This window comes from Sipha flava, unplaced genomic scaffold (genome assembly GCF_003268045.1).
Source record: "Sipha flava isolate LNK unplaced genomic scaffold, YSA_version1 77_pilon_pilon, whole genome shotgun sequence".
In the NCBI taxonomy this organism is placed as follows: Eukaryota; Metazoa; Arthropoda; class Insecta; order Hemiptera; family Aphididae; genus Sipha; species Sipha flava.
In genome coordinates this window covers 523387-778795 of record NW_020273617.1, presented here as the reverse complement: position 1 = coordinate 778795, position 255409 = coordinate 523387, and the positions used below count along the sequence as shown (strand labels likewise).

General features: G+C 28.6%; 3 protein-coding genes across 9 annotated transcripts; 1 reads left to right on the top strand and 2 right to left on the bottom strand.

The window, feature by feature from the left end:
• Positions 1-32502: 32502 nt before the first annotated feature.
• LOC112692837 (octopamine receptor beta-2R-like) lies at positions 32503-219436 on the bottom strand. 7 transcript variants are annotated; one of them, XM_025567645.1, is made up of 8 exons: positions 218942-219436; positions 170883-170905; positions 140474-140531; positions 95647-95722; positions 59922-60357; positions 55628-56146; positions 49168-49529; positions 32503-34720 (listed from the first exon to the last, which is right to left on the bottom strand). In XM_025567645.1, the coding sequence occupies exons 5-8, from the start codon at positions 60054-60056 to the stop codon at positions 34399-34401; spliced, it is 1338 nt and encodes a 445-aa protein (XP_025423430.1). In that variant the 5' UTR covers positions 60057-60357; positions 95647-95722; positions 140474-140531; positions 170883-170905; positions 218942-219436; the 3' UTR covers positions 32503-34398. The 7 variants fall into 7 exon arrangements, with proteins under 7 accessions (XP_025423430.1, XP_025423429.1, XP_025423433.1 ...); XM_025567644.1 differs by lacking the exon at positions 95647-95722; XM_025567648.1 differs by lacking the exon at positions 140474-140531.
• LOC112692839 lies at positions 77207-78768 on the top strand. The gene is made up of 4 exons (XM_025567652.1): positions 77207-77577; positions 77751-77884; positions 77960-78073; positions 78292-78768. Exons 1-4 carry the CDS (start codon positions 77457-77459, stop codon positions 78307-78309), a joined length of 387 nt encoding a protein of 128 aa, XP_025423437.1. The 5' UTR covers positions 77207-77456; the 3' UTR covers positions 78310-78768.
• Positions 219437-243912: 24476 nt separating the features above from the next.
• LOC112692866 lies at positions 243913-248253 on the bottom strand. The gene is made up of 2 exons (XM_025567680.1): positions 247719-248253; positions 243913-244001 (listed from the first exon to the last, which is right to left on the bottom strand). The coding sequence occupies exons 1-2, from the start codon at positions 248251-248253 to the stop codon at positions 243913-243915; spliced, it is 624 nt and encodes a 207-aa protein (XP_025423465.1).
• Between the last annotated feature and the right edge of the window lie 7156 nt (positions 248254-255409).

The following is a 255409-nucleotide window of genomic DNA, read 5'->3' as shown; positions in this document are numbered from 1 at the left end:
AAAAAAAAAAAAAAGACTCTAACTCACCAATATATCATAGCATTTGTAAAATAATAATATTATGTTAACCTGTCTGATTAAAACTGTTACGACAATCAAATTGAATCAAACGTTGACAATATTGATGTTTATGTTTAAAGACTGCAAAGATATACCATATACATATACATATGATAGTTTATTAAGTATTTTTGTTTACATAATATTATTACTAGCATAATATCACATAATATTTCTACTTTGTTGAACGGATTTTTTGTGAATTTTAATATCAAGTGACCAAGACGTCATCATAGACTATCATTAAAGCATAATTACAAAATGTCTGTAAAATAGTGATGGGTCAATCTGTTCAAAACTGTTCGAATCTCGAACATCTTGATGTTCGGTACTGTTCGAAATTCGAACTCGGCATGAAAAAAAATCGAACCGAACTATCAAGCATCTTTTACTGTTCCAAAATCAAACTTGAAAATATTTGTCGAACCAGACTTACTGGCCACTTAGTTCGAAAACCAAATATTTGTACTATTCTTCAAAAGTTATTTTTGAAAAATAAAAATTGATAATGATTATTTAGAAATAATTAGACTATTGGCGATAGAAAGTGATAATCTGTAAAGGGCACGTTATGCATTATTTATAATAATAATGTTATTTTTTCAGTTGCATGTTACACATCCACCAACCGCCGACCAAAACATTAATAAGTTGTTTATCGCCAATAGAGGTAGTGTATCTACATTCATAAATTAGTTATTTTTGTTTTTATCATATTTATTGTAGAGGTTAAAATCTATTTTGGATAAATCCATGGTAATATTCCGATACCGCGACTGTGCTGTTAATAAAAACATGTTTACAACTTACGTCTTACATTATTAATTCTATTAATCATTCTATATTTGTGAATTATAGTTATTATTACTGTTTTTTTTTTTTTTATATATTATTAATATGTACTGATTGTATTGCCATATTATACTCAATACTTAATACTTAATGAATATTTTATAAGCTACGAGACAACACGAAAGAGCACAATACTGGTTTTGAATAATAATAATAAGAAATTATCTAAAATTTAAATATATTGTAAATAATACAATTACTTAGACTTAAAAGTTAAAATTTAGAAAAGGTAATACGAAAACTTAAAATACAATAGTAATTAATAATTATGGTTGATCTAATTTGTAGGTAGGTACAATGAACATGATAAAAAGTATTGAATTCGAGTTCGAGTTCGACTTAAATCATAATAGGTTCGGTTCGGTTCGATAGAAAATTTGAAGGTTCGGTTCATTTCGAGTTCAAAAAAATAATTTAAAGTTCGGTTCAATTCGGTTCGATTTGAAAAATCAGGGTTTGACCCATCACTACTGTAAATCTTGTGCATTTTAAATCATGGTAAAGCCCATCTTTATTTTTTCTTTCTTTACTTCTTTATTTTATATTTAAAAATGCCGAACGAATAATATTGATCAGACAAAAGGTTTTAAAAATTTAATTTAAAATTTCTTATATATATTAATAAAAATTTTTGACAAACTGATAAAAAAGTGAAAATTCAGTACAAATTTTATTCAAAACTTCACCTAGTTATTATCAATTTTTATACTTAATACTTGGATACATATTTTATTGTAAGATTTTCTTAGTAACTAAATAAAGGAAAATTACTGTAAGGTCGAAAAAAAGATTTTTAAGCATTATTAAATGACATTTCAATGGAATTGTATATTTTAATACATTTTCATTAAAACATACAGTTATTTAGTTAAAGCCATTTTATCATTTAAAATTATTATAAAAAATATTGAGATATTTATAGGAACTTGATACTTTTGATTAATTTTATTTTTTGCAAAAAGTAGAATATTAATAGTTCAACCTAACTTGCTAATTCGGAGTTGATAAATTCGGGTTTTCAATTACATCAACCGTTTTCAAGAATATTAACTGATTTACCTCTTTCACTTATAATCGTTTTTTTTCGTGAGCCTCGGATTTCTGGTTACCGATTTAACACATCAACATAGCAACACCATCATTCAGCCCTTCCCATATCATCCGATCCGATCGTGGATTCTCGCTCAACCCAGGAATTTTGTACTTACTTATTGTCCTTAGTATTTTGTGCATACAAAACATATCTTGCGAGACTGGCACACCGCCGCACGTGCTTTCACGGACAATCGAGCGGTCACCCTGTTGTTCTACCGTCGCACATTGGACAGCATTCTGACGATTTTGGTTTTAATTTTTTTCAAAATGAACCGTTCGTCATATACGACTCGTAGTATGCGCAATAATGATCGGATGAACAATCGGACCGTCCGTAGTGACGTACTGTTGTTGGACGCGTATGCGGTCAAGATGGTTTACAAGTCACACGGCACGAATTAAACGAGCAAAATATTTCACAGGGCGGCGTATTGCGAGAACGTCGTACCGGTCGGTCCCCGCAACGCCCACGCAGAGGTGGAACTAGGGATTTTTATGCCCAGCAAAAATGTTAGAATTACGCCCTATCATAGACCAATAATCAAATACTTTTCTCCAAAATTTTTTTTCAAATAATTAATACACAATCATACTTATTGAGTTTTAAACTAATATCAGTGTTTAACAAAGTTACAAATATCAAATTATTTGTTAATAATTATAAATATTTCACCCTCTAAAATGTTACGCTCGACAATGAATCCCTGTCTTCCACCCCCTAGTTCCATCCCTCAGCCCGCTCAACGTTGCGGTGCACGTCCGAAACGCATGCACGCACCAACGTGGTTTCGGTGTAGCGCCGCAATGGCTATAGAACCGTACCGCTTCCGTTCCCGTCCCTGTTCATTATCGTTTTAATCACGCAACACCGGCCGAAGGGTTTAGGATGCGTGCGCGAGTCGGAAGTTACGGAGCTTGTTGCGTTCGTAAACCATATGCGTATCGGTCGGCAGGTACGTTCGTTTCTGTGGCGGGGGGAGTGAGTCCACGGTCGGAATGTTTCGAGAGGCCACTTGATAAGGCTAAAACTGGATCGTAAACGTGTATACATAGTAACGAGGTGGAAAAAAAACATAATAAAAATATAATGCGTTGTAATTGTTTTTTAAGTTAATTCGTGATTATTGTCATTGAAAACGTCAACGTTTATTTTATTTTATGGAACCTTAAACGGAGGTAACTGTAATACAGTATAAGCTTTGACTAGTGGCTTCACTTTTGGTGGGGGGGGGGGGGGTAGACACTTGCTCCAGTCCATCATTGTTAACTTCAATCTAAAATCGGAACGCTTGAAAAGTAAATGTCTTCATGAGGTCGATTTTGTCAACGAATATTATGTTATATAACATACAACATTCAGATCTCTCAAAACCAAGTCACTTTTTTACGTTATTATCGGCTGTTCCGCTTACACCAAGTAACAATATCAAGTGAGTAATTGGTAAACACTGTGAAAATGATAATTTAAAAGAAAAAAACTTATTAATCAATTATTTGAGAAAATACCTTTTGTCTACGTTATTACTGCCCCACCATCCGTATATTCCTCTGACCACATAGATATTCGTTAACGTTTATTTCTATTTCTTCATTATGCTGCTCTAAATTTAATTTTCCCCTTAACTCCAGCACTGGAACGTATATCTGGTAATAGACGGTGAACCCGGTGCATACCTATAGGTCTTTAAACCCGTGTAACGACCGTTCGGCTTAACCCGACATTCTAACGGTTATATGTATGCACCGAATTCCGTCTATTATGCGCACAATAGTCGGTGAATTCGCCCTCGTAGCATTGACCAAATAAATTTGAAATCCCACAGATGTACCCGGAAAACGTACAAGAAGAAATTGCTACATTAATTTCATCGCTACCCAATGTAATCTAGATATTCATGATTTACAAGACAACAGAAACTGTTCAGTTAATTATATTTCATAGAATATGTACCACGCACGGGGAAAAAATACAAATAAGTTTAAATGCTAATACATCATATAATTATAAGTAAATTTCCGAAATAAAAGCAAAAACTTTTATATTTGTCCTAAGATATCATAATTTTGTTTTTATTTAAACACCTAAGCCCGATTTATATTATGTATAATATATTTGACCCAGAAACTTCATTTAATTCGATGAACACCAAACGTACTCGTATAAGTAAAAAAGAAAACTGATAAGACTTATTATAAAAATATAACTTATTATTAATACTTAGTATTAATAGTATTTATTATTGTTATTAATATTTTTATTTTATTTTTAATTTCAAATTTTTTTTCTAATTTTCTATTTTTGTAAGTATTTAATTTTGATATTTTAAAACACAGGATGATGTATTCTTCTGTAATTATTGACATTTGTCTATCGTTTTTGTTACACATTATATTAATGTCGGAAAAATGAATAAATATATATAATAAATTAAATAACAGTTAATAGAATCATTAAAATTCAATGTATCTCTAGGAGAGTATTTTAAGAAAAAACGATTTTAATGTAATTTGACGTCATGAACACAATACATTTTTGCAAAGAAATTTTCTTTTTTTTTTTCAATTAACGTTTTAAATTTATTATTATTATTATTTTTTTTTTTTTTTTTTTTATTATATAATATATACGCGGCTTCTATGACCATTGGACGTTACAATGTTTGAGACTTAATACATAATGAAAATAAACTTATTACTTAATCATTTAAAAAATAAACAAGTAGATTGGTGAGAGGTTGGTTACAGGAGGTTGATGAGGTGTGTATCTGTAAGGAATTGGCAGAGCTTGACGATATTGTCTGGTTCAGGGTTTAATGTTTTGGCCAGATGATAAGATATCCACTGCTTAATTCTCTCTGTATCGTAAGCGTTACATTCAGTGATTATATGTTTGACTGCAAGAGGGACCCCACAGCATAAGCAAATGGGGGGGTCCTCTTTCTTCATCAAGTGTGCGTGTGTAAGACGTGTGTGTCCGATTCTGTGGCGGTTTATAGCAGTCTCATATTTTCTTGGGGTGTTGATAAGAAAAGTCCAGGGTAGTTTTGGCCTTTTAATTTCATTATGCTTTGTGGTCATTTTGTTCCATTTTGTTTCCCATTTTTGATATGTATCCTTTTCGATGATATTTTTTAAATTTATTATTACTTTTCTTGATATTGTTAATGATTTTTAATTGTTTATCGGATTTTTACCGTTTTAAAAATTATATAAATCAATTTAATACTTAAAAATAATTTAAAAGATATGTTTTAGGTTGTATACGACAAACAACACACTTTCGACTACAAATTAGGTCGTTGATATATTATTTATTACACTATCGTATTAATTTTCAAACAATAAAATCAATTAAACATATATATCTCGTTGTTTGGTATTAATAAACAATTGAAAATAGAGAATAATAATAATATTAATACTATAGGTTGGCACGTCACACATGGTACACCGGTACAAAAACCATTAATTTAGGCTGGATAATATACAACTATTATCGAATCACCTCCACGTGTACAAGTACATTATTATTATTTCATTCCGGTGGAGGAAATATGTGTTTCAGTGCTGAAAACGAATTATTAATATTTTCACTATGACGGTATTATTATGGAAGTGTAGGCGACGACGGCGAGTTGCGAATTGTCTGTTTAAGCGACGAAAGTGTGGAATATTTATTCAACAAAGTTGGATTAATAGGCTTTTTTATTGCATTATTAAACGGTAAACGATGATTGCAAAATATGATTTAATTAAATAAAATATTTTCGTAACCTAATATGATACTGTTTTTCTATGATACACGTACACATTATGCGATAAGTGTGGGTATAACTTCCACCCAAATGGAGCACTCATTTTTTTAAACGGTGCCGTTGAATATAATTAATCGTTAAATGTAGGAAGTTCTGCAGAAATTAGTGATCATCAATGTCCTAAACTAACTTCACGAACCTTACTAAAACTTGAATTAAAATATATAGGTCATCTTAGAAAATATATACAAAAATAAAATGAACCAAAACTTGACGACCAAACTTATCGTATATCGAAAACAGGCATTTCGTCATGCAATCAGGCCTAGAACTATTAGAAATCACACAAATCTGAGCTAGTGCTCCCCCCCAGGAGCTGTAGTTGCTTCATTATTCTTCAATATATTTATTTCTGATCGACCCACAACCCTCCTCACAATTACGTTTGACTTTGCTGACGACAAAGCGATAATGGCTCTTCATCAAAATTTTGATACGGCCTCAACCTATTTTTAGGTCATTCAGATCTGATGCGAACCAGGAACAAAGACTGGGTGATTAAAATTAACCAATCAAAATCGGAACACCGCACGCTTAGATATAAATAATCTCCCTTGAACAATATCCCACTTTATATTACCAAAACTTCACATCAACAACAGAATAGCCACCATAAAAAAAAGATTACAACTACTCAGACCTCTTCTTACATCAAACTAATTCAAACTAAAATACAAAATTATAATCTGCTTATCACTACTTACACCTAAATTAACTCATGGCATCCAAATCTGGGACTCAGCCTATCGACTTGAATCGTATACAAATATTCCAGTCTTAATACCTTCGTTTCATATTTTAAGTTCCATTTTATCTCTTTAACTACACACTCCACAAATATCTATCAATCCGTCTCATTCAAAAATTTATTATAAATTCTTATAAAAAATCTCACTGCCGTCCAAAAAATCATAAGAATTCCCTCATCACTGACCACATTCTACACTATTATTCCTGGTGACCCCGAATGACGTCTAAAACGTAATTGTTCCCATGACCTATTAAATGATTAAATCAGCTAGATACATCGGAGTACCACCTTTGGATGACTACTACACCCAAGACTTCTTCAACAATCGTATTAAATAAATTTCACCAATTATTGTACACATTGTTTTAAATAATGTGAAATAAAAATAAAAATTACAAAAACAATTTTTTTTATCATTTATGTCTACTTCCGAGAGTTGTATTATTGAGAAACAGATAACTAACTGGCCAGCTAGCACCTCATTGTTGAGTTAAACTCGTAATTATTTATCTGCATTATTCTATTTATTTGTTAAATTATTATTTATTTATATTGTTGAGCCAAAAGGTTTAATATTTTAGTTAATTACAACTATTGTTGTACTGTTGCGTGTGATTTTTTGTTTCATGTTGGATGAATTATTTTTGTACCAAAATTATACATAGTTATTAATTTAAATACGTTTCCCAAATTTTAGTTACCTATAGCTATCAACATTTTAATACTACCCGTTGATATTGAATTTTTCTAGTAAATAACTATTATCAAAGTCTTATTAATATTTGGTTTATATGGAAATAATGATATACATTATTATTACACATATTATTATACACACAGAAGCTAACATAATGGCCAATACGTTAAAAAACATTAAGACACTTAAAATATTCAGTTTGATGCCGTTGATATTCCCTTTGTTGTGATTAGGTAAGTTATTCTTGAATTTCGATATCGTACGGTATCCAAGTAACCTTAAGTGATCCCTACTCGATCAATAGTATTGACAATTAACATTGACATATGCTTCAATGTATTGCAATATAGGTTGGTACTTAGCAATATAGCCCTCAAAACTCATTTGATCTTCGATTCCAAAGTGCTCATGTCGTATTCAATGTGCTGTGTTTTGGATTTTTAGTGAAGCAAAGGATCTTATGATTTTACAACCTTTATTTTTATTTAATTTTTTTCTGTAAACTTTTTCGGACAGAAATACTGGTTTAAAAATGTTATCTATCAGATTTTTAGATTTAACATCATTCTGTGACGGTACTTAAAAAATGAAAATTTTTCAAAATCTCAATAATTTTTGTAGACGTGAAGATAACTGCCAAAAAACAGAAGTAAAAACGGTACAAATACAATGTAAACAACATTTTCAGATATTAGTTATTTAGTGATAGATTCAAAAATAGATGTGAAAAATCAAGACGAGTTGAGGATTAGGACAAGAGCGGTCGACCTCAAATAGTTGGGAGAAAAGCGAAGGAGAAGAAGAGCAAGCGATAAATCCAAAATTACTGTGGCTAGAAAATTTAAACTTTTACCCTATATCAAAGACATTTTATTCCATGTTAAATATGATTTAATATAATATAATAATATTATGTACAATAAGATATATGATAGTACATTTTTGTCAAATTTGTACAACATTTTCAAAGAAATTAAAGCACGCTTAGTTTAAACATAAAACTTTGAAAATGCATCATTTTTTTAAAGCATAATGTAATAAAAGTTTTATTTTTGAATAAAAATGAACAAGGAGGTAAGATTAACAAGGATTTGAAAATTTAATATTATCTTATTCATGTACTTATCTAACAATACTGAACAAATTTCAAAAATTTTATTTTTTACATGTTAAGTAATTTATTATACGATGTTTATGGAATTTACTTATTTCACATCAATTTTGAACTTTAAATATTAATCAAACATTCAATTCAATCATTATGAAATTTAGGATCTTGATAGAAAAACATTTTTTTGAATATTTGATGAAAAAAAATGTCTTATCCGTTATACAATATAGTTTTAGACAGGTTGATAAAAAAAAAAAAAAATAATAACCTACTGACATTTAGACTAAAAATGGTAAAATATATTAACGATATATTTTTTACTGAAAATTTCTTCTGAATCATTTCACTAAAGAAATGAGTTACTGTTACTTTGAAATTCAATGCATCTATTACCATTACCCAATCCGAGGATTGAAGGAACAAAGGACTAACTTCCGCCACCATTATCTTATCTGTTTTTGGTTATTGTTTTAAAAGGTTTTAAATACTAATTTGGGATTTCTTGCTCTTACATTGGTCATGGTCAAACAAAAGAAGAAATGAAATAGAAATATTTCGGAGTGCTACAGTTTTTTATTTTATTATTATGGCAATTATCTTTTAATCTAATTTATTACTATGGTCATGATATTTAGTCATCAAAAAAGTTAAGAATTCGCGTTCACCGACCGATTCGTCGTCAAATGAGTATGGCTAACGGTACCATTCATATATGCTTACCTGCAAAAATGTACAACAGTAATGATTTCAGTGATAAAAAGAATCCTGGGTTCTTAGTTCTTATTACATTTTGTAACTATGGATTTTTGTACAATTTTCACAAATTATACTTCATAAAATTACGATTAAAAATCGAAAAAGCAAAGTTCGTAGAAATTCAACGTTCGTGGAGTGTATGACTGTTCTTGTTTTTTGTCTTTACTCGTAATTTTACATAATATTTATAAATAATGTAAATATTATAAATTTTACTTGTGATTTTTATCATATTCGAATTCGAAACCGATTTTTCGTTAAACACATTCTAATTTAAATAAATTGTTGTTTGTAATAAAATGTTTTTTTCTGTTTTCACGGGCTAATTCATACATTAATTATTATATAAATTAATAATAAAAATACATCTTACAATTTTATAATGTGACTATATTAATTATTCACTTGAGCTCATGACTCGCATTTTTAGCATTTTTCGTGGTTTAGTCGTCAACTACGCATGGGGTTGTCTTTATTTATGTTTCACGAGCAAATATTTTGCAGGAACAATGTTGTACTTAATACACTAAATGACAATCCGGCTCCAAAATAATGTACTAATTTCGACGAATACCGCAAGTGAAGCAGTCTATGAAGAATATCAATTCATCCTGGTTTGGAGTTTGTATTCCAACCTATGTCAATAAAATATCCATTAACAGTTCTCGATTGATTAGGAAAACATTCTACATGTTGTCAAAATATGCTTCCGGTTCACGGTAAACTGCATTCTGGTTTTGATGGTTTATTGTCTATATGCTAACCGACGGGTTCGTGTGCATCAGTACAGCGAGGACCGTGAATGCAGAATCGGAAAACCGCTACCGAAAATACGCGGTGAGATCCTTTCTATTATTTTATCTTATTTTCAAACGGCGAATGATATTCAATCGGGTCTAAGGGTACTGTCAGTTGATCGTAGAAACAACAGCTTGTACACCGTTCGATGTATATTTTAAAGTTTCCCCTTACTCGGTCCCAGGTCACGTTTCTTATACCCTATTCCGTGTAACGATGTCATGATAATATGACAGAAAAAATAACTGTCACTGTCGTACGCCAATTCCAAGTCTAAATTTTTTTTCAAATTAGTCTTGTTGAAATATATTATCATTATCATTTTTTTATTATTTTTATTTTTATATAACGTACTGTTGTAATATTTTTCCGCACGTGTTTGATATGCTAACCTTTGGTCGGCTATCAATTTTTATTCCATCCAAACAGAAATATCAGCTGAAATCATCAGGTCATATGCGGTTTATTTAGAACAGTTCGAAAGCGAAAAATACCGAGTGTATATTTATTTCACCAGCGATGTACTGCGATTTACGTGCACCTTACAGACTACATCATTGTATGTGACGAAATGATTGCTAATTTTCTGAATACGTTCGATCTATAATCTCGTGTTCCATTAAGAAATAAATTTTCCGTTTTCGGTGATAAGTTTTTATTTATTAATAACAATTCGAGAGCATAATTGAATTGTTTTACTTTTCACAATGAATGCCTTCAATAACAAATTTATGTCGATGTCGAAGTATTGTAATATACCTATTGTTCAATTCTCGTTAGCCCGAAAATAATTTCATTACCTGTGTTAATCGTATATTATTGCGGTAAATAATTAATAAAATCATACATAACTATGATTATGAATTCGTCGTTTTTTTCTCTTGGTATAAAAGGGATTTATGCATAGAAACGGCTAGTAGAATTAGCATAAGTACCTCAATAGAGACAATAACATGTGCCAATTCGTACTTGTGGTAAAAATAAATAGTCTAGCATAATCTTTCACTTTGATTTCGTGATATTTTCCGGAAAAAATAATGAAAACGTTTTTGACATGGCTCACCAAAAACAAGAGTTGATTTTATTTTTCAATTAATGTCTATAACTTATCTTATTTTAAACAAATAATTTTTCGCGTCCAAAATAGTGGATCAGGATAATGAATAAACTATTTTTTTAGGCAAATATCCAACATATTGTTGGAACTGTTTATATATAAAACATATAATAATTTATAATTATATTGTGTTGTTATAAGAAGACAAAAATCGAAAAACTATACCGATAATATTTTTCGTTACATTACTTTTCGGGATTGAAAAATGTGTGAAACTAGAAATATTTACGTGATTACAGCAATATCAAACGCGTTTTCTTTAATAAATGTACAATATATGTACAATGTCCAATTATAACGGCGGTTAAACTTAATACACGTTATGTCATGTTAATAACGTAGTTTTGTTTAAAAGATGCTGGTGACAGGTATGCCAATGACGTTGAATTACATTCGGTAAAACTTTATAAGCATCACAGACGATAGTAACGAAGGACTGTAATGTCTTTGTAACAAAGTTCCTTTATACTCAAACTCTCATTAAATTACATCAAAAGATCGCTGTGGCAATGCTTTTTTTTTCTATTGAACTTCATACGCGATTTTCAGTATTAGTGACTTATTGTGTTTTGTGGGATTAAACACACAAGTAAAAATACACACGCATTACACAAAAACATTTCATCGTAAACTGTAACTTTATGTAAAACAATCTAAGTTCATAAAAAAAAGAAACTGTTTTAATCGTTTAAAATCCAATTGTTTTTAACTGTTTTGAACATGTTTAAAACACGTTTTAATCAAATTTCACACGAAAATATTATAATTGATATGAATTTATTTGTAAATAAAACATAAGAACTTAAAGAATTAAAACTAAATATAATATATTAACATAGCTAAATGCCTATGTTTAACTATTATTATAACAATAAACTACTATAACCACAGATTATATGAATAATAATATTACTGTAATACAATCTGTATTATAACATACAAATAGTATAAATGTAGAACATAAGTATATTTAAAATTTAAATAAAAATGGTAATTTATAAACATAAACAAGTATTAGTGGCTGTGGAAGTATATATTGAGACTACTGTAGAACTGATCTTGATTATTAGTGATAATTCATAAGGTATAGTTCAATATTATAATAATTAATAACAGCATTCGTAAACTAATAGTTATTAATAAAACAATCAATATGTATTAATAATTATTATATTCTAGTCTTTATGTAATATAATAATAAATTAATTTTATTATTGTAGTTAGAAATTTTAGAATTCAATAAAATTCATGTTCCTGTCATTCCTAGAGAGTTAATAATTAACTAAAAATTAAACCAATGACTTCGCGCAAGTATCTAGATTTATGTAACCCATGGTACTGCTGTAACTCGCCGAGTTATAACAATAATGTTGTAACGATCATGCAAATTTCAACTGTGAACGACGTCACTGAGAATTTCCAAAAAATCATAGGGTTACTATGAAACATAAGTTCTCACGTTTTAATGACAAAACATAACAAAACTTACAAAACAAAACATAAACTTTCATTATTAATATATTTATATATTTCCGTGTTTTATTATTCTTCACATACAATTTCTCCAGAGGGAACATATCACTGCGGACAAAAATGAGCTGGCCAGAGCATTTGGAACTGTTGAGTTTGGATATGGGAATCACGATTGCTGTGGTAAACCGTGATAAACTATAATTTTGTGTTCCGTCTTGTCGACACGAAATCTTCTAGCATTTTCTCATTACACTATTGAACAGCAATTACAAACCTCAAGAACCCGATCGTCGCACGATTGCATAAGTAATATTTTCCATATGAATTGTTTAAGTTTCTACGGACAACCATGAACTTCATTTCAAATATTACATTTAAAACGCAGCCGAACACGGTAAAAATTGTTGTAAAAAATTGTACGAACACATCGTCGCGCGTTCGTAAACGCGTTTTCTTAACGACGAGAACCATCATATTGTATCAGGGGACGGAGCGGATTCCACGTGACGTTGACCGCGAATAAAATAATCGTTATTACTATGAATGGAACGATATTTCGCCGCATATTTTAGGCTGAAATTTGCTGTTTTAGCAATTTAATTATAACCGTGCAATAATAATGCATCATCATGAACCACAATGTTGCGTATTCGTTGCATCGATAACGGACACAACTATTGTCCCACATCGCCACGCCAATACATCAAGATTGGTTTACAGTATTTTTAGCACCTGAAATTTAAATATTGCAACATAATAGTATAATAGTGGCCCATGGTGCAGCAGAACTGCACTAATGTACTAATGCAAGTTATGCTGATTTTTTTTTTTTTTAACTTACTTCGTCGTGCATCAATATATAATATCATAACCGTTCACTCGAGAACAGCGTATTCATTTATTCTGAACATTTGCGGTTCTTCGAATTAAAAAAAGAAAAAAAAAGAAAAACACAATATCGTATATGTTAAACCATCGAATTGGTAAAATCAGGAAAGACACAGCTAACCATTCTCACGCCTCGGAGTCGGATGTGTGATGCAATAAGTATATCGTTCGGAATACACTCGGGATGTATTTCTGTGTACACTACAGAAAAGTATAAATCATACCGAATGAAAGTTGCTGTTTTTTTTTTATATTTTAATGTGAAATGCATGTTTCAAACTCTTCGTTCGATATTACATTGATTCATATTGGTTTGTGATCGATGTCCCGGCTTCTTCGTATAATGCAGTTTCGAGGTTTACAACGTTTCCGGTAGATCACCATGACGGGTTCTGACTTTTTAGTAACTTTATTTATTTCTTTAACTCTGCTGAATAAAATGTTAGAATGTTAACGATTTCGACTCCTACTATAAAATATTATAAAATATTAAAAACTGAAAACCACTAACAGTTGAAGTATAAACGTGTATTTTTTTTATACGATATCAATGCGAAATTTGTTTATTTTTAATTAGAGTTATGTTTACAAAATTTGTATTACAGCATACAATTTAAATCAAAGTAATATATTGAGTGTTATGCGTGTTGTTAGAATAAGTATATGGTGAGATATTTTATGATTATTGGCATAATTATGAATTTTTATGAAATTATTTGTATATTAAATATGGTAGTGATATAATAATTAATAGTTTAAATAAAATTGGAGATGAATTTGAATAGAGCTAATTTTACCTTTGAATTCTGAGGGGTGTTATTGGATTTAGGATTAGAAATATCAGACGCATAGGATGGGTTTAATTCAAAATGAGTATTAGGGAGAGGCTTAAAAGTTGTATTTATAAAATGAGGAGTATTATATTGAGAGTTTTTGATGTTGATTTTTTGAAACTTGAGAACAGTTTGATAGGCGTCTTTTAAAATTGGTCGTATGGCCTTCGGAACAGAAGGTGTATTTTGCTAGGATACTACGTTCCTACATTCTTCAGATATGTATGCCTGGTCACATTTGTCAAAACGTGGTTGGTAATTGAATGATTTTTTGTGGACAAACTCTTGAAACTCATGACATTGCGGATGTCCGTATCTGATTTTATAGGGAAGCGGTTTCCAACCTGCGGTACACGGAGAAATTTTTTTTTAAAGAAAGTTTTATTTTTATTATTATCACCATAAGATATTATTTGGTTTATTTTATATTAGCTGATTTGATAAATATCATTGACATAGGAACGAAATGTACGTAGAAGACGACTTAAGACTTTAAGTTACCAACATGGAGCTCGGTATTAACGTCCTGATTCATTCAATACAATATAAACTGTCTAATTAAATTATTCATTCATATTCATTATAATTAATCATAACTGTATATATTTTACCTTATGTTTCTATTTATGTATTAAATGTTTATGTACTTATATAGTTTAAATTCTGATTATTCTTCTTCTCCCTTATCTTTTTCGCCTTTCCGATAAAATTAACTATAAAAAGGCATCATACATGTGAAACAATGTCATTTTATTTGTTGATAATTATCAAACATTTTACTTAAGTAAAACAAAAAAAAAAAGGTTATTAAGTCAAGTGATACGTGAACATTTTTCAAAATATCTAAGAGGTACGCAGATTTAAAAAGGTTGGAAACCGCTGTTATAAGATTTCCCTATTTTAACTTTGGTTTATTATAATCAAGTAGTGTTAAAAATGACATTGTTATGATCGTTGATTGTAAGGCATAGACAAAACATAGAGAACAATGGTTTATATTTTTAACATTACATACTCTCTTGACTATACTTCCTTTTTTGGACGAAACAGGATAGTGTGGTTCAGCCGTACTGCGTTTTCGTCTTGTCATAGCCCACAGACTAAATGCAATAGCCCGCGTTATTGCTTCAACCATCAGCTATGAATGAATATTACTCATTCAGCCATCTGATGTTTGTATTTATTTATTTTTTCAGTTGTTTGTTCATCTCATGACCGACGACATTTTATTTGAACCAATCGAGTTAAGAAACGTATATCGAATATATCAAACGTAAATCCTACATTTGTGATACCCGACGCGGAGTTCCGATTTCTCGACGAATCAACAAATTAATATGCCGACTATATAATATGATACGATTGTATTGACTAGCCATTGCTGGAATTTCGATTGTCGGCTGGAAAATCCAGTTAGCATTAATCAACCACACTACGCAACTGCAACACTATCTGTTTCAATTGTGAACGAGACCAACAGCCATAAAAATAAATTAGCGGTAATATAATATTGGTCGGGTCATTATAGCGGCATAAATAGACGTCTAAGGCGGCGCCGCAAAATAAATACTGCGCGTTGTCTCAACGTCGAGGCTAAGTAGTAAATATATATATATATATATATATATATATATATGTATTTACCCTATGAACTTTCAAACAAATTGGCAGTTCCGACGGTTTACTACACGAATAACAGATAAGTCGAGAATCATTTATTTTGTCTGTCTTGAAAGTTTTATTTTATTTCCCCCCCCCCTCTGCTGAGTACTTCAGCGTTTTGCGCTGTGGGCATTATTCTTCGACGAACCTTCGTGACTGAAGGAATCCAGAGTACCACGATCCAATACCAGGACAACATTTTTTGTTTATTCGCAGATTTATCGACTGTCGGTCGGGTGCGTGGTGAGATATCAACATCAAAGTTTAGAACTGTTCAATCTATTCCTGATTCAATCTGTTATTATAGGTGATTCGATCGCAAAAATAACGAAAATCGCTTTCGTTTGATACGCAAAACGACATCACATAGGAGTATATAGGACACTGTAATACTCTTAAGCCGGTACGACGACAAACGGCGTATAACATGACATTATAAACGTAAACTCAAAAAAAATATACACAAGAAAATATCGAGTTTTATGTAAATCAAGAATATTTATTCTGTAAGCTATGTGGGTGTGCTATGTGCGGTATTGGACTGCATTAAGCCACACGTTAGCATTCCTCGGGGGATACTGGAAAATGTAATGATAATTGTAAAAACATAAAAACGTAAAATTAATAGAACGTAGTATTTTAGCAATAACAGTGATACCAATAAAATCTTGTGCGAAATTACGTTTTGGTCATTTTAGATTTACACTCAAAAATCACATGAGGGTTTTAAGTATTGGAATTTATAATTTACCAATCACGGTATGAAATTATTTATGATAAAAACTTTTCCCTAATATTACAATACAAATGGCGAATCTGATGACCTAAAATACGTATAATATGAAACGTGCCTGGTTTTTTAAATATATGTATAGTATCTCTGTAGGTGTGCGTGCGTGCATTTACATAAAACTAATGTTAAAGAAATGCTTTTTAAAACAGTAAACACACATAAATTTGTAACTATGTATTGCTGATATAAAAATAATTAATTGAAACTAAAAAATAAACTCATGGCAGACACCGAAAAATAATAAATAAATCAACCCTGTTGGGTCGACAATATAAATAGATAATAAAATAACAAATAAATAAAACAATATATAATTGCCGTTATACTTACAATGGGATCGAGTGCTAGCTGGTCAGCCATTAACCTATTTCAAAATATTAATAATATCACACGTATAGGTAGGTATTAGTGATGGGAAAAATCCGGATTCAAAAATCTGAAAATCTTAAACTAACAAAAATTAATAATATATAAACTAACAATAATTAACAATAAATATATTAATTACATAAAATATATTTTATTTTATTAACTTTATATATTTATTTAAATACTGATAACAAATTTTAAAATTAGGATGGTTTTATATACATTGATTGTAACTAGAATAAGTTAACTAGATATTTAATAGATTAGTTAGTATATAATGAAATCATTTAGGTTTTATACAAAAAATGTAATATTTTAATTACAGTTTTATAACTCGAAATTTGGATTCAAAAGTCCGAAAATCTAAAATTTATTTTTTTAGAATAATAATAGGTACAATGATAATGTACAACAATAAAATTCATCATAGTTATCGAAGTATAAAAACAGTAGTGGTAATTTATGCCCCGCATACAAAAATAATATTTTGGCTTGTACAGTACAGTTACAAAAAAAAAAAAAAAAAAAATAATATAATAAAAACGTGATGATTTATGTATTAGATAAATATACAATAACTCCCCGTGATATGACACGTACGTAACGCGTTGACACATCACACGAAGAGAAACAAGACTAACGAATTGTAAGCTTTACAATACTTAAAAATTCACAAAAATATATAAATTATCTCACTTCACATACATTACATAAATTATTACTTTCTTTATTCAAACATTATATTAATTATTAATTATATTACACATGCTATAAATTTGCAATATCGATAGTGCATAGCATACTCAAATGATCGATATTGATATGTTTACAGCCAATTAACTAAAATAGAAACATACTTATTACAATTTTGGCGCTGATCGTTCGTTGACCGAAGAAGTGGGACTACGTATGGTCGAAGGTGAGATTTTCTACAGACCTCATCCTTAAAAAAAGGCTCGCAAGAAAATTATGTAATGTTTAAAATACACTTCAGTTCAATTAAGTAGAATCATAGAATATTGAAGTAATATAATTTTTGATTATTGAACGTGTATATACGGATTATCCGATGTCAAAGCGATAGTAATTAGACTACTAATAATAAGTATGAAATATACATTATACAATTATGTTATTTCCCTGACTTGTTCCTTACAATACCAGTTACTGTAACAAGTGCCAAAAGGATAATCCTAAAAATTAAACAATTAAAAATTATCTAAGAAGACTCGTGTACTTAACGCAGCTAGTGGTCTTTTGATGCTTTCGATAGAAAATTAGCGTGTTAAAAAATTTAATTTATCGTCGTTGGTGAAAACGTTTTCTCAAGATCATAGCAAAAAAAAAATCATTTTCATTGTAAATAGAAAATTATTACTTCTTTTATTGTAATGATAATAATAATCCAATAGATTTAAGAAAGTTCTAAGACGAATCTATGGAACTTGTCTTGATTCAGGAACCGGAGAATGAAGAATTTGAATCAATAAGGAACTGCATAACTTGTTTCAAAGACCAAGTATTTTAAGGAAAGTCACAAAAAGAAGACTGATATGGGCAGGTCATGCTTGGAGGAAAAAAGATGCTATGATAAACACGGTAATTAATGAGAAACTGAATGGAAAAAATACCACTAGGCAGACCAGGCCTCCGATGGGAAGACTGTATAAAGAGAGAAGTTAAAGAAGTAGACCCAAAATCAAATTGAAGAGAAATAGTTGAAAACAGAATAAGATGGAGGGAAAACTAAAAAAAAAAAAATTAAAGAAAAATATTAATCCAATAGATTATTAATTTGCTATGAATATTTTTTTTAACTGTATACAAATAAATAGCCCAATAGTTAGAAATTTTAAATACAGAAATATTGCATACAAAAAAATTATATCCACGGGCCTCAATGATCGTATTCCCGTCACTGTCACCGTCACCGTGAGTGTTTGTTTATACAAAATTGGGGTTACGATGTTTGGCTAGGTTCTTTTCGGGTCGTTCTAATAATTTTATGATGGAGTGTATACATTTACTTAAATTTGTAATAAAAATTAATATTCTATGTTTCAGATAAAATATTCGTTTATTTATTTAGGTTACATTAAAAAAATAATTTTGGGGTACTTGGATAGCCATACTTTTCAGAAGATTTTGCTTTTTGCAACAGTTCTTTGTTCCCCATAAAATAATTGTAGAACTCTGCGCAAGGTATGATATAATTGTTATTGTTATTTTTAAATTTATTAGTATATTGCAAATCTATCTACCCTAGTCCTCGTTATTTTGTTAATTTAATGTTTATTCACTTTTGTTTTTTTACCAATAAACCTACGCCATATGAAAAAAAAAAATATGTTATAATTAACTCAACACCGTGAAACCGACTCCATAGTTTTTGGGAACAGGCGACTTCATTCATCAGTCCACTGGTTCATCATTATCAAAAAAACTATTATCCATACGCTCAGTCGTCGTAAAAGTTTAAAAACATTATTTTTTATTTTTTATCGCATTCGATTTGTATGCAATAAATCAAAATTTGTGAAATTTGCAATGGATTATTACAATCGGGACATTTTAGTCTTTTGTCGGGTCATAAAGCTCGATAATGGCGACGATCTCGAAACATTGGAACGAGTGGTAACCCTATACAAGATATAAGTAACTACTTGGTAATAAATAAAAACGATAATAGTATGTACAATCGACTGAATAAACTGTATTACGTCCGCAGTCATGGCGCGGACGACAAAATATAAATATATCTACATTTTTACGTGAACGTCTCCCCACATTTAATCTCGGGTGTCTGAACGACTGTCATTTAATTGGTGCCTTGGTATCCGATAACCCTGTACGAAATCAAATATAATTGAAGCAGTGGTAAGTAACCGTCGTCGTAATCATACGTAATGCAATTTATATTATCGGATGGTTTACCCCGTGAACCGGGTAAATTTCGCGGAAATCCCAAATACACATGTCTCTTGACAGTGATCATGTTTCATTAATCTCGGACTATTTGTATACAGTTTTGATCATAATTTATTGTTAAGAAATGAAAACAATAGATACGAGAGTCGCAATACGAGCAGATTTTTATTTTTCGTGGCCTTCTACACCCATAAAACCTAATCCACCGAAAGAAATAGTGCTGCAGTGATCGATGATTGTCGGAGTACATTTTAACGTCTCTCATCGACTTAAACGTTTACACAGATGGATTTTCGTATCAGTGTTTCCCTCAGCTGTAATTGCTCCAAACAATAATTTATTGTTTAAACAATATCTGGTCCACGAGAGAAAGGAGAAGGAAAATAAATCGTAATCAGAAATATTCTCTAAAAATTAAATCGAAAAAAAAACTTCTGACTACCCTAAACCACCGAGGACAATATTCAAATGAGTTCGTCAAGGCTGATTACTGAGAATGGTAATGAATGAGAGCAAAGTCGGTCGATACGGCCGCGAAAAAAAATGGTAGTTTAGAAAGAAAAATGAAGGGACCTTGTGTATAATTTCAATTATACGTTTGAAGTTTACCCGATAGAACTTTCAATGAAGTATGTAACAATGAACTAGTTTAATTTTGTAATTAACAAACATGATAACCGTTCTAGGCACAATAACATTAAAACCAAACGCACAAGATCACGAAAACTACGCACATAAATATCGACAGATCAAATAAGGAAAGGAAAAATAAAAAAAATTATGTCACAATGAAAACGTTTTTTTTTTTTGAACTAATAATTTGATAGGCTATAATCGTTTTTCGTCAACTCTTCTATGAATGCTCACTTGGTTATTACGACTACAGAAGCTTATAAATATTCGCGTCGGCGATGACGGAAAATGGACAGCGACGGTGGCACACACAGATACGTTGCGCCGACCCCCCCCCCCCCCGTGCATTTTTAAATCTGTTATGCTAATTATGTGCTAGTTAATGTCAAAAAAAATGTCTATGTGTTTTAATAGGGTGGGCCAGCGCAATGTACGTGGCTCACGCGGAAAGACAACTTTTTATTTATAATTTTTTTTTTTTTTTAATTTACAATGGTTTTGACGAAACGTGCAACAATACGGAACAACATTAAACGCGTTCCGAATTCCGTTGCCACCGCCGCCGTCGTGACGTAAACTTTATACTTTATAATTTGTTTCGAATTGCATTTGTAATAATTTCGCGTTTTACCACCGTCGCCGACTGCGTAATATTTGAAATTTGTACACGTATATATTATTATTACGTTGGGCAGAGGCGGCTTTGATTCTTCGCTCAAGGAGAGGGGCAATATAATTTGGCATAAATTTATATGTACATGTGTGTGTGAATCTCATCCGTGCGCTCATTTACATGCTTCTGTGTATCATTTGTATACTTATTCGTATACCCAAACCCCATATAAATTTAAATTATTTATATAATATCACTTGTCAGGTGTCATGTAAAATTTAAAAATTATTACGGTAAAATGTAATTAAAGATACATATACCTTCCATAATCCTTTACAATGATTATTTCTAGATAGAACACCAAAGGTCAGTATAAATAGAATATGATGTACTTATTAAGTAGGTACGTATATATATATACCTTTACTACGGGTTTAACACGTAAAAATTATACATAAATCATTATTAATTACCTGATCACCTCTATGGTAGATTTGAAATATTTTCTAATAGGTCGATAGAGACCTGGAGCAATGGCCCCTATTCCTCCTCTGGCGCTGGGTTCAATGGATCGATTAAATCTCGCGTTTGACGCTGAAAACTAAAACTCAACCAAGGAAAAGGGTTGAGCGATATGTTATATTATTTAAGCGATTTGCCGATTTTTTACGCGTCCAAAGGGTGAACAGTTATATCCTCTTTTACCTAACCTGCTCAAAAAATTGTTTAGCCCCTACCGTACAAAAATTCTGGCTACGCTACTGGCGAGGGGTAACATCGAATCGATGTTGTTTTATCGTCCGTAGAACAACTAGAATGTCTACAGTTTGCAAATGAAAAACTTATACCGCAGTGTCTACTACGGTTTCCGACCCTTGGACGGTGACCCAATTTCGATGCACGTACGAGCTGTAGGCGTAGGAATTGGGTCGCATGACTTAGGGCGCTTGACATAACGTTTTGAACATCGTGATCGCGGCAATGTGAAATTTGCGTGTCGATTTCGATTATTAGCTTTTCCGTGCAGTCAACGCTAACGTGCTCGCCGTACGGTAACTTTGATCGTTATCGTTTCTGACACGATCCTCGAAAAGATTTCAGCAACCAAATCGGGTCGATAGAAAACGTCCAGAACCGTCATACACGCATAGTGTTGAAAAACCAAATATCAACATCATTCTGTATTCCAAAAAACGCATTACGAAATGCATGTCGCAGGATATTGGATGCAGGTGCGGATACAAGGGGGGAACTATGGGGGATCCTTAGGTATTAGGTAGAATCATATTGGACGTAGGTACTTATAATATTTAAAGTTAGACGTAAGAATGACTTCGTACAAATCGACAACCCTCCGCTTTTTTAATTTCTAGATCCGCACCTCATCGGATGCGATCATTATTTCTGTCTACGTATTTTGTAATATATCTTTCGCAAGCACTGCAGCCAGGGATTTGGTCGTTTTCCATCTCCTAACGACATCGATAGAAATCCGTTGGACTCTTACGTATTGACGAACTGGAATCGGTTTTAAAAAATCCAGATCACATCGAGAAACAGAAAACGTCTACACTGTGACGTGCGAAGGAGCGCAGAAACAGGGAAAATAAACGATATTTATCGAGCACGTAACAGCACCGATCGTTTGCAGTACATGACGGTTCAACATGTTCTACGAATATTTTTCAGACCGACGATTTCAAAGAAATTTTGAATCGTCTTTTGCCGCTGAGCTACTATCTGGAAACCTCGACGGGGTCGGGTTATCTTGAGTGCAGGGGACGGTAGAAAATGCCAATAACTTTTCCGATAACTGTATTGTAATAACTGTTCTACTAATCCTGCTATTCCACGACTTTCATTATTCCAATAATTTGTATGAAGAAAAAAAAACGAAAAAGGACGAGAGCGTTCTCAAGAGTGTAAACATTTGAAAAGCACAACATTTGTACATGTTACATGCGGTATATACATAAAGTGTAGTTACCGAAACCTGTTAATTTTAATTGGCACCGGACACTCGATTAATGTGATTACTTGTGATTTCTTCACCGAAAATTCTAAGACGATGTCCGTTGCTCACCGCGTATGTGCCCTGCTGGACTTAGCGATAATACCGTTATATTGTTTCGATGAACAATACATTCCCCATTCGGGTGCACTTGAATCTCTTCGAGTGTGATTTCTTACACGTATACATCATATACATATGTTTACACGTTAAACGGAATGTAAGTGTGTTGGGTTTCGTCATCTGAGAATTTGCAGTAGTTATTAGTTTTTCGCCAACTGGGTCCGAGATTTCCGTGCAAGGGCTGTCGCCTGCACCGACCAGCATCTTGTGGAAACGGAATACAATAACGTGACTCGATGGTTTAAACAAGATACGTTTAAACGAACGCTGTAGCGAATATAATAAAGTTACACGTATAATTGTAATGTTACGAGAAGATAATAATAATAACAATAATATTTACTATAATCACTATTGTACTACAAATTATTAATGAGTAAAAATTATATTAAAATAATCAATTAAATAATTATTGAACGGTACCACGTCCGATGGTCACGTATGGTCACATATGATTATGGAACACGCAAGGCAGTACCGCGATGATGGCTATCCAAGATGACGCTCCAAGTGAAGTTTCAAAAATAGCGTGGTCACGCCAGTGCTGTAAGTCGGTAATGTTACTTTGATAAAGTATCATAAAGTAAGTAATTTATCGGCAAAGTAATAAATATAATTTACTTTACCACTTTAAGAGTATATAATTTGTTTACATTTTATAATTTATATATTTTGCATGTTTCGACGGGAAATTTTACTGCAATAGGTCACGCTGACATCGGTCGCGCAATTTCTTACAAACCAGACGACGCAATATACGAATATACGTGATGATAACACGCCAAAATAATAAAAAAAAAACTCGCGTGAGCGATGAAAAACACCGTTGACAACGGGAAAACGGTCACGACGACAACACACACACACACACACACGAGGTGCTGACTTTATAATCGCCGTCGTGTCATCAGTGGGTGGATATGTAAAAGGAAGTGACACTCGTGACCGATGCACAGCCGAACCCGAAAAAAACCCCTAGTACAACAATCGTCGAAATCGGTAACCGTCGTACCGCGGTAACCATGGGCATAATTAGAGTCCACATTTTGAGGTAGCAAAGTTTATTTTTAGAAAGTGAAAAAATAATTTTTCATAGGTTTAATATGATAACTGGCCAACCTATTCTAAACCTTGGTACGACGTGTAGTGTATACACTGTCTAATCGCCTATATTGGACTTATCACAAAATGTAATTATTTCGGATACAATCACAATAATAGAAGGTTTATGTTCGTACAAACTTGAATAATAAACGTCGGATATATTTTTAAAATCTATGAATTTTTTTGGGTTAGTAAAAAGATACCCATGCTACTCCACAACAAACTCTGGGTTTGCAAAGATACATCTCGATAGTCATTAGTGACGCCTATGACGGTAACTCAAAAGATTGAGAACATTCCCGGCCAGCAGCATTATTGGGTTTAGACCGGTTGGGTCGAATACGGGCCCATTTGTACGGTGTTAATAAAACCCGACGTACACCGAAATGATTGTCAACTGTACACGGTTTCGTCTACATTGTGCACTCGTACTTCGTTGCTTCGATTACAATAAAAATTGTCCGGAACTCCTCCGACGTACGGTGATCTCCCAATATCCGGGTTGCCGACACCGATTTCCAGACGATCGGAAATTTAACGATTGTACAAACGAATTGGAAAAATAAATGTAATAAAAAAAAAAACACTTATAAAAATGTATGTCTACAATATTAAGTGTATATTCGCCCTCCAAGCAAAGACCATGTTTCACTTAATCGATGTTTTCAATAAGAATAATATCGTTTTGATTCAACGAATTAACTATCGACTGCTTTGCCAGAATTGATTTTTTTCGGAATCAATTTTGAATGTGTACCTACGTCATGATTACACGGTAAAACTTCATCACTCCGTTAAACCTTAACAACCCCGTATGTTCATTCTTACAAATTGCGTACCGATAACTTGAAACAACATAACATGTCCACAAATTGGGAGTTTTCAAAACCATATATTTTTCTGTTCGCCGGTAAACTACGTGTCAGCGAAATGGAAATGTTGTAAAATCAATTGAAATCTGGTATTTTTTTTTTTTTTTCTTGTTTACTCTCGGTGAATTTGACACCAGCTCTGTGGATATCGATACGTGGTAAGCAGCCGAAAAGAGCGAGCGAGTGAGAAACAAATGACATACATTCCGTTCGTGCAGATTGCGTTCTTTGACCGTGAAGTTCTACGGAACAACGCGACCATATACAACGGAAAAACTAATAAATCTATTCACACATACTTATCATAATGCACTCCAAATATACGGAGCGCTAAACTGGCTGCGCACGGATGCCAGTGATTTTTACATAACCCGTTATATTGTGCTCCGCCAACACAAAGGGAAAACGGTATTATTTAAATTCGACCATTTCAATATCAAAGGGTGTTGGCGATGACTGATGAGCATATTATTATTGTATTCTTACGTCGTTTGCGATCCGCATAAGTGCCCGTTCTCCGAACGCACGCGCAGAGATGGATTGTTTTTATTTGATTTCCTTTTATATTATTTTTGTATTGCGTTTTAGTGCGCACTGCGGCGTCACATCAATACACTACAACGACATAATGCGATACCAAATATTCGTTTCCGAGCAGCCGACCCGGGAAAAAATCGTTCATTTTATTAGTAAAATTGAACGGATTTTAGGTTTATAAAATAGATTATTACGCTTTTGTCGAGATAAAACACTTTTGCGGTGCGTGTTATACATGTACCGAACAAATACCGAAATCCGGGCGAAACGTGAAGTTCCCCCATTGACGATTGGCCAAATCCCTAAATCCAGTAAATTGTTATCAAATGTGGTTCATGTACAATTATTAAACAAATTCAATAATATGCTTGAGCGAAATTTTATTTTTGAACATTTAAATAACCTATTAACTCACGCATGGTTGTGTCCTCGTGCCAACAAGCCATTGTGTATAGATTAAAAAATTGTGCTTATTGTACTGCAAATCATGTTTGGGTTGTACAATCATCCGAATGAAAAAAATAGGAAGAAGTGTACACAAATTGAACAGCCGATAGTTTACTAATAATGTAAGTTTTTAAAAATAATAAAACACAAACGTTTCGTACCGAATAAATCTTTACATATGAGTAAAGCGCTAGCAATCATAAAATCAAAATAGCTGTTTATTCAAACACCAGACATAAAAATTTTTATTGTGTACCAACTTCCCAATCGAAACAGTTTATTGTGTTCAATTTGAGTTATAATTATAACACTAAACTGCAGTTTCCAAATATCACAATAATAAAATTGATATTATGACTGCAAAATTTGTTCCTAGGATATGCCTTATATGACGCGATCAATAGATAGCAATTTTTTTTTTTTTTAACGCTGATCACTGGGTCTTTTCACACGGTTTTTTTATTATTTTTATTTTTTATTTTTTATTAAAAGCTTATTATTAGAAACTGTTTTGATATATTAGTTTGGAATGATGAACACCTGAATAGTGCACGGTAATTTTCTGAATAATTAAATTAATAATAATCGATCGTAGTAAAATCATAATAATATTCATTCATATATTCGTGCATCCCAATTACTATACTACGTAATACGATGATTTATTAATTGTTAATGTTATAATTTATTATACTTTGTTTTTACGTTGAGAAATAACATTGATAGAAGGCATCCCTTGTCCGTTACCTGATTCAATGCTGTTTTATGTACGGATATCATCCTGTGTTCGTTTGATGTAAATATTATTATTTTAATAAAAATAAATGAGCGGAGTACATGCACTAACCATCATTTTAATTTTGCATTTTTATGAACAATTAATTTCAGGCATTTAACTCGATTGAAGATTTTTATACTTAACAATATTTTAAAAAAATACATTGTACTTCGTAATTTAGAATATGAAATACAAAAAAAAAAACAAGTTGTTATCTAAAATAAATTGAAATGTAAGAAAATAGTAAAATGCAATTACCACACCGTTATACAAATACAAGTGTGTAACAATAACTTTGAAGTATAATAAAAAAGTAATAAAGTAATAATTTCTAGAAAAATAAGTGTTATCCATTCAAAAATAGCACTCTGTATATAAATATAATAACTTCTAATATCTGAGTTTTCATGAGTTAATATGATAGATCTTATTCCCATCAAAAATAACAGTGTAATAACACTTGATGGACTTAATCGTGAACGGTTAGAGTTGCTAGAAACTTTGAGTACAATTTTAGTACTAGTTTACTGTTACATAATATAAGTTTTCAAATGTATAAGTTTTCTTACACATACGTATCACGGATGAGCTATAACTATAGATGTAACACGTAAAACCATTTAACTTTTTCTAAGAAAACTTAAAACCTTGTTGGTGATAAAAAAAAAGCTAATGAGGGTTTAAAGAACCGTGAACAATTGTCTTGTTTAAGATCAATTATAGAGATGCACGAGAGAGTTTGAAAATAAATACTTAGGTAATTCGATTTCAGACAATAAAATGCTGTATCCTTTACCAATGAAACAACTATAAGAAACTAAAATACACAATTTTACAGCATATGTGTGCCTGCGCACGAATTTGTAGATGGAATGATGTACATTTAATGGTTAACTATTTTTTTTTTTTATTTCGTTTTACCTTTTTATTTCTTATCTTCGGATATCATAAATATTTTTAAATTATATACATATATAAAATTCTTTAGGTTAGGAATCGAATTTTCCTTTCAATAATATAGTTTTTTTTATTGATCTAAAAATACATCGACAACTTGGCCAGTAGTAAATGTATATTTGTGTTAATCATGTTTTTTTTTTTAAATAATGTTATACAAATCAAATTTTTTAAGAAATTAAATTATGTTCCTCATAACTGGTGGGTTTAGTCCTAGAGCTTGAACGACTTTGAACAAATATGTCAAGTTCTAGGACCAAACCCAAAATACAAAGAACATAATTTAATTTCTTGACAAATCTAAACTGTATAACTTAATTTATAAAAAAAATAAAAATACATAATTATTTCAAATGTATATACACTAATATATCATTTTAAATGTTAATATGTTGATAATGAAATCAAAGAAATTTCAAATTATACAATAAATACATTTATTTTTATGAAAATCTAATGTTAAAAGATATTTTATTATAAAGATATTTATATTTATTTGTAAAAGGTAACAATAACCATAACGAAAGAAAAAAATATAATGTTTACAGCTTACACGTACGGAACGAAAGTTTGAAATATTTTATATTATATATCGGTAATAATTTCTAGAAACAAATGGAAAAGAGGATCACGTACAAAATACGTAAGTTATAATAGTAGCTTTTGAAAATCGATTTTCCGAGCCAAATGTGAATTATCCCTTTTTAAATTCGCTTTTTGGGGAATTCTCTTATACGCACATTAATAGCAATATTCACATACATAGACACTTACACACACCTACGTGAACACAAATACACATACATCTATAAATATATATACACGTGCAATACGTATTTGACGTTAGAAAATTGGTATTTTTGTTAAAAATGACGTTAAGATACACAGAAGGAACGTAAAACATCGTTTTCGTCCACCGATATTTATTATTATGACACAATTCATGTCGTCGGATAGTATAATACAGAAACAAAACAAGTACTATAAGTAAAATCAAATGAATCATTTTTACTATTATAGTATACTATACCCGTCAATATAATAATATATGTTCAAATGACATTATAACGTTGGTCGTCTCGAGAACGCGACCGCTGTCGAATTCATTCAAGCTAACGATATTCGACCGGGATTAAAAGCTGCATTAATGTATAGTGCACATATTACATATATATCATGTTGATCGAAATGTATGTTACGAGAATAATGTGACGAAAGGATTAAGGACTCGATTCATTGTACACCAAAACAAATACATTTTATTTCATGACATTTTCTCTACACTGCTCAGGATATCATTATCATATTGGCTCGGAACTCGTTTGTACCGCTTGCGTTATTCGTTCAGATTATCGTAAAGGTTTTTTTTCTTTTTCTTTTAAATCCATCAATATAATTCGCGTTATTATTACTATAGGGACATCGGAAATGTGGAGTTCGATTTTTCGGTTATCGGAACGCGATTCATTGAATACCACGCTCGTCAACATAATAATAATATTCGCATGCATAACGTAATGTGCGTACTATTATAATATTGCTCGGGCTAAACGTTATGCTTGTTAAATTTTCTTTGACAAATCGTTCTTTAAAATATACTTACGCTAGTCGTCGATTTATTTTTACTTACTGTTTATTTTAATTTTTTTCGACTTCGAAGTTCCGATGAATTATTATCGTACTGCGAGATGGAACGACAAATAAAATAATGAAATCAGTAGTATGTTCAATGCACGTAAGCTGTTAACACAAATAAATTAAAGAAAATTTGTGGGTGCGTTTTTAAAATATTCCAGAAAAGTTTTCCTTGGTTCCGAAAAGAAATATGAAAAACTGTCTTTTCGATAGCTAAAAGTTATTTAAAACATCCCTTTTTAAATCTTATGGAAAACCTTTCAAACATTTACAAAACAGGACATGTAGCACGTAGTAAAGCACAAAACCATGCCAAATAAATGTGTTTCAGATATAGAAAAGAAAAATAAAAAGAAATACGATCAATATGTAGTTTTAGTTTTTTTTTTTTTTTAATTGTTATTTACAATAGTTCAAAATTCCAAGCAAAAATTTAAGTATAACAAATTTGTTAGAATCACTCTAGTTCATTTGTCATAAGTGGGCTATAATTAATAATAAATAGTAGTTAAAGTATACACACAATATTAATTAATATAGGCTTTAAATATAATTTTGTACATGTATATGACTATATAATAATATTGTTATAAATGTAGATATAAATAAATAGTAATTTCAATACTACTTTTACATTTTTTTTTTTTTTTTTTAGGACGTTCAGGTACAAAAATGTGTCTGCATCTAACATTAAGTCGTATGTAATATTATGACTATATACTATTACAGCGGTTAATAACCTTTTGTAGATCACGGACCTTTGATGAATGATTAATAACAATTGCGGTCTCTCTTACCAATTCTTTTTCGAATACATTTTCTTTTAAAAAAAAACTCTTGTTATTAAAACCAAAATTATAATAATTATTTTATATTATAAATTAAATTAATGGACACAATAAAACATACATATTTATAATTATTTTTATTACACTTGATTTTTCAGTTAATTTAAATTTTTAAATTTAATAATTTTAGTTTTCGTTTTTTTTTTTTTTTTAGTATTCATAATATTTAATTTTTATTAACTCAATGCGATGTTTGGTGTTATACTTGTGACACAAGTTTTTGAACATCGTACAAAGATAAAATCTATCTATTATCTAATAAAAAATATATGAAAAAAAAATATAATAATCCGACATTATTGTAAAATGCACTCATGTCACGTATTAACGTATGTTATGTGTAAGGGCTACCGCAAACTCGTGACATGAGTATTGCAGGCCCCTAAAGGTCGTGGACCACAGGTTAAGAATCGCTGTACTATTATAATGTAACATGACATTTTTGCTAATTATAATAATAATATAATTTAATATAATATAATATAATATAATATAATAGTAATAATAATAAAACATATATTTCAAATTAAACGAAATAATAATAATAAAGTATATACCTAAGTACATTTAAAATATGACTTTGTACATATAATCAAGTTTCTTCATATAAATATATGAAGGAACAGTATTTAATAACTTCGCTACAATACGATCAATAAAATCGATGAATATCTGTGAAATCCATTTAAAAGCGTTCATTTAATATGATAATATTCATATCTGCGATTATGATTCGTTTTATTATACAGAATCGCATCGTTTCCATACATTTATACTTTAGGTTTAATTTCTTATTAATACTTTTTTTTTTGCGTAAGCCCGAAGTCAACATAAATATATTAATATTTTTAATTTATTGCACGCACTTACATTTGGTCCAAATTCATATTATAGGTAAAAATAAATTATTTATATTATTAAAATGTCTAGTGCTTGAAATATTGGAACACTCGTATTCGTTAAAAATTAGGGATTGTTATTACTGGTATTGTATATTAATTTTGTACATTATGTGTTATCAAATTTTTTTTTGTTAAGAGTACATTGAACGTTAATATATTACATAATAATGTTAAAGGTAAATGGTTGTTGTAGTGTGACTTTGTATTCGATTTTCTTTGCAGCAAGTGTGCAAGTAATCATAAGAAATAATACGTTTTATCTATATATAAATAGAATAACGAATCGGATTTATTTTTCTTTATGTATTAATTAATTCATCTATTTTATTTTAGAAATATTGGTTTAAAACAACGAATCGGAGATTACAGAGGAAACTACGCACAGCCGGAAAAAAGTTAATTTGATTTTCATTCTTTAACCTCCTGTTGTTACATTATTTTCCAAAATAAGTATAAATAAATAATTAATATTAAATCATGGTGCCAAACGAATAGTCATTATTGTTTCATTAAATTTGTATTACATTATTTAAAAAGTTATAACGTCGAAATATTGCTACTATAATCTTATTCGTAATGTTACATATTTACAAATATATAATTATATCAAAACCAAAAAAAAAAAAAATATATATGATTATCAAAAACAAACGCAATCATTAATAATTTAAATTTTTAGTCTAATCCCAAAATTAGGAAAAAAAAAAGTTCAACAGTGTTATAGGTTAACAGTTATAATGTTCATACATATTATAATACTCGAAAAATGATCTACTTGCTGGTCTGCATTCAGATATCTACTGTATATTATAGATAACGATCGCGTGTAACAATATTGCTTTTTTCTTTTTTCAAAATCAATTTATTATCTAAGTATTATAAATTATTTTTACAATACATTTTTATTAATTTACTTTCATTGAAGTTTGCTGATATTATTTTCTTTTATGAAACATTTTACAATACATTTTTTTTTTACAAAATTACTTCAAAAAAATTAATGTTTTATTTTTTGCTACTATTACGAACATATACACCTTTAAAAAACAATAAAATAATTGATTAATTATTTTATTTAAACTTACCGCCGGGACCCCTTCGACCTATATTTTTTTCCCCGTTCACATTAATTTGTGTAAACAAACTGTAAATTGACCACCCGACACACCGTATAAACCATACTAAATAAATATTATTTAAACTATGCCTTGTTACGTGAAGTAGATAACATAAGTGAAACAATACTATGGTCGTCATATAAATTGATAATGCACAACAAGATAAATCTGTGGCTAGAAGAACGTTTTTTGTTTATAAAATATTGAATATTCTGGGTAATGTGAATATTTTCAACTAAGTATAACCGTCGACTATAATAGCCGAATAAACGGAAATATGTTATTATTTAAAATAGGGGAGCGTTTATGATTATAAAATGAACGTTCTTGTGAGATTCAAATAGCGAATCAAAAGTAAAATATCTTTACGTCTTTTTCGCGAGATATATTATACCACACAACGATAAATAATATGTCAACATAATATTGTTTGAAGTATAGAAAAACGGTTCGATGGTAAGTACAAAAACAACAATAATTCATAAAATATAAGTACTCGATTGGAATCGAGCTATGAAAAATATGTTGTGTTATAAAATACTCGTACTTACTGATTATCAAATAACATAGGAAAAAATTGTATAAAAGCAATAAATAAAAAACATGAGAATTGTATTGATATTCATGGTTTTGAATTTATTTTGACCTGTGCCTTTTTAATTCGCGAGTTATTATTTTTAGTCGGAGACGAAGAGAAAATATATTTTATTTTTAAACTGTATTAACTGTGTTAATGTAATGGACATGGATTTAGAAACGCTCAATTTCGAAAATAATACGGTATTATCTTTCATGTAGATGCCTTGGTCGGAACGAGATACGAGATCTAATTAAGTAAAAAAGTTAGCAAAACTGTAGTATTAGTGAAAATTGTTATTTAACAGGTACGAGAGTATACGTTTGGGTGTATTATGAGAAGTTGTGTTGAAATTATGTACCGTTAAAAATCGATTATTAACAACGTACACGACAAGTGCGTTGTTCGTATTGTTTAATATTGTTTACTGGATAAATATTTAGAACACTATATTATTCACATATGAATACATTGTACAATGTACAACTGTACTGTGTTGGTATGAAACACGTACGGTTATAGCGAAGATTTCGTCCGGTCTCGTTTACAAAAGTGCGATATTCGTGACGTGTGTGTGTGTGTTCGATTAAACACTCACCGGGACGGGGTTCGAACATAGGCGCAACTAGGGGGGTGCAATAGGGTTTTCAGCACCCTTAAAATGTAGCACTCCTGTTTTTAGATCTATATGATCCATAGCGATTACACGGTTAAATACTGTTTAATTTTGTTTTCAGCGAGTTCTGCACTCCCGATATTTGGGCTGTAGTAACGCCCATCGAAGACGCGTGAACAGTTCAGCGGTGTAAGGGTATGCAAGCAGAGATGAGTGGGTCGACCACGCGTACGTTGAACGGCTCGAGCGCAACTGTCGTCCCTTGCGGGCAACTGCAAAGAACGGGCGGACGCGTCAGCGCCGAGACAGTTCAACCCTCGTAACGGGGCCAGTACCGGTAGTACCCGCCCGCCGTCGGGTACGACACGGATCGTTTCTAATGGGCCCTACTGCGAACGCGTTCGTTCGCCGACAGAATCGAAATGAAAATCTCGAAAACCGGTCGCGCGAAAACGTGCGAAGACGATTCTTCGGGAGGAAACGCGCACGTGCACCGACCGACGGACGTGACGACAGGTTCGAAAGCAAACGCGAGTCGGGCGAACGGTCGATGGCACTGGGGAGGCGGCGGCGGGGGATGGGGGCGCTAGTCGGGCCTAGGGCCTGGGTCCGGGTGGTGGCGCGGCGGATCATAAGCTGCTGCCGAACTGGCTGGAACGTCGCCGGTCGCAGTGGTTCAGGTACGTCTCCGAGTAGACGCTGCGCGTGCGGTCGTCGTACCGGAGCGACGGCCGCCGCGCGTCCAGCGCCTCCAGGTCGGACGGCGGGCTCCGGCACAGGTTGCAGAACGCGCACTGCAGCGTGTTCTTGAACGCCTCCCGGAAGTCCCGGTTGAAGTACGCGTAGATCAACGGGTTGAGCGTCGAGTTGAAGTAACCGATCCAGAAGAACACGGCCACCACGGACGGCGATATGTTGCACGGCTCGCCGCACAGCGTCGTGATCACGTACCTGCGGGCACAACAAGCACACGCGCGGTTTCGGTGAAATCGAATTATGAAAATCAAAAAAAAAAAAAAAAAAAAAAAATCAAATCAAGTCAATTATATATGTATACATAAATGTACCGGCGGCGAACGCTGGGGGGGGGGGTTTGGGGTAACCACCTCCCCGAAATATCAGGAACAAAAAATGTATTATCTGACCTACAAATGTATTACTAATAAATTAAAAAAAAAAATTATTAGTTGCTTAAATGTTTCCCGTGGTTCGTAAATTGAAGTATACAATACAATTATTTATGAATATTTTTAATTTTTTCAAAAATTCCCCCGAATTTTTTTTTCTGCTTTCGCCCCTGAAATTTACATAAAATGAATTATTTCGTGTTTTCTTAAACATTTTTTTTTTTACAGTTAACAGGTGATCAGAACTGGAACCAAAATCAACTGGTTTCGAGAACCTTAACCGGAAACTATGTTTCAAAAATAAAATATGAAAAACCTTTATCTTAGTTATAAAACGGTTAATTTCGGTCGGTAGTAATATCTTGTTAGTCGCTTCGGAAAAAATTAAAGTCAATTTATAATTGTTTTTATTCTCGTGTGTTGTAAGTTGTAATTTGTAATACAAAAATATACACATATATGTATAGTTTATATATAGAAATTAATTAATCAATGCATAGTCTGAAGTATTATTATATATGTAATGTACGACCGATTTTGAAATAAAAATTCATCATCAGGTATAAAAAAATTTAATGATATCGATGCTCTATTATTATATAAATAAATATATTATTTTTTTCGACTTCGGCCATTAAGTCACATCCCATATATTAATACGTACTAACTGACCATTAAAAAAATAAAAAAAATATGATTACAGGTGTATGTTTATAATAAAGTATACAATAACTTTTTTAATTTATTTAATTTAAAAAAATGTATACGAGTTAGGGAATAAGAGCATCAAACAAACGTAAAAAAAATGATGACAAATGGATTTTATTATTGTTCTTTTTTTTTAAGTTTATAAATTACAATAATTATATCGTCTATTAAGCACAATTAATAATAATATTGATTCCAATTAGTAGTTTTAGTAAATGTTTTAGATTTTAAGGATAATGTAAGATTTTTTTTTTGTTAATGTGCTTTTTATTATTGAATACTGTCAATTGATAAAAACGCTACAATATATCCGTACAATATACAACAATTAAAATTTAACTTTTGTAGATATATTTTATTTTTTAGTTTTAATAATAGTGTATTAATTTGTTACTATATTCAAGCACTCGTAGCTTAGTAAAATATCAAAAAAGAAGGTGGTTGAAACATCAACATATTCAAAAAAATTAAGTTGTTAAAATGGCTCCGATCTTCAAGTTATGCCAAAAGTTTTTTTTTTTAAATTGCTTAGCAAAACATAAAAATGTAATAAAAATATGAACATTTTTAGTCATTGTCCATGCGAGTCAGATATGAAAGAAATAATTTGATTATCCACATTATTATCTAAGGTTGCACATATTCACAGGATATTGTATTTCATGAGACAAAATACATGAACGTCAAAAATGTCGACTCGATTCAAGCGTTTTCAAATTTCATGGAAGACCGATATGAGATCGAATTGCTTTTAAAAAATTTTATTAACCGTGTTGATAATAACGTTACAACTAAGTCATCGTCGATATAACGATACAATTTCACGAACCCCTTTTTAAGCGGTAGGTATATGTTTTAGTTTACACGGGTAATGAACAGATATCGAGAACATTACCACTGTTTTCGGTTAGTTTTAATGATATTACTGGTGGAAAAATATATGCTATCCATTCTGATTTCTAAATCTTTGACTTGCGACTAGCTTTAAAATACAGCCACCATAAATTGTGTACCATCAATTCATCGTAAGGAATTGACTAGGAGACAATTGACCGCAAACAATTGCTCACAAGTCAATTTATCGCAATTACAATTTACCGCACGATAATTAATCGCAGAAGCGAACATTAACAGATTCAAAATCGAATAATATATAGGGGGCAACGAGTCTCTTAAAAAAAATTTACCGAGATAGAGCAGCTAAAATAAAAAAAATATGTACCAATTATAACATTGATAGTATTGAATATTTTGCAGTAGATTTGTTTACGATCAATTGACGTATATCCGCCATAAACAATACAATTTCTTTTGCAATTCAGTCTCACATTTATTTTTATTTAAAGTTTTTCAATTAAACATATTATTGAACTATAAAGTAAACACTTGAACAAAACAATCACGTGGTATAGTTGTTGGCAGTAGATTTTAGGGGTATTTTAGAGTAAAATCGTACGATTGCTAAAGGGCAAAAAGTTTTTTTATGCACTAAAGGTTTTTTTCTTTTTTGTTAATATGTGGTAAAGATTTCATGCATCGTTTGATTCATACATTTGAATTAAATACTTTCGCCGGCGGCACAAAATAAACTTGCTTACATTCAAAAATCGCATTATTCCTCACCACATTTTCACACCAATTTCAAGTATAATCAGGTAGACTACAGTCCAAAATCGTCAGGAAAAATGTAGAAACTATACCACCTACATGGTTTTTCTTATGGAGCAAACAGAAGCACAAGTGAACAAGTAATGTAGAGTTTTACATTTAGTTAGGCTAGTATTTTCTAAAAAAAAATAGACAAGTGTTGGTATGAAAATAATTGATTTATCAGTTACATGATGTGATTGGCTTAAGTGTGAAAGAGCATCTTAAACATACACATATTATTATGTATTATTATTTATAACGATGCGTTAAACGGTTCGTCGTCGTTGCTTGGTAACGTTCTGATTTGATAAAGAGTGTACTCTTTAATAAAAACATTTTATTAACCTTAAATTTCTTTATACGTTCATTTTATCGTTTTGCGAAGTAATCAATGGCTTGGAAATTAACGTTAAAAAATACACACATTGAGTAATAATGAGATTTTTCGGATTACGAAAACATCGTTCGCCATTTCATTTTATTCGCCGCACTGATTAGTCATTCGGGTGAATATATTGTGTAGTAATTATAATATTTAATAATATTATAATATTCAACACTAAATATGTATAACTGGCATATTTTTAAATTTTTTATTTTTAAATGCTGCGTTAATAATATTTTTTAATAATTTTAAAAACCATTTATTCGTACGATGTTTCGAGAATAGACTTATAAGAATAATAAAAAAAATACGAATTCCAATACAGTCTTGTTGAATATTTATGGATTAAATAATATTTCAAAATTCCAAGTGTAAATAGTCATCGATAGGAGGAATATTTTAACTCGCAGCGTTCTAATCCAATGGGCGACCAAGAGTGTAGTTAAAATGAATTTTGAGCTTTCGAAAGTTTTATTAAATTCATGTCGTTAAGTGAAAATGTCTTTGAATATAATACGTGCGCTGTTAATATAAAACGATCCTTCCTGTCCAAAGTTGTCGGGCAATATTCCGTGACAGTGCGCACTAGAACGATATTCGTGAAGATAATACAAGCATTACGTCTAATGTACTAATATAATATACCGGCCGGAACACGGCATGTAATACGAAAAAAATATGTAACAAGACGGCCGACTGGTATATATGTGTATGGTTACACCGTCGACGTTTAAGTTTGAAAATTATTTCGCGCAAGTACTTGGTACAACGTGTTACACACAACAAAATGTTTTTCTGACGTACGGTTAGATTATATATTACACTTCCTACCCATCATAATATGATGTACTTCATTCGTATAAACCGGATGATGTGCTACAATATAACGTTGTTATTAATTTTCATTATTACGGTTTTGTAGAATATCCATCTCTCTCTTTATCTGTTGGACTCTCATTTTTTTTTCCTCGGCTCAGGCACTCATTCGCACGAATGAGAGAGTACGTTTTGGTTAAATTCAATTAGCTCGGTCTCGCCATAGCCGTAGGAGAGGCTAGAAGTGCACGGTCAACACATGAGTAAACCTAAGACGTGCTCATTGATTACACCACGACGTGTACGATCGTGTAAGACGTTTGCACCGTTAATGGAAATTATTGATTCAATGTTTGTGTGTGTGTGTATGTGTGTATGTCTGTGTTTTAAATCACATATCGAAATGAGAGATATACGAGTAAAATATTAAGTAAGCGATTGATATTTTAATATGAGACGCGCAGAAAATCTAAAAAAAATAATATGTTACTGTTAGTGTCAATTAAAATCGATTTTCTAGCAAATACCGATTTCCCGATGTACTTACTTTCGTTAAATACATAACGATCTACTGAATCCACATACCCTCCCCGTCACCGACAGAATACCGAAAAGGTTTTCGCATAAGTTTCACGACGACAACTGCAACCAGTGTTAGGACTAATTAGATAACATTATCTAAAAGTTAATTTAGATGATGTGGTAATTATATTTTATCATTTATCTAGATAAAGCCAGAATATCTTATGCTTACCTTTATGTTGTTTTTTTTTAACTATAGATAAAAGATATCAAATGATGGCAAACTGGTGGTTTATTTTTTTATTATAATTTAATTTCAGGTTTTATTCAAAAATTATTTTATTGTTTTATTTACACATTCTTGTCTATGTTAAGCTAATAATCGTTTTGATATAGAATAGTAATTGAAATTATGTGAACTGTGACAGGGTAATAATAACAATAATTTATTTACAATTAATATTATTTCTATTCGATAACAATCTATGTTCTTCAATCGGCTATTTGAACTATTTTCAATTTTGTATAGTGTTAAGTACTAAAGTATTGTACGCTTATTTTTATTTCTTTATTAAAATTATTTTTTTGAGGGAAAGAAAAAAAGTAATAGATGTAACAATTAGACGCATCGACTCGTTAGATTTACCCGTTCACTTGTATGAAATCAAAAATACCCTATAGAATCATAAGGCATAAATTGATAATAAAAAAAAAAAATAGCTAAGAATCATATTTTCAATGGTATTTTAAAGAATTATCTTTTATCTTAGATGAACCTCCGGTCATTATCCTTAATTTAGACACAATTTTTACTTATCTTTCCTAACTGTCCCGGTCTCCCCGAGTACCAAACCCACATCACTCAGTGACAAAATATGCGCGTTGCGTAAATACTTTACCGGCAAACAATGTTATTAGTTTTGTTACATTTCAAGTCCGGTCCCGATAACGCAGAAGTTTGTTCTCTACCATTCGGACGGTGCACGGGTAGGCACACCCGGTAAGTTCGTTATTGCCGTTAGGGTACTGCTTTTATTCGACTGCGTTTATTAACGATAATCAGATTCGCGACGCGGTCCAACTGCAAACGCGTTACCGAACGTAACGCGAAAACCGTGAACGCGTCGTCATCTGCTGATAGCATTCATTTATCGATGCCAAGGCCGTAGCCGGCGAAATATTTCAGGACAAGTGTTTTGTACGAAGCAGGTCTTATTATAATGGGCAGTACGACCCAAATTGAGTACTAGGAAAAATCAAAAGGGACTCTATGAATATCGACGGCACCTTACAAAAATATAATTTTCCTTATAGAACGATTGAATTTCTACTGAGTATTTCAAATTTGTGTAGTTCATAAATCCAACCTAGTACCTAATAAGTAATAGTTATGTAAGTCTACAATCTTTGCTACTTCTATAACTGATTAATCTATGAAATTTAAATTAAAACAGTGGTATAAGTATAATGGAAAAGATTCGTATTTTTTTTTTTTAATATTTTACCACGCGATGGTCAAAATTCTGAAACATCAATGTACAATTTATTTGGGGAGGGGATAAATATTATAAACCAAATAAATTTAATAAAATAAACTTTTCAGTGTATTTAGGCGGTAGGTAAAAATCCTTTGAATAAGCCCTGGTATAAAGTGTGACTACGTTTTTCGACTAGACAATGTTAACGTTCCGAATGTAGCCTTCGTTTGTAATCAATCGTTCGATTTCGTTCCGGGGAAAAACTTCGGGGGCTGAACCCTAAACCCCTCCCGCCAGCCACGGCCTTGGTTATTTCCGTGGTCGTTGTTACGATCGATTAACGGGGCCCGTTAGATTACGCGCCAAGTATATAAGTTTTATTGCGCCTCCCCGTACCGCGTTTCCGTTATTTGCGGTTGTTCTACGACCCCCCACTATACCCTGATCCGACCCCACACGGCATCGGTTTCGATGAATCTTATTACATTCGCCTGCAGTTCGCTACCGGATATCCCAACGCGGTATGTGCTCGTCGTCTTACCATGGGTTATCGCGTGTTCCGATGTGTTGGGTAACGATTTCATCGTGATCGTGCCGAAGGACGGGTAGGGTGGAAAAATAAATGTTTTTTCGCACACCCGCTCCAGAATTCGGTCGTGACCGGGGGTGCCGAGAGGTGAGCAACGTTTTTTCGAACGTTCCGATTTATCGATTATTATACTTAAGTAATACTAGTAAATATTGCAATATAACAGCGATTATTTCGGTTTGAATGAACACACGCATAATGCCCGGAGTGTAAACGAAAAGTGATCATTTATCAACATTGCTCAAAAAAATAATATTTCCTTTATTCTTTCATGCGAAATATTCGATAATAGGTCGTTTCGAAATATTTATCACACAAGAATATTATTGTTTAATGTTATAATAATGCTTTAATTTGTACGGTTATTGACCTGTTGTTAATATTATAATTGAATGATTAGACACACGATGTACAATAACGAACGGGAAAAACGTGAAAAAAATCATGAGAAGACAGCGACTGGTACAAGACAAAGGGAGCTAAGCAACGTTTTAATGCCAAGTAACACACTGTACACTGCAATATAACCATCCGACATTCAACCATCCGACAATTAGGCCATTCGATTTCACTCGCACTAGTATTCATTTGATAATTTATCAATATTATATTTATAATACATATGTAATTTAAAATGTTAATGCACATATATCGAATTGATATGTGAAATAGTTAATAAAAATCGTTTCTAGTTCCTGTGATCTTTCTGTTTTGGTTACACATCGTAGTGAGTGTTGACTGATTATGATAAATATTGAATACATTTACGCTATAAAACCGGCTCACATATCATTCCATCTTAATCACGCGATAATTATAATAATGTACATGGTACATAGATAAGTATATATAGATATATAGTAGCAAAATAATGGTATACCATGTGATTAACGAGGGTGTTTTCCGAGTCAGCAATAGTCAAGGAATGAGCTGTAGTCGCAGTGCGTAACGCAGCCGCCAACAACAATAAAAGAGTGAAACCCGATTTCTTTGGAGAACAGGCACAATTTCTCGTATTCCCAGCAAACCCCGCACCGTAATCACGTAGATCCCTCGATCCTTTCCAGACCACCTCGTCACGGATAATAATTGTTATGGACACCAGCCAACGCCCGTATATATAGACATCGACATGGGGTTCAATGCACCGGGGCCTCAATGCTGAGATTTCTTTATGACCTCAGATGAAGTTGGTAGCTTTTCTTAAGGGCTCAAAATAGAGTTTTAATATAAAGTTTTTCATAAGACATTGGTTTATTCATATCTACCAATATATCAATATAATATATATATATATATATGTTACCAGCAATATGGATAATCCGGTATTTTGCTAAATGCCTAGGCATTATATAAAATGCCAAAAATCACTCGGCAATATACATTATACGATCTTTGCCTAGGTATTATATTATTATTATTATTATATATTAAAATGCTTAGGCATTTTGCAAAATACCTGAATTATCCATATTGCCGGTAACATATATATATATAATAAAGAAATTAATATGAAAAATATTTATATACATATTTTTATTTTTATTTTTAGTAGAAAACTCTGATTCGAAATTCCACTTGGTTTTTCCAAGATCTAAATCCAACACATCATCTAACTACAGCCACGAAGAACCGTAACACAAGAAAATGCCAGCTTAATGTGAAGTACAATTCAAATCGAGCAATTATTACTCGTATTACCAATGCAAGCGATCATATGTGAAAAAAAAATTAAAAAAATCTTAAAGCTTTGACTTTATTGCCATTATTGGATTTATGTTAGGTAATTCAAAAACGTTTCATATTAACAATTAATTAAATTATAGGACCAAAATGTTTATTAATATATTGCATCTGGATAACATTGACTTTTTATCGATGTCAGTTCAAGTAGATACATGGCTTGGGCAAGAGGATATTATAATAGTAGTGTATATTTATTATATTAATAATTTATGAATCAATGAAATACTAAAAAAATAATTTTAAAATTTAATTATATTTAATCTTAAATAATTGGGTATTTTCAAACTTTCATGACACACAAAAAAGTGTGCGTGCACATGTTGTTTTAGAATTATTATTTCTAACATCAAACGATTTTATTTTCTATTTTTTTTTTTTTTTTAAGATGTCATACGTTTTGACAAACATTTTTTTTCATCTTTGTGTATCTTTAGTCATTAATTATAACAAAAAGCAAATAATAATTGTATCTTGAGACAAGATTTTTTTTCCTAGTGGAAAAAATGTATAAAGGGAAAATCTTCAAATTTGACATTTGTATAAAGAATTAAAATTCCACTAAATTAAAATTTTTATACTTTCAGAAAAAAAAAATCCTGAATATCGAAAATATTGAAAAAATAACTATTTTGTTTTGTCACTTAACCTATTTTGACCTCGTGTGTGTTTGTAATGTTTGAACTACATAATTATGACTATTTTTAATTTCTATATTTGATTACTGATCGCTATATACGAGTATCTAGAGTAAATTATATTAAATTAAATTCCTTTTACTACGTACAATTTAATAATAGTAGTTAAAATCCTTACAATTCATGCTTCAACTAAATTTCGTGTAATATTTAGGTTCAGATGATTGGACGATTAATTTTAATTCATATCAACAAAATATATTTATGTTATGATATTTGAAAAGCATCAATAATTTATCGACAGAAGGTTTTCGTTTGATACATGAACCTAATATGTAATAGACAAACTTATATTTGTGTATTGTCAACTTTTTATCATTATAGTCATTGTTCGTTTTTGTTTTACTCAATAGAAAACTATAATTATTTAATGTTTTGAAGACGGTCATAAATTTGTTTTTTTTTTCAAGAAGATTCCGTTCAAATATTCCTTAAATGTAAAATAATTTTATGATAGAAATCACTCTGAAAGGTTAGAGTTAAAAAACAGAATTGTTATTTGAAATAGATAAGACTTATTACACTGTATTTTTTTTAATGAGCTTTAAAATTAAAAAGTTAAATATTTATAAGAAACCGTATAAATTTTTTATTTTTTACATCAGATAAAAAAATACATTAATAATCAAGAAATTATTCATAAATTATTCAAGTAAGTACATTAATGTCTAATTTTCCTATTTTTTTTTTTCTAATTATTCAACGATCAAGGTGTATATTAGTATGTGGGAGTAAGGACATATATTTGTTTTAAGTTTGACAAAATATCATGAAAATCTATACCGTTATATCTTTGTACCTTTTAAAAATAAAAAAAATATTCTTTCTCATAATTATATAAATGAAAATAACTAAACGAATAAAAGTCCCATCATTTAACTAACATAAAAGTATATACTAACATATTTATATTAAAAATTTAATTTTTAATTAATTTTTTTAATTTAATTTTTTTTTCATACGGCCATACTTGAAGATTGAAATTTATTTTATTTTAATTTATCTAAGTATTAGATTAAACATGATTCACAAAAGTGTAGTAATAATATTGATCGTATAACGGGAAACTGTGAATAATTTAAAAGTGAATTCACAACTCGTTAAAATCAAATGTTTTTAAACCCAAAATAAAATATAAAATCTTACAATGTTTTAACATAATTGTTATATACCGTCAGTTTATATGTACAATAAATAAAATAAATGTATTGTTTCCCTTAAGATGTAATTATAAGATATTATTGGATTATTTATATTTTTTTTTCGTGTTTCTAACATTTCATTATTTTATTATATTATAATGGTAGTTATTGGGACGAATTTATTCTTTTCGACATTATATTTTACGATGCATCTCATTTTATCCTAATGGTATTCAACGTTTAAAATATAAATGAAACAAATATGTCTTATTGCCAAGAGTTTTGCTAAATTGTTATTCGAATTATCACGCAGGATGTCATACTCATCGTTGTCACCCAAATAGTTGTTAGCGAAACAATTGATATCATATAAACAATATACTATAAAATAACTTTATATTATATGAACGGTTTAACTAATAACGATGCATATTTAAACGTATTCATAATATTTCTATATTAATTTTTCTTATTTATGTTGTGTATAAGACATATTTGTATATTAATTCATCCGCGTATAGTGTGGATATTGATTCGTACACTTTTTTATTAGTTGATCCCATCCATTTATTTTTTAATCAAAAGTTATTAAAAGAAATGAACCATACGAAAATACGAATAGATCGTTGAGGAACCACTATACCACTAAGTTTTGTTTTATTTAAATAATGCGGTTTTTTAGTTCAATTGGCTAATATTTAAAAATGTTAATATAAAATCTTGAAAACTCAAAAATAGTAAGATAAATACTTTTTTTTAAACCCAGTGCGTCTAGTGAAATCCATCTGGAAAATAAAATAAAAAAATTTCCGTAGCCTAACATAGTATAAAAAAAATAATGATCATTGTGAGTTTAAAATAACTGTATTTACCTATGGATTAAACCTTGGGTTTCATGGATAAATTTAAATATTTTAAAAATAACATTTGAGAAAGTCTTAAACAGTTGTTATAATGAGAAGCAAAAGTCTCGCTTTTGTTACAGTTGACAGACTAATTCAGGGAAACCCTTGACATTTCTTTTGTAAAACAAAATGTTTTAGATGTTTCAATAATAATAATAAATAAAAAAATACAAGATAAAATAAAAACAATAACAATTATTAAAATCGTTTAGAGGACACATCGCAAAAGTCTGTAACACCATATCGAGAACAACATGACAAGACACGTCAAACCAAAATATACACTTTCTTATTATTGTTCGTTATTTTTTTTTTATTTTTACTATTTTTACTACCAAGAATAAAGCAATGAAAATTGTGAAGTTTAATACATACGCAAGAAAATATTATAATATCCTCTCGTTTTAGATGCAGTGGGTACAATATAATACCATTATAATCGTTTAGACACAACATATGGTGGTACTGCAGTGGGTAAAATTAAATATGTATAAAGTAACTATTAAGTTTAACTATTCCGATTTGTTAATATCAAAAACTAATTTAAATTGTTAAAATTGTTAATTAAAATTAAATCAAGACACGATTTGTATATTGTTCTTTATTCATGTTAATCTCAAAATGAACTTTTAACTAAAATGGACCCCGAATCAAATTTCACACAACTTAATTATAGAAATTTGCGGTAAACGTAGCAAATCTAACTCCTCGTCTAATCTTAACAATGCAGAAGATACGATTACTCCTTATATAAAACTATTTCATTAGATTTTATAATGTTTCATAGAAGGTAACTGTTTACCATTTCATATTTAATTTATCGAATCTCATTAAATTATCCATTGTATAACACGATCTGTTCGGATATGTTTTGCGTGATAGATTTTTTGGTGTCTTAAAATAATTTTTTGTTTTTGAATGATTAATTTACTAGAAAAGTTGTCTGCCTCCAGTTAATTATAATATACACCCACGTGTACATTTTGCATTGTAAGTTAAGATATATACGTTACTAGACTTAATCTGAATAATTATAATTATATTGCTCCGAAAAACAACGATGTGTTATTATTTATTTATCTCGTACACAGTTAATTAATTCAACGTGAATCTTGAGTTAAATTGTCTTAGAAATATGAAATAAAATATAAAATACAAAACAGTAATAAAGTGTATATTCGACAATGAATAAAAAAAAAAAAAATCCAGTTTGTAAAAAAAGATGGATTTTTTTACATATTCTCTTGAATTCATCGGGAAGATATATATATAAAAAAAAATATGCGTATGCTTAAAAGCGTTTCAAACGTACATTTCGTACATAATCGAATGGACAAATAATAAATACGAGAACAGAGTAAACCGTTGAAGATTCAATGGTCTTTGTGGAAGAATTGTTTTGTTTTCATTTTGTATACGTAATATAAATGTTAACGGACAAAAAAATTGGAGCTATATTGCTCATAATCAAAGTGCTAGGAAAAAAAAAAGAAAAAAAATGCAAATATGGAACAAATAAAATAAATATTTCAACATAATGAATTACATTTACTTTATTATAATACAGGTATAAAATTGTACACAGGATAGTAAGAATTTCTGCTTATTTGCGATTCAGAATTGAAATATACATCATAATATTATAAATATTAATAAATCTATTTAAAATCCGTATTTGCCAAATGTCTAGATTACTTAACAAAAATCCTGTTTTAAAATTAAATATTAAAATAAAAAACATAAAAAATAAAAACGTAAAATAATAAAACACCATTCTGTAAGTTAACATTTATAGTATATTATTTATCGTTGAAAAACTAATTTCATTATAACATATGATAACATAAATATTTTTATGAGAGAAATCTACTCTTTGACTTTAAAATATAAAAGTAATGTAATTCATCTTTTGACTAGAATCAACAAATTTAATGAAAATTGCATATTTCTTTAATAAGAAAACATTCATCCAAATAGTTTTTTAATTATTAGACAACCGATAATTAACCGAAATATTAAACGTTAATACAATAGTATTTTGGAATAAAAGAATAATTACAAAAATTATATACATATTTACATATAACAATAATAACTGAGTACCAGTTGGTCTTCTTACGTATAATATATGATATACCATTTGCATTTTTTTTAACATTGGAATATAGAATTTTTTATTATTATTTTGAACTAATGATATAAATGCTACAAATAATAAAAACAAAATAAAGTTATAATTAATTTTTTCAGATTAGTGTATTCTATAGATAACAAAATAATTTTCTTTGAGATCGCATCTTTATTAAAATGTCGGATAACCCGAAAAGAAAAACATGTTCATGAATATTCATAATTGGATTTTAACTGTACTAGCCAAAATTATACATTTGTGGAACTGAGGAAATTTTAAAACAAAAGTATAAATAAAATGTATTTACATATAAAAAGAAGCAAATTGTGCTCAATCAAAATATAAATTAATAATTCAAATAACTAAAAACCTTACTTAGTAGTTTTTAATGTCGCATTCATAAATATTTTGCAAAACATAATTATTTTGTTAGAGTAAACGTTCCTGAATTTTAATTTTATTTCGTTTAATATAGACATTTTCATCGCTCGGAATTGTCTTTAATATCGTTGACAGACAAAGGGTCGTCAAATAAAATCGTCGTTAAACGATAAAGAGTGGGTGGATAAAACCTAATAATGTTCATGATACTATATTATATTACTTGTGAATCATAACGATAACAATAACAGTATAACGATATAACAACAGTGATATGGAAAAGAAAAGATAAGTTGTATACCTGATGATGATATACGGGTCAGTGGGCAAGGTATCGGAGGTTTCGAACAGTTATAGCGAATGGCTTGTTATTTTATTATTTTAAGGGCTTTATTGGAAAACCACAAACGGTATGTTAATAACAACGGTTTGTATAACAGTACCTATATTATTTGGCTAACAGGAGATTCATCACACCGGGAAGGAGGAAGAAGGAAAGTGGTTAACGGTTAAATGCACGAAAAGCTGAGCATGAAAAACTCTCCCAAGGAATAATGTTTCGGGCTAAGATTCATCGCTGAAAATGTTCAAAGTTTTTATGGGCACATAAGAATAACCCGGAGAAAATCGATGGCAACCAGACCAAAATGTTGGTCGTGAGTTGTTCGGACTGTATTATACGAACGGTATCAGGCATACTAGACAGGTGCTTACTAGGAGCCTTACTTTTTTACGTCAATACAAATACACATGTTCACGGATATCGTGAACACGCGAATGTAACAAAACACATCACGTACAATCAATATACGTGAATTTATTAGTATCTAATATTAATCATTTTAATCGTACATTATTTACTTTTTGTATCATAATAAAAAAAATATGAGTCTTACAATAACAAATCGGTATTTCATATATAATGCACATATATATATTACATCGCATCATAATATTTGAAATTTACAAATTCACCGGTGTACGTTAGAATGTAATTTTTATTTGTTTTTTATTTTTATTTTGAATGATTAACGTCCGTTGGGCATAGAGTACAGTAATAAGTGACGATTACACGTGAACGATGTTATGAATTCACGTGAAATAACGAGCAACTGGTACTTACCACAGGAAGAAAGGCAACCAACAAACGATGAACGTGCCCATAATGATGCCCAATGTCCTGGCTGCCTTGTGCTCCCTCTTCATCTTGATGATATTCCTGTTGTCCCGGGATGGCGTCGAATGGTGATCGTTGGGCGCCAGCGTGGTCCTGGACGACGAACCGTTGGCCGCGCCGTTCGACCGCAGCTGGTTCTCCGCCATCTCCCGGTTGTAGTTTATCTGATGACCGCAACTAATCCTCGCATGGATCTGCTTCTCCTGCCGGTTCGCCTCTTTGAATATCGCGTGGTACGTGAACAGCATAATCGTGCACGGTATCCAAAACGATATCGAAGAGGACACGATCACGTACACCTTATTTACCTGGAACGGCAAGCGATAATGGTTTTCAATTTCGATAGTTACCATTTGAACGGGGTAGAGGGGACTAAGGCCCAAGGCCGTGTGCAGTAGCACTGTTCGTGTTGTTGCGCACCGCTTTTTCTCAGCTTTTATAAACTTTTATTCGGTCAATAGAGAATAATAAAGAAGACATTTACAGTGAAAAATTTCTTAAAAAACAATCTTCGGATTGATAAACAAAAAAAAAAAAACTCGGTCGATTTTAAAAAATCAGCACGTGTTCACTTAAAATCCTTTACGTCAACACTGAATGTAAAACCGACTATAAATGTTTTGGTCGCAGCAAGTTTTTGGATAGCTGTAGCGTCCCGACGTCCGAATGAAATATTTTGGTGCGTGGAATCAGATATGTAGAAGTAAAACACGCGAATTTTAGGCATTGGGGGACGCTGTGAGATTCGTAAACGATCATCAGTACACAATGGGCAGTCGTAATGTTCCGAAGTCGGTAAAAATAATATGACAGTGATTATGCCGCAAGATTACTCTACGGTCGATTGGAAACCACGACGGTTTTTGAAACGAATCTTTTCGATTTTTTGTTTTTTTTTTTTTTTTTCATTTTTTTGGCGAAAAATATTAGAGTTCGTCATTATTGATCATTACACAGCGACAGAAGAACGATTTATAATGAGTTCCGTTCGAAAACATCGGCAAACAACGATTGTAACCGGAATATTCCTGAATATTCAAATATTTATAAGTATTTTAAGTCAAAGTCATTACTCTTATTTAACTTTGAGCGCAGATCAAATACTGCAGCAGCTCAGTGGTTATCTGATGTAAATATAACGTTCAACGAAATTTTGATAAGCCGGAACCACAAACAATAATATTAATTATGCAAAATTTAATTTTATACGTTATACGCTTAAAAAATATTATATTGCGCATATTTTAAAATAGTTATTAAGAGTATTCGTTTTTTTTCGCACGATTATTCGCTAAAACATGTTTGACGATTCAGATATTTTAATTAAATAGACCAGTGCTTCTCGATATCGTCCCCCGATGGGCGGTGAAGGAGAACCAAGTGACGGTGAGCTCGTTTCGGGCGATAGGAAAGCGGTGAACTTTTTTTCATTCAATGCAACATACCAAGATTTATCTGTAATTGTTTTCCTTTTATTGATTTCTAAAATAAGTTCATGATTATGAAATATAAACTACATATATCAGAGGCAGTGCGTTATTATCTAACAACAAAAAAAAGAAATTGGCTAGACATCGTCAAAAAAGGAGACTTACAGCTTCATCTAAAAAATTTTGAACCAAACATAAAAAAAATTGGCTTTGAATGCATTTCACTAATCGATACATTTCAAAACAATTAAATTATATTTAAACATACATTTTACATTTTATTTTTATTATATTTACATTTATATCTATATTATTTATTATTCAATTATAAATATTTCATTTATTATATTTTAGTTTTTATTTTAATGAAGTGAAGGATGGGGGTGTTGAAAAAAAATTTTGCTTCTTAGGGAGGCGGTAGTTTGAAAAAGGTTGAGAAGCACTGAAATATACCAAAAAATCATAGGCATCAAACACTAATGTTTTCAACGTTAAGTTTTACTTTAGCCATTAATATTTTTTCGTTTTTATATCAAACCACGTGAAAAAAAAAAAAAGAAAAATAAAAGAAGAAAAATACTGAAATTGCTAGGAATTCAAAACGGCACAAAGCTATTTCACGAGACATTGTCTCTCGTGCATTTATTCCAGCGCAGTTCTATATATAATTAAACAAGCCTTTTGTCTGTTTTGTTTTCAGTTTTACTAATAACACTGTATGCGCGTGGATATCAGATCTGAACATTATGGCGCGTTCATTTTATTTATGACAGTATGGCATTTTATATTTATCAAATGTATAACACATGGTTTTATACGCACACACATCAAGTTTTCCGTTCCTATAGAGGGGTTAGGTATGTACATCAGATTATGAAACTTCAGTTTCTTCTAATTTCCGAGGGGATTCTTTATGTAATAATACAGTGAAATGAGATTATCATAACTTATTGAAATACACATTTTCGAGCTTTTGAAATTATTAATCATGACGAAATAAAATAAACAATAATACGTTGAGAAATGAATATCGACCTTAATAGTAATTTAAAATAATTATTTAGTGACGTATTTTATTACCATGATAAAATAATACAGTATCGATATGTTCGTAAATTTGATTCACTTAAATGTTACAATTTTTTTTTCTAAATCTATGCCATTATTTTGCATGTTATTTGCAAATATTTGCAAGTAAATTTTTTAGAATTTACAAGTTCAAACTTTCACCAAGGAACCAAATTAAATAGTTAAACAAAATTCACATAGCCCACACATTTTGATCTAGAACTTTGAAATCAGTACCAAATGAATGCATTTGATTATTAAGAATTCTCAAGTCAATTTATAGAATTTGCAAATCATTCAGTTGGTCAATAACTTTTGAAATTGTGATCTTTGACCTGAAAGTGTGAATTTGGTATCAACAAAAGTTAATGAATATAGTAAATATTTTCCCCCACTCTTTCTGATATTCAACAAATACTAGAGCAAAAGTATCTATTTAAAAAAAAAACATCTTAATTTATAACTGTTGATCGGTATTTCAACTATGGTACATTATAATAGTTATTAATATGTAAGGTACATTTTTTTTTAACATTTCTATTTATAAAAAAAAACTGAATGTCTATACAATGTAATTACTACTTTAGTGTCGAATGGCGATCTTTTATTGAAGCTTTATTATCAATTTATCAATTATATTTTAAATGATATTTTTTTTTTATATATACTCGTAATACTGCTAAACTATTCAATCGTTCTTGGCGTATTGTGATTCTTAAGTATGTTTTAAATCACCATAGATCTGAGAACATTTATTAAATGCAGTATTTGTTAGAATGGTTAAACAAATCTTAAATATATTTGAATAACATGGAAATATTTTCTAAATATCTATAGATTTACTATAATTTATCTTTTTTTATAATTGAATATCGTTGGAGATTTATAAATATTCTATTCATAATTATAATCTGTCTTGATAAATAATTTGATATTACAGTATAACTCCAATTATCCGAACATCAATCAACCGGACGTCCAATTAACTGGACGATAAAAAAAAAAAAGAACGGCACGTGCCAAGTGTACGTATTTGGGGATTGTAATGAAGAAAATATAAATGAGTGGTTGCTTATGGATACAAATGATCCTGGATATCAAATACTTTCAGATGATGAAATAATTCGTAGTTTATTCGAAAAAGTTAAAACTGAAGGAGACGATTTGACTGAAGGTGAAAATGGACCATTTCATTCTGAAGCTTCTGATGCATTGCATTTGGCGTTTAAATGGTTTGAGAGGCAAGAATATATGTATAACAAGTTTTCTCTAGTAACTGATATATAGAACTGTTATTAATTAGACATCATTCATAGAATCCAACAAACTTTAATAATTTTCTTTGAATTTAGTGTAAATACACTTTATTACTGTATATATAACTAAAAAAAATACATTTATACGAAAATGTTCTTAAATAGTCTGTATTATTTATTTTTTCTATTACCTAATCTGACTAACCGAACAGATATTATTCGTGGTATTTTAGGCTCACTAAAACCATTATTTTCTAAAACAATAGCGGCTTCATCCCATATTTTTTAAAATTATCATCTGTTCTTAATTCTTTTAAACTTCTTGTAGTTTTTAAAACTATTTATCTTACTAATTTTTGTTAATCATTAGTTTTCATTGTTACTCACCTTCAACGTTTCAGGTAAAATAACGCTATACCAACTTCAAAAACTTACAGGAGCAAACCCAATACCTTGTAAATTCTAAAAATAGACTAGCAAATTTGCGCAAATCAATAGCATTCGTTTGGTACTGATTTTATAATTCTAGGTCAAAATGAATGGACAACATGAAGTTAGCCCAATTTTTAATCTTTTGGTTTCACGGTGAAAGTTTGAACATATAAATTCTAAAAATTGACAATCAAATACTAACAAATAACTTGCAAAATAATGGCACACATAAAAAAAAAATACAATGCTTATGTGGGCCAACTTCACGAATGTATTATCATGATTATAATGTATTAATGTAATAATTTAATCTTACTGTTGCCAGGAGGTCGTAGAAAGGAAAACGCTTGTTTTTTTTTTTATAAAACTACGATGTATAAGGTATATTCAATTTGATTTTCTTTATATTTAAATTATTTTATAATTTATATCTTCATACATAGTTCACTTATTTAATTTCTGATCTAAAACGCTATTTTCTGTATAACTGTACTTACATTACAAACTTGAATTGCATTAGAATTGAAACAGCTGAATTCACATATTGCTCATTTCAAACATACATTTCGAGTGCGTTTCATTCAAATTTAAAAAGATGTAACCTGTATTCACACGAGTATAAAGGCAGGTAGAACATTTACATATATTTTGATTTACTTGCTATTGTTTTAATGCACTCGAGTGAAATATATACATCTAATAACGCATTTAATCTACATATTATAGATGCTTATAAATATATTCGAAAATCGTCGTATAAATCAAAGTTACGCGTAAATAAATAGCACCGACTCTACAAGGTCATAAAATATGCAGTTCTGATAGTGAGAAGGAAGTATAAAAAGGTTTAAGGAATCAAACATTATAGTTTTATATAATTTGCCGCCGCATGAAAACATTTTCTGAGCTATCAACTCATTGTTTCTCAAAACTGAATAGTGTTGTATGAACAATTTCCTTGGATCCAAGTGTACAAATCATGATAATATCACGTAAAATATGAACTTTTTTGAAACTATAATTTTAAAAAACTTACGTAAACGAGGCTAAAATATCGAATCGAATCGGATTGAACTTTTCAAACGACTGGAAGTTGCTCACTCGTAATAAGAGTTAAGTTGTAATTATTCAATCTGCGTTTATAAATATAATAAAATGCCAATGTCATCTGCCTCGGTACAACAATATGATTATTATTAAAATCTATTAAATTATAAAGCGTACCGACTGCATAAATGGGTTTGATTAAGTTTTTACTTAGTTATTTGACAACTGCATCTACTGAACTATTATGTATATACGCATATTTTCCTATCCCACGCAACACCACTAATCTAAATATGAACTATGATCTCGTTTTAACCTTATATAAAAGGTTACATTGAAAATATGATTTTAGCCAGTCGGAAAACTTAACGGGTTAACTTTAAAGATTACTCAGACGCGTATATCATTTATATACGATATCGTTTTCCGGGAAATTTTCTCATCGAACGAATTGCCATCAATATGCAAACGAAAATACGTTAATAAATGCATCGTTAAATAGATGAAAATTGTATTTTCTTCAATAATCTTAAACAGTATCTATAAAACGACACTATAAATGATAAGGACGTAAATATTATATGGATTTGGAAGTGGAAGCGGTGGTGGACACTGGGGTTAGGGTTTAAACCATAACATTGCAGAATAAGCGAAAATGTTCAATTTAATTTCGTCCGGATCGCATTAATGATATAGTAGGTTCATGTTAATCCGAACACACGCTAATCCAGAATACGCAGTAATCCAAAGAGGCTTAAGATTTAAAAAAAAAAAAATATTCAAAGCGATGCTTGTACGTAGCGTTACGGATTCGGATACATAAGGAAGGTTGAAAAATAATATAAATGAATAATAATAATAATGAATTAGGAATGGAATAAACTAAAAAAAAAAAATAACTAAAATCGAATCACTGGGAAAATTATCGTTTTTTATGCAAACGTAAGTATAGTAATAGTAATGAATGAAGTTTTAATTTAAAAGCGATTTGAAATATATTTTATGGCATTAACACAGATGTTCCCAGGTCCGATGGAACGGGAAAGAAAACGTTGGTCCCAAAAAAAATGTAAAAAAATACACGGGACTCGCAGTCACCCTGGGCGGGTTGGGGCACGTGCGGGAACACGTGGAAGGGACGAAAAACGAAAAAGAAACGATAACACAACTCACCACCCAGTCGCAGTCATCAGGGTGCGCCGCCCTGTAGGCCAGGTACTCGTCCGTGGTGTACCAGCCGTAGAAAATGGGCACGAACGCTATGACGCCGGGCGCGACCCATGTGACTAGCAGCAGTACCGCGACCAGCCGCTTGGTGACCAGCACCGGGTACTTGAGCGGCTTAACGATCGCATAGTACCGGTCCACGCTGATGCAACACAGGTGCAGTATGGACGCGCTAGAGAAGTACACGTCGCTGGAGTTCCACACGTCGCACATGAAGTACCCAAACATCCATTTGCCGCTGATCAGCTTGCTCGCGTTGAACGTCATGGCCACGATGGCCACCAACATGTCGGCGAACGCCAGTGACACCACGAAGTAGTTGGTAATCACCCGGAGCCGTGGGTGCCGGGCCACCGCCACGATCACCAACAGGTTGCCGCCGATCGACGTCAGTATGATGATGGCCATGATCGACGTTTTCAGGGCCACCGACACGTAGTCCGACCAGTCCATGTCGCCGGTCACCTGCAAGCACGTCACACACACACACACGTACGTGTATGACATTTTAGTAAATTTGTCCGTATCCCTCTGAGGGACAAGGGCCAGGGAAACGGGGGTAAAGGGGTTTCGGACGCTTGCGACCAAGGGCCGAGGGGCAAAACGATAAGAGTCGAACGAATATCTGATGTGTTATTAAAAGTAAATTTGATTGTCATTATTTTTCATTTTTTTTTTTTTTTGTTTTATCAAAAACTAGTTCTACGATCGCGATACATTTTTTTTTTTTTAACTATTTCCCGCTATATCTCGTTGTTTTTTTTTGTTTTGAGTTGTGAAATCTTAAAACCGAAATACCGAATGGTTTCGTAACACTGACCGTTATCGTTTTTCCCCGTGGCCTTTCGAACACTGTCGATCGAAATGAACCATTCAGTTATTTTCGATTACTGTCATTTGGGATTATGGTTTTCAATGTTTTTACGCGAAATCACCGGTGTACAACGCGTAATTCACCGGACAATAAAACGGAATTGCGATCTATCGCGTGTACACCGTTGCTGTCGGTAAACGCGGTAGACGAATATTCGTTTGACTAAACGTCACTCGTTGCGGAAAATCTGGGGTTGCGGTGGTCGATAGATCAATGGATAACCAATCCGATTCCTTGTACTTTACCGGATCCCCGTAACCAAAACGGTTATCACTGCGATCGCGTGGTAACTACGGAAGTACGAGCTCACGAATTTGTGCGTGAATTAAATGCCGTTGTCACCTTCGGAAGATCTTGACCGGATAGGGGTCGAACGTCATAGGGGCAAACACGTGGGTGCGATCGAGGTCAGATCGGGCGGGGGTGGCGTTTCGGGGGAAAGAGTCACTAAACGCCACGGGGTCATTTATACGCGGGTCGAACGCGATCGGGAAGATAAAAGGGACGAGGGTGAAGTTTATAACGTCGCTGCGTTTGTCAGACTTACCGCCCCCGGATCGTGGGTCACGGAAGTCGTGCGTCGGATTCAAAGATTCGGGAGACCAAACCGATAGAGGACCGATGCGCACGAGATCCTCCGGGGTCGCACGTTATCGTTGCGATTGTCATGGTCCTCGAGACGTACGAAAGAAATGGGAATTCAAAGGAGACGTCAAACGGGTTAGTTCCGCACGGTGACGTCAAAAACGCCGTTCTACCATCGGAACGGACGTAAATTTATTTGCGACGCCGAAAACAGCGTAATATTAATATGTAAATACACCGACTTGCATTTATTTCACGGTAATTGAACGATCAGCGACCTAACCTGTCAGCGATTTTAACGACGTTGATTTTGCGTGCATCGCTTTTATAGTTACGAGGATATCGTAATATCGTAAATTGCTTTTTAAAATCATTTAAAAGTTCCAGTTTTACTGTAAAATGTCGTTTTTATGATCTATATTTTTTTTTCTCACATTATAAAATCAGTTTGATAAACGGATTATCATTACCGTCAAATAAACACTTTTCACCTATGTACGTTTAAAGTCCCACGAAAGTAAAAACGAAGTCGATCGGTAATGTTCATACTCGGTATCATAAAACTATCACAAGCATTCCACGGTTTAATGGCCAAAAATAAATTTAAAATACAAAATTATATGAATCCAAAATTATTCTACGAGTGTGGAACTGCGCTCGTAATATTTTAGCTGCGTTGCCTTTTCTTTATTACTTTTCAACGCATTCGTATTGCATATTTGCTCATTATAATAATAATAATAATAATATAATGTGTGCGGAAAGATAATATATTTTGTTTTTCAACTAAAAGCGCAACATTTACATTAAAATATTATAATTGAAAAACTACACTCAATTGTAATGCTGAATAATTTTATACGTTCAAAACGAGACATAAGGCTGTTTCGGACAGTTCTTCGAGTGGTTTTTGAAAAAGTTTGCAACGTATGAGAACACATTTAATGTATTTATGTAATATATGTATACATATTTTTTTCGCTAATGCAAAATGTATAATATTTCTTATTGGTTTTTAATATGCAAAGATCATCTCTGGAAAAAGATCAAAGTAAGAACAAATTTCGAAATTTATTCGTCATCGTGGATATTAAGATGACATCTCAAAAGTTAAAATATATATTTACAGTGATGATACAAGAGTATGGTAAAGTAAAAATAAATGTATATATATATATATATATATATATATATATATATATATATATATACTTAGATAATTTAAAGAACCTAATGGTATTTACTGTACATTTTACTTTTATTTTTTTCACAAAGACAAAATCTGTCTCTCGGAACGGTTTTTATTTATATTTATCCAAAGATATATATCTAAACATGTTATACTTCTTACGAATAAAAACACTCGCGATATAGTCGCCGTCAGTCAACTACTTAACTATTATACAAACGGGAACAACATGTATAATACCGATTTCAATTCATACTGCGAATATATTGTTAACTTAAAATGTCATCACGTAAAGGTAGGACGTCTAACACGTGTGGACACTGTGCTAACTAAATATTATACACGACAATTACAAAATAATTATACCATATACAAGTCGCAGCATATTTTATGTCATATAGGTTAATAAGTGATAACCTTTCACACCCCTTCAAAAGTCACACGTATGGTTGCAATTTGATTACTACAATGGCGATTTCGAAAGCCGTGACCCGACGAGTGTCACTACTCAAAGATCGGGGCGGGGGTGGCGACTGATTGATGATGAGAACCGAATATTGTGAACACCGTTTTTGTAGAGGGTCATCGTCTCGAGTGGTATTCAGCATAGCCGATATAAATAAATTTCCACGGGCAATATCATTGAAATAATGTGTGACCAAAGGAAAAGATTTTTACCGTAAGATAAGTAATTATTGAAATTCGATTGTCATTAAGATATGCTATTAAATAATTTATATGGGACTGTACTTGTATATGTATACAATTATAAATAATATTTTATATAATTTATTAAAATTAATTATGTTTTATTAATTAGGTTATCGTTTATCATTGATTTATTATCACAATATATGATCGATTTATAATAACCACACAGTGATCAATAGCCATAGCAAACCTCTGTGGTATCCAGCGTCTTCTGGTGTCTGCGATGCTCGAAATTTTTCCATTATATTTTTTGAAATACGTAGATTTTTTTCTATTTTTACACACTACGTGTGAATTTAACGATGAAATTATAAAAATAGGATATTTAAATAAAAAATTTTATATGAAGATATTATCGATGAATTTGCCAGTCATCAAGTGAGAAAAACAAATTTTCTAAGTTTAAAATTAACACTATAATAATAACTTATAAGTATAAATTGTTCTTTAAAAATATTAGTAAAATTAAAGGTTAAAAAAAATATCATGACATAAATTTTGAATTGGTTAGAAATGTAACTTTTTCCATGTTTGACAGGGGCGCTAGCCAGTCTTTCTACGCCACTGCATATACATACATACACGTATTTCCACTATCTGCGACCCAGTCAAAAAAAGAACCGTGAACATGGTTTTAAGATAAACTGTCCGTCATGTTCGGTCGATTACTAAGGCAGCTCAAAACATTGTTCGGTGCGGATCACCATCGAGACACGAGCGGTGAGCGTAATGTTCACGAGACGAGAGCTTAACGGGAACGGTTTTTTTGCGGACGATCGCACGGGGCGTCGGGTAAGAAAACATGCCCCGCCGGTGAGAGGGTTGTCGGGCGGCAGGACACCGTACGGTGCGTAATGGGGAGGGTGGTTGTAAACACATACCTGTTGGACCGTGGGGTCGGTGCCGTTGTCCATGGCGGCGCTCAACCGGTACAGCGAGTCGCGGGGATCGAGCGCGACAACGGGCCCGGGCGTGTGGTTGTACGTGGTGATGTCGCCACCGGCACGGTGTTCCATGTTTGCCGGGGCGGCGGTGCGGGCGCGCTGCGATGCGGACGGTACTCGAACGTGGCCGGCCGCTGGTCCACCACCATGCCGGCCTACCGGTAACCGGGCGCGGCGATCACGTGCCGCTGGGCGAGCGCGGTGTGCCGCCGCGCTGGAAAACGCCGTCCGTCGGCATAGCGGTCACCACGTGTCGACGGTCCTGCGGCCGCGGGCGTTCCTCTCCACCGGCCGATCACCGTCGCAATCGTCGTCCTCGTCCTCCGCTACCCGGTGTCCCTCGGTCCCGTCGGCTCAGTGGTTATCGCGTGCCCTGCGACGGCGGAAAAAAACAAAAACCATTATTGAACGCGACTCGAACGCGATACGTGGGGTGGGGGGGGGAAGGTAGTAGACTAACTCGGGGCCGCGCGTGACGGCGAAAAACTTACAAGGAGTCGCACTCGATCCGTTCGCTCAACGTCGACCGTGTAACGTTTCGTTTCGCACGGGGTAACGTTAGGGTCACCACGGGCCCGATTCGAACGGTTAACGTTAAAGTACATTTGAGAGGCTACTCGCTATTGTGTACCACTAGTTTTTATTTTTCAATATCATAAGATAATTGAGTTTTGGCCCTTAATCTACAAGAAAATCATAATACTTCACTACGGCTCATCTCGAACCATTTACACGATTTAATTAAACGAAAACAATATATTTGCTTAAATTAATTATATTTGTATTTTCGAATTTCCACTAGGCTGCACATTTTAGTAAATTCCGTTTAAATGTACAATGGAAGGGAGCAAATTAAACAATCACTTATTTTTAGGCTCTTATAGCGGAACACCGACAACGAAGGAATTATTTTTAATGTAGTTGTATCTTTACTTCCGAAAATAACTTTAAGCTACGCGTTAAAATATATCGTGTGAAAACAATAGTCATTAATATAAATATCCAATGGATTTGAGATTTTTATAAGAAAGTATACCATATGTATATTTAAATACATAACTTGTTATACTCCGAAATTATGTTACCGGAAATTGAGTAACTTCTAGTTTTCAATTAAATCGTATAAGAAAAAAAAAATACATTATAAAAATATACAAATTTAAAATTTAATTAATCATTTAATACGACCAGTTTTGTGCAGTTTATATGATTTATTCAAATTTACGATTTATATATATTGTAAGTACATATTTTAAGTCATCATGGTATAAAGATGAAAATTGAAATTGTCAAACTAAATTAAATTCAATGTATTAAGAGAGGAGTTTAAGGGTTTTTAGGGTTTTAGTGGGGAAATAAACGAAAGTAATAAATTTAATTAGTAGGTCTTATATTACATTCAATATTTAATATGAATTAAAAAAAATGCATGTATATTACATACAAAATATAATAGTTCTATATGGTCTTAGAGAGAAACATTTATTATCTGAAATAAATTATAGAAATCATGCTAAATATTAGGTCACGCTTTTTTAGAATAGTAAATATCTTATGTGGGTTTATAAAATTATGAAATGTTCAAATTTCATATATGAATGTAAATTGTTTGGCGTATTTTATAAAACAACACCTACGTAGTGTTATAATTACATAAGTCTAAATCGAGTTAATTTTTTTGAATGACTTATATTTTCCCGACCATGGAGTACGTCATTAGAAATTCATAATTAAGTTTTTCTTTATTGAATTATGTTATTTATTGATTTTATCTGACTTTAAGATTCGACGATATCGATTCTAAATGTATGTTAAAGACTTGTATCTGGTTACATAAACGTAAATTAAAACTTCATATGACAATATGAATATAAATTCAGTAGTAGTAAACATGAAGTTGCTTAAAAACCAAATAGTTATGTCAATGGAAATTATTGAAGCTTAGTATTAAATATATCAAATCTGCGCATGTTCCACATTTTTTTTGTGTTCAAATAAATGCACAATTGAGTAATAAAAATAATCAGTTATTAAAACAACGTATATCTTTAAATATATACGTCAAGCAAATAATAAAATAAATAAAAGAATAGGGTTGATTTAAATTTGGTTGTTACCGAGAAAATATTATTATACTATAACATGCTATCGATAATTCTTATTATTATTATTATTATTGTTACTTTTATTATTGTTACTACTACTACTACTACTACAACTACTACTATTATATTTGTTTGCGTTCGTTGGTATATAAATGGTGAGTATAAAACTAAGCAAACTGCTGAGAAGTATAAAATAATATATTTTATATGTACTTTATAATATTTTATCGCAACAATAATAGTATACAATTTAACCATCACGTAGATGACAAGCCACTCCCTTCCCTCTACTCCCTGTCTCCTACGGTTGTGTGATTAAGATTATTGTCAGTAATGGTCAATCGCGCTGACACGCGGTCAAATTGTCACGCGATCTATATCACGTCCTAATAAAAACACACGTCCACCCCTATCCCTTACACGGCCCTCGTTCCCGCCGAGACTGTATCGACGGCACCATTCAATTATCGATGTATTACTGTCCGTCGAAAACACATTTCACGTACACGCGCATGTCCCGGGGCGTTTTCGAACAACACCAGAAAGTAATTAGACGTATATTATAATGCAGTATCGTAAGTTTTTGTTTCACCCTGTCCGCTATGTTTAGATAGCAGGGTCCTGTGTAATTCTGTGGTCACGTCATTTTTCGGTTTCATCACGAGTGATTTCACACATCGAAGGATCATCGGTCGTAGTTTGCGACAGATTATCACGTGATAATCTGAAAGGACGTCTGTAAGTCGGTAAGGACGATGTCGAGTGCATGAATATTTCATCTTGCATTAAAATTCCATGACCTTGTGTAGAACAAGTAATACGGATTCTAGTCTTCCGAGATATTTGTCAATCGACCGTTATAATAGTTTACAAGTTTACGTGTTATATTGTCGCGCACACTTAATAGCCGAGTAGGCTGCCCGGATGCATATTAGCATTTGGGGTCAGTCTCGGTTCCGGTTATCATTTTAGCTTTCTGATTGGTCGTTTGATTTTGCCACATTTTTTAAAAACTGTTATTTGGTATTATGTGTTATTTAATATTATCACATTGCAATGCATATTTACTATTTTTTTTTTTTTTTATAAAGTGTGAATATAAATGATCTTTAAAAGGGTTTTTACTTTTTACTTTTGGTAGGTAGCTTTTTAAGTAAAATATTATAAGTCGAAAAATTTCTTAAAATGTTTAAATTAGTGGAATTCGATGATAATTCATTTCGTTCTAATATGTTTTCACACACCAGCTTGTATTAGTATTTTTACCATGAATACTAATCCAGTTACAAATATCTTGTTCGTAAAACATATTAGAACGAAAGGAATTATTATCAAATTCCATTAATTTAAACATTTTAAGATACTTTTTGACTTATAATATTTTATTTAAAAATCTAGCTACAAAAAATAATAAGTAAAAACCCTTTTAAAGAGTGTTTATATTCATACTTTATAATAGTATCATAAATAATAAATAGGCATTGCAATTGGATAATATTAAATAACACATAATACTAAATAACAAGGTAATAGGTAACAGTTTTTAAAAAGCGCGGCAAAACTAAATGACCAATCAGAAAGCTAAAATGATACAATGTACAATATATATGTACAACATACATGTACAACGTCCGACCACAAGTACATCTGGTGTAAGGCAGTGTAGTTATTGATTTTATTCGTTCAAATTAATTAATATATTCACATAGAGACAGGTGATTTTTTAGTTAATATATAAAATAATTAATCGAAATGATAAATATTAAAACAAATTAATAAGATTGAAACCGTGGCAGTTAGAATTAAACTATTCATAGCAGTTAGGATTATTTTAATTACGTTATATTCTGTGTAGAGGATAATTATATTCAAAGGAAGGGGATTGAGTTGGAACGTGAAGCCATCTCGTTTTCATCTGTCGCAGTACTACTAGCTTGAATTACGAATTTTTGCTCTATGGCGTGAAAATATGCGCGTGAACAACAGCACACATTTTTTTCACATGGTTGTACTACAATTACAATGGCGTGGAAAAAACCGTTACACGCGTTCTTTCGTAATCACTGATACTACAAACGAGATGTTGATATAAGATGCTCAGTCTTCGTCCTCAAACGTTTTGTCTTTAAAATTCTTAATAATTAAAATGTTAGTGCATTAAATGTCAACAGTATAAAAAAAAATTGTATTATTACAAATTGTTGTTACCATTTCAGTAACAACAGTCAGTGCCGAGAAAACTTTTTCTTCATTCAGACGTTTGAAGAAATAAATGAGATTTAAAGTAGGTCAAGAACATTTTAATGGATTAACAGTGTTAAATGTAGCAAAATATCCCTAAATTTAGCGCTGCACGACGAAAATTCTCCTTAGTGATTATGGTGCACCTGAAATAGGTCACACTGAGTGTAAAATATAAAACACGTATTTTTCATGTGGGATGTTTTTTGTTTGAAATTGTTTTCATATTATTTAAAATATAAATTGTACTAAGGGGTTATGTCTCGTTACATTCAAGATTGTTTGCAAATCTCAATCAAAAAATAACTACGTATAAAAATGTCAGCTTGAAAACGTATATGACAATGAAAGTTTTTAAAAAATTGGTCGACTAATTTTTATATTACTATATATACAATATTATTATTCTCTTAGTGAAAAACAAATTTCAACCTAAATTAATTGGACTGTATGAGGATCCTTGTGTTAAGTTAAAAAACTTCGTCTATCCTTTCCCTTACTAACCATAAATATATTATTACTATCAGATATATTAATACATCAAAGATCAATGCATTGAAATGCTGCAAAGATGTAATCACAGAATATATAAAATAAGAATGATCATTGATAAGATTTCACTCGGCAACGTAGGAACGTTCAAAAATCATTCGGCTATTGTTGAGTTTCAACGGTGTATATTTTTCATAAATATATGGTTTAATAAACAGTATACATAAAAACAATGCAGTGCATTCAATGTTTTCAAAACAATTGCCACAAAATAAATGTTATCACTTTTAAAGTTATAAGAAACTAGGACTCCATAAATATGGCGACTGAATCTTATTTAAATTTTCAAGTGATCATTCTGATTTCATATATTCTGCATGGAAATAAAACAAACAAACGGTTTAGAGTTCGAATAAAATGTTCTTTAATTATCTATAATAGTTTGCATAATGTATTAAATATTTTTTTTAGTCACGAGATTTGTGCAATCACGAATGAATCGCATTCCCGTTGTACCGTTGTATGCGTGTCTATCACGCCGTGCATAAATTATTACGTTTTTATAAAGTTCACGGTAATACCAACTCGCTTCTGCTGCTGCTTTTGCTGCAGTGTCGCGTAATATATTGATTTCCGATACACCTTTCGTCCGCGACCAACACCACACAGCATATCGTACCATGTACCGGGTATTGTAACATTGTACCCGTTTGTTTTACCACACACATACACACATACACACATACACTGTTTATTTCAGATCTTTTGTCATATCGAGGGGGGTATCGTACATTTTCAAGTGGATACATAAGCTATAGAAATAAAAATATCGTTTCTTAATTTTAATATTAGATAGATACTTACGAGTGCATAAAATTGTGAAAAAAAATTGGTTGATTCTTCTCATAAAAAAAAAAAAAAAATGAATTGACATTAGTAATATTATTAATAATATTCTATGCTGAACTTAAGTCATTTTTATATTATGTACAATTATATTATTGTTATTATATTTATCAAATAAATTAATCTAAACAAATCCGGCACTGTTTTTGACGTGCGTATAAATTAATTACTTAATTCACAGTATCTTCGTCAAGTTCTGTATTAATTTTCATGCAGGATCACAATGCTTTTTATGCCATTTGATTTTTCATTTTGTTCATCGTACTAAAATAACGCTCCACGGTGGTCGTTGAAACTGGAATACATATTAATCATTCAGCCAGTTTTTTCAAATTTGCATGCCCAATATTTGTTTTATAAATATATCGTATTCATTTTTTACGTTTTTTTCTACCAAACTATTTGTAATATACTTAAATTAATTTAGATCTATTCAAATATTGGTTGGTTCAAGACTAGAGATGTATAAACAAATTTTCAATATATCTTCTTCAGTAATTGTGTCACTTATTCATATGATTCGAATAAATCACTTAATTTAATCATTTCCAGTTATTTTTTATTAAAACGTAGTAGCATTGTTCTATCATTGTATCAAAAAAATGTTTTTGCTTCTTTCAGACTTTTTATTTTGTTTTCATTTTCAACCATTTGTCGTGAATTACAAACATATTTTTTAAATGTATTTATACACATGTGAATTGAATTATTCTCCTAATTTGATGAACATTGATCCGAGATTTTTTAAAATGACTAATCAAAGAAGAAATTTAAACGGGTACAAATTACAGTTTAAATTTTTTTTTTTTTTTTTGTAAACCTTTATTTAAATTATAAACTGTACCTTAAACCTTATCTAGAACAACTAAAGTTATTAAAAACCTTGACAGTAATTTCTAACAGAATACCTCCTACTAATGAAGTAATACCTGCTCAGTCAGTGTGTATATGCTCACATGCTAAAATAATCGATCTATAACATTCTTTGACTGCATAATTCTTATAAAATATATGTCCGACATTACTAATGTCATACATTTTTCGGGGGTAATAACCCCACCAATGGTAAAATCCTGCATTAAAAACTGCACATATATAGTATTTTTATAGCAGTCTTACCTCGGGATTTTACGTGTTACACATTATGTGCGTAGAGCACCACGTATATAGATAAAATATAATACTATTCGGTGACGAAAGAGTACTGCCATCTCTACCAATACCTTTGTACACCGGTAATGATCAGATTATAATCGAAGTGACTGAACGAATTGAATATATGTTATACGGTTATCATGTTATTATTATATACGTGGTGTGTGCAATATTCGTACCTTGTGAATCAATGGAGTCCCGCTGCGGCGACAAAATACCATGGTATAATGTATAATATTAAACAGGTAGCCGGATTACGTGACGTGATAATATCAAATGCTGGTCGCGGATGAATAACAGTAATAATTATTGTTGAACGCCCGACAGATTTTTAATGATCGAAAAATTTGAAACATGGATTTAGAGGCGTTATCGTACTGTCGTAATTTATAGCACACCTATTATGTCTATGTATGATTTCGGTATGAAATCATAAAAAAAAAAAAAAATATTATTGTAGATAAATTTCTGTTTAGAAACGATCGACGCGTGACTGGAATTGTATACATTTCCAAATGTGTTTGTACAATTATGGTGAACATGAGAACATAATGTTACAATTGAAAATGCGAATTCGTGGGACGAACGTCAGTAACGAGTAAATATTGAACGACGATCGGATGAGGATAATTCGACTCAACGAAGTTATCGGTCCAGCGACCGTATTTAACATCTGTTATTCCCATACATTTATATTAAGTACCTAACAATACGTTTTACACGCATAATAATATAATATAACCAAAGCTAAAGGACGAAAAATCGGTCACTACGAAGTTTGAGAGTTCCGTATTCTTGTTGATGTGAGCAGTTACGCACATTTCAAATATTATTTCCATCATCGAAACGATACTGTAATTGTATGTTCTCCTTTATAGTATATTTTCGAAATTCGTCGCAGGTGTAAAGTGTAGGTAAGTATTTCCATTCAAACGTTTCGACAAATTGATGCCAATACATAACAATGTTTTAGTGTATAGGATGTCCCAGGATGATTCGAAAAATGCAATAACTTTTGTTCTGTTTATTATATTAATGTTTTTTTTTTCTTTTAATAAATACTTAGGTCCTGCACTAAAAAAATATTGCATCAAAAGATATTTTTTGATTTTAAGAATTCAAATTTGAAAATTTGAAATTTTATTCTACAGTTTGAAAAAAAAATCCAAAATAGCCGTTTTGTAAAGCAAATCTAGCAGAAAAAAAATCTCATAAAGATAGATCCGTCAATTTTATATTATTTTTCTAAATTTTGTGAAAATTTAACAATATTATTATATATCACATAATTAATATAACTCATATTATTATACAATGGCTGATCGACAATTTGATTTATTCCAAGATTTTTGTTACTATATTAGAAATAATAATTAACGAATTATAAATTGATATTTATCATTATAACCTTAAGTAATTAACATAGGTATGTAATGTATGAATATTCAATAAAAAAAAATAACCTAAAACATTTAAAGTTGCTTATTCATAATCGAACTAAATTAAAACATTTTACTGATGTGATTTTTACTTTTAAGTTAATTAGTATTTATAATATTTCTTAAATCACTTGGATCACAAATTTGTTACATTCCACGATTTTTGGTACACTTTTCATTTATTTTTGTGTGAAATCACACAGCTCCAGAGAAAACCTACTTATGCAATATTTCAGAAATGTATTATTATGGTATATCAGTGACAGATATAAGATATGTATCGAGTATCAAATATCGAATATTGTTTATGTATTATTTACAATTACCTAATTTATTATGTTTTAATAATCATAGCTAAATTTAAATAAAAATTGTTATCCATGTAAATCATAAATATTTATAAATGTATTTTTTTAAATTTTCGTAGGTATTAGTATGTATAATAATTTAAGATAGGAATAACTTTTTCACAGATGAAAGTTAGTAATTATAATACTACAGTTAATACAGTTACGTTGTATTTTAAATTAAAATCTTATAATTTATAACAAATTAAGTGTTCACAAAATAAAAAACCAAATTATATTAATAAATTATAGAAAAAGTACACACTGAAATAAGCAAATTCAAAAGTATATTAAATACAATTTTTGTATACATATTCTGACTCTATTTAAATCTTATTATGTCAACGTATTAGTGTATTAGTATTATACATTTAAAGGGTCAGGTTTTTATAGCATTATTTATGTGCTATATCTAATATCATATAATCAATATCAGCCGAACTTTTAGCACCAATTTCATATCGACTACAAGTGGGTAAATTAATTAATTTTCTATTTTGTTTATTATTGAAAATGTGTATTTTTAATTATTAAAAACTGCATGCGATATTGCAAGTGAAACCGTTGTTTAATACCAATGTTTGTAAATTTATTCAAATTAATTTTTAGTTTTCGGCTGAAGATTTATGTAAAACGCAGATACTAATGTTATAAAAACATGTTCGTGATCACTTTGCACGCAACGTGCCAGAGTATGTGTCATCCTCAGTCATCAGATATATTTTTACCATATTCAGCTATTTATTTTTTTTTGATTTTTGGATAATCGTTTAAATTATAAATTTTAATCAATGCAAGTTGTTGAAATAATGTTTAACGGAATGAAACAGAAAAAAAACTATCGCAAACTGTTTCAGACCAATACAGACTGTTGCATGTACACTAAATTAATATGAGCGAGGAAATTAATTAAAAATGTATGATTAATCTAATAAAAGTGTAAATAATGCAAGTATTGTTGCTTCAGCAGGGCTTACTACCAAATTAAATGATTCCAATGTCCGTAAAAATGATCGTACGCGTTTAATTGGTGTTCCGTCATCGATTTCGGTCAACCATCGTAAACCGTAGTCAACGTGTCGGTCCCAGAAACGCATTGCTCCAGTTCCGCGTTATGTTTATTCAACGCGACCGTGACGATTTTCCCGATGACCATGAAAATCATATAACACCGACCATGGCGCCGCGAGAGGGGTGCAAGGGAGTGTACTTGCATTCCTTGGCTTTTAAAAAATAATAATACAATTTAAAATGTAGGACTGAGACTATTATTATCGAATTTTCTAGTAGACAATTTCGTATGTCAAATAATTTGAAAAAAAAAATGTTTAACCCAAATTATTTTAGCGTTATTTATAAATCAGTATATACACTGTACGTGACGCACCTCCCTGATGAAATTCCTATGAACACGACCGTTTTTCAAAAAAATTCCCACAGCCGTACACGTCACGTCACGTGTAGCGTGCAACGACACGATAAACGTTCGAAAGTGTCGTGAAAAACGGTATGTTTTCGAAAACACCGCAGTGTTTCTAATGTGTGCTTGGTATACGCTTGTCGTCTGAACGCGCGGACGTGGGGGTAGGGGGTGTGGATTGAAACGATAAATAAATATAAAAAAAAAAAAATACTCGCGGAACGGACAGCCGACGACTGCTGCGTACGAGTCGGGGTAATATTTTATAACAAAATACCAACAGCGTTTTACATTGAATCGGAACGCGTATTCCGCTGAGGGCGTTTTATATCGTTTTAATTTAACACGCGTAAATTTAACAAATCCGACGGTACTCGATTGAAAATATCGCCCGTGCAGTTCCGCACCGCCAGCTCAGGTCGTTTTAAATTAATACACTTTTTGTTGTTAAAAAGTTAGCTGCACGCGCACGGATATGTTATTTATGATTGTCTAGAACACGCGTTATTAGCGCGACATTATTTTTTTTGTCCGTGCACTCGTTGAGATAATACACGTTTTCTCGTTGTGCACGGAAAAAAAAAACTATGAAAATAAATTTAACTATAATAACATAACTAGAGATGAAAAATTTACGTAAATTTTTTTTTTTGGTAATTTACAGAGAAAAATTTACGTAATTTTACGTAAATTCTGTAAATTTGGTAAATTTTGATAATTTTTGTATGTCGCCATAGGAACACTCTTAGGAACTTCTCACTTCCACTTTTCCACGAACTTATAATTATTGTAATGCTTATTTTTATTATTTACTGGATAGTGTGATGTTCATGGTATTTTAATTTCTTGCGGCTTCATTTTAACTTTTTTAATATTTAATGACACAAATTAAATAAAAAGTAAACTATTAAACAAATTAATGTAAAATCAATAAGTTTTAAATAATAAAAATTGATAATAGTTTCTACAGCCATGAATTAAGTGATACTGTCATAGTCCATAGGCCGCGATGTGCCGATGTCAATAAAATCAAATTTATTAATAGCACGGCTGTAAATAAATATTATGTCTACAACCGTACAATTAATAGCGATAATAATTGCTGGTATGATAATATGTAATGTAAATGTAATAGTGTAGTACACTATCAGTAGTTGTGAGCATGTTGAACGTTTGACGTTTTAAGTTATATTATATCAACTATTCCATTATATTAATATATTAAGAATATTCATCTCGTTAAGACGTATAATTTAAGGTGTTACATGCTTATATTTTTGGTAAAATATTATTTATCCGTTAAAAATAATTGGTAAATTTACGCGGTAAAAATTTACCGAGCTTACATCCTTAAACATAACACATCCGGTTCACTAGAATGTATAATGAAATCGAAAACCACTCGTATTTTCAAATCAAAAAATATCGGTTTCGATGTATAATAGTCAAATAAAATGTTAAATTGTGTACGCATTCAAAAACGAAATTTATAGTACTATATCGTATATGTGTTCAAAAATTTAATTCAGCCGAAGTAATTTTTCCGAATGTTACAAATAAATAACAACAATTTAGAATTTATTTATTCCAAACGGGTTGAATATGAACTCTATGGGTTTCAATGATATTCGTGATTTACACGGAGCATCTTAAAAACGTCCGGGAATTGCTCCTAAGTATTCCGTCTCCGTTGGTCTGATATTTTAGCTTCGGTAGCAGGGGTTCATAGGGGTACGAAAGATAATATTTTTATATCGGTATATTTTACCGTCTCGTAAATCTAATAATATCCTGCGATCACTTTCTTCGTGCGAATACCAATAATGAGAATAATCAGCTTGACATGATGGCTTATATATAATGTGCAGTAATATATTTTATGTAAACATATATATATATATATTATAATTAAAGTGTTGAATTCGGTTATTCCATGAAATAACTTGGTATTTCATGACACCTTATCTTAATGTATGAAATTAAACTTGAATAGTATACTCTAATTGTTCTGTATAACTTTGGTTTGATTTTCTTTGAATTATAGAATATATATAAATTTAAACTATGAATGATTTATGAATTAACATAATGAATTAAGTATAGTAACATTATTTATTGGTACATGCAAGGCTATTGTGACATTTAGAGTCGCTTAATATTTCTTTTTTCTGCAAACACATCGCTCTGTATCACATTTTTTGGTACTAGTATACTTAATAAAAAACAAAAAAAAACGGTAAACAGTTACCGGCGACTACGCAGTTTCCTCAGATCAGTTATTACAGAATTTAATACTGTAATTTGGAACAAGTAAAACAACGATGTTGTACATGTTTTATACAATTCATCAAATTAAGTGAGCCTCGGAAATGTATAAAATTACTAAACTATAAATAATATACATCACCCACACATTTTATTTATTTCATAAACTAACCGATTCAACACTTGTATTATAATATATATGTATTATAATCGCACCAAAGTGTAATCGTCAAATTTTCGATGTCGTGACTATTGGAATGCGCGAATAGTGCGGTTAAAATTTATTTGGATGTGGGAAATAATAATTCAAGTACATTGCATTCAGATGAGTTTTCCGGGGTTCGTTTTGGTACCACTAGATTTTCTTTTAATACGTATTTCACGAATCAGACGACGACGTATCAGTTGTAACTGAGAAGAGTTTATTTGTATTCTATATGATACATATTCGCTAGTAACATAAGAATACAATAGAATTCTGCGTGTTTTTGTACGTGGGATCAAATTTTTTTTTGACGCACGTTATGAAAGTTTTGTTGTACGACTTAAATGTAGCAGAAAATATTATTTTTTATTTATTTTTATTTTTGATAAAGAGGACACTAATAAAAAACTTTTATAAGTTAATGGTGTTTAACGCATCGGTACATTTAGAAATCACAATAACGCTGTATTATAGAATATCACGTTGTATGCAAGTTAAACGTTTTGTCGACAATGTTTTTTCCCCTCCTTGGACGTCGTACACCATGTCAAATATGACTGAAAATATATTTGAAGTATACTAATATTCGTATACAAGCTTTGATGTCAAATAAATTTTATTTTTACGTTCGATATTGGTATTCTAAAAAAAATAATGTAATGAGTACAATGAAAGATACAATTTAACAGCAAATAAATCTAAAAAAAATAAAACTGTTCGAAATAATCATAAAAATTGGAGTTTGTTGTTCTTACATAAATCTCATTATATAATATATATATATCGTGTAACTTTGTTGACAAAATGATGAATCGTACATTTCGTATATAAAGAATCCGTGATCATGTCAAACCGATATAAATTTATTTTATCCGTTTAAAACTAATCGTTTCTTTTACTTTTAATCCTAGTTTCATTTTATTTCTTTTTGGTTAAGTTCTAAAACTTTGAACAAGTATGGTGTTATTGTGCAGCATCTTCCTTTTATATAAGTTTCTGTCAGTTACGAAAATCATGTAAGAAAAAACTACAGCGTGTAGCCCACGTATTGGAATAATAGGTTTCGGATTGTATTTTTATTCGAAACTTTGTCCATATCATGACCAATAAGAATTGTATAAGACTTTAATATAACCTAATTTACGTTTTATTACGATGATATATATTTTTATACGAACATTAGCTGGCAAATTAAAATTAAAGTGGAGAAATATTTCATTTAGTGAGGTTAAAATTCGTGGTGCAAACCATAAGTTTTTAGTTTCCACCAGTGCTTAAAAATACGTTGACAATGACTCATGGCCTGCTGTAGGAAAATATTGTTAATTGAGATGACCTCAACCGTCAGATTTTGAAATGACTAGCAAGACGAAAAATTTAATGAATATAAATATATATACTAGTCCGAAACAGATTACATGTCATTTAGACGGAAAAAACGACACAGTTTCGAATATTCATGTTCGCTCTCTCTTGTTAGTGTTTAGTTAAAAAGAGCCAGTAGTTATTTAATTTAATAATAAAATTAGACGTATAAAAAAAAAAAAAATGTCATAAGATTAACGACACAACCAACGTATTTTTTAATATTCATGGACCAATATATGCTCCTTTAAAAATTGATATTTTAAATTATTAAAATACTGCAGATTTACATTGCTAACTCAATTCAAAATTTGACATACTGTATAGTTGGATCGGATAAAATTCCATACTTTTCATTTAAATATTTACTGATCAATCAAAGTTTAAAATTGTAATATCATATCATCGATTGTATGCTATTTATCTGGTCCTACATCGATAAATACACAGAAACAATTTTTTTAAGAAGAGCTTTGATCACAATTATAAAATATATTATTATTTATTATTTAATATTACAATTATTATAAGTTTTATTTTAATCATTTTTTTTTTTTTTTTAATTATCGTATTCAAAGCCATTTCTTAACATTAAAGTGAAAAATAGAAACAATATATTTTTAAGCATTCGGCAATAGTGTATAAAATTACATTTAACGCGGCCATTAGATTTACGATAAAGAAGTGAATTGTTTTATTAAAATGTAAAAAGACAAAAACCTGAATGAATAGGAGCAATTGTTCACAACGGTAGTTAGAAAAATGCCACTTGATTTTTTTAATTATATAAGGCGATTCAAAAGTCTTCATCCGATTTTAAAAGTGTATATTTATTTTGAAAATAAAGAAATAAAGATGGAATGAAGTCAATAATATTCATAAAATAATCAAGTTATATTTAGTTTAGTTACAACTTACAAATGTTCAATATGACCTATGAAGGCCACCCAGCATACATCTACATGGTATTCAAATTCCTCTCAAACGTTGCTGATAATATCTTGTGTCACAGCATTTACAGCATCTTTAATCTTGGTTTTGAGCTTTTCCAAGTATGTAGGTAATGAAGGTACATAAACGTTATTCTTTATATAGCCCTATAAAAATAAATCACACTCTGTGAGGTCTGGGGAACATGGTGACCAGAGATGAATCACCAATTCATGGCCTCTTTTACGCCCAATCCACCGTTGAGGGAGTTGGCCGTTCAGATACCGGTGAACTTCTAACTTTCAGTGCAGTTTACTAAAAATAAACTTGACTATCTTATCTTTCCGTTGGTATATATTGGTCGTTAACCTGCAATCAATGATTGCTGAGCTATATCGGTTCGTAATCGGATGAAGAATTGCCCTTGATATTGGTATAATTTTAATAATTTCAAGAAACGTTTTTATATTTATACTTCACGAGAAGAAAATGAAAAATGGAACTTGAAAACAATCAAAGAAAATAAAAATTTAATAAAACGACTTTCTCTTCTAAACGCGTAATGTCCTCAATTTCTTAATTCGTTTCGGAATTTATTTTTTACGTCCTACGAAACGATTTTCAAGGAATTACAACACGACGGTATATATTTTATTTTTTTTAAATTCTTCCATCATGTATATTACGTAGTGTATACTAAAAAACATATATACTAAAAGTCTACCGACGTTCATATGTGTGTATTGGTTTACTTTTTCTTTTATGTTTTAAACGCGTTTTTCAGTTCCGTGAAATGATGTGGCTCGTTAAATCTAACAAAGTAACGTAGTGGAAAAGCGTCATGTTCAATGGACCAATAGGACGGTGTACTACTATATTACATGCGAAACGCGCGCGCAGTCTAGAAAGCTATTTGACGGGGGTTGTTCCGTTGAAACGTGAAAACGTAATGGAAACACTAAATCCAAAAGTACCCGCGGCCCCGCGACTGTTTCGTATTAAATCGTACGGTTTAATTTCGCAGCCGAAATCATTATCGGTTTTTTTTTTATGTTGTGTTATGGACGAGGATTGAAAAAATCCTCGAAAAGGATTGACGCTTCTGCCATACAATACACCGGTGTTTAGCGATGAAGTGTGCAAGTACGGACGGACCACGGAAAAAGGTTGTGTAACATGTTACACTTATTGGAAATAATAGACTGCGATGATATGAAATCGGGTGGCAGAAACATAATTGCATCAATTTATCAAACGATTTTTTTTTTTTTTTGATATTTTGAACTGAAATTTGAACATTTTAAAGTATATTTTACAGTTTGAAAAAAAATCCAAAACAGCCATTTTTTAAATCGGATTTTTAGAAAAAGTATAGTTTATTTGAAATATGATTTGTTTCTTCCTGTTTATAAGTATGAAAGTCTACTAGTAATGGGAAACTTGTCGATAACTAGTTGTCATTTCTTATACTTTGAATTTATTCAATAAATGATAAAAAAGAATTTCTAATTTAATTTCTGGTAGGACATAATGTAAACATTATTTACCAAGCTGGATGTAAAGTTGTCTTCAAATTTCACTGTACACTATTTGAATGTCACATTTATAAATTGCTTTAGTAGGTTTTCTCTGGAGCTTTGTGTTTCCACACAAGAATAAAGGACGAGTGTAACAAAAAACATAAAATATAAAAACATTTTTATCCAAGTGTCCAATTTAGTTCGATTATGAATTAGCAAAATTAAAATTTTTAAGTTTATCTGGTTATGCCAAATATTTGTACATTAAATACCTATGTTAATTATTTGGGGTTATAACGATAAATATAAATCTATAATTAATGATAGTACACTCAGAAAAATATCTTTCAATGTTTTAATGAAATGGAATCATTATTTTGAAGTTCAACGATTTACCTAGAATTAATACTGAATTATATTAAATTAATAAAATTTTCTTTAAAATAAATACATATTCAATACATTAATATCCATAATTTAAAGATGACTAAATCAAATTAACGAAAAAAAAATGTTTGAAATAATGAAGTCTATAGATTCGTTTCAAGCATACATCCTACTTAAATGTAAAAAAAATATAATTAATTTAAAGAATAGTTTGATAGGTTTGAATACCTCTAAGGCCCTATGTTTTAATGATAATAAAACATTATTTCTAATAAATGTTTTATTCTAGATTAATACTAAATTTATGTAAAATAATGATTTTTTCTTTCAACCAATAACCAAATATATCTTTAGTTTAATTAAATGAGTATTTATTTGTAAGCACTAGATTTGTCTTAAAATCAATACAATTACGTCTATGATATAATTATACTATGCCATCAATTGATTCAACACTCAAAGTTTACTTTAGAATTTATGGGTAGGATTTTCTCGATCTATTATTAACAATATTAACTAACAATTATTTTGATAACGGCGATCCGTATATTGGCGACGGCCGCGGCGGAAATTGAACATTACAATCGAACCAATTAACTCTCTGCTATTATTATTAGTTATTTGTAAAAGTGTTAACTGCCCGTTGCAGTCTTACTTCGTGTTTCGTGTATACATGCTCTTTTTATTGTTTCAACATGGAAGAAATTATTTTGAATGCTCCCGTGATCATCGAAGATATTGAATTTCCTGATCAATCCGACTTACTCAATTTATTAATTAAATTGAAAGGAGATTGTTTCTTCAACGCATTTATTGGTAAAGACCCACATTTTTTTATTTGTATTTACACGGTTTGTACTTGTAAATACATTGTAAAAGAGATTTACAATACGTTATATAACTATTATTTGTAAGTATTTATACTACTTAGTGTGCATTTTATAAATATATAATTCTAAATTTCAAACACTATATAATCTATATTTTAGAATATGGAATAACATCTGAAAGCCTTAAATACACAAACGAAAAACACTTAAATGAAATTTGTCCAAAAAATTTGTATGGACAAAGAATTATATTTGAGAATCATTTGAAAAAGTGGCAGTCAAACTTTGTTGGTGTAAGTTAATCAAAATAGAAGTTTTTAACTGGTATATGGGATATCTTAAAAGGGCAACTAATCTTTCTTTTGCAGAAACAGTCTACTGTTAATGCAAGTAATGCATTAGATTATTCATCAGATTCAGAGATTTTTGAATACTCTACTACAAGTTCCAGTAGCAGTAGTCCAATTTCTTTTAAAAATCAAGTAATTAATTCATAATACTTAAACTTATTAAATGAATACATATTTATTGATTTATTAAAATGTTAAACTAATTTTTAACTTTAGTTGTTTACTATTTTTTTCAAAATGTTTACTATATAACATTATACCATCATTTAAAATAGGTATTATGTGTCAATTAGTATATAGATAGTATAAGTATAACTTAAAATATATTTATGATGACGATACACCCGCAGGTGGTGTCTCCGTCTTAAAAAACGTGCAACATGGAAAATGAACTTGATCAATTCATGGTACATTTAAAGTATGTTCATTATCATCATCGAGTTTTTATCGCTGTGGTATATCGCATTGTTCACAAACTTTTTCGGCTTATCGTACATTTTCTAAACATATGAAATGTGAAATGTAAAATAAAATAAATTCTAATCATAATCAATATAATTTTGTAAGTTATATTGTCTCAAATGTTGATACTGGTCTGTATGTTTTGAAAAGTAATACATATTTAATGGGTCCTCCAATTAATTTATATCATCTAAATAATAAAGACACTGTAATACGGGTCAAACATTACTTTACATAGAATATTTATTAAAATACATATAATTTGATTTATGTTATAACTTATAGTATAAGTTATACATACAACAGTATTTTTTATATAAACTTATGTACATTTTTATTTAACTGATGTTTAATCTAATCCTAAATTATAAAGAACCTATGTATTATTATTTCATTTATTAATATTGTATTGTAATGTATTGTATCTAATTATGTTTATTTTTTAATTTTTTGATAAACATACAGCTTTGATCTATTTCAATATATCATTTTGATAACACTGTATATATATTTTTATTATTTAAAACATTATATACTATATTTTTCTTCTTCATAAATTGTATTAGGTAATCATATGTACTTTCAAACTATAAAAAAGATTCTACTTATAGTAAAATGATAAAGTGTAATTTATATCAATTGTATAATTTTTTATTATAATTTTCAAAGAAATCATACTTTTTATGAAAAAAAAAAAATTTGTTTTAAAACCAAGAATTGTTTTAAAATAAGGATAAATAGCATAAAAGCAATGCTTACAGTTCATTATTTGTTTATATATAAATCAAATTAATTTAATCCCAATATTCTTTAAAAATAAGAAATTATAACATACAATCAATGCAAGAGTTTCCTTTTTTTAAATTTGTTGAGAAATCAATTTAAAGACATTTTTCTTTAAATTAAATACTGTATGACTTTTTTTTATCTTTAAATTAATGCACATAATTTTCATTAATTTAATCTCTGAGTAATTAAATTTATGGATTACAGAATTATAATTAATGAAATAAAACATTGGTTTAATGAAATTTATTTAGCTTTAATATAATATTATATTATGCTATATTTCTATGAATCGATATCATATGCTCCAAATCATACCCGTTTTTCCTTAGTATTATATACCTTTTTCATTGATATTAGTAAATATTTTTCTGAGTGTAAGATAATAACTACAAATGATAACAAAAATCTTGGAATAAATTACATTTCGATCAGCCATTGTATAATAATATGGGTTTTAATAATTATGTGATACACAATAATATTATAAACTTTTTCACAAAATTTTTAAAAAAAAAAACATAAAAAAATAACGCATCTAATTTTGTTATATTTTTCAAAATAGTTATTTTTATTTTTTTTTGAAAAGAAGAATAAAATTTAAAATTTTTAAATTTGAATTATAAAAATCAAAATTATCTTTTAAGGTAATTTTGTTGTAGCCCACGACCTAAATTTATATATAAAAAAAAAATAATAATAACATAGAACTAAAGTTATTGTATCTGTCGAATCATCTTGTGAAACCCTGTATATATTGCATTATACGTATCTTATTTTTTATGGATCGAATCCAAATAATATATCGTACGTCTCAAAGCATGCAACAGAGCAACGAGTGATCACATGTCGAGGACATTCTGACAATATTATTTCACGTTGCGGTACAATCGTAATTCGTGTGCGATCGAAAAAAACTACTGCTAAGAATAGCAAAAAAATAAATAAACACTATTTAAGAAACAGTAAAGTAAAGAGTCCATCAAAGAAATAATCTATTGAACGTGTCCGCAAAATCGTATCAATAAACTACGATGCACGCGCGCAACTTTAACCATCGCCAATTCAACACAAGTACGCGCAAACGTTCGTTCGATTTGTCCAAATTCAGTTTCTGAACGACGTGGAAAAGATCTTTAACGTAAGAGATATACTATGTCATATGTGCGTACATAATATATTTATAATTTCCCGAGACAGGCTGAATTTCCTAGTGAGATACATACAACTGCAGAGGGCAACGACGATTTGCGTTCATTGATATTATTCTCGTTAAATGCATAGCAATAGTACGATTGTTACGGAAACCAATCGTTTCGTCACGGACTTGTATGTAAACCGTTGAACGAAATGAAACGAATGATACACAACACACAGTTATGTATTATATAATATATGAGCATATAGGTAAACTTTTTTTGGGTGATCTAACAGCTTGGATAGTGTTTGGATAAAAGCGCATTCATCTATCGATCTTTATTTTTTTCGTGCAAATACGTTCGTGCTATACAACGGTGTACAACGAAAACGAGAGAACGTTTGTGACGTAAGTGCTTATTGGTTCCAGGAAAAATCAACCGCTGAAGAAACGTTCCCAGGAGCTTAACAAAATTAAGCGCAGGACGAGATATGTAAGACGCGCGTGCATATGAAGTTCACAAAAATATTACCATAGAATCGAATTGTATCATGATAGAATACAAATAATAAAACCCCAAGTACGTAATATTACTAAGTCAATCGTATCCAATTTCGGTAACAACGGATTTTTATATGATTGTTCTGATGAAAATATTTATAAAATAATGAATTTTTTCGTAGACTAAGTATATTGGATTATTTTAAAATCACGCAATAATATATAAATCGGTCTTCTACAGTATACTACTCACGTATAGATAACTGAATAATATCTATTATGCAGTACTAATTTCAGGTGCGAATTTAATATGTACGTTATACACTAAATTAATAATAAAAATAAACAAAATTCGTCATAAATTCGTTTTTCATTGCAAGCAAGCAAATTACTTACCAATTATTAAATAGAGTGGGAAAAAATGCTTTATAATTAACTTTAATACATGTTAACGTAAACCCAGAATATAGTCTTCAAAAATTACACATATTCATAACCAATATTGAATATAAATTTGTACATTTTAATGTTTATAGTAAATAAAATACGGAGAAAGTATATTAATTTAAATAAAAATTATATTTTTATTAAATTTTTTGAGTATCATTTTTTTATTTTTTATTTTTTTTTATTTTTTTTTCTGATTTGTTGATACAAAAAAATTATATTAAACTAGTGCTAACAGCATTTTTTTTTAAATTATTTTGCTTTAGGTAAAACATTAGTGTTAATTCATAATTTATTAATTACAAAATTTAAAGTTATAAATAACCATAACCAATAAATATTTGTACTTGAACAATGGATCTCACAAATATTATATCATCGTGTTTCAAATAATACTGATAATAACTACGAGCAACGCCTTATTGATTCGATACCAGTAGATTTTATCTAATTGAAATAATTATTGTTCCATATACAAGTATTATTTATGATAAAATAAGAAAATAAATACACGTACCAATATGAAATTAAATTTTCTAGAAGTTTATAAAATACAAATACGTATGTTAAATTTATATATACGTTCTATTCATTTTTTAAATATGTGCATACCCATAAACATACATGCCAGTTTAATAATATATGTATGTCCCATGAGGATTTACTAATTTACACATACGGTTGTACATGTACGTCTAAATAATTAGTAAATCCTCACAGGATAAATTTATATGTGTACACGTGGTGGGCCACAGTGTTAACCTGTACAACTATGATGGCACCCATAATATAGCCAACACGGACAAAAAAAACAAAAATAACATGAACCATTTGGTTCATTTATTTACAAACTTCAGTTGATTATTTACCATATTTATTTATGTTTGTGTTGTATGAATAATTTAAAATTTAACTACATGCGTGCAATCTGCAATTCACGTTTGCGTGAAAATTGTTTTTACCTTAATATATACTCGTATATATTATATAAAGAAATTAATTTATCAATTTCGTACTTCAATATTTTCTTAAATAATTTTTAAGTGATTAAGACTGGTTGCACTTCTTAGAATTCAACTTATTGATAAAACTGTTTAATATTAAATGAGTAATTTAATATAATTTAAGGCATACAATATTCTATACGGATAATGATTATCACAAAATATTTTTCTTCGACAGTTAAATCACGAGATATTTTTGTTAGTCTTTAAGTGCTTTGTCGAAAACATATTTTTTAACGAAGTTCTGAATGAAGTATTATATTTTTTAAAGAACACCGGATATTAAATTCTACTGATACTTCAGGTTTTTTATTGACTTATTGGAGTTTATTTTATTTATTTATTTATTTATTTATTATGAAGTACTAATAACGGGTTAAAAATGAATAAGATCACATTCGCGATATGCATATTATAATGAGCTATTTAATATAACATATGAAGTGCGAAGAAAAATTAATCTTAAAATTTAATAAGATCTTTACACCACTATTTTGTTCTTCTATTATAATGCATTTAATTTATCACGAAATAAAATAACTAAGCTTGACGCTAACAATACTAATATGTTAATTAAGACAAATTAAATTTTAACATGAGTTTGTTTTGTTTTAATTTAATACATTTTAATTTCAAAATATTTATTATTTTTTTTTTAAATCTTTAGTAAAGCACCATTTATGTTAATTTTAAAGTAATTAAAAATTCTGAACGAATAATAGATATGCATGATTATATGTATGTTTATACATTTATGTATTTTATCATGTACTACACCACTTGTCAGAATCTACGTTTTACTATTGTACAATTTATACAATGTGAATAAGGGTTAACGTATCTCTTTATCAATATTAAAAAAATATTGTTTTCATTAAACTACACACGTAAGTATTTACTACCTGTAGGTGGTGCAAATTATCGTCGGGTATCGTCGGAGCGTATACTTTTATGCAATAACAAAATACACATATAACATTAGGCTCAAATATTTTCATATGTAGTAGATATAATTATATATAACGATATGACAATACGGCGGTACGGAATTTTTTATTTAACTAATTCACAACACTTCAAGTAAGAGTATTACAATAACATTTAATATTAATTAAAACTTACCTAATATACGATTGTTTGTTTTTTTTCCTTTGTTGATTTTATTCAGAATAGTTTTTAGAACAAAATTTAAAATTAATTGAATAATATAATTAATTATAGTTAAATTTATAGTTAGCAATTAAATTTAAAAAGTTACGGTTCGTGTTTTGTTTTTCTTTTGAATATTTTTTCAAAATAATACTTCTCAATTGACAGTTGAAACAACTACATGATTATTATTCATTCGTTATATATTTATTTTATTATCATTATTTTAAATGCACTTGTAAATAAGTGAATAAGTGCTATGAATATTTTTGTTCGAGATTTATTTCATTAGCTCCTAAAAATATTTAGTAAATAACTAAAAGTGTGTAGTATTGACAGATGGTCGCTAGAACATTTCGAAGAAAATTAAATTACTTTCAATACATTTATCCATTTTAAGTACTTCATTATAAAAATTATAGTTTTATACATATGATCTAGTTAAATTATGTTAACAGTTATTAACATGCATATATTTCTGTTTATAATATATATATAAAAAAAAAAAAATTCTTAATGTAATTATTATTTTTTTTTTTTTGTAATGAAAGTCAAAATATCTTTATTTTATAACGATTTAGTAAAATTTATTCTTTAGCTAACGAGGATTGATAAGTTTGAATCTAAGAAAATAAATAATTTTACAGGATTAATTATATTTACCATTTAAAAATATCAAATAAATTGATAGGTTAAAGGGAGAGGATGTGAAGTATCTACCTCATCTATAGTGTACCAATGATTTATAAACTGATGTATTATTACATATGTATGTAATTTAATCGTGTTCCAATGTATTTTTTATAAATTATATTACAAGTATCTGAAAGGAAAAAATGTGACTAGGTAACAATAAATTATAAATTAATTTGAAACCAAATATTTTATCGAATGATATCGATTTTATTTTATTTGTATACAATATTAAACTACGTAGGGAAATGTGTTTTTAATTTTATTGCGATTTTAGCCAATTAATTTAGTCCGTAGCACACGGTTTGAGCAACACGAGTTTTTATGTATATCACGGTTACCTCGTGAATGAAAATAAATTAAATCTTAATCATGAACGGTGAATTTCGGAAAAAAAAACTGAATTTTTCAAATCGTTCGACACAAGAGCAATACTGTATTCGGGTAGGAGAGAAAAATGTGTTACGGGTACAGAAGATAGAAGAAAAAAATAGTGCACCAGTTATCACTGTATAAAGGCAGGCCGTAGCTGTGCGGCGTATATGTAGGTAGTCCATATTAATGGCGTGTCGTTTATCCAGTCAGAGCGACGAGGAAAAGCCTCTATTTTTCCCGTCCGGCATAAATTATCCCTCTTCCCGACATCCTGTGTACATCTGTTACATTTGTATATATGTATATTACGAGGCGAAGGATCTATACAAAGGATAGGTATAGTAAAAAAATTCTCCAGAAGCTTTGCTGCATTAACAATTCTAATCCGCGGCGATGATTTTCGTTTTGCGTAACCGAGTGACAGGAAAAATGTTAAAAAAAAAATCTTGTAATGCATTGAAGGTGGTTTTTTTTCTGATCGCTAGAGGTGGTAGAGACAAAAAAACAAAAACCAAATATATTTTCTATCGTTAGCTGTGCACTATGACCAATACCGGATGAATGCACAACAAGCCACAAAATAATAACAACAGTTACGATAATAGTACTAGTAATGATAAATTCTTCGCAAATTTAATTGTATAATATTTACAACCTGTACACGTATTTTTCAAACCATTGGTGTTTATACAAAACAAAAAAGTTGAATCGAAATGAATATCGATTTAATCAAACAGTACGGTGTTGTTATATCGATGATTTTTTTTTATCATTATAGCACTACTATTCATTATTATTATGATGTTTGCTACTCCCTCGTTAAATTATTTGCTTATAACTTCTAATAAAACCAGTAAAAACATTTTACTGGAATATTAGCAGTATTTTAGCATGATAAGCAACAAGGGCTTAGGTAAAGTTTATTTATTTGGGAGAATGTGTTATATTTAGGTATTAATTATTTTATTTACTAACAAAGATTTTGACAATAGGGGTGGTTTGAACCCTCAAAACCTCCCCGTATCTACACCATTAATAAACAAGATTATAATATATCTACTGATTGTACACTCATCAAATATTCAATTTATAATTTAAATAAAATATAATAGATGTTCAATCTGTTCCATGCGACTTCCGTATATTCCATGGATTTTTAAACATTTCATAAACACAATGATCTATAATTTGTCGACAATAATTCAACAAATATGAAAAAATGTATAATTATAAAATCAACTGACGTAAACTATAAGGTTGCTAAAATAATTTTGGCCATGGAAGATTAACTTGGATTTTGAATAAAAATTCAACAAAGAAATATATTTTTAGAATTTTAATTAATCCTGTATGAATAGAATAATATTTTTTTTAGTATTGAAACTAACATCAAATTATTGATAAATTATTAAATTAAATAATATAGTATGTATGTGTCCTTTTTATCTCTTGCCGTGAATATAGATGCGTACTTTTACGAACAACCTTTCTTTTATTATGTTTCAGAATTTTAAATAATTTTTAAAAAATATTTTATAATTTCATCACTCCGAAAAACAGATTTATTTTTATTTTTAACGGCATGGACTTTCAAAGTCAAATATTTCAATTTTAATTTTTAAATTCAATTAATTCAAATAAAAAAAATTAAAAAATGTTCTGGGAATGTTCATACAGTTCAAGCAGAGGGTATAAAACAATATTTCATTGTTTACCCAAATTCGAGACTTATAGGAACGGAACCAAGTGGAGTATCTGGGAAATTATTTTATTTTATTGCACGGCCACTACATTATGCAATACATTATATGTAATGTGTTTTATTCGCTATCCGTACAATGTTCATAATGGCTTAACATTACTGCGCTGCTAGAATATTTGAAAATTATTATCAGAAAAATATTTTGAAATGCGAACCGAAAGTGTGAATATGGATTTTATTTTCCTTTTTATAAATTGCTTATTGTGGTTTTGAACGCATTCAAGACCAATATTAATAATGATACGTATTTAAGGAAATAAGTTTACATAAATCAATCCATCAGTTTGAAATTAATTTATTTGGATTTATTCATCACCATAGGTAAGTTCTTTATATCATAGTTACTGAACTGCGTTAAATGCGTTTAAAAATCATCGGTGCAACCGACAACCTATCAATAATACATTATTTTCGATATTTTTCTCAGTCATGATTTTTTTGTGCACATACACACTTGTATATATATATAATTCTCGGTCATCATTATCGCTTTCGGACATTATGTTTCATCTGTCGAAAAGAATATTCCTGTGATTTATGGTGCAAACCTTCAATGTATCTTCTATAAAATATTTTTGTTCACGTTGATTATGTCCACCCTTAAAGAAAATAGTTCATATATTCATCAAGGTACATATTATATCATAGACGCCCATAGAGATTTTTCTAGAGGGGGAATAATGTTAAGATTTGAGGATAATTTCATAATTTTACAAAAGAAGAACCTTTTTTATCAATTTTTCAATTACAAAAATATTTTTGAAAAGCCAGGGGGAGGTAAATGCCCCAGTTTGCCTTTCCCCCGGGCACCTAAGATATACATGGATATATTGCTACCGTAAGCCTAACTCAGTATTTTGAATTAAGTTATTTTACCGATTAGATTATATTTGTACTTAAATAGATAATATATATCTTGCATATCTATAAATACCTATATCACCTATGATGTATATTTTTTATGTTTTTTTTTTTTTTAAACAAAAGATACTCTATGGCTACCTATAATTATTTCAATAGCTTTTATGTTTTTACGAGATATTATATCAAAGTTGAACGAACAACGGTAAAATAACCAATAGGTACTCAGCGGTGAACTAAATTCTATTCAAATATTATTATAACAATATGAATGACAATTATTATCATAATTATTATAACTAAAAGTAAGTATTATTGTTGTAAAGTTAATTAAAAAAAAAAAAAATGGTTTAAAAATAATCGTTGTAGAATCTTTAAAAGTATGTTAAATAGTACAAAAGTGAATAGACCACTTGCATACTATACTTAAATTACAAAAATTATACATGAGTATAAAAAAGCAATATTTTTTAACATAATAAAGTTCTGCTGGTAAACTAATTGATTATATTGCGAGTAGAAAATTTCATGAAAAATAAGTATAATATTAAAATATATGTATATTTTTTAATACCTCACATTTATTATTGACTAATACCATACAGATTTTATGATATACGTATTATTATAGTATTAAATTAATAATATCTTATTATTATTATATTATTAATACACAATTGTAATATTGAAATAATATCACTAGAATAAAAATAGTAGAGTATTTATTTTAAGTTATTGTTGCATTATAATAAAATATATCACCAAATGGATAATTGAATATTTACATTAAAATTGAGTTATAATATCATCTTAATATAAAAAAATAAAAAAAAAACATATTTTATATTGCTGTGTATTAACTACATAATTACATTAAAATACATTTTAAATTTAAATTTAATGTACGTAAAAATCAAAATATATGAAAAAACGCTTTTAGGTGTTTTAAATATTCAGTATTTTTGCAGAAGATTAAAATTTAGATTTGAACTTATAAATATTCACAATAAACTATCTGAACATCCGGCTTCGCCAGATCTTTGATATTCAATTTTTATATAGATAGAAATACCTAGCTTACTGCATTCAATACATAACCAGCGCTTATAATTGGAAAGCTTAGATAAATTTACTTAACATTAAGAAAATATATTGATTTTTTTTATTTATATATAAGTATAAATAAAAAAATATTAAAATCATTTAATGTGATTAAATTTCGTATTGGACAGCTTAATAAGTATTAGTAGTAAATATATACTTAGAAAACACTTTAATAATTTAATTCAGAAGTGAACAGAAAAAAAAAATTATGAAAATCAGAATAGAGGGTAATGTTAATTACTTAACTGTCCATTGAAAATTAACGTTCACATTGTATGTAGGTATGACATCTAATATCCCTTTTATCAATAAATTAATTAAAATAAGGCCAGTCAAGGAATTCAGAAGGAGTACTCGGCATAACAATCGGGAAAAATTTCAAGAAACGTTTAGTTGACAGAAAAGTGGTATACTCAAATAAAATGTTCGCACACCTTATAATACAATTCTAGTTAACCGTTGACATAAATTGTCTGCGTCTAATGACAAGATGTTGTCTGCAGAAAAAAAAAACCGCATGTAAATAGAGTTGATATTTTCTCAGGTAATCCCAGCAAACAAAAACACATTTTTTTTTTTTTTTTATGGTATTTAATGATGTGCGCGTTCAGGATTATAAAATAATAAGAGGTATCACTACGAACGGATAACAATTAACATTAATTATGTAAATAGCTAATTAACTGACAGAAGCAATGCAACTTGAATAATATTAAGTCGAGTTGAATACAATTCAATTAATTTACTATACTATACCTATATATTTTCTGCAGTTCGCTGGATTTGATGAAAAAGTTGTCTGTGTTGTGTTTCCTCCTTTAGTTTTAAATTCTGCATGGCGGTTTAACAATACATGTCTATTAGACAACACTTACTGTACTATTCGTGGTGACTCAATTCTGCATGTTTACGCCATGGAGCAGGAAAGGGGAAATACATCACAAGTTGTAATTCATTTATACACTACTGATGTGCGGATATTGAATAACAGATAATATACGAATTGGACTGGATATAGGAGTAATCCAACCTCATTCTGGTGAGTGTAATTGACATTTTAGTATCATCAGAAAAGCGGTTGGTATATCTAAGTATAATGAACGCTATTCCCTCATCTTATCATTATTATACTATTACGAACCATGCCAATGTCCTTCGTACAGGAATTAACCGCAAAAAATTGAAATATGACTAGCAAGTCGAGTCAGTATAGTTCCCAACATTACCCTGGGCAAACATAATTTTTTTTTGAGTAGCTTCTTTTTATAAATATATAAATTAAATTATTTTATTGTTTTTATTTTTATTTATTTAAATGCTTAACTTGTACTCAGTGTTTAATGGTTTTAATGCTTCTTTTATGAATACTTTCGTAATTGCCAAAGATTTCTGAGTTTTATATTTTTCATTCATTCCCAGGTATATAATTAACTACATTTAAATAAATAAGTGCGTTTGTATCTATTTGTATCACATAATCATGGGGATTATTAAAACAGGGTGTGCGAGTCGAAAAGTACCGAAGAGCTGATTACGTTTCTTTTCTTTACATACGCTATGTACAAAATGCAGTTCAAGACAAACAGCCACGTGGCCGATTAATTAACAATATCAATTTACAAAATCGTGGCTTAGTAGTAGTAGTAATAGTAGTATTACCGACGAATATAGTATCCGAGAGAAGATTGCTTGGCACGTAGGTGAACGTAAATAACAAATCGTCTGATTCGTATTGGATCTTGCTTCATTGCGTGCAGTAGCGTTGGTGTAGAACGAACCCGAAAATATTGTGTAGATTTTCATAATCAATCATAAACATAAACGATTTCGTGAATTTCGTATATATATATATATATATATATATATATATATACGTACGATTCCGCAAGATTTCAAATGCAGCGTTGTCGTGACATACGTTTATAAATGCTTGTTAACACATACAGACGATACAGATATAACGTATGTATAAGCGATTCGATTCATAAAGATATTAGTAATTTTTATTTAATGGTAATAATTATTTAAAAAAAATAAAATAAAAATGTATATTTTATTGCATATGATATAGTTATATATGAAATTTTATTTGTTTATTGAAACAACATATTTTAACCATAGAAATAAAAACTCAAAAACTGTTCAGATACCGATTATAATCACAATACAAATAATAATTAAAAAAAATTAAAAAATTAAATGCATAGGGGTTGTAAAAAAATCGAGACGAATGGAGGTTTAGAACAAGGGTGGCCGACCTCAAATAATTGGAAAAAAGTGAAGGAGAAGAAGAAAAAGAAGAACTCGTTAAAAAATTTAAAAAATAATTAATATTCATATTAAAATAAATAATATCAGTAGTGTTATATACAACGAAAATCTCGTATAAAGATCAGTTGAACCAAGTTCGCGCAAACTAATTACACGTATAAATCAAAAACTTATAACTGAACAGTTCAAAATTATGTACATCATGAGTTTAGGTTAACGATTATGCAACGCTGCATTTGAAATCATGCGGAATTATGTATATAAAAATATAAAATTTACTGAATCGTTTATGTTTATAAATGCTTACGAAGATCTACATGATTCCAAATTTTACGGAATCGTAATGTAGCCAGTGGCGTGATGAGCATTTATAAACCATGATGAACTACATACACTTCAAGTACCTACTTTTCCACTTATTTCTCTAGCCCATTGTCCTTGATGTTTTTTTTCAAAATTTAAGATTAGTAAAGTCTTCTTTTTTACGTTATAATTAAAATCTTATCGTCGTGTAATATATTTGTATCGACAATCATGTATGCCACTGCATTCGTGTTTTGTGTTGGTTATATGTTTAAATTTGGAAATTTGCTACGTGTGTATTCAAACAAAATCTTTACGTATCTAAATCAAACCACACAACCACCCATCCACCTATAACATATTCATCATGACGTCTGTGCGTCATAAAAATCCCTTCACCATACCACGTGATTCCCGTGGATACTGTTCATCAAAGGGATTTGAAACTGTCTTACATGCACGACTCTACAGTACGCGCTCGCGCTAATGATCCGATGACTTTTCGCGTAAGCGGCAAATACTACTATTTTTCCTCTGACGAAATAAATATTTTCTATCGATCTTAATCCTTCGAATGAATCGGCTTAGTGATTATCGTCTTGCAATGCGTCCGGTACGTACACAAGTAAAGAACGTAGAGTCGAGAAAATAGGGGTAGAAGACGAGGAATATGATGAGGTGACAGTATTTTTCGACTCGGTCCTGCCCGCACAGACGTGTTGTGTGAACATAACAATAATGTACGTTAAAACGTCAGAACGCGACGATTAACGAAATCAGTTGAAGTGAAATTGCCGTGTCAATGATCAATGGTAATGTCCTTAGCTCGGTGAACACTCGAAAGAAACTATTCGATCCATATGTCGGTTACAATGAGTCCACCCAATCCAAAGAGAGTCAAAACATTTTGAGTTTTTTAAATTTCCGCATTCGATGCGTATCATATACATCAATCAATAAATTATAAAAAAAGAAAAAAGATTCAAAACGGAAAGAAGTACTTACCCGAAAACGATCGAAATTCCATTGTTAAATAAATCTCGTTATTTTTTCGGGATTTTTATTTATTGATTTTTTGAATGAGCACTAAGAAATTCAGTTTTAGAGTAAATTTTCGATTTTCGATCCATAATGAGGATAGTTGAGTATTTGCTGTCACTCCGACATATGCTAGTCAAAAAATAACCACAACGAAGTTGTGCGACCTACAAAAGCTCCCTTGTTCCCATAAGAGATCGAAAGAAATATATCCAGGCCATTATCAATCGAAATAATAATTTTAGCAAACAAAATAACACGGAAAATAATTAAATTTTGCATAGTAGTGGTTAGTTATATTTTTCGTTCCGTCTGTGTTTACATTATTAATTGTATACGTGTCGCTGAACAGTTAACATATATTTGTGTTTCAGCCCTAGCAGCGTTTTAAAAGAATTATTCGCATCACAGTTCTATAATTCTTGAACTGTGAACGGTGATATTTTTTGTCGTTTTCAAACCCACCCATCGTGATATTATAAAAAAAAACAAACATTAATAAATAAAAAAATAAATAACATACTATTTCATTTCTGAAAATCATACACAATAATACTCATGTATAGAAAACAATACATCAAAAATGTAACAAAGTATAAATGAGTTAAGTTTATGCGTAATAAAGTATGGTGCGTTCGAGCATACAAGAAGAACAGCAGTCCGAATTAATAATATTATATAATTAATAACACGGAAATCACAGAAATGTATACTATTTGCACAAAACTATCAATTCGTTCAACATAATAGAAAAATGAGTTTGTACTTGAGATAATCAATAATATAAAAAAATACCAAAGAATGAAAATCCTGTACATAATTAACAACTGTAATATTTGTAATCAGTACATTATTTTTTTAGATAAGATTATATTGATTATGCTCAGAGTTTAGGAATCTTTTAAACATATGACTATGTACTCAATTTAAAAAAAAAAAAAAGTTTAAGAAATGTTAATAAAAATAGGCGCAAAATGGTGAGAAAACTGTAATTTTAAATAAATTAAACTTTGTAATTAAAATTTCAAAATATTAAAACACAATTTGTGATTTCGATAAACTAAAAACATCGTTTTTATTATTGTTATTATTTTTATCGGGTTTCTGTTTGCTGAGTTTCATATTTAAGCAGATTTTATACTGTATACATACAAACAACTGTGGAGGTGAGCAATAGTTAGAATAAAAAAATGTGAATCGATTAATAATCTCAGCACAGGCTTTTACCCATATAATATACGAATATAAAAACATAATTTTTATCAAGCTAGTAATTTAAAACAAATATTTATATGATTTATATTAATACAAGTGGCAATAATTATGATAAAAATGTTATAATGTTATATCCGTGTTAACAATTTGATGAATTTAACCTTTTCCTTCGTACCATGGAATTCCAGTAAGGTTTTATACATTTTTTTTTTTTTTTGGAATTTTACAAACGAAGCGTAACCCAGCTATAATTCAAAGTACGTTGTGTATGCGTATACGTTTGCTAGGGCTGGTTGATGCATATAATTGAATTAGTAAGATAAATGCGATCTTTTGTTCGTTGCACAAAGGTTACTTGTTACAAGAGTGGGCGAAACGTAATTTGTAAACTAATTTTTAAACTTGCAAAAGCCATTGTTGGTCAGTGGAGAAAAAACTGCATGACGGATGGCGGAGAAAATAAATACGATTTGATTGCATTTGATTGCAACGGTACGACTAAATTAACTTTTGCATAGTTTGAATAATATTCTGACTGACTTGTAGCCAATGATGTATTTGATAAGCTTAACCGTTTCAAGGAAACCGACTTTCTTGGATGTATCAATGAAAACAGTGTAATTATATGCTAATTGATTTCTAATTAATATTTACACTATTAATTATTATTTGCTCGATGCTCATCGATCGATGAACGGCTGCCGTTCAAGACCAGAAAACCAATAAGCCAACTAATGATTGTTCAGTTAAATGCGCTACCGATAGTAACACACGTTCATTATACAATTTAAGAAAAACGTTCGGGTATGATATTGTAACGAATGTTACAACCCATCATCATCAACAGAACCGAAGCTACGACGTTAAACACGAGAGAGCTTTGGAACCTCGCGTAACTTTGAAGTGCATATGGTGATGATGACAGAAACGATGGCTTGTTGTTATCTACACTCAGTGCCAGTTAAGGGGAGGAGGAATTTGCCCCCCGTACAATTTCTTAACGGTGAAAACAAAAGTTTTGAATATTTTTAATAAATTATAATTTTTAGGAAGAATTATTAATTAAGAATATTAATCATTGAAATATGTGTATCATAAATAATAATACAAATAGATAATTTTATATACGAGTACATAATAATGTATACATAATAAAGATAATATAATATCATCTACTGCAGAATTATCACGTGAGTCAGTGTTCAGCGTATTATTAGTATGCCCAGTGGCACCGAATGAAATTTAAATTGCCAGTTCAAATAATTAGATTTACCCACCCACCCCTTTCAATTTACCACCCATTAAAATACCAAAACATTTTTTATCTTTAATAATTAAAGTTGTTATAAAATATTTAATTATTAAATATATTATTTTAAATTGAAAATACTTATCAAGTAATATATAAAAAAATTAATTTAAATTTTTTAATGATCATTTTTATTTTTTTTAACATTCCAATTTTCTACGTAGTTCAATTGAACTACCTGAAGTATGGTTCGGCGCCACTGAGTATGCCCATATTACTATTATAGCACTCAGAGTTTTCTATTTTCATTCGTATAATCGTATTGTTTTTTAGTATAAATTTTAGTTATAATTATTTATTTGTACACTACCAAGCTTTTTATTTTTAATACTCTATCGTCTATTTGGAGTCTCGTACACCGTAGTCGTGGTCTTATCAATTATCGAGTCATATCGACTGTAAAACAAACTGCTTTAACGTTTCTTAAAACGGTTGTTTTTCAATTATATATGATTAGAAAAGTTAACGTTTATTTATTTTATTATTTTTAATTGAACGTTTATACTACATAATAATAGGTCTATTATATCGAAAGTACCGATGTTACGATACGTCTATAAATATAGATCAATTAAACAATCAACTGCCAGTGGTTCGCATCAGTCGACCGGTCCGAACCACTGACAGTTAACCGCGGTCGTTACAACGCCCGTCACCGACTCACGTTAAAAGCGACCCTTAATCGGTATTCGAAACATCGAACGATGATGAAAAATGCACAACGCACTGTGCGCGATCTTCCCTCTTGTTATCCCTCTTCTACTTGATTTTTTACGCATTTTTCGTGTTTTCTTCGATAATCTGTACTTTAGAACCGTACCGAGCCATTTTTATATCATGAGATGAAATTGAAGCAATGGGTCTCTATATTGTAGAACTGTCACATTCACAACTTTTAATATGTATCAGAAAAATTTGAAAAATTGTAATTAGGTTTCTCGTAAAACAAGAAATAACATTTCTTAAAATAAGTTAATTATTTAATATTTTTGCTTCCCCCCAGCTTTAGGCACCCAAGGTAAGTGCTTTTCTCGCCTCACCCTAGTTACGGCTCTGCTGTACTAGGTGTATTGAGTACGTATATATAAAAAAAAAGTTAATCCATTATACGTGCAAATATTATTCGTTATTACTAAAACACAATTTTTTCGCCGTCACATGCACTGCGATGCGCATGGAGCACTTTATTTTTTCAGTGGAGTCGGTGTTCATTTATAATTTTCTCATAAAATTATAACTCGCGTGATGGATAATTTAATAACAGCAAATATTAAATACAAACGATACCTTATAAAAAGCTTATTACCGCCAACTTGTGGACCGCGATTAAATATTATTATCTTCTTACTGTGACGGTACGTACCTATAAAATAAATTATAATCCGTTAATGTGCATTTGTTCATATATATAAATAAAAAAAATACACGAGACGAGACTCGGACTAATACCAGGTTGAACCGATAGATTAAAGTTGTAAATTATACAAAGAAAACAAATGACCACCTAAATCATAAATAAGCGATAAACAAACATAGCACATCAGATTCGACTGAAATTGTTCAGTGTTATACGTATGGTTAAAGCAATCTATTTCAAGAACAATAAGATCTCCGTTGGCGATACGAGTCTAAATTCAAAAAACACATGGTTTTTAGAAGCATTTTATAGAATTCTAACACGAACCTATAATCGCGGGTCGGTAGTTTTACATCGAACGCGTGGCCGTTTTTCGTCCGAGTGGAAACTCGTCGATGCGTCATCTGCCAATCAACCGGTGCTGATGGCGGATATTTCGGAACGTTTTACCTACGTCAAGAGGACCATTCGCAAGGGACGTGCAAACGATTTCAAGGCATATATACCGAGAACACTAACCCGGTACGCGATTTCGGGGAGGTCAATAAGCTCGAAGAGCCGGCACTACCGATCAGTCCAACGGGATTACATGAGCATAAGCGAATGAGTTAGGGGTTTTTGCCCATACACGTATACGCGCGTGTCCATGACGTGTGTGTGTATCGAGAATACGTCGAGCGCGTAAAACCAATTAAAGGGCCGAATATAAAACAAAACGATAATTGGTTCTCGTGCATAGTATATAACATTATCTCGGTTCGCAAATGAATTTTATTCCGAAAAAACATATTATTATCATGCACCGTAATGCATATACGTTTACGTATACCATCGGCAATAATATTACCCGGGTCTATTTGCTCTGCGATTCCGTTTCGTGGTCGGCAGGAAGTAAAATAAATTAAATAAATTTTAATTCCCTCCCGCCTGAGTCAATATTTTACATAACAAATAAAACCCGCGAGTTTTCCGAATGGATAATTACGTATATAGGTACGTATACAGGGCTGTATTTTTTTCCCCGGACTCTCCCTCGGGTCAATTAACGGCGGTAAGTATTGACGGCCAGAGGATGAGGTCCCGGGGATTACGTTTTGATTTGAAAAGTATTTTATACACGTTGTGACGGCCTCTCCACGTACACGAACAAGCACATTTATGAACACGGTGAACACAGCGAAACCAAACTCGCTATTGTGTCAAATTCGTGTTTTGCTCGTCTATTGTTCATACCCACTGGTTTGGATATGTTTTTTTTTTGAAAGATGTTTTTATTTTTTTCCATTAAATACTGATTTTCACGGATACAGATTTTTGTCAGCACTGTGTTTGCGCTTTAAGGGAAAACGTTTGATTATCGCTGTTTTGGATTACTACCACGCACACGACAAGAGGGTTGCTTTTTTTTCCATCGTACGGAAAGGTATACAATAAATCCTGTGCAATAATGAACGTTCTCGTTCGGTTGATTTCACGTCGGCGAATTCAGTCATAAATGTATTAAAAAATGAATTTGTTATTTAAATATCTGAATGAAAAATAAACCACTAACAGCCAACGAAATAAGGGGAAAAATCCATTCTTTCGAAAACCTATTTTGTTTGAAAATAATATTATTTTATATTTTACATTTTTTATTCTCGTGACAGTCTACGGGGGTATATAAAACAGGAAGGATTTGCGAGTTTCGTGATTGTGGAGTAGATTCGTTTTTTTTCTCGCGAAGACTAGAATCCTTAAACTAAAATACGTAATAAGAATAAAGTGTATGAGAAAATAAATAGTAGCTTTTCAAATCACAGTTTACATTATTTGAAAATAACTACAACCACGCGAGAAAAGAGTTTTAATACAATACACTATATTTTTTCCTGATAGCTTTATGTTTTTGAACATTTTAATTTTATTCAAAGTATACTACGTATTCCAATATTACCTATTTTTGTTTCCAACGAAGAAAGTGTTGAATAAAGTTTTGTATCGTTGATATTTATTTGTTAGATTTTATAGTATGTTTACCTTTTAAAGCAGAATATATATATATATTGAACTTATATTCTATTATAGATAAGAATTTCAAATTTAAAAATAAGGAATTGTGAAACAGAAGTATTTCTTGGAATTCATCATTCTGATTTTAGCTAAAAGGTAAATTGAAATGGTCACAAATACAAATATAAAAGTTCAATATTTATACGTCTGGATTATCAAAAGAAAATTGTAATCCAAAATATAAAATTATAAAGCCAGAATATTATCATTCGAAAATTAAAATTTCATTATCATAATTAAACTCATAAATGATAAGTATAAATTATAAATATAGACCATACCAGTAATATTCAAGGAAATATTTAAACTTGTTACACAAATATGTATTTGTATTTAAACAAAGTGTACTTATACATATACATATATATATCGATTGGACTAAAATTATTAAATGATTAATTAATGTATGCAAACTTCAAATACTTTTTATATGCACCAGGCATAAAATTATAACTTAATTTGTTCGATCTTAGTTCATATTTGAATTTTTTAATTATAATACCTATACTACAACGTCATTGATGAAAATACGAGTAAACTATTATTATAAAATACCAAAATGTATTCAACCGAATTACTAGCTTTTATAAATCTGCATTATTTTTTATTTTCACTCCGGTTCTAAAAATAACCATTTAAATAAAGTATATATTATACTGACTTATGAACCAAGATTTCAAGTTTGATAAACACCCGCAAATAACCACTTCAATACCTACACAGAATTTAATTCAGCTTTTAATGGCGAATAATATAAATTTTATGATAGTTCGGTTTCGTTTGTTAATGTGTATCCTACTAAAGCATTATTTCACTACTCGTATTTTACATATCATAGTCTAAATTGTGTTCGTACGTAATCAGAGTTATTATTTTTCAGTCCACTCACTAGAATAATACAGTTAATGTTTTTCAAAAAGAATAACAAAAACAAGCACTGAGACCCCAAATTTTATGCAAGTAGAGTATTTGGCCTATACTATGTATATGTCTCTGGTTCTCTTGTTCGCTTTTAATTGCAGGGTAAACATAGTTATTTCAGTTATTCAACCAATAAAGCAATACCACCATCTTCAGCAGATCGACAATATTATGAAATTTATTGCAAATAAACGCGTAAATATAGGAGCTAGCTCATGATATATATAAAGTGAATCTGTAAAAAAAAAGGGAATGTACGTGTTGTTCCATGATTCGTTTAAACCAATGGATTATTAAATATTGACATTTTCCTTTTTTTATTTTTACGAAGCTCTCTTTTTTATACAATGCTTTGAACAAACATTTTTATTTTTGACCAATTAAAATTAGCTTACAATTAAAGTATAATTACATAAATATTTGCACTCATATTTACAAATATATACTTATATTTTTTTTTACAATATTACATAGTATGTATATACTATGGCATATAGATTTTTTTTTAATCCACATATGAAAATTAATAAATTTAAAATATTTGTGAATATATTTTTTTATTACATATAAATAATAGAATATGCATATCGTACGTCAGATAAATTCGGTTTGGTTCGGTTTGATTTATAGGTTTTTAGTATTATAACAATTATTAATCAATATTAACAGTAAAATACTATACCTGACTGTTTTAATATCGATACTACTACTGTTTGATTTGAAAACTTCATTGTTACTAAATACTAGATTAATATATCTTTATAAAAATTCGTTTATTAGATACACGGTTTGTATTTAATATTATAAATGTTCATATTATGAACACTTGAACACACATACCGAGTTATCGATTGACGTTTTTGTAGTAAAAGATACTCAGTTTCCTAATAATAGTAGTATTATATTTGTTACAAACAACAGAAAAATATGCAAATCCATGGAGATGTATGATAGTGATCTCATGTGATGTTTATTGACAATACATAATTACAAATTTTTTATTGTTTATACAGTAATATCACAATAGAATCAGTTTTTCTTTGAAATAGTTAGAATAAATAATGTATACTCATTGTTTTTTATGTGTCTGGTAATTTAATTTATACTCATTAGTATATAAATAGATAGGCCATGTATTAAAATAATGTCTAATGAGAATAGTTTTAGGCATATTAGAATTAACATGAAATATATTTTCTTTTTGAACTATCAAAATTAATTTTATTTCAAATGACATTAACCATAATCTCTATAAAGCATGATTCACATCTTAGTATAACGGATTACATACGATTAATAGTATAATAAAATAGATAACGATTATATTAACAACGTGCCAGTTATTATATTTTATTCATTTATGTAAAAATACGTTATACGTAGATAAATCAATAATTTTTTATAATTTTTATAATGAAAACATTTTAGTTAAAGCGATTTTTTCAGAATGATATTAGAAAACATACACTACACGTTTTTGTTTTTTTTTTTTTAATACAAATTTAATAATTATTTTTTCGAGATTCATATAGATTTAAACGGCCAACAACCCGAGTTCTAGCTTCAGTATTCGAATATTTCAAAATGATTTCTCTGTTTAATGGTATTATATTTTACACGTCATATTATGAAGTGGGAGCCACTAAATCACATAAAACCTTATACACCCAGCTACAGCAACGAAGTAGTCTTCGATGGTTTTTTTCGTGTCTGTTAGAGCGTTTGAATTATTATTTATTTTTATTGGCTTTTACTTTTGAGGTTTTATATACATACGACAGGCTTTACCGTTCACCGTGTGACTTTCACCACGTTTGACACATTTCGACCCTCGTTTGTAAAATGTTTTCTCGTATATATGGTTGAAAAGTTGGTAGCTCTTTTACACTTTGATCGTTTTTTTGGTAGTTTGATGTTGACGATTTTCAAAATATAAAGCCTATATTTTATTTAAAACTATATCTGCTCTATATTCTACTTGAAGTTCAGATTGTTTAATGGATATACCAAATAAAGAGATTTAATCAATCGTCTCACTGCGTTTTTCAGAGAACATTTTTTTTAACACGTTCGACACGCATTCAGCGAGATTATAAATAAACTAGACAATTAATTTGCTACAATATGTCTTTTTTTCTATTAGATGTCGATGAGTCTGTTTTAGATTGCAGTAGTTCTTGCTCAATATAATACAGTTAATTTTTATCATTTATCCTTGTCTTCGGACGTTATCTATATAGTCTATATAGTTTTAGACGACCATTTCATGCGACATAGTTATTTGTACGTTTGAACCAAAACTTTAGAGTATTCATCTCCAACTGTAATATGTTTCTATCACAATTTTAACTTCTTATTTAGTTATCATAATATATGGGTAAATTCTTAATGAATTTTTTTTTCTCCCAGTGATAACAATTTAATTTATTTTACCAAAGATTTTCATCGTAAACGATTAACAATTATGTCATATTTGTCATGCCATCATTAATTTTATTTTGAACGGTTACCGACCAGCTAAATTATTGATTCTAGAATATGAGCTATACTAGTTAAATAAACGTAATTTACTATAAAGTATTTATTAATATTATAAATGAGATATTTATTTTACTTACTTTTATTGGTACAAATTCTATCGGAATCGAAAAAACTAACACAAATCGGTTAGAACTTGTTAAGGTACCATAAAAACGCGATACTCTCGGGCAAGGGTCATATTTATAGTTCGATAAAATCGAATTTTTAATTATTGTGAATCATGGTGGTACTCTTGAGGAACAAAATATTCATCGAAAATATTCAGGAAACTATAGACGACACGAATTTCAAATATCTGTACAAATATTTCTTTTGTCACGTATGTTTAAATAGTACCTACATAATATGTTGTAGAAATATATGTATATATATATATAAAAGAGTCCCAATTAATATTATCCCTATATAAGAAAAAATTCCATTGATCGGTTTTCTATTCGGGTGATGTGTAGGTGTGCGTACACACATAATGTATAGTAAATACAATTTTAATACGTACTTACTGTTGTAGCTAGTTACAAACTTTCATACGAAACGAATTTATAAGGAGACAGAGTTAAGAAAAATATGTATTCTTGACGTATTTTCACTGATACCCAGGGACGTGAGTGAATTGTACGTGTGGCGATATGAAAACGGCGTCGTCGTCGAAACACGTATTCAAAATTGTAAATTAACGTAAAACAAAATAACGTATATGTAAAAACGTTATAAAAAAAACGTATATGTACTCGTAATTGAAGCGTGGAAAAAGTTTCCCGCGAAAATTAGTTATTTCGCAAACGGTTTACAGTGGTACAACAGTCTTCTACATAAACTTATCGTGTGCTTTAAAAGCAGCCTATTTAATCTATAAATACAAAATATAGATATATACATATAATGCTCGTATATTTTGTATTATATATACATATATAGATGATAATTTTCACAGGAAATGTTTAATGTACACTATACACATACGTATAGAACTATATAGTTTGAACGCGCGTAATAATTTTGTACTACAAATAAATAACGATATTTAATTAACTAACTATATTTAATTAAAAATTTTGTTTATAGTTTTATTCAAAGGATAATAATCGTGACACGACCTGCTACCGAGAGACAACCGCACTACTACATCCACCGATTCCTATACATATATGATATATATATATATATATATATATATATATATATATATATACACATATATAATATAACCCTGTGATTAAGGTGAAACATACCTTACCACACTTATTCTTGTTTTGCATTTTTTCCTTCTCTTTTGTTTTTCCTCGAATTATTTTTATCTCTACATACTTTTATTCCTTTCCTACCCCATTTTTGTTCAAAGACTTTCACTGCTCTCATTCCATACGATACAAAGTGTAATATCTTTCAGTTCGTATGAGTTTTTTTCGTTACCAAAATTAATCAGAAACAGCTGTATAGGTTTGCGTGTGTGTGTATTTATCACGTAACCAGTGCACGTGTATGAAACATTTACTATCACTACGTATGTATCACGTATCATATGTGTTGTAGCTTTATAGAAACATATACACACACAGCCTCACACTTTTCTTTACAAAGGGATACATAGTTTCATGGAAATTTAACACACGATTCTCATTAAACTAATGATTGCGTTGTTTGGTTGTTTGGGTTATCACGGAAATGAAAACATGTTTTTTGCACAGAACTTATAATAGTGTATCTGTATTATGCGTTTTGCAATGTCCAATAAATAGCGAAAAATAAATAAAATCATTCTGTTAAGTGTATACTTATTACATTTATAACCATGAAAAAAAAATATTAATTTCTTTTGGTTTTGTCTTTTATTTTAAGAAATATGAAACTAATAATGATTTAATTTAAGTGGTCATTACGACATTTCTAAGAGGACGAAATTAAATCAAAAACACCTATATATGTATTACGCATTGTTATTATTACTGTTGTTAAAAAAACTCGGTTTAAAATAGAATTCAAAAAATAATTTTTTTTTCAGAGACGAAAGTTTTTCCGAAACGTTAAATGTTCAACCACGTAGACGCGTTCCGGCAAGTTCACCGAGATATCGATTCTTGTGATATTACAATGACACATAGTCGCGTACTATCATGTACACGTATACGCACCACCGTTATAGACGTATGACATTGACCGCTTACTTATCTATGCCAAAAAACGCTCTTAGTGGAAAGATAATGTAGGTGATGAGTTGTAAGATTTAAAGGTTGGCGATTTTAGTAGATGTACCTATTATTACATTTGATAAAATTCAACTCTTACGTTAAGTCAGTAACAACAGCTGATATTTTTTTTTGACATTTTAAACATGATTGATTAAATCATATTAAATTGAAATCTTATTTTAATTATATACCGCTAAAGTGTACATGAAATACATGAATGTTTCAGGACATGTAAAATCATTTTTAACGAATGTATAAGAATAATTAATAAATATGTATAAGAAAACGTTTGGATTTTTTCTCAACCATTTGTTAACGAGTTTGGAATTGATGCGAAGTTTTTTTTATGGCTCGTGACCCTAAAATCTAAAGAGCGCATATTCAACATACGTTTTAACATATAATCGTCGATTTTATATTCATACTTTACACACAATTACGGTTATGACTTATTGTAGTTACGACGTAATATTATTATCGGACTATAACCGTTTGCATCGTGATCACAACCAGACGACCATCGTAAAGTTACCATTACATCATTCACTGGAAATCCGCACGATTATCGTAAACAGTCATCATATAATATACGCAAATGCATCTCATCGTAGTGAACGCAGATATTATGGTCCGAGAGTAAGAACGCGAACGACGATGTATTATAAATAATACACGTATGCGCCAAGATAATACTATCCTCCGAGGGATGAAATCAGGAGGAACAATAATAATCGGATAACACAAGCGTAAAGGGCCGGGTATGGGCTTCTTGCTTCACTATTTTATTGTCTCGATCTGACCCATATCTACTAAAATGTTGATATCATGTGCATCTAAATGACGGTAAAGTACACGTACAAAGCTCGTATACAATGACATTATATTAATTTATTGTGCACTACAATGATCGGATTCGGTCGTATTTTACGGAATAGTTATTTTCCAGTTGATATACCACGCGTGTTTATATTATAAATTTATTTGTGTAAATGTATAGAAAGGGGTTTTAAATTTGATTTTTCTTTTCTCGTAACCCATTGAAACTAACGAGATGTTCCATTAAATTTGACTTGTACACGTATATTTATTTATTTATTTTTTTTTTTGCGATTCGATCTCGACAACGACAACGTCGGTACATCTTCGACAGCTTATACAACACGTAACATTATAATCTATATATTATGTATGCCTGTTTTATGCAGTGCACAATGCTGTTGCGTACAATGATATTTATACAGTTTCAACCCTAAATTCTAATGTTTATCGTTTTATCGTTTTTGATTCCGAGATTAAGACATCGTGGTCTTGGTTATTATGATCGAATATCCTATTATTTTTGGATGACACTGTACATATTTTTAATGCCAGGCCATTAACAATTATAATTTAGTATACATTCACAACAATCACAATTCTTAAGATATAGACTAAATTTCTAAAATGTACTCAACAGTTTCCAATGTTATTCTGAAGTCGCGAGATCCAAATGCACTGTATTATCACAACAGTTCACCAACACACCATGAAAACTTTGTACTCCCACATCTGGTACACATCTGGTATTCTTGCATCAAAATTCACAAACAAGCATTAACAAAACAAATGGCATTTTTACAACCCAATTCTTCACCTCATAAAAAAGTGGACTACATTTCAAAGACATGTTTTCTCAGATAAATCATTCTTCTGATATTTTTCACTAATCATTTTCTTTAGTTTGAATTGGATAAAGTAATTTACTAGTTAGCGTATTCATAAAAAAAGTACAATATAAATATAAATTAAGATACATTTATGTGTATACCAAAAATGAATATTTCTTAAAGATTAAAAACATTTGAATAATTTCCAAAAACAGAATATTAATAATGCTTTGAAAAATGTTTATTATTACACTTGAAATTCTTGAACGCTGTAATATATAATTTGAAAAAATAATTAAAATTTCAAAAATTAATCCCGCGTAGCAAAAATAAAACTAGACAATTTGTGTTTAAGTCATTAAGTTGTACGCTCGTTATGAATTTAACTATGCATTTGTATATCTGTAAGTTCTAAAAAAAACTTGAATTCTCAAGTTGAAAATCTCAATGTATGTAGAAAAATAGAGTTTAGATTTTTTTTTTAAATTTGTCACGTAGTATATTGTGTAAAAATAAATTTTCATAATGAAAAAGTATGAAATATACTAATTTATTATTTTATTAAATAATAATTTATCAGTAGCTACAAAAAGTTTGTGCGTTTTTTCTTTTGAGGTGTGTTTATATAAAATAAAGGAAAGAAAAGATAATTTATCCGATTATTCTTACCGAGCGACTGACATTTTTGACCGACCGATCGGAGGATTTTTAATTACTTAGGGCTGTTATTTAGACACGTTTGTCAATTACTTGTTGGAAAAAACTACAATAAAAGTCCCGGAAGACTAACGACGGCTACATTTTTTCAACATAATTTTTTAATCGATTTTCTGGAATATCTTTGAATGCCGTTACGATAATTACAATAAATTGAATAAAAGTACACATTGACAAATTTCTTTTTATTATTATTAGCTTGATTTTAGCAAGTTTTTTTATTATTTATTTTTAATGTCCAGGGATGCTGTATTTTATCAATCTATTTTCCCTCTCATTTTGACATCAGTTCTACCTTTCTTATCTATAATAGGTAATATTTCAGAAATTACATCATACAATTTTAAAGTTAATTAAATTGTACTACTCTATTTCTATAGTCAATACTCTATCTTATCGATATAACAATATATATAACAATATGGTATTGGACATCATTACATGTTTATACATATGTACGTATACATACCTATAGCTTAAAAATTAAATTTTAAAAATTTCTAAAAATAAGCAAAATGTTAAAATGCCTAAACGCATTGCAGTTTTTAAAAATTTGCCCAATCGCATGACTTTCCGGCATGTAATTTAGACATACACCTCTAAGACGTGGCATGCAATTCGGACAAAACCCTCTAAGACCTGGTATGCAATTCGGACATTCCAATTTATGTTTATTTTTTGGCATGCAATTTGAACGCACCGTAAAAATAAACTTAACACATAAATAAAAAAAAATCTCCATATGGCCTACCGATAATTTATGATATTCTTTAAATTTCTTATAGAATAATATATTTTTACTTAATGTTCATATATATATATATATATATATATATTTTCTTTTATTGTAATTAAATGATTTACAGATGATTAAACCAATAAAGTTTTTCGACGTATTTTACAAGCGTATTACAATACGTATTATAAAACTATGGGATGATAATTGTGATAATTGGCTTTTGTAAAACGATTGAATTTAAATTAAAAAATATTCGTATTATCCGAGCTGTGCATGTATATATGAGCATATCATCTATAAGACATTTTATTTTTACTTCTCGTTCGAATTTTAAAATCACTCTTTTTTCGGTAACAATGTCGACTATATGCACACTACATATAAGAATCATCACTTGATCTTAAAGATGCAACACGATATCTGTATACAATGGCAGACGATACGCAATATTGCATGAACCATTGTTGTTATTTTCACGGACGTCTGCTGACCGCACGTATACGGTTGAAAGCGGAGGTTTAATAGAAAAGAAAATGACGATGGAATATTATTCCGCGCGAGAATTCCTTTCCCACAGCTCCCTCGTTTCACACCATCCCTCATCGAGCGAGTAAGCCATTACGGACAGGTATGCGTCTCCGATCGACGTGCTCCTTTTTCACTATTCGATTCCATCGTTTCGATATCACGATTTCCTGTCTTTCTGTACTTCCACCCTCCCTATCCTTCTCTACCTCTCTCCACCTTCTCATTCTCTTGACTATATCATTCTCTCGGTATTTTTTCTTCTTTCCGGTGCCATCCAATTCACACTGAACCTCATATTCAATATCGGCGTCATACAATTGGTATTTACTCGTGGCATGCTGGAATTCTCATTACTAGTCCGCGGATAACGGATTGTATGTGCATTAACGGATGCGGTATGGGACCAACGAATATTAAATACATATCATATATACATATATAGCGTTTCGATGGTATTATTTGTGTTTCATAAGCGTACTTATGCTTGCGTGTGTGTGGGTAGGACTAGATCGTGTTAAAAATATATTTATAACTGCATCCACCAGACATGAAAGCTAACACAACGCTATCGAAATCTATCATTCGATTTCGTTCCGTATAATTATCCCTTAACGATCCGGGTACCCCAACTATCATCCCTAAGAACTGTATGCATATTACCCACTGAATTATAGTAACGGCATCTGCTATTGTTAAAACCCGAGTTGTTGAAATTAATCCGAAATATTTATCGTTGTTTACGCGATCGTATAAACTTTGGTATTGCAACTTGGATTTTTAATATTCACAGGACCACCAGTTTCAATGTACATCTTGTGTATATCAAGTACAATAATTAATAATGAACTTAATTAATTATAAACAACAAACCAAATGATTGAATGAATAAATTATAACTATTACACTAATACTGATTAATTCGAAATGAGAAATATGAATGCATTACGATGTGCATTGATATAGGATTATATTAAGAAATAAGTCTACAAAACGTCACTATTAAATAATTTTGAATCACAGAAGTAGTTTACAGTTGATAAATAAGACTAGAAATAATTTTGATTTAATAAAATTTCTCCTCAGATTTTTATAAAATATGTTATTTAAAAATACAATATTGAACAGATAATTTATATATTTGATCGATGAGTAAAAATATTTATTACCTATATTGATATAAATTAATATGTCAGCTATTCAACGATGAGTATTAAACTTAAACAGTATTAGAAACAAACTCGCTTGTGAATTTAAAATAATAAAAATGCAAATAATGACAGCAGAAATAAAAATACAAGAACGGATTTGTATATCATGTCAACTGTAAATTATGTAAACTTAGGCTTATTCGGACCTTTACTAGTTTAAAAATGATCTGTAACCTCAGAATCAGTTATATGCTTGAACAAAACATACTAGAGTGACATTTCCACTTTCATAAGTCCGATTACGTAAAGCGTAACTCTCATGCGAGCTTTCATGCTGTCCACTGGTGCGAAAGTTTCACTCAAATGTGACATTTTTAAAATGAGCTGTCACACACAGAATTGTATAAAACATATTTTTTTTCACCAATGTAAAAATTAGTAACGGTCCAACATATTTTCTAACTGATAGAAATTTAAAATTAAATTATAAATAAATTAGTTTTTTTTCCCTTGATTTTAACATGAAAATAAAGTAGTAGACATTTAAAATTCGAATTTCTCATAACCTTAAATTCACCTGCATATAACTACAAATTATTTGTTTTGTATAGTACATTATATGTTATCATATTTCAATTATTATAACTAGGCTCGTACTGGCTGCTCTTATGGGGCGGTTACGAAAATATTTAAGAGCGGCTTAATTTTTGTTAATTAATCTTTCAGGTTACCTATAGCCCAATAGATTACAGATTAAAGAATCATAATTCAGGTTTGACGTATGTCTTCACAAAAATATTAACGTTTTTCAATGACGTATTCCTGAAGACCATCGGGTTATTACTTGTTAATGAGAAACAATGGATATCTCTCCAAAATCTTAATGTATCCGTAATTTTTATGGGTGCATCATGCATCGAAATTTTCATGGACGTGTCATGCATCTGCTCGGTTGCCCGGTGGGCCAGTATTGGACTGATTATAATTCATCTTCCCGAATTATTGGCCATATTGGACTTTTTAGCCAAAATGTTTCCGAGTTGATATTAGTTAATTTAATATTTTCTAGTAAGGATACTTGTTACTTGTTAAAATAAAGTAATATATATTATAATGATATAACAGTTGAAATTTTAAAAAAAAATTTTCCTTTAATGGTTCTAATGAAATATGAGATAAACAATACATTATTCAGCCATAAACTTCATAATCAAAGATTTCATAAATTAATAATCTGTATAATAGTGACTTTTCACATCTTCATACATTTAGAAACAAGAATATTTTCATTTAATTCAAAACACTATAAGCGAAAAAATGTATACAGTTGCCTCTAAAACTAAGATGGGGTCGGATCTGCAATTATTTGGAAAAATATGAAATTCGTATACAAACTTCCCAAAGCCTGTTCTGTTTTCACAGCAGAGTCAATCGCTGTAATAAAATCTCTCGAGATAATAGCTGAACACAACATCCAAGACACCATTATTTTTTCCGACTCTCTCAGTACCATCAATAATATCAAAAATACTTATTACCCATCAGACATTAGCTTACATATCCAAAATAAAATCTACACGTTACAAAATTACAATGGTTATAAAATAAAACTCTTCTGGATCCCTGGGCATTCTACCATCAGAGAAAATTAACTCGCCGATCTCGCTGCCAAAACCGCAATCACCTCTCCACTATTATCGCTCATAAAAATTACTTCACTCCAGGATATAAGAAAACTAATAACAAATAAATGTCAAAAAATATGGCATCAGAAATGGACATCCTACTCCACCAAACTTAATACCATAAAATACAATACCGATAATTGGATATTCCCGATCGGAACACCCAGAAAATATGAAATTATTATAACAAGACTCAAAATCGAACACAAACAAATCTCTCACAGTTTTCTTATGGCCATGAAAGAACCTCCAATGTACTCAGCCTGCGGTATTGCAGTCATCATCATTCATATTCTCACCGAATACCGTATATATAACAACATCAGAACCGTCCACAACATACCTGAATCACTAGCCGAAATACTGAACAATCACCCGCATTCAATAGTCAACATCATCCAAATCATCAAAACAGCCAAACTTCAAACAAAAATTTAAAATTTATACTCAGAATAAACACATAATGTAATGTAAAATAATAAACTAAATAATTTGTAAACCCAATGGCCCATGCTGCCGGGGGTTCTATACCAATAAAAAAAAAAATAGTGAATTTTTCATTGGTAAAAAATAATATCTATATTAAAACTGTTTTCAAAATAAAGATTTTCAAAACAAGCAAAAAGTAAAACTGTCAAATTATATATCATTCAAACAACAAATGTACAACATAACGAAATATCCTTAATACACGATCAATTTAAGTACAATAACATATTGACTTAACTAGTCTTAAACATACATTTAAATAATTTAAACAAACATAACTTACATAAATACGTCCGTTTAACCCTTAAAATAATAGATTTATCGTGTTTGAAAATCGAATTATAGATTATGTTTAACACTTTTAATGATATGCATTGCAATTATAATCAATAGTTTAAAATACATATACACCAGACACACACACACACACATACATACACACAAAATGTTTGCGAAAGTTTGATTGTGCTTGTTTGTGAATATTTTTATAAGGAAGAATTGAATAATATTTACATTCTAGTATTTGATGGAGGGTAGATATGTATTATAAGAACAATTATAATAAATTTATTATTACTAATTTGTATCACGGTAATAATTATTACAATTTGGGAGGGATAAAATTAATGATTGTGAAATTCAAAAGAACATGCTATTTCACTTCCACCCCGTGTTAACTAACATTTAAGCTACGGGAAAAATAGGGTAAATTCATAAGGCTTAGACTTAACGACCCTTGCGTGGTACTACTCGATCAATATTATAGGACAACAGTCACGTAAAAAATACGAATAAAAAAATATTTTGGTATATCATAAAATTTGATTAAAGCTCTACTTTTCGTGTTTTCTTATAGTTAAGAACAATCATAAAATATAATTCTAAAAATAAGACAATTTATATACTTCATATTTAAATTTTTTTCTTTTTGTGTCACAATAAAAAAAAGCAAATAATATATGTAAACATTACAAAGGTTTGATATTTTTTATCGTTACGGTCCATGCAATAGTATAATTTTTATTATCTTACCACAGACATTTTCCGAATGAAAATAATATATTATATAAATTTTAATAAAAAAAAAACACATGTCCATTTCATTTGTTTTATTTAATGTAGCATAAAATATATAAGACCATCTTTATTATGATTATATAAATGTATATTACATACCTAGTGTATCATCTAAATGATTTTCCTTGCTTCAAAATTAATAAATAATAAACAATAAAAAAATTAGAGTAAATTGACAATAATTGATAAAAAATAAATAAAAACATGACACCTAATCTTTAGTGAATGTAATTCGTAAATACACTCGCATCAAATAACATGTACTTCTAACTTTTAATCAAAAATTAAGTAGGTAATTTTTTTTTTTTTAAATTGCTTGCATATTATCCAAATTATAAGAGTATTATGAGTCAATCTCTAACACTCATTTTTAATGATAATACACCCATAAAATAAACTACTTATAACAAATAAATAAATAAATAAATGCTCCACCTAGAGTATTATTATATTTTTAATTTACTGTCGGTTTCGGATTAAAAATTTATCGTCAGTCGTATACAAAGTTAATAAAATCGCAACTCAGAAACTTTTTATATACTTGATGAAGGATTTTTAATTTTAAACTAACCGTAAATTACATTTACAACTATACTCTAGGGCTAAGCATTTATTTATTTATTTATTTTTATATTAATTTACGAGTATTACAAATTTACTAATTTTCGTTTTATTTTATTACTTTATTAACTTAAAACAAATATTTAAATGTTGTATTAAAATGCACAAATAACAATGAAATAAGTAGTTAGTTTAAGATTTAAAAAAAAAACAGATAATCGACATGATGCATCTAAAATCGTTAGGAAGATAAATCATATTTTGATCAAATAAATTAGCAAACGACATTCACCAGATAAAGGATATTTCAACCATAGGCAGATTTTATAATGACCACGTAGCAAATATTTTATGGTTTTATTTTAACTTCATAAAATGTTTCATAAAAGTTTTAAGTTAATAATCTTTAAAGTTTTACTAGAATCACTACCTTGAATAATCACTGTTAATTTAAACGATTACTGTTTAAGTTTCAAAATATTTAAGATGGTTCAGGTTTTAAAAAAAAAGGTAAATTCATTGTTGCGTGATTATTTATTGAAAAGTTTCAACGTATTATACAAACTTGATTTTATACTAACAGCCATTGTTTATCAATATAAGATTCCTTAGATAGAAATTGACATTTACAAGTACATTTTATGTTAAATACTATTTTATTTTTATTAGTATGAAGCGTGTCATGGATTCAACACAATTCGTCACCTCCGCGTTTGTTAACTCTTATACCTACCATCCACTGTACTACTTAACTATCGTATATTCTGATTTACACTGATGCAACATCACTACGTATAGTAATATTAGTACAATTATAAACAATCACCTATCCGCGTGAATGTTGATCATTAGTCACTGACTATAATGGACGATTGGACAGGTTATAGACATAACAAAAGTTCAATTCAAACGTGTTGATCTCGAACAAATTGTATTGTAATGTTGTAGATAATCTAACGGACAAAAGAAATACATAAATACAAACGCAATAAACACAAATAAGTTCTGGTAATTATGCTTGTTTTCTACTCGAGTAAATTATCTTACAGTTTATGATCTTAGCTTTTTTAGTATTGATTGAATTGCACTAACCAGTAGCGTATGAACAGATGCTTCAAGGAATGGTTACATATTTTTAGCTAACGGTATACTATACAATAAAAGTTGACCTTTGGAAGAAATATGTCTTCATAAATAATAATTCAATCAATCATTCAAATAACCTCAAAAATTATTTTTTAGTAAAATGTTTTAAAAACATTTTATTAAAAAATAATTTTTAAAGGTTTTTAATAGTTGTAGAATATGAGGACTACATTTTGAAATTTAGAATTATTTCAATGGTTTAGTTTAATTCCCAGTGTTAAATTATGCTAAACATTTATATTAAGTTAATTTTTAACCAACTATAGCTGAATAGTTAAGTATTTTTCATCAAAAATTTATAAAAATAGAATTTCATTTTTTATCACTGTTTTAAAAATTTAGGTGCAATGGATATAGTATAAAAAAAAAATATTATTTTTAAAAAAAAAAAAAGATAAAATATAGATAATTTCACCATCATGAGAATGTAATATATTATATATATTATATATAATATAGATTACTTAATACATTTTTATGACATCGATAACATCTGCTGCACTTGAAACTTTATTTGTGTGTTGCGGCATTGTTTAAGCAAATATTTTAGCAGATATCCTCTAAGAATTACATTTTTAAACTAATTATTTTCGAATATAAATAATGAGAGAAAAAAATTTATTTTAAAATTAAAATAGCTTTATAGATTATAGTTCAAATAACTATATATCATTTTTGTATGAATTTGGTCTTTTTATGAATAAACATTACTCCAACCAACGTAATCATCACAATGCAGTAAATATTGTTATTACTTAAAAGCTACAACTTTTTCTTCTTTGGAAGTCTTCAATTTAATGAGCGTTTTGCAACAATTTACATGATTATGTATCGTTGGACTCTTTAACCTCTTTAATACATGGTATGAATTCACATTCTTAGTCTCCCATAATCTGGCTCATGTATCGTTATCGTTGTCTTCCTATGTGGTATTTTCTCTTAATCATCTCTTCTAAAATTAGGTCTAGCAATCCTTCGTGACTGAGAATATGACCAATTCACACGATTTGTCTAACCAGTATTATGTCATAGTGCGTTCTTTGTATATGTTTATTTACTAAAGTTAAATCAGATTTGTATATATAACTATTGACAATATTAGATTAACATAATAAATATACAAATTATTTAAATAAAATAGTGCACAGAAATATATTTAAATTAAGTTAGAGAAATTTATTATATAATTATAACTAAAATATTTCCAATGTGTGCATAAAGATTATTTATTTATTAACAATTTTTCGAAGTATGTGTATACAACATGTGATAGAATCAATCAATCAAATTAATGCATCTAATTATGTAAATTAAGAATATTAATCATTGCGTTTTATAATTGAGTGTTAGAAATATCTTTTTAATAAAAAGCATTTAATTAAAATATAGGTAAAAGTATGGATATGAATTACTTTTCTATATGATACAAATATAATTAATTTTAAAACAATGATAAGTTTAAAATGTATTACATGTAATTATTTACGACTTATCTTACATAATTAAAAATTGATCGTTTAATTTAAAAACATTTAACTTGAATTCATATATAATTAGATTTTAAGCACATTATACGACTAGTTAACTATAGATTACGCGTAGAAGTTACATAATATGTATAATGTTATAATTATATTATATTAAATTCATTTTAATTTTAATAAATTATTTTATAAGAAAAAAATGATACATATAATACTGATAAATATTAACGTTTGGATTAGAAAACCACAGAAATTTACAGCATTGTCGACATTTGTCTAGAGCTCTATTTAAATATGCATGTTTCTATAAATATATTAAGTATTTAATACTGTCGACTCTGAATAACTCCAAAGTCACGGAAGAAATTAAAAATTTAATTTAATAAAAGTATTGATTTATAAAAACTTAAAAAAGTATGATTCTATATCAGAGTTTTAATTTAAGTTTTTTAAAATTAAATATTTATTTTTTATTCGTGAAGACAACATACTCACTGAAATTCTAAAATTTTGGATAATTCTTGCTTTTTCTTTTCACTTTTTTCAATAATTTTAGCGAACTTACTTATTCCGCAAGTAATAATGTTGTTTATTTTACTTTTTGAGTTATATTAATGCATTTTATTAAAACTACATTAAAACTGTCACTACGAAACTAATTGGCAGCAAAGCACTATAACTGATATCCATTATATGAAGCTATGATGGTTTGTATTACCAATATGCGACTAGATATAAAAGTTGAGTTTTTTAAAAAATCGTAAATAAATAATAATCGTTGTCATAAACTATTATGTATACTAAATTTGGATGAGAAAATTCAAAATATTAAAAATTTGTTCAATTAATTTTCGAGTTAATAAGATTAAAGGTTAAAGGGTTAAATCGTTATTTTAAAGGGAATTTTACTTATTCGAGTTATCGAGAGTTGACTGTATGTATATTCTGTATGCAACATACAAATAAATACGTAATAATTATCATACAATTTGTAAACAATCATTAATATTAATCATTTCCGATTAGAATAATAAACCATGTATAACAGTATGACTACCAAATACCATATATAATGGACATTATATTACAATAGTACTCATATGACGTGCATTATACATATCACTCTGTTCATTGGCATTTTAACAAACTATGAATGAATTCGTTTTGTTGCCGCTAGCCTTGGTTATACGTGAATTTAATTCCAATCGCGAAAGTAAATTATGCAAATGAAATATTTCATAATGTCTTTCTTTCAGTAATTTCATTATATTTATAGAAACGTAATTATCAATGGACAGTATATTACGGGACGAACATCTTATTTGGGCATATATTATGAACCATGTTATTTTGAAACATTATTTTACTTAATTGGTTGGCTGCAATGTTTTTTTTAAATTAAAACAAATTAAACTAAAAAAAAAAAAAAAAAACAGTGTTTTTAGTTATATCGGTGGAGTAATCATGACGAGAACGACAAAAAGTAGCGGCATGCGTCGTGTTAGTGGAAAATAAAAATAAAATAAGATTCCCATGATGATCATAAATCCGTGCAGTTCAAAAAACGCTGGTGTTCAAGGGATTTATCAAACATAATTTTAAACTTTTCGTTCAAATACCTTTCGTAAGATTTCGTAAATGTCTCTCGTATCTTGTTCGTAGAAAACGGTATGAATACTTACAATCATTTGATTACTGAATTCAAAAAGTTGCTGCAGCGTGTATCGATATCAAAGAAATAGTTTAATCAACGTTATCTTTAACTTTCGACTTCAAACTATTCGTAATAAAAGGCGATACGTGCGTAATATTTCAACTGAATTATAGTTCCAATGAAATAAAAGCTAGCACCACATGCATAATTGATATTAACAAACACGACTATATGGTTTCAAGAAAAATTATATTTCATAATTACGTATAAAACAATTATAATTATATTTTATTGATTGTCAATCAAAATTCAATATTTTATATACATTTTTTTTGTAAAAAACTAAATCTTTTGTCCCAACAATAGTGCTACACGATAATCGAAGGTATCAAAAATGTTTATATTTGTCATAGATATATGTATATTACTAGGTCAAAAATATTTGGCGATTGTTTATTCAAATATATATATACACAGTGTGATCGGGATAAGTGGAAACACTCAATAACTTTTTACAGACTTCATATATTTCAATTCTGCTTTTTTGGTTTACTAATAAACATTATTATACACATTTTCAGATAATTAGACTATTTTTGTCACAATTAATTTCGCGCATGCGCACAAAAACTTTTTTTTTTAAATGGCATGACCTATTTTTTACCACAAATTATTTTTTTCTGTATTTTTTAATGAATTTAAGTTGTTGAATTTCTTTTCTAAGTTAAAAATTTACCAAGTTTTAGCAAATTGATTTTATGTTATTTGCATGGTTATAACTGATTATGAAATACATAATTAATAATAATAAATACGTAATAATAAAAATAAAAATAACTACCAAATTCAATTTATGAAATACCTGTTTATATACTTTGTTTATCTTTTTCAAAAATATCTCAGTAATCGTATTAAAATTAATATCATATTTGCATAGGTACTAGTTATAAATTAAATTAATACATTTTTCACAGTCGATATTATTTTGCAGTAAGTGTCATTAGTAGCAGTAACTAATAATAAATAAAAATTGATATTTTGTAGTTTTTAAACAGATTTAATAATTATGTATTAATGTTATTAATGTTATTATGGATAATAATTCAAAAAAAGTTGACATGCTTTATAGATATTGGAAATGCCGAAAGAATACACGTCTTGCCCAAGAAACTTATGCTCTTCGTTATTCGAGTAACTATTATTTTAATACAATTATTGAGATAATTTTGATAAATATTAGCAAAATAGGTAAACAGGTATTTCATAAATTGAATTAGGTAGTCATATTTATTTTTATTATAACATATTTATTATTATCATATTAATTATGTATTTTATAATCTGTTATACCCGTGCAAATAACATAAAATCAAGTTTCCATAACTCGGCCAATTTTTAACTTAGAAAAGAAATTCAACAACTAAACTAAAATGCATTAAAAAATACAAAAAAAAAATTATTTGTAGTCAAAAATAGGTTATGTCATTAAAAAATAAAAGTTTTGTGTGCATGCGCGAAATTAATTGTGACAAAAATAATCTAATTATCCAAAAATGTGTTTAATGATGTTTATTAGTAAGCCAAAAGAGTAGAATTGAAATATATGAAGCCCGCACAAAATTATTGAGTATTTCCACTTATCGTGATCACACTGTATATACGTATAATGGATATATATATATATATATATATATATATCGTATGACAAAGTACAGCAATAAAATTAAACATTTAAATATTAAATGACTGATAACAAAAAATTGAATAAAATAAAATAAAATAAAATAAAAAAAGGCAAAACTATAAACTACAAAAATTAGGTTAACTGTGTCATGATATTAAGGACTTAGTGATACAAGAGGTAACTATTATAGCTGGGAGATATTTGAAACTGTAGATCATAAATAAATTCCCAGGTTTCGTATACAATTGACTACATCCCTTTTAATTGAATGGATATTCGTTAGAGTGCTTTTGAATGTGTGGATCGGGCATTCAGTTGTTATATGGTGAATTGTTTGCGTATCGTTTCCACAATTACAGGAAGAAGTAGTATGTAGTTTCCATTTGTATATCATGTAATTGCATCTTCTATGGCCTGTCTGATAGCAATTTAGAGTCACTCAAATTGTTCTTTGCAAATCAAAGCATTGTTGTCTGGATATTAGATTGGTAACAATGTTTTGTCCATTGGGTGACATCCAATCCTTAAGCCATTTGGTATTTCCCTCGATATTTTCCAGTAATATCTTCTTTGCAGTTAATCAGGGTTGTTTGCGGGACTTCAGACGTAATCTATCTCCATTTATTCTTAAATCCGCGTGTATTGGAAGGCTCTTTTATTATTGATCTTAATCCATTCCCTTTGGATCTTAAAAAAAGCAACACTGGAAGCCATTTTAAGAAGGGGGTATGTTTCTCATTGTTGAGTTGAACTGGGTTTCAAATCAGTGTCATATTTTAAATGAATAATGTTTATGCATTCTCTTTAGATTTTAAAAAATAATATGATTTGAACATTGAATTACCGCGTAAAGGTTAGTATACCGGAAATAATTTGAATATTACAACCTGTAAGTACTTATCATATATTCTACATCCATATCCAATTTAAATGCGTCACATTGTTGTCGAGTAGGAGACCAGAAACTTTTCTTTCGTAAACCTTTTGAGAAACATACATAATACATGCTTCACTAACTAAAAATATCATTCAATTTGAATTCACCCACAGCGCATTGTTCTCTGCAAATACTTCGACCGTGCGGTTTAAATGCAATTTGTTGTACATTTATTATACATTTAATGTTTTTCTCGGTAAGGACTATTTTTGTTGATAATATAATAATTATATAAAAATAACAATACAGTTATTAATAAATAATAAAGTAAACAGATTAATTATAATTTCGAGCGAATTATGGTATTTTTTGGTTTTAGAAAATTTAAGTTGTATAAAAAGTTTTTAAAATAAATAATGTTTAATTTTTATGTAATGTGTATAGGAAATAGTAAATGAATTATTAACATAGTAAATATATTTTACACAACATTATTGTTTAACACTATATTAGTTATATTAAGCTAGTTTGTCTTAAAACTTTTGACAATTATCGAACAATACCTATGTTGGCTGTGGTGCTAATTATGGTTTCTATCATATTGTATTTGACACTAATAAAGTATTTTAATTTAAGAAAAACGCTTGACAGGATTTAACGGAGGATTTTTAATATCTTTTGTCATCACCCCTATTTCTCGTGTCAGCTGCTCGTACTGTTTGCCAATTTTATAGTACTGTCTACTATGTTTATCTACTACAACCGAAACACAGTTTGTATAGCTTGTGATTCGTATTTTCAATTTCAAATTTCCATAAATATATATCGAATCTACTTCGTGATTTGCCCCAGACAAAACTTCATGGAATTCTAATTGACTTGCATTTAAGCTGGGCAAATTGTGTTCCTTTACTGTCATTTATGTACACAAACAGGGCAAAACTTATTTTGAAAAAGACATCTAAAGTTTGTATATTGAATGATTTATTCAGCTGTCAAGTCTGGTTTGTTGCTACTGCGTTAAATAATTGACGGTCAATTAATCTTTCTCTACCAATTGTTAGCTAATTCAACAAACTTATTTAATTTAATGGCAACGAAAAATTCTCGAACACAAACATAGTAACTTAACGATAAAATAACTGATAAAACGACAGATTAGTTAAGAATACAAAGTACACAATATTTAGAACTTTTCCAATGGTAATAATTATATTCATAAACTATAAGCACTTTAATGCAAAATATTTTCAGAAGAAATTATTACATTTTTATTAATTTATCATGTACTTTATATATGTAATATATGTAAATACTTTATACGTTTATGATATTAGCGGCACAAGATTGACTAAATAAATTACCTATTAACCTTAGAAGACATTGTTAAGACGTTGTCCTGTGCTTTAGTTACACTTATTTTAGAAGATGGTTCGATAATTAGCATTTTGACTAATTTAAAATTAAGATTTTTCTTTCTTTTTTCAGACTAGTGATATCATTTATAAATACTGATCAATACTGATAAATAGCTCATAAATACTGAATAGTACACTATGTTCTCTGAAATAATAAAACATCACTTTAAGAATTTTATAATTTAAAAATTTCAAAATCTTTATACTTATACTTAACAACAAAATTTTATAGATACACATATAATTTTAGTTCGCATATTATCGTCCATTACTCAAGTATTACAATACCTCATAATTAGAAATCGAAAGTAGGAGTTGATAATATTTTTCTATATGCTCTCAATTCGTAGCAGACCAAGCTAAAAATCCGAGCTATTCAAGGGTAAATTCAAAAATTGAAAGCTTTAGCTTAAAAAATACGGAAAAAAATATTTTTTGATTATAATTTCAGTTTAATAAGATATCAAAATGCCAAACAGTTATACATTTTTTACATTTTTTTTCAATTACAATTAGTTGTTGTGTATATTATTAATTTATTAACCCCAGATTTTTTTGTATTCAGAATATTTTTTTTTTTTACATATTTACTACATTTATTTTGCATATTTTACATTTTTAATGTATATTTTCCGAATCTTTTATATATATTTTGCTATTTTTAACTGTTACAATTTCCGAGCCCTATTTTTAACCTAAAATGCACGAATAGATTGTAAAAAAAGTTCCCGTTAATTTAATAATTAAGAGTAATAATTATTCCATAAAATAGCCAAAACCATAATATAATATTTACATTGTGCACTCAAGTCATTATTTATATTATCTTTAGATTTAATCTAAGATCATTTTGAATTACTGTTGTTAATTTTTTTCTTTTTATGAGTATCTACATTATTAAAAACTTTCATCTGGTTTTCAACAACAATTACACAACACAAATCGCAAAGTTTTAAAATTTAGTTCATAAAATAATGCAAAAATAAATATACGAATCTTCACAAACCGAATATTTCCTAATTTAGTTTAAATTATTCAATTCAAAATTTGAACAGTTCTCATGTTGAATATAAACAAATATTCAAAATTAGTTTTTAACATGCGTGGGTGAATTAATTATTTTACTTGGTGTAGTTTCTATTGTCATGAGTTAGAATCACTTGTGAACTTTAGAAATTCAAATTTGGCGATAATATTTTGGTAAAAAATGTATAACTATATAGACAATATTTGATACATATCGCTTAATCTCATCTCAATTTTATCGGTGGAGTATGATTGCGCGCGTTTTACCTCATTTTGTATACGAATGCGCATGGTACTGAAATAACAAAATACGTGATTTTGACCAATCAAAGGCATTTAATTACGCTCAAAATTTATGTTGCCAAATTTATTATAGTATAAAATTATTATTAAAAATTAAAAATGATAATTTTAAAAGTAAATAATTCAAACAAGAAATAAGAAATTATAGTTACATTTAAAGGTCTTGATACTTATTTCCAGGAACGGATAAATATTTGAATACGTTTCTTGGCGTTTTATTTTTTGTATAATCTTGATATTATTTGGTCGTACGTTTAATGTACATACCTTTCCTAATAAATTGTTGATCAATATAATCTAATGTAGTACTCACGCTAATCAAAAGTTAACTTCTAATTATTTTTATCAGCCAAGTAGAAATGGAAATTGTAGCTTTTGGTTTGAAATTGTTCCGTAAGATTTGCCTGTTAGGCTTATCAATTTTTTTAACTTATTCCATAGGGTATCACTAGAATTTTCTGAAATTGAGTTATCAATCATCATTATTAATGTGCTATATCCGTCAGCCCGCTTAGTCAGCAATTCGTGCTCATTCACTACTAACAAATGTCTTCCTATTTCCAAACTTAAATGGTGAATGTCATTTTATATTTTAGAAAATCAATATAAGACGTTAAACTCAAAAATTATGAAAACTTACTGATGACACAACTGAAGTCATAAGGTATCACATGCGCGGTTATAGTACATTCGTACCTATATGGGAATTTATAATAATGATAATTCTTAATATCAGTGGATATAATCGGGTACAGAAAAAATGTTACCGGCCCAGTTATAATATTTACCGTATATAAATTTGGCATCAATGTATAGAATTGAAAATTATGTGGCGCAAGTTATAGAACATTTAAAAAGGTACCGGCGATAAGGACTGTGCGCAGTCATAATATCCTCAATTGTATGCAGAACGACCAAACAATCGATTTTTCCGTTAAATATATCAAGCAAAAATATATTTTGAATCATTTATTTATTATTCTAAATTTTTACAGCTTCAATGAAGTAAATATAAAGTATTTTCAAAATAAATCGTGCTAACTATAGGTATTAAAACATTTTATTTTATCATTCAGAACAAAAAATTTTACCATGTAAAAAATGTATGACAATAACGCTGAAATGGTTAGTTTACCATTGTAAAACTATATACAATTATTTAAAAAGTGTATTATTCAGTAATTAAACTAAACTGCAATAAAGCAAAATGTGATAGTTTAATTAACAACTAAAATATCAATAATTGATAATTATTAGATGCTTTTTAAATACAATACATTAAAAATATAATTGAGGTGATTTTTGTTCATACAGAATGACGGATGCATATCTTTTAATCGAAAAAACTGTTTAGAATGACTATAAATAGTTTAATTATATTAGTTTATTAATTTTATAATTACTGAAATTGTATCTACTTTACCAAGATAATTTAAGATATGAGAATAAGTTATAACAATAGAAATACATTTACTTCGTACAATAGTATTTAAATAAGTATTGGTATTTCTTACTACATAAAAGGCATTAAATATCTATGTTTATTTAAATAATGCACTTTCGTTTTGATGTATGCTAATAATCATAGTCTAACATAAACGGTATTCTAATGGTATTCTAATGACAATAATGTGAGAAGTTTTTATGCGTATGTATGAGAAATAGACAGAGAGAGAGAGAGAGAGAGAGAGAGAGTAGAAAAGAATCTATTTATATAATAAGGGGATGGAAATATATTTATTATTTGATTCAAACATTATCAATATGAAATATCATTCGTTGAGAACAACCATGGTTTTAAACGAAAGACAAATTAAAGCTTATTTGAAATCCTCTACAACGACCAAACTGCAGTAATTTTAGGGCGATAGTATACAATTGTTTAGGACAGGTTGTACCCGAATTCCTGTTTTCGGAAAGGGACGATGACATAATCGACTAGTGGAGAGATAAATGAAACGCGTCAGAACAGTTATGCGAAATTGACGACAAAGTGACGTTTTATGTAAACCTTTTGTCAGGCTTTTGTTGAAGCTGCCATAGCAGACCTAAAACGATGAGAAGCAGCAGCGGCGTTGTTGTCGGAAAAATGAAGGATGGTCTAAAGTTGCGACGCGCTAAATAATAACAGTTTGCTGGCCTGAAAAGTATATATTGTTTGTGGTTTAATATATTATATTTTATTATTATAGTATGTATAAAATCTATAATATAATATCTTATTGACCTATACACTATACGGAGTGATTATTTTATCGTTAGAAAAATTATATTTCGGAAAACGTAAATACATACTATTGAGCACTTTCATCGTAAATACTATGACCGAATTTATTAATTCACACGATTTTCTATTATTTTCCGAATAATTGGTTAAAGCTTCTAAAAAAAAAAAAAAAAATATAAAAAAACATTTATTATAAATGTTGATGATAATATACTATATAGCTGACTAATAAAAATACATGATTTTTCAAATAAATTATTGAGTATATCCGAAATTTTGATATCTTTTATATATTTTTGAATTTTACGCATGATAAAATATATACTAAATTCTTCATCAATTAAGTCAAGAAAAGAAATCAGCTGATTCTATTTAATGGTTAGGGTGGTAAAAATGATTGACCCGGAATGTCATTGATGATTAACACGCTATTGAGTGTGTATCGCTCAAACGAATGAACTATGAAAAAAAAAAATATAAAAATAATTCAAAACTTTTTCACTTCAATTGATAGTATATAAAAAAAATATTATGTAGAGCATATGAGTACACATGATATGTATTCGAATAGTTAAATTACGTATTTTTTTTATAATTTACGATTTTTTTTATAATTTCTATCTTAAAAAAAACTACTTTTTAAATAATGAAACAAATACTTAACCAACAGCCATTTAACTATCATTCGGGAACTAATATATTTATTATTTGATTTTATAGCTATGCAGATGAGAAAAAAATGTTCATTATTATTTTATATACATTTTTTTCAATGTTAATTGTCAATATCAATAAGATTTCACAACATTTAAATGAATGTCGTTGTTGATCATAAACTATAATAACTAATGGCTATTGACTTAAAACAATAATAAAGTAATGAGTTATAACCAAACAGAAATCAAAAATGTTTTCAGTAAGTTTGAGCAAGATATTCATAAATTACCTACCTGATTATATGAGCTCAGACTGGTAACAAAAAAAATGTGAACGGTAGCGTATTTTTTTCATGTGACCCGTTAGTATTGACGAGAAAAACAGTGTCTATACGCTAGGTAAAAAGGGTTAAGGGGTAAACCGAAGTAAAAAAATTCTTTAGAACAAAAGGTGTGCCGTGATGATGAAACAGCAACTATGGGATCTGAACTGTGGTTGAAAGGGATATATATGCTATGTATAGTTTTTTTCCTCTCTTCATTCTCTGTCAGACTCTCTTACTCTCACTTCTTCCCCCTCTCTCAATCTCTTTTGAGTGAGTACTCGTATAAGCTCTTCAACATATCCCGGATCGATATATTATAAGACACCCTGTGGCTTTTGTAATTCTTGATTTTTAAAAGTCTCTATAACATATAATTATTAGCCAAAAAGTAAAATAATTTAAATAACCACGATTTTATATTAGGTATAAATAATCTAAATATTGTGAATCATCATTAACGCATATAATATAATGTAACATTAATCAAATATCATTAATAAATACATATTATATTAAAATATACTTATATTTCTAAGATTGTTGTGTTTTATTGTGCATAGAATGATTTGTATGAGGTAAATGTAAGTTGAAATTCGAGCTTTAAAGACTAAGTGGTGATATTATCTTCAACAATCATAGATCGTAGAAATATCGGTTTTACACAAGTATGAGAATATTTAATAAAGTAAACATAACGTTTATAGGTTATATTATTAATAGTATTAGGTAATAATAAAAAAAAAAACTATTAAACAATTCAATAGACATTTTTATAGTTATAAATATTTACATTGTATAAGAAATAATTATATGACGTTTAAATTTTGAAGTACTGATTACGTTATACTCATTTAATTTCCATAATCACCGCTAAAATCGTATTTGAGTAAATATTTATGCTTTTATTACTTATCAATATAGTTTAAATTCCATTCCAATTAAAGTATTTTAATTCAATTCACCTTTATATCTTCGACGAATTTCAATTTATTTATTGCATTATAATATAAATTATAGTTGTAAAAACAGTTTTATAATTAAATAGCTTATAATACTCTTGTGTGTGTGTGTGTTAAAATTTATCATAAAAAACGTATTGGTACTTAATCTATATTAAAATTATGCAAACAGTTTATATACGGTATACAGCATATGAAGTAAATATTTCATACGGTATGAATGTATATTGAATATTGTTGTCTCATTAAAATATATAATCCATCATGAAAATTAAAATACTGATAACTGTTTACAAATACGAAAGAAAATAATTAAATAGATTTTCAATGAAAGTCTACGTTAGGAATTTCTAAAGATAAAAATATTGAGACTATTCATTTTAAAATGAAACATAATAAATTATTGTATCTTATTAAAATAAGTTTCAGAGAATATCTTTGTATAAATTAATATAACTAGATTACAAAATGGTATATATATATATATATATATATATATATATATATCTACTATAGGATAATGCAATTTAGGTAAAACACCACGTGCTTCAAAGCTACAAAACTTTATACTACTATTTCTGATTTGATAAATATTCCTCTACGTTCCGTAAATTATAACACAGCCCAGTTGTTAATCAATATTTACCATTTTAAATAAATTTTCATTAGTTCACAAGGAATATATTATGAGAAGTTATCGTAATAATAGTTGTATGGTTGTCTCGGTGTAATCGATTGCATATAATTTATTAGTATAATTATGAAATAGAGTCTTATATTATTTATCGTATACGTACGTGTCACAGATTTCATTGGTTAATTATAATTACCTATTACTAACACTATTAACGTATGTACATTATATATAGTCATGCATTGTAGTACGGAAGATCATTCGGTTTTAATGATGACGTATTTTTATAAATTGTTACATACAGTAGCATATTTTCGGAGGATGGGTGTTGCTGGGTTTCGACCTCCCCCCCAGTGAAAAAAAAAAGGTTCAAAAGTAATAAATGACTTGCTACGAAGGCATAGAGGAAGAGAACATTAATTTATATCATGTGGCTGTAAATAACTCTTAATTTGTTTTTATAATAATAGTAGAATAATATAATTATTAGTTCATACCTTAAATGTATTTTTTTTATAATATTATGATATCACTTATCCTTTAGAAACATATAAACCACTATAAAAAAAAAAAAAAAAAAAAAACTTGTACCATATTTTGTTTTTATTAACTATCATCATATATTACAACGATCAATAAAATAATCAATAGTTTGCACGCGTTTTTGGATTAACATGATTTTAAAAGCTTTTTGTTATTCAAACCACACGGGTATAAACGCTTATAGTATGTTACATATGTAACTGTTTATGATATATGCGTTTAAGAGCTCCTAATAAGTCAAGTCCAAGCTTTTGCCCTCTGTTAGTTGGTTCGAAATATTTTTAAAATATTTTATTTTGAGTTATTTCTTTATGAAATCATATAATGTATACACTATCAATAGTCACAGTGCGATATTATGATTGCGTGCGTATTAAATAAATATTATATCATTTGCATCACAGAGAGTAATGTATTACTCGTTCGTTACGTCATAAGTTTTACGAAAGTGTATCACATTACAATGCATTTGTACGCGTCATATGTTGATGATGTTGGAATATTCAATTATTGTGCAGATTTATCATGCGTGAAAGCCAAAGTCAAACGATTTTGTTAAGTATATAGTGTTGGTAGATCGAGTCGAAACCGTAGAACCAGGAAAAAAGCGAACGATAATGATTGTCGGTAGTTAAATCGAATCGAAACAATCACAAGCACATGCGAGAATCACGCGAACGATATTTTTATGATTTACGCATGTTTGACGGGTACGAAAACATCTTGAAAACGGTAGCGTAAACATTCACATTTCAGGTAAATGTATGCATAGAGATTAATAAAAGTCTCACGAACCATCCGGAACTATAAAGCACCATAAACGTATACCACGCTCGGTTACACGCTTGTCGAGAGCCGAACTTGACCAGATTCAAAGGTCAACACGGCGTACGGGTAAAAATCAATAATGTTTACACCTCTTGAAAATGTGTGTGTTTATATATTTATATATATATATATATACACGTGTTTATAGTAACGTGATAATACGAGGCATATTCGAAAAGTAAGGGTTGTTCGCTTATATTTCAAAATCGACAAGTCATAACACGTTTAAACTTGTGCATATCTGTACGTGCACTACTCGTACAGTTATTTCAGGCGTTGTTTTGATTCAGTAGTAATTTTTCTAGTTGTGCGTACAGTAGACAATATCCACGATAATCGTTACTCCCGCCAGCTGTGAAGTTCGCGCTGTAATAAGATTTTTGTGTGCAAAAGGATCTTCAGCTGCTAAAATTAATCGAGAATTATGCCTAGTTTATGGACCTACTGTAATGAGTGAAGGAAAGGTTAGACAATGGTATCGTGATTTTAAAAATGGATGAACAAATGTTCATGACGAAAAGCGGAGTGGTAGGCCCAGTAGGTAAATTGATGAAATTGTTTCTCTGGTGGACCAAAAACTGCAATATGATCGTCGGTTGACGATTAGTGCCCTGACTGATGAATTTCCTAACCTTGGACGCACTATTGTCTACACAATTGTTATAGAAAAACTTGGATATCACAAATTTTGTGCAAGGTGGGTACTAAAAATGCTCACCGACTAGCATAAAGAGCAAAGAATATCCAGTGGACGAGAGTTTTTGAACCGTTACCGACCAGATGGAGACGATTTGTTTTCCCATGTTGTTACCGGTGATGAGACGTGGATATCCTACATCAAACCAAAAATAAAACAGCAATCAATGCAATGGCGCTACTCAACTTACCAAAACTAAAAAAAATTAAACAAACTTCGTATACGAGTCGAAAAATGATTGCTACCGTTTTTTGAGTCGAAAAAGGTGTTCTTTTGGTTGATTTTATGGAACATGGGACAACAATTACAGCTGACGTGTATTGTGAAATGCTCAATAAACTAAGACGTGCAATCCAAAATCGACGACGTGGTAAACTGTCGTCCAGTATAATCCTCCTTCATGACAATGCACGTCCTCACACTGCAGCCAAGACCCCAAAAAAAATTCAAGATTTTCGTTGGGACCTTGCACCTAATGACTACTTCCTTTTTTTACATTTCAAAAAATAGCTCAGTGGACAATGCTTTGAAAATGACAAGGAACTTCAGAACGCCGTTGAAAACTGGTTCAACTCGCAGGCGGCGAGCTTCTATGCAGATGGGTTAAGGAAGCTGGTGAAGCGGTACAAAAACTGCTTAGAAGTAAACGGTGATTGTGTGGAAAAGTGAAAATGATTAGTAGGAAACTAAATGTGCTAATAAAACCTATTTCATATGGTTATAATTATTTTTATGATAAAACGCCCGTATTTTTCGAATATGCCTCGTACTTATGGTGACGGGACCGAAATCGAACTGTGTCTATTACCGAATATCCTGCATATGTATAAGTGTTTTATTGCCACATTCGACCACGGGATAAACCATGCACATAATAACGATGTGAAATAATAAAATAATAATAGTAATTAAATTATAATAACGATGACCACAGCAACATATAATCGTGGGCGCTATATTTTAAATGAGACTGTTATCAAAAATGAATTATTCCCCACCTGTTATGGATTATATATTATACATTGCGTGATAGACGGTTTACTACACGGGATAACTTCATTACGATACTGTCAATAATTCGCATGGAGACGCACGTCCGTTTTGCATAAATCATCTCGTTTAATCAACAACATACTGGGCACGTTCGACACGCTAACCACTCATACTGTGTACATTCGATGTCGGACGCCGGTGAACGTTTTACTGCGGAATGTCATAACTTTCATCCCCACTAAACGGATTTCCATTATTTGCTTTTCTTCTGTTGTTTTCAATATAGATATTTATCGCGTGAAGTATGCGGTTTATCGAATATTTGCTTTTTTCGTGTTTCATAGGCCATCATTTTCTGACGTTTCTTCATTTGATCGGTATGGTAATGGTATTCCGAATCGTCGGTTTATTGATCCAGTTTCGAACACCAATCATTTTGGATTCCCCAGTGATTTTTGCGTTTTCGCGGGTCATTCTTCGTAGTGAGTGCCACACAATATCATTTTTTCCAGACAATAATGTACCAAGTCTTAACAAGGTCGAATTGTCTATTTATATTATGCGGTTTTTTTTTTTTTGTTTTAGTAACATGTGCACCGAGGTATTTGAATAAAACGCGATTTGTTCAAATTAAATTATTACATATCATGTTGCATAAAAGAACGAGTACTTAAGTACGTGTACTTGGTTAAAATTGTTTTCTTGGTATGCGCAAGCCTCGTTGGGATTATATTTCCTTACCGAATTTTGACTATGCTGACAATGAAATATTATTATTACAGAAAAAATATAATGTATAATTCAACTTCAAATTTTGTAAATTATAGGAAATAGTTCTATATATAATATATACACTGCACTATAATTATATTTAATGATTCATGAAACAACATTTGGATGTTAACATATGTAATTAGTATATCCCGATAATGTGCAGCATTGTGAAAAACCATATACCTGCTCATAAGCACAATATTCATAGTTTATATTTTCTTATGCACGTAACTATAAATTATGAGTGAATTAATATTTTTATGAATAACATTGAAAATAACGTTTCATTGACGAATATTATTTTTAAAAAGAGGTATTAATTTTTGTATTCATTTATATTGATTTTTCGTTAATATTATTTCCTTATATATATATATATATATATATATAAATATATTTGGATAGTATTTTAATTCTATATTTATGTATTTATATACCTATCATGAATAGAACAAAAAGTTGTTACTTTTTTTTTTTTTTTGTAATAAATTATTCAATAATTTTAATGGATTTATACAGGGAAAAAAGTGATTATTCGCAAGCGATAAAAAAATTAAAATAAAATGTACTTATATTAATAAATAAATAAATAATTATTACAATTAATTTATTATAAATGTACATACGATTTAAAATTTAAATACAAGTTTCTAATATGATAAAAATAACCGTTGAAAAATTTAGTTTTTACAAATAGTATAAAGCGAAAATAATTATATTTGAAATATAAGTTATGTGCACTTCAATTCTTTTAATACAAGTCAAAAGTAAGCCTGTAAGTTGCACATAATTATTATTTTTACTTTCAGTACACATTGATATTGATAAGGGAATAACTTGGTATTATAAGATACCTTTACCTATACGAGATGACTATGGATTTACGATGATTCAAAACAATATAAAACAACAGCATTTTTTTTCTGTAAAATAAAACATTCTTAGTACGATTGTAATGGTATCCAATGAAAATGAACACTACACTGTTCGAGTTCTTCTATCGAGAAATCTATAGATTGAAATCAATTGAGATCCATTGTTGATAATAATTGTTGGCGCCAGTGGCGCACGCAGTGGGGGGGGGATAAGGGGTTGTAACCCCCCCGAAATTTTCTCCGATGTCTAGATTAAAATTTAAAAATTTTACAAGTTTGAAACATGAAAAGCTAATTTTGAATACCTAGTATCATTGATTATAAAATAATCTATTTTATTATCAATGCTATTATTTAAGTCAAAATATATTAAGGATTTGCATAATTTTGTTAATGGTAAAATGTGTTATATTTTGACCCTGACACGTCGTGAGATTTATAATATTTAAATTACGCCCGTCGCGTTATAAGTCACCGCGGGCTCGCAAGTGGTAAAATATTTATCACAGTCGCCAGGGCCGTATTTATGCCTAGGCCCGTGAGGCCCGGGCCGAGGACGGAAATAAAAATAAGTAAGAAATAAAAAAAAAAATCATATACATATTTTATGCATTTATGTAAATTAATATTATATAATATTTAATAGTAATATAAATAATATTTAATATTATAGTATAGATAACTGTGTGTAAAATACACAGGCGCATGACACTGAAAATGTCAATAACATGAAATCAATTTTCTTATAATGTGAGCTATAAAGATAAGATACCTACCTAGGTACATAATGTAAGTTGTTCATAAAATTAATTACGATAATAATATAATATATATAGAAGTTGGCTAGAGATATTGTGTATCCATATCGCACACCACAAATTAGAATTGATAATTATTTGTTTTGTTTATAATGACTATAGACCTAATTTCTTTAAAATTAAATACATTTATTAGAAATAATTACAAGATTTTTTTTCTTGGGGTAGGGGTGGCATATTTAAAAGAGCCTAGAGCGGCACTTGTTCTAAATTCGGCCCTGACAGTCTCCATGAATCTTTTTGTGGGAACCGTTGTCCGTATATGTCTCTTTTGGTGTGTGTTTCATCGTAAATGTGTGCAATACTGCAATGATTATTATCAAAATTATTATATTTTGTTAATATTTTTTAAGTTTAAAGCGTATAGCGTTAATCGCCCCAAGTTTATTTTTTTATTGTATCGTACAATAAGAAAATCGACTAACGATTATTATTTATTATTTAAAAAACGTGAGCGCTATTCGCCATTTTATATTATATATATATTGTGTGTAAGTGTATGTTTGTGTGAGTGTGTATATGTAAATTGTTTGCGTTTTTCATTTATTGTTTCTTTTTTTTCCCTTTGGTTCATATTGTTCCCACTATTGAAGTAAACATCTTCTTATTATCATCGCTGTTCGCCATTAGTATAATTATTATATCATTTTATTAATTTGGCATTTTGGTGATATTTTGTCACCACATACATATTTACTTTGGCACAAACAATAATCGTATATCAAAAGTAAAATAAAAAGAAAAATTATTTATTGAAGTCGCACGTAAATAATATTGACTGTAATTATAAATCATTCATCAAACTACAATAATCCATAATATTTACGCTGGTACACATTACCTATTGCAATGGTAAATGGTTTGTTCTAATTAGTATGTTATACGAACAATTTAGTGATTTATGAAATAATGAAATGTTCGATTTATTTAAGGGAATACTTATTTATTGAAAAGGTATACGTATATGATAAAAGTCTATTAACAGTACAAAAAAAAATAAAACGAATACATTTTTTTTTTTTTTTTTTTTTATAATCACTACACAAGCTTATAAATATTAAAAAATATACTTTAAATTATAAAAAAACAAACGAAATAATAAGTTATATTTGAATGAATACTGTTATTTAATTTCTATGATAGGTTAAAACTGGATTTCAATCAATGAAAAGTAAATTATCATTTCAAAGAAAAAAGAGTAGTTATTTAATTATATAATTGCTACAATATCCTATTAATGTATTAACATATATCTTGTATATAAATCAGCTAACTATATAAAACAGAGCATTTCAAACAGTGACACGTAAAATAGATTGTAAATAAATAAACAATTACTTAGTTCTAATATAAAAAATGCCTTTTCTTAGCTAAATTTTAAAAAAAATTATGATTAAAATAATGTTTAAGACTTATGAGTGATTTTAGGATAGAGAAAAAAGAAATCATACAAGCTTTGCATTTTTATAATTAATGAATATGGTAAACAATGTGAAAAAAGGAAAAAATTACCAGGTTCATTGAGTAGACTATTATGATTACATAAATGCAACGTATATAATTATAATTTGAATATTATTGACAGACATATTATTATTATTATTATTATTATTAAGTAAAAACCGAACAAAGAATACACTAATGAATCCGATGATAGATTTCCTTCAAAGTAAAACGGACCAATAACAATGAAATTCTCCAAAGTCATTAACGTTCTTCGTAATTGCATAAAATAATAATCTTACACTGCCAGTTGCGCGTCGATCGAAATGGTAGCGGTGTCTAACATTGGGGCCCATAGACTCAATATGAGATCCATTGTAGGCGTAAACTCGGAGGGTATTTTTAACGTGAAAGAATTGAGTATCGTATTTTATGATAACTAAGTAATAAGTTGTGAGTATTGAAAAAAAAAATTACTATAAATACTTAAATAATAACAGGGCCTCAGTCTTACCTTAACATCGAAGCTCTAAGATAATAGTTGTTTCACTATACACTGCAATAAATAACATATTATACAGATGGAATCTTCTAAGTCGAGAGAGAGAGAACAAGTTCGGTTCTATGAAATTTCAGAAGTAGTAGGTTGTAAGCATTTAAGCTTCACGACCGCAGTGCGCTTATCAGATCATCGGCCGCCGTTACCACCGCAAAGTACGTGATCCGATGGCAAGGACATTACAAAACTTGGTTAGGTTTTTTAATGAAATAGGTATGTGTGGGTTAGAAGTGAAAAATATACAATGAGGACACGAGGGAAATAATGCTGAACAATAAAAAGATTTAAAATACGAAGGCAGGGTTTACAGGGTCTGAGCTGATACTATATTGTTCCTATTCCTATTTATATATACGTATACATTTTATACATAAATGTATAAATGTATCATGTTGGAGATGCTTAGGTAGTGGTAAAAGTAAAATTACGGGACACAGGCGCGTGACAAAAGTACTATAACGTACGACAGCAATAGTGATGAGAAAACTTGTATATATGTGAGTATGTGTGTTTTCAGTGTGACACGGTTGTGGTAGATTTCTCCTTTAGGGCACCTGTGAAAGAAATTACACATTTTTTCCACGGCTCCCTTTTCTCGCTCGTTTCACTTTCTCTGCTGGTATCTGAATCACCCTTACTCACTATCACAGTGAAATAAGTGCATTTTGCTGACGACTATGGGATGCTTGTCGGAAAATATAGGACTGAAAAATTCATTCCTAGCTACGCGAAATAGCTACCAAAAACGTACACGTAGTGTGTATTCGTATATGTTTTATAACAGTGGTAGAATATGAGTTCTAACAGGAACGTTTGCTGCATGTACGAGACAAAACGTGTAATCGTTTATCGACTGCTGTAGAGTACACTCATATGTTCTATCGAATAAATAAAAATAAAAATATATTTTGTACAGAAATACTGTTTAGTGAGTAGTAGTAACATATGAGGCAATTTTAATGGCAATAGTTTGTTACATGTATTATACGTGTATGTATATGTTACTGTTATAGTGTTGAATTTGTTAGCTTATAAAATAACTGAATCATGTAGGTAATGTATATAGTTTATACTTTAACTAGTTATTTTATACGTTCCCAGGGCTCATTTAATGTGTCAAATCGTACAAAATATGTACAATATCGTTATTTTACTTATTCCAAATGATAACAATATATTATAATCTGTAGCAACTGTGCAGTCTCTGGGAATTGGTCAGAGATTTTTTAAGTGCACTAGTTCCAAACATGTGATACAGAGCGATGTATTTGCAGAATTATACATTGCATTATTTTCAGGTAATTTATGAAACATCTAATTATTTCATAAAATAATAGTAACATATATATAATCAAAATATTGATACACGTGATATACAAGATATATGTAGATTGAAGGGATGAAAGAATAACGGGAGTACGTAAAGAGATAACTGTGTAGACACATATTACCGCTGAGTTGAGAAAGTGAAAAGAAAAGAAAATAGCTCTTGAAAAACTTTATTGGATTCAACCCGACTGTGATTCGCAGTGGAAAATAGTGACCGTCATTGTTCATTTAACAATTCTGGAAATTAATCAATTATGAAAATGGCACCAAATCCTACGAAAACAAATAAAAAAAAAAGCAGATCATTAAAATACTGGCACTATTCACTCGGAAAATTATTTGATTTGATTTAATGCTGATTTAAATACACCAAGTTTAATGTTCATCATAGTCATAGGCTAGTAATTTTTTCTTTCGTCCGTTGTTGTTCAGTGATACAGAGGATGGAGGTTTTAACGACGGTCCATAACAATATTTAAGTGTGGGTATCGACAGCAAAAATTTTGTAACCTTTAATAATCAAGGAGAATCATGGTAATATTAATAACGATAATCTAATTCCAATTGCATGACACTCGTTTTTTTATTCCATTATATTTAGATAACTCGATTTTTATCCAATTAACTGCAGCTTTACAAAATATTTTTATCTTATATATTTTAATATAATCAATAATACTCACTATTTTTAATATAACTTATAATGTTTGTGATTGAATCGCAATCAAATTCATTTTTATTTCAAAAACTGTATTATTATGTACATAAAGTATATTATTATAGATGTTTCATTACAAAAAATAGGAAACACAGGTAAAATTTAAATATTATCATAACTCAATAACATTTTAATGTTCTAACGAATGTTATGTGTCAATGTTTCTTTTAATTACTAAAGTAATGTTACAGTTAGCAATTACATTATATTTATTAACCTGTTATAGTATATTTTTTTTTCTTAAGAAGAATGCAATATTTTCGTCAGCTATAACAACGCTTACGTTTACATAAAAAAAAAAATGAATTGAGAGAGGTTATATTTATTTCCATCATGAAAAATAAATATTAAAGATTTTATTGTTTTATTTAAAATATAATAATATAATGTTATTATTTATTATATTTCTAAATTTATTTTCACCTTATAAATCATAAAATCATTATTTAATGATGAAGAAAATCATTCAATCTTTAAATGGCCTTTATCCATTTTAACAGATTTAATTTTCAAGTAAACCTTGAAATTAAGATACCATTTAAAAATGCAATTAATTCTCAATATTTAAATTAAAGCACAAATTATTAATGCTAATTTTTATTAGTTCTAGAATATTTCATAAAGATAATTTTATTTTTATCTACGATTATTGTGTATTAAACCACGTAACAAATATTATGTAATTAATAATATGAAGATATAATAATTATCAATAATTAAGGGTTACATTTTAAGTTGTAATTTTAAGTTGTTGTACTCTAAAAAGTAGTGTAATATGATGACCCCTAAAATTATATTTTATCTGGTTTAAATAAAACTCCAAAAAGAGGGACACCGTCTCTTATTTGACTATTTCACCACAAACCAAGAAAAAAAGGGTATTTCCTGCTAGACCTGTTGATGATGTTAGGTATGACAAAATAGATCATTGGCAAATACCTACGGATGAAAAACAGAGATGCAAGCTGTGTATCAAAAATTATACTATTACCAAGTGCAGTATATGTGATGTTAATTTGTGCTACACCAAAAATCGAATGTGTTTTATGGAATTTCATAAGGAATAAACATACTGTAATAAAATATTGTGATAATTTTAAAATGTATGGACTAAGACAATGAAAAATAATATATATATATATATATATATATATATATACAAAGTAGGCACTAAAAAAAGTCCCAAAAAAAATGTATTATTTTATTGTTTAATTATTAATTTATTCTAAAGACAATCCTACAATTAATTATTTATTTTATTTTGTAATTAAATACATTTTATGCTTTTTTATGTTTTTATTTTCATTTATTTTTTATTTAGTTTTTATTTATTATTTATGTTTTATTTTTTATTTGGTATAATTTTAAAAGAAGTTTATTTTATGTAAGTATAAGCATCTTATATGTAAAAAAATTGTATTTATTTTATAATATTACAAAAGAAATTCACTTGTGATATAATTTATCTATGAAGGCTCTAAAGAAAGTTTCTACAGTCAATTATTTTATGTTTTGATATATTTTAAGCATGTTATATTACTTATGTATTTTAAATCACTTTAAAAGAAGTTTATTTTATGTAAGTACCTACTAAAGTTGTTGTAAACATAGGTGTTATAATTAAAAATTGTACTTATTTTATACCACTTCATAAGAAATTTACTAGTGATATATTGTATTTATAAAGGCTCTAAAGAAAGTTCCTACCGTAAATTATTTTATATTTAAATATATTTTAAGCATGTTATGTTACTTATCTATTTTGTATAATTTTAAAAAAAAATTATTTTGTGATATATTTTGTGTAATTAATAAAGAATAAAAGGAAAAGTTGAAAAAATGTAATTAAACTACAATCAATTTTTTAACCTTAAATGCCCAATGATAACTTTATCATGTTCTTCCTGGCTTGAATAATTCATCAAAAATGTTGAAAACATATTTTTTCTCTTAATTTGATTGTAATAAATAAACTAAGCAAAAAAAAAATGTTTTTTTTTTTTAAATTCTACTATTGGACCTGAAAGGGTTAAGGTTAGAGAATAAACATTGAAGTGAATTTTGTTGCATTAAACTATATATATAAATATAAAATTAAAAAACATATGTGATGATTGATCATTACAAAAAAAGTTTTGATTTTAAAAAATTTAAACTTATAACATAAGCTTTACATTTTTTTTTTTGAATTTGAGTATGATAGATTTTAGTTGAAGATATTTTAAAATGTCTTAAACATTTCCAAGAACTTATAGATACAGTATTCTGCTAGTGACGATTACCTAATTTGATGATAAAACACACCCGACGTTAGTTTCCAATGTGTACAAAAAATACTAGTTATCTAAAATAGATGCTATACGAAGAATAAACCAAAAATAAATATAACCTGTGTCAAAGATATTAAAAACGTCATTACATCTTGAGCAGTATTCTTCAATAGATGAAATATTACATCATTTCAATTAAATCCTTAATGTTTAAATTATTTTAATAAAAAACATTTTAAATTTTATAAAATATTCTTTTATTCAAAACTTTGTCTACATAAAAAATCTATAATACAAATAATTATTCTCAATCACTGTGCTTAGGCTAATTGTATTTCAAATACTTAATACATAAATAATTATTACCTACAACATGTTTATAATATGTTGATTCACGTGAATAAATGTGAAATATTTTCAGTATTGACAATACAAGCCAATGTACTATATTTTATAATTTATTATTAAATTACTATCAGACCATTATTTTATTTTTTATTTTAACATAATAAAAGTATATTTAATTATTTTTCGATATTTTCGAAGTTAAATTAATTTATCTTTCAAGTTATTTTTTTTATGACTAAATAACTAAAGTAAATAATGATACGTTAAAAATTATTAAATTATCATTTTCACTGTCGATGTTTTTATCAAAATCGACTTAATTCTGTTAACACATAAAAATGTATCAAAGATAATGAATGTGTATAAGAATCATTTACGGTTAATATACGTAATATTATATATATAACACATACATTATAATGAATCGGTAGCCATAATTTTTTTTCTAAAGATAAAATGAAGCTTTAAACGTAATTAGTGCATGTGAAGCCATATTGTCAAAACTTTTATAATAATCGAATTGAAAATAAAATCAATAAATCTAATAGCATTATTATCAAATTCTATATGAATAGCTTATATAAAATAGGCTTAAATCAAATAAAAATCATGGTCTATAATTAAATGAATTATAATAATAATTTGTTTTGCCTTATTGATTTTTGGAATTCACTATATTACAATACGTAAAGTACTTTTTTATCAAATACATGTCCCTAAAAAATTTCCATATTTGAATCAATTATTTTTATTTTTTATCATAAGCGAGCTATGTAACAGTACAGTCTATATTATTTTAAAAAATAAATTAATTTTCTTAAACTTGTCGATTAAAAAAAAAAAAAAAACCATATATTATTTATAAATACTTTTCTTAAATATTTTGAAATATTCATAATATTCAAATACGTTTATATTGGTGCACTTTCAATCAATACATTCTCATATATAAAGAAAGAATAGTGAGCAGATACTTCATTTGAATTTTTCAAGGAAAAACCATTTTATTCTAGACAACTGAAATGAAGAGTTATTGATATTTGGCTTATAAATTCAGTCTTATATACAGTAAAATCATGAGAAAATTGATTTTACAAATTTGTTAAAAAGCAGTGAAACTTTTTTATATATTCCATACAACTAGTGAACAAGTAAACTGCATTTTTTTCTTATATTTTCTAAAGAGGTAACTAAAAATTTGTATAAAATGAAACCTTATAAGAATTACATGTGTTAATATATTTAATTTTTATAATCTTAACAAGCATAATAGTAATGTATACTATAAAATAAGAATAGTATAGAAAAAAAAAAATAAAAAATAAATCTTATCAAGCTTCAATGAAAATGTTTGAGTGAAAATGATCCGAGTTGCTGCACATAAATGGATAATTGTCTTATAGAACTATGTACTCTTTCAGATTCAATACTAACAATGAATCCTAATTCAAATGTAAAATTTTAACCATTGAATATGTTTAGTAACGGCAGCACCGAATTATTACAATGATAAAGTTGTCCGGTGATGCAATACAAGTATAATATAAATGGCAAAAACAACAGCAGCAAAAAAAAAAAAATGTTTTGGAATTTAAAAACCTTAGCAGTATTTTATTTTGAAAAAGTAACAGCCATTTTAGTATCTTGGCCTCAACTATGTACCTATCCGGATAACGTTTTATCTTTAATTCGTTTCAGCAGAAACTATTTTATTTTCCTCAACACGATTTTTGTCCGAAACTATTGTAAGTGAAATGAAATGTCTCACTAAGCTAAACTTTCTCTCTAACGTATAACCTGTATCATCAGTTTTCTTTTTCAATACGAGTCAACATCTCGAGTAAAATTTAATTTTTATTCAAAATAATAAATTACCTTTGGTGCAGTATTTGCATGACAATGAATGGTTTACTGCACTTTTTGTAATTTATGTCTGAAAAAAATAATAACAATAAGTATCACGGGAAAAATGACTATTATATAATAGGAGAAAAAAATGGGTTTTTTCGCTGACAGTAGTGAAACACATCTATTGATAAGCAACACACATACCCACTACCTACTTACAATTTTGTTATTTATTAATGTGAGGTAATTACAAAAATGAACGAAAAAAATGAAAATATCCTTTTAGCATAATATCCTTCGTGTGTATTGTCGTTTTATTATTTACGCTGAGTTTTATATTGAAACACCCAAAAATACATCCACAACAACCAGAAAACAATAATACATATATTGCTACTGAAATAATAACATATTAGATTAGGTAGAATTCACTATGTAAATACCTAATAACTTAAATCACTGTTGAACCAATGGCCACAGCTTACCATGGTTTTTATTTGTGTAACAAAAAAATAATAATATTTTTTCCTTATTTAATTGTTTAACATTCGCATGTCGTATTAAATACTTAATATTAGTACTAATTAGTATTAATTTAAAAAAAAAATTATGCATCCATTTATATATTTTGATAACTAAATACACATTTTTAAATTATTGACTTCATGTAAAAAAAAAAAAAAAAAAAAACAGTAAAAAGCTAACACATAAATATAGATCGTAACTTTTAGTATATTTGAATGTTTTTTTCTTGCATCTCAAACAAGTCTCAGTTTGTTAAATTAATTATTGTTCAAGACCATTTTCTTTATAGCATTTTATAACTATAGATTCCTGATAAAATGGGTTAAAATTTTTATGACTAGTGATATATTGGGGTTTTAAATGATATTTATTTACTTATATTTTCAAAAATATTTAATAAGTATAATTTCAATTAAAAATCATTCGAAAATGATTGATATTATAAGTCTCATAAATTCGACACTAACTAATCAAATGTTGTTCTTAATATATTAATACACTAATATTAACACTAACCTATATAAATAGTTTTTCTCAAAAATTGCTTACTATTTTTCAGTATTTATTATCTATCTCTTCACAATTATTTTGGTTTAAATTATTAATTTAAAATTAATTGTACAAGTTATTAGCCTGATTATATTAATAAGTTCATAAAACTTCAATAAATAAATATGTTGAATTTCAATTTCTGAGTGATCGAATTTTAGTCTTTTAACTGATATATATTTTTACGGAAATAACACTTTTGAAAGACCAAAAATGATCAAACACATATTATTCAAATGTTTTGTCTTTCGAAAAAAAATCAATAAACATCTTGGGGTGTAATTATGTGACGTAGTCCAAGCATATTTTTTTTTCCGTAAAAATATTGTTTTAACTTGCACATGTTTCAAACATAAATTCTTGTATTGATTAAAAATACAATAACTAACCATATAAAATTGAAAACATTATTCATTAAACCTTCAACTACTAAAATTTGTAATTATAATGATTTTTCGTTCTTAAACATTTTTTTTTATAATACGTAGATAGATACGTAAATAGATTTTAGATAGACGTAGATTTAATATGTATACATCATTGAAATGACTTATTTACTTTATTTCTCAATCACGTACAAACTATACAAAAGTAAATCAGTATACCATTATCCTCTAGTGTTTTCATATTTCACATTCAATTAACTACATTTTCAACAATTATTTGCGACTCGAAATCAGCAGTACCTAAACTTAAATATTATATTATATTATAAAAACAAAAACAACATTACATTTTAATTAAAAAACGGTTTAAGTGATTATGTTTTCATAATTATAAAAATCATAAAATCTATGCCTTTTTAAAATTTGACCGTTATAAAAAAAAAAAAAAAAAACACTTTTAATAATTCAACTTATTGTAAGAGTTTATAACTAGGATAAGTTACGTTGCGAGGTAAAACGAGATTTTTTTCCTCACAAGAATTATAATCATGGAATTTCATTCAGAATAACTTTTAATTATTTTTAGTGGCAGTCTGCTTTTATTTTGAAACTCATTAACCTGTGATGAATGCACATTTTAAGTTCTACCAATAAGAAACAAATCCTATTCAACAAATGATGTGAAATATACAATATATTTAGAACGAACTACTGAATTTCGCACCAAACAATTAAGATGAATGTATAATAAATTCAAAAGAATTTATTACTTAATACTACTCACTGATTTTCTTCTACTTGAAGTAGATAATATTAGCTGAAACTATACACAATACAGGTGTCATTAAAATTAATTTTTACATTCGTTTAGGCTAAAAAAATTAACTATTTTTTTTATTTTTTTTTTAAATGGTAATTATTTAAAAACTCGAAAATAGACCATAATGAACTAGTTAAGGCGTGTAAAATTGTACATGGTTATAAAAAACATGAATACCTGTGCATTTTTCAGGTATTTTCTATTAAAATATATTATTATAATTTATAGTTTTATTTTTTTATGACCTTCACTATCTATATATATATTTATAATAATTTACTGACAAAATATTTACTTTTTTTTTTATTTCAACAAAATAACTTAAATTTTTCATACTGCAACAGATATGAAAACAATTGTTATAGTTATAATATTGTATAAATAATTTATTAATTTTTTTGTGCAACTATAATTAGATATGTACTCCTAATATGAAAATATTTCATATTCTTATTACATGGTTTTTTATTCTTATGTATCAGTAAATATGTGGCGTTTAAAAATCAATAATAACTAATTTAACTAAAATACAATAATAAACCAGTTAACTTGAAATCAAAAATAATCAAATGAAAACAATTTGTCTTTATATTTTTCTTTAATCTTATTTTACATAGGTGATTAAAGATTTTCGATTATTTGTAGTGAAATCAAATGTTGAGTGTACCTTTATTTGACAGTTTTAAATAATACTTGAATATACTGGTATGTACTAAACACAGGCGTAATTTGGAAATTTATTAGGGGGAGGGGGAAAAAATATAATTACATATCTAACTAAAAGAATGTCCGAGGCTAAACGCGGCTTTACTACCCACATATTATTTTATAAAAAATTATTAATTTTCTAACATTATATTAGATAAGCGAAAATTTAATATTAAAAATTAAAAAAAAGAAGGTTATAGTAATAGCTATAACCAGCCCTTTTGTATTTATTTGAAAACAAAGTGCATTAAATATTAGAGGGGACACTGCCCCTTCTAATTTATTCTAGAGGAGCAATTTTCCCCCTTTCTCCCCCCCCAGTTTACGCCTATGGTACTAAATATTTAATGTAACATACAATATATATTAAATGTAAACCATACCATTCGTCAGGTATAAAATTAATTTATTGCACATATATTTAAAAATAGTTATTCATGTTGTAAAAATTACGAAGTAATAACGCCAAATGGCCAATAATAATTTTGACTACAATATTTGAACATATTATAAACTATTACATTACTGTACGTTTTATTCCTAAAAATTTTACACGATCTGAACTTCAAGTTTAAATCATAACACATTTTAGTGCAGCTTATGGATCATCATAATTTTCCATCGCTCTTGAATACTGAAGTTGGAAAAGAACTAATGCACTCTGTTGATTTTCTGTATAAAGTTGATTTTATTTTATTTTTAAGTCCTTACATATCATTGAACTTTTGTTATATATAAATTTTGGTTTTAAAATTTGTATACAACTCGTAACTAAGAAAACCTTGGAGAAAACTTTATCAATGATTCGCTTTAAGTTCAAAAAGAGATGATTTTAAAATCAGAATTATATATGTATATATATATATATTCGGCGTGTATATACATTTCAATAATAACAATCTAGTATATATAATATATATTTCGGCGCGATGATGATTCACCAAGTCAAATGAAATTTATTAAGAAGAAATTTTACATAAATATGTTAGGCATATAAATGTATGGTACACACAATCAAGTGAATTCGGGAAAAAATACAAAAGTCCATGTACACAGGTAATGATTATCATATGCGATTTGCGAATGACTGATAATTAAATATGAATTTGACGGTCGTTGCCTTGAACCTATACCATAAGCATTATATACACATATACAACACACATATGTGAATACTATTGCGATCGACCTCTTGGCATAATTTTAACATTTTTTTCTGGTATATAATACCTGGTACTAAAATATGCTTCATATCTGCAGTATCTAATTATACACTATTTCCACAACGATTTCAATGGTTTTTATTGAACCTGCACACAGTCTACGCAAAAATGTGTGCTTTAAAAGTCGAAAAAATAGTTTTGTTAAAATGGGGGTTGGTTTCATTTATTTACCGAATTACAGTGCGTCATAAATAATGGCGATGTAAATCAGGTAGATTTTTAAGTTAGCAACGCCACATTGCATTTAATACAACGTTTTGACAATTTATCCCTCGCTCTCTTATTTAATATTTACCATTCCAATATTATTTGCCGTTATGCTAATAATTTAAAATATCAAAAAATTAAGTTACGAGTTGCAGAAAGGAAAATATATATTACAATTATATTTTACCCGATACACCAGATGATGATTCATTTGTTTTTCTTGTCTGCGAAACGGATTCCGTTGAATTGCACATTGGCATATTTACTATAGAATATAAATTTTTAAATGAGCGAAATGTACATACATGCATAAAGTATATATATATATATATATATATATCATTTAAACATATTTTGATTAAAAATAATTATGTAAATATTTGTTTGTGATAATGCGTTAATAAACAACTAGACATTATAATTGTTAATTCCAGTAACTCATGAAAAAAGTAAAAATCTGTCCATTTTATTTATTATTATTATATGTAATACATATGAAAATAACTATCCTATAAGTGATAAGTCATAAATAACCATCCAAATATATTTCACCTATACAGAAATCATTATTGGCGCAATAGTTAAAAATATAATTTTAAAAAATAAAAACACGTTCATATATGAAATATGAAATTTTGAATGAAAACCATTAAAATTGTTGAAATAAAATGTAGGTGTAAAGTATTTTTTTTTGCCGTTGTACGTGACTTCTGTACTTGACAGGAAGAAAAAACAATATTTCTTTTCTAAATTACAATATTAAAATCAGTCCAAGCTCGGTCTGAGTCTAGACTCAATCTATAGTTGTAACAAGTAAAGTGTAAGTATTTTAAATTTGATGGTAGATAGACTTAGAGCAAAACATAATCTTAAAATTTTCATTATTTACTTAAAAATATTTAGTCAAAAATTTTAATTCAAATCGACAAAAGCATAAATAATAAAACAAAAAAAGAACATAGTATCTGCTTCAACAAATTACATTAAAAATATTAAAAAAAAAATTCCCAAAATAATGAACTTATATATATATATATAAATAAAATATTTATATTGATATAAGAAAAAAAAACGGAAAACCCGCATACAAAAAAAGGATAATAATGATCAATAGATTAATAGATCCAATGAAGAAGGTAAAATATTATAAACTATAATCAATTTGTGTGAATGAAAATAAATTAGAAAAACATAATTTATCGTGTTCTCCAAAAGATAGTAATGCAATCAGTTATTAATTAAATTGCGCAAAAAATTAATTCGAAGCTTATATTCTTTTTTTTATTTCTATGTCAAAATAATATAAAAATAAACCAAATGCTATACAATTTTTAGGTAAATTATAGTCTTTTGTGAATTTCAATAACAAAGTATATATTTCAAGATTATCAAATTATAATATTTAATCTAATTAGTATTTATTTACTAATTAAAGTTAGTAAAATATTGTTCGAAAATAATACAAATTGAAATACACTATCAAATTCATGAATAAGTTTGTATTGCGTTCATTTGTTATGCAGTATTTAATTTATAAGTAAGAATAACATAATTAATCATAATATTACATAATTTTATAATCACCATCAAGACTTATAATTTGAATAAAACAGTGAAAAATAAAATTGAAAACATTAAGAAAAGAGTTATGTAGTAAAGCTATTCATATTTTTTTAACAATATTTTACACCGGAATAGATACTAAGATATATATACTCGTCTCATGATGAAATGTTATTTTTAAATAATGGTATTTATATAACAAGCACACATACTCCTCATTCATTTACACATATATTAAACTCGTTTCTGTTTTTTATTTATTTTAGATTCTGGGGGAAACTCAGATTTTGTGACTATGAACACGATTTTGATCGGAAGGAAATCAACAAAAAATAAAAAATATAAAATTATATTTCGCCGAATGTTTATATTATTAATATTATTAATATCAATATTATATATTAATGATTTAAGAAATATAAATTGAGCTAAATATTATAAATATTGCATTTTAACAAAATGATAAAAATCAAGCAAATCTGATAGGTTTTTATAGTAAAAATACATGACATTTTCATTTTCTATATTTAAGGTTTGAAATTGGATATAATATTTTCCTTAGAAATTTTTATGTAGAAAAAAAATAAATAAATGAATAAAAATAATAAAAATGCCGGAAGTTTACAAAATGAAATTTGAATTCGAATAGGTATATAGTGAATAATTCGAATATTCGAACATTTGATTATCAGTATTCGATGATACAATACAATACGTAACGAAAATTATTCGTTAAAGTTTTCGCGCAACACAAAACGTTTAATAATAATATTATATGGCTTATGTTGCATAAAGGCCTGCGAGAAGTGGATTCGAAGCCAGCGATATTTATTTTTTGACAGGGCAATTAAAATACAAAAATAAAAATTGTGCAAAATACACGAATATCATAATTAAATTATTATTAATAAATAAAATTATTATTAATACAGTATAAACTATAAATCACTATAGCGAGCATCGCTTAGAACGAGATACTTTTTACAACAAGCAAAATGTTAGGTCCCGGCAGGCACATATATTAAAATATACATCTACAACGAGTATGGTTATTAAGTGTTATCGGCTATGACGAGTAAAATAAAGCTAAGTACGAATAGGTACCTGCAAGATAAGAACTATTTTCGAATTTAGGTCGATTAATCGTTGACATACATTATCTTTAGTTGTGTAGAAATGGATTACTTATTAATAGTAAATAGTATAAAAAGTTTGTCATGGAAAAACGAATAAAACAAATTAGGTATTGTAGCATCGAATACTGATATTCGAATGATCGAATATTCGAATTATCTAGGTAGAACTATTCGAATTCGAATATACGAATACTCGAATAATTCGATTATTTGAACAAACATTACTAATTTATAGGTGCTTAATAGTTTTAATTTTCCCTATATTAAGATGTCTTTTTTTTATGATAGAGAGTAAATTACAATTTTGACACCTAACTTATCAGAAATTTAGTACTTATTTCTATTTAATCAATCATCTTCAGAAATAAAAACTGATGCAGCAATATCATTCACTCAACCTTGTATCTCGCCCGACCGCGGAGTCTCACTTGACCTAGGGTCTCACCCCTTTTTTCTTTTTTTTTTTTGTAATATTTATTTATATTTCCTTTTAACCGTGGTATATAATATTACGGTAATCTATCACTCACGTGTTAAAATCACTTTGGGCAGGAAATGACAAGAAGAGTTGTACTCAGTAGGTTTGCATTATAATAAATATATTGACAGGCTCGCGCACCCAATATTGACCACAGAATGTCATAAATTTCATCGTTTCAATTCGAAAACACTGACATGCAAAAATCATAACCGTCGGAGGGTATAAACGATACGAACCTATAATTTATCAAAATGTCCACCCGTAGCTTGTCATCTAGGATAACCACCCATAAGTTAATTTTCGTTTTTTTTTTTTTTTTTTTTTTTTTTCCAACCAAAATTTTTTTTTTTTTTTTTTTTTTTTTTTTTTTTTTTACCCGAAAGACATTTCATCGATTTTTTCATAAGTATAAACATAATATCTATACATAGTAAAGAAATTATTACGAATATTATGATTAATTGAATAATTATTTATTTCGTGTATGATATATTTTATTCTGATTTCATTCTTACCATCGTGTTTCGTAATACATATATTATATGACTAGCATTCACTTTAGTTGTATAATTGTAACGTATATTATTTGGACGATGAATATGATTGATCCCGTTAAAAACCAATTTTAATTTAACGCTTTTAAATGTATATTATATTTTAATTAATTACACTATTGCGATCATAAAAACAACGTTCTAACAACGTAAAAAGATAATAATGTAATACATTATTTACTTTATACATTATTAACAGTCGACCATATTGGTTTAATATAATGATAGTGGAGTTTTTTTCTTATTACTTTCGTTAGCCTAGTACTATGTGTATAAAATAAATGTTCAAAAATAGTCTTTAAGGTCGTGGCATTTTACATTTTAATTTTAATTCATATTTTTCAATACTAATATGAAACTCTACAGTATTAAATTTAAAATTGGTTACGTTTTATATTGCCACATTAATCGTGAGATAATTTTTCTTTTCCACAGTTAATTTTGCGCTTTAATTTAAATGTTAGATAAGTATCATTTTTTAATTTAAAATTTAAAATAAGTATTAACATATTTTTTTTTTTTGCTTTTTTTTCTAAAAGTTACATAATTATGATACAATCATACCAACTATAAATTAATAATAACCTATTGTTTTGTATACCGAATGAGAGAGATTTTTTTAAGAAAAATACTTTTTTCTAAATGTTTTGTGAAAGAAAATGAATACAAAAGTGATATTTATTATTTGATAAAAACCCTAGTAATATGCAACAGTCTCAATTACATCAGTCATATACTTACGGTATAACATAAAACAAGAATTGATGTACCAAAACTCAAAAAGTTAAAAATGAAACTCTTTGTATTATACATAGTTGTCTTATATTGTAAGAATCGTACTCTGTATTAAATATCAACATTTAATAATAAACTTTTTATGTCTCATGCCAACAGAGAGCCAAACTTTTATTTGTAAAAGATACACACTAAATAATTAACGTACGCTCTTTTCTATATGTTTTATATGTGTATTATTAATTATTCATCATGTGTTTATATTTACCATTGTATTATTAATAGTTTACTACTAAATATACTTCGTTAAAAGGGCAAAGCCCGTATATTTTAATAAATAAAATAAATATTATTAAATCAGTATGTAATTAACGATACATTACGTTGTACAATAGTGAGTAAGCGATATTGATCAATATATATCAAGAAAATGAGAACTCAAGTATGTAACAAGTAACTGCACTGCCCATAAAATATTTTTATTGAACACGTCGAACTCTACTCATACATCCTTGAATGTTTCTCATCTACTGAATGCTGTATTCTCTGACCCGGTCAAGAAGTCAACATATTTAATTTCGGTTTCAATTGAAGAACAAATATCGACTAGCTATTTTCATTCCTAATATAGATAAATGTTAAATAAAGCTTAAATAATTGTAAATGTGTTTTGTAAATAAACATTGTCCAATATCGAATAAATGTCTTGTTAAGCCACAAAGTGATGACTATTAATATTAGAAGTCCGTATCAATAATAAATAAATAATTTAAACAAGTAAAAATATTAATCATAGTGTAACATTTGTTCCAACAGTCTATAAAAATGAGCTAGCGACCACCAAGTAGAGTAACGAATGGCGTTCACTTTTCATGGTCAATCGACAATTACCGTTCAGATTGTTATTATTAGTACACATTATAAGTCCGCATGTAACATAGTCTTACTTTTCTGACAGTAAAATAATATTCATTGATTATGAATTTATAATTTTACCATCACAACGATGCGGTTTCTTAGACGACGAAATACTGAATTAAATACGCATATCACCTACGTCTTAAACGTAATTCTTGTATAACACACAATTTTGTCGATCGAAATCAATAGGTACATAAAATTATATTTATCTTATCTTATCTCGTATGTAACTTTTCCACAATTATTTCAATTAAAAATCACAAAATTTCATTCAGAGCAACGATGGTTTTTGGAAACATAGCTATCATAGCTTCACGTTAAGCCATTAACAGTTTACTCTCGTGCCATAATAATATTTTATCCTAATACTTACCGTCGTGGACGCATTCGTCACATTCCGTCCATATAAGCGCATCTGAGGCAAATGGTGGTGATGAGAATTTAATGAGCAGATAGACGTTATGGTTAGTATCCGCGATCCGTCAAATACTACACCCGTCTGCCCGAGCGATATTCACGCGAATTCGTTTACGAATTTCTGCCATCGGTAAGCCAAGTTTTTGGTATCTCCTCGGGGCAGAGTAAAAACTGTTTTCCGTCCCGTTCTCAGATGATTGGTCGAACGCAATGGTAGGAGGAATAGTGAACAACGACGGTGAGGGGAGGCGACATCGACGAGGAATATTACAATTGCTTATAGTAGTTTTCAAAGGGACGATTTGTCACCGGTGAACGCATAAAGTTGAGCGCACGTATTGCGTACAAACTTTGTGAGCAAAGTTCCCCACGTATCATAAAACAATTCGATCGAATTATTCTGTGTACATACATTCATAAATATATACGTATACAATGTATATTATACATATATATATATATATATATATATATATATATATATATATATATATGTGTGTGTGTGTGTGTGTGTGTGTGTGTGTGTGTGTGTGTGTGTATTGCGTAAACACAAATTTAGACGAGTGGTTAGTTAGTTTAAATTTATGATAACCAAAACGAAACACCCTCGCTCGGGCACCACGGAAAATCGTTCCCATTGTTGGATGTCATCGTCATGCCCATCAGTCGCTCGCAACACCGCAGTCAATCTAAATGTGCTACGATTTCAATACACCACAAGATATGCCACGCACATAATAATAACATTGTAATGCTATAAACAAATTAGCGTGTCAGTGGATTTCGTTACCCGCGATATTCGTGAAACAAACCGACTTTAGCGAAGTTCCAGAAGAGACTTATGGTTTTGACATGTTCGATTGTCGTCGGCGGAAACGCTCGCGCTGTGCACCACCATCGCGCGAGTGGTTGACTAAACGACAGAACGCGACGTCACAGAGAACGTCGCGATTGTGGTTCAAAAATGAAAATATTTGACCAAAATTCTAATTTTCTTAAAATTCTTACAAAATCTATAGAATTTACATGACTATTAATAAAATTATAATTTGTATTCGTAAACAGACTATAAAGGCCTACTAGTGCTCTGAATGGTTCAGTCTTAATCAGTCCAATGCGGTCTTATACGGTCCTAACATTCAAAAAATATTGAATCGTCAGTTTGGTTCGGTTCAGTAGTTTTTAGGAATAGTTCGGTCCAGTCCTCAGGTTAAATGCATTATTTTCAGTCCGGTTCGGTCCCAATCATGGAACATAAAATCTAAATACAGATATTGTTAAGTAAACAAATAAAACAAAAAAACCTACTTTAGGTATATATTTATTTATAAAGTCGTGTAGTCCGGTCCAGTGCAATATTAAACGCATCATATGGTACAGTCTGTGCTAATACAGACTGAACCTTACGGACCGGTCCATAAAAGTTCCAAAATGTTTTAAGATTGAACCAACAGTCCGATCTATGGTCTACATTATTAAATTTTATTTAACTACTGGTCCGGCCGGTTTAAAAATAATATGAAGCCATCAGTTCAGTCCAATTTTGATCTTTGATTAACGTTTAAGTGTGGTCTGGTCTGACTTCGGTCTGCTGGTAAAATTTGAAGTCCGGTCTGGTCCTTAAGATAACGGACTGTACAGAGTCCTAGGATCTACACATGTTCTGGTTTTTTTTTTTACTCAAAACCATGACACACAGGAAAAACTTTAATGACACGTAAAAGGATCCAATTTTGACAATTTTTTTTTTAAAGAAAACACTTATAAATATGAGTCAATTTGAAACAGTTTATATTTTACTATATTAAATTTATTTTTTAATAATAAACATTTCTATTATATACACACATAAAAATTAATTTTTCCCACCGAGTTTTCAAACTTCAAATTCTCATTATAAAATAAAAATTAGCAAATATAAGCAATATTTTTGTAATCAATAGATTGTAGTCGAAGTGGTGATATTGATATCGTCGTGCGGTTTGACGAAAAAGTTAATTAAATTTGTATGTTTATAAAAAGTTTATAATTATATTATTTGTAACATAGTAAATTTAAATCACTACTTATGAGTATGGGGTTATACGGGATTATCGTATATATTAACAGCTGTAACCATTAAACATTCGTGGGACCTTACGTGATTAAAATTTCGGGCCCTACAAAATTATTTTTATATACATCTTTAATATTACTATCCAATAGTTAAAATAAACAGCTTTAATTATAATCGACTATTTTTAATAAAGAAAATCATGTTTATTAAATTTTTTTCAAAATAATTACATTATTATTACTGCATATAACACCTACAACTTAACATATATTATATTTCATTATCACTTTTGTCCCATCAATTCTTAAATATAATAAAGTATAACAGGTATTATAAAAACTTATATAGTGTTCTGTTTACACAAGGCCCCTTAAACGGGTGAGGCCTTAAGGTGGGCGCCTATTCTGCCTAATGGGTAATCCGTCACTGGTTGTAACTTCATAAACAGGTCATTAAATATTATCTTTTTATCTTTTAAAACACAAATAAATCTATAGACATGTCGATTTAATTTAATTTTATTTGTTGTAGAAAATTAAACTATATGACAATTATTGATAAAACATTATAGTTTTCATGGAAACGATTATTTTGCAGTATGTTTTACATATTTTTATACCTTGGGTATTATACAAACATTATTATTTAAATATTTTCAAATTAAAAATATCGAATTTTGGCCGCTTATTTTCATTTTTGAACCACTGTGCGTCATATGTATAGTTAAGTGTCGAAGATAATTTAATTTGGTTCCTAAGCATCAGTAACAACAATAAATTACTATCTGAAAGACGAATGTATAATAAATATATAGTCATACATTGAAGACACAAATTACACAAGTACACAGTACTGATACCGATCTGTTGGAAAAAAAAACAATTTCTTAACAATCGACGTCACATCAATCGGAATGAATCAAAATAAAATAAATCGGATCTACTATCAAAGGTTTACAAAAAATTTGTAAAAAAAACTGCATTTCATCTTATCTCTTTTAAATAATTTCAGTGTTTCATTATTGTAGTTAAAACATTCATATTAATCATTATATTCTACATATTATTTAAGTAATTGAGCTTTCAAATTATTTACCTATATTTTCTATGCCAGAAAATTAAAAAAAGATAAAAAATAAAATAATTAATTATTTATTGATCTTTAATTAGATAGCCGAAATAAAATCTAAATTTTATACATTACATTTGATCAGTTGAACAGTACCAAATACTTTGGAAACAATAAATTTAAATTATATTTTTGGAAGTACAATCAAAACCAAGCAAAACACGGATAGAGAGTACGACTTGAAATAATGAAAAAATAAAACGAAAACAACAATTAATGACGAAACCACAAAGTCGCTTTGTCGGAAATTCACCAATTCACAGAAAATATCACGAAGTTAGATATAGGAACAGATTAATTCTAATAATGATATTGGAACGAACATACACAATCAACACGTACACGGATATATATATATATATATTCGTATCAGTCCCTATTTTTCATAAAAATTCGTAATATACATTTTTTTATATAAAATTATATGATACAAAGCTCCTCACTATCTTCTTCCATATGATTATAATTTTTAGTACAATGTCAGTAATGATTTTTAGTAAGAGTTTTTTTTTTTTTTTTTTAATTGAACTGCACATTATAATTAGTTAAATTAAAAACAAATCTGATATTATTTTTTAAACTGAAAATATACTTTTGTCTGGTATAAATCTGAAAACTATTTACAAATTATTTATTTTAATGTGGGTTGTATAAATTAAAATATAATAGATATATTTAAGTCCTCATCAGCTATCTGCTTAAACTGACTTCCTGAAAAACACCTTCATAGTAGTCTTATTTATTAGTATTTAGTAGGTACACACTTCTCGAATCCCATAGTGCACACTTGCAGTTTCGGACTACACACTTTGTGTCGGAATTCACTAAAAAATAGGGACTGATAAATATAATATAGGTATATGTGTACGAGTATGGGATTACAGTAAATTTACAAAATCAAAATAGTATCGTGTGATAAAATGCTTCGTGAAAGTAATTTATATCATAAAATATCCAATACGTTACACTATAGGTTCCCAATCTTTTTTGACTCATGGCACCCTAAAGTACAGTCAACTCGTGGTATAACGAAGTACAATAAAACGAAAACCTGAATACAATGTATAAAACTGTCGGATCCTTGAAAATCTTGTGATGTAACGAAAAATTAAATGAATTTTTGTCGCCTCGATATAACGAAGATTTTTTGGCCAAATTTCACGCAAAGTAACGAATTTTAACAATTTTGGAGATTGATACTCCACGTTTTATGAGCATGTTTCGGCTGTTATTATGCGATAAGATAATATTCATGTATCGTTTATATGATACACGTCTGTTAAATATAAATTTGTTGCTATCGACAAAGATTTGGTTTTCTGTGGAGTTCTCAATGACGATGAGATTTTAAATAAAGTTGATGATGAAGAAGAGTGTTCTGAAGATCCCCGTAAGCTCTAATGAAGCAAAATTATGTCTCCACGCCGTCTTAAATTTTTTACAAAGACATGATATTGACGACAATGTATTTTTTAATATTCTAAATTTGGACAATACTATTAATCGCGTAAACGCAAGTGAATACACACAATAAAAAAAAATAAATAAATAAATAATACTTATAATACTATACATACTGTATATAATAAACAAAACATTTGTGAATGTATCTAATAAAATATTTAATAATAATCTAATATGTGTGTAGATATGTAATTATAAAAATCTAATAAAATCTAAATTTTCTTTTAAATATCGTTTAAACAAAGTTTTTTGATTTAAGCTTTTGGTATAACGAATTTCGATATAACGAACTTTTTGTTCAGTCCTTTGAAATTCGTTATATTGCGAGTTGACTGTATTTACTAAAACTCTGAACATAATCTGCGATAGCATATCGTACATTTTAATTCATATTTTACAACTTGTGTTTTTTTTTAGCTAGGCTTAACCATACATGTTTTACACACATATTATTATAATTATTTATATTTTATAGAAAAATCAAATAAGTACTTTTAAATAGGTTTTCAATTATGAGAATAATACAGTGGTATGTGTAATTATATTAAACTATTAAACACACATTCTTTAGGTTTCATAACTTTTTTTATTTTTTATTATGAAATATATGTATTATTGCTGTACATTTGAAATCATTTTACGGCACCCTAGTTGGTAATCTCTACATTTTACTGTATATTCATCGAAACAACTAACATTATATAAATTGTATCTATTTTTTGTTTATAATAAAGCATTTTTATCAAAACAATAAGAATCGAGTAATATATTATTACAGAAACGATTCCTAAAGATAGTTTATTGTGTGATACTCTTCAGTTGATAATCAAATAGATGAGATGCTGTCCAAACTTCGTTGAAATCGTGTCCACATAAGAACTTATATTTTTACTTATACATTGTTTGTTGTGGCTTATCTACTATTGTTTATTGAATTTCAACTCTGTGAAATATTTCATTTACACGAGGAAAATAATATTGATTTTCTTGAAATAGAATTTTACACGACGATTTATTCGAGCCCATGGGGGTATTAAAGGTGAAGTATCAAACATTGATCGTTAGACAATTGTGCCAAAGCATTTATCAGTTATGATCACGTTTAGCACTGAAAAATGCGACTTTTTTCGTATTTACTTAAAGCATCCTGAACAGATTTAAGATTATTAGTAAATAAAAGTTCATAATTTCCTGTCAGGAGTAATTGTGTTCCCATCACACATAAATGCAATATTCCTCTATTTGTTTGTGGATTACAAAGTATATTATCTCGTGTAGTTAATGTAGTAACGCAGTTCGATTTTATCGAAAACAACTTTAGATTAAGACTACCAAAAATACTTTGAAACTCAAATACTTCAATGAATCAAATTAATTATAATTTTTTTTTTTTTGTTGCGCTGTTGATTATTAATGACGATACCATCTCTAAAATTTAATGCGTTAATCTTTGTAAATATTACGTTTAGACTTAAGCTAAGAAATTTGGGAATTGGAAAACATTTCTAGTACCAAAAATGTACAATTATTTTATTCTCTTGTGTTTCCGATGACACACTATGCGAAGCCACACACCTCCTTCATATAGTTGAATCATAATTGATACCGAAATCGTCTCCACGTCCTAATCCATTAATTGAAAGCCTAACTCCTTGGAAATCCATCCCGTTACCTGATACCACAACGGTATAGTGGCTAAAATACCTCTTAAGATATTAAAATATCTCCAACCACTGGAGTAAGATACTATTCAGACATTTTTTCATATTCCATATTTCAGATTTCAGATTTCCATATTGTTTTTTTTTTTTTTTATTATTACGTGGTGTGTACCGTTTAAACATATGTATTATTAAGGTAAAAACAAATCTTAGAATTTTTTTTTTAAATCTTATATAAAAACCGTTTTCTTGCCAATTATGATTTAGTTGATCTAAAAATTGCGATTTATAACACACAAGGGATTCACTTCTTGATAAATAACTAACGGTGATGATTTGACAGTATATATCTTCGTCAAAATATATAATTATTAGTATATATGTTAGTTAAGATAATGATTCGGTTAGTTTATGAAATAACTAAGTAATTTATATAATAACTACAAAGTGTAGGTAATGTATATAATTTATACTTTAACTCGTTATTTTATACATTCCCTGGCATCACTTCGTTGATGTGTCAAATTTTTACATTCATACATGTACAATATCGTTATTTTACTGACCGTCATAGCAATAAATTAAATAAAACTGACATTCTTGTTATTGGTGACTGAAGTGTTTATGTACGTTTATTGTGTTGGATAAAATTATCGTTGCACATGTATTATTATTAAGATTTTCAATAAAATTGGTAAGGTTTAAAGCTTATTAATAGTCTTACAGTCACACGTATTCAGTATTGGTTCGTCTATCTTTACAATAGCATTGTACAAATAAATAATAAATTTAATTTAAAATAAAAAAAATGTTATAATACATTTTAAATTTTAAAGTATTTTATACATTAACATGTACCAAACTAAAATTGAATGGAATAACTAGATTTTCTATGAAATAATTAGTTAAAGTATAATTTTTATGTAGGTAAGATTTCATACTCTAACATTCATAGGTAATTCATAAACTACCTAGTTATTTCATAAAATAACGGAATTCAATACTTTAACTATAACAACCAATGTTGTTAAAAATACTTTTCAAAAGTATTTCAAATAGGTATTTAAATACTTCAATTAAAAGTTATTAAAATATTTGTTTAAAATACCTTTGCTATTAAGTATTTAAAAACAACTACAAATATAATCAAAAAATATTTCAAATATTTTTAAATACATTTTTAAGCTTTTTTGTTATCAGCTTGTTAATTCTGAAAACATTACGGCAAAATTACATTAATTTATAGTGAGTAGTGACTAGTGACTTACGTAATAAATTAATTTTAACGAATAACAAGTGTTGAAGTTTGTGAGTATGTGAGATACTAGGATTCGGGGTGTCGCCGTTCTAGGATACTATAAAATATAAATAGCCAAATAGATATACGATATACGGGAAAATAATATTTTTCATATCATTAAATATTTTTTGTCGATAACAACATTTATAATCGTCAATTCGTCTCGTCGACCATATGCAATTTCTTCAAAATCGAAAAACCAAACTAGGAATCTTTTTTGAAAATTTTGTATTTAATATTTTGAAATACAAAATATAATAATAAATATTTGAAATATATTTGAAATACTTCTACCCAAAAGTATCTCAAATGAATTTAAAATACAAAAAATAATTTTAATACTAGTATTTAAATACTAATATTTAAATATTTAATAAGTATGACTGTATCATATACAATAAATATGAGACTAAAATAATAGTATACACATATTTACCGATTCACTAATACTAAAAGAAGGTTAAAAAAAATAAAGTACTTTGAAAGCTTTATTGTGTATTATAATAACAAAATTCATCATTTCAAATTCAGTAGAAACAGTTTATGGCATTCAAGGGATTAATAACCGATAGTCGTTATAACCAAAATGTTAAAAAAGAAATTGAAACCAGAATATAAATTTCTATAATTATTTTAGCATTGAATTTAAATTTATTAAAACTAGTTTGTCATTAACGTTTTCTACTGTAACTCCGAATACAGTCTTTGCAAAAATATTTTGCTTTAGAAGGCGTTCATTATTATACCAAGCCACATAGTTGTATGTTTATAAAATGTTTATTTAGCAATAGCAAACACTTTTTAACCACACTTAAAAATTAGTTTGTGCAGCAGTTTTTGCATTAAAACGTTATGAATTAATGAATATAATGTACTTATAATTATAATGTAAAATACCACCCATATTATAGCTCATCGAACAGATTCGAATAAGAAATTATGAAGCTTCAGTGACGAAGGAGATTAGATTTTCAAATATTCTACAATTTAATTTATTGCGTAGGTATGTATAGTAAAGTACTTCAAATCAGACATGTTATGACGGGAAAAAATTTATCATTGGTCCTTTTCTAAGATATAAAAACGTGAGGAGAATTCACTACCTCGATGTGAATATTACATTTTATAACTGTACTTATACTGTATATTGGAATAACATATACTCTATAAATTCAATCCGAAATATTTTTAGACAAATTTATTTATTGATTATTCTTTTATAATAATTAAATTATATAAGGACATAGGTCAAGCACTGAAAATCAATTGAAAAATAAAAAAAATATGAAAGATGATTTATCTAATAAAAATATTTATTGGAGAATACAGGTTAGATATATGTACTGTTATAATATGAAATATAATCGTTTTTAATATAATTAAGTAAAATTTTTCATAGAAAATATTTCAATTTATTACTGTCAAATAGCTAAAAAAAAAACCAAATTAACAATAAAAATATATTGTTATAATCTATATAATGAATTATATTAAAAGGAATAAAATGTGTTTATATGTACCAAACATTTTTTTTTATCATACATAATAATTTTTTAACGAATCATTTTGAACATTTAAAAATAACTACTCGTAATTTCATATTTTCATCGATCTATTTACCATTGTAAATTTAATACATTTTTGAATAGCTAAAAAAATAAATGTTAAGCTAATTATTATAATTATTTATTTATTTTTTTTTTGTATTTCTTATTTTCTGAATGAATCTGTTGTATGTAAATCATATTTTACCTATTAATTTTTTCAAGACATATCTCAATAAAAAAAATAATGTTTATGAATATTTTTAAATTTAGAAATCAGTAGAATTTTTCGTTTAATATGAGTTTAGTTTTTCAGTAGTACATTATACCAATTTCTTTAATTTAAATATATTTTTTTTTATTATTATTTGCATATAAAGTTAATTTCATGAAAAGGTTTGATTGTTGAAAACAACAAAAATATTCAAATATGTGTGCCAAATTTAATCTTTACGATCTTCCTTTGAATAATTTTAAACTTTTTACTATAACCTATGACATTTGAGATATATTAACATGGTATTCTTTTTACTCTGTATATATTTAGTTTACGTTAAAAGTTTTTGTAAAGTTTACCGTATCCATTCAATCGTGCAGGGTTTTATCAAATAAAATATATGTTAATATGATTTACAAGTAAGAAATTTCTAAAGAAATAATTTGTCCATGCCAATAAAACTAACATAAATATAATGCAAAAAAATTAAAAATGGGCACTTATATTATTTTTAAGAAATTTATAACTTACATAGAAGCTATTGTCAATTAAAGACAATTTAAAGATAAAAAAAATGTTTATGGTTTTAGTTCTAGTTTTTAAGCCAAAGAAATTTTTTCCGTCTAAATGTTCTTTATTTTAATGGAAACTTAATATGTTGTAATAGGAATCCATACATTAATTATATATACTAAAATTAAATAATAAATAATATTAGAATATTTTTTTTTCATTTATTTTAACTATTTTTTTATATGTTACCACTTTATAAGGTTATACCTAACCACTCGGGTCTCGGCAAAAATCATTATGATATATTTGAGTAAAAATATAGAATTTAGAATTCAACGTAAGATCCAGCAACAAAAAGGTAAGTGCTAGAGTGTAAATAGGGAATGCATTATTCAGCTCTTAAAGTGTTCAAGACAAATACGTGAATAGACGACCTTATAACACCTTTCAACTTGGTGATTGGCTCATGATGTACTGCTATTAAGCTCTTTAATCACTATTCTGCTATATTCTAAGCTCTTTTGAACATGAAATATATATTCACAAACACGGCCAAATATTTGATCACCTTAAATTAATTTACGCTAATCCTCCTTGTCATCATTGAAAAATAAAATACCCATTCTAAAGAAAAGAAAATTATAATACAGTTATCTATTTAATGAGTGACACAAATTATACTTTTACGTGAGTATTTCAATAAAATTTATAACTGCTTTTATTTATAATTTTATTTTTATTTTATTTTTTTTACTCTCGTAGACATACATTCTTATGTAAAATGTAATCTGTAGATAAATGTTAGTTATTAAAAGTGACATTATATTTTTAGAAAATTCGATGATAACAATTGTCTTATTTGATAATTACTTTTTATAATTATTGAGGATAAATAAAATACATTTTCTTATATTTTTATAAAATTATATAATATTATGAATATTATATTATATAGTCACTAAATGTCCATCTATAGTAACATAGTACGTTCATACATAATACGTTATCTCCATAATGTACTTATATCGTATGTATGGATCATGTGAATATATCCGTGTACATTTCCGGAACATTAATCACACACGTCAGCCTCTATAATATGAAATTGCAGGGATGCACGTTATCATTGAATTACTTTTAGTGTAATAAAGCAGATATAAGACAAAATGTTGAAAAATTAATGTTATAATGAAACAAATACTGTTAGGGAGTTTAAAAAAAATAATTACCAAGTTAATTAGTTTAAAATCAAAAGTAGATATTTTTTTAAATGTATTTCTCCATCAAAACAATATAATATGTTTTTACATGACTACTAGCATTTATTAGTCCATGAATAAATCAACTATCTATAATTTATTGCCTTTTCGAAAAAAAAAAAAATTCTATTTTATATCAAAATAATATATTAGATCAAGAAAAATGTTCTCGTGCTTAAACAGAAAGCATTGTAATATTTATTTTAATAAATTATATTATATTATGAATATCTACCTTGTATTCATATTTTAATATTTATAAATTACTAATGAAATACATGTATAAAAAAATTGATTATTATTCAATGATCATGCATAGCAAAACACACAAGGCACTGAAGATTATAAACAATTAAAATAAACATTTACTAATCAAACTCTACATTGATTAAAAATAATTAAACCCTTTGAATTTGAAATCAAGAAAATATTCAATTAAAACTTTTTACCAAGTAGAGGAAAGTTAAAAAAAATCTACTTCTGTCATTGAATCTCTTCAAACTCAACATTTTTTTTTTAAATATTTAAATATTAAAATACCTAGTACACCTTAATTTAAACAATAGGAACAATAGACCTTTATGGAATCATATGTGTACGTAAGAGTATGTGATGGATAATTTATTGAAAAGTCACACAAAATATTTAACAATTTTATTACGAATTGATCTTGAATTAACTTTAATGAATAATTAAAAATATATATAAAAATGTAAGTTAATATTGAAGGTATACTTATAAAACAAACCGGGTTCATTCTGGGATATGAATGCTAATTAATGTGTATGCACACGTGTCGTTTTTCTTTACTGTTATTTTAACTTTTATATAGACCATGTTTTCAGAATTTTCGACATTGATATTTCATCAAACAAGTAATATTTTACCATCCAACATAATTAGTTAAAAATGTTGAATCCAACGTAACGGTGTAATACATTTGTTTCTTATACGTCGAATACTATGAGTAAACAGATTATTTTAACCATTGTCGTCGTCATCATCATTAATTATTATCTAATGGTCAATTTTTAATCTAAAGTTTATATGAAATGAAAAAAAAATCGAAAATATAAGTATCGTTAATGCATTTTTATAATGCTTTCGGAAATAAAAATAGAAATCAAAAAATTTGTTCTGTAATTTAAACGTAAATTAATATGGTTTTAATTAAATTCTATCGACTTGCCCTTATATTGTTCTGGGTGTTATATCCGATTATTCAGTTATTATTAATTATTAATTAGTATTACGAATTTACCAAGAAGTCTTGGAATATAATTTATTATAGCAATGAGGTATACTCGTTTCATAATACCGAACAGTTAATTTTATATTAATTGGTGATTATTATTGATGTAATAAATTTACATCACTGAGACTCAACAATATTATATTTGTGTGAACTTATTGAAAATATCGAAAATAAGTATGACCATTTATATAATTTTTAACCTACAATGAGTCTTATACAAACTTCTGAAGTTTTGATATCCCAACTACACACAGTTGGTTTCATATCTCGTATTTCAAATTCTTTATGTTCTTTAGATTTTCGTTTTATTATTATAAGCGAAAATGTGAGGCGAAGAATAATAAAATATACCAATAATAGATTTATATGTACCAGTATTAATTAATATAGATAATCTCAGATAATGATATGAATATAATTACATTCAATAGCAAGAAATGTATGTATTTATGGCTTAGTTAATGATAAATATATAGTATTTGAGTGGAATTAAATATTCATAATTTATGTTAAATAATTTCTATTGTCAATAAACGTTACAACTAATGAAACAAATTTGTACAAATATTTTTTTTCCTCGTTCCGATTAAATTCAATGATCTTATGTTCATATAATTTATTGTAATATACTTAGTTTTATTCATTAACTACAAAAAAATTTGTACAAGTTTTCTGTCTTTTCGTTAAAATTTTCGTTTAATAAATCATTATTATATTATGCATCAATTTACTTTTAATAATGTGTATTTAAATTTAAAATTGCAGATTTATAAGGAATATAATAAATACATATATGTATCATTAAAAAATAAATTATATTGTTAATGTTGTTTCTTTTATGGTGTTTACTTCTATCACAATCACGTCATACACTTTTATTTACTGGTAAATCATTTCGATAATGAAATAGTCAATGAACGTTAACAGTGTTTCCAATATTTTAATTAATTTCACAACAAAATTATGTTACATACTTTTTTATATTCATACTAGCTGTAGTAAGCCTTGATAATTCAGAAAAAAAACTGAGCACATTAACAGTTTTAAACAAATATTTCCCGTTATAAAAAAAAGTAATCTAATAAATGTCTACGAAAACTGTACAATGTTGAATAATCATTATTACTTACATTAAATAATGCAAATTTTAAGTTTAATGGTCACTCAAGAATAACATAACATTTTAACACTAATATATATATATATAGTATACTTATAAGGTAAAGAGAATAATGAAACTGTTTAGAACTCTTGGAAATATTCAATAAATACAGGGTAATTTCCAATACATGGTCAAGTTTATGTATAGGTACATTACAAAATATACATGCATACACAAACATCATAATCGCGTATAACTCAGAGTATGTTAATCTTTCATTTAAATAATATATAATATTTGTTTTTGTTCGATTACATTTATTGGGATCACTTTATACTTATGACTGCTTGTTAACAAATTATAGCCGTAATTTATCATGCTTACTTTAGATTCGTTAAAATGTTTTTTTTTTATTTGTTTATTTGTTTACAGCCTCCTCGACTATACATCCAAGCATAGCTGTCTCCATAAATCACGATTTTGGGTCAACATATGCCAATTTTCATCCGAGTAGAAGTCCACTACATCCCTCTTGACATAATCGTTAAAAGAATGTAAAATAAAATATAGTTGTCTAAGGTGAACTAACTATATGAAAGCCTTAACATTTTATTTCATTAAAACTAATAGAAATTAAAAAAAAAAAAAAGTAAAAATAACTTATTCGTTTAAACTAATAGTTTTATATATTATTTTTAACTCATGTTATGAATCGTCTTATGACATAATGTGTTTTAATTAACACTTAAATATTATAAAGACAGTTTTCAATTTTCAATAAAATGCCTTATATTAATCTATATGAACTTATACTTCTGCTACTATACACATATTGTTCAGACCACCATTATTCAACCATAGGATCACGATTACATAGACAATGGACAGTGTTGGTCAGAGAAAAAACCTTTTATTTATATTTTAAAAAGAGAAAATAAATACTTAACATTTTTTTTATTTTCTGTAAGAAGTGTTTATTATTTTTCATACAAGTGATAGTAAATATTTTTTTAACTGGTAGTAAAACCGATATTTATAGAATCATACCATGAGTATTTTTTACTTGGGTACTGAGAGGAGGAAAAGTCGTGAGGTAACTTACTTTATTTATTTTTTTCTATTTTGGAAGTAATAACACTAAAATTATGAAAAACTATGGATTAAACTATATTAGCTTAGAATATTATATATCCATAGTAACATAGATTAATTTTAATGAGAATATAATTTAAAGTAAAAATAATTTTCAATTTATACATATAATACAATCAATATAGCCTTTTAATATTCTAAGAAGTAAATATTTTATACTTATAAATACACTAGCTAAACCTAATATTGAATTTATTTTAGAAACTATTGAGTTCTAATTTATTTTTGAAAACTTACACAATAAATCAACGATAAAGAGTGTAACTTGTATTTCTGTTCGATGATAAATGGTTTAATATATCCTTTATATCTCACTTGTCTTTATTAATTTAACCCATGCCCAGTTCTTATTATGCCGGCAATACACATTTGCCGAGACATCACGAGAGCAGCCAAGCACGAGAATAAACTAGATGCATTCGTGTCATCCTACCTCGCTTCAACGGCCCTCGGTCGGAAGGTGGTTATTTGTGCCCGAGTCAAAGGACACGAGACCAATCATGCCAGTAATCTAAGGTAAACCAAGAATGTACTGCATGCACTCGCACTTCCTCGCCTAGCCTTAATTCTCTCCGAGAGTTTCACCGAGACTATCTCGATGAATGTGTACTACCGGCATTATAATATCGCTCTTTAGTCGATCTGAGAATAATTTGAAAGTTTTATAAATAAAACGAGAACTTATGTACCACAGACACCGGATACTCTGTTTTAATAGTTTATGACCCACGAAGTTTTCCAAACTCCAATTTTGATTAAAATAAAACAGTTTGGTGAGAATAAATAAATAATCGAGCAAAATATCTGAGAACTTTTGATTGATTTAAGTTTCCTTGAAAATATTATTTAGTATCGGTGGATATTGTACATAATTTTTCAAGTAAATCGTCGGTGTTTTTCTGAATTATTTTAACTTCAATTACTGATAACTAGGGCCCGGATTTAAATGTACTTAAAACCATACAAATATTCGTATGCTCTAAAAAATAGTCGAAAATGTCCTTAAAAAATGAATTTTACCATAAAAATTACATATTTTTTTTTTTTATTTTAGACATTATCCAACACACTATTTAATACATTAAAATGACAAACACACGTAATACGAGCAACGTCTTCGATGTAATATTAACTGACTAATTATTTGTTATTAGACCAAATACTGGTGACGTTCCATAGTCTATAATAAATTAAGATAAGATAAAAACTGAATTGAAAAATAAAGATTGACAATGAGTATGGAAAAACCCGATAAACCTATTTAAATATCAAGAAAATAATTTGTCTTTTGATGTTATTTTGAATAGGCTAAATTTGTTTAGTATATCGAACAAATATGCATTAAAAACCAACAAAATGACCCAAAAATACTAAAAATGCTCTAAAAATGATAAAACGTCAAAATATGCAAAATAAAATTTGAAGTTTTGAAACCCTCGTTACATGAAACAAATTATGTTCCTAGAGAGCATTGTGTATGATCAACCAAAAACTTATGCACTTTGCATTGAAATCCGGGCCCTACTGATAACCATTACAATTGTAAAATTTCATTGACAGCGAAACACTAAGGAACTCGTTTTATTAAATAGATACATTCTCTAACACTAATGAAGTAAATTTCGATATTGAGAAAAATTCAAACCAAAATAATTGTCAAGAAATAAAATCAAAATATTTTTATTAGTTACATTAAGCTAATAAAAATTACTTAATTAAATGCATATATTTATCTATTAACGTGATACCTATGAGAACAAAACTTAAAAATGTTTAGTAACTGATAAAATAAATTACTAAATATTTTGAACTATATGTTATCTATTATTTGTGTGCAATTTAGTATATTAAGCTATTGTTTTTTACTTATAAAACAATATTTAGAAAAGCTAAAGGAACTATAATAGTACTCATTATTCAAGACTTCGAGTATTTTTCAATGTTGGAAGAACTCAAAAATTTAATATATATGTTAAAAAACAGAAATGTTGATATATTAATTAGAAAATCATTTTCTTTAGTCTTTAGGCTATTTAGTTCATTCTATTTTATATATTTCTATTTAATTCATTCGTCTAAGTGTAAATACTAAATATAATGTTTTGAAAATTTTGACTTACATTAAAAGGTCATGACAGGGTCAAACATCATACAAAATATGATATAAAATTTAGCATTATTAAATTATATTAAACATGATTAAAATTAAAAGTTATTAAAGTATTTAAATTCAAAAATGTTAAGTAATTGCACAACAGTTTTGCCTTTCATTTCTTTATGAATATTTAATTCCTATATTATAATGAAAAATATATATTGATGGAGGAACAAGATTTTTATTTTAGTATTAGGTACTGTTTTCTCGATGATATACCAATAAAATTGATTTTCTGTTTATATATTGTAATATATTTTAATTTGTCACAATATTTGTGATAAGTTATGCATGAACAATTCTATTATCTTATTTGTAAATATATAAATAAACATTTTGTATTTTTATTATAAATATATTTCATTTTTAAAATTGTATCCATAGATAATTAGACACTACTTGGACCTTTATTTTAATAAAATGCTAAAAACATGTAACGGAGCACATACTCAGACAAAAACGACCCTTTTCAGGGCCACCAAGAACAACATTGTGATGATGTAAAATGGCATGAAGGCAACCAATACAGCGGAGGAATAATGTCGTTTTACATCGTCGGCTGGATAGATAAAAATTCGACCAATAAGAATGGAGCGTCGATGTCCGATTGGGTATATATACCGGTCACTTCGGAGCATCGATACTCCATACGCAGGTGTCTTCCAAGGTTCCTGTATTTTCCCGACTATTTATTTGACTTACATCAACGATATTCCAATGACCTTCAAAGCATCTCTCTCGTTATTCGCCAATAATACAATGTTCCTTTCCACAGACAAAAACCCTAAACGTGCAGCCAGACAACTACAACACCAACTCGACAACGTAATAACCTGGTTTCACAGATGGCGCATTAAAATTAACTCATTCAAAACTGTAGTAGGTGTTATTTTCGGACGAACAAACACAACACACATACTGAAACTTACACTCGATAACCAAACCGTAAACTGGTCCAAACAAACTTAATATCTTGGCGTCACTATCGGGCGCAAACTCACTTTCGGACAACATGTCCAAAACATAACTAAAAAGGCTACCCGCATACGTGGAATGCTTTACCCCATACTAAACTGAACTAGCCCCATCCCAATCAAAACAAAATTTAACATATTCAAACTCTACGTCTCTCCTATTCTCACATATTCAGGCTCTTCCTGGACACCTTTTATCGGTCTCAGTCTCTGGAGACGCATTGAATCCGTCCAAAACATCGGCATCCGTACGATAACAGGTATGCCCACCATCGTCAAAAATTCGGTCTTTCTTAAATCTGCAAACATTAAATCGATCAAACACTCCGTTCACTCTCAATCCAAAACGATGTTTTGCAAAAACTCCTTCTCTGACCATGACTACATCCGCCTCCTAGGAAAAATGCACTCCCCTCCAATCACCAACCAACTACTCAAACCTTACCCACTCGATTGGATACACCAACCAAACTAATCTTTACCATCTCCGATAATTTCCCACCTCTAGTAGAGGCGCAAGCCTGGAATAGTTCACGGCATAGCTACTCTCCCAAAGCAAAGCAAACATTGGAACTCCATTCTTTTATTCACAACGATCAACATCCAAAAGATAAGTAGAATAAAAGCACCCGATGGCAATTACGACGACGACTGTTGCAGAGATTACGATGACAACGGCGAATACAACGAAGGCAATTGCGGCGTTCACGGCTACCTCGAAGACTACAAAGTGACTGCGGCAACCACGGCCGTGAAAAACAAACACGAATCCGGCTCCAGCGGCATTTACACGCAGGACTCCGCGATTCATGGACATATTCGTCGACACTAAAAACGACCTTTTTCAGGGCCAATATCCGTAAAAACCATTCCAGCGCACTTGCACAAATGTCCGCTGGTAAAAGTGATCACGTTCGATACGCTTGCTGACTTAAGTCTGCTGTTGACCGTGTATCCAATTCTCTATCGCACCTGCTCAGATCCGATACCGCCCGCCGCGACCGCTTATTCGAGCCAGCCACGCAGCCCGGAGTAATTTTATTTAATTAATCGTATTACTTTTATTTAATGTTAAATAAATAACTTGATATTTATTTCGTGTACATTTATATAAAGGTCCGGGTTAGGTCAGTAACCCCGGCACACCGTTTCAAACAATCACATTTTCTTTTCTCAGGATAATAAACGAATTAAAATGAAATATTCATAGGACTATGTATAAATAAAAACGTATCAGTAAACTAAGATACAAAATGTACTTTATATAATATATAACTCTAGATAATAGCTATTGGTCTTTAGCATGCTTGTTTATATGAAAAAAAGAATTTTTTAAACGATTTCGGAACTTCACCATAAACAATGCAAATATTTAGCAATATTATTGCATAATTATTAAATACAATTAATACAATAGAATAGTATAAGTTTTGAAATTCTTCAACAACATGAATAGCAATATGTTATGTTATAGTATATTACATATTCATATGTATACTGTATAAACAGTATAAACTGACGTTTTCTATGAACATATATATATATATATATATATATATATATACTAAAATACCTACTTGTTTATTAAAAATGAATCTTAATAATGAATTATCAAGAATTTTAAATTAGTTTTCGAGATTACATTACTATTTAAAACAACAAAAATCAGTCGTTTTTATTTATGGTTTGTATAATATATAATGTCAAAGTTCTTAATATATATAAATATAAAAATATATTAAATATAATTCAATATTTAACAACTAAATTTACTTTTGTTTAGTTTAAATCAATTTCAAAAGAAAATTTCGTTCATCTAAATACATAAAACAATACCGAAGACAATGTATATTTTTATTAATCCAAAATAACCTTTATGTACTTATTATTTATTATTTAAAAATCATACAGTATAAACATTAATAAACTATTGTAATCATAATGCGGTTTTTTATAAAAACACATTTACATAAATAATATTTTATACCAGTATAATATTATGAAAAATAAATCTATTTTAATGTGAAATAACACTGTAATATAATTATTTTAATATTTAAATATAATACAGTTGTTTAATTTTTGACATAAACTCCCAATCCATTGAAATTAAAAAATGACAGTGAGATCATATTATATTTTCTATAATTTGATAATAACGATAATTATATCATAAGTACTCGAAAACAAAGTATAAATACACTTCTTCGGTTATTTTAAACATTTATAACATCTTATTACTATTATTATTTATAAATTGTAAATATAAATTAAAAAAAAAAACTTTTTCGATTCTTAAATTATAGTGAATATCTATATTTAACTCTCGGACCTAATCAAATTTTTATTCAAATACCTAACCTATATAAGACCTATATACCAACCGAAACTTAATAAATTTATAATGATTTAACTTTTGTGGTTAACTTACCCAAAACAGCTGTCAAAAATCACCTATAACAAGTAAAAACAAAATTAATATTTAAAGAAACATGACATATAACTGTAATATTTACTATCAATATTGTATAAAAAAATCACGAAAACATATTTACTTAATTGTTTAACGAAGAACTATATATTTAGTATAGGTTCTGTACAGATAATAATGATTAGATAAACGCGCGTCATTTTAAGTTACATGTAACTATGTTGTAATAATGAAAAAATATTGTCAAAAACAATAGGCTCATAGTTATTGAATCTTAAAAATTAAGCTAAGTTTGATAATACATTAACAATGAAATAATATTTCATATAAAAAAATTTCTTTTCGAAATAAGTACCCTTAAGTTTTTTATTCATTACAGCATGCTATTTTTAATCCATGATTATACAAAGTGTGTCTATGTAGTACAAAAGTATAATCGTTTGCTAACTAAAACAATCTACTCTGACATCTAGCCCATAAAATTTAATAATGAAAAAAAAGCCCATACTTTTTTTATGATAGTATAATATAAATATAATATGATACATATATTTACTACTTACTTACCCCGATAAAAAAAAAAGTCTACTTATTTTTAATAAGTTATTACAACACTGATCCATCAAAAATATAATGATGTGTAAGTATAAATTATGAACGAATATGAAATATTTTTTCTTATGCAGTCGAGTCGCGATAACTTGAAGTTGAAAGGGGATAAAAATTCACTTCGAGATATGTATTATTCAAGATATCTAACTAATTTATAGAGGAAGAATTTTCTAGAGGAATAAAACACAATTTGAGTAGTCAAGTTTTTTGAGTTATCGAGGTTCGAGTTATCACGACTTGATTGTATTATGTATATAGAATTGTATTTCAATAATTTATAACTATTTTAATACTAAATAGTCACATGTTACAGAAAGAAATTTGAGTGAATGATATTTTTTTAAACGTATTCAACTCATAGACTAGAACCCAAGAAAAAAAGACTGGTTTTGGACCGAAACCGTTAAATAGTGCTAGAACCGAAACTTTAGTCAGAATCCGTAATAACATTTAAGAAGCAAGTAAAACAGAAATTTATATTTAAAATTGAATAATTAATGATGACAAATAAGAAGAAAAAATACAATTTTTTTCAAATTAAATCATGTATTACTCTATACATGATATGTATTGTAAGGTTATTTATACAAAAATTAAATTATTTTCTTTCAATCAATTAAATTGTATATACAGTAAAAACTCTTTATAACGAATCTGAAGGGACCAAGAGATTTCTTTCGTTATAGAAATTTTTCGTAATAGAGAGGGTTTAAAAAAAAACAAAATTTTAATTATTTATGTATAAAGGTATGTACATATGTAATATTATAGATCAAACACATCATTATTTTTACATTCTATTATATTTAAGTATTATATTAAATTATTATTATTACTATACATATTAAATATAATTTAATTTTTATTCTATTTCTTTATTTGAAATGAACATATCTATTCAATATCGATAGTAACAATATTATAAGTAGATAATGAAAGAATGTAATTATTCTGGGAAATTTCGGCATTATTGCAGATTATTTTTATAATTTATATATGTAAATAAGTACGATAACATGTAAATTGTATTATAAAACATAAAATATTGTTTCGTTATTGAGAGTGACTAATACGTTATAGAGAATGAATTGACTAATGAGATGTATATATAACTAACTAAAACTAACTAACCAACCACTATTATGTAATATTTATGTTATACAGAGTTTTTCATTGTAAAGAGTTTTGTTATAAAGAGTTTTTACTGTAATTCAATAATCAAATTTTTGGTGAGATTTCAACAATTATTATGAATATCTAAATTTTATATTTCTCCTAAAATAAGTATAAAGTTTATACATTTTTAAAATCCACCTTTGTCCTCCTTAATCTATATATGCTTCGACAAATTATTAAAAAATTGCACTCCTTATTATATAGATTTTATGGTTAAAAATTTATACCCATCGTAATAGATTATCATGTTTGAATTAATATTTAAAAAATAAACTTTAATGATTGTAATAAAAAAAGTTAATATAATCTGTGGTTATTTTAAGAAGTACAAAATCCCTTGTCCCCCTAGTCATGTTATGACGAACTTTTGATCGTACCATACAAACGGTTTTAGACGACGAAAATCGAATCATGGGCGTATGTTTTCCATTAATATCAGTTACATTCAAGATTTGTCAGCCAAATAGAGTTCAAATAAATTATACCAAGAGGAGACGATTTAAATGTAATACGAATTCAAGTAAACCAAAAATGAGAAATGAACTTAATGAAAAAATCGGAGACTAATGAAAAAAAAAGAAAAAAAAAATGCTAAAGAGTCCTTATATGGAAATATGTCTTATACGTAATCATTAATTATATTTATTCAGTTGGTAGTATATAGTATATTGGTATAAATAACCTTTTTTTTACAAACAAATTTTCTAATGACAAAAATTAAATATAAATTCCATTTCTTTCGTTAATCTGGTAATATTTAAATAAGGTATGGTTTTTAATTATTAATACAAGACATTATCATTTCTTATGCATTCCATTTCCAAAGTTTTTCTTTTTGAGGTCTCCGAAAGTTTTGAAATGAATGAGACTAATTATTAGTTTAAATTACAATGTTCTCTAATGTGACGATTTTTTTTACCTTTTAGTTTTGTACAGGTAAAATGTATTATTATTGTACCAAACATCAAACAAAAGTTACGTACAACTACCAATAAGCATTATGTAAATTATTTTGGTAGTATTTACTGTTTAAAGTATCTTAAATTTACTTAGTAGATATGCGAAAACTTTCTAATCGAAAAAGTAAATAATAATGATCAACATCATACATGGGTGAAAAAACTATATGTTAATCATAAATTGATTAAAAATTAAATCGTATAATTTAAATTGTTTTAAGTATTAAATTAGTTAATCACATTCGAATAAAACTTTCAGGCTTTGAGCGAAACGAGAAATACATAATTTGTTTTACAAGTACGTATAATAGACTTTATACATTTACTTGGCTTTACAATTTTAAAGATAGGAAAAGTACTCTGTAAGTTGCATGATGTACAATTTATTATGTATTAACTAAATCGAATACCTACAAAAACAATTTTTCTTTGAATCGTTTTTAGAATATTAAAATAATAAATGTCTCTAGATTTATACATCGACACGTACCCGACTTAGTTGTCAATATGAATCGATGATTCGTTTGAATATTATGTTGTATTAAATATTTTTTCCACGAATAAACAAAAATGTATTCTGTTCGAATAAGATAATATGCGTTTTGTCAAATTAGCGAATAAATAAATGCGTATTTAGGGATCGACTTAATGATATAAAATTAAACAAGACATTTTGACAACTGCTATCCAGGCGTTATAAATTACAGCCGTCGCAACTTTTTTCTAAAACCAACGTAGCTCAAGCAGATGTAGTAGTCGATCATACAGAACACGTACATGCGTAATTTGTCCATAATAATATAGATACCGTATGAATGTTAACATAATTTATTGGACACAGTCACGTATAAGGGGATTTTCTTATATTTTGATATTCTTATTTTTTTCCTAATTTTTTTTTTTTACATACTATGTGATGCGGGTAGTAAAGTGATGACGGATTCGAGTGCACAATTTGCATTTTGACCAGTAATACAAGCAGAAATTCGTCCCGGAAAATCCGTGATCCTTTGATTATTTAATTTTTTTCTTATTAATTTCGTTTGAATGTAATTTAAGTATCTTTGGGACCCATTTACGCATAAAAAACGAAATGAATCAAATGTTGTTTTATTTTTAACGCGAAATGTAGGCGGTACGAAAAGAAAATTAAGTAAATCACAAAAAGAAACCGAATTTACTTGGTTGATGCAATATCATGACTTTGTTTTCATGCAAGTTTATTGATTAAAATTGTTTCAGGGAACCTAGTCTGATTGTCCAAAACGATGTTTCGTGTCATATCTCGTACGTTGAGTGTGTTTGTTAAAAATAATACAACGCAGCTGGTGCCACTAGAGATACCGCCTTTGACGGAGTAACCATAAAAACAAAATTAAGATAAGGTAAGGCGCAATATTCGTTCTCCGAAACAATAAGAACAACAATAAAAATTTTCGTATACTTTTTATTCGTAGGTTAATTGATAATTAGGTATCTATTTAATTTTAATATAATATAAGACCCATAAAATAAATTTTATATTATAACTAATTAAAAATATTTTATTAATAAAGGACGAATGCTTTGATTTTAAGCTTAAATAGTCGAGTAAAAATAATTCTAATTCTAATTTTTTTCATCAAAAAGTTCTAATTCCCTTGAATATTTTGGTTGGTAATTTAATTGTAGGTACATTTTATTTGTCCATCTTTTCGGTCTTCAATTAATGTTCTGATGACTTTTGAATGTATAAGCAAATAAATAGAAAAATAATTAACCTTTCCTACAAAACTTCGTTTCATTACAATTATGGCAGATAAAAGTTGGTGTACTCATAGAATAGATTGGTGTGCGAAGGGAATAATCAAAAATAGTCTGTTTGTAATGGTCGTCAGGTATACATACACATAAATATATATATATGTAACTCTGTTGCCATGTATGTGTGAATTTATAATTTGCTTTACATAATAGTCGGCTCGTTGGTGTATTTACTGTAACATGACATTGAATTGATTTAAACGGTTGAGTCGGCCAAAAATTATACTTCTACGCCGAGTTTAAAAATAAAACTCGTGTATATAAAAATAAGGCGTACAAGGATAATTAAATAAAGTAAGTGAACGAATAATACCCATTAGGAATTATATTTAACAAAACACAACAAGTGTGATACGCTAGAATATTTTTTATTTGTAATTTATAGTGTAGCTTTGATACTATGTTACTTACACGATTTACATTGTAGGTAATTACTCAGATATAAAATTGTAATTCAATCGAATACCATTTATATTAATAGGAATACAACTATTGAAGTGAAATGTTTTAATAGGTGTTAGTTAAAAATGTCAGTATAATTATTTTATTTTTTATTTCATAATATCTACATTCAATATAGTTCATGTGTGGTTACTGATTTTAAATCTGTTGATTTCTATGCATTCTCACTGAATGAAGTAATTCAAAGTATCTTGATTAATTAACACGTTATGAATCAATTTTTAAAAATTTATGTTCTTTCTAATTTAAGTATATATATAGTATACTTATAAAGTTGATAGAATTATCAAACTATTTAGAACTCTTGAAAATGTAATATATATATATATATATATATTTTTTCCATACTTTTCTCCAAAGTTACAATACGTAGGTACTAAACGATTGTTACTTTTTCAGTTATATTATGAAAGGTTTATTTGAATTTTAACTGAAGTATAAACTATCATAAAGCTATGTAAGCAAAGTGTTTTTGAAAAACTATAACAATGGTTTTCTTGATAAATTAACAATATAAAACGGTTCAAGTAATAAACGATGTATAGGTACTGTCAAAACAAATTCCGACTTAAATATAAAAGTACTGTATTTATTTGTAACGTGTTCTTCGGTACAGTGATTTATGAAAATAGTAATAAATATGAATCATCAATTATACTACAGGGTTTTTGTTTGATTCTAAACTATCCCAAGTATACTTTGTAGAATCATCCGTACAGCAAAATGAAAATAATAGTTATCAAAATAGTATCAATTTCAGTATGATTAGTTCAATAATTGGTACAAGGACCGTTTTTTTTTTTTTTTTGTTATGAACTTATGAATTGTTTATATTTTGTGCATATTCCGTTTCCCTTGAATAGTTTTCAAAATATATTAAATAGCATATTATTCCTTTTAAGTCTAGAAACATGACTATCAATAGGTGTAAATCAAAGTTGACCTATGTTCATATATAATATATTATTAAATATATGGCCAATTTCTAAATATGAATTGAAATACTTTTGAATAATAGATATGTTGTATAAATATAAATTTATTTATGCAGCTACCAGTATAACTGTTTAGTTCATCAATTACATAAAAAATAATTGTATTCTTTTTAATATTACAATATGTACATTTAGTACATTTACTCAGAATTGTATTTACTCATGTTATTCTAAACTTCAATATGCGCAATTTATAATATCAATATATACATGAAAAAAACACAAACATCAATCAATTATGTTTGTAAGAATTTTTAATTTGAACATTTAAAAAGTATCCAATAATAAATCATATTCATCGAAAAAAGCTACAAAATATTTTTATCTGAAAAATAATCTAACACGAAAATTATAAAAAAAAGAGGTATCTATTATGTTTTTAATTTAAAACGTATTTTAATGTTCCTGAATAGTTCAAATCAATTGTTAAATTTTTACAATGGCAAGAAGTTAAAATATCAAACTATAGCTAAGTATAACATTGTATTTTAAAAATTAAATAAATGTGCAAAATAAAATTTGGTTATAATACATGAATACATAAAAAATAATTACAATTTACGAATTTAATTAATTAATTCATTTTGGTTGGGTTATAAAAATATATAAAAATAAAGTTTGATTTTATGAAAAATTAAGAGTTCTTGAGACTTAACTAAATAATTAGTTTTAATTTTAAATCATATGTTTGGGACAAATACTATCAGAAGATAATTAAACCATTGTATTCATAATAAACGAACGTCATTGAAAACTTAATATTTATGTTATAATTAAAAACAAACTGAATTTTAAAATTGTTTTACTTAAATAAATATATTGCTTAAATTAATGATTATTAACGAATTAAAAACTATTGGCTGTGAAAAATATTATATATATATATATTTCAAACTAATAGAATTTTACTAAACTTATAATAAAAATTATAAATTATAATTAATTTTACCTACAAAGAAAAATTATGAAATACCATTAGAACGAAAATTATATATTTGTTAACAAATACCATTAAATAAATTCGCCTAATAAAATTACCATCTTGTATTTTATATCTATTTTAAAATACATAAATGTATTTTGTTCAAATAATTATTTAAATTACCTTGAAAAAAGTGATATTATAGAACAGTTTTTCTAAAACTTTTAAAACTTTAATATATATATATATCATGTGTAAATGATAAAAAAAAGCTTATTAAATTTATATAATTATTTCTAATAATTTCTCACAAAATTTAATTGCCTTCTGTAGTAATTTTTTCAATATTTTGTTAGTTATTTCTTCTAAAATTAAATATTAAGTACTATTTCATGCAACTAGTAATCTTAACAATTTCATACATTTAGAAATTAAGCAAAATATTTTTTCATTTACTAAATTTAGGTATATACGTATTGTTTATAATTTGGAAACATTCGTTAAAAATATTATATTTTATCTAAGTATAGTAAACACATGCATTTAAATCAATACTAACCTAAGAGATGTACTGAAGTAGAAAAAATAAGATATGTATTTTTCAATCAAATATCAATATTTGTGTCAGCTAAATTTTATCTCGGTAAGCTACTTGTATTTGTCAACACCTTTTTGTTTGATCGATGAAAATAAATAAAAAATACACAGACTCTATATTAAGTACAGAATTATTTATTACCGGAAAAAGAATCGGAAAATACCTTCATCAAGTTATATAATAATATATTTTAAACTTTTTTTTATACTATTTTAAGGCAATAATAATGATAAATCGAATATAAAATAAAGCTAATTTTTACAAATGATTAACCAAAATAAAATATGTTTCAAGTTTTGGTATTTTTAAAATATAAACATTCCTACAAAATGATTAAATATTCTTAATATTTTCAATATAAATAGAAAAAAATATATTTCTTATCTGAAGTATAATAATATGAATAAATTAAAAAATGTCGAATCAAAAAACCATTTTCAGGTATGAAAAATACACAAATTATAAAACCAAAATGAAAGAACAATACTTTGTTAATAATTGCTTTGAAATAAATTTAAGTTCCATTTGTGAGCTTCATTTAAAACTTTTTAATTATATTATAATTTTTAAAACGTATAGTCATAAAATATTCAGAGAAGGAATAAATCACAAGCTTACAATTAAACAAATACTATTAAATTTTATCATAAAAGCTAACAAAAGGTGTCTAATATTTTATCTCATAATTTTCTATAAGCTACTGTTGAAGTAATAAGTTAGTTAAAATGTGAAAACTAAAACAATCTTCCTAATAGATATGTAATACTACAGAAATATATTTTTACTAAATAAGAAAAATACTAAATTACACTTTTTGTAAATTGTTCATACTTAAATATTAAAAATAAAAGACTGTTCCGAGAGTTACAGCACTACATTTTTATTTAGTTATAGATTTTAAATAAGTAATAGATGAAAATCATAGATTTTTTATGAACATATCCAAAGATAATTTTTACTTGATTGCAGTAGAAGAGGGGATTTTTTTTTTTTTTTAGATAAGACTTTTTTTTTTAATGCATTAAAACTTTAGTCAACACCAAAAGAGTTTTGAATTAAATTGAATAAATCTTTTTACAGATGCTTATAAAATAATATCGAAATTTACCGATATAGATGTGATGGGATTTTAGTAAAATCTTTTTTGATTCTCCAACAATACATAATCACAAATTCGAGTTCAATTACACAATAGACACACGTAGAAATTGATTTCCAAAATAAATCGTACAACTTTATCGTCTGGAAACCTTATAAATATGTGATAATATAATACGTTATTTAAATATGTAAAAATGCATCGATGGTATGGGCGGCTGCTAAATTTGGGCAAAAACAAATCAAAATAAAGAATAAAAAAATAAAAACATCTCCGGCTCCAATGAGTGTAACAAATAGTTGGTCATGTTAAGGCATCCGAATAGTCGGTGTTTCATGCATTTGGTTTCAAATAATTTTTAAAATTAATGTTTTAATGAGCTGAAAGAGCAGATACACATAAATAAATTGCATGGCTGGTACAGTTTATGTTTATTACGAAAATAAAACAGGACGGATGATAAATTAGTACGGGCAACGATAATCAAACGTGCGGATCAAATGTTAGTGGAAATAAGCCAGAAAGAAAATAACGTGTACCGGTATCGTGTACCAGTTGTTTTAGAAATAAGTCACGTTATCACACGAGTTCTTTAGAGCGAATTTTTTTTTATTCTTCTTCTCCCCATTCACTTCGCGCCCAGTAAATTCCTGTCAATAATAATTTGCTATACTATTAAAGCGGCGTGAAACCTCTTGCCGTCCTTCACCCCCCCCCTCCTTTGCTCATTTGTAAATACTTGAACGTGGTATTTTTATTTTTTTAACGCAAAGTTTGAAGGACAGGGTACCACCGATGGGTTACGTGCAGGGCATTATCAAAACCGGGCGTGTATACGAAAACCATCATCAACCGACGCTAACGATAATGTACTCAATTTGCCGGAGCAAAAACATATCCACGAGTTGCTGCATAAAAAAAACAAATAAATAAATAAAAATACAAATGCATTTTAATGGATGGGGTTTGGGACGTTGATGAAGCTTTTTATTTATTTTTTTTTCGCCAATTTCTTTCTCACTCTTAACTTGCGGCACTGAAATGATTGGCGTATTGCGGTTACGTACCACCCTACTGCTGTAACCCCTATTCATATTGAACATCAGCACGAAAACAAGGAAAAAGTATATTTAAGTAACACGTAAAAATCATAACTTTCGATGCGTTAAAATGTTTTCATAAGCTAGAATATTCAAAAAACAAAACTCCGTATCACCGTATAAATATTATTTTGATAAGTCTTGATTACGTAATTTGACATCGAAAAACGGATACATTTTATATAATTTATAAATTAAATATTAAATTAAAAAATACTACTGCTTTTGATAGATACACAATAAAATGTGTAGGCAGTAGGTTTACCGAAAAAAAATAATATTTATACTACAATATTTCAACATAATTCAAGCAACATAACATAATTCATGATCTTATAAATTGTATAATGTGCAAAATGATTAATTTTATAATATTGTAGCTTTATTATTTTTAAAATTTCAAGTTTTTCCTGCTAAAAAAGTAGCTTGAAAATTAAATATATAAATTACAAATTTAAAATATATAATTATTAAATTTAAAGTTTTTTTCTCCTTTTCTATATTTAAAAAAAGTAAAAACAAAATATTATAATATCAAAAAAATGTTTGAGGGAAACCCGAATTAAATCACCATCGGCAATGAATATTTATTGCATTTTTAAATTAATTTTTGGTATCTAAACTAATTAGAAAGTAGTATAGATCTATTGAATCAGTATTAATTTAGAGATATGTTTTGTCATTTGAATATGTCGAATACTTAAATTTTTTTTTGTTCTATCACATATAAATTGTAATCATATTTTAAATGACGTTTTAGTTTTTGATTTGTTTTTTAATCGATATTCATTAATTCATTTGTACAGATAATATTTTCTTTATACATGTATTTCAATTTAATATTAATTATGTCTCCATCTCTACTATACATATTAATTTTAGTCCAATTTTTTTATTCTGTAGGATATAATTTAAAATTTTAAAAATTACGAGTTTATTTCTTAGTAACTAATAACGGAAATAGTCCGAATACTGAACGTTGAATGTTAAACTGTACATTTATGATACTAATAACTTTAAGCTGAGATTGACTGATTCGATCATCAAGTTTGACATAAGTATTTGTGTTTTACTGAACGTCATTAATAAATCTGCAGAAAAGTATTTTTAATTTAAATGATTTTAAATGAACCATGTGCAGTCATGGTACCGGGAACATATTTTCGTCCCGTCTGTGTGCATTATTAGAATAATATCATCATAACGCCACTACTATAGACAATAACAATAAATCATCAAAATATTTTGATTTTGTTAAGTCAAACGACGTTCGTTTTTTTCGTGTTACCTTCAATTGAAGTTTGAAAATAAAAAAATAATATTAAAATATACTTAACAATTTTATTACATAACATAGGTTTGGAATTTGTTTATTACTAACTGTAGTAAACATCCCATATAAATTAATAAACTTGATATGATGGCAAACTATGTAATATATATATACAACCATATATATAACCATATTCAAGTCACATACGTGGAAACGACCGAGTTCATAGAACCGTAAAATTAGCGTGTAATTTAATTTTCTACGTGTGAACGTGGGAATTATGAATATTTGTTCATTCATTTATTAAGTGTGCGAACGTTGGCCTTGAGCATTGCTGAAATACATTCATAGAGATTCAAATTAACATTAGTATTACTTTCTAGACAATTCTCAACAATACTTATTGATCTTTAAAACGGTGTAGGTACTTGTAGATCATAATAATTTTAAAATTTAAGCTGATACTTCATCAATATATTTTAGCTAGCTGTTGGCTATGAGAAATAAGTACATTTGAGTTGTGTTTCATAGAATATTTAAGATTTATAATAATACATTCACCAGAGTACTTAAATATATAACTAAATACTATTTTTTATGCTATATATTTATTCTTCTTTAGATTAATCAGTTAGACATAAAAATAATAATTGAATCTAATTTTGAATATAATTTAATTTCATAGAACTGTATAATAATATAGTACTTGTACAACAGCAAAATTTTACATTCAAGTCCTAATATGTTTCAAGTTTAATTTAAAATAAAAATGAACAAAAACATTTTCTTATTTATGAATTAATACTGTAATACTCATTGTAATTTTGAAATTATATTCAAACATTCTTCTTATTAATTATTACATATTTATATTATTTCCTAATTGAATTTTTAATAATTAAACAAATGCAGCACTCAATTTTTATCAATTCTTATTTTTATAAGATTTTGAAAATAAACTTATTTAAAATCATTTAACCATAAATTTCAAATAAAATATGCACTTTAATTTTTATAATATACAAGTATATGGTTGAATACATTATACCACAGATTTATATTAAGTTATCGGTGTAGTAAATGAAATATTATACCCCAGAACTTAGATCATATTACAATATAATGTTAATTTATTTATTGTTCATTTTAATATCATATAAGTGCTTTGTTTCATTTTTAATTTAATTTCACACCGAGTTAAACACCTTAACAACATTTTATAATATTTCAGAAAACATTAATTTTACAGTTCATTAATAACAAATCTATTGCGATTACTATAGTTATTCGTTAAAGAAATAGTGCAATTATTAATATTTCACATCTGCTTCATAAACAGATGTAGAAATACCTTCGGTGGAAAATAAAAATTTTCCCAGGAATATTTTGAAAAATATCGATGACAATATTCCATTCGAGAAAATTTCGTTCTCTGACCCCATCATAATGTGTTTTATTCTATGAAGTTGTTCAAAATCCCGAAAGCCTAAAAAAAAATTACTCACTCCTAAGTCAGAATTCTAGTGACATTTACTCAAACGTTGCCGTCCATAGCTTTTCTGAAAGTTCAACCTTTTCCTGGTTTAATATAAAACGTACATTATAAATATATATATATATAAAATAAATAAACCTTTTTGAAAGACCTTTAAACGACTGAATTGTTGCCAAAGAATAAAAGGAAACGCGAGTAAAACCCTCCACATGTTTTCGAAATGAGTATTGCCTGAATAAAATATCGCTTAAGCATACACGACTTGCCTATCCTCCTAAATGTGGCCGATAAGTATTTCTTAAGACATTTTATTTGTTTACTTTTTTAATCTCACTATATCGTTAGTTGTTTGTGTACATTGGCATACGTTTATTTTGATGCATGTATTTGAACCGAAAAGAACAATACAGTTGCCTCAATGTAAAACAAACGGTTTGACGTTTTTATTATTTTCGTACGAGAAACTGATTACATTTATGTTAATAAAATATAGATAAGAGAAATTGTAATGCATATGTATTAGAAACTAATATTAAATTACAGTCAACACACAATAATCACTTGGTGATCTTTTTGGAATTTAAAATTATATGAATTGTAAATTTAATGAAATTAATTTATCAAACAATGACGTAATAATGTTTTCTTGCCAAGATATTTTTATTTCTCAGATTAGGTATCAATAAATATATCACTATTATTATATATATACTTGCAATTAACTTAGGATGATAAGCTTTGTACTTTTGACATTTTTGTGTACAAGCATTTTTAAATTCAAAAATTATATTGCTAACTATCGTGTAATAATAATGGCTACTCCTAAACAAATAAATATTGTAAACCATATACGTTGTGTTTACCGAATACATACAATTACGTTTTTTATGATATTCACGTAAAATCAATTATATTTGATTAGTGTATCTTAGTGTATAAGTATATGTATATATTTTATGATTTCAATACGTAATAAAATATCGATTGTTCACAATTTTTATGTTTTAATATATAATACGGTCAGGCTCAATATTTATTAACTATCTATTTTTAAATATATATATATATATTTTTTTTAAGTGAAAACATCTTACACGGTGTTCAGATTTTTCCTCTTAGGCAGCGAACATTTTTGAGCGTTACCTTTTTCGCGTAACACTCCATACCTATTATATTATTAAAAGGAAAGGCGATTTTTATTACAGTTAAGTTATATCTGAAATTCTATTGGACCGATTTGCACAGTCTTTTTTTTTTTTTTTAAACGTAAGTACTTTGTGTGCACATGAGTCATCTAACGAGAAAAGTTCAAAAATGTAATCAATTAAACAGTTATTAGAAATATTAATTTATATTAAATTGTCCATGTATACGATATTGGTTCGGTTCAAGACTGTGGCGCGGTGCGGCGGCACGAAACACTGACACGGTGGGGAAAGTTTGGTCGGCCACATTACCGTCTGGCCACCACCGACCGCTGTCGTATCCCAAACCTCACCCACCGCTAGATAACCGCCCACCTCATGACTCGTCTGGATAAAGATAGTACGGTGGCATAAAATGCGTATCCTCTTTGAATCAGTGTAATTCTTAAACATTTCTAATCCTATTCTACGAACAATACGAAAACGCGTGTTTTCAATTAATAATAATTACTTCAAATTCTACATAATAAATCTTTATTTCTAAGCTCATTTAATATGTTTTTGCGTTTTCCGAGGGTCAACCGTGACACTTTGTGGTTATTATTATTTTTTTTTTTTTTTGAAACGTTCTTTTACCTTTTTTCCCGCATTTATTTTCACCGCTCTTACGAGTTTACAGTGTTCTCAAATTCTATTTAGGGTTTACCGCGGCAATAATTGGACAACGGGTTGTCGCGTGATGGTCGGTCAGCGTTTGCCCTTTATGAGGTGAACCCGTATTTACTTTTTCGGTATCGGTCGCCGCGACGGTTTACGTCTACTACTCGGCGGGCAGCACGTTGACGTACGTGGGGCGCAAACATTCGGCGTCGATTGACGTTCATGCGCCGACTTTGATCTCTGCTCCTCGTCGAACGGACAACAATGGGCGGCGGCGAACGTGGACGGACACAAACTTTCGCGCATGCTGCTCATTCCTCGACGAGCGGTCGTCATCCACTTACACGACTTACTTAAAGTCTTCATCAGCGTGAACGACCCTGTGCGGTATGCCTTGGAACGATTGACGCGCAATGAAGCTCATCGATCAGTATCAGTATCAGAGTATCTAAATAGCGTTTACTGCCCATGTGTCGCGACATGTCGGTTCATCGGGACTGTTACGGGGTTATTTTTATTGCCAGAATCGGCGTGTTAGTAGGTACGTTAAGGTATTTGGTTTCCCGTACCGAACATTACGCAGCCAGTGTCGGGCCTGAGTACACATTTCTTGTTCGGCTGAATAAAAAAAAGATCCCTCCATTTAGGTACATCAAGGAAGGCATGACTATATTATTTGTTCGATAAATTTATTCTATGGATTGCATACTTGGCTAATACCGAGGTGAGTCATTGTATTCAGCTCGTATGGAATGTAAACGCACAACAACTAACATAATCAAATGCATTGATTATGAACGTTGATGCATAATACAGATGCAATTATTTATTTATTTTTATTTTTATAAATATCGGCTACTATGGTCATGTCATTAGTGTACATTGCATTGGTATATTTACATTAGTAATTATTTTAATTCTGCTGACAAATGTGTAAAAAAAAATTATTTATTTCTTCTAAATCAGGCATGCTGTTACCTTCAAACCTAATATGAAATACAAGTCCTATAGATCATATTATAATAGCTCTTAACTCATTGACGATCTTAATCTTGTTTTTATTATTTCATAGTTTGGTAAACGATCTTTCACCATATGATTGTATGCATAAAAGAGAATATAAATGTTTATTTCAAGCGTAGATAACGCTAAAATAAATATAAAGTGAATAGAACGCAGCTGTATAGAAGTTATATAATAATTTCATGACATATGGTATACATTTACAGCATTTTAAATTTTTATATTAATTTGGTTTCAGTGAATACTTATGAACATCGGTAATCGTTTTATTTTTACATAATATACCTTCTTTATTATTAGTCACTTCAGATTTTTATTATTATTATAGCAATATATAAATAAATAAAAAAATGAAATCTTAGCCTAGAGTATTTGAACATTGATAAAGCACGATCAGTTATGAATTAAAACTTCAACATTAGATTTATACAAAGACAATAAAACTGCAATTGAATTTAAAAAAATAATTTTTTTATATATATTTATATATTAATTTTCAAGTATTAATAGTTTTTAGTTTTAATTTAATTTTTTATTATTTTATTTTTATTATTTAGCGTCGTAAAAGTTCTTTATTATTCATGTTATTTTCTCTGATTTTTAATAAAACATTATTTTTTCTGAAACACTGTAAAAAAGTACTATATTCAAGGGTCCTTATTAAAAGAAGACCGAGTCGGTGATCACCGTATCGTCGACCTCGTCAAGCCGCCACTGTATAAAGCTATATTCCAATGTCTTCGGCTTCATCGTATTATGTGATAATGTATTTAAATTGAATTCTTAAGTTGCAAAATATAAATGATAATTCCTTTTAATTGGGTTCTTGTTAATTTCGTTATTAAATTTGTCGTGACGGCAGATGATGGCAATTATAATCACGTCGTCACAATATATATTGATAACCAGGAGCGTAGGTAAAGAGGGCGAGTTGGTTTTCAACCAAAACCATACCCTTCCCTTTTCAACCGATTCACTTTTCGACCAAAATAAAAATTTATATAATAAATTTAAAATAATAAAATAATTATGTACAATGTTTGATGTTTGATTATGATGGAAACTACAATTTTAATTGCGTAGCGAGGTTTAGGTTCACATACAGAGCATAATCCCATTTACAACACTATCAAGGCTTGTATAAAAACTAGGTTAGACTTGGACTAAAATTCCCCTTGAGGTGAAGCCCCACTCCCCCGAAAAGTGCCACGCAGTAGCACTCGAGTATGTAAATGGAGCGGCAGGCATAAGTCTTAACATTTTTAAAATTAAAGTTCCGATTTTTCCAAAAAAATTTGAAATAATTTTCATTAAGTACGATAAGAGATCAAAATTAGATACAAAATATCGTTTTCTTTTATATTAATATTTTAATAATTATTTACAAAAATTGTACATCATTATTTTATTATTTTAAATGTATTATATTTTGTTTTGATCGAAAAGTGAACAAACTTTCGACAGTTAAAATATTCAATTGACATATTTAATATATAAGTAAAAGGTAAAGTAAATTAAACATAATGGTATTATAATAAAAATGATAAAAAATATCAGATAAGAATATCAAACGTGATTAGTGTTTAAAATAAAAATAATAATTGGAGAAAGTCAATGCCATAATTATTTGTTTATTAATATGGCAGAAAGAAATGAATTTATAACAGAGGTTAAATCAGAGAGGAATCTAAAAGGATGCTCAGAACCAGAACGAAAAGTGAGAAAAATGACGTTAGTTTACGTCAAATGCTTAGCTATTGCATTGAAGTCATCACGACCGTTGAGTCGGATTAAAAATGTGAAGGATTAGACTTACACGTGAACCTGTCGGGAGGATCATGGTCTTAGTCAATACATCCTTGAATGTGGAGAATTTTACAATATTTCTTATGTAAATAGGTGATGCAATAGGCTTAAACCGTACCGTGGAGTGAGATAAATGTACGACGGTGTCATCACGGGAGAATGAAGCAGTAAGGTTTCATAATTAGTATCGATTGAGAAGAGGATAGTGAAATGATCAGGTGAACGTTTTATTATTTTTTCCCTCGCGAAGGGGAGAAATTTAACTGTAGAATAATATTGATTTGATTGACGTAGGCGTGCAAGGCGAAATTTTAACGGAACGAACCATAATTTTATAATGAAAACGAAATAACCAATAATACGATTATAATAATTAAAATACAGATAACGGAGCGAACGCAACAGCGTATGCTTGTGGTGAACGTTATAGCCAGACTGCGTTGTATTATAATATTATGTTACATTATATTAAATATATTCTGTTATGTTTGGGAAAAAATATATTTTTACTAATATTATTATTCCTTCTTTTTTTTTCTTTTTTCGATTGTATACTTTTGTTAAATGTTTGATTTGTTTTCATTTTTTATCCTAGACCAAAAAATCGTTTTTTAGTCGGAATTCATTTTGGTATGTAAACATTTTACGGACAGCTGATTCCATATAAGTTATACACATCGTGAACTATTACCACGGTACTCTTAAAAATGACCACTCTGTATAACAGTTACCGTATAAAAACATGAAAAGTGTAAATATTATGTCCAGTGCATGACAATGGCCAGATGATATGTGTTTCCTGCGGTAGCAGTGTTGTTTTGCAAATTTTTCTGGTTCACGGGCGTCAATGTATGCATACGCAGTTCCTCTGCAGTACACGTATGGATGGACACACACACACACACACACAAACAAATATATGTATATGCAGTTAAAAAATAATTGACAGCACGTGTATTTCGGTATTTGTTTTTATAGTAAATATAATGCAAACGACCAAAAGTATACGCACTTGCATCGTATGTACCGACCATGTGTGTGTTTTGGGAAAATCACTAAGATCATCAATAGTAACGGTGCATAGAGTAGTGATGATAACATAATATCGTTGCTGGCTTCGTTGGTTTTATGTAAATATTTGTATTGTATTCGTATCGTAATCATCGTCCGTTCAACTACGGTGGTCATCAGTATCGTACACTGCATCTTTATACATGCTACGATACATACGCAATCGATACTCGTTTCACCTGGAGGGAAACCCAAGACAGTGATGTCCAACCGAGACCACAACTGCAGCGGGAAACGTGCAACGTGAAACTGATTGACATTCGAGCGAGTAATTTAATTATTGTTAATCATATTATTACGTAAGCACATTAACATACAAGTAGATGCAGTGCTATGCGATTTACTGAAATATGAGCATTTATTTGTTGTAAAATGAACGAAAATAAAATACAAGATAAAATATGATGATTTTATCAACGGTCAAGTGTTGTTATTTTGGTGGTTATAATTCGATTTTGGAATAATTTAAATGCGAATCTTAAAACATCGTTGTGTGTAACATATAGTGTAAAACGTTGGGTCAACAGTGAATAAATATCGATAGTACCGTTTTAAAGCTTGTATAAGATACATTTTGTAAAAATTATTTGCATTGATGTACGAGTAAATAAAAATAAATTGAATTATAACAGTTTAATTAGTTTTTCAAATATCATATAAATCAAAAAAGAAATGTTTAAATAATGTAAAGCTTTTTTCAACAGTTTTTATCGATTGAGTACCATGTTATACCCGGAAACATGGTATCTACATTAATGTAAGTATAGTACTGAAACGTACATATAATTTATCAATACATCGGTTAGTTGGATTGTAACGTTTATTTTTTTTTCTATTTAAGCCAGGGTACGAGAAAATCCTTGACCGTTACTGACCTAGATATATCTAAAACGAAAAACTTGTGGTCTAGTAAAAAACAAAAAACTAATTTAAATGTCTATTGAACATACTTTTGGCTTATTTTTCTCTCAAGTAATTTCGACAGAGAAAAGTGGTATTATTTCGTTATTTATTTATTTATTGATATTAATAATAATAGACAATAGATCATACATTTTTTTATATTTTCTTATAAAATAGTATCAATATAGTATCAATATATCCTAATGCTGGTATCTTACAGGTACTTGTATGGCTTGAAACAAATAATAATAATAATAATAAATTTATTTAATAAATTTAACAAATAATATCAAATAATATTTAGGAACTCTGTTTAAAAATATATTTATATTTGTTTAAATTTTTAACTTAGTTGTAAAATATAAAAGAAACTTAAATTAAAGTTGTGTATGATAATATCCTACAAATTAGGACAGAGAGTTTTAGTTTGTATTTGATTATAATTTTTATTCCCGACAGTATTTATACAAAGTAAAATGACGAAAGACTCATAGTTGAATATCGTAATTAATGGTTAAAAATGAATCAAATTTTTTCATATAAAAAATTAGAAACACAATTTGATTTATTGGTAAGTACACCTACTTTTGCTTAAACATTAATTAGTAAATTCAAATAATTTATAATATCAAACGAATAAAGTTTTTCGATCAAGTCATAATAATCTTTACAGTTGTATATGATTATTTTGTTATATACTTTTAAATCAAAGTTCTTGGGTACATTATTTACTCAACTGTTTAAATAATGTAAAATTGTACTTACACGTGGCGTGATTTCTCTAGTTCTTGAAAGTAATTAAATTTCGTGGGTGTAAACGTCAAAACAAGTGAGTGAAGTAAATATTGTTTATTCCCAAAAATACTATCCTACCCCTTAGTGTTTCATTAAACAGTGAATGACAAGATTTTGAAATTTAACAAAATGAATATTACTATATTAACAATTATTAAGTTTTCAAATTTCAAATAAGATTTTTTTTTTTTTTTAGTTTAGTTAAATTTAATTGTATTAAAAAAAAAAAAAATACTACAAAGCAATTAAATATAAATATAATTTTAAGGATCTGCGAGTAGTATTCCTAACACATAAGTTCACCCAATCGTTTTATAGTTTTTTAAGCTAAAAACGAATTTAAGCTGTTAATATATAGAAGTCATGGTTAATAAAATGTTCTAGAATTTTTTTAGTCACTAGTATTTTTTTTATACATTAATTTATTCCAATAATATTTATTCTTCTATTTTATTTGGAGTACTGAATGCAGTTGAACTATTTTTTTTTTTTTTTGGAAGGAGTTTGATGAATTTCAAGTGCATGTATAAGATGTCAGATACTAAGGTTACAATAAATTGACCATAAAACACTTGACCAAAGACGACTGCTACAAATAAGGGTAGTTTTTAAGGGTGAGTTTTCCGTTTCCTTTTACTACGTGACTTATTGTGATACGTGGATATGAATGTGAACCATTATGATATTGTTTGAAAACGGTAAAGCCTAAAAAAAATGATCGCTGTGGCCTGGTATGAGTGTAATTCAGAAAAGTGGCAGTCGTCTTCCAAAGGACAGAACATATTATTCATATACTCTTAAAAATGAATATTGATGAATTATAAGATACAAAATGTATCGTAGGTTTAACTATCGGAATAAATTAAAATTAATTTTATAAAACATTTTATTAAAATACTAATTTAAATTTGTTTAGTGAATTAAAATATATTGATGTAAGAATGCTGTTTAGATTTAAACATTCAATCTAAAAACAGTTTTAAGGACATTTAAGATAAAATATATGTAAAATATTTACACGATTTCGTGACAAAATTTAATAATTTATTGCGTGTTTAAATATTTTATAATATAGAACGCAATGTTTATGCTCTAAAATTTTATATAATTTAATTTCATACATTAAAACCATTGGTATGCAAGTTTACTAAAAAAAAAATGATATTATGATTTATTACTCTCTAAGTACATACTCATAGTAATGATATAGCATTCCTTAGTTTATATGTGCTACAAAGCGCATAGTATATTTCACTCTAGTTATTTGATGAAATGAAACAGTATGATCCACGTACTTTTCGGTAAAACCGTATATTAAACAGGTTTATTAAAATTCAGTAGGAGATAAAATATCACATAAATATATAAATAAAATTATTACGATGAATTACAAAAGTATTAAAAATATATAATTATTATAGATAAAATGGTTTGCATTAGGCTTAAAATTATTAATAATGAAATTTTTATCCGGTAGTTTCGATGTGTAATAATTAAAATACATTAAGTATATAGGTACTAGAATATAAGATGCTGAACGAACAGAACAAGAGTGTATAATAAGATCACTTAATTATCTATGCTCAATTTAACTAATCATTCGATAATATCAAACAATACATTTTTTGTTTATACGTATATAATAGAAGGGTTTTATATTAGTTTTTTTTATGAATTGATCATCTATGTTAATTATATATTATATTATAACACTAGTGTTGGTCTGTGTGGGTACGATTAAAATTAGGTCCGGTCAAACAGAAAGCAAACTGTCCGCGCAGGCCGCCCACCGGTCCGCCGCGGACCGTGTATACTATTTAAATGCATCATGCTGGTTAAACAGACGGCGGCCTACCGCGGTGGACTAATATAGTCCGCGGTGGACAAACGGATTGTAGTTGTTTACTAAGTTCGCGGCGGACTCGAATAAAATGTATACATTATACATAATAAAAACAATATATTATATTTTAAATATAGATTATATTATATATAGATAATATAATAATAACATTATACATTATAATAATAATAACTAATAATATTTTGATAACTTTACTATACTATACTAGTCAAGTAAAATATTATTAGATTCGAAATTCTTAGAAACCTTCAATTGAACTAATAGTAAATTCTAGAAAATTTATCAACGATATTAATAACAACATTAAAATAACTTGTTTTGATACAAGTAATGAAGAAAATATATAGCATTGTGTATAAGCTATAAGTTGAAATGAAGTACTTCATTTAATACTGTGCACCGAAAAAGAACGATGGCTGATGAAACAGAACGATTGATTGATCTTGTGCGAGAATGCGTTTATTTATATAAGTCATCCAGATTATAAAGATGCAGTTAAAAGCCATTTTCTTTTTTTTCTTCGTGCTTGACTTAAGACTTAAGGTAAAATAAAAAATTATCAACAGTACACTTTAGTGCAGTTTTCAAACTGGTTCGCTTAAATTTTCCGCATTCTGTTTGACTATCAGCGGACCGGCGGACTAGTACACGGCGGACCGGCGGCCTGACCACGCAGACAGTCCGCTTTCTGTTTGACCTCTTTCTCTTTATCATTAATTATCTATAATATGTATGAAGGTATATAAAATAAAGTAACAAAATTCTTCGAGATAATTATGAAATGCACTTGTATCTATTGTAAATTTTTCTTTCATGCTTATATTGCTAAAGTGTCTCTAGTACTTATTACAATTAATTGTAATACTATACATATATATGTTACCGGAAAAGATGAAAATTCAGGAGTTGTCGGTATATCCTAGTCATTGTTGACAATAACTGGAAAGGTTAGGCAATGTTGGATATTTCGTAATTTTATCAACATTTCTGTATTATATTAGGCAATGTTATAAATCCGCATCCAAACAAATATCAACACCGCTTTATCGGTGATCGATCTGATTATAGAACATTCAAGTCTTCATGAAATATATATTAATTTTTAAAATACGAACATTCTTTTAAATTTTTTATGGTTTTACGAACGGAGCCTTAGGCAATCCATTGCGGAGCACCAAGGGTTCCGCGGAGCACAGTTTAGGAACCGCTGTACTAGATTATATAATTCCAAGTGTCATAGTAGTTCACCACGTAACAAAAAAAATTAAGATTATGATTTATTCTAAATAGCTAATAAGTATTAAAATATATCAAATTAATTTTTAATGTTATCATCAATGCCTTCTTTTATTAGGAACTGTCATTAATGACTAGTATTGACATTAATTCCTTGCTAAATCAGGCATTATCGTTATTTACTAGTCATTGTCAATACTAACTGATTGTCATCTTTTCCGGTAACACATATATATATATATATGAATATGTGCGTAAATTTTTCATTGGATTTTTCATACACCCATTGATCTCATCTCATCTTCTTATGGCACTGAGAGTATAAAGTCAATACTTTATCGAAATCAAAGATTTGAATTTTAACATTTGATGTGGTTTAACCATAAGTATATATCAGGGGAGTTTGAGGGGAGGGCTTAAACCCTCCAAATATTTTAATAGTCCCCCCCCTCCAAAAAATCGAAACTTTGTTAGAAATTTTATTCGTTGTTTTTATTTATAATTATTATCTGTTCATTTTTTTTTGAAAATCGTAAAATAAGAAATAATAAAAAACTATTTATAATAGCATTAACAATACCAATTACATAGTTTGGCTACTTGCGAAAGAAGTTTCAGTGCAATGAAAAAATAAAAACTTGGTAAAGGATATTGTTGGTTCAAGATAGGTTCAGCAATCTTTCAATACTATATACTGAAAGAGATATATCGAAAAATATAAAAAGCGATGATATTTTGAGTATCTTTGCTAATACAAATAGTTATTTGTCATTAAAATAAAATATTAATTATTTTTAAATATACGTTATTTAGTGTTTTTTTAATACAATTTAAACATATTTATATTTTTAATGGTAATAAGTTTTACTTGTGTATGGGAAGGGGGTATGGGAGCGAAGCCCCGCAGGTTATTTTACAATGAATTATTATAGCCCACCCAAGAATTGAACCAAATGTCCGCCTATGGGTTTAACTATGAAAGGCATTAAAATACAAATTGCACCATACCATTTTAGTAGTTAGTAATAATAGCAATATTATGACAAATAATTCGAATTATCATGCCTTCAGTATAATATATTTTAATAATACGGTAAATTCAAATTTTGACAAAATCGCTTGATAAATTAAACATGGGATGTAATGAACTATTAAATTATTGGACAAAGGCCATACTTGTTTTATGATAACTATAAATTAAGTAAGGCTATTGAAATTCTTAGTTGGTTTGGCTCAACATTACTAATAACTAAAGTATATCGGCTGTGGGCCAGATACTTATTTACTGGATGAACACATGTTTGCTGGTAGACTGATATCGATCTTAACCTTTTCACTGCTAAGTTTTTTTTTTTCTAAAATACTCATCTCTACTGAATTATTTTTGTGTTTTTTTTTTTTTTTTTTTTAATGTTCCTAATTGATTAATTTAGTTAAATTGAACCATATGTTGAAGTTAAAAAAATATATATATATATATATATATATATTGGCTTGAATTATAAGTTTAAAGTTTATGTGACCAGGGGTAACCAAACTAGGAAACCTAGCGTAGGAACCGCATAATTATAATTATTATAGCAGTAAACCGGTTACAGATAACGCGCACAGAACACAACAGCGTCATTTTATTACAAATGTTTTTTGGAATTAGACATTTTTTTTTCCGATTTTAATCAAATACGAATGAAATAGAATACCACTGAAGTAACATAATTTCAACAAGTTTATATTCGCTCCAAGGAGTTAGTAAAAATGTGTTCCTTTTGTAGATAAATGTGATACAAATGATTAGAAGTTCAATAAGAAATCAAAGTAAATATCCTAAAGTATAATTCAAAACTATTAACTGTAATATAATTTTACATTTTATCACTGTACTATATTTCTTTCATAACATTTTGGTTTTTATTTTAACTTATAATAACTATAATTTATACATTTTCATGAATACCCGATAATTTCTTATACTCTTTTCCAATACCGTGCCTATCATAATTAGCGCCCGGTGCTAAAAATAAATTTTAGCACCCTGACCCCTCTGCAAAATATTTTTGAACCATATAATTATAACTATAAGTAGACTACTTAAGAATAGAGAATTTTATACAACTACTTATTTTGTATTTATTAAATTAAAAAAAACAAATAATCAAAGATTAAAGAACAATATAAGTAATATAACTCAATGTTTTCTGTTAATGTTTTCTCATCCTGGTCCACCTAATTGAACAAGTTACCCTCAAATTTCGCCTCTAGATTTAAATCTATAGTTAACGTTATACCAGACAAATTATGGTTCAAAGATCTTACTAAATCCAAATCCCTAATAATAAAATTGAACTGATTACGTATTGGACATAATTTCTTACCTTCTTGCTTGCAAATTAAATCTTAATGATTCCCTTCCAGTGGTGAAATTATCGGGAGTATTGGGTGTAAAATTCACAGAGACCCCCAGTTTTGGAGAGCTCCAAGATATCTTCTGGTATTATCTTTTTCCCTTACAATATTCCTATTATAATCTATAATATAAACATATTATATTATTTGTATTAATATAATAACAATAAATAATAATATAAATCTGGATATTTTCACATGGGCCCCTTATCATCAAGTTGCACACTTTTCTGCACACTTAATTTAGAAAAAAAAAAATCAGTATTTCATCTTATATTCTCTTTGATTGTCCTTCCTTACCTATCAAATGCAATATCCTCATTAGTCTCCCAATAACACATTTAATACTTTCAGCATTCTAAATTTCAAAATCTGCTCTCATTCAGATTATTTTCTTCATTCACGGTGCTGGTTTCTGAATATAATCTTTTATTATTTTTATATTTTTATGTCATATGTTTTATCTATTGTATTTTAATTAATTAATCGATGTATTTTTTTATAATTGTCGAGCTTAATAGTGTTTCTAAAAGCTCTATAAATAAAAAAATAACTTTATAGGTAGAACAAAACATGTAGATAATAACTTATCATTCTAAACCGGTATAATTTATCTACAAATTAAATTTATTCGATTGCACGAAAAATAACTTACGTTTTTAAATAATTGCCAATGAAAAATAATTGGGTACCTTTGCAACTCTGCGTTCATGAGCTATAATGTGAAAACTATCTATCATAGACGGATTCAAAATAAAATCGTACAATTCGATCAAGTCGATGTTCGTTTATGTTATTAATGTTATTAAATAAGTTATATTAAGTAAAATAATAATAGAATATAAATGGTATATTATTGTTAATTTGTCATTTCGTCGATTTTGGGGCAAAAATAAATACCAATACTAAAAATGAACTAGCAACACTGCCGATCAAGACAATGTTCACCTTTTTTTTTGAATAATATTTATTGATAAATTAAAGAAAAGAAATGATAGGTATTTCGATATGATAGAATATCAATTGTATTTTAATTTGTGTAACAAATTATGTTAGTTATTTTTTATGAAGAATAATGTAATAATCAACCTAGGTCCCCGTTAAAATAATTATTAAAAAACTCGCTGAGTGAAAACATTTAATAAAATAGCGTTAATATTTTAGTTATTGAGTATTAATTCAGGTTTTGTTGGAATTTAATGCCTTTTCAAATCACCGGATTTTATAGACTATTAGCTACTAAAGTACATAGTTTAATATTGAATTATATTATAACTAAGGATTCGTTGCCATGGAAAATCTTCGTTTAACTTTACCGTAATGGTTGATTCAATATCACTACAAAATAATATTTATTATAATTAAATAATGCTCTAAGTTATATTGTTTCATTTAAATTTACTTGTTAAAGTCAATGACTTATTTTATATTGAACACTCGAGGAAAAATTATAATTCACACAAATTTAATTTGTATTCCTAATCAGTTTTTTTTTAGATATATCGGTATGCAATTTTAAGTTAAATAGAATATTTGATATTATTTATTTTCAATTATTTGAAATAATTTATAAACCGAATAACTTTTAATATAACATTTATATTTATTATTATTTATTTGTATTTATATAAATGGTCTGATCTTTGGCCAACACTTGTTTATATTTTCTTTATCCTATCTATGTGGTTTTATTTTTTTTACAAAAAATAAGTCTAATATATCAGTCACAACATAAAAAAAAAATAATAATACAAATTACGACTATCAGATTATATTTAAAATTTAATAAAAAAAGTTACTCATTGAATAAATCAAATTTAAATGTTACTGACAGATTCAGCTTCATTAATCTCTTCTTAAATTTGTGTATGACGTTACGATGGTTATTTAGATTTATTCAATGAAAACATACAAAATAATTTCCATGGAGTTGGTTTTTACAATAAAAATAACTATAATTGTGTAACAATTAAAATGTTTTAAATTAACAGAAATTAACAATACATAATTTCTAAAATAAATTCGTATAAAAATAAACTTAATAACACAACATTCTGTAAATATTGATGTATATTTTCCTATTCTTTTAAATTTTTCAATAACTTAAATTTATTCCACTTTTTAGTTAAACATAGTTTTATTTTATTTTGTTTTCAGTTAAGATTGTAAAGTATATTATACTTTAATATAGCGATTATATTATATCGTATATACTTTATGTTCATTATTTATTTAAACTTAAAATTACTTGAACTAAAAATTGTCCTACTTGGGAAAATGAATGCGATGGAAATAAATACTGAATTTTAGTTAAGTTTTTATCGGTGGATAATATTAAAGAACACTGTGTTCCTTATGAGAATTGTAATTTAAAAATATATGTAACTAAATGTTTAATATTTATGTAGGTATACAGTGATTGTTTGATAATATTCAACTTGTATCGGAAAACATTATTTTAGAACAATTCATGAAATTTTGAATTTTTTCTAAATTTCTATTCATCAAAATATAAAATTACTTGCAATAGCTGGCTGCATATTAAAAATGTTACTCTTTATCAATTTAATTTTGACAATTTATTCGAATTAAATTGTATTTTATTGATATTATTATAATTTGTTTTTACATTTACGTATTATAATTTTAACATTTTGTGAATACAAATACGTAAAATTATTTTAACTGTATAAATACAATGTGTTAATTGCTATAATTTTTCAATAAGACCAATTTAACAGCTAAACAAAAAGTAGTTTGATTGAGTGCAAATATAGATATTTAATTTTGGTATAAAGTGCACGTGAGTGATGAATGAAATAAGATTTCAAAGATATTGTGGTTTTCTGTGGAATTACCTATGAGAAAGATAGCCTAAAATAAAAGGAATGCTTTTTGTTTTATTATTAGGTAAATGTAAGTTAGTATTTATTTTATGGAAAGAATAATTGCTTTGTATTATATACTAGAAAAAAAGAAGTACGTTTGCTTATTTAAAATAACTATCGAAATTACTTCTATGAATCAAGTAACTTTCTGACATATATTTTAAAGTTCGTTTTCTCATATATTTGAATATACGGTATATACTCGTATATATGGATATAAAATCAAGATTATTTAACCTAAAAACAAATCTGTAAATTCAATCAAAATATAATCAATATATATGGAAAATGCATTTTTTTTTTTAATTTGTATTTTAATAGTGGAATGAGAATAGTTTAAAACATGTATTATCATTAAAGTAGAATAAATAAAAGTTAATTATTGTTATTTTTGAATCATTTTTTAAAAAATAAAGGGTTAGACTCATTTTTGGAAAATGTAATAAATTAGAAAGTAATTAGCAAAATAAAGCTATTGCTGTTTCCAGTTGGGAATATTGGTGGAATCGTGGTTGGAATGATGAGTTACTGTCTAGGGACCGACACAGAAACTTCAAAAGCGATTACTGTGGAAACTTTACAGAAACCGTATTTACAGGGATTATTAAGGGAATAAAAATAAAAATCAAAAGTTACTATTTTCTAAAAAATCCAAAAGAAAATCTTAACAATAGGGTTGTCAGATGGAAAGTGTGTTTTTTATTTTATATTATTTCATTTCATTTTAGTATTATTATTATTTTTTAGTCAAGAAATATTGATTTTGTCCACTGAACGTTATTTGACATTTTGAACCCATGCCAACAATTTTTCAAAAACCTCGAACGTAATTTTTCAAGAAATATACTGTAGGTATTTTTAACATGGAATTTAGGATTTTTCCTTTCCAATGTATGTTTAAATAAAAATAAAAAAAAAATAACAATAATAAAAAGAAGCACAAAGAAAATATTTCTGACACATTTTTTTAAGTTATTTATCTATACAAATGCATTATATTACCTTTTTATATTTATCATTGGTTATATATAATATTGTCCTGATCCATTAGCCTCAGTCTGTCTAATAGTGTAATATTTTATAATTCTCTCAAATCACTCATGCAACAATAATTATTAAACTTTAAATTCTGAAGAAATTATTTATGAATTAGCCAAAAGTAAAACTGATTGTTTTGTTAATGTATTCATATAGTATTTTAGTTTTTAATTTTTATGAGTTACTTGTAAACTATTATAAATATATGACTAATTGTGTATTACACAAAACAAATACAGTGACAATAAAAAAAAATATTTTCAATATTTGTATTTTCCCAGAAAAGCACTTCCTGATCATTGTAGTTTAGAAACAATATCACAGTTTTTTATGTTTTTAGACTTATGTGGTTAGAATTTTAAGCGAAGATCGAAGTGAAAGTGTTTTACCATCGGTACTAGTTATTAATTTCCTATTAAAGTAAATATTAAAAATTAAATCACCAAAAATCAAAAAGACCAGGGCTGTGTCAAGGGGAGGGGTGCGAGAGGTGCGTGTGCACCGGGCCCCATGAAAACTGGGGCGCCAAAAGTTTGTTCATAATACAAGTAATGTTACTGAGAGTTAACTATATTATTTAAATCAAAATATTTAACACGTTTAACGCCATGGTATCGACGCGTAATTGACATCATTAAAATATTAATTTCAAAACACTTACCAAATTCTTAAGATTTCTAATATAATACAAAATATTCTAATACGTTATTAGACATAAGAGCTATTAATAATTATTTAACTATTAAAAACTATTAACATTCAAATAATTAATTTAAAACAGTGTGTACTACTATGTCATATAAAAAAAATCTATTTAAATTGTTAGTCTATTTGAAATTTGGATATTATTGCATATGAATCTAAGAATAAACAAAATTTGTCAAACATAAAATTTGACTCTAAAATAGAGTGTTACTAATTATGAGCTTATATCTTAATGATCGCTATAATAAATGTTCACTATGATAAAACCGAATACATCTTATATTATAGAATATAAGAATAAAAATAGATGTTTTCAATCTTAGACCTTTTGATGAAAGAAATTGAAACTAATCATTTAAAAATAAAAACTATTACCGAGCATTAATGAAGTGTGTGTATTTATTGCAAATGCTTTACACATCATAACGACGACTAATAATTCAAATTTCAGAGCTCCATAGACCGTGATTCTGCTCTATTGGGTATAAAATAGATAAGGGCAATAGCAGAAATAGCAAAAAGATAGAAAAAAACAACAAATCTAGCAATTTATAAGGAAAACTGTACAGTGTGCATCGTATATACAAACAATAAGCAGAAATACTGGTGTTTTCTCATGTTTCGCACGCTTGAATTTATATAGTTGGGTAACATCAAACCACCCGATGTTTGAGATTGAAATAATTGAATGAGTCGTAATACGTTCAACTTTACACATGGGCAGCCCAAAAATCGTTTATGCACACGGAATTTTAGGGTAAACTTTGCCGCAGTTACATATTTAAGGCCGGACTTCGGAGTGGAAAATCGCAAACTCCTTATCATCATATTGTACTGGTGTGGAAATGCATTAAGTATTGTTGCATTGACGTATCGGACGAATGAATTTCACTCGGTATTTATTTCACTACATGATACTTGGACAAAGAGAAAAACCCGAGTTAAGTGAGTGGATCGTTCGTGACGACGACAGCAAATTGTCGAAATAAACGCCTAGAAGAAAATTGAAAATTACAGCGGTGCGCGATTTGATTTTACGATACTTGGTCAGAACGGGTAGCTTGTAATATTTCGCTTCATCTGTACAACGAGATGCTTTAGTCGGAAGCACTACTCCTATCACCCTTGAGATGACCCGCATGTACTGCAGCTAAAGAGCAATTATCATAGTAAGATCGTTTTAATGTGATCTCGACGTACAGCAATAATTGTTTTTGTGAAAAATTTTTCAACGCACCATGAAATTCATTAAGTATATTTATATTTTTGGCTTTCTGATTTCTTAAACATATGATTATAGCGACTCATTGGTGTAATTATAAATTAATAACAATATTTTGCGTTATTTTTATCGATTTTTTTCATGAATATTAACGTTAAGCAAACGTTTCTATATCTCTTCGTGCGATTTTCAGTAAAGTTCCATCGAAGAAAAACATTGAACAATGATACGGTAGGGATAATATGTCATCACACTCTAACTAAGTCTGAATGTTTTAATATGTATGGTAGGTAAAATTGGTTTTAAACAAATAAGTTTCATTTCAGCATAAATACAGAGAAGAAGAAATTTCTGTTAAAATTTTATATTTTTGGTAATTTTTCACGAAGGAAAATTCGGTGACCTGCATTAAATTTTTGTTTGGAAATTCATCATTACTATATCTAGGCACATTTATTAATATTTTGAGTTTTATCTAATGTAAAATTGATCACAATTCAAGCAGCGGAGTACAATGGTTAATAGCCATAAGTGTTAGTTTATGCAGAAATATAAAAAATCGTTAGAGAATATAATACTTGTATGAAATATAAAACAAAATTGGTTAACATTTGTTCAAACTTAATTAACAGTGATCCATTAGTTTTAATTTTTATCAAAATTGTGTAATTTTTTTAAAATGTATTTACTAATCGTTTTCATTTGATTTTTAGAAAAATCTCTTTTTACTGCATATCGAATGTATTAGAGAGTCACCATGTAAAATTGAAAGTTTATAATATTCGTAATTTTTTAGATATAGTGATCAATGATTGAATAGTAGAAGTATTTAAATTGTATACATGTAAAGATTTCTAGCGAGAATTATAGCCCATGTTGATAAATTTAATCTTAAGTAGGTTTTAACTTCTATCTACTTTGTCATTTTTGGATATTCATCAACTACAGACCATTCACAGAACAGAACTCGTTTACATACATTTTGAAATAACACTCTACACAAAAGTTCCATTTAAATTAGCACATTTATATTCAAATATAAAATATACAAAACTAAAGTGAATCCGTGAAACTCTCAAAGTGAGTTTACGTGAAATATACTCGATGTTAAAATCTTAATTTTCAATTTAATTTTGATATTTTCCTGCCCTAATAAAATGCATTGTATTCGTATTATTTTTTTAAGTTATCATCTACCATATAAATACTTGTACAAAATAAATCATATAATATACTTAAATTAATTTCGACTGCTTGAATTTAAATAATTTTATATTAAGAAAAAAATATTTTGTAATTATTCATAAATCGCTACGTAAACATAACATATTAAAATGTGAAATTCGAATCTAAAGAATCATCAAACGATGATAAATTAGTAAATAACTTATGTTAGATACTTAATTAGTAATCACTCTTTAAGATGAATCTTAGTATGCCAAAACTTGACTGAAACTAAATCATTAAAAAATCGTACGGGAATTGTTATGCATCAACCATGTGGGTCATTTACTAATTTTTATAATTTATCATCATTAATAATGACCATTTTAAATACGAATATAGGTGTAATATATATTAAATGTGCGACAAACGAGCGCTGTTTATTAATTGCATAACAAACTGAACTACAAATATTAATTTGTTCAATAAAGTGATATTTCTACGAAGATGTTTGATAACTATATGTTAACGACCGACTAAATTTATGAAAACACTTAAATTAATTATTTTTAATGCAATTAGTATACTATGTTTATGAAATTAAAAAAAAAATAATAATAATAACTCCCCACTGTCGATTGTTGCGTATTTCGTAAGATTATTACAATACCATACTTAGTTATTTAACTTAACCTTTATCCTTGTACGCATGGATAAGAAAGTTATAAGTGTATATTGGTCTATATGGCTATTACGGGACGAACAGTCGGAGCTGTAGTTATCAGGCACGTGGGCCATTTTATAATCGTTTGGAAAGGTGTATAAGCGGGGGGAGGTATAGAACTACCAGGTTTATTTCGTTTAAACCCCTACGATATAGAGGACCAGAGAGTGGAGGTAATAAAGATGAATTGTGTGATGTGCCAAACGTTATATGGTGGCAGCGGCAAAGATCGCGGACAAAGAGAGATAGAGACCCGTTCGGTACACCACACGATGTATCGTGTCCCGTTGTACTCGTCGTAGAACATGAACACCAAGTATTTTAAATACCCCTCCCCATACCAAATCCTTCTACCGAAATTGGCTATCTATAATGTAAAATGATTTCCCTAGTGAAAATTGAAATGCAATTGATTTGATATTGAATTAGTTATTATTACCATTGTTGTAATTATTAATATTAAAACAGGGAAAAATTAAAAATATTTGTATGTACTCTTATAATATTCATATTATCTGCCTAAATTAAATGGACAAATTGATTCTTCTTATTCTTCTTATGAGTCAATTATTTTAGAGATATTGTTGAAGTTATAATATAAAATATTCCTCACGTAAATTTATTTTACTAATTATATTCATTCTTGCATATTATTAATAGAGAAGTTTTTAAAACGTACAACTATTGTTTACGGGTATTTTTTTTACACGCAAAAAAGTGTTTTAAAATATTCCTAATATATGTAATCGGTGTATATTAAATTCGGTATTCTCTAGTTTTATGTAAAAATTATGGTTGCTAAAAGTCTGAGGAGAAATAATAATACAATTAAGCACTTAATTATGTTCATAATACCCAAGGAAAATGTATTATCCCTTCAGTTGAAGTATAGCCATTCTCAAATAAATGTGGTACCTTTGTACCTGTACCTCAAAGTGTTTCCGTAACGAAATGCTATAGTGAGTTGTAAATTGTGTGAAATCTTGTACAAAGAAAATATGTAAAATTATATTTGTTAATGATATTCATAGTTATAATATAAACTATTCTTAATCTACCATTAAAACGTTTCAGTACGTATTGTTTAAGCTGTAAAACAAATCGATAGAACAGACATTTGAATATCACTTATACTTTATATTTCCTCTAACTTGAATTATTTTATAAAATATTTTACTTAGAGTTTAATACAAAATCTATAGAATATTATTACCTAATAATACCTAATATTACCTAATAATATTACCTAGGTTCTTCAATGATGGAAAAATTTGAAAATAATAATACAATAATTAACAACTGTTCATGATCTAACGAACTAGATATAATGAATAAATGTTTTTTTTGAAGTATTTTGAATGAATATAACACGCACTAAAATTTAATTATTAATATAAGTAAATCAAGAAATTGAATACAAAATAATTATTAATTATTATAAGGATCACCGCAATTTATGTATTATTCTAAAAATAATTATTGTATAATTATTAAAAATAAATGGCCATACAATAAAATTTCTAAAAATATCTCCATACAATGTCGGTATAATTATAGTATAAATATCTAATAACTCGTAAAATTAAAACTGAATAACTTATATTTTTCATTTTTTATTGGTATTAACATAAAAATCTATTGTACTTGTAGGAATACAAATTAAGAGTCCATTCATTAAATATTTAATAACAACATAATTTTATATTATTTATTCGTAAAATACGTAATATATACTTTTAAATTTAAAATGATATATTTCTTTAATAAGGAAAAATATAACGTAATACCATGTAAAACAATCTTCTATGATGTAAATTAAAAATGTGTACTTTAACTACAAATGATATGTAACATTTAATAATATTGAAACGAATTAAGTATACGGATAAAAATATATGTAGCTAATCTAATCGTAATATAATACACTAAGCTATACAAACACTGTAAGGTTTTAATAATTATTGTTATTACAGCAAAATTAACTAAAGATGCGAATAAAAAATCACGTCATTGACGTGACAGAACTTAATTTATGATGTAAAAATATACTACATGTATTAATGAATAGAACTTTAACACTGAAAATATGTAAGTGCTAAATATTATAATATAGTTGATATAGTTTAGGAATTCATAATAAGATCAACTTAAAATCACCCTTCTATTTAAAATTATACCTACAAATATTTTTAATACTATTAAAATATTTGTTTAACATAATTACATTTTAAATAAATATAAATTATTTAGATATAAATAATAATAAATAAATAGATAATTGGAAAGTGGAATTAAAATGAACGAACAATTCAGTGAATATAATTTAACCAAGACTAGATCAAAACATAAACTACAATTGAACTAGGTACTAGGTACTCATAATAATTATTTTTGTCAATATAAATAATTTAAAAATTGATGAATTCTCACTTTTTACCAATAAAATTTTAATAAAGAATAGAACGATATTAATTTATAATATATATTCCATAAACAATATTTTATATTTATCGTGGGTTTTGAAGTAATACAAATAACAAAAATGTAATAAAACTATTTCTATACTAATACATATAGTCTGTGTTAAAACAATTAAAAAAATATTTGAGTTTTACAGTTGATTTTCGAAGGTATATTTGTATTTAGCTAGTTGTTTGTACAAAATATGTAATCATTTTTTGGATTGAAAGTTGTTTCAAAAATCAACAACTATTATTTTTATTTATTATTATTATTATTTTTTTTTTTTTTATGATAAAAATATCTTCATAATTAGTAAATTTTAATAACCCGTAATAACAATTACTTCTAGAATAATACATAAAAACCATACATTTATTTTCAGAGTACAAGTAGTGGTAAATCCTGTCTAAGTTTAAAATTTTAATTCGATTTAAGAATAATAGGAAATTAACTAATTTATATTAAATTAATTATAATTACCTAATCCATAATTATCTCAGTAATTTTTTAAGTTCTTCTTTTAATTTATCAAAAAAAAAAAAAAAAAAATTACAAGTAGTAAAAATATAAGATGAAAGCGAAAAAATTAATAAAAATTATGAAGAGTTCTAACACTAAAAGTAATGTTTGGGAAGACATAGAGTTAATAAATATATATATATATTGTAAATGGGACAAGACATAACAAAGTAATATAATAAAACACCTAATATTTCACTGAAAATTATAAAATATAATATACTATTTTGCTCTTTGAAAATACAAATGTATAAAAACTAAAAAATGATTATCATATACATAATTTTTTCTTATATATATAAGTTTTTACTAGGGGATGGATTTTATTGCAACTATAAATCTTAATTAAAATGAGATATTAATTATTTAATAAGTTTGCATATGATTTAAACAATTCTAATTTAAATAAGCCTATATTTTACTAATATAGGTATAAACATAAATGATTACATAATGAGATAAATGAGTACATACTACGAAAACTATTATTGATTATTTCTGATTACATATATGCAGCTATTAAACTCGCTTTCGATAAATAAGTATGTATATGTCCTTTTAGTTTCCTATACATTTAATTTATGTTGTTTCATAAAAATTTTAGGATGCCTAAAACTTGTGATTAAATCGTTGACATTTCACATACTTAAATTTTAAATAATAGAACTATAGTTTTGCATGTCATTTAAGATATAAATAATAGTGTAAATAATGAATACACTTTTTTTCTTTATATAAATAATAAATAAATATGTACATATTTTGGTATTTTTTATTTTTTATTTTTTTTTTATTACATTAAATTTCATTCTTTTATTACTATACGAATATATGAGAAAACCCATTTTTTCACTAACATCTGATCTAAGCTCAGAATACTTAGGTGGACAGTTCCAATTTAAAGTTATAACTAATGACTGCGGAGGAGTATTTTTTAATTCTCTTGGCTTTGTATCGTACAGCTATTTTTGACCTTTAAAATCCCTAGGGGTAAGATATCCCATGGTTCTCAAACTTTTTGATTGTAACTCGAAAAATGGTTATGAAAAATTTGGAAAAATACGCAGAAGACAATCATGAACTCATTGAAATAATATTTTATATAATTTCTAACATAAAAATGATTGAAAACATATTAATTAATTAGGGGAACTTGAATAACTCAAGTCTTGGCTTGAACTACTAATACCTTAGTCATATGGTTTCTTCAAAATCCAAATTGATTATAATTAAGTTTAATTTTAAAATTAATTTACTAATTAATTATATTATTGAAAGTTAAAATTCATATTTAGAAAATTTCAAGTTCGTCCAAATATGTTTATAAGAAATTATAAAATAATCATTACTTTTAAATACATATAAATAATTATATTTGAAGTAATAATATCAAAAACCTTGTAATACACAAATTTATCAACTTTAATACTATAACATAGTGGATAAAATTGGGAGGATAATAATTATATTATATTTTCTTTAATTTAATATACCGTAATGTATGGATGGTATGCAAATACTGTGCATAATTTGAATTTTTGGTAAAAAAATTATTAATATAAATTTCCATTTACTTGTTTATTAAACATATTTTTCATTGATTCAATATTATACAATAATAACGTAAAATCATACTATATAATATAACCTAGAATATAACTAACTTTTTCAATATTGAATAAAATTAAGTTATAGCATCGATAACTATTGCACTTATTTTATTTTTTCTTTAATGGAATACATTTACGTTTATAATTAGACTCTAATCTTATCAAAGACACTTTCGATTATTGTTTCTTACTTCAAAACATATTATTACAATAAGAACTATATTAGTATTTTTTATATTTTTAAAATTCTATTAGTGGTAAAATACTTATTGTTATATTTACACCATTCAAATTATTTTTATTTCAGTAAAAAAATTTTAAAAATTTTTATATTTATTACTTAATATAACCATTTAATATTGATGTATACTTTGAATTTTTGATGCTCTAATTAAAAAGAGATAATATTATAAAATTTGTATTCTTTGAAAAGCACGCTCTAGAGCAAAACATGTTTGATATTTCTTATAAGCTATAGTCTATGGTACATACTTAAATAACTTAGAATGTGCTTTTTTTATACACAAAAATTTAAAAATTTAAAAATTTCAAGTTCTTTCATAACAAAGAATGTTTTACGATCGACATTTTCTGCGGTTTTAGACACAAAATAATAAAATTGTTCAAAAATATCTAAAAAGTTTTCCTTATCCTAGATCAGGTACTAAATAATAAATTATTGTAAATAGGACCAGTATGTATCTGAATTGGTGGTTATTAAAATATTACATAAATATGATTGTATTATTTAATTAACTAATAATTATAAATATTGTTTTTATTTGTTTTATTATAAATAAATATTGTTACCTTTAATACCGGAAGGTAATTTATTTGGTTTAGTCTTCCGCTGAATCAAGTTATGTGTATTTTTAAAAAAATAAAACTTTTCAATAAATAGTTTAAAATGACTATATCTTATAAAACACGAAGTATTTATTTTATAAATACTTAATATTTCTAAATTTAAACGTTTTCTTTGTTTTATGTATAAATAAAGACATTTCAGTAGAAAAAATAATTATATTATGTTCAAATATATTTTAATACACTTATCGTGCAACAAAAAAAAAACGTGAACGACTGATTTTCAGAAATAACAAACTTTGATGAATAAAATAGAAGTATATTTTTATATTTTATAATAGTTCAAAGTTCAAAACAAGCCTTCAAAAATAAATAGAAATAATCCCAACCAATTATGTAAAACATTTATAGGCATTTCGAGTTAATAACTATTTCATTTTATCACACTGTTTAAGAGTGACGTCAATATACGCGGAAATGAGACAAATTTAGATTAACAATTACTTTAACATAATTGTGAAAAAAAAAACTCGTCAGAAACATGTTTCTCATAGTTAGAAACTATGAAAAACACCAATTACATTAACGCATTATGATTTAAATGTATACTAAAACTTATTAGAATATCTATATATCATGTTTGGATCATTAACCATGATAATCATTATCAATGATATTACTTGTCGTTGTACATAAGTTACAAGTTTTTATGTGGTAGTTAATAGTACAATATCATTAATCAAGTGAATTAAATATTACATAACATACCCTACGTATTTAAGAAATTCAAAGATAAAAATTAAAATTTCTAATTATTATGTGTACCTAATTCTTAAAACTTAAAAAAAAAATTAAACGATTATTACGCATTTTTATTCAAATAGATATATGCATTTAAAAACGATTAATATTAATAACTATTTTTAAAAAGTAAAAAAAAAATCTAAGTGGTCTCTCAAAATAACTAGATATTGCCAACGAGTACCGTAGGTTTATTCTGGCTTTGGTAGTTAAAATAATACGAATTTGTACTAACGGTGTTTGAAGAAGGCAAAACTCACTAAACCTACAAAGAGAAAATTGTTTTTCTTTATAGATATTATGGGGTGTATATTATAGTTAATCTATTATGAGAAAAATGCATTATGTTAACTAGTTAAGAAAAAAAAATGTGTTAAGTTGATATAATTAGCAATTAGTTTTAAATTTTCCCACAAAGAAATATTAAAAACATAATTGAACTAATTCTTGAATTCAATAATATTATACGAACGACCATAATATAACGATGAACCATCATTCATTGATTAAGATGGGTGAAATTATAGTCATTTTCGATTCCCATGCTTAAACCCCAAACAAAGTATAATTTATTGTAGCAATAATATATATATTTCTTATTTTATATAAACATACGAATTAAAGTTATTTGTTAAATAAATGTTTTTGTGTATTATATTCTATGTAAAATCGATATACGATAATAAATATATTATTGAGTCGTTAAAAATGAAGTTAATAAAATTATTTAGACTGGAAATACCTATATAATATAAGAACATAATTTTAACGTAAAAATATATCTTGAGAATATAACATATTAAACATCTTATCTACTATAGCAAGATCTTACATGATAAGTAACTTTTACTTGAGTACAAATAATATACTACTGGTATGTTCAATCACTATAACATCAAGCCTTTGTATTGCCTACTTTGTTTACATAGACATTTTTTTTGTTTATAAAATTAAAATTATAATTTTCTAAACGTAAGTATATGCATATACGTATACCTAATAATTGAACACGCTGATTATCTTTTGCAAGTGTGCGTACTATCCTTGAATATAAAAAAATCATATATTGAGTACAATACTATGATATATAACACTTAATCATAATGCCTATATTATTCATTAATTAAAGTTAATTAATTACTGTTGTGACACTCGTCCATAAAATAGCTAATGGTAATATTTTTCAATGGAAATAATTATATTATAATTATATTGCACTTAACTATATTATGTAAGAGTATATATTTATTATACCGTTATACGTTTAAGCTCAAAATCTCTATGAACTAAAAATTATTTGATTTTTTTTTTTTTTTAAATACATTAGTAAATCGTAAATTTATACAAATATAAAACTCAACATATTCATATAATTTAAGATCAGTCATTGCATTTGAAGATGGAAATATATTTATAAAAATAAACTAATATGTAATATTAAAGATGTTTGGTATTAGTGTGTTTATTTGTCATTACTCAGTATCAATATATTAACCAGTTGGATAACTAATATATACTGTTTGAAAATAGTTAAATACTATACCTCGTATATAAAACTGACTTCTTATAGGGTGCTTTTATACAATATTACATTAACAGTTATTAACGCATGTGCAATTTAAAAATGTTATTTTCAAAATTATTTAATTCTTAATTAATTCTTTAATTTTTATTTAAATTTAATTAATTCTTATTTAAACTATGATAGTTCATGTTTAATTAATTAATATACTCGAATATAATTAGTTACATAATTAAGAGGTATAATATTTTTTTCAAATTTTTATTTAAATAACCTAAGTTTTATACATTATTTTCACATTAATATTTTATAAATTATATAAGTTTTCTCTATTGTAATCTTTTATAAAAAAATTCACAGTAAGTTTCTTTGAATTTGTATTATATAGATAGTTAATTAAACAAAATTTAAAATATCGACAGATTTTACCTTAATTAACCACGTTGACGGAAAGTCAGAAATACCAGTTTGAATCAGAGCTAACAGAGCTAATAAACAAACAACAGCAAAGAAATATCTCTGAAAATTTCACTTTGTATTTTAATCTTCTTTGTTTCTAAAATTCATTTTTTTTTTTTTTACCATGAATTAACAATTATTATCTATAATTTAATACCAAAGCAATTTGAAAAATAGTTTCGAACTATAGTTAATTCATTAAACACTATATCTATTTGAATGTTCAAAAAACTCACAAAAAGTGATTAATAAGTGTTCACAAAAAGTATGATTAATAATTGGTAAAATTTAATCAATTTTCTAATCTTAATAAGATTATATAAATATGTTCTGTGTAACAGATTTGAACTTTGATTTATACAATGAATAAATCAGATAAAAAATACTTGTATCTTAAAAATGGGCTCAAAATATACTTATGTGGCAAATATGACAAAGAAATAATAAATAAAATATGCTCTTTAACTTTTTATTAAAATAAATGTAATTCAAAATTGGAAAAAATTAATAAAACTTAAAATCAGATTTAGGAATATTTAAAGTATAGGAATATTTCAAAATTCAAAACTGTTTTGATATATACAAGTATATTTACATAAATAGTTTTAATTATTGAGCGAAAATAACAGTAAAACTGATGATCTAAAATATAAAAATTAATACTTGTATATATATATAGTGAAATATAAGAAAACTACGAAAACAACATCTATACATGTATATAGTTAAAATTTGCATACTGTATAATTTAAAAACAAATACAAGTATGTCAATAGATATCAACAAATATAAACTATGGTATTTATAAAATACAAAAAAATATATATATATATATATACTAAAAAATATTATAAAAAATAGTAATATAAACCATTTTAATAGGTACTTTTGGGTTCACTGTTAGTGGCCAAAACCGCATAGACAAACATTCCATATAATAATTATATAATTATAATGGTTTTCTATTTCCTGTGATCAAACATATAACATGCCTACTTAAGTAAAATATAATTTCAATGAAATAAAATATGTATAGCAATTGGAAAGACGTCCTCATAATTTGTAGGTCCAACATTATGACAACTAAGCTAACGTTAAAAAAATATTTATAAATTTTATATTTATTTGTTTCCTTCGAAAAGTATAATTCTTAACCAACATTTAAAAAAAGTAAATACCTTCTAGAAACTTTTAAAATTATTTGATTTTTTCGTTGACACGAATTAATTTCTTTGACCATTCTAACTGTGCCAAATACATACATTTAATAGAAGCTAAAAATAATGTATATAAACAGCAAGGTCATCTTGATTAGTGATTTCATGCGGAAAAAGTTAGTGTTTGCTTGATAAATAAAATTGTCTTGATTAAAAAAAAAAATCATATAAAAATGTATATAATATTGTTAACAAACATTTTGATGCATGTAGTACATAATAATCTATGTAACATAAGAATATTTTGATATTTTCTTACTAATAGTAAAAATTCATGTGCATTTAACCCGAGATTTAACCTAACGGATACTACGATATTAATATTTGTATAAAAACTACAGTTTATTTAATGATAGTTTGTGACAAATTAGTGATCTAAAAATAATCATTAGTTATTAAACTACTTTTAAAATAATGTGTTAAAAATAAATTTAATATAAAATAATACAATTAAACAAAATAATTACATTTACCTCTGTAATTAATTGGGTAGTTATATTGCAAATTTTGACTAACAAAACTTATAAAATCTAATTACATTTTTAGTTGCAATTTTTTTTTTAACAATTTCATTTTATATTAAATTAAAATGGACTAATTCTCGTTACATAGTTTTAAAATGCATAAACTGAGTACCTACCTATTTTAAATACTACGAAGGAAAATGTTTTAAATATTTTTAACAAATTTATATTTTAAACATTTAAAGAACACGCTATTAATGTTCATTGTTTTGACTAATTGAGAACTTCCTGTTATCAATTCCTCGTTGGTTATAATTAAGTAATTACATATATCTCTCATATAATGCACTCCTTATTTATACATGATAATGTATGTGAATTTATACTAATTAACAGCAAAATTAAAATTAATATGTAACCTTAAAAAAATTGAATTTAAAAATGATTGACATTTTTTCTTATTAAATATCAAAATAATATTTATTTGGTTCTTATTTGGCATAAAAATAGAGTAAAACAATATACACTACTGACCATAATTTAACAATCACAAAATATTTTGTTTAAAATAAAGCTTTTATAATGTAGGTATCTCATTTTTAATAAATATATTATACTATAAAAAACGTTTCTTGGATTTATTTTGGATATGCATATTTTATATCATAACACTGTATAGGAATAATATTTCAATTTTAATTAAAACTTCGAGAGTTATAAATTTCTTAATTCAAGACTTAAAACATTTTTTTAACCATGTTAAAAAATAGATTGAAATCGATAACGAAGAACAGTATAGGGTAAGTGTAAAATATTATTATCAATATTGGTTTTAATTTAAAACTTAGTTGATAGTAATAAGTACATAGAGTTGCCGTATTGAGAAATTAACTGATTAACTCAAGGTTAATAGTATTATAACATTTAATTGTTCTTAGAGAAATAATTATTAGTTCTCTTTTTGATTAAACAATGTATTCAATTGTGTATAGTTAAATATAAATAATATTATTTTGGCAGTTCATATGATTATATGCCGTATTGTACATTTGGCATGTGCTTGTATTTGAGTAGTAAATAAATATAGGCGCAATTAGTAATTGCATTTGTCGCACTGCATCCCACTGACCAAATGAATTCTCGAAATTACAATAGTTGGTAACTTAAATAATACTATTAATTTGAGCGAGTCCATTTAAATATTTATATCGAAATTCTAAACAAATATGAAATATAAATAATATAATTTTATTTTGTTAAATTTTAAAACACTTCTGACTCATCCCAATTTCCTAATCTCATAAACAATTTTAACTTTACATCCTTAAGTTAATTTATGATACATTGAAATATAGGTTTGACGAATATAGTATAAATTAAAAATGAGTTGTTTTTAAATTTCCAATAATTTTTAAATGAAAAAAATTAAAAACTTTTAAATTTCCAATTATGAAAAATATAAATAATTAATGACGTTTCAGTCAGTTTCCAATTACGAAAATTTTTAAATAATTAGAATATTTAAAACCTCAATAATAATAAAAATAAAAACTTATAACACTTAAATCACCAGTAACGATAAACAAAATAAAATCAATAACGTATAAAGAATTTTATTTTTTTTCTAATTCAAACCCTGTCTAAATGTACATATATCACTATAACATTATGAAATAACGATTAAAACGAGACTTAAATTTTACATGAAAAATATAATGTGTCAAATAAAAACATAAAATATTTTTTTAAATTACCTATTTGTTGAATTGTTATTTATTGAAGCCTGATTATTTAAGACAACGATATAGACTTAACTATTCCATAACGAACATGATTAGTTGACACAAATGCAAATGGTTGATAATTCAACTAAATAAAACATTTTATGATTATTTGATTTCTCCATGCACTGCAAATTCCTTATAAATAGGTAGTAAATGTGCAAACGTAAAAAATACAAATTTGAGAGTATCAGATTAAACATAAATCTACTGAATATTTAAGTAACTTACGAAAACTATGCTTAGAAAAATTATGAATTTAAATTGTATGGTGATTTGTAATTATGTACATATAAAAATAAATAAGTATATTCTCAAAATATCTCAATTTTTCAATTATTATACAACATATAATTATAAAATTTGTGTTTTGTAAAATGTGAATATATTACATGATTTTAACAACAAATTAACATTCAGAAAAATAATAGCATAATACATGGCTCAAATAATTAATATTAAAATGTTAATTGTTAAATGAAACCTTTTGATGTCTTATGAGTAATATTTTTACTAAATTAAATTTTACTTAGTGATGTACCATTTTTAAAATTAAATATTTTTTTAACTATAAAGTAGAGTACTGTAATGTTTTATTTTTGTTCAACATTTGAATGATTCATAAATTGAGATCAACAATAGTAAAACAAAATAGGATTACGTTATTACGTCACGAAGCGTTTCATTAAAAATGTTATTAAAACGTATTATCCATATGAGTTTAAAGACTATTTTTCTTTTAATATGTATTTCATACATAATTTTAAAATTAAATTCTAATTAAGAAAATATTACTAATTATCGGTCTTCGATATAATTACGAGTATTCATGTTCTGATTACAAATAGACACTATTAATCAATTAAATTATACTACAATTATTACTTAAAGGCATGAGCATAACATAAATACATTTAAATTATTAATTAAAAGCATATTAGGTATTTAATTACACAATTTATATCACTAGCACACTGAAAGTCAACTGTTTATTTTTAATATTGTAACCTATGTGTATTTATCGTATATGGTTTTATGGTTTGTTGTTAAACATTATTTTGCAATGATAATTGTCATACAGGTATGTAATTCTATAATTTATTGCGAATTTTATATATTACTATTGGTTGAATTGTACTTGACAAGTTATAATTCTTTTTGAAAATGCTGTCACACCACCAAAAATAATTCAATTATATATTAAAATATTTTTTAATTTAATTTATAATTAGTAATCACTAATGATTGATAATATTACTATACAATTCAAATAGGTACTCAATTCATTTTATAGCTATATTCTTTCATAAATCATACTTTGAGTATTATTACAATTTTAATTAAATTGTACATTTAAAAAATATTATGTTTATAAACAAATATATTTTATAACTATAGTTGATTAAACAAAATTTAAGTTTAGAAGAAAAATTCATAAAACACTAAAAACATAACATAAACGAGCATGAAATATTAAAAGTTGCATAAACATTTAAGTTGCTGCTCAAAAACATTTATTTCTATGAATATAAAGATCCTATAGATGCATAATACTTAAATGTAATGGAAAATTAATTATTTAAAATATGACTGGAGTATAACTCAGAGTATAAAAGCTTAGTGTTATCTCATTATCTGACTTAGCTGAGTTTGGTATTTACAGTTCTAAAATTATATCCTTCTGACTAAATTTAAAATATTATATTCCAGATTTTCTAGAAATAAAAATTATTCTCTCATTTAAGTAAATTATATTAACATGAAACATACAACTTGAAAACCGTTCATTAGTTATATTTTAAGTAAAGGAAATTAAAACTTATCGATAAATTTCGGTTTACCAACAAAAAAATGTAACGTACAATATGTTAGAATCAGGGAAAGTACATACACCTGGAACTTCATATCGTTCAGATTTTGAAATCAGTTTATTTAAGGTGTTCCGTCTATTATCTTAATTATATTTGGTGTTTACAAGCACAATGAATTTTATGAAATGAGCGAATTTAATAAAAATTACTTATCATTAAAATTCAGATTAGTGACATTTATTTTTTTAGTTAATCATATGAGGTCAATTTAGGGGTTTCTTGAGGACATTTATTTAATTTATATTAGCATTTTAGCAATTTATATTATTTATATTAGCATCCCAAATTCGTTATTGTGTTTTCACGTTTCGTTTCGGTGTCACTTTGCCAAAGCATAGCAGTTATTTTTAATAACCTAATTATTAACAAATTAAAAATGTGATAACGTGCCTACGACAAATGACGCTGATCGGAATAAACCGTATTCGATGTTTTTATATTGAAAAATAGACGACAGTTCTACAAAACTATATCCGTATTTTTAATAGCGACGTTAGCCACGGTAATTTCGACCGGGTAGTTCGAAGCTTCACACCGCTCGAGTTAGTCCAGGTCTATAACCTACGTGCCTACGAAAGCGATACAATTCGATGAGAGATCAAGTTGGGTCGGATGATGTGCACGGGAACTTATTGCGGGCACGAATTCGAACAATATCGCGTTAAGGTATACCACTGTAGGTACACGGCAGAACGGCGAAGTGTAAACAATATCGTGTGTCGAACGAACATCGAGGCAGTCGGCGTTAACTTTACGGTTTCTAAACGCACCGAATACGTCACAAGTGCACGCGGCATAACAACGAACGTTACAAACGCGTTGCAATAACATATGATCCGTAATGTTACACCGGTCGAATCGGTTGTCACGGACAATGGACGGGGGAAAAAAATAAAATAAAACGCACACACGAGTATCCAGCACGGAAGTAACCCATCACCTAACGTCAATTACTATTGGATTAAATTCACCTAACCAGTGTTTCTCATTTTTTTTTTCGCTCATTGTTCTTCTAAACCGGTCGATAAGTCGAAATTAATAAACAATAATTACAATGACGGCGGAACATGGTTTGATGTTATTTTTATTTTTTTTATTCCAGTCGTTTCGCACGTCTCGAAACCGAAAACCGTTTCCCGCCGAAACGGTCGACGAGCGATCGGATGATATCTATTGGATTCCGCGAAAACGATGGTCGGCGGTTTTTCCGGAATCCATCGGAGTGCGATTGTTTTTCGCGGGAAAACCACCGTTTCGACCCTTTCGAAAGATAAACGTTTACCGCGGGGGAGGGGGCACCGCATAGTGCAAACGGTAATGCCGTACGTTACGGGTGACGAAGCTCGTGACACGGTAGTGATGGACGAGAAGGTAGAGTATAATAAATCTCGTGCAAATACGTACGTGAAACCCGGGATGGTTTTCCGCGAGGTCAGGACGCAACGCCGGGTCTTGGTAAAATACCGGCGGAAACAACACGAAATTCGGCCGTTAAGTCGGACACGAAAAATATCCCGAACGCACTGACGACGGCGGTCGTCGTGAACAGTTGCTGCCGACCGTTGTCGGCCCGACGTGATCGCGACGCGGGATCGATCGCACAGCACGCGACCGGCGTGGAAATCGAACTACGTGACGGTAACGATATGAACGGTACACGCGAACGACAAATTATTTTTTACGATCGTTCGCGCCGTCGTGCGGATTCGCCTCGGCGGATTCGTCGTCGTCGTGTGCGGACGGGCGCGCGTCGAACACACCACTGCGACGCGCTCGGTTGACGGACGAGCGAGTCTCGCGCGAAATATTCTCGTCGTCGGCGGCGGCGGCGGCGGCGGCGGCGGCTGCGGCAGCGCGAGCGGACCAACGAACGAATGCGCACGGGACGCGGGTTGGCGGCACGTGCTTCGAGGGTAATCCGGAACTACTGCGGCGGCTACCGTGCGCGCGCGATACGGCTCCGGTGTGCTTGGGCAACTTTGGCGCGGCCATCGTACAGTGATCGCGGGCACCGCGACGCAATATTACCGTAGGCGCGCGTCATTTTACCAATTTTTTTTTCTCCCCCGATCCCTCCTCAGTTCCACGTCGGCGGTTTTTTCCTCTCTAATATTTTTTTTCTCCGACTATCTCCCCCCCCCCCCCCATTCGTCACAAGAAAGGTAACCGTGAGCTGCAGATATCGCCGGAACCCTGTTCGCTAATAATATAAGTATATTCTTTTTTCCCATCCGAAAATCCTTCATTCGGTTTTGCACCTCGTAATGGTGCTAAAACGCCACTTGAACCAGTGGCTTGTGTAGGAATTACCTTCACCGTCGGCATAGCTACAACTAACATTTTTCAAGCGGCCAAATACGGCATAAACGGTACTGCTGAGGTAGGGGAATTTTAGTTTTTAAATAAAATGTTCATGATTACAATACATAATAATTCAATCATTATTAGATAGACGGCTCAACATTGTTTAGAGGAGCCTACACGGAAACCGATTCATTATTTGAGTATTCAAAATATTTTTTATGTAAAATTCATTTTTCTATTATTTTTAACAAAAATTATAACCATGTCCTCAATACTCAGAGGTATGTTACGATTAATTGTCATCAACGCAACAATCTAATACCATGGTTCTCAGTCGATGTGTCACGTATTACCGAGGTACGTGTCACCATAATATAATTAATTGAAAATGTGAGCTTTTGATATAGTTACGGCAATAAGATGAAATAATAAAAGACACAGATAAAAAAGTAACTATGAAGATATTCTTATCACATTTATTAGAAATTTTGTCAAACACAACGTTAAATTCAATACGTCTCAAAATAATTTATTTTGGATTTCACTGCAAAACGAATACTCCAAAATGAGCTGAAAATTATTGCAAATTTTATTTCCTTTTTCAACATCATTTAAGTGTGAATACGCATTTTCGACATAGCAAATAACAAAACGTAAAAAATGATCTACACTAATGACATTGAAAGTTAATTACGGCATAAGTTTATCAAACATTCGCCCACAATTCAAAGACTTACGTTCAGTTCGCTGATCACAAGTATCGCATTAGTTTTTTCATGAATTAATATTGTTTTTTATGATATTTTTCTATAATATTTTCTTTGAACTGTTTAAATTTTAATTAAGTAAATTTAAAGTTTATTTATTTATTTTTTTATTTTTAAAAATTCCAATATATGTATTAATTTACAAAGGTTTGTGCATTTTACCATTTCAAAAATCCATATTAAGTGTCGTTCTATAAAAAAAAATTGAGAACCATTCATTTAAAGTTTTCTTGGTGATTCCTCGTAAATATTTTCAGTCGGCCTAGTATTGAAAAACTTGTTTCAACATATGCAATTGTAACTGGGATAACATATAATATTTTCAACATAACGTTTGTTGATGGTTTTACAATATAGTATACATGTATATAAGCTAATTTGCATAAAATTTTTAATTGAATCTGAAATTTCAATACCCTCCTTCCCATAAAAACGCCATGGCGTGCCACTAACTTCAACGTTCCCGAAAGATAGTCTGTGGTATACGATTTCAAACAATGAAGAAGTATGTGAACAACAATGAATTGTTTATAGTTTGATCCACTGATATTCACCAAGCAGTTATACTGGTATGACAGTTTTATGAATAAAAATCGTTTTTACTTTTTTCCGACAACATGGATCGCGACAACGGTTAAGTGCCTGCGTTCCAATAAATTATTCACATGAAGTCTTTAAGCATACAGTATAATATGCGAGGTGAATTGTTGAGTTCGAAGTCTCTTCGTACGATATTGCACGTCCACACGTTTCGTTGGCAACCAAGCATTATTATAATAATATATTTTTTTACGGAATGCCATTGAAACAGACCGATTTCTAAAACTGATTTTAATTGTTGGGAGCAACTCGACGAATATACAACTTGTAAATGAATACACTGAACAAATAACTAAAATCGTTGTAAAAATTCGTGATTATTACGTGTATGAGGATTCAGATAATTATTGCTATGATAAATCGTATAAATGTACGTTATATAAGTGCCCTGCCCAACACCGTTTAAAAGCCAATGTCATAGTTTTAAGATAAAATAATGTTTTTTTTTTTCAAACCGAACCTTACATTTCCATTGAATTATATTCAGACGTGTTCAGTAATTTTGTTAAATAATACATTTATAATTATTAGCGTGTATGATAGTTATGAGAATTTATTTCACATAACGATTATGATTAACTCCCTGCGTGTTGATATGAATCAATCCACCTGCTTGTAATGTTACAGTTGTAAGTTAATTATTTTCATGAATAATTGATTTTTATGAGTCGCACGATTAACTCGGGTAACAGACTATGTAAGTTGTAAATTTTTAACCACAGGACATCAACTAACCAAAACAAATAACATTGTTTTATGTATCTACTTGACTTATATCAGCAAAATTTAATAATAATGTAGTAATAAGTGTAATAACATGAATATTATAATGTTAAAAAGATAAATTAGTGGCGATAATATCATGTACTCGTATAACGACTAAATTCATTAACAAACGTTTTTAATGAAACTTCGTGTTGCTATCAACGACCACAAATGTGACGAACCAGGCTCTCGGTGAATATCATACTGCGAACGGTCTTGAACATATATTATGGTGACAAAAGGTGTACGTTACGTGTAATGTATTAGGTATAGATTATTTTTATTATTAATAGAGTTTAGTCATCGGCAAAGTAATAGTTTTTAATGTCTATTTTTAATGTAACTCGTAGGTAAAATAGGTACACGTAATAAATAAGTATTGTTTTACGAGCTTGTCATGTTTGGAATTTTTATGGTGTTTTCAGTGTTAATGACTTCAAATTGGATAATTTCAGTACAACATTCGATATCCTTACGTTTTAGTTCTATGAAACAATGATAAAAATGTTTTATTTAATTTTTTTTTTTTTTATAACTTTCTGTGCAAAATTATACATTCATTACAAATATTCACCCATAAGCATGTTCTTATATTTAGAAATACCGACGCATATAAAATGAAAAATAATTATTAAAATATAATTATTATGTAATTATAAAATTTTATAACAATATACACATATAATATTTAATAATTTAATATTATATATATTTATTATTATATATCAATTCCAAGTAAACGTGTTTTAAAATTAATTGTGTATAGGTTTCTTCTAAATAATCACATCATAAAATAGTGCATTTCATCTATTTCGGGGATAATATTTTCAGTACATACTATTTATCTATGGAAAATACTATAGTTTGTTCGATATTTTTTCTACTAGTAACCTATTTCACATTTTTATTACTTAAATGATTTTCCCTAATAATATAAAAACATTTTATTAAAGAAAATTCGTTTTTTTGCCAACAATGAAATGACCAAAAATAAAATATAAAAGCACCTGCTGATATGACTATATACTTTATTAGTATTTCGAACCAGAAACGGCTACTAAAGGCGCCATCAATTACATGGGTGACAAAACAATTGGATGAACATTTGAAAAACACACCAAAAACGCTTTAAGCATCTGTAGACAAATGGCATTTGGCCCTAAATCTTTATGGGCCCCCTACATGGCTCATTTCCATTATCTTTTGAACTGTTGATAATTTTTCACAGAAATAAACTGAAACCCCGTTGACAAACAACCATAGGAAGAGCAAATAAAACATTTATTTTACGGCACTTACTGGAATTTATTATAGAAAAATATAAAAATTAAAATAATATGTAACATAAAAACATTCACTTGGATATTTACTTACATTGAACAATTTATACAATCATTAAATAAAATTAAATATCATAATGATGGCTGTTAATAGTTTGTAACAAAGAATAATAATCAAAATAAAATAATTTTACAGTTACAATGAGCCACTTTCAGAAAATCAGTAACGTTTATCTAACAAATTGTGTTAAATTATCACAGAAATAATTTAATTTATTTTAATAAATTATATAAATATAACTACAAAAATTACTACTGATAGAATGCAGTCAATAAATTTGAAATCACATATTCTTAATTTCAACAAAATGAACTGTTTGATTGAAGAATGTAAAGAACAATGACCAATAGCCATTAATATTAATATTGTGCTCTTATATATTTTTTGTTATAAATATAAATTTGTTTGAAAAGTACTGAGAAATTCCGAAATCACACAAATTTAAATTCATTTTTATTTCTAATTTTTGGAAATGGAAAATAAAACGTTTGATCTTTTTTTTTTTTACTGCTTTTAAATGTGTAAGTTACTTTAAAAAAACCGTACGATATTATAAAACCGATAAGGTCATTGCTTGGCTTGAGAGCTCAATCATAAAAAAAATTAAAATTATCTTTATAAAAATGGTTTATAGTCTTAGTAGTCGATTTTTTCATCATCAGTAATCAGTAAACATAGAGCATTAGAATCGTTGAATTATTCAAAATAAATATATAGTTAATAAAAACTGATTTGAGAAAAAGAAGTTTCAATAATCTAAAAAATTGCTTTAATATCTGTTTCAATTGCTTTTCAATCAAGTATTTTTATTTAATTTTTTTATTTTAATTTAATGAAAACACAACACATAAGCTAAAATTTATTCAACCTAAATTTAATGTATATAATAGTTAATTTATACATACATAACTTATAATTGTATGCACGTATAATATTCTCAAACTTCCAAGATACATTGTATAAAATATAGGGTCTAAAATATAATTTTTGTAAGTAACATTAATACTCACGTGGTTGAAATGTATCAATTAATACTATATATTGCACATTATTACTAACGATATTAAAAATTAAATATGTTGAATAACCTATATCTAATACGCTGTAATATATTTACTACCTGCGTTTTTTTTAACGATTGAAATTACTATATTGAATGTGAAAATTTCAAAACGAAGTTGAAATCGTGATTTTTTTGAGTGTTCGATTTCAAAAACGCTGCAAATAAAATATTATTTTCTAATCAGGTTTCAACAATTTTAAAATCATATGTAATAAATTACAATATATTTATGTTTTCGTTCTAAATATTTATACACTCAATAAATCGCGATCGATTTTAACAAAACGATAAACGTATACATGAGGAAATACTCCAAATGCCATCGAGCACAATAATTGCTGACGCGTATTCACCAACCATTAAGTTTGGCGTTTTCGATCTTGTAGATGTTCAACGGGATACTTGTACTGAAAGGCATGGAAAAACGGTCTTAGGCCTGTATTTCTTTCGGCTACAACCCTCAAATTCTATCCCTACGATGCCACACATGATTTTTAGGGTTTTTTCCCTGCTCCGTCTTTCTCATCCTTACTCTCTTTTTCTGCGCGTCTCTTTCGCAAACGAAAAATACCAAAGTAATGCGATTCGCCGTACATGATGGCAATGATAATATAAAATTCATTATATTAAGGTTCCTCGTAGTCATTGTGTGTGCCAACTAGAAGTCAATGGAGACCGGTTGCGCATACACTCAATCCTACATCTGCCGCAACAAGCTGAGCTTCGACTCATAACTTGCCCAATTCTGTTAATATTACAGTAATTAACATTAAATTTAGTAAGTGAAACCATAGAATAAACCGTTTTTTTCGTAGACCTTAGTAAACTTTGACGCCCACTATAAATAATTGAATAGTAGAAACAACATATACGCCCCTCCTACCAATACTTCAGGAGACTGGAATTATTCGTTAGTATAACGCATTCAAAGTCTCAGGCTACTGTCTATGGTTTTAATCAGTTTATGCTATTTCGATGAATACACGGCTGCATAGTTATTTTGATCGAGGTGACCGTAAATTGCATGGTAACTAAAGCCATAATAGAATCGCATGGCTTATGGTAAACGATAACATTAATTTTGTTAAATTATAACTATAATACTTGGTAAATGATAATAAAAATATACAAACAGTAAATTATAATTTGCGTTTACTGAAAATTATCTAAAATTTAATTTTAAATAATATTAAAGTCTATTTCTAAAATATTTAATTTGGTAACAGTTTTATTAAATGTTACTTATACCTAATAAATACGTGTTCTAATATTTATAATGTATGCAGGCATATAGTAAAATATTACTATGTAATATTTGTATATCTACTATTTTATTAAATTTATAAAAAATATTTGTGGTTAAGAAAGATGAATTTTCTTTAGGAAACTACTTAAGACTGTAGAATATGGTATTTGAGCTTTTGATAAACTATAGAACATTAATTTAGTATTTTTCATACTATAATTTCATCTATTTGACTTTTTAAAAATTATTAGTTATCATATATATACCATCATAAATACCTTTAACATATTCAAAATAATATTGTGAGTAAAATTTAATTTTTTTCGTCTTATATTATTTTGTTATATTATGTTAATTGTTATTTCAGACTCAAAAAAAGTTCAATTGATTTTACACTTTTTTTGTACATTTAAAACTTTAATCCAATACTATTGAAGCACACGGAAATATGATACACATACGTTTTTTGTAGTAATGATAGTCAAATTACTTTTAAACTAATTACATTTTGTATTAATTAACTATTCAATATGGTTTGAATGGTTGAAAACTATATTTATTTACCATTAAATTCATTGAGGCGTTTTAAATTTAAAGTACCTTGTCGTTTTAATGATACTAACATATTTATAACCATGGAATGTAGATGTATTTATTTACTTATCAAGTATTTACTGTAGACTATATAACAAAACATTAGCTCGTTTGTTATATATATATATATATGTAATATTAGTATTTTATTCATAATCTGTTATGTAGGTATACATTTATAATTAATTAATACACAATTAATTTTGTTATGATTTTATATGCAATTAATAAAGTACTGTTTACATTAAGTAATTGTATTTAAGTATAAACATGCCACTATTTTGATGAAGCAAGTCTGTTTTATATCATTAAATTAATGTAAAAATTTTGAAGAAAAATATACTTAATTTCGTTTCTGCTCGTAAAAGTCTATTACCATGCTATAATAGATTATTTTATTTATTCTTATATAACATTCGGAGAAACTGCTCTTATTCCATAAAATCAAAGAAATTTAATTTTACAAAAAATGTTGATTTTATTAAATAAATGTAACTTAAACAAAAATATGAATTATTCTTTGATTAGTTTTAACGATTATTATAATTTATAATAATAACCAGGTCTTCCACAGTATAGTGTAGTTGTTGGACCTAGATTACAAAAACCAGACTACTTTAAGGGTTCGTTGAAATAAATTTGTAATTTTCGAAATTTTTATATTAAATATAATTATGATTATATCTTCGTTTGGGTATAAAATATTATTGTATATCTATCAAAAAATGTTACTATCCAAAAAAGAAAATTATTAATAGAAGAAGAAATTAACCTACTTTCAGATTAAAAAAATTACCTACAAAATATACAAGATACTTCACTTCATGTTTTATTCAAAACATTGTAATATGCTAAAAAAATGCAAATAATACCAAATTTTAATGATAATACATACAAGAGAAATAAAACAAATAAAAATATTTATCGATGAAACTTCTTAAAATAGTGAACCAGAAATGGTATTTAGAAATTGTGTGATTTACTAAACACGACTTTATTCTATCAGATTCTGAACATCGGGAAATTTAATGAAGATGAGACAAGGATCAACAACAAGTCAAGAATGATTTAACCCATTTACTCTTTTATCTATGAATAATGCATTTGCTTTAACAATAAATATCGTCCATGTCATAATTTAGTTCGCTGTCATCAAAGCCAGTAAAATAATACTTAAATTTCAAAAATATATAATTAATATGATATTAATAATTTAATTAATTAATGTAATGTAACCCGTTAGTTTTTGGTATTTAGTACTTGGCATAAGTGACTTCCCGAAAACTAGACGCCTTATCCCCTTATACGTTTGGTGTCTATCCATTGTATTGTGGTCACAAGATATCTCGATAATGTTGTGCGTTGGGATAATATTTCAAAGAAATGATAACGCCTAACAATGGAAAAATGATAAGTTCCAACACCTACGACTCAACTAAATAATATAAATGCCATAGAGCAGCACTTCTCGAACTTTTTTGTTATGGGGCCCTCTAAATTTAATGCAAAACTGTCAAAGCCTGTCAGAATCATTAACTATTATTATTTCTTAACTGTATACCAAAATAACATTTAGTATTTCATGCAGATTACCTATTAAAATCTATAGTATATTAATATTTTTTAAAATACTTTTAAAAAAACTTTATAATCCTTGAACATATAATTTTACAAACGAATTGAGGTTTAAAATAAATAGTTAAAATAAAACAAATATTACACGGCTCAACCGTATTAATATAGCCATGCACCCCAGTTCGATAATCACTGTCACAGAGAACCGAATAAAGGCAAAAAATATTATCTTGAAAATCTAGCAGTTGAAATTATAGTATGGTCAGATACAAACTTAAACCAGCAGATTTTGATGTTATAGTCCGAATTAGGTTGCGGAGATTCTCCAAATATTTTAGCTATTGTTGTGTGATGTAAACATAATATAAGTCATGGTTATTAAATCATTCATAATTTATTATTTATGATTATTTTAATATTATTTTGGTTAACAGTTGATGGGTATTGTCGTTCAGAGACTATAAAATACCTTTTCAAGTCTTTATACTCAAGGTATCAATTCAAAATATGCCAAAAAAATGTCATAACAACTTCCAAAGTTCCAAGAAAAGACGCATCTGCTTTACAGGTAATCCTAAGCAACCCAACAGTTTACGAAAACTGGACAAGGCTTTGTTAAATACACATTTGTGAATAAAACAACAATATTTTTGCAATTCAAAACGTCACACATAAACCGTGCTGCAATAAATATACTAAAAATAAATAGTAATAAATATTCTCTTACAGTTAAATACTACGACGTTTCTCGACTATTTATTAGTGTCGTATTGACGGACTTAATTTTGACGGTCGGAAACCGGAGTGCATAGGATTTATTTTCGATTTCTATTGTAAAGAAACTTTTAAAATAATAAATAATTGAAAAAAAACAATTATAAGTATATGATTGGATTTAAATTACTTTATGATGGAGAAAGCTCAGAAGAGCGTAAAACTCAATCCGAGAAAAAAAATAAGATAACCAAGACAAAACTCACAAAACAAGATAAAAAAATATAATAAATGGCCGCCGTTTTCGAAAAACTACGTTACCATAACGATTTTGTTTTATTATAAATAAATATTTATATCTTTGGCCGGTGATAATATTAATTATAATAATAACTAATGTCGATTTCAGAGTGCAATACGTTGTGAAGATTACGTTGAAGAGAGGTGCACACTTTCTACGTAAAATATAAATGTACATACATAGACAAGCATGAAACGGGTCTTCCAGATAAATAATAATAAATAAAACAAATAAAAAAATTTTGAGTTGTTAAAACCTTATTCTTATTGCTTTGCCAAACACAACATTGCAGGAACTCCTTAGGCGTGATTTAAAATAACATTGAGACCTAACGCATTACCGAAGGGTTTGTATAGAATGTCTAGGATTTTAACAGAATGCTTATATTCAACATATGACCGGTAACATATACACAATAACTGTATCCGGCTGAAAATAGATTATGTAAATACCGTATTTTTAATATGGACTTTAAAGCTATGCGCTAGTGATTTAGAATCTTACCACAACACCTGTATCGGAAATCCCATAACGTTACCCCGAAAGCCCTTTCGTGAACATCAATTAGATATGACGAAACACATTTGTCGGGATGCACAATATACATATTTGGCGTGTTGCGGCTGGCAATGTTATTACACAGCAACCCTTTACTGGATTACGAACGATCGGAATGCAATGTGTCTACGCGAGTATCAGTGGTTAAATCGAGATGATGATCGAGACAGGATGTCGAGATTTACGAGTGGTTCTTGAAATTTTTACAATGAAATCGATGATATTACATAGTTAATATGTCTTCTTCTACGCGTCAAAACGTTAAAAAAAAACTGACTACCGTATCGAATTTTTTTTTTTATTACTCAGTGTAAGTATCAGAGTTCGACAGTAGATTTTTCTACGTCAATTACCAATACACCCCTATATACATTTGTATCACGTGTACTTATTCCAAGTCCATCGCAGATACCCGTTAAGTATTATAAAGACGGTTCATGGTGAAAACGATTTTTACGCATTACGAATTTCGGTTGTACGGATAGAGAAATTATGGTTCGGGTTCGGTTTTTATTCTATTCCATTTATTTCGATTTTTTTACCACCATCATTATTTTTTGAACTTACACTATTGAAAATCAAACGACACATTGTTTTTTATTGACTTCATAACAACAATTTATTCATAGAATTTGGAAATGTCTTTTAACCAAACCTATTATTTCTGAACTCGTATGTTATTATAGTCACAGCGGTATATTTGTCGACGGGTATAAATTATTTATGTTGTATTATAAGTTATAATGCAATAAATTATTTATTATTTATATAATACACAAGATGGTAAGCAAATACAAATATTTAACCAACGAAAAGCAATTTAATTATAATTACAATAAAACTATCCCAAATGTATAAAATATTATTTATATTAAATACCGTTTTCATTTTGAACAGGTTTAGAACAATACGCAGAAAAGAAAAAAAAAAAGTAGTCAAACTGTTGTACCTTGCGGAGTAATATAAAACCAATGAGTGTAAGTAGATGAGTTTCAAACTTAAGAATCTAATAATGTCCGTAAACAGTGCTAATTAATTAACTGATCTATTAAGCTCAATCGATTTTTAAGCGATTCACATTTTTCGTGATTGTTTTATTTTATTATTTTTTGGGTTACCCAGTTGAAAAATCCCTACGCACACATATATTTTTAATTTTTTTTTAACCATTCGATTTAATTATGGAAAGTGCGCCACACTGAATAATAAGTATTATTCACCTTCTTTTTATTCATGTAATATACGGCATACCTCATCACCGCCGGTTGAAAAATACATTTCACGGGTACCTATTCGAATTATTATTTTGCGAGTACTCATCAATTAAATAGTCTTCGCACGCGCCTTATTGTCTTGTAAAACGTTATAATGTTGTTAACACATCACCTGTGCATTTATAATTTACTTATTTGTATTTCACAGGATATAGAATAACCTGTTTAATAAATCGTGAAACATAGTGTGAATAAAATTAAAATAAACGTACCCATAAATACTTTTAAATTATTTCAGAACATCTGTCGGTTGTAAATCACGTCCGAGTTTAAAATGAAAAATGTATTTTTAAAACGTTTCAACTTTAATTATAACTCGTTATAATCGAATTGAAAGTACCTATTAAAATAATTTATAATATTAAAAATAGATATACGTTTTATTCCTGAAATATTAAATTTAAATCAAACACAATAGTTAATGTAATAATAATAATATAAAATAAAAAATAAAATAATAAATAAATAAAATCACCTATGTAAACCCAATAGAAATTGAAGATTTGCATTTTCTTTTTATGAAATCTGAAATCAGCAATCTTGCTTTTTATCTTTCGTGTAACTAGAAGTTTTGGAAACCCTAGATCTGTATTGGGGATCAAACATTAAACGTAAATCTATAAACCCAACGATTCTTGTCGATTCTTGTTATCTATAAAAGATAAGCCTTGAATTACAATAGATACATTGAATGTAACCATAGTTCACAATTTATTTCTCTATATATATTATTATAGTAAACGGACTGAGTTATTTTTATATATTCTGTTATGTCATTATGAATTATTGAAAATTTCTAAACTTTCTATGCCCACTCACAGGAACACGCATACCATATAATATGTATACTTTATTCCTATGATATACACTTGTAAATCGTTATGTTTCAAAAATGATTGAGATAGGGGAGGGAGTTCACTTTCGATATCGTTTTATTTATAATAGATAAAAGAAATATACCAACGGAACATGTAATGTTTTTTGCATGTAAGATTAAGCTGCGTGGAGCCTAATGCAGTTAACCCGTGAAGTTGCTTAAAATTTGACAAGTAACGTTAAAGGTTTACTGATTCTCAGAATCTTTAAGTCCGCACTCTTGGTCCCACAGCTTACAGTCTGATCTTTTTCGAAATTTTATAAGAAGATACCATTGTTTATCATCGAATCAAGCACTGGAATGTTGTAAAGCGTTTAATTTTAAAGGTTTCCTTTTCCATCTTTGTCGGATGAGCAGCCATCTTTAACCTCAAGGGTCCACGAAACGTCACTGTTCGGTGTTTGATCTCAACAGATCGTTAACGAAATCGTATTTTTTTTAAAATAATTTTTTCTTAGGTCATCAGAAATCAGAATTTTAAACTTAAATCTTGAAACATAAATAAACGACAGTAAAATAATTAAATATCGGAGCATTGGGCAGTAAGAAATAACAACACTAAGAACGACACAAACGTGTTTACCGCTGAGGATTTTTAGATAAATTCAAATATGGATTCCATCTAGGTTCCGGTTTTAAAATTAATCTAAATTATGGTTTAAATGAGGTTCCGATTCCCAATATTCAAAGGTTTCTGGTTCCGAAACCGATTCCAGTCCCTGATTCAGATACTTTTCCTTTCCACATATTTGGTAATTACGACGCATATCTTTATGATCGATCATATTTCGAATTGTTACACAATTCTAGGTGTATTAGAAGGCTTCAAAAGTCCCCTGATTTTCACGTTCATCAGTTTCGCGGTTTTGTCCGCTCATTAAAATTGTATATTTTGTGCAGATGATTTTTTTATTTTATTTTATTTTTTATCCACGTTTTAATTATGTTGCTCGCAGACCAATGCAAACCGTACGCGAGTTATGGCGCTTGACCGACGCCCGACACCGATAAAAACGAAAATTAAATTATTTACGGGAAATGCTGCTATGAATATACAGCAATTTAAAGATGCACGCATATCGTACGGAACGCATTACCCGCGGTCTGATTCAATTTCAAGTGGTTATTTACGAAACGGAAAGATTGAATAACATCTAGCAGGCGTACCGCTCAGTTGCGTCGTTGATCATTTCGCTATGTCGAGGTTTATGCGTTCGTTTTTCGCTCTAAACGGGCTAAACTAAACGAGCTGAGAGGCGTATTTAAGAGAGAGTAACGGGGGGTGATTGCCCCAGGGCGCCAAATGCTGAGTCCCTTAAAGGGGCGCTGTCGCTAGGGGTTAAATTGTTTTCAAAGTGAAATTATAATAGAATAAAATAAATTTTATTTTTTGGATGTATTGAAAAATTAATAATTATATTATTGATAACGAATAAGTGATAACCTGTATAATAAATTGTTCATCATCATAGAATTATTATTATACAGAGCTCGGCTATAATAGACAGGGGTAGAACTAGGGGGTGGAAGACGCGGATTCATCCCTGGGCGTAAAATTTTAGAAGATGTAATTTTTGTAATTATTGACAACTAATTTGGTATTTTTTATTTTGTTAAATACTGTTATACGGTTAAGACTCAATAAATATGATTGTATATTAATTATTAGAAAAAATTCTCGAGAAGATTATTTGATTATTGGTCTATAATAGGGTGTAATTTTAACATTTTCCCCTGGCGTAAAAATTCCTTTAAAAAAAAAAAAAAAATATTTATTATTTATATTTATTTATTTTTTATAATTGATAATCTATAAGTTTGATCTTTAATTGTGAATGTGATACTGAGTAATATTAATCTGCGAACAGATTCGTATTTTTTTTTCTATGTGTACAAGTTGTTTATTTGTTTGTATGTTAATCACGATTTATGATAATTATTATTTATTAGTGAATGCGACATCACAATTATTTGTAAACCACGTTATCGTTAAATACCAATCGGATGTTGGTGAGTATAATGTATTATAATATGTTCATCGAGTAATTTATATATATATATTTTTTTTTTTAAATACCTTCACATTTCAACTAATCATTGGAATGTATTAAATGAACGCCTTTTAAAATCCCTTAATTTAAACGTTAAGAGAGTGATAAGAAACTTGGTAGTCTACATGCCATGATACTTGTCTAAGTCTGTCTCAAAATTGGAATGAAATGATAATAGATTTAAATATTATTATAAATAATTCACCAGAAAAATCAACAACCAAAGTGAAGCAGAAGTTTGTTGATAAATCAGAAAAGCTTAGAAATGTTTATAATATGGTATACTAAAAACATTTTGGAACGATGTATTGGAAAAGTTTAACTGTATTAGTAAGAATCTGCAGAGTGTTCACGTTGATTTAACAACAGTTGTTACTTTGTACAGTTCATTTATATAAGACTTACGAAGAAGTTTTGCATATTATAAAAATTTGGGTTAAGAAAAATCTGATGTAGATAAGTACAAAATTGAACGAAAAAGAAAAAGGAAAATGCCTAATGGAGAATCAAATCAAAATAATTCAACATTTCAACAAAGCGATTCATTTAGAATAAATACTTTTACAGTTATATTAGATTCATTACTTACAGAACTAAACGAAAGAAAGAGATCTTATGTTATAATTAATATAGTATTTGGTTTTTTATTCAATCTTACTAAATTGTCAATAACCAAAGTAAAAGAACAAGCCATGCAATTGCAAGTAGAATATCAAGAGGACCTCGATTCATCATTTTCTAATGAATGTATTCATTTTCGTAGTCATTTATGTGGATTGAAGATAATAATTTGACGATAACTGTTTTAGACTTGTATAAAATATTTTAAGATTCTAATATTTCTAGTTCGTATCCATATACTGAAGTAGCATTATGTATGTACGGTATTTTTGTAGTCCGGTATCAAATTGTTCAGCGGAACGATCCCTTAGTGCATTAAATATAATTAAATCCTATATAAGATCAACTATTGATAACGTCAGACTAAATTCGTTGGCTGTGCAGAGTATTGATTCAGAAATTACCAGTTCCTGATACCGAATATAAAAAGTAAATGAAGAATTTTCTCTACAAAAAGCACGTCGTAAGAATATATATAAGTAATTTATAATCTTGTTTATTTTTATTTTCTTACTATAAACTTTACATATTACATTACTATATATATATATAATTAATTTTATTCCATTTTCATATAATGTAGAAAAAAAAGTAAAAGCTAAAAATATGTATATTGGGGAATCATTTTTAATGGCAAAAAGTAAATTTATAATTAGAGATGACTAAAAGCTTTTATGAGGCTAAACACCCTAAAGGGTGCCAAAACGTTTGTACCTAGGGCGTCAAAATCGTAAATACGCCTCTGAATAAACTCTCGATAAACATTGAAACACTACCGAACGAGACGAACATTTTATCAAATAAAACTGTGCTGCAGTCGTTCCGGTTCGGCCGAAATGAAATTTCGAAATTATTTTTCGTCTTACGACATACAGCTCGATTCACGTGTAAATATCATACCATCAATTACGGGATATCGCGAAAAGACATTCTTAGCTTCTCCTATCTGTTAACTGTTTAGTTCCGAGGATTGACAATCGTATTCCGTACGCTATTCGCGCAGTACACGAACGAACTCGCTTGACGTCATCAAGATAATAAACCGTACGATATGTTAAACAATAAGCATATGCGCGCGCACGCACTCACTCTCGCTCTCCGTTTATCATTTTAAAGCGTTATAAAATGTGTAATGTATAGGTGTCCGTGAAATAATTATTTGATTCCGTGAACAGAATAATTGATCGTCGCGTCTCCGTTTTAACGGACAAACGAATGAATAATGTGCAAACAACAAACAAGTCGCGCGTGTTGTTAATATGAAGTCATTCGATTGGATTCGTTCAACGGAAACAACGACATTCGGTGTTTGAATAACCTTAGCCATGGAAACCGCGTTCAATTATAGCGCGTTGTCTTTGCAGTCACCTTAAACATCGAGTCGGTAATCTTACTTTTACACCTTGTCCGGTAATCGGAATATAACCGTTTACCGTCAATGTCGACCAAACGTATGTACGATTTCGGTATTCGTCGGAAACGTCGTCCATTTCGAGGCGTATTCCGTTTTGGCGATCGCTAAAGATTTCTCCCGTGATATTTTATGGATGGGCAGTTATTTTTCTTACGACCGAAACGAAATCTGCACCGGTGCGCGATCGCGCGAACAACAACGAATAACGGGTGGGGGAATTGCAAAACTTACGAAAGCTAGAGGGACCGTTGACGGTCGATGCATGGAAACGCGTAATTTTTATGGACACGTGATCATTGATGTTTTTTTACAAACCACGAGGAAATCAAGCGACTATAAATTGCATTAGTTTACGATCCTGCCGAGGTTCGAGCAATTAGCAAAGATCCGGCCGCGGAATGTCCGACAGCGGGCGTGTACACTGCAGTGTTTATGTCATTTAACGCGTTTCATTATTGACGCACGTGCGGCGGAATATCCTTTACGGTGTAATGCGCGTACTAATATTATAACGAAACGCCCGGCGAATATCTTCCGAAACCTATTGCGTTTATGTTAATAAAACCTAAATATATTTTTAATTGCAGAACAAGTGGTTTTCTCCCGATGACGACGATGATTACACGCCACGTAATTACGGATTTGAACACGGCTATTAATTATCAAGCCAATAATGTATAAACGCTAGACCAGACTCTAAACCAGCTTTTATTTTTTATTATACCCCCCTCCCCTCTCTTCTCCAACTAGCTTTTATATTCGCTTTAGCAGAAGATTTCCTTCCGCTCGTTGTTGTACGCTTTTAAACGCGTTAAATCGTAACCGTGTTCGCAATAATCGCATGGACCGTCGTTCACGTTAACTCGATTTTTAAACTTTAAAATTGCGCGGAAGAAGCTTTGAAAATTAAAATAACGTTTGCAACTCGTGATGGATTTATTACACAATCGTATACACGTATATATTATGTACGTATGTGCGTGTATGCGTGCGCTTCTCTTAAGTGTATTATTTTATTGTTATTACTTTGTTGACGAGACGTTGTGTTGAGCGGCGACATGCGTATTCCGATCTAGATCTCTCAGTGTAATATTTAATGGCTTAATATACTCCATTGCTTACGATCAAACATCAAAGACTGGTGTGTACACGAGCACGTTTTAAATTATTTATAACATATTATATGGTCGCAGCGAGACGGAAACGTGAATAGAAATTGTTTTTTAATGGTAAAAAAAACCAGTAGAAATGACACTGGTGATAAAACATTAACGTTTCAATTGTTTTCATGCGATAAAGATAGTTTTAAAAATGCATTCGCCACAGGTTTCCTCCCGACGAGCTGTTTTGTTCGTCTCCATGCATACCACCGGTGACCGAAAGCCTGATCGATCGATTTACATCATCGTTTAGATCGTGCAACAGTCATAGCAAGCAGACCTGTACTTTGGAGGATGCCTAGAATACTTTTAGGCCTTATCTTAACAAAATATGTAGGTATATTTAATGAATAACAATGAATAAATTACAAAAAAAAAAACGTAACTTTATTTTTTTTATTTAATAACTGCGGTACATTAGCACCATTGAATATGTTTTCTTTGAATCTCGTTTTCAGATAGATTCAGTTATATTATTTATGATTTTTACTGTTGTAGACAATTGTATCTATTGTATTATTATAATAGATGAATGCATGCGAATTTAGAACATTTTATTTTATTTATTCTATAAAAAATATTTTAATATAAATTAAATTTGATTTGAGAAACGACAGTCAAAATACGGAACCCTTACACTTAGACTTGAATTGTTAATTTCTAAATGCGTGCTCCGTTTGCAACATTTCGGGGGGTGGGGGGAAGGTGCTCATGCATACCCGGTATCTCTCGTGCGCACGTCTATACGGAAATGCCCATTAAATACTGTCGATACGAGTAAACAGTTGACTCGAGAATAAGCAGACAAAATACATACACCGTATAGAGGCTTTGCACATCTTCCACATCTTGATCACCAGGATCGTATATAATGGGTGGTTCGGGAAGGCAATAGTCCTCCTCTGAAATATTTAAGGGGGCGGAAATATTTTTACGATGATTCTGAATAAAATAAAATCAATTATTTTGCATTCTCAATCAAAAATTATTTTTGAATAAATAAAATCATATAAAAAATTAATATTATACTATAAAATGATTTATATTAATTAGTAGTGTACAAAATATATATCTATTTAAGAGCATTTTATTTCACATGGTATTTTATTGAGATATAGGTAATGGTTTGATCTTGATTTGTATGGGGATGGGACATTCAGATCGAAAGGTACTAAATTATTTAAGGGAACCATCATTGGTCCAATGAAATACGACAATTTTCTATAACTTTATTTATGTAATTATAACTCCGTTATTATTTTGGATTTAATATTAATAATAAATATTGTATAATAGTGTACTGAAATGAGGAAGAATAATTGCGAGTGGCTTTTTAATGAATAGTCGGAGACGCTCATTTTTGGTTTTACACTAAAAATTCAGGGAAGAAGGGCGGCAAAATGTTGTTACTCCTGGGTGGAAAAATTTTAAACTCGATCCTGTTGATCACCATTCACGAATTGTCGAAATACATATTTAAACGCAAACACACTGCCAACTTCAAAATTATTGTGGAAATAATATTTTTATTTTCATTTTTTTCAGTTCCGGGACCGCAAAGTTTTTCGAACGTTTGTGAAGCGTTCAGTAGCGGTTTACGGAACAAAAACGTATTATGATCCGTTCGATTCGAAATGTTTGAAACCGTACTAGAAGAAAAAGATTTCTCGGTCGACGTTCGAATATACATTATCTGGCGCGTAAAAAAACTAGATCAGACAAGACGAAAATAAATATGCAATCGATTTTCATTTAATTGTTCTGTTCAAAGTTATGTAAGCACGTGAAACATTTGAAAGAAATGCATTTATTACGTTTGACGTCGTAAGTTTTTTTCGATTTATGTTCTTTTTCACAATACACGTGTCGGAAAAACTGCTCCGGCGTATCCGTTTCTCATACGTAAATATATGTACAGCGAATTGGCGAAGGATACGTAATACGACGTGCACACATACGTGACGGTCTTGGCTTGAAACGACCAGAATTTTCCGGACGACTTCCGGTCCTAGCTGAAAGTCTAGCTGAGCGACGCACGGCAAGCGACGCCAAAAAGTTCCAGCTTTATGAATAACTGCACAGCGATTATAAATCCTTCTCCGCGTGACTAATGCATTGTCCTCGGGAGGTGGTTAGGTTAAAAAAAAAAATGTCTACTCTTTCCCGCATTGTTATAATTTTAACTTTGTAGACATTAGCGCGCCACGTCCGTGCGGGGCTAAATATGTACGGGCGTGTTCGTTTTTAAACCCAAGAGATCCGCGAAAATCTCCCGGAAAGCGGTCCCGACAAGCGGACAAATGTTTCCACTTCGTACGCGCGTGCCGCAATGATAAACCGTGACTAGCGCGATTAGCTAACCCGCGATACGAAATACAGAACCGATGTGACTCAAACCGAGTGCCCGGTGTGTTGAGCCCGGATAAACGCTTTTGACGTCCAGATAAACATAAATACGGTACGTCAAAAATCTGTTCGGATAAAGATAAAAATGAGATCGACTAAAATAATTATTATGAATTCGTTTGGATAAAAAAATGGATAGATGTTTGAAAAAAAAAAAACAATGATTTTATATCGAAATGTCGAACAAAAACTGTTAATAATTATAGGGTCAATCATGAATAAAACATTCTGCAATTTGTGAGCAGCGTATGAAATTTGTCCCGATCATAAAGCGTTATATTTGTTTAGAACAAAAAAAAAAATTATGTAAAATTTGATAGTATACATTTATTTCGAAATCTCGTCTAATCGTTCACGTTTTTTGTGGTAAGACCGGTCGAGTCGGAAAATATACTAGCGAACGGTTATTGATGGTGAATGAATAATAGGCAATAGGCTTGCTCGTTTGACTGTTTAGCGCGTCACGATATTTTACAATTTACTAACATAAAATCAAAGAAAAAAAAGAAAACTGCCCCACGTGGATCAAAGGATTTATTCTCAAGAAGATTTTAATAGTTTTTACCACGAAACAAACAGTAGATGATGATGACGGTGATAGTTAACAGTTATCCATTACCCAAAAAGTAGATAATTGCCGTTATGATATATTATTACTATTCTTGGTGAAACCCACAGATATTTAATATACATGTAAATCTGCTTCAAATAACTGCTACGTTTGGTCGTTACTCATTAAGGTTTGTTCGTTGAAATTAATGTAAACGTATGGATATTTTTCAATCGTATTAAATTGTGTCTACACATTTAATTATTGAATAGTATTGTCGCAGCTACCCTGGTAACGCACGGAAATATTTCCGAGTCCCCGAAGCACTTATTATATTAATGAGATATTATATACAGTGTTATGACGATTCGTTGACTGGAGGATACAGACATCGGATAGAGAAAATTAGAGGCAAGAATGTAATGACAGGATGGTCCTGGTGGCCGAGTTTTACCGAAGAAAGAAAAAGAAAGAAAGATATTATACTTGAAAAAAAAATTCTTAATAAATAAACTGTAGACGACCAAAAATTGGTGTTCATCTTAGATAAACACATTATATTTTCATCTAGACAAAATAATAGACAGTTAATATTATCATTTTGTTAAGCCTCAATGTTACGCGTGTCCCGGATCGACTGCGTATTAAATGTTACGTATTGATACACGATTATAACTTTGTCTGCATATGTGGTGCCAATGGCGTGTTTTCGGGGGATGGTGGTGCTCGGGTTTTGACCTCCCTCCCCAGAAGAAAAAAAAAGTCTCAACGTTCACAAATGACTTGCTACGATGGTTAAGAGAAAGAGAACATTGATTTCGATCATGCAATAGTAAATAACTCTGCGTTTGCATTTGCAGCAGTAATAAAATAGTATGATCATTGATTCATACCTCATATATATTTTGTATAATATTGTAAAATCGTTTATTTTTTTGGAAAAGTGTTAAACCTCTCCCCCTCACCATTAACAATTTGATTATGTGGCACCGCGTGTTGCGTAACACGAGTAAGTTTAATTGGATTTCCCTTCCCGCACGACCATCTGTACTTATGATGTCTTTAAAGAATGCGCGATACACGTCTACACTTCTGCTACATACGCATGTTTATATATACAGTGGAACCTCTGTATATATATTTATGTATACGGTAATTAGCGATTTTGCGTGAAAAAAAGGAGAAAAAACGATTGCTTACCCAATGGGGAACGACAACGGCACATTAGTGCACATACGGGGGTGCTAGGGGGGCGCTTAACACTCCCAATTTCTAAAATAGTACCCCCAGTTTATTTCGAGGTTAGAATATTGTTTGAAGAGGATTATTTTGCATTTATAAGAATGAGTAAACCCCATTTTGCATTGGTAATGGTTTAATGAATGCATTAAGAGCATTGGGTATTTGTGATTATGTTACCTACGCATGTGATACTGTGAAGATGGTCAAGTTTTTGCTGAAACACCATTTAAGATTTTGGTTTTGCTTACTGTCTACAGGTTTGATCACTAATTGATAAGCAGGGATAGGATATGCAATGAAAAATTGTAAAATATGCATTTTATTTACCAAAATATGCAAAATATGTATTTCAATTTTTATAAGATAAACACAAAAATATTGTTACAAAAAAAAATATTAATTTGTTAAAATACATCAGTGGTTGGCTATTTATCATAATATAATATAAATGAGAAATAAAATAAAATTTAAGTTTGACAAAAAAACGAAGTTTTATACTTTAATCAGTAGGTCTAGAATTAAATACGAAATATTTATATTAAATTATAAATACTAATTACGAAATATGCAATAATATTAATTTTATTCAATATATGCAATAATATGCATTTTACACGAAATATGCAAAAACATGCAAAATGAAAACACCACGATTCATCTTATCGTGAGGTGATCCATGAGCATTACTGACAAAATCAATAATCAGAAGTCGCAAAAAAAACATGCTGTTGCATACAAATCTTAGCCTTGTTGATAAGAAACAGTGATGTTTATTTATAATATTTATTTATAATATAGAAAATTGCTTCATTTATAATTAAACGGTGTTTGTGGGGGTAGGGTGTTGCTCCCCAAAGATCACCTCGGAGTGGATAGTTTTAGTGCTATCAAGTTTTATACTGAACGTGCGCAAATGCAACCGCGTATGGACACCGCGACGTTAGGCGAGAATAATGTCGATCAATCGAACGACGTCCGAAAGGTTATGTTATTGATGTTCGTCGTCAGAGCCCGAAAAAGCCGACGTGGTACCATTTTGCGCGTAATTCACAGTACGCCACAGTGGAATACTTCTAGGGGGAGAGAGGTGACTCAAATTTTTTCTTTAATTCAGGATCAAAATTTACAAGTAAAATGTTTGGTAATAATTAAATCAGATGAATCCTTAATATCTGTGGTTTTTTTTTTTTTTTTTGAATCTAACGCCGGATCCACTTAGAATCGACTTTTATATAGTTCTTTTTCAACACCTGCCTGTGTTTTGAAAGTTACGCTTGTGTTTTGTTTGATTTTCCTCTAAGTGTGGACCCGATAAAAAGCTCAATTCAGTATTCACACCCCCACGTAGTTTGATTTCGTTATAAAATAATCCACATTAAAAAAAAAATGAAACGTGTACCTCACATATAATCGATCCCTCAAATACGGGGCGATTTTCCCTTCGCCTTCCCCTAAAATACGGTCATGGAACGACGGAGCTCCCGTTAACGCGTATAAACGCCTCGGGACTTACAAGTTCAGTCGCATAAATGGGCGCTATCGTGTACTGTAAACGTATAATGGTGTAATACGCGCCGAACATTATTATTATTTTATTTAAATTAGAACGGTAGACGACATAATTACGGCCGACTCGAGCCGTTGAGGCAGACCGATTGGTTTTTTGCTTGTATATCAACGTAGACGAATATTTAGGACACGAAAGTTTAATTTTTTTGTTGTTTTTATTCTCTTCGCACACGTATGTGACGACACACGCTATTAACGTCGGCCGTTCGATTCCCGGATTTGTTGTTCACGTCGATCATCGTTGTTTTCTTACGAATACGGTTGTAGGCGTCGTCCTGTTTCGTTCATTTGATTCATTTGTTTTCGGTTCAAGTACCGCGTCCTTTCCCGCTACTCCATTTGCCGTTCATATCATACGTTGGTACACGCACACAAGTATCATGTGTGTGCTTTAGGCGTTTGACGAATATGAAAGAGAAAATCCCTGACCGTTTGTTAAGCTTTACCGAGAGCAACTTACTAAAACCTTAGGTACAATATCTATTTTTAATCAGATTACGGTTTCAGTTGTACATTTTAATGGATTCTAAAGCTAGATCATTACGTACAAAATTAAAAAATAAATAGTAATTATTTAACAACTCTAAGTATACGATAATGTATGTACAAATTGTATATACCTATAAGAATATATTATAATATTATCCAATAACTATTTCCAATACCTTTGATCACATATGGCCCAGCGCTAAAATACTTGTACATATATAATCGATAAATTATTCTTGGTTTACACGATACGTAAAAAAGTCTGGATAAGTGAATTTATCGACTATGGACGGTTACTATGCAAAACCCGGTTACATGTACTCGTATTTCGCACGAATTGTTTTCATCGATACAATTATAAGTTATTATAACTTAATGATGAGGATCGATTTTTTTTTTTTTTTTTTTTTATATAGGTTATAGTGATGAGCAAAGCTCATAACTTCTATCATTTGCATATTTTTTTTGAGAGGTCCTAGAGGTACCTATGTAAGCTATACATTTGTTTCAGATAACCAAAAAGCTACATATGAAATTGTATGTTGCATATTTTTGCATATTTCAAAGTATAAATGCAATTTTGCTTTTTTTCGCTTTTTTTCGTTTTCATCATCGTTAATGTTAAATCAGATCTGTTGTAAATTGTTAATGTATAAATATATATCACTTATATCAGCACTTAATTTAAATATTTTTTTTTTCGTAATTAACTTATTAATTGAAGTTAAATTAAGTTAATGATATTTTTTAACTTAATTGAACATGAACTCAATAAACTTAACTGAGTTAAAAAATATCATTAACTTGCCCAGCCTTGCATTTTATTCGAAGAAATACAGTTTAATTATACATATATATTCATGTGATTTACAAACTGTTTATTTTATCTATGGTTTACAATTTTATGTACAAAGATATTTCATTTAAGAAATGTTTAAACATAACTGATGGGCTCGTTATTGCTATTAATTTCCATTCTAATACTGCAATAATTTTGAACATAATTTACCGAATATAAATTAGTTAAATAAGATCGACGACAATAAATTCAGAATAATATGTTCTTGTTAAAAAAAAAATAATAATAAAAATAATAACAATAATGTGGTAAAAAGTTCAAAGTATATATGTCTCAATTAAGCCGATGGTTTTCTTTTTGAGATGATAAATTTATTTTTTAAATTAAAAGTGTTGGCGTGGCGAAAATGTTCAACATTCATCACCGGATAAATTACTAAGGGTTTTTATTATTTTGTATACATTTGAGAATAACAATTCACAGCACTGAAAAATTGTGTTTACATACCTATTTTATTTTTCGATCAAAATCGTACATTATGTAATCTAATCCAAGAGCTTGGATTCTTTGGAGCTAATGAAATACATAAATATATCAAGCAGAAGGTACCATAACTTCCTTACAATTAAAATTAATTGAGCATTGTCTTGACATAAAACGTGTACTTGATGTTTACCCGGTCATAATGTTTGAGTATAGTTCTCTACTCGGGAACAATGCAATTATATTATTTAATAGTGTTATTAATTTTACATTTAATGGATTTCTCAGACGTTAAAAATACTCAAGCTATTTTTCAATCATACAAGGTTAAGTCGGCGAACATTGTACTTGACGAGGTTCATCAGAATCCTAAAACGTACATCCAATGAAATAATACGTAGAAATTAAACCACGCGGAAGAAAATTACTACTATGATGTGTGTGTATATGTGCTATTCCTTTTTTTTTTTTTTAATTTATTTTGATTGTGTACCTTTTTGGAAGGCATAAGGAAAATTCGAAAAGTTTTATACAGCTTAATTAATAGATTGAACACAGATGGTATTTTATACGGAGGTTATTTTGCACGAGTTCTTAGTAGTTTAAGAGAGAACTTTTTACCGTGAAATATAAAAACATATGAACGTTTATAGCAAGTGCAAATAACGTAACTTTTGAACGACTACAGAAGGTGAAAGGTGTAAAAAGTTACGCGCACGTTTTGATGTGTAACTATCAACATATTATATGCAGTGCACGCTAGCAGGCACACGAAAACTTGATATTGTTATTTTCACGGTGAGTAAATAAAATTAAATGTATTAAGGTCGAGACTCCTAGGTCGGTGATAATATAGGGTATGGTATTCCTATATTATGTTAGTATTTAAAACTTGAAATTATTGTACTACCATTGCTCTCGAAAAGACGATTTTGATTAAAATAGGCAAGGCGAATCAGTTTACATTTTTGAAGATAATTCATATGGTAGAAAAATCAAATTTCTAAACAAGGTAATTATATTTTAATGTCAAAATTAACTTTCATAAAAAACAAAAGTCATCTAAAATTTGGAAAAATCAGAAAATTTGCTATTTTTCAAGACTACGTTTCGACTACGTACAAAATTTTATGAAAAAATCGTGTATGAAGTTTTCAATTATATAGTATAAAAATTTAAAATTCAATAATTCGTCGACTCAGTGGTGGATCCACAGAGAAAACATAGAGACCAAGACCCCAGACTGAAATATATTGGATCTATTATATTAATATACAGGAGCGTCAAGGTGTACGGTTGCACCCCTTACTTTTATAATAGTTACAATTGAGCTACGCCCTCCTGAAATAAAGCTCGATTATTAATATGATTAATTTTTATTATAATTTATTAATTGAATTATGTTTATATTTTTATATTCACACTTATCAATATTGGTATACTGTAAATTATGATTACAAATTTAAATTACATTGGTTAGAAACGAAATCGTGCTATGCTCTCAATTAATTGAATAAACAATATATTGATAAAATATATATTTTCTACCTGTTACCAAATAATGGAATAATTGTACATATGCAGCATAAAATGCAAATTTGTATTAATATGATCATACCTATGTATTTAGTTATGACTTTTGACTATTTATTTTCTGTATACGTTACATGACTATTTAATATATATGTCTATTGGACTATTTCTATAATAAAATATGCTATGAATAAAATGTACTCGTATTATACAATTATAATTTATTTATTATATAATTAACTCTTAATAATAAACATTGAACTATAAATTGAGAATCTTAAAACATTTTAATGAACTATTGAAGTACAATTGTATAAAATAAATGCAACCAGGTTAAAATCATATTTCTATTTTTTTTATAAAATGATTTCTAAATAAGCATAAAGCACCATTAAAATATAACAAAGGTTTTTTTTAAAAATGTCGGGGGGGGGGAATTTAGCCCACTAAGCCCCTATCTCCCTATAACGTCACTGTGTTGATGCGATGATTCGGTCTACGATGTACGGAAATAATTGAAAGCAGAATAATGTACATATATGTATATCTATTTTTATATGGCCAAATTATTGATCATATAAGAAAAGCTGAAGTGTTTGCTATCATGTTCGATAAAATTACCAAAACGTCACACGTCGAATTCGGTTTATCAATAAGATATTTATATGATGGGAAAAATCTATGAACGATCCATTAAATTCGTTCAAGCCAATAAATCCATTAATGCAGTGGCATAGCTAGGATTTTTAAATGGGGGTGGGCAAATACTTTTTTGAGTAAGTTGGATAAGAAAATATTTCAGAGTTCATCCTTTCCCCTTCCTACCAACATGTTCATAAATGTATTTCAAACGTTTTGAAATATTTTCAATAATATTTTTTAAAATATAATTTATAAAAATAATAAATTAACAGTGGTCAGCTGCGGTAGTATCGCTGCAATATAATAAAAAATACGAGTACTATAGTGGTTATAATCATAAAATAATAGCTTTATGCGAGAGTCACCGATAACCTTCATGATAGCCACCAACAAAATAATGATAATCACGGCAGAAGTAATATATGCCTATGTACCGAAGACAAAACCCGTTATTCATAAATATTTAGTTTATACCAAAGTTGTAAAATACTTAAATACTGTATACTAGTATAGTACAAGCACACGACCCATGAGGGGTGTGTTATAGCTCCCTCAGACACCTTCCTTGATAACGTCACTGTATTAATGGGTGCGACTCGTTTGCGCACATTTATCTTTTTTACGACACGATTGCGCACAAAATCACTAATCGTTTGCGCACACATACTTTAGATTTAAATAATAAAGGTACAACTCGTTTGAGCATATTTCCTTTCTTTTGCTTAATTTTAATTAATTAATAGACTGTATAAAATAATAATATATATGCATATTATATATATATATATATATATATATAAAAAAAAAAAAATATATAAATTAAGATTTAACTTTGCATTTCTAAGTATTTATTGTATAATTTAACATCGAGCGACCAGATATCGGCGAGAATAAGATATATATACAACAATATAATACAGATAAAAGTAATAATAACGTCAATGATTATACGCGTAAACAATATTGTCAATTATTAATTTAATATTACAAAAATTAAAATATTTTAAAAAACATGCATTGTAGGTTTAATAAGTAATAATAGTAGTCTATTAGTTATAAAATTATACTAATTTAGAATGGTGGCATTTAAGTCCGATTTTCTTTATATAAGTTAAACGATTAATAATATTATTTTTATATTCATTCCAAATGTTTTCCGATTGTATCTCCTTATTGATTATCTCTTTTCTTTTGAAATTTATGATTTTATTGTTTATCGAATTAATTTTTAAATCAGTGTCACTTTGAATTTCAATAATGACGTCGATTACTTGATGTATGTGCGGATGAGTAGTGTAAAACTGACTGTTATATTGTTTGTGATAACTCTCTGCACCATTAGTAGTCTTAGGATTATTAGTAGGTTTACAAGCCCATAATGTTGGAGGAAAATTGCTGTCCGATGCAATGTAATTTTCTAAAATATAATCGAAAAATATAGAAATATTACTAGACGTAGTACTTGGTGCTATCGACATAAGATCACAAAATCCATCAGAAACTTCGTCAGGAGGTAAATAACTTAATCCAAAAAAACATTTCATCCATTTGCCAACTTCTGAGTCGTTGTTTAAGTACTCGCTCGATAATAATTTATGTTGTTGAATATGTCTAAGCCAATTTTGCCCTAAATGAAAGTTACAACACGTAATTTTGCAGTAAGGGAAAATTTGCAATACTGCATTATGCACAGATTTTTCAAAGTTGACATGAAAATTGCTTAAATTTATTATATTACCAGTAATTTGAATACATATATTTTGTAATGTTCTCCACATATTGATGTAAGTATCAGTATGTTTGTTACTTAAAAAACAAAACGCCACAGGAACATAAAAATTGTTTTTAAATACGTAAACAGTATAAAGTTGAACAAAATATTTCGGAGCGAATGAAAATGTCCCATCCCCAAAAACGTGTTCTGCACTTTGTAGCAACTCTAAATTTTGTTTACATGTAAATATAAATATATTTTCATCATCACTAACGAAAGAAAATTTATTACCTTTGTAAGTAAGATTATGCTGATCATCAACTAATTGTTTTTTATCATCTTCTAAAGATCTCGGTATGTTTGGAAAGGATTTTTTTCGTTTTTCATTCATGGATCTTCGAATTAATTTCATATCGCTATATTGAAGATGTTCGGAGTTATCATTGTTTTTCAATTCCCGGCGTATTAGTTTATTTGGTATAATATGTAAATCCTCTTCAGCTGTACGTTTCAATTTGCTTCTTACTACTTCTCGATGAATTGTTCGGTCGTCGTACTCGTCATGGGTATGCGTGTTTGTCATTTTTAAAATTTTATATGATTTTATATGACTTACGGAACATTTTTTATTTGTACACCTAAAATGTTTATCGCCAGATTTTAAAGTTCGGAATTCTCAAAATTTATAACTTTCTATGTTTAAACATTTTTTTCCTCGACGCGTTTCAAAAACATCACAAATTTCGATATCCATAGTCAATACAGTTAGTAGTTATAGTACAGCTTTCTGGCGAACGACTGTTTAAAAGTATTACGCTTTCCTAATACACGACGATTATTTTAAATCATTATATATTGATATTGATATGCTGGTAATTTGTACTGATAATTTGTACCGATAATTCAATTACTTTAGGTAAGTTTAAATTTAAAAATATAAAATACATGTTACTTAGTGATTATGTTGTGCGCAAACGAGTCGTCCGTTTACAGGTAAACGACTGATTTTGTTGTGCGCAAACGAGTCATCGATATCTAGGTAAAAAATTTAAATTGTGCGCAAACGAGTTGCACCGGTATTAATGTGGATTATGTTAGGTTTGGAGAGTCAAACCTTATAGAATTTGCTATTGATAATATTTTATTAGATATTTTAGAAGACTTTGAACTCAATTTGAATTTTTTTGTAGGCGTAGGAACTGATGGATACAGCGTAATGGCTTTAAAAATATTGGTGCCATAACTATTATTTTAAAAGAATGTCCAATGGCTGTACAATGTCCATGTTTCAATGATGTGTTAAATATTTATCTTTCTAATTTACTTAATAATTTACTTAAAGTAGCTTTTGTTAGAAATACTATCAGCATATTGAAAGAAGTTATTGCGTTTTTAATGGTTCTACAAAGTGGTAATTTTTTTGTTATTTTTTGCAATTATTAAGAAAACTACCGGGAAGTGTATAAAAACGATCTTCTTTCAAAGTCCTAACTAGAAAAAATGTCCTATTAGAAATTTCTTATAACTTTGATGATTGGAAAATTTGTCCTGTTTAAAATCGTGTACACAGATACACAAACAAACAAATAACATAGTAGTAAAGCCAATATGTTGCTCGAGGCATTTCATTCAGTATCTAAAATAACAATGTTTATATTACAAGTAATATATTATAACTTAACAACGGGTGTATTAATGCGCTATAGTCGGTGTTTGTATATATGTTTTCGTACTGCAAAAGTAGAGTTTTCGGTTTTGGTTCAGTGAAATCTTCATTAAGATTAAGTAAATATTTTCCGAAGCTTGCATCGCTTCTATACACCCACGATATTTGATCCCGTCCTATAATCGTACATACTTCTAACGAATGAGTTAAATCATTTGAATGTTTTATCAGGATGTAATTTGTTAACACTTAACTCTCAGACACTTTCTCACCAAGCCGCCAAATATATATTACACGCGTACGTGACAGATCCTCCGGAGTTGAGTCGAAGAGGTACGTGTTTCACTTATCAAATCTATGGTAGTATACAAAATACAATTCGCAACAGTTACACCTATATAATTTGCATTAAGATTATTCGAGAAAATCCTACTCGTTTTTTCACTTAAGACCGTATAGTGAATAGTCCATTCGTCTAGATCTGTCTGCAGAACTTGTTTAAGGTTTTTTTTTTTCATTTCATTTCGAATACTTCTGCATTATATGCATACAGCATTACGCACTGTAGGGATAAGCATGACGTCCGGAGATCTGAATTTTCCGAACATCTGGATATTCAAACCCGGATTTGAATCAAATTTCTTCTCTGGATGTGCTTAAATACCGGATCATCCGGATTTATGGATTTGCTTTTTATATGGATTATAATCATTTTTTGAAATAAATTATTTTATTTCACTATAGTTAAAATGTAACGACAAATCAATAAAATTGTTTTTAACGAATCGCAGTTTAATTGCCATGACTTGAACAGTTTTATAATTGATTAATGTTAGCTACCAAAACGAGTTGTTGAACCGTTGTGTTTACACTTTATACATCCATGGCATACACGATCGTGACTGAATACCCGAATAACCTAAATTAAATTTATATGAACATAAGAATGAGTGATTAAAAATCAAATTTGAAGCAAATATTCCAGAAATGTACATTACCAGTGCACTGCTAAGGCGAGAGCGGTTACAGTCAGGTTATTTTACTCGATATTCTAATCGTGACCGTCATTATTTGACCAACGAACGTCGCATGTGCTCCACTCGGTGACAGACTTTTCGACACATAGTTTTCCTACAATACCGACGTCAAAATTCGTATGTTACCGACCGTTATTCCGATCGTCGTGTGCAATATAAGAGCGTGTGTATCATCGAGCCGGGTACGAACTCGGGTCGAAAACACCACGGTAGCTGCTACACGCTCATCTCGAGAAAAATGTTCGGAAAAATAAAGATCCCTAAGGGCGAAATGCAAAACTCGATACTGTAGCGTGGGTGACGGAGGCTATTAGTGATTTGTACGAAAACCGAAAACATCGCTTTAGGGGACGTTCCTTCATTTTTGTACGAACACAGAAAAAAAAAGAATAACAAGTATTTCATTCAAATTTTTGTTATGACATAACCACCATTCTATCAAAAAAAAAAAAAAAAAAAAAAAAAATCGAAAAAAAATATCTAAAACATCTTTAATACGATACAAAATAGTTATAAGTACAATATCGTTAAATCCAAAAGAACAAATATCACGTACGTCGACCTTTATTTCTTCGATATTCGATAAACGGTTATACATTTTTAAACATTAAACCAAGAGTTAGATGTGAAAACAGTTTTCGATTTTCATTGGTTCTTGAAAATTTGTTCGCGAATGTCAATAAACCGGACCGACGCAAAAAATCAAACGTTCAATGTCGCGTAAAGTGTCGACGTTCCGTGCGACGTTAAAAAAGCGCAAACCTGTATACCGCACTTCAGTGGCGGAGCCAGGAACTTTTTATGGGGGGGGGGGGGTTCAGCAAATTTATATATATTTAATATTATCACTATCATTTTGACTAGTATTTGTATTTATCTCGGTATTTTTAAGTCTGGTTGACATTAGTTTTTTTGGCTTAGGTAAAAAAAAAACAATTTTTCTAGTCTACTTATTTGTTAAAGAATTTGCCTGTAATAAATAATAATAATAATAATAACAATTTAGTAACTAGGAACTAATATAGGAACATAAATGTTAGATATTAGAATATTTTCTGTCCAATATACTAGGTATACTAAAAATTAAATTTTAAAAATATCTTACCATACTGGAACGTTAAGACGTCTTAGAATGTGATGTCAAATATAAACGAATAAACGATTATTAAGTAAAACAGTGAGACATGAGACACCAACGAGCAACAACCATTTACTAATAACTATTAGTTTTACACAATAAGGTACTTGCGTTAAATAATCGGTGAGCCGCGAACGCAATAGGTATACCCAAAATAAACTTTGAATACAGACAATGATATATCGCTTTTATCTCAGTTATCGGGACCAGACGACCGATTTAGAATCAACCGTTGTAGAGAACCTAAGTAATATGTTCCCAAGCAAAAATTATCAAAGTAGTAGTAAATTATCTAAATATGATCATAATATTATGACGTGTGTGTGTGTGTGTATGTGTGTGTGTGTGTTTGTGTGTGTGTGTGAGTGTGTATGTGTGTGTGTGTGCAGCGTGTGCGTAATACGTTTATAGTGTTTATACAAACTATTAATATGATTTCCAAGTCAAAATTCTAAAATATAAAAAAATGTTAAAGAAAAAACCGTGTTTCGTGTAAAAGTTAATTTACCATTCAGGTTCATGGGGGGGAGGGGTACTGACCCCCCACCCACCATGGACACGCCACTGCAGCACTGCCGTCAGGTTCGTTACGGTCGTAACCGTAACCGCGTTACCGGACGTTTCGTGATGGGGGACGCGGAGAGGACGGAAAACCGCGGTGATCCCCGGGAACGCCGGTCAGACGGTCTAGACGCGCGCGTGCATACCGCGACGTTCGTTATAAACATTTCTACCGCGCGTACGTGGCCCGTTCTGCTTGCACTGCAATTCTTTCACCCCCCCCCCCCCCACCCGCATCTTATCGTCCGTCCGTCCGTATGAATATCAATAACGGTAACACACCGGTAGCGCCGACTCGCGTCACTGTCAACTTGTCACTCGTACCGCGGTTAATTAGCTGTGTCGCTTCGCGGCCGTCTTTTTTTTTCCATTTCTTTTTTCTTTTTCTCTTCCATTATTTTTTCGTGCGCGTTCACGGACTCGGGCCGAACGTACGGCCGAGGGTTTTCATTTTATTTTTATTTTTCTTACCCCCAACCACTCCCCCCTCCCGGGTTATTTTCTTTTTCGCAGCACCGTAAATGGGCGCGCGCAAAACGATCGGTCGAAAATGATTGGATCGCGCGTCCGAAACACGACGCAGAATAGTTGTTGCAACAATGCCGTTAAAACGCTTACGAATAATGACCGCGCGAGACACTTTTGGCAGAGTTCAGTTTTTAACGCTACTCCGTCACGCGTGGAATTCACAAACTTTTTTGTTTCTACGCGGATATATTTTATCGCACGTGCAATTTCGAAATAATTCAAATGTATTTATAAAACGCTTCTATCCGAAAATGTGTTTGCGGAAAAAATAAAATTTAAATAAAATTCGTTTCGCTCAGAATCTAAAAAACGGTTTGGAGCGTTTATTTTATCATGGATTATCGGACGAAACCAATAGTGTCGACTCGTGTCGAATTCTTTTATTCATAAACCGTTATGGTTTTTAAATTTTACTCGACGTTTGTCCACATCAAGAGAGAATCAATAATATATCGTTACGACGCAGACCGTAAGTATTCGTTGCATCTCGTTTTGTTATTGTTATATCCTTATTGTTACGAAAACCTCGTTGACCTGCACCATTGAAATAATCATGAGTTCGCTGCACGCGATGACGAAACTTTGCACGATACGATATAATATTATTTATCTTCCGACGAACACGACGCTTCCTTTCCGAGGTAATTTCAAATCATATTTTATCTTGTAAAAAAAAAAATGGTTAAAATATATCATCTCGATGGGAAAATGTCGCTGTACAGTCGATATACGTAAATAAGCCTCATAAATATGTAGTGTGAAACGCCCGCCTGCGGAACAAATCGTTTGATAAACGTACGCGCTTAAAATGATAGTATCAGTGAAAACCGAGCCTAAAAATTATCCGTGAAAAAATTTAAAACATCGCTAAATCAGGATGTACCTGTACGGTGAGCGTTCCGTTGAATACGTCATAGTAATGTTGTAGTGATTCGTTTTTTTTTTTTTTTTATTTACATTGATATTCAAACCGTTTAGATGATATCATCTCATTACGTGTCAAGATGAAAACGACATTTCTCTCTTCGATTCACGTTGTTCGCTGATAAAACGCTACTGGAAAAAAAAGGTACTTATCTATATTTTATGCCGAAATGCACGCGTGTACGAAGTGTTTGCGCGAAAAATTGTTCCGCGAAACCGTTTCGTTTTGCTTTCGTTCTAAACAATCGGATACATTGTGCACCGTGGTATAGGTCGGAAACTCTGGGAATTTCGTTCAAGTATAGTTTAATCAATTCGCAGTGATCGACCAGCGGGATATGTTTATATCTCACGGCTGGGCAAGTGCGCCTACCGCCAATGGCTATTTTTTCTGATTTTCCGTAGTGCACATATTTAAGTTTGAGCCTAGTTACCATCAAAAATAAAAGGTGAACGTGAATTTATCAAAGAGATAAAAACGATAAAAACGATAAATCAGGGACCTCAAAGTTTCACTCTACCAACTCGCCCGCTTGTCTCACCCGTAGCCCGTTATTCTTGCGGTATTTGGTTTTTCTGTCGGTAACCGATTTCTTTTAACCGTCTCGCCGCCCGAACCTCGCTAATACGCACTGATGCTGGACGACCCGACCGCTTACTGCGTTCGCGGTTCGAAATCGTCATCGCGGTAACCACATCGGCTTTCGTGTTGGAGAGCAAATCTACACGAAAAAAATGAAAAAATACACATATTTATTTGTCACTCCCCGTTCGACAGAAAATCTACGTACAAATAATTAAAACAACGGTTAAAAAAAACCACGTTATTGCGCATTGCGGTATGTATATATTGTATTACACGCGAATGCGTAAGCAAAAATGTTATCAATGGCGTAAATGTGATAAGTGACATTTTCGTAATTATTCAGGAGAACGATTTTTAAGTTAGAGCTGTTATAACAATTCAAAAATGTAACGAACTGTAATGAAAATATTGCTATATTTTCCGTAACATGTAATGAATAATGAGTATTGAAAAACCTGCAATTACCATATTTATAATCTTAAAAAAAAAAATTTTAAAACAAATATTGTACTTAACATATTTTGTACACGTAACAAGTAATACTTTAACACATTTTTCTTCTAATTTCAATAAAGAACAACAATTACTTGAATAATGTTATAATTTCGATTGTGCATAATGTGCATAATTTTATGATTAAATTTAATATGCACTTAACTCATTTTTCAAAAAAAATGTCACTTATCACATTTGTGCGTTACGTCATCGTTATATCTTATTCATTTCTATTATCATTATTATTATTATTATTATTATTATTATTATTATTATTATTATTAT

Coding starts and splice junctions, on each gene's coding strand:
- LOC112692837 (XM_025567645.1), bottom strand. CDS start 60,056: ATGGAACACCGTGCCGGTGGCGACATCACCACGTACAACCACACGCCC. Junction 49,530..55,627: donor CTGATGACTGCGACTGGGTG/GTGAGTTGTGTT, acceptor TTGCCGTTCCAG/GTAAATAAGGTGTACGTGAT. Junction 34,721..49,167: donor TGGTTGCCTTTCTTCCTGTG/GTAAGTACCAGT, acceptor TTGTGCCCGCAG/GTACGTGATCACGACGCTGT.
- LOC112692839 (XM_025567652.1), top strand. CDS start 77,457: ATGGAAGAAATTATTTTGAATGCTCCCGTGATCATCGAAGATATTGAA. Junction 77,578..77,750: donor TTTCTTCAACGCATTTATTG/GTAAAGACCCAC, acceptor TCTATATTTTAG/AATATGGAATAACATCTGAA. Junction 77,885..77,959: donor GGCAGTCAAACTTTGTTGGT/GTAAGTTAATCA, acceptor TTTCTTTTGCAG/AAACAGTCTACTGTTAATGC.
- LOC112692866 (XM_025567680.1), bottom strand. CDS start 248,253: ATGTGGAGAACATTACAAAATATATGTATTCAAATTACTGGTAATATA. Junction 244,002..247,718: donor CGTCATTATTGAAATTCAAA/GTGACACTGATT, acceptor AAATTATTGCAG/TATTAGAATGGAAATTAATA.